This window comes from Amphiura filiformis, chromosome 16, assembly GCF_039555335.1.
Source record: "Amphiura filiformis chromosome 16, Afil_fr2py, whole genome shotgun sequence".
NCBI lineage: Eukaryota > Metazoa > Echinodermata > Ophiuroidea > Amphilepidida > Amphiuridae > Amphiura > Amphiura filiformis.
In genome coordinates, this window is record NC_092643.1 from 27,170,057 (window position 1) to 27,458,414 (window position 288,358).

General features: G+C 36.4%; 4 protein-coding genes across 4 annotated transcripts; 3 read left to right on the plus strand and 1 right to left on the minus strand.

The window, feature by feature from the left end:
* Positions 1-2,941: 2,941 nt before the first annotated feature.
* Positions 2,942-175,542, minus strand: LOC140172537 (uncharacterized). The gene is made up of 5 exons (XM_072195683.1): positions 175,366-175,542; positions 109,288-109,403; positions 4,826-5,035; positions 3,852-3,884; positions 2,942-3,027 (listed from the first exon to the last, which is right to left on the minus strand). The coding sequence occupies exons 2-5, from the start codon at positions 109,379-109,381 to the stop codon at positions 2,942-2,944; spliced, it is 423 nt and encodes a 140-aa protein (XP_072051784.1). The 5' UTR covers positions 109,382-109,403; positions 175,366-175,542.
* A 4,116-nt stretch (positions 175,543-179,658) lies between these two features.
* LOC140172538 (uncharacterized) lies at positions 179,659-182,158 on the plus strand. The gene is made up of 2 exons (XM_072195684.1): positions 179,659-179,807; positions 180,985-182,158. Exons 1-2 carry the CDS (start codon positions 179,659-179,661, stop codon positions 182,156-182,158), a joined length of 1,323 nt encoding a protein of 440 aa, XP_072051785.1.
* Positions 182,159-182,226: 68 nt separating this feature from the next.
* Positions 182,227-214,832, plus strand: LOC140172539 (uncharacterized). The gene is made up of 2 exons (XM_072195685.1): positions 182,227-182,961; positions 214,731-214,832. Exons 1-2 carry the CDS (start codon positions 182,227-182,229, stop codon positions 214,830-214,832), a joined length of 837 nt encoding a protein of 278 aa, XP_072051786.1.
* Positions 214,833-266,092: 51,260 nt separating this feature from the next.
* Positions 266,093-268,916, plus strand: LOC140136542 (uncharacterized). The gene is made up of 2 exons (XM_072158245.1): positions 266,093-266,187; positions 266,846-268,916. The coding sequence occupies exon 2, from the start codon at positions 266,857-266,859 to the stop codon at positions 268,405-268,407; it is 1,551 nt and encodes a 516-aa protein (XP_072014346.1). The 5' UTR covers positions 266,093-266,187; positions 266,846-266,856; the 3' UTR covers positions 268,408-268,916.
* The last annotated feature ends 19,442 nt before the right edge of the window (positions 268,917-288,358 follow it).

The following is a 288,358-nucleotide window of genomic DNA, read 5'->3' on the forward strand; positions in this document are numbered from 1 at the left end:
GTCTGTGCTGAAATAAAATTTTCAGTGCAGTAGTTGTAGTCCTTGCCCCTATAATACACATATCTTACTTGTCACCAATGCGCTATAATTTTTGAGAAAAATGCAAAAATATGCACAAAGGAGTGTAGTACCACCTTAAAGCAATTTATACACAATTTAAATTTTTTTACACTTGCGCTGGGATCACTGAATGGGTCTTTGATCTTCCACGCAGGGAAAGTCAATTTCAAATGTGGTTATCTGAATGGATGACTCCATTTGAAATTTAGTTTTCAGATCACGAAATTATACACTATTGATCCAATCATTTTTCACCATACATTCAATATTCATGATGAATGTCTCCATTTTGCTCATATTGATGCAGGTGCTCAAATTGTCAGAAATAAAATTCTTTAATAGAAGTCTAATAGAAATACATTTCTGTTGTCTATAGCACTATACCTACATTGTCTAAATACCTATTCATTACTTTATAACGTTTATATGATACATACAATCAAAAAGTTTCCAAACAATAGTCACTGACGTAGTCTCTACCGTTGGCATATTATGAAGAGACATAAATCCCTGGGTTTTATAATAATTCATGCGACATTTAGTCAATAAAACAGTTGTATACTTATGTACATATTTTCCCTGTGACACACTAGGCTCGACGCGACGTATTGGCAGAATGCTGAAGTATTTATATTCAAAATCATACAACAATGACTCTGGTTCAATCAACTTGGAAAGGAGCATAGACATATAACTTCGGCCGAATCGACCCGCATCGAAAACCCATCGGTATTCGCTGTAGACGTAGTTCCGTAACCGACCATAGCAATGGGTGCACTTTATCATTGATTGTATCGCCCTACACTATAAGCAGGTTACACGCATGACCTGTGTATGTCTGCAATCATAGATTGAATACAATACCTCTCTTTTCAAAGACACTTATCTTACAGGTGCGAGTGATCAGCATGATATGAATATTCTATAGAATTACGATCCAGGTCTTTATCCCTGTTCTTTTATAATAATTGCAGTGGAACGGCGTAAAGTCTAGTGGTCGATACATTCAAAGATAATGCCCACTCATTGCTATGGTAATTAATACGGTTACGTAACTACTTCTACGGCGAATAGCGTAGTTGTACAGAATAACAATTTTTACAATGTGAATATCTTCATCACGCACAAGCGGTATTTATGAGAAACTGATTCTGGGCAAATTTGGATGATACATGTAGCCATGAAGTTAAGCAGATAAGCTTCCGTTTAAATTGTTCAAGCATCCGACTTAATTAAACAATTGAAAGCCTTTTTGGAAGTCGTGCTGGATGACGTCATGGGTCTCAGCCAATCAAAAATTACTCGTTCGTTATCATTTGCCGACTGTTTGTGTGGAGGAAGCGGAACCAAGCTGGCTGCTAAGAAGAAGAATATCACCTAGACTTCTGGGTGCCAATCCCTTACCGCAGCGGTAGGTGACGCCACGTATCCATGGTGATGACCGGAGTTACCATGCGCGGAGAAATAGAAGCGCGTCGTTGCTGCACCAATATGCGGTGCAGTGCAAACAGTGCATGGGGAAATCAGCGTAGACACGCTTCTTTGCGTCCTTGCCCAGATGGTTGCTATATGCAGTGTCGACTTCACTACTAAAGTCACCAAAGTCAGTTGTCTATGTTCTTGTTTGTCTAAGGAAAGACGGGTAGCAAGCGCCCTCTTGTGGGTTTTGCTTCTTCATATCACTCTCACACGCGACATATTTTAATATGCACGTATACGAAATAGCATATACATCCTATCTGACTGATACAAGTATTACCCTTAAAATGCACTTGGCAAGCACAATCACTGGTTTCTTTACTTCAAAAGTCTATGGCTCCCTCTGTTCAATTTCAATAGTATTCGTTTCAACGAGCTCGTTTCAACACTTACAAACGCTTCTTTTGAGGTTAATTCTTACGGCCGGCTTAATATCGTTTAAAGAAAGAGAAAGAGACATTCCTGTTTTATATTCACCAAGAAGAAAGTCATAATGCTTGAGGTGTCCGACTATACCACTCTATATGCTTGTAGACGTGGTTTTACGGTATTCTGTGTACGATAAAACTCGACGTTTTGTGTTGTGAGAAGTCGAGAAACGCAAAGGCAAGTTTGCGGCAGCGTTTTCTGGTGTGGAGATTGGAAAACGGAGAACGCGTTTCATCATTATGAGATACACAGCTTTTTCGTTGTAAGAAGAGAGCGCACAAGACAAGAACGTAGTCATATTCTCGCATAATCCTATTTCTCAAGTTACCATTTGCCAAATGATGTTAATATAGGTATGTAACGGCAATGTATGCCGGACTAAATACTGACCCAAATGCTACCATTATAATTATTGTTGAATACTTCCTGTACTGGTATTGTCTACACTCGGTTTCAGAGAAGAATGGCTGTCCCTTGCTCAGATTTACGCGAGCGCCCTGTTAATGAGCGACTTACGCGAGCTTTGTATGCGCCGACAAACGTTTTGACGCGTAATCGGCCAATCAGATTACCGTATCTGTTGTTAAGATTGTCAGACGATTGACTTCCGTGTTTACGCTGTGCACGCTCTCAAAATGTAAACAGGTGCCGTTCTTCTTTAGATACTTTAGTTGCTGCATTATTAGACCCAGTAAGAAGTATTGCATTACATTCCTCGATGAACGTCGCTTTCGACCTTTTGTTCTCTAACAGGCCGTTCTGCTGGTCATGCTGGTGGCAAACGCATATGCTCACTACCCAGCCAAGTTTGGACAATCATCTGAAACCTCTTTACCCTACTTTGCCAATTGGCATTCGCGAGCGTTTTTGTCAGCTTCAATAAAAATTGAAAGCCAAAATAAGATACAAAATCTCCATTAATCACATGTTATCAAAACATTGTCACCAAAAGTGTTTGAAGTAAAAAGGTGTACTATACTCGTATGCAATGAATATAATTTAGCGTTGTCAATAATGGTAACAAGATGACGATAGCGCTGACACAATGACGAGATGAACCTGAAATATATGAAGAAAAAAATGAAGAAGCAAAATGTTAATCTGCAGTTGCGGTGTCATCACTATGGACCATAATGGCCTCATCCCAATGGCATAGTTCAATAACCTCGATTAAATACTTGTAGTGAAAATTTGACCTTAAGTTGCAGAGTATGATACCCACATTTTCAAAGGTCATTCAATGAATGTGTAACTGTATTGGGGTTAAAGAACTTTGCCCTGATAGATGAACATGTTGGGATCCTAGTGCATGGAAGAGTGGGTGGGAGATTTCCACAGCCTTAAGCTTGCCCTTCTCACCCTCAGTAAAAACCAAATTCATGAGAATATTCCACTAGTAACTAGTAACCGATATAATGAAAGACAGAGATAAAAGGACTAAATAGCGTCAGGAGTGTGTCTGTTCAAAGGGACAATGTCGGGAACGCTATTGTTCGACCCAGGCTACATCATTTTTAACGCATGCGTGTTCATCAATACAGTTTTAGTCTCCTCCACCTTCGCAACACGGTACGTACGTTGAGTGACTGGAATCACACTGACGGCGGAGGAGAATACTACTGTCTGTTCAGTTAGCTTAGATTCTTGTTTTTTTAAAGATATTTGAAAAAATAAAAAATTGTGGTCAAAGTCATCAAAGAAAAGTGTTAGCACAGCCTTAGACCCAACGTGATTTATACTTTTCAAATTCCAAAGTTCAATTTGAAACCCCATTATATGGCAGTATAAAACATCACAAATGCATTATTATTATGTGGACTCTTAAAGGGGGTCCTTTGATCGTTAGTTCTGGATAATTTTATGAGATTTTATAAACATCTTACCATTACCGCCTTTATTGGTTGTGTTATTTGTATCTGTAAAGAAGACAAAAATATGAACTTTAAGCTTAAAAAAATCAGAAATAAATAGACGTTAGTCAATAAACATGCTACATTCCTTTAAAGGTAGGTCACCCACCTTTGCACAGTATTTTTGTGGGACCTGGGAGCACATCGGACACACCAAATTGCATTTTGAATACGAGGAATGTCCTTCTGATAATTGGATCCTTTGGATAATTTGAATTTAGCGATACATTATAAATTATATGGCAAATTATTTTTTTTTAAATTGAATTTTTTGGCATTTAACATTTTACTTCAAGAACAGGTAAATGGTATAGATCTAATGATATGTACTTAAAGTGTATGTAGCTGGGATGAAAAGCCGACCATCAATTGAAATTTTGACCTTTCGTATTGAAGATATACATTTTCCCAAAACAACTTAATATGTTTGGGTGTTCGGGGGATACTAGAGGTCAACATTTTCATACAATTTACTTCAAGAACTGTTAAATTTCAAAAATATAAAGTTTTAATAATTTGCCATAATATTTGTATTATATCACAAATTTCAAGAAATTTAAATTATTTGATATTAGAAGGACATTCCTCGTATTCAAAATACAATTTGATGTGCTCTCAGCCACAAAAAATACGTGAAAACGTCGCTATCCGAGTCTTTAAATTACGACTTTTATTACTTTCCTATTATTTATTCCTTTCCTTATTCCTTTATTCCTTATGTATACAGATGAGTTTACTTCTTACGTCATTGCCCGGCAGTATGCGCACGCATTATCACAATTTCCATTGTTTTTTGCATGGCAGTATGCACATCATATTTTGTTCAGGGCCCGTGATTTAAAACTCCCGCCATATCACAATAAAGTAGTGGTTGCATGCAGTTCGCTCAAGCATATCGATATACCAGTTCCTTGCCTTTGTTGATAAACATTGAGATCAATACTTACTATCCGTTATTGTCTCGGCTACATCTTCAAACAACGGAGGTAGGTCAGGAGGGCTTGGCGGTCCATTGCCACCTGCTGGTGGTCCATCCCCACTTCTTTTTATAAACTTCTGCATTCCATTATAGGCTGGATGGCCAAAAACGTCTGCAAACTTCGCTCTGTGTTTATAGTCTAACGTCCTCACGGGGCGTGTTTTGTGCATTCTGCTTTCTATAGATGAAATAAGAGAAAAAGGACATATAGTAAGATGCAGTAAGAAATGTTACACCTTGTAGTATTTTGAAAATTATGAAGCTATGTTGGTAGATTTCGCCAAATTTTACAGCAACATATGGCTCTCCTATGGCGACTGTAATAGGTATCAAACAATTGGCCTACCATGTCGAAGACTACCAGGAAAGTGAAAAAAAATAGTTTCACTATGTTAGGTAGCTTGATTGTCCAAGCTTCGGAGGCATAGGTTGCTATATAAAGCACAGTACTGTGTACAATTCCAATTTTGTTAGGGTTGATGTTTGCTTGGATTTCCAGTTGGGGTTGAGTTTTTGTGCAGTCACGTTAGCTCAATTGATAAGGCGTTCGACTATGGTGCGAGAGGTTGCGGGTTCGAACCCTGCCGGTGTCTAGTAGTAGTACGCTCTCGTAAAAAATTGAGTTAGCTTGCAATTCCCCTGGACAATGAACTCACTGCTAATTTGTCTCGTTGTTACCCGTACGAAACTCGGGGAGCTGATCCTGGTTGCGAAGGTTATTTGTGGATTGCCTAGGGTGTACGCTCTTGAACCAGCAAAGTCCCTGAATTGTTACAGCGATAACCTGTAAAGTGTGCCTAGGCTTGTGGATCAACGTCCAGGCGTTATGCCTGTGCGTAGCGCACTATAAATCACTGCGCTTTTTATTTGTTGGATCATCCCGCTAAATTGATGACGATTCGACCTGCTCGGTTATGGTTGTAATTTCCCATTATGATGGCTTTTGTTGTTTCTTTTACACATCACCTGGACTTTTTACAATATTTATTCTTGCATTTATTGTGAACTTTGTTAACCAATATTTGGAGATTAATTTCGGTGTAAGCCAGTGAAAAACAATATCATCGGCAAATCACGGGTTGTTGATCATGTTGATGAGCTGCCCTTGATATGTAATTCAATATTGTCTTCAATAGCTAGGCGCACTGGCCTGATGCGGCGGACCAGTTCTAGCAAGATGTTAAACAGCTGAGGGGAAATAATACATCCCTGTCTAACTTCTGTCAGGGTGGTGAATAAAGCCCTTCATTCACTCTCACAGCACTTTTAGAGGTGTTGTATAAGGCTTGAAGAAGTTTAACCATCTTCATAGAGTAGCATAAGTAGCAAATAGCTTTCCAGAGACCTTCTTGCCAGACAGTATCAAACGCTTTTTGATAGTCAATGTAACAGCAGTAGAGTTGTTTCCCTTTCTCTGTGTATTTGGCAGCCGGTTGTTGTAAGGAAAACAATTATTGGTCCATTGTATTTCTACGTTCTTGAGTGTTTAAGAGTTTAAGCTTAAACACTGACAATGTTTGAAAATTTAAGATTAAAATGCGTACATTGAATAATTTTAAGAAACCTTTAATAGGTTGATGCCTTTCGTGAAGTCCCCATCGTGGGTGTATGTCGATAGATTTAAACACCCAGTTTCGTATACTAGAGCAACATCCTTTCCGTTAACGGGGGACCAGTAAATTGATATGTATTTCATCAATTCTATATGTATAAGAACAAGATACTATATTATGACTATCCTGTAAGCATTAACCCCCTGAGCACTTCCTGCCGATCTAACAATGTTGCTGATTGGTCCAATTGATAATGGAAACTTCTTTTTGGCCAATTGGCGGGTAGTTTTCATGGGGTTAAAAATGTTAGCAATTATATGAATAAGTTGCAATATACAACTATTGTATTGAGACAGATTCGATCATGGGAATAATTATGCTGCACTTGTTGACAACCAGACCCTTAGTTTAGCACCTGCTTGATAACACATTGGCTCCAGGGTCAGCTAGAAATATATGGGTGGGTGGGTAGAAATGGAATACATTTCGAAGGAAATTGGAAAGCTCAATCGAAACGTCTATGATCGAAAGTACAACTGACGTAGGTTAATTTACCCAATGAGAACTACCTGTTATCCATTATCAATTGGACCAATCAGCAACATTGTTAGAATAATTTCACCACACAAAAAAATCGGAGTGAATTATTTGCAAAGCTCCATTCTGATTGGTGATTAAAGTGAAGATATCATGTAATTGACCAATCAGAGGCTACTACTACACTGGTACTGCACAGTACCAGTCAAGTACATTGGCGATAGTGGACCTGTGCAGGCGACTCCAATAGGAATCTTGTAGTGTATAACATATCTCTACCTTAAACCTACTCCTATATGGTTTAAGATATTTAGTCATAAACACACTCTTACGTCCCAGATGTTGAGAAACCTATAATATGTCGTATGCATTAGCAAAACAGATCGGCCAAAATATATGATAGACATTTATTAATAGGTACGTAATAAGTGTCTCTACACCACAGGCCGGATCCGAATTAAAACGCAAACCTGGGATGCATTTCAATGTGATCTCCTCTTGTGCGCGCGCAGACAGCATCACGTCATGATCGCCCCACACGCATACGGCATCGCGTCGTGAGCGCCCTACACGCATGCGGCATCGCGTCATGAGCGCCATCCACGCTTACGGCATCGCGTCATGACCGCTCTACACGCATACGGCATCGCGGAATGATCGCCCTGCACGAACAAACACTGTTTAATACGCACTTACAAGAAACACGCTCACTACGTGATCATTTCCCGGATGCGGATTCGAGTGTCCTGTAGACGTACACTTGTGGACAAGCATCCCGGGAGATCGCATTGAACCGTTTTAATTCGGATCCAGCTTTCGTGTGGAGTCAACCACTCTCTTTATTACCATTTGTTATAACTCATTGCAAGTGCATTATATGAGATGAAAACAAATACATTTGATTTGATTAGGGTTGATTTAATATTTAATCATTATGATGCCCGCTAATACCAATAGCATCATTTTTATTTTATTAGCAATCAAAAAAGTTATTCTTATGCATATTTAAAAGCTTATAACCTTGTTTTAGAATTCACTACCCAAACATTTCAGATTTACCTTTCCGTGTCTATGATTCAAATGCATAGCAAATAGCCTTAACATATACGAGTGTAACAAAAATACACTTTAAATGCAATAATGGATTTTAATTTCAATTTGTTTTCCGTCATTCATCTACAGATTGCCTGCTGCATACTTGGTTTCAAATCATCGAGTAAAATGCAAGAAACATTGAAGGTTAAATTATTCAAATTTCTGCACACCGTAGAATGCAACAGACATCAAGCCTAGGGGCTCGAAATCGTAAATTTGTCGTGCATTATTCATCATGGATGATTCCCGAGATGTAGTATACTAAGCAGCGTTAAAATAAAATAATTTCAAATAGTTTATGTTTCTAAAATGTACCAGGTTGACGCTTTTATGAATGCCATTTGCAACACAGTTAATGCAATAATTTATTCACGTCAATTATTGGTGGGTTTTTTTTTGAGACTTTTTCTTAAATGCTGGTTACAAACAGGGTTACCTCTGGCAAAAAGACATTAATTTTTCGATGTGCACTTCACGACATTTCGATTATCACCTTAAAAGTCGTAATAAAGAAATAGCGCCAAGAGTTATTTTGCATTCATTTGTTTAAATGGTTTCGCGCCAATAAACATCGGCCTTACGTACCGCCTCTTTTCTTTGCTCAGAGGAAATTTCGTTCGATAACGTCAAATACGTGCCTAGAGAAAAGTGCGAATAAATTTAAGGCAAAATAGTTTCATGGTTTATGATGGTGCTTCTACATTATAGTAGACATAGAATTATTGAATTCAATTTATGCTTATCTCGTCTTACATTGTTTAGAAGTACACGTACTCCCAAAACACAAACGATACCAGTTGATTTTTCTTTACTATCGGCATTATGTATGTTCTGTTATTTGAATTTCTAAATTAAGTTATTTTTCAGTCCGACTTGGTAGAACATTAACAACAATAACAAATCCGTGCCTTTATTGTATCCACAAAACACATCCCCTCCTCGGGTCGGTACCCTACAATTGTATCCACAAAACACATTACCTAAAATATATACTATCATCTCTTCTTTCTTTGCCTTTATGCAATTTCTCTTTTTTCCTGAACAAATACATAAAATGATCATTTCATCCCATTATAGCAGCTTATAGCATTGGAAGTTCATCGTCCAGGTCGATTGTGTTTTACGTATAGCAGTTTTTCTTTGCTTATAAATAACTATTTCAGAAACGATATTTTACTGATACATCCTGACAAATACAAAATATTGTACTTTTATCTTTTTCTATTATAATTTTCTAGAACGTGTACGTGTCTTCCTCCCCAGCTCCCTCCGCCTAGCTGAAATTTATAATTTGGTGCTGCGAAAAGAGTGAATTTAAGGGAAGAAATATCGAAGCGCATTATGTGTATTATACAGAGATTGCGATTTCAAACGCGAAAGCAAACTTTAATCAACTGATATAAACTGGTGGGTTTGCAGTTAGGCAAGTTTGCAACACTTTTAATTGCGCTTAAATTTATTACCTAAGCATCTTTACACCCAAGTGCAAGATCTGTTGTAATTATTATTCAACATCATGATGCTCTTTTCCCATGGAAATGTTTTACCATGCTGACACCGAAACTGCCATGTTTGCCCCCTGTGCCTACTACGGAGTTCTTGACAGAACCCTTCAATAACCGCGAGCCCGTTTTATTCAATTTGCAACGAATGGTCAGAAATGGGCGAACAACGTAATTTGATGTTCATAACTGTCATGCACTTAATAACGTACATCATGTGTAGGAATGTTATATAGTGTCCCTATCATATGTTTAATTTTATTTATAAAAATGATATTTTTATGTTCTTACTTTATTGAAGAAATTATCACATAGAAAACATAATCCATTTAACAACATAACTAAATGTCATAGAGCTGATAAACCTAAATCCAACAAAATCAATACCTTGTTGGCATGCCAAATATCATTAAGTAAGTCCAAAATATCGGGTGGCTATCCTAGAAAATAAATATTCAAACTTATCACACCTACCATGACAATGTAAAACAGAGACAAGCAGCACGCACGCACAAATAATGCAGAAGAAAGATAAATCTTTATTAAATTTAAGTTGGACTTAATTTGAACAGAAATGAAAGTTTCTGTTAGAAACATGCGTGCCCAGTTATCCAGGTCAGCGCTTAAACAACCCTAGACATCTGCAGTCACATCATACAGTAAACGCTAGAGGTAACATCGGAATGCAAATATAATTGTGAGGAGGCATAGTCTCAATTATACATCTGATTTATCTCGAATTCAATAAAGAACTTATTGAACCTGTCCACGCCACCACCTGTATGATGTGATCAGTAACGGTACTACCAGGAGGGTGAGAGTTCATAAGGGCAATGCCGGGACCCCAGGTCACGCCATTGTCCGACTTAAGATACATATTTCGCCATTTTGTAATTATTAACGAAAGGTCCTTGTTTGTTAAGGTTTCCATATGATAGTCTGTGGCTAGTCTAAGAGCACTATTGACCACGCGTAAAGAATAATTGACGTACATATTCTAGCTAAATCAGGGAGATATTTAAATGCAATTTGGTGTGTCTTATGTGCTCCTGGTGCCACAAAAATACTATGCAAACGTTGCTATCCAATTCCTTAAAAGTCTGGATTTCGAACAATTTCGGAAATCCGAATTTTTCTGCAGGGGGATGTGAATCTATTTTCTGGAACAGGTCTTACATCTAAGACCAGATATCGATTAAGTGACGTCACGAGGAAAAGGTCTGTACAAAGGTTTGCGTTAATTTGTTAACATCGCTTACACAAGTTACAGCACGTTTTGGCACAACGCGTTGATACGCATCGCGAATGATCCAGAGGTATATAAGGTTGCCTCCATGAGAGACACGCAACCATGGCAAGTCGGTACTCTTTGATTATATATACATCCTTGCTCATGTTAAATGTCTCGGCAATCATGGGAATAGATTTTATATTCTCTCGAATCTATTTAAAAGGGCATTTCGTGATCTACAGCATCATCCCCCACTTTTCTCAAAACAGTAGAGATTTGTTTACCACTGGAAACCTCTGGCTACATTATATTTATGTACAAAAATTTCTTGCAGATTAATTCGTTTAAGAAACATTTCTTGAAATTTGAATTACGTTCTGGTATACCAGAACGAAATTACAACGCATTGTCTTCATGGTCTTTGGAGCTTTTCGTGGATATCTGCAGGAAAATGTCATAAAAGAGGATGCTAGGATCACGAAATACTCCTTTAAGTGTTTTTGCTATATTTACCTACTAGTACTAGTAATTTGCATTTCAAGTGTGTATGTAGGGGTGGTGAGTTTAGATTCAAAGTAAACCAAACGTATTTTCTCTTTTGGTCTCCTGTGAGTACAGGCTACTTATCTTAACAAATAAAGGTACTTGGCGTTGAGCTAGGGGAGTAGGGGACATAATTTATTCTGGTTAACTCGGAACATTTCAAACGTCTATACTTCTAATATGTAAAAATATTAATGATATGACCAGAGAAGAAACACATTTTCATTTCCTACGAGTTCTGAATACCACTTCTTTTGATATGACAAAATATTGATGATATACAATGTCAATTCTCGGAAATTGAAATAGCGATGGTAAAAATAATTCTGACTACTCAAAACTTGGAATGGTAATTGTGATACTAATGTTGATTTTCAACACATTGAATGTCAATAAAAATATTTTAATGTCAACTTAACTTTCTCAAATGTAGAATACCAATTGCTAATTTGATTTTGACTTTCCAAGACTCGGAGATATCAATGTCGACTTAAATAAATTCCAATAAATTTGTAAAACATGGAATACTAGTGATGATTTAATTTTAAATGATCAGGCGAGTGTGATGGTAGGAGCCATGGTTTTCAAGTTGAAGTCATTTTTTCATATGTCTTACGGTCCTTAAGACAAGGTCAATAGCTCAAGGTGAGGCAAGCGAGGCAAAACGGGCGCTTTCCCCTCCCGAGAAAAAGAAACACGAATTAATGTAAGAAAAGTTAAACCGAGTCTCTCTCTCTCCCTAGGTGCCATATCCTAAGACGTTGGCGATCATGTCGTGCCACAATTCTCTGTTATAAGCCATCTCCAGAAGCTCTGTCGCTTTATGTTCAGCTCCCCTTTCTTTTATAGCCAGTCTTTCAGATTTGATAACCACATCACTCTCTTCCTGCCTCTGCTCCTTGTTCCTTCTATTCTTCCTGTCAATACTAGGTTCTCGAAACCATCCTTTCTGAGGATATGACCAAGGAATTTGAGCTGCTTAACTCTGATTTCAAGTAACAGCTTCCTGTTCACATTTGCTCTACTTAGGACATCGTCATTAGACACTTTATCAGTCCACGGGATCTTCATCATTCTTCTAAGGAACCACATCTCGCAGCTCTCCCATCTTCTTTTAATGTCTGTTGTTATTGACCATGCTTCACTTCCATACATTAATACAGGGACGACATAGCAGTTGAGTACCCGAATTCTGGTCTCTATACTGAGGGCACTGTTTTTAGGATCTTGTCTAATTTTGAGAACGCAGACTTAGCCAGTGCAATCCTTCTCTTAATCTCCTTAATACATCTGGCATCTTCTGTGATTAGACTGCCAAGGTAGTTGAAGGAGGAAACTTGCCTAATTCTTTGATCTTTCACCTTCAATATGCATGTTGGGCTTTCAGTCTTTGATACCACCATACATTCTGTCTTCTTGCAATTTAACGATAAACCTTTCCTCTCACTTTCCTGAACCACCACATCAAGAAGCCTTTGCAGATCCTCCTCAGACTCAGCTAATAGGACAGTGTCATCTGCATATCTTATGTTCGTGATATTATGGCCACCTATACTGAGACCATTTTCCTTTTCTAGCTCCCTTAGAATCAGCTCACTGTAATAATTAAAGAGATCTGGTGACATCACACATCCCTGTCTGACTCCTCTCTTAATGCTTGTACAGCGTGTCCCAAAAGTAACTTAACATTGTGAATCTGCCATATCTCAAATATTTCCTACTTCATACCAAAATGGATAACATATTCACAAAGATTGACCTTTTAGAATTATTCTGATACCAAAAACAGCATTATTGATGACCCCTTGACCTTACTGTGCGACTGTACATATGTGTGTATCAAACCCACAAAAGCAAGCTCATATGTTCTTTGTTCAAGCACATGAATGATGTGCTTCCCTGAACGAAAGAGTTGGTTCACTCACTGCACACGCTACATTTAGGTATGAACATTCATGGATTACATTGCCTAGCGTAAGCATGACTGCTGTTTTATATTATAAATAGGATATATATTGACAATATTAAATTTTACTTTAAAACAGTTGAAGTGAAGATGAAGTTTCCTGTAGATCAACGGATTCAGATCGTATGGTTCTTTGCCGAGACAAAGTCGGACAAACTCACTCAAGCAAAGTTTAAGGAACATTTTAATGTAAATTATGCACCCGGCTGAAATACAATCCAGCAACTAGTGCAGAAATTCCTATCAACGGGATCTGTTCATGATCTACCTCGGGAAGAACAGGAAGATCGGCTACAAACATCGATGTCATACGAAGAGCGGTGGCGAAAAGCCCAAGACTATCAGTACATCGACTTTCAATGGAGAACAACGTACCGCGTACAACTGTTCATCGAATCCTCAGAAAAGATCTTAAGCAGTTTCCATATAAAATCCAGATAAAGCACAAAATGAAGATTACGCATTGAAAACAAACAAACAAACAAACAATCAAACACACATAGCAAAATTAAACAAAACAGATTTTAAAACGATAACACGTTATATCGTGTATCACGTCTCAAATGACGAGACTTATTTTGCGTTTATAAAAGTGGGTTTTACGGTACGGTAGATATCCGTTAATTTTATAACAAAGGGTCATGACCACATAGGCATGTTTGGTCTCATAACATTTCTAAAAGAATTATCTACATACTGTACAATTTTTTAACAACACTATTAACCCAACGCAAGTTATGGCCAGTTTACAATGTTAAGTTACTTTTGGGACACCCTGTATATTCACTACAATCTCCATCCACCCTTATGCACGCTGTTTGGTTCCAATAAAGGTTCTGCAACAGTCGTAGATCCTTTCCATGCAGGTCTAGCCTGCCAAGATCTTCAAAAAGCTGATCATGTCTCACCTTGTCAAAGGCTTTTGAGTAGTCAATAAACCGAGTGCTATAGAAAATTAAGCAAAGGATGTTTTGTAAAACATTTATGTATAAGAGTAAGATGTTGCTCAACGGAGCTCTGTATTTGTCAGTGTTTGTAGTTTAGCGTCCTCACATGTCGTATTATGTTTAAAGCCATGTAACATTTTCTCATGAGCCTGCCCTAAATTTTTCTAGAAATCTAGATGTTTATACTAATATAATGTAATGTACTTTGACGAACTAATATACTGGTATTAAATAGCGATATTTTGCTTTGCCTAATCTGTTGGGGTCAAAATGAAAAATGGACATATATGACGGTGATAACTAACATTTTGTGGAAAAGAAATACAAATCTATTTTTATGGAAATGTTGCAATATAGCTTTAATTATTTCTGCTTTCTATGGATAGATTAAAAAAATTCTGAAAAGATAAGCAGTAGGAAAATTTATAAGTGTGAAGAAAGTTATGAAAATCATGATTGTATGTCGAATACATATCATCAAATCTACAAGGGCAACATGAGTCTCGTAGATCCTGCAGGGTAGTGAAAATGTTAACGATCGTATGAATAAGAAGAAGCTAGGTGATACAATACACCTTCAATTAATGGATTTTAATTTCAAGTTGTTTTCCGTTATTTGTCTATAACTTGCCTGCTAGCACTCAGTTTCAAATCATCGACTAAATGCAAGAAACATTGAAGGCTAAATTATTCAAATTTTCTACGCGGCGTAGAATGCAACCGACATCATGCCTATAAGGGTACAAAATCATAAATTTGTCGTGCATTATTCCTGGGGCATTATTCATAATGGATGAATCCCGAGATGTAATGTTCTAAGCAGAAATTAAATAAAATCCTTTAAAATAGATTATTTTTAAAATATACCAGGTTGAAACTACGACACAGTGAATACAAAAGAGCAATAACATGTTCATGTAACCTTGGCAACATGATTGGTGTAATTCAAATCAGTTCTTTACTATTAAAATGTGTTTTTAAAAGTAATAAAGAAATAGCGACAAGAGTCATTTTGCATGGTTTCGCGCCAAAAAATCGGCCTCACGTACCTCCTTATTTCATTGCTCAGTGGAAATTTTTGTTCGATAACATCAAAGACGTGCATAGCGAAAATTACAAATTACTTTAAAGTAAAATAGATATTATGTTAAGAATCCAAGTTGATAAAATTTCGATCTCGGGAGAATCCTACACCTGTTGACAACCAGTCCCTTTGTTAAGCCTCTGCATTACTGATTGGCTCCAGGGTCAACTAGTAATATGTGGGTGGATAGCAATGGAATACATTTCAAAGAAAGGAAATGGAATGCCTCAATCGAATGTGCGTCTACCGCTAAGAGAGTATGTCACGCACATGATGTAATAACAAGTAACCTGGCACTGTTTGTTTTAATATTTAGCCTTCTTCTTTTTCGTATCGTGTCCGCACATACTCGATACCGTGTTTCAGCCGGAGATAGATAGCAATATCATTGTTTTCTGCAATGTCCTCAGCTTTGCATTCTTGCTCCAATAGCTTCCAATAGAGAACATCGCGACATCATTATTTTTGGCGTAAAACAACTCGGCTTCGCCTCGTTGTTTTACTTAAAATAATGATGTCGCCCGTGTTATATGAGACGATAGATGCACTCCAGCGGCTAAAAATAATACCTTTATTCTCTAATTAAGAAACCTTTGAAGACGACACTCCTATGTCGAATACATTTCATCAAATCTATGAACAAGATATTTATCTCCTGGGCTGTGTTTACTATTTAGCGTCATCACTGGACATCTTTTTGCTAAAATTCTCTATGGATCAATAAATAAGAAAAAGCCAAAGGAATGCAGTAAACAAATTAAGTTAAGAAAATAATTATGAAAAGGGTGTTTGTATGTCGAATATAATACTAACTAGACTTAGAAAAAAACTTCAAAATGCCCCTTCTGCCACGAGTAACATAGCAAAGTGGTGCCACGTGCACCCATGCATTGATATTAGCCAATGTCTATGGGCGTTTTCATATATTTTGAGGTCAAAGGTCAAGGGGTCACAACACGGCTGTGTTCGTGGGTTAGACCACAGCTAAGTCTAGTGTTTAATTATTTCTGATTTCTGTGGATATATTTTTAAAAGTCGAAAAAGACAAGCAGTAGGAAAAGTGATACATGGACGTGTGAAGAAAAGTATAAAAAGCATGTTTTAATGTCGATTACATTTAATTAATTCTACAACGGCAATATATGAGTCTCTTAGGTCCTGTAACTTGAAGCAGATAAAATAAGATTACATAAAATGAGACATTTTGGCTATACAACTATTATGTTAAGAATCCAAGTTGATAAAATTTCAATCTCGGGAGAATCCTACACCTGTTGACAACCAGTCCCTTTGTTAAGCCTCTGCATTACTGATTGGCTCCAGGGTCAACTAGTAATATGTGGGTGGATAGAAATGGAATACATTTCAAAGATAGGAAATGGAATGCCTCAATCGAATGTGCGTCTACCGCTAAGTGAGTATGTCACGCACATGATGTAATAACAAGTAACCTGGCACTGTTTGTTTTAATATTTAGCCTTCTTCTTTTTCGTATCGTGTCCGCACACACTCGATACCGTGTTTCAGCCGGAGATAGATAGCAATATCATTGTTTTCTGCAATGTCCTCAGCTTTGCATTCTTGCTCCAATAGCTTCCAATAGAGAACATCGCAGTAGGTGATGGTTTGTGGTTCAGTTCCAAATACGCAGGTCACATCTTAATAGGTATCCACACTATTTGAGGGTCACTTTACATCGGCCAGTATACAAATATTAACTGTCTATGAGTGTGATGGTCGAAATATAATCACGAGGTGAAAGATGTATTGTTCCATTCCACGAGCCGGAACGGCGAGTGGAATGGAACAATACATCTTTCACCGAGTGATTATATTTCGACCATTACACGAATTTAAGACAGTTAATATTTGTTTTATATCACTCATGCATAAATTCTATTACTAAATTACTATTTAAGGTAGGAAATACATTTTTTCATCAACACAACACCATGTTTTGCCGTGATATACTTCACATTATGGGGTCCACCCCATAACTAAATCGGCGAGTCCAAGAGTCAGCGCACGGCTTGGCGCAGGCGCACTACGGCAGAGCACATGATGGTAAAGACTATCACACGGAGAGGGTGATAGTAAAAATGATCAATGGTAATCAACCAATGAACTGCCTAGAATTTATGTATGAGTGATATAATACCAGCTATCAGTCTGTTGAGGCATTTCCATTCAGCCCAGTTTGAGCCGGCACCTGGGAGAAGTTCTTCTTTGGCACTTATGGACATGGATGTTGTGGCAGATTAGCTGAAGTATTGATACCTACATGTAGTCTCCTATGTAACAAATGTTAAAAAACTCCTAATCACACTGTTTGGTATCTCATTATATTACTAGCATTACTCCCGCCATGTTTAAAACCAAAAGCGCATTTATTGGAAATCAAAAGGTTATTCCTCAGTAACGGAAAACGTATAAACCCTACCATTCTGGATTTGCCTTCCCGTCTGTTGTTTCAATTACGCAGCAAATAACCTTAAAATAACAACAATTCACATTCAATTAATGGATTTGAATTTCAAGTTGTTTTCCGTCATTTGTCTATAACTTGCCTGCTAGCATATTCAGTTACAAATCAAAGAAACATTGAACATGTTGAAGGTTAAATTATTCAAATGTTCTTCCTGACGTAGAATGCAACCGACATTAAGCCCAGGGGTTCGAAATCGTACATTTGCCGTGAATTATTCATAATGGCTGAATCCTGAGATGTAATATGCTAAGCAGAGATCGAATAAAATACTTTCAAATAGTTTATTTTTATGTACTGTTCAAGTTGACACTTTTCTGAATGTCATTTGTTACGACACAGATAATGCAATAATAGTAATGACAGTATAATTAAAGTAAAGTAGGTAATGGGGATACGCATCCTGAACAAGAACAAATAAACACAATGGAGAACGATTGCTCGCTACGAGAGGAAACTGAATATATTAAATAAGAAAGAATGGACAATTTACCAACCCAAAGTGTTACAATTAAACATGACAATAAATAAATACAAATCCCCACCGGCACACAAACCAACTTGAAAAAAAAGCGCAAGGGAATGTGCCGGCATGGGAATCAAACCCACGACCTTCCTATCTCTAGACGGACGCCTTATCCATTACTAATGGGCTACCAGCTCCCACTGATAAACGATGGTTAAAATTGGGTGTAATGTAATGTAAGCAGTCGAGGTATACAATACACACAAACAAATACATGTATTACGCAAGTACGCACTTGCTTTTTTAAAAGTTTGGTTGTGTGCCGGTCAGGCATTGTATTTATTTGTTGTCATGTTTAATTGTAACACTTTGGGTTGGTAAACTGTTCATTCTTTCTTAAGTTTGGCAACATGATACTGACTTATTCACGTCAGCTATCGTTTTCTATAACAATGCTGAGATTTGTCCTTAAATACTGGTTGCAAACAGGGTTACATCGCTGCCAAAAAGACATTAAAATTTCGATCTGCACTTCATGGAATTTCATCACCCGTTCTAAAAAAGAAATAATGAAATATGGCCAAAAGTCATTTTACATTAATTTCTTTAAATGGTTTCGCGCCAAAAAACATCTTAAAAACCTTACGTACCGCCTTTTTTCTTTGCTCAAAGGCAATTTCGTTCGATAACGTCAAAGAAGGGTTGAAATTATAAATTACTTTGAAGTAAAATAGTTTCATGGTTTGCGATGGTTTAACCGTAACCTGATATAATTAATTCACTACACTACCATTTTGAATTTGCCTTCCCGTCTGTTATTTCAATTACGCAGCAAATAACCTTAAAATAACAACAATACACTTTAAATACAATAATGGATTTTAATTTTAATTTGTTTTCCGTCATGTGTCTATACCTTGCCTGCTAGCTCAGTTACAAATCATCGACTAAATGCAAGAAACATTGAAGGTTAAATTATTCAAATTTTCTACCAGGCGTAAGATGCAACCGGCATCATGCCTAGGAGTACAAAATGATACATTTGCTGAGCATTATATTTGTTGAGCACTCCCAAGATGTAACGTTCTAAGCAGAGATAAAATTAAATCCTTTCAAATAGTTAATGATTCTAAAGTGAACAAGGTTGAAAATTGTTGCGACCGAGATAATGCAATAACAATAATGACAACATAATATATGTTTTTGTATCAGCTTGGCAACATGATATTTGTTTTATTCACGTCAGTTATTTTTTTTTTCAAGACTGAGGCTTTTCTCTTTAATGCTGGTTGCAAACAGGGTTACCTCTGACAACAAGACATTAATTTTTCGATGTGCACTTCACTGCGTTTCAATTATCACCTGTTTTAAAACAAGTAATAAAGAAATAGCGCCAAGAGTCTTTTTGCATTCATTTCTTTAAATGGTTTCATGCCAAAAACATCGGCCTTACGCACCGCCTTTTTTCTGCTCAGAGGAAATTTCGTTCGATAACATCAAAGACTTGCCAAGAGAAATTGAGAATTAATTTGAAGCAAAATGGTTTCATGGTTTGCGATTCTGCTTCTAGTAGACATAGAATTGTTTAATTCAATTCATGCTTATCCCGCCTTGTATTATTGTATAGCGGTACATGTACGAATGCAAAAACAAAACAAACAAAAATACCCGAAATCCTTTCTTGTCCTCCCAAAATGCGAATCGTTCCAGTTGCTTTCTCTTTACTAGCAGCATTATATTTTGCTATATTATTTTCTAGATCAAGTTGGTTTTCCGGTCCGAAAAACAACAACTAACAAAATCCATGCTTGGATCCAGAAAACACGCGCCTCCGTTAATTTACGATCATTTTTACAGTGTACTTGGTGTGAAGAAAATGATCAAAAGCATGTTTTTGTCGAATACATTTCAATAAAGGACAATATAATGAGTCTCGTAGATCCTGCAGCTTGAAGCAGTTAAAATAAGAAGTTTAGGCGTTACAACTATAATGTTAATCCAAGTTGAGAAAATTTCGATCTCGGGAGAATCCTACACCTGTTGACAACCAGTCCCTTATTTCAGCCTCTGCATTATTGATTGGCTCCAGGGTCAACTCGAAATATATGTGGGTGGGTCAAAATGGAATACATTTCAAAGAAAGGAAATGGAATGCCTCAATCGAAAGTGCGTCTACCGCTAAGAGAGTATCCTGCCATTTTTGTTTTTAATATTTAGCCTTCTTTTCTTATTGTGTCCACACACGCTGGATACTGTGTTTAAGCCAGAGCTGGACGCAACTTGTCTGTCTGTTTGTTTAATTGTTTTATTTCTTCTTTATCCTGGGACATTCAATCAGTTGAAAATACAATTAATCATCTGTTCTTCCTTGAGGCCCAGGGAAATGGAACAACTCTAAGCAATATCCTGGGGCAATATCATTGTTCTCTGCAAATTCATCAGCTTTGCATTCTTGCTCCAATGAGAGGACATCGCAATAGGTGTTACATGGTTTGTGGTTCAGTTCCAAATACGCAGGTCACATCTTCAGTGTTTATAACCCCACTTTTGAGAGTCACTTTACATCGGCCAGTACCAGCTCTCAGTCTGTTGAGGCATTTCCATTCAGCCGAGTTTGAGCCGGCACCTGGAGAAAGTTCTTCTTTGGCACTTATGAACATGGATGTTGTTTGTGGAAGATTAGCCAAATTATCGATACCTGCATGTAGTCTCCTATGTCACAAATGTTGAGAAACTCCTAACCAAAATGTTTGGTATCTCATTCAATTACTAACATTACTCCCGCCATGTTTAAAACCAAAAGCGCATTTATTGGAAATGAAAAGGTTATTCCTCAGTAACGGAAAACTTATAACCTGGTTACAATAAATGTGCAACAGTATGGGTGTTGAAGAACTGTGCCCTGATAGATGAACATGTTGTGGATCCTAGTGATATGTTTTTGTAAGCTTGGCAACATGATACTGCCTTATTCACGTCAGCTATCGTTTTCTTTGACAAAACTGAGATTTTTTTTCTTAAATACTGGTTGCAAGCAGGGTAACTTCTGGCAAAGAGATATTAAGATTTCGATGTGCACTTCATGGCATTTCATCACCCGTTCTAAAAAAGAAATAAAGAAATATGGCCAAAAGTCATTTTATATTAATTTCTTTAAAATGGTTTCGCGCCAAAAAACATCGACCTTACGTACCGCCTTTTTTTCTTTGCTCAAAGGCAATTTCGTTCGATAATGTCAAAGAAGGGTTGAAATTATAAATTACTTTGAAGTAAAATTATAGTTTCATGGTTTGCGATGGTGTAACCGTAACCTGATATAATTAATTCACTACACTACCATTTTGAATTTGCCTTCCCGTCTGTTATTTCAATTACGCAGCAAATAACCTTAAAATAACAACAATACACTTTAAATACAATAATGGATTTTAATTTCAATTTGTTTTCCGTCATTTGTTTATACCTTGCCTGCTAGCTCAGTTGCAAATCATCGACTAAATGCAAGAAACATTGAAGGTTAAATTATTCAAATTTTCTACCAGGCGTAAGATGCAACCAACATCAAGCCTAGGGCTGCAAAATTATACATTTGTTGTGCATTGTTCATAATGGATGTTCATAAGATGAAACGTTCTGAGCAGAGATAAAGTTAAATCCCTTCAAATAGTTTATGTTTCTAAAGTGAACCAGGTTGAAAATTGTATGAATAATGCAATAATAATAATGACAACACATATGTTTTTGTATTAGCTTGGCAACATGATACTTGTTTTATTTATGTCAGTTGTTGTTTTTTATTTCAAGACTGAGGCTTTTCTCTTTAATGCTGGTTGCAAACAGGGTTACCTCTGGCAACAAGACATTAATTTTTCGATGTGAACTTCACGGCGTTTCAATTATCACCTGTTTTAAAACAAGTAATAAAGAAATAGCGCCAAGAGTCATTTTGCATTCATTTCTTTAAATGGTTTCGCGCCAAAAACATCGGCCTTACGCACCGCCTTTTTTCTTTGCTCAGAGGAAATTTCGTTCGACAATATCAAGGACTTGCCTAGAGAAATTGAGAATTATTTGAAAGCAAAATGGTTTCACGGTTTGCGATTCTGTTTCTAGTAGACATAGAATTGTTTAATTCAATTCATGCTTATCCCGCCTTGTACTATTGTTTAGCGGTACACGTACGATTTAACGAATTCCTTTCTTGTGCTCCCAAAACACGAATCGTACCAGTTGCTTTCTCTTTACTATCAGTATTATTTTTTGCTCTAGTATTTTCTAGATCAACAGCAACTAACAAAATCCATGCTTGGATCCAGAAAACACATTCCCCGGGGTTGGTACACTATCATCTTTTATGTCTTTGCTTTTTTGCAATATTTGTCTTAAAAAGTCATAAAATGATCATTTCATCCTATTAATTTCTTCATTTTATTCTTCCAATCGCAACCAGTTAAATGTTCCCAACATCTTTTAATTGCACTTTTTAACCTAATCTTGACTTTTTTTAATATTTACCCGACAATTGGGATCAAATGCATAATAACAGGACCAAGTGTTGGTTCAAAACCTACACATGTAATTTTAAATATTTTGAGAAATGTGTAAAACGTTTGTTGTTAAACTCATTACCTGCGCATATCCATACCCGAGTTTTCTAAACATTTAAAGATCTGCTGGCATTAATATTCTTCTGACAACATCATGCTGTTTTTCCCATGGAAGCGTTTTACCATGTCGACCCGGAAACTACCATGTTTGCCCTCTTGTGTATATAAAGTGTTCTTGACAGAACCCTTCAGTAACAGTGCGCTCGTTTTATTCAATTATCAACGAATGGTCAAAATGGGGCAAGCAACGTGATGTGATGTTCAAAATTGACATATACATTAGGAAACGAATTTGGAGAAAACCTTCTGTTAATAAAATACTATGCTGAGCCACCAGCCTGGGTGGCTCACGCTCCAGTAATTTCAGATGATTGAGCTCAGTAATACATCAAAGAATGTCTTCCAATTCATGAAAATAAATAGATAATCAGCTTATCGGATTAAAAGCTTAGAGGGAAGGTCTTGCTGCTCAGCGAATGTTTGTAATTATCATGTTTTCTCCAAATTCATTCTCTAATGATTACGTACAGTATCGTTTGCAGGAATGTTTCATAGTGTCCCTATTATGTATGTTTTAGGTTGTTTCCAAGAAAAAGTAATCAACTTAATGTAGAGTTAGCAAACGCAATTCTGACAAAATAATCACAATATCTTGTTGTAGCTATACGCAACATATCATAAAATAACTGAAAATCAAAACAATAAAAAATATCAGGTGGCTATCTTCATAGAAAAGCAATATTCAAACATGGAATAAAAATTAATTTTTTCTTATTTCTTAACCAATAAGAGCAAAATTGCTCACTTGATGTATTGGGAGTGGCCTTTGTTTCCTAGCTCTTTTTCTTCGATTCTGTTTTTTCCTACACAGACCAACGTGTTGTAAGTGTTCATCCGCCCAAACCGACCCGATATGTAACGCACAGATACCAAGGAAATATTATATATATAAGGCAGTGATAAAAAAACTAGCATGCACAAGTAAATATAAAAGAAAGAAAATATATCTTTGAAATCCTTATTAAATTTAAGTCTGATTCAATTGGAAATGAAAGTTTCTGTTAGAAACATGCGTGCCCAGTTATCCAGGTCAGCGCTTAAACAACCCTAGACATCTGCAGTCACATCAGTAAACGCTAGAGGCAACATCGGAATGCAAATATAATTGTGAGGAGGGCATGGTCTCAATTATACATCTGATTTATCTTGAATTGAATAACGAAAATGAAGCTGTCCTCGTCGCCACCTGTATGATGCGCTCAGTCACGATATAACACCTGCCAATCGCAAGAATCCGTGAGGTTTTTACTGAGGCTTTACTGCGCATAGACTAGCTCCTATTACAGTAACATTGGATTTTCACAACGAAGTTTAGATTATTTGTTTTATAAGCGACCAAGTTGATTGATTCAAATACGTTAATAATGACAATTAATATATTGACCTCAACGTACATGCTAGGGATTTGGATCTGATACAATAAGCGTTTAGATTGGCATGTCAACTTCTCTTGAGAATAAGGTGATTAAGTAGTAGTATTATGTGATTAGATTCATGTACCAAAGAGTAACATCAAATTATTGCTTAATGGAAAGGTTGCATGTCCCGTTCTCTTGAAATGCAAAATCCCTAACTTTATATTTTTAAGTTATTCGTGGGGCTTGGCCTTTTTTTTTTATTTGAAAGCAAACTTATTTAATTTTCTTGTCTCATGCGTGACGACCCACTGGGACTCGGCGTTGTCTAGGGGACACAGTTGACCCTCTTAACCCGAAACATTTCAATTTCCTAAAAATACTACGGGAATGCCCAGAGAAACAAAAAATTTATATCGTTCCATTTTATATACTTTAAGTGAATACCAAGAAATGTATCTAGGCACCACTAAACCAGTATATAACTTCTATTAAGATTGATATCACATACATATATAATACCGGTATATAATATCCCTGCTGAATGATTATCTTCTAACTGTCACACATAACAAGAGTTACAATTGAAATGAAAAAGCAACGGTTATAATATTTCTGACTATCCAAAACATAGAATACCGGTGGTGATGATAATATTGACTTTCTAACACTGTGCCAGTAGTTATACTAATATTGACCTTCCCACACTTCGAATACCAGTAGTGATACTATTTGACTTTCCCAAACTTAGAATACAAGTAGTGATACTGATGGTGACTTTCCCAAACTTGAAATACCAGTAGTGATCAGGGACGTAGTAAGCGGGTGGACAGGGTGGACGAAGTCCATGTGCCCCGATGGTTCAGGGCCCCATGCAAAAGCGAAAATGAAATAGGACTGATAAATGAGATGTTAAAAAGGCCCCCACACTGCTCCTTGTCCATGGGTCCCGAGGGTCTTGCTACGCCCCTGGTAGTGATACTAATGTTGACTTCCCAGAACTCGAAATACCAATGGGATACTAATGTCGACTTTTCGAAACTTGGAATACCAGTAATAATACCAATGTCGACTTTCCCGAACTTGGAATACCAGAAGTAATACTAATGTCCACTTTCCCAAACTTGGAATACCAGTAGTAATACTAATGTCGACTTGCGAATGACTTATGACAGCCTAGAATTCATCAACTGATGGTGTCGACTTTCAGAAGCTATGGAATATTGGTCACTATGAGGCCAACCCTCCAAACCTGTATAACTATTACCGACATGATTTTGTAAGGCTTGATGGATGAAAGTATTGTATTCCAAGTGTTCAAATAAACACTTGCACGTATTATTTGAAACGCTCTAAACGATTTCTATGTACCCAATCAATGACATACGTTTATTTTGTATTTTGCGTAAATTGGAATTGGCACAATTATGAGTTGTGAACAGATCGAGCAAAAAAGACATTGTCACCAAATTTGGGGTTGTGTAATGTGCTAATTTATATTTAAAATCGTTATGTTCTTATAGTTTTCAACTATAACTTTGCTTTCCTATGTCATATTTTGATGGTATTTAAATAAAATTAAATCAGATTAAGGGCAGTAGAATGTACCCATCCGCCGGTAGATTCCAGAGGGAGGGTTGTCTTTAAACGGAATAGCCACAGAAGAGTATGAGCTTGGAACGGTCCATGGTTTTCCATGGATTAGCATGTGTTCCTCACGGACCAACCTGGGTAAACAAACAAACAAACAAACAGTATGAACTAAAAGTGAGCGCAAAATAGGCTAATAAATAATCACACATCTTGATTTACAATATAATTCTTCCTTTTCGTAATTGAAAAAAGATGAAGTATTCATTATTTTCAATAAGCCGCTGGTGGGAATCGAACCCGGGACTCCTGCATCAACATGCAAGCGATCAAACCACTACACTATACACCGGCACGCTGAATTGATAGCGATTTAATTATACAATAATCTTAGCAAAAGTGATCAATACTGTTGGATCTAAATTCCAGCAATTTACGATGCCAAATCAAATAGAAGTACCGTATTATATCAGTAAATAATATATTAACTATCTATAAAGTGCATATAGTGTTTCAAAGTATAAAATAAATAAATAAATCCAAGTTTTCCGACGTGACCCCGTGAACTCACTTTGCACTGTACGCTCTATTTTTGTTAACTCGTAATTACACCGTGCAGTCTATGCGGACCTTCGCACCAATGCGCACCTTCGCAATTTCACTCCCATTCAATTACACACTCCTGTGCACTTTTCACCCCTTTTTATATTGCGGGTAGCGGCATGATCGATTGCTTGAAGCCCGGCCCAGGTGTGCATAGGGCCTGCACTTTGGCTCGACATTTGAAAGGGGCGTGAATTCATTTTTGGATACGCCCCTATTATAATTAGGTAATACTCGACTCACACACATTATATGTATACATGTACCACATGTAGTAAATCTGTCTGCTTTATCTGTATTGTGCCGTTCTTAAGCAAATAGTTAAACACGATGTCATCAAACATTATAACAATAGCTCTTTTACAGTGTGCAATCATCCCGGGCAATAATTGGGCAATAATAGAGGATGTGCGTGAAATTATTGATTGGCTCCATACAAAGGATTTGAACCGGTGTCCTTCACCGTAATCATGGCGCAATGCGGTGCATTCAATCAAACGTTGTCGTCAACCTATTTGATCGTATAGTGCATTTGTTATGTGTGTGAGACGAGCTGTCGCGGTAGATTGCAATAGCTTGTAATCATGCTTTTGTTGAATGAATTTGAGTACTCCGCCATATTTACGGTATGCTACGTCATAATCTAGGTGATTATTTGCATTGGATGTCTTGAATACGCTGGCGAAGTTGTGTAATAATCGGATTAATGCTATAACAGTAGGTGAATACAAGTTTTGAATATATCGCGTTGCAAAGCCCCATTCAGTGATCCCAGCGAAAATGAAAAAAATTGGCAAAAAACCCAAGAAAACGGCAGTATCGACGAAGTTGAAGCCCCATTCAAATAGGCCTACATGTAGCTAATTTATATATAAATTACAGATTCACATAAATGCATTATTTTTGTCTTAAATAGGCCTACGCGGCTTTCGGCTGAACCACTAGCAGAAGACACCAAATTGATGTTTTATGACCTTTGACATTCTTTTGTGACATGGTCAGTTCAATTCACGCCGAGTGTCCTTGACAGTTTGACTCTGCTTCAGTGGTCATGAAAGAATTCAAAAGATAACCTCTGCCCCAACAATCCCAAGCAATTGTCTGAAACTGCTCTTCGGATGATGTATCATAAGAACTCAGTCGTCAAATGATGATAGTCATATAATGACCAAAAGATTATTACTGACTATATCATTGAAGACTGAGTTCCGCAGTCTAGTACAAAATCTGAATTTTGATGATTTTTACGATCGTCCGGATGAAAAAATGACTGATCTGAATGGGCCGTTAGTTCCCACCTCTCCTTACCCTGGCAATATGAATCAAAGAAAAATAAAGAAAAAATAAATAAAACAAGAAAAAAAAACAAAGAAAAGAAACAATAAAAGAAAAACAAATATGAAAAGTTCGAACAATATTTGGTTTATAAAATTAATTTGACCGTGATGAGGCTCGAACTCACCACCTTGCGATTTAAAGTTCGAAGCGCTCGTGTACCAAATTCTGATGCCTTACCAAGTGAGCTGTGCTCCTGAGATACGAAATAAAAATAAAATAATACATTGTATACCTGCTTGTGTCGGTAATTGATTTGCTCAAATTCCATAATGGTACAGTGCAACAGAGCAAAAATGCCGAAAATTTAAAAGCTATATAATTTATGAACAATATACACTACACATAAAAATACTAATACAAGGGAATTTCAACATAAGAATCCAAACAATTAAGTACCAACATGCACAGCTTTGTCCTTATATCACATTTGGGTTTTTAACAAAATGTTATCAAACCTCTACTGTGATTGGCAGCTGCACAAGGCATCTCTTTGATAGCTGATAATGGCCATCCATTCAGCAAGTGGCTACTAACTGACCTTGACAGGCTTGAATGAGCACTGTCATCTGCTACAAAACCATCACACTCACATAATGCTACAGGGAGCACAGTACTTTGACAATGGAGTGAAAGACTATTATTATTGATTAGGCGCGGATTCTAAAAGTACAGCTCCTATGCGTGTATAGCAAAAAATTGGAATTGAATGTTTGGAATCATGTAACTAAAATACTAAATGCATTCTGCAAAATGTGCTCTGACCAATTTATAAAGCATTTCATTAGCTTTAATTTGACATATTGTTTGACATGTTTGGAATTATGGTAAATCATTAAATAATACATTTATTAATTAATCAATTATGTCAATTTATTAAAAATTTAATGCAAATATGCATATTTTCTCTGAACAGAATTGTAGGATTTGACAAGAGCCATCTTTCTTGTAAGTTTGATTCTTATAACATACCGGTATCGTATTGCGTCCCGTTATAGTTGCAGAAAAAAATACGCGTGCAGGACACACACACGCACCCCCCCCCCCCACACACACACCCAGAGGATCGTACCGCTTTACAATCGTATAACATTCATTGGCGCTAGTAGTAGTAAATTCCAAGTTTCTGTGCTTTACCTCACTTGTTCTGCTCAAAATTAAAAGGGGACATATCTGACAGTAAAAGCTTAATTTTATGGAAATTATGTTTAAATTTGTTTAAACAGCACAAAACAGATAAAGCAGACTAATTTACTATACATAGGCCTATACATGTATGGTATGCCAGGGACTGTTTAAGAATATATCATTAGATTTATGATATTTACTTCGAGGACTGTTATATATCAAAAATGTGAAAAACATCAAATTTTAATAATTGGTCATAAAATGTGTATTATATCGTGAATTTCAAACAATGAAATGTATTTGATATCAGAAAGACATTCTTCGTATTCAGAATGCAATTCGATATGTCTGATGTGCTCTCATGTCCCACAAAAATACTATCGAAACGCTCAAAACGCTCATTCCAGATCCCTTAATTTGGTTAATTTTCTTTGTCTTTTTTTTTCTTTTCTTGTTTTATTTATTTTTTTCTTTATTTTTCTTTGACTTATATTGCCAGGGAAAGGAGATGGGGGAACTAAAGGCCCATTCAGTGATTTTTTGATTTTTTTTCATCCCGACGATCGTAAAAATCATCAAAATTCAGATTTTGGATACTAGACTGCGGAACTCAATCTTCAATGATAGTCAGTAATTTTTATATTTTGGACATTATTATGACTATCATTTGAGGACTGAGTTCTTATGATCCGAGGAGCAGTTTCAGACAATTGCTTGGGATTATTGGGGCTGAGGTTATCTTTAGAATTCTTTCATGACTACTGAAGCATAGTCAAACCTGTCAAGGACACTCGGCGTGAATTGAAAGACCATGTCACTCGCCACAAAAGAATGTCAAAGGTCATAAAAGGCCTATGGCTGATTTTGTACCTTTCGTCATTGTCATAGATGTGCTAACATAGCTTACTAGTATCATGCGCGTATTTTGGGGGGGGCTTTGGGGACGAAAGCCAAAAGAGGTCAAGGTAGGGGACGGCAAAAACGAAGGGGCGGCGGAAGAAGAAGAAACAAAAAAAACAGGGGCGGCAAAAATATAGGGCGGCAAAACGAATTAGCAAATAAAAAGGGCGCAAAAAATTTAAAAGCATAAACATTTTTGAAAAAGGTAGCTTTTAGGGCGCTAGCGCCTAAAACCGTTTTTTTTTGTTTTGTTTTTTTTTTTTTGCTCTTCACTTTTCAAACGACCGTGAAAAAATTGGGTCAACCTTTTCGGGCTGTTAAGGAAGGGGCGGCAAAATTGTTTCTTCTTCAGCCCCCCGGGGTTGGGGCGGCCACGGTACGCCACTGAGTATAGTGGTTCAGCCGAAAGCCGTGTGTCTAAGGCTGCGATCACATAGAAGTATACTATTTGGGTATACGGTGCACGTTTTGCAGGTGCACGCGTATAGCTTGAATCGAGCAAGGTAATTTCATAGTACCGGGTCACATAGGAGGGCACTAATTCGCTATACGAAATACGCTCATTCAATCAGGCTGAGTTTACTATAGTATACTCTTATGTGAACTCAGCCTGATCGAATGAGCGTATCGTATAGCGAATAGCGAATACCGTATACCGTATACTTCTATGTGATCGCAGCCTAAGACAAAAAATAATGCATTTACGTGAGTCTGTAATTTATATACCGGTACTGACAGTATATAAATTAGCTAGGCCTACATATATTTGAATGGGACTTCAACTTCGTCAATACTGTCGTTTTCCTGTTTTGTTTTTTTGCCATTTGTTTTTCATTAAAAAAATTTATAAACGTAACAATTTGATTTTTTTTTCACTTTCGCTGGGATCACTGAATGGGACGTTGTAGCGCGGATTACTCAAAACTTGTTTTTACCTACTGCTATATAGTATTAATCCGATTATTACATAACTTTGCCAGCGTTTTCAAGACATAGGTTATGTAAGGGATAAACTGTACATGGGTATAGACGTATAGAGGCCCTGCATGCTTTTATCGATTGGCTCCAAACAAAGGATGTGAACCGGTGTCCTTCACCGTAATCACGGCGCAGTAGCCTACAATCCATTCAATCAAATGTTGTCAGTGTGCGAGACGAACGATGTATAAATCTCAGGCTGGAGGTCACATCATCACTTTAATCATGCTTATTGTACAAAGTTTGTCCAATGCATATACTGTGTGTATTGTTCCCGGGTATTGTCAATGCAGTCAAGCAAACAGGTATTATATTTTGAAAAGGCCGCTATAGTATATTCACAGGGGTGTCTTGAATGGCCAATCATATGGGACATAATCAAATTGCAGTGACTGCTTCCTTTGTTACCACATGTCAGTCATCTTGTGATTATTGGACCATGTAAACCTGCAAAAAACGAGCCAAAGTGCAGGCCCTATGGTACTAAGTGGCAGACCTATTATAATGCTGATGGTGCTCTCCGGTTTGATTATATGTCCGGTAGGCCTACATGTATAATGTGCTCCGGGACGATGTGCTTCGAATGAAGAAAATTGATATTCATAAACATAGTAGGCCTAATGCACGATGTGCGCGGACTAACTGCGGTATGTGGATATAATGATACGATGCACATAACAGTTTATTTAATACACACTCGTTGCACAGACCATTGATCACATTGCATTTTCATGAAAAATAATTCATGTCTGAAATTAAAGCATTAGTGATATAATTTCTAATTCTAAATAATAATGTGGAAATTAAATCTGTTTCAGTTCCATAGCATTATAATTATATTTATTTATGTTAAAATCTTTCTGCACTTAAGGGCTGGGGTATGAACGTTTGGACAGTATTTATTTTGGGACATTAGAGCGCATCAGACATATCGAATTGCATTCTGAATACGAAGAATGTCCTTCTGATATCAAATAATTTGGATTTTTTGAAATTCGCAATTTAATACACATTTTATGGCAAATCATTATAAATTGATATTTTTGATATTTAACAGTACTTGAAGTAAACTTTATAAATCTGATGATTTATACTTAAAGTGTATGTAGGTGGGATGAAAAGCCGACGATCAATTGAAAATTTTGACCTTTGGTATTGAAGATATGGATTTTTTTCCCCAAAACACCTAAAAAATTAGGTCTTTTTGGGAAAAAAATCCATATCTTCAATATGAAAGGTCAAAAATTTCAATTGACCGTCGGCTTTTCCTCCCTGCTACATACACTTTAAGATTATATCATTAGATTTATATAATTTACTTCGAGGACTGTTATATATCAAAATTTGAAAAATATCAAATTTTATAATTTGTCATAAAATTTGTATTATATTGTGATTTTCAAAAAATGAAAATTATTTGATATCAGAAAGACATGCTTCGTATTCACAATGCAATTCGATAGGTCTGAGGTGCTCTCATGTCCCACAAAAAATACTGTCGAAACGCAATAAACGCTCATTTTAGATCCCTTAATTTCAAATTGCAGGTATGTTTTCATGAATGAAGATTTTAAATTATAAATTAGGGCTGTTTCCCCGGAAATATATTTTAAATTAGTTCAATATAGGTTCCTACTAATTCTACAGTCCCATAGCCTAATATCCATATAGCTCCATATAGCGAGATGTGCACTTGAGCGAGGGTTCACTACCTAGGTATAGAGTGAAAGTGCAAAATATGCCTACATTACTTTCAACACAATTTTTGTATGGGGCCTATAGTGTTGTACGGACGACCATCACTGAGCCAACTATGATAATTGTTATTTCTTTTTTGCACGGCTTGGTGCCTTTCATCTGTGGGGCCTGGGTCGATTATGAGTTCTGAATCTGATTTCTTATTTACAATGTTATTGATAGTCCTATAAACATAATTACGAGTATTATATCAGAGAAGATACTCTGTCACAGAAATATTGTCACAAATTTAAATCAATTGTTATCAGGTAGGCATAGGCCTATTTATAGTTCCGACAAAATTCTTTTAACATCCCATCTTTTACCAATATTTTTGTAGGCCTAAAGAAAAAACAATAATTAGCCAATTTCTTAAAGGCAAATGTGCACACCAGCAAAACAAACGTGAGATATTTTTGGCCCCGTGCTGTGCATTCCACTCCCAGCGGTGTTTGCTGTCGTAATGAGTTATGACTAATACGCGAAAGCGCCGGGTGTGACAGGATGTGTAAATGGTTGGGTGTGAAAGTGACGGGGTGCAAACTTCTCAGCATTCAGCTGTTATATTTACAAATCATATTCTCGCTGTATTCGGCCCCGAGTGTCATGTCAAAAATGCACATTTTCACCAAAACTAGGTAAGTCTTCATAAATCTAACGCTATATAGACGTAATTGCGACGGTTATATGAAAATTTTGACCTTCCGTATTGAAGATATAAATAAAGTTTCCCAAAAGGCATAAAATTGTAAGCTCCTCGGAAAAAATATTCATATTTACTGCCGGCAGTAGTGATTTTTAGCAAAAACGGTTGGAAATCTTTCCTCATCATGTGTGTTACCTCTCTGCAAAAGGAGTTTAATTTTCGGACTTCGAGGACTGTGAAATGTTAAAAATATCAATTTTTAATAATTTGCCATAAAATTTGTATTATAGCGCCAATTTCAAAAAATCAAAATTATTTGACATCAGAAGGACATTCTTCATATTAAGAATGCAATTTGATGTGCTCTCAGGTCCCAAAATAAATACTGTGTCAACGTTGCTACCCCAGCCCTTAAAGGTTCCTTATTATGAATCCAGAATCTGCAGATTTAGGCAAAATCTGACTTTCCACGACAGATATACTGTACTCTACCCAGAAAACACAAAAATGTTCTTAAAACGTTTATTCAAACGTTTTGTTTAGAATGTTTTGCAGCAAGTTTTCACAAATGTTGTTTTGAATGTTATTAAAACGTTTTTATAATTACCCGACATTTAAACGTGTTGTGTTTGCTGGGTATAGTTTGAGCTTCAATAATAGTTTCTTACTAACTTGTATTCCTATCGTCGCTGTTGTTATCATGACGGGTGTATTTAAGAGTAAGTGTTTAATTTCTCAATAGGGTCAGGGGAAATATTTTAGTCATTCAATGCGAGCTGCGATATAAATAGGGCAGAAAGCATCGTACGTAAACCTCTTGAGAACCATGGTTGAGAACCCACGTTACACCGAGGGCAACACTTAAGAATAAGATTTTGTTTTATCTAGACTTTACTAACACAAGTCAAAATTCTGAATTATGCAGTGTAATATTTTAAATGGGCTTTTTTTGTAATATGAATATTTTTAATGGCACGTCGTCACAGTGTTTGATGTGATCATTTATTAATTTTTCTAACCAATGTTGAATTCTAGACCTGAATAATACCAACAGCTATCACACTTATAAACTTTATATACACATATATTTTGTAGCAATTTTTAACATAAATTTTCGTTTTTAAGTCAAATTATTCATCTTTTTCTGGGGTTTTTTGTGGTAATTTTAATTATATAAACTGTACAATTGTGTGCAAATTGAGGGCGCTATTTACATATATTTTAAATTCAAATTAGCCAAATAATATGAACTATACCTTACATTTCATGATAAAATTTTTTTGAAAATTCCCTTGATGTTCTAATACCATTTTACACGTGTCTACCCATTGTAAAGATGGAAATAAGATTTGAGATAAATAGCGCCATCATTGTTCAACTTTTCTTTAAAATAAATCAGTTTTACATGCCACCAAACAACCGTGAGAACATTTCAGCCACATCTTATAATTGCACTATTGTCAGTCGATTGTACAATCTACACTACATCGTTTGTTGGTCGAAATAACCTTCTAAGAGAAAATTAAAGAACACACTGCCAACCAATAAACGGTTTATTTATAGTGATTAATTGTATATATAAAAGATGTTAATGTCTAACTTTGATTCCAAATGTTATCCTAAATCCCAACGTTATAAATCAGCATTAATTTACACAACAGTAAGACGTAACTTCACGTAAAGCTTTCACAATGCTCTAAATGAAGGATTTTCTGCATTTAAAATCGATTTTCGATCAAAGCAAAGTAGCGAATTCGAACTGAGACTGAACTACACTGTGGATCGTCGCATTACATCAAAGAAAATATCTCGGTGACCTTGAATCAAGAAAGCAGCATTTAAAATAGCGCGGGAAAACACACACAAGTGAATGCAATTTATTTGGATTAAAAATGCCATAATCAGGAATCACCTTCAAGTTATTTTAATTAGAGAATAAAGGTATTGTTTTTAGCCACTGGAGTGCATCTATCGTCTCATATAACACGGGCGACATCATTATTTTAAGTAAAACAAAGAGGTGAAGCCGAGTTGTTTTACGCCACAAATAATGATGTCGCCCGTGTTATATGAGACGATAGATGCACTCCAGCGGCTAAAAACAATACATGTATTCTCATTCTTAAACACTTCAATTCAAATAAAAATATCATAAGTATATCAAATTTTAATCAAATTAAATCCTACATTTTACATAGAATTACATAGGGCTTAAAATCGATCAGTCCCGTTGTTGCTATGCACCTCCGATTGGTTTAAATAACGCGTTTGAGTATCGCGTCGACACCCACGCGCTTAAGTGTGTGATATCGTGTCATATCACACGGGTAAGAACCATTAAGATTGCAAGAACATTAGGAGGTGTTTATATAAATATCTATCACAATAGGGTACCATTATTTTGGCCATGTGCGCAGTTTCTTCAAATTCCGATGAAGTGATCATAATGACGCCACTGCCGCTATGCATCCCAAATATTAAATGCAAACATAATTATTGTTCTTGTTTTCTAGGCTATAATTTTAGATGTACCAATAGTGACATCGATGGATCATGAGGGGGTGCACAGTAGCTCATTCTGGCCCACTAACTACACAACTTCAACCACTGAGTAATGTTATGTGACTTCATAGTTGTCCGCCAATGATTTCATATCGTCGCTGAGCAGACAAAAACCGTCAATTTACATTTGACCTTCAAAATTCAAACCTGACATGTGCAAACGGCCCACTCCTATTTGAAAAGTTGCATTTAGTATTGTAATTAGAGAATAAACGTATTGTTTTTAGCCGCTGGAGTGCATCTCATATAACACGGGTGACATCATTATTTTAAGTAAAATAACGATATCGGGTGTTATATGAGACGATAGATGCACTCCAGCTAAATACAATACCTGTATTCTCATTCTTAAACACTTCAAATAAATATATTAAGCATAAGTATATCAAATTAAATCCTACATTTTACAAGAAATAATTACCTAGGGCTTAGATCGATAAGTCCCGTTATTGCTATGTACCTCCGATTGGTTCAAATAGCGCGTACGAGTATCGCGTCGACACGCATTGTGTGATATCGTGTCATATCACACAGGTAAGAACCAATAAGATTGCAAGAACATTCTCAATTGTTTAAGAATGCATGTTAAATATTCTGATGTGATTTACGGCTTCAGTAACTGTAGTCTCTGCTATAAAATCCAACCCTTGATTGAACACATAGGATATAGGGTCGTTGGGCTGTAACTTGGACATATAAATAACTGGTTTTGAAACTGAGTCCGCTTTTGCATCTGAGGTTTCCATTTCAAAGGTCAACTCCACATAGACGTTTTTCTGCAACGATATGTAGACGGAATACTGTTGCTGGTTTGTTATCTACAAAGTTCAAATAAATCACACAGGGCCAAATTGTGCTATGTGAAGTACCTGAAAAATTGATTACTCAGTGTTTAAGTTTGATGCATTTGATTCATTGTTACTATAATTATCTACAATCGTGTATATTATTATACAACAGTCATACATGTCATACTATTAATTACAAATCAATGGGTACAAGGGAAAGCATTTGGATCATATAGTTATCGTATGTTCCTAGCCTGGTTCCTAGTTCACGCATTTTCTCTTCCTAAGCGGGGCCTCTTCGCTCCCACGTAGGTTTCATATCGGTTTCATTATACGTAGCCACAAAGCAAGAAATGAGGTCCCTGCGGCGAGATCGCTTCTTAGTCAATACTTTGCAATAAAGAAGCTTAAAATCCTCAGCCAGGCCGACTGGTTTTTATCTTATGTACAAGTTTTGAAATAATAGTAGCAAAGTAACTGTATTGAAGGAAAGTATCTTCATAACATGTGTCTGCAATCATTTTCATCATAAATTCTTCATCTGCATTATGTCTTTATAAATAAGTAAGACATTCTTTACTTTTAAGTACGTGTATCAGCAAAAGCACTGATAACATCATCTCTACCACTGTAGTCCCGATTGTGATTATCATGAGTATCTTGACATAATCAGTGTCATCATCATCATCATCATCATCATCATCATCATCATCATCATCATCATCATCTTCATCTTCATCTTCATCATCATCATCATCATCATCATCATCATCATCATCATCACCATCATCATCGTCGTCGTCGTTGTCGTCGTCAACATCGTCGTCTTCGTCGACGTCGTCATCACCAACATCATTATCGTCATATTCCATCATCATCATCATCATCATCATCATCATCATCATCATTATCATCATCATCACCACCATCATCATCATCTTCATCATCATCATCATCACCATCATCATCACCATCATCATCATCATCATCATCATCACCATCATCATCATCACCATCATCATCATTATAATCATCATCATCGTTGTCATCGTCACTCATTATAATAATTTTACCAGTTATTACATCGATACTAATGAAATAAAAAATGAAGATTTATAAACCCATATGTGATGCGATCAAGCAAAATCAGTCGGAACTCGGAAATATTGATTTTGAGATATAGCCAAACAAAGGCAATATTTCCTTTTGTTTTCTATTGTTTTGGAAACTCTTCAATTGCTCATATCTTTGGAACTGGTTGTTCATTTTCAATGGAGTTTTCTACAAAATGCAGCTTTGCAAATGTTATTTACTATCCTATAAGAAACTGAAAATGTAATATTTCCGAGTTCCGACTGATTTTGCTTGATCGCATCACATATGTCTCTTTCAATAATGTACATTTTGTTATGTGATACTAAAGATCTGCTTCCTTTGAATATTTGCACAGTCCGTGCTTATTCGAAAGGGCAAATATTTTAAGTCATCTTCTATGAGGTAATCAAACGACAGATAATATACGTTGAGTACGGTTTATTGGTCGATATGGTAATGTATTTTAAAACAGTAACCAAGCTTTTTATATCACCCTTCATTTCATATTCCATAGGTTTAATCAGTTGGTAAATTAGTTTATCTATGTAAATGAATTGTCAAAAATGGATCAAAAGATTCTTAACCTATAGTTGCAAGCAATGCATTAAGGTCTTAAAGCATTCTTACGTCATATCTCAATTAAAGTGGAACTGTATCATGACTGGATTCAGGCTGTTTAGTCACGCCCCCTCAGATGGATCTTCTCATCTGAAATTAAACTTAATTCGATGGCGATAATGTAGGGATTCAATCATGTTTCACCGTTGTTCATCACCGATTAACAACGATGTGTCTGCGTCGTCTGCGTGGTTTACTTCGCTCGGGCAACTTGTTTACTTCGCTTTAGCTTTAGCTGCCCAAGCGAAGTATACCACGCATACGCGCTGGACGAGAGTTGTTAATCGGTGATGAACACCGGTGAAACATAATTGAATCCCTTACAACAACGACAACAAGCTAATGTCTAATTCACATGATTCTTTCATTCGGAATGTCCGTTTGTCATTGCCACTCAACCTTACACATGTTACAAGAGAATAATCGGTGATTTCTCTGTTGATATCAGCAATAAAACTAAAGAATAAAGGGCATACTGCAGTTACTGTCCATTTTCCTATACATAATACACAGTACTCTCACCATTGACGCGTGACCTCTCCAAAAAGTGTATATGGGCATTGCCTAGTTAACGTCACAGTGTGAAAAATAACCGGCCAATATTTAAAGTACTCTCTGAAATTCTAGACAATATAGTTTTGTAACATGTCCTAAAATTGTAGCTAATTTAGGTGTTTGGAAATATTCGCACTTTGGTGTTTTAGTGTATGTTATAGGTAATAGGGCATTGCTTAAAGTTAACGTCACTGTGTGAAAAATAACCGGCCAATATTTATAGTTCTCTCTGAAATTCTAGAAAATATAGTTTTGTAACATGTCCTAAATTTTTAGCTAATTTAGATGTTTGGAAATATTCGCACTTTGGTGTTTTAGGAAGGATATGTAAACGACAGATAACACCAAAAAATATGAAGAAATTATTTCCAAACCGTGTTAAGTCTGCAACCATTATGTTTCTCATTTTCAAGAATTCTGGTTAACAATATGCAGACTATTGTCTCATTTCGTAAACAAAAGCTCACACAGTATTGTTACCTTGAGTTTGCTTTATAATCGTTCACCCAACTGAAACTATAATACCAGCTCATTGCTCATTGCACAGGTAAAACAGAAACATGTGTAGTGTGAATTTAACCAGAGAAGATCTGATTTAACATATTTGAGCTGTTTTCAATGAGTGTTATCTTGGTTTAATAGCTTTTAATGGGGTTTAAGTCCTTCAAAGGTCGTGGTGAATTCTACTGTAGACATGACTGCATCATGGGTAATGTTTAGCTGCTATACCTCCAACATAAGAGAGTGCATAAATAAGCATAAGTTTCAGGCATGACGACATTTACGCTATCATGCGTAACGCATGACTAATTGTATGCGCTCATTCGTAACGCATACGCGTAACCTCGCGTTCGCGTATACGCTACTGGACTGTGGAATCATCACCGATTGACAACGCTTGGTATGGCTCCTGTGGTATTGTACAGGAAGAGTTGTTGAATGATTCATATCTCATGATCTGACCAAGTAGCGATATTGTATCCGTAAGATAGGCTAGGTTGGAGGGGAGCATGCCCTACGGTGTTTGCACTCACATATTGAGACAAATAAAGCTGACACACAAAAGGAATGATATTGGTTCCCATGGCTTGATAAGGTGTATCATTTCGCCCCATGTGCATGATGTTTCCGGGGGGGGCGCACACAACTTTCGTTCTGATATATTATTAGCCTTAACTGAAGAACCGCAACACCAGTATGGAATTGTGATAAATACTTTATTGGCCTCCTTGCCTCATTTCCTATAAAATAAATGTATTTATATGAAGAAATGCACCGCCGGGAAACAGGACAAATATGGCTCCTGCCATGTCACTCAGTCTAAGGTTGATAGCGTATAAATGTATCGGGTCAGGGTGAAAAGATACTTAATGTACATAAGTAGCTGTGAGTACAATTGGGTTGGCCTAATTGCACCGGGTCCCATTAACAGAAAATGGGCTGCTGTGAATAGGAATTGAACATGTTGAGAAAAGGAAAACAATACATGTGTGACATAAAGATGAACAGATGAAAATCTACATTCCATCGTTCACGTTCATTATCCAGCATCCTGCAAAAGACTTGATAAAAATAATTTCACGCTCTGCTCGTCAGAAATGATTTTAATCTAATGAAAGAATGTTTCAAAAGACCTTCTTGTGGGATGTGCTATAGAAATTATACATTATCTTACATTTGTCATTGATAAACATCTATCGCTTTAAGCTAAAACTAAAAAGATCTTGTCAAATCTTAAAAGACTTACGAAGCTTTAAAGCTAAGAATGTCGATAAAACGACAAATGTCAATGAAAACGGGGGGGGGGGGGATTTTTTTCAGTAAAAGGATATTTCAACAATGTTTTTGATCCCTCTGGAAAAGTGATGCTAAGAAAATATTTGTTTGGAGCTAACGTATATTGAAGATATACATGAAGTATCCCAAAAACTCTCTTTTGGGAAGCTTCGTGTAATAAGGTCAAAATTTTCATAAGATGGTCGGCCTTTCCTCCCAGATACATACACTTTAAGTACGTAGAAAGTAGAAAGTATTTAGAAAGTTTACTTCGAGGACTGTTAAATGTCAAAAATTTCAATTTTTGATAATTTGCACACAATTTGTATTCTATCGCGAATTTGAAAACAAAAATCATCAAAATTATTTGATATCAGAAGGACACTCCTCGTATTCAGAATACAATTTTGTGTGTGTCTGATGTGCTCTCGCGTCCCACAAAAATATTGTGGGTGATCGAGACCTAATCCACATCAGCATGAGCAGACCGGGGTTCTGATATGATGTATGTACCGCAAAGTTTTGTACCTGAAAGAACGAACCATTGGACGCGATCGAATACCGTAGAATTCCGTCTAGAAGCATATATGCCTCTAAACGAGGGTTTTTTTTTAAACGAAATATATGAAAGGCCAATACCCTTCTCAAAAACATTGCAATAGATTGGTCTTACAAATATACATGTTTGTACAGCCGCCTTTATCAGTAATATAGTTGTTCAAACTCCAAATAACGTTTTTGTTGAGAGTGTCTGCCTCTTGTCTCTTGTGTCAAAAAAACCTCGTTTAGAGGCATATATATGCTTGTAGACGAAATTTTACGGTATATGCTAAAAAAGTATACATTATGGATCTCTTTACTGTGGATGTTATAATAGCGAGGTAAGCTTATAGCCCGGCTTATAGTGTTAACAAGAGATTAGATTCAATCTAGTCAACCAGATTTTCCAACATACCTTGGAGCAACCAACGTTGCAGCCAGTACCACTGACCTTCAGCTGGGTTGTGATGCCAAGGTGTTTATTGAACAGGTGGAAAATCTAGATGACTAGATTGAATCTAATCTCTCGTTTTAATACGATTCCCAGTTGATTGAGAGTATTCACAATTATAGTGTAAACCATTTTTAAAGGAAGGTGACCTGATATATTTGGAAAATCAAATTTTTTAAAAACTTATGTATAACATAAACTGCTGTCCCTTTCAAGCATTCATGCAAAAAGATCATGTAAATGTTCATTGTAATTGCGACTAATTCTTCATGGAATTACTGACATTTAATATAGCATAAAACTGGTAGTTTACAGTGTTTTAATTAGTAATAATCATCATGATCATGTAATAAATAGATATCAAATGAAAGATCATATTTTTGTCCATAACATACTGAAATTAGGGGTTCCAAGTCGGTGTATTTCCGAAGATATTATCAAAAAACTGCTGAATTAGTCAAAAATATGGTATACCACATTTGAGACTAATTCGGCAGTTTTTTGACGATTTCTTCGGAAATATACCGATTTGGAACATCTAATTTCAATATGTGTATGAGAAAAATATGCGCTTTCACCTGATACCAATATCCGTATTTTGATAGGGTAAAGTTGGGATGAGGCTGTCAATCAGGTCACCCACCTTTAAGCACAATATTTCAGGAACGGGAACCAAAAAAATTGAATTTATAAACAATAATTCGATTTCAAAGACTCTATTCAAAATTTGTGTTCAATATTGCTCCTACGTAAATATAACTATAGTCAATAGAATCTGGGTACACATCGAATAGCTATCTGCCAACCATATTTTGACCTTTTGACCCCAAAGTAAACATTGACCTTTGGGGTCTTAAATATTTTTAACATGTTTAGAATGTCGTAAGAATCGTTCCTGTTGAATTTGAGCTCGATTGGGCCAATTTTAAACATTTTTTGCAAATTTGACGTTTTGACCTCCTTAATGACCTTTGACCCCAATATAAAAAAACCCACATATACACCGAGAAAATGCATTGTTACAGTTTAAATAAAAAAAAATTACTATGGCTTAGTTATGGAGATAAAAATTCTTGTTATTTAGCTTAAAACCGGAAATGACGTCTAAATGACCTTTGACCAAAAAAATAAAAATTCTGTGTATACATCGGGTAACACTAATGCATATATGAAGTTTATGTCACTCTACGTTTTGAGATAAAAAAAATAAAAATATTTGATGATTTTTGGTTTTTGACCGGAAGCGACCCTTAATGACCTTTGACCCCGAAACTATAGACATCCCAAAGACCATGGTCGGTAGCAATGCATGTGTGCTAATGACAACACTCTGTTATGTAATTTGTAAAAACAGTGATTTTTTGAATATTTTTAGCTTTCAGACCGGAAATGACCCCCTTAATGACCTTTGACCCCTTATCTGTGAACACCCTATAGACACCGACCAAAGTCAAGTCACATCACCTAAGCATGTCACCATCACATGTTATTTGTGGAAGAAGAGGCATTTTAGCCATTGTGAGCAGGTCAAAGGTCAAATGGAGTTCAATGTCATGTAACATGTGGGGACATGGTCAGTGGTATTTGTGACCAAGTATGGTCAAAATCGGTCAAAGCATAGCAGAGCTAGGGTGAAACGTGGAAAATCACGCAAAATGTCACGTTTTGCTAAGAAAAAATTTTGACCATTGTAGCTAGGTCAAAGGTCACAGCCAGGTCAATGTCAAATGGAAGTTTTGCGCAAGCCCAGTGGTAATTTGGGTCAAGTATGGTTAAAATCTGCCAATGCCTTGCGTAGCTAGAGGCACGAACGTGGTTGACAGAAAGAAGAAGATCCCAAGCAAGACAGGACAAGATGGCGCAGCCTGCGCCATCTTGTAAAGAATTGGCAAAAGACAGAACACAGCGAATTTGCAAATTCGCTGTGTAAAAACAAAAAGAGCTACTCTGTCAAATGACGAGTGATGGAGTAGCTCTTTTTGTTTTTATATTTACGCATGAATCCTAGTTTTAAATAGAGTCTTTGAAATCGCCTCAAACTAAATGACTCCGTTTCTTCACACCCTTTTTGAGATGGCTCTTCAATGTGTGCACTGAGACAGGAACATTATACGACCTAGTGCTACCAGACATGTAATGCTGCTACCGCGTATTTTTTACTTTGGGATGACATTAACGATTTTAGCCAGACAAAAAGGGCAAGGAATATTATGTTTAAATTTCCAACTCAGTATGAATAAGACATTAATCATCTAACATTAAATATTTAAGATTACAGCAACAAATTTGATTGAAAGAAAACATTTATAATTCCGCACTGCATATTACCATTCTCCTATATCGTTAACGTTTGATACAAAGTGTCAGCTTTTCAAACTCTTTGACACTATTGATGATAAATTATTGATAATGCTAGAAGTTGCGTACACTAGTGATCAACAATTCATGAAAGTACACTATATAAGTAATAATAAGAAGAAATTTTCACTTTTTAATTCTTTAAAAAGACATTTTCTCAATACATGTGATATTATTTTTAGGATCTTTATCCATTATTAATTGACCACACATCCATAACAATAGCAATACACAATAAGAATCCGAATCATAAATACAATTATCTTAAAATATTATCACACTCCAATTTATAGAGGTTAGCGCATTTGTGTTCTAATTTCTTCATCGATATCCATCTCGAGATGCCAACTCTGTCTCGAGTGATTGAGTAGTTCTTTTTGTTTTCATATTTTAGCATGAATCCTAGTTTTAAATAGAGTCTTGAAATCGCCTCAAACTAACTGACTCCGTTTCTTCACACCTTTTTAAGACATGCTCTTTCATGGTTTTCAAGGTACGCGCGCACCGAGACAGAAAAATTATACGAGACATGTAATGCTGCTACTGGGTATATTTTTTTTTTACTTGGGGAAGATATTAACGAGTTTAGCAAGAGAAAAAGGGCAAGGAATATTATACCTAAATTTCCAACTCAATATGAATGAGACATTAATCATCTAATGTTAACAATTTAAGATTGCAGCAACATATTCGATTGAAAGAAAACATTTTCTATTGCGCATCGTATATTACCATTCTCCTATATTGTTAACGCTTGATACTAGGTGTCTGTCAGCTTTTCAAATTCTGTGAAAAATTGATGATAAATTATTGATAGTGCTAGAAATTGCGTAGTAAATTTATGATAGTACACTATATAAAATTATTAACAATAGTAATAATAAGAAGAAAGTTTCACTTATACTTTGTGAAAAAGACATTTTCTCAATATATTTGATGGTATTTTTAGGATCTTCATCCATTATTAATTGACCACACATCCATAATAATAGCAATACACAATAAGAATCCCGAATCATAAATGCAATTTAATATCTTTATATTAACACACTCCAGTTTATAGAAATTGGCGCATTTACATTTTAAACTCATCATCGATATCCATCTCGAGATGCCAACTCTGTCTCAAATGTCGAGTGATTAAGTAGCTCTTTTTGTTTTTATATTTACGCATGGATCCTAGTTTTAAGGTTACTGCCTCTTTTTAGGTTTTGAGCAAAAAAATGGGATGATTTTGCCACATTAAGTATCAAATTTGGCCCAGAAATAATCATCGGAAAATAAAAGTTATACCTCATCTTAAAGGTAAAGGTTTATATATTATTATTTTTCCATTGCTATTTTAATTTTCAGACTCTGATTGGGACTGGGAGTGAATGAACTGGGTCATTGATTATAGCACTCGCTATTTTTTTTGACCAGTCATTTCATCAATGTTCCTCATTCCGATTTCTAAACCAAATTGTAGTCATCTATAAAACATCCCATAGTAACATTCTTGCTATTCAGTTTTGATATCTCTACTTCAGAAATAAAATTACAAGTTGTAGAAAACCTAAAATTTACGACTGAAATTTGTATTTTTCAAAAATTTCTTAATGAGTCTAGCTTTCATAGTTTGTTTAATTATTTTCAAAAAAATTAACGTTGCAAGATATGGTGCCTATCTTCGCTACATGTGCATACTCGAATTTGGGGATTACGATCAGCCAATTTTAGAACAAGAATGGATATCGTCAGCCTACTACGATAATTGACTTACTTTTTTTTTGTAATTTTGAGAACAAAAGTACAAAATAGGCCTATATGGTTTAACGATGCATTTGTAAATCATATGATTCACCAATCTTTGCTCAAGAACAAAATAATGATTAGGCCTGGCGGGGGGGCGCTATCATTTTCTTCGGAAGGTGGTCCCAAATATACAGAAGGGTTCAAGAATTTTAAGGATCAAAAATATGGGGGGGTCATAACATTTTCGATGACCAAAATGTAGGGAATCACAAGATGACAGATAGTGTGGTTATTTCATTCAAAAAGACTGATTTGAATGATTTCAATACAATTTTAGCCTGTTTATGGGGTACGGTAGGCCTAAGGGGCTGTGCAATTTACCCCGGGGGTAAAACTTCCAAATGACTCGCCAAATATCGCTTCCCCCCCTCTCTCGGCCCGCCAAAATCGCCCCCCGTCGGCCCGCCAAAATTCTTTGCCCCCTCAGCGCTCCGAGCAAGAAAATTTAAGCGTTTCCGTACTGTTTTCCCAAGCCATTTTAGAGTGTTTTATTAAAAAGGCGCCCCATGAATGCGTGCCAAAAATCGCTTGGGGGAATTGCTTGCCCCCCCGCCAATTTTCTTGCCCCCCCGCCAATTTTACCCTCCCCAGGGGTCATAATTATTGCACAGCCCCTAAGGTGTAGGCCAATCAGCGGAGGGGGTCATAATTTTTGTTGCCGAAAAAGGGGTCATAATTTCAAGTGCCGCCGACTTTTTTAAATTTCGGACCACCCTCCTTCCAAAAGCAGTAAAAACCTTTGTGTTGGATCTAATACAAAATTTGTATTTTATGAACCGACATATTGTCATGGGAAGTTATTTTGTGTTTTTGTTATTTTGTATTTTAATCAGAAGGCCTATTGGACTATTTTCGAAGTTTAGATTTTCGGATCCCTTTTGTAGGCGTAGATCCTGGTGGGATGGAGGATAAATCCCACTAATATTTTGCCAGGGTAGATGTTCCATACAATCACCCTCCCAATGTTGACGCCTGTATGTGGGTTTCTGCCAGGGTTTCTGACCAAATTAACCTCATTGGCCATTTTAGCTAGCCCCCAAAGTGCAAATTTTGCACGCTCAAATGGTCGTTAGGCGTATAATTATGGTTTAGGCGAAGTGACTTGAAACCCGTAGGCCTACCCATTGCCATTTGACCGTGGACAGGTAGGGAGGGGCCTACCCATTTCTAAGGATTTTCTCAAAAATATAGACCCATGTCTAAAGTTTTCTTTCCTATAGGCCTAGACCCATTTTCCCCGAAAAGATCGAGATTCACGGTACGGGGGTTTAACGGACCCATAAGGATTTTCAGCAAAAATAGGGACCCATGTCTGTAAGGATTGTTTGCAAAAGCGCAATCCCCGTAGGCCCCTATGCATTTGGCAGTATGGGATTACCCTCCCCCCCTTGCCGGAGGCAATAGGCATGTCCATTGTCATTGAATAATGATCAATAGACCTTCAACAATATTTGGTTGATCATTTATAATAATCATTTGTGAGCCCCGGGTTTCAGTAAATCTAATATAGGCCCATATCTTCCATATAAATATGTTTTCAAAGCACTTCTTGCATGCCCGGGCTGTAGTGCAAAACAAAACACTACTGCAAGTTACCGGGCGCGGGCCCTGCTGGGCGCACGGTTTCAAGCACAGCGATATCCCGATTCCCGTTCGTACATCCCGTTTTGATATTATATGCCCAATTTGACGAGTTTGCCGGACTGACGTTCTAATCGGAAACGCTTCAACTTGAGAGTTAGTCTCCTTCACAATCGGTTTATGCTGTGGTTTACGTCGTTCTAAACAAACGTCGTTCGTCCTTACAATATGCAGTCTGGACTCGAAACTAAGAGAGTAATTGGTGCATACCATGGAGCTTTTAATAAATGGACCGCACGCAATACAATCGGAGTTTGTTTTCATTAGCAACGGGAGACAAAATAGGGGGAAATTACACATTGGCACTTTTTTTCAGGATTCATGTTATTTTATATGAAGGGTATGTATGTCTTCTTGTCAAAAATAAAATAAAAAAATTTCCCTATGTCAAGGTCATGACCCAAGAGCATGTACCCTTAAACTGAGTCTTTGAAATCGCCTCAAACTAAATGACTCCGTTTCTTCACACCTTTTTGAGATGACTCTGTCACGGCTTTCAAGGTGTGCACCGAGACAGGAACATTATACGACCTAGTGCTACCAGACATGTAATGCTGCTACCGGGTATTATTTTACTTCGGGATGATATTAATGATTTTAGCAAGAGAAAAAGGCATGGAATATAAACGCATCCCAAAAAGAAAGTATCCAGTTTGATTTTTATCCATAAATCAAAGAAGGGTGTCTTAAATCAAGACCTACCAAAAGTATGTTACAAATTAATTTATTCCACACAGTTTGATACCTCATTTGTCCAAATCAATGCAGAATTAATGACACAGTGATCTTTTCAATGCAGTCACTTCAATTGTTAAAGTTGCAGTAATTCCTATTGATGTTGTTAAGATTCTTCATAAAGGTACACAATAACAGAAACAGAGGCTGTTTGACTCCACTTCGTGTGTTTTATACCCTTTCTCACTGTTTTCCCGTTCACTCTTCACAGTCTATATCTGGATGTCCTCCTGCTGTATCAATGATTGCTAGACATCTGCGGCGCATGCTCTCAGCGAGACTTCTGATGCGCCCTGGCCTTGATCTATCGCTGCCCATATTGAGTAGCACTACCAAATCAATAGGAATTTACTGCAACTTTTGAAATTGAGGTGATTGCATTCAAAAAGTCATTGTGTCATCAATTCTGCATCGATTTGGACAAATGAGGTAACAAACTCCGCGGAATCAATTTATCTGTAACATACTTTTGGTAGATCTGGATTTAAGACCACATCTTTGAATTATGGACCAAAATCAAACTGGATACTTTCTTTTTGGGATGCGTTTAGTAGTATATGCATGGATATGTTTAAATTTGATGTATAAGACATCAATCAGACTGTGACGATTCTGTCGTAGTTGAAATAAAATTAAAAACAATTGTGTTTTGAATAGGATGAAGCGGAAAATATGTAGGAACATTTCAAACATAAACGATGCAACACTTAAATTTAATTTAGAGCCGTGCTTTAAATTTGGCTATACATTATTTTTCTTATTTGCTGGGTTAATATTATACAGTGGTGTTCAGTTATATTGGTGTGTTTGTTTTATTTATTTATTTCTGCGATAAATAGTATTGTTTTAGAGATTCTTAAATAAAGCCATTACATGTGTAACATGAAAATGTTTCTTGTTGTGGACAAGCATCTAAAACATAAGGGTTGGATATTATGACTGCTAACTGTTTACCGAGTCCATTGACAGAAAAGGAAAAAGCAAATATCACAATTAAGTCATTGTATGACATTTTACTACTTGCCAACGCATTTTACAGATTTGTAATACAATCACCGGTTTTTGAATAATGGTCAATATTTAAGGGGGGTTACTTACTTATTTTGAGATGTTTAGTTCTAATTTGACAGATTGCAAACGAATTAAGGAATTTTCGTAAAGCGGTTGCTGACAAATCAATGAAAAAAAAAATGACTAAAGAAATCATCTCCGTTCAACTCCGTATAAAGGTTGGTGGTCAGATTATTGTCGTGTTGTGTTTTGTACCTCACATTGAGGCCTGTACCTCAATGATGGATGAAAAACCCTTTCGACGCTCTGTTCCAATACTGCATTTGAATTCTGAGGCAAAGGCAGTAGATGACCATGATGACATATACTCCGCTGCCAGTTACGATCAGGATAACACATTGATTGTTCGTAACCCTATCATTGACATCGTGGGAGAATAATATCTATACACAGAATCAGATGAAATGAGGAAAAATTATTATGTCACAGAATTATGTTTGATTTTCTTTGGTAACTGCATGAAGCAAAATATATTTCGTTCGTGAACCAGTTTATTTTAGCAGCTACTGTCGATGAGATATTAGTTTTAGTCGATGGAATTGATCGTAATATTGGACCAAAAGCTTGTGAATCATGTCATTGGCAAGTAGTTATAGACAGGGTTCAACGATTTTCGCGGCGCGAAAACCCACGTCGTGAAATTTTCTTTTCTCCGCCTAATTTTATTTACTCCGTGAAATTCAAGTGTTTTTAGGCAATGCACTATATGTGATGCGATCAAGCAAAATCAGTCGGAACTCGGAAATATTAAATTTTCAGTTTCTTATAGGAGAGTAAAAAGCATTTACAAATCTAGATTTGTCAGGAAACCCCATTGAAATTAAACAACCAGTTCCAAAGATATGAGCAATTTAAGAGTTTCAAAAACAAGAGGAAACAAAAGGAAATACTTCCTTTGTTTGGCTATATCTCAAAATCAATATTCCCGAGTTCCGACTGATTTTGCTTGATCGCATCACATATGTGAACGAAATGCTGTTGTTTGTACATTGAATAGTTGGGGGATGTATAAAGTAGGGGCGAAAATTGTGATTCCGTGACCAAATCACGGGCAATATGATTTGAAAGTGTTTTTTGAACTTTGAAGAATGCAAAACATATGCAACTTGTCAAATGGTGTTAAACTCCAGATAGAGGGCGCTTTTCAAAATGACCGCCCAAACGCCTAAATTATTCAAAAATTGCCATAAATTATACAAAATATATCCTACATGACACGGTGTATAATTTCATATTTTGACATGTTTTTTCCGCGCAATCTCCGCGCAATTTGCTATTTTTTACGCTCAATTTGTTATTTATTTCCGCGCAAATCATTTGTTCCTGGATAAAGCATATTGTTTAATATAAGAGTGGGTTTGAAATAAACCACAGTTTGAACTTAATCACCTACCATTATGAATTATTAAAACTGAACCCTTTGATACTTTGAGCCAATTTACTTGATGCTAGAAATAGATCGCTCAAACTTGTATGTTAAGGTGTTTATTAAACAGGTGGAAAATGATGACTATAGTAGAAATTCCAATTGAATGAACACAGCTTTCAATAGCGTGACGTTTTGGCGTTCACTGCGCGATGTACGCCAGCGTGTGCGACTGTGTGTGAGTAAAGCGGAAGTGAATCCAACCATGCCAACGCACTCGTGATGTTAGCATTATATCCAAGGTCATGCGTTCGCGTTGTAGTTTGAAATACGCGATATACGATCGCGGTTGGATGGAATACAGCTATTGAAAGCTGCGTTCATTCAATTGGAATTCCTACTGTGGATTGAATCTAATCTCTCGTTTACGATTCCCAGTTGATTGAGAGTATTCACAATTATAGTGTAAACCACTTTTAAGCACAATATTTCAGGAACGAGAACAAAAAAATTGAATTTAACAATAATTCGATTTCTAAGACTCTATTCAAAATTGGTGTTCAATATTGCTCCTACGTAAATATAAAAACAAAAAGAGCTACTCTGTCAAATGACGAGTGATGGAGTAGCTCTTTTTGTTTTTATATTTACGCATGAATCCTAGTTTTAAATAGAGTCTTTGAAATCGCCTCAAACTAAATGACTCCGTTTCTTCACACCCTTTTTAAGATGGCTTTCACGGCTTTTCACGGCTTTCAAGGTGTGCACCGTGACAGGAAAATTATACGACCTAGTGCTACCAGACATGTAATGCTGCTACCGGGTATTTTTTACTTTGAGATAACATTAACGATTTTAGCCAGACAAAAAGGGCAAGGAATATTATGTTTAAATTTCCAACTCAATATGAATGAGACATTAATCATCTAACATTAAATATTTAAGATTACAGCAACAAATTTGATTGAAAGAAAACATTTACTATTCCGCATTGCATATTACCATTCTCCTATATTGTTAACGTTTGATACAAGGTGTCAGCTTTTCAAACTCTGTGACACTATTGATGATAAATTATTGATAATGCTAGAAGTTGCGTACACTAGTGATCAACAATTCATGAAAATACACTATATAAGTAAGAAGAAGAAGAAATTTTCACTTTTTAATTCGTTAAAAAGACATTTTCTCAATATTTTGTGATGGTATTTTTAGGATCTTTATCCATTATTAATTGAACACACATCCATAACAATAGCAATATAAAATACGAATCCGAATCATAAATACAATTATCTTTAAAATATTATCATACTCCAATTTATAGAGGTTAGCGCATGTGTGTTCTAATTTCTTCATCGATATCCATCTCGAGATGCCAACTCTGTCTCGAGTGATTGAGTAGCTCTTTTTGTTTTCATATTTTAGCATGAATCCTAGTTTTAAATAGAGTCTTGAAATCGCCTCAAACTAACTGACTCCGTTTCTTCACACCTTTTTAAGACATGCTCTTTCATGGTTTTCAAGGTACGCGCACCGAGACAGGAAAATTATACGAGACATGTAATGCTGCTACCGGGTATGTTTTTTTTACTTGGGGAAGATATTAACGAGTTTAGCAAGAGAAAAAGGGCAAGGAATATTATACCTAAATTTCCAACTCAATATGAATGAGACATTAATCATCTAATGTTAATAATTTAAGATTGCAGCAACATATTCGATTGAAAGAAAACATTTTCTATTGCGCATTGTATATTACCATTCTCCTATATTGTTAACGCTTGATACTGGTGTCTGTCAGCTTTTCAAATTCTGTGAAAAATCGATGATAAATTATTGATAGTGCTGGAAATTGCGTAGTAAATTTATGATAGTACACTATATAAAATTATTAACAATAGTAATAATATGAAGAAAGTTTCACTTATACTTTGTGAAAAAGACATTTTCTCAATATATTTGATGGTATTTTTAGGATCTTCATCCATTATTAATTGACCACACATCCATAATAATAGCAATACACAATAAGAATCCTGAATCATAAATGCAATTTAATATCTTTATATTATCACACTCCAGTTTATAGAAATTGGCGCATTTACATTTTAAATTCATCATCGATATCCATCTCGAGATGCCAACTCTGTCTCAAATGTCGAGTGATTAAGGGCTGGGGTATGAACGTTTGGACAGTATTTATTTTGGGATATTAGAGCACATCAGACATATCGAATTGCATTCTGAATACGAAGAATGTCATTCTGATATCAAATAATTTTGAATTTTGAAATTCGCAATTTAATACACATTTTATGGCAAATCATTAAAAATTGATATTTTTGATATTTAACAGTACTTGAAGTAAACTTTATAAATTTGATGATTTATATTTAAAGTGTATGTAGGTGGTTGAAAAGCCGACGATCAATTGAAAATTTTGACCTTTCGTATTGAAGATCTGGATTTTTTTCCCAAAACACCAAAAAAAAAAAAAAACTAGGTCTTTTTGGGAAAAAAATCCATATCTTCAATATGAAAGGTTAAAATTTTCAATATACCGTCGGCTTTTCCTCCCTGCTACATACACGTTAAGAATATATCATTAGATTTATATAATTTACTTCGAGGACTGTTATATATCAAAAATTCGAAAAATATGAAATTTGTATAATTTGTCATAAAATTGGTATTTTATTGTGATTTTCAAAAAATGAAAATTATTTGATATCAGAAAGACATGCTTCGTATTCAGAATACAATTCGATAGGTCTGAGGTGCTCTCATGTGCCACAAAAAATACTATCGAAACGCAATAAACGCTCATTTTAGATCCCTTAAGTAGCTCTTTTTGTTTTTATATTTACGCATGGATCCTAGTTTTAAACTAGTCTTTGAAATCGCCTCAAACTAAATGACTCCGTTTCTTCACACCTTTTTGAGATGACTCTGTCACGGCTTTCAAGGTGTGCACCGAGACAGGAACATTATACGACCTAGTGCTACCAGACATGTAATGCTGCTACCGGGTATTATTTTACTTCGGGATGATATTAATGATTTTAGCAAGAGAAAAAGGCATGGAATATAGTAGTATATGCATGGATATGTTTAAATTTGATGTATAAGACATCAATCAGACTGTGACGATTCTGTCGTAGTTGAAATAAAATTAAAAACAATTGTGTTTTGAATAGGATGAAGCGGAAACTATGTAGGAACATTTCAAACATAAACGATGCAACACTTTAACTTAATTTAGAACTAGTAGTGCTTTAAATTTGGCTATATACATTATTTTTCTTATTTGCTCAGTTATCAATTATTCCGTGGTGTTCAGTTATATTGGTGTGTTTGTTTTATTTATTTATTTCTGCGATAAATAGTATTGTTTTAGAGATTCTTAAATAAAGCCATTACATGTGTAACATGAAAATGTTTCTTGTTGTGGACAAGCATATAAAACATAAGGGTTGGATATTATGACTGCTAACTGTTTACCGAGTCCATTGGAAGAAAAGGAAAAAGCAAATATCACAATAAAGTCATTGTATGATATTTTCATTTTACTACTTGCCTCTTTATTGCAATCTTAGTCTTTATTAACAAGTCGTCAGTAATTCGATAAATTGGGATCGGATTCGTGGCCAATTTGATCTAAAGAGATCATTTCAATTCTTACTTGATAATAAGCTCAAACATTGCAACAATTTAATACGACGACGATTATATATAATGTTGGCTTAACCTAGCTTTGTCATTACATTTTTTATCAGTGCATGCAATAACCAACAACTTACAATATCCCATCATTCAAAGCCTGGGGCTCCTGTGCTCACACACACCATTTTATTTATTTTATTTTATTTATAACATTCGGCCGAAGCCAGGCTAAGCCTAGTGTTCAGAGGCTATTAAATTCAAGGGATGCCATCCGGATATCTTGGGACAGGGATATGGGAAGAGGTCCGATTTTAGATGCAGGAGGAAAACCGAAGCACCCGGAGAAAAACCTGCGAGGACGAGCATGGATGGGCAACCAAACTCACATGTGGCACCGCGGGGAATTGAACCCCGGCTACAGCGGTGAGAAGCGAGTTTTGTACACGTGTTTGCGTATGTCGTACATAATGGCATAAAAGCAAGCAAGGAGAGCAAACTGCGTAATTTATGGCCCATTTCAATGAATTGTGGGCCCATTCAGTGATATGCTCATCCGAACAATCGTAAAAATCATCAAAATTCAGATTTTGATACCTTTGTTATTGTTATAGATGTGCTAACATAGCCTGCTAGTGGTTCAGCTGAAAGACAAAATAAGGCATTTAGATGAAATCTGTAATTTATATACTGACAGTACATAAATTAGCTACATGTATTTGAATGGGGCCTCAATTTTGACAATTGATTTTTTGCACTCTCGCTGGGATCGCTGAAAGGGCCTTTAAGCCGCGTGTTAATCCATGAAAACTAGCGATCGTGTGACTACCATTAGAACACGTGTTAACGAAACAAAACCTGTTCTAAATCTTCCGGCTGTCCTGATTCTGTGGGTATTTAAAAGGGTGTTACAGTTCCATTTTTTGCTTCTGGTATTTAAATGCTCTGGGTAGAATATGCGTTGATTCTTATACAATGTCATGCTACTGTATTGGAAACAGCCTGAATGTATGATAAAAAAAATATTCGAAACTTTATATTTAATTTCAGTAATGATATTGAAGGTTGCCAACAATTACTTTAATGTGTTAGATTAATTGTCAAACTCGATAGAGAGGATCCAACGGGTTGTTTTTAATCGAAACCTATAATACTAATTACCAAATTTCCACGTACTTTTATTGGCTTGTATCAAAAATCAAAAAACTTTTCAAGTGGGTCTAAATTGTCGATCCTCTTGGCTATTATAAGCATATTATACATTTATAGCTGTAAGCAAAAATAAAATCTTTACTTATTCGGATGTAACATTGCTAAAATTATTAGGAAGATTTAATCATAGTAATCATCCATCGCTTTCTAGAACTTTCTATTATTCTTCTGGCACTCCTGAGAACCTCCTTGTGGTAAAGCAACGAGCCCTGAACATTGATTCTGAAGTTGTGGTGTTATTTGTTTTTATTGATCCACGTCGAGTCCATTACCACATGACGACCTGAATTATTTCAGGACATAGCCTGCCTAAACATTACTGTTGGGCGAGTACAAAGTCAATAATTCCAATATTGTAAATGTATATATACCCACGCCGCGAAATTTTCTTTTCTCCGCGTAATTTTATTTACTCCGTGAAATCCAAATGTATATTAGTTTTCTCTCTGCTTACTCGTCGGTGAAAGAATTAATTATTTTAGCACAAAAGACATACAAAGACAGATTTTAAACCAATTTATTTGATTTCAGTCGAAAAAACTTAACTTATTAAGTTTTTGAATAATCAATGTTTGTGCACGGCTTTATTATGCTGACAAGTCTCTGTCCTGTCACGAAAGATGTTCCTATATAAACATCTCAAAAAAGTAACTACCCCCTTAAACAATGGCCATTATTCAAAAGGGCTATTGTATTACAAATCTGTAAAATACGTTGGAAGCAGAATTTATTTCTGCGCATTTTGACACCTCATTTGATACGATAGCCTAGAAAACAATAAAACACCGGTCAATTTAATGTAGTGAGGTCCAGATTTTAAAGTTGCACTTACATACAAATTGTTTCAATACAAAAACACTCAGATATCATTACACAGATTTTCGTCCATTACACTGAATACAAAATCAATACAATTTACTGCAACTTTCAAATCTTGGGTTACATTGATTTAAATGTACGCTGTGACGTCAATATTTAGTCGTCAATTGCTGCAAATGAGGTGTCAAAATGTGCAGAAATAAATTCTGCTTCAAACGCATTTTACAGATTTGTAATACAATCACCCGTTTTTGAATAATGGTCATTATTTAACGGGGGTTACTTACTTATTTTGAGATGTTTAGTTCTAATTTCACAGATTGCAAACGAATTAAGGAATTTTCGTAAAGCGGTTGCTGACAAATCAATGAAAAAAAAATGACTAAAGAAATCATCTCCGTTCAACTCCGTATAAAGGTTGGTGGTCAGATTATTGTCGTGTTGTGTTTTGTACCTCACATTGAGGCCTGTACCTCAATGATGGATGAAAAACCCTTTCGACGCTCTGTTCCAATACTGCATTTGAATTCTGAGGCAAATGCAGTAGATGACCATGATGACATATGTGATGCGATCAAGCCAAATCAGTCGGAACTCGGAAATATTGATTTTGAGATATAGCCAAACAAAGGACATTTTTCCTTTTGTTTCCTATTGTTTTGATAACTCTTTAATTGCTCATATCTTTGGAACTCGTTGTTCAATTTCAATGGGATTTTCTGCAAATCCAGCTTTATAAATACTTTTTACATTCCTATAGGAAACTGAAAATTTATTATTGCCGAGTTCCGACTGATTTTGCTTGATCGCATCACATATACTCCGCTGCCAGTTACGATCAGGATAACACATTGATTGTTCGTAACCCTATCATTGACATTGTGGGAGAATAATATCTATACACAGAATCAGATGAAATGAGGAAAAAATTATTATGTCACAGAATTATGTTTGATTTTCTTTGGTAACTGCATGAAGCAAAATATATTTCGTTCGTGAACCAGTTTATTTTAGCAGCTACTGTCGATGAGATATTAGTTTTAGTCGATGGAATTGATCGTAATATTGGACCAAAAGCTTGTGAATCATGTCATTGGCAAGTAGTTATAGACAGGGTTCAACGATTTTCGCGGCGCGAAAACCCACGCCGCGAAATTTTCTTTTCTCCGCGTAATTTTATTTACTCCGTGAAATTCAAGTGTTTTTAGGCAATGCACTATATGTGATGCGATCAAGCAAAATCAGTCGGTACTCGGAAATATTGATTTTGAGATAAAGCCAAACAAACAAAATATTTCCTTTTGTTTCATCTTGTTTTGGAAGCTCTTTAATTGCTCATATCTTTGGAACTGTTTGCTCAATTTCAATGTGGGTTTCTGCAAAATCCAGCTTTGTAAATACTTTTTACTATCCTGTAAGAAACTGAAAATTTATTATTGCCGAGTTCCGACTGATATTGCTTGATCGCATCACATATGTGAACGAAATGCTGTTGTTTGTACATTGAATAGTTGGGGATGTATAAAGTAGGGGCGAACATTGTGATTCCGTGACCAAATCACGGGCAATATGATTTGAAAGTGTTTTTTGTACTTTGAAGAATGCAAAACATATGCAACTTGTCAAATGGTGTTAAACTCCAGATAGAGGGCGCTTTTCAAAATGACCGCCAAAACGCCTAAATTAATCAAAAATTGCCATAAATTATACAAAATATATCCTACATGACACGGTGTATAATTTCATATTTTGACATGTTTTTTCCGCGCAATCTCCGCGCAATTTGCTATTTTTTACGCTCAATTTGTTATTTATTTCCGCGCAAATCATTTGTTCCTGGATAAAGCATATTGTTTAATAAAACCACAGTTTGAACTTAATCACCTACCATTATGAATTATTAAAACTGAACCCTTTGATACTTTGAGCCAATTTACTTGATGCTAGAAATAGATCGTATATTTTATGTATGAGGTATACCATTACAACCATGAATTATTATACCTGGTCGCGTTAAAGAAGCTTTTAAAGTAGCTTTCCCCATGAGCACTACCTGCCGATTAGCCAAAAAGAATTTTTCATTATCAATTGGACCAATCAGCAACATCGTTAGAATAATTTCACCACGCAAAAAAAAATGGGGTGAATTATTTGAAAATCTCTATTCTGATTGGTGATTAAAATGAAGATATCATGTAATTGACCAATCAGAGGCAATGTTAGATCGGCAGGTAGTGCTCAGGGGGTTAACATCATTGATGTCATATAAGTTAAACTATGATTAGCTTCACCAGAATTAAACTCATTTAAAGCTGTACGTGTTTAGCCCTTTTTAGAGTTTCTTAACATATCATAGCATTGAATTTGAAAATATGACAAATTCGTAGATGTTTTCATTCGCTAAACACAAAATAAAAATTAAATATTTCACCGAAATTAAATATTTCACCGAAATTAAATATTTCACCGAAATTAAATATTTCACCGAAATTAAATATTTCACCGAAATTAAATATTTCACCGAAATTAAATATTTCACCGAAATTAAATATTTCACCGAAATTAAATATTTAAATATTTCACCGAAATTAAATATTTCACCGAAATTAAATAATTCACCGAAAGGTGTATAAACTCTTTAAAGGTCATATTTTTTCGTAATTGTGTTTTGTACCTCACATTGAGGCCTGTACCTCAATGATGGATGGAAAACCTTTCGACGCTATGTTCCAATACTGGATTTGAATTCTGAGGCAAATGCAGTAGATGACCATGATGACTCCGCTGCCATTACGATCAGGATAACACATTGGTTGTTCGTAATAATAGATAATTTTCTAGGCAATGCACTATCATGATATTTGAACGAAATGCTTGTTTGTACATTGAATAGTTGGGGATGCTCTCTTTTTTTAACGATTGATGAGGAATCAATCTAAATAGATTGAAATGTTTTGTTTTCACTCTAACTCTCTTTGTAGACTGATTTCACTATCTAATCAAATATTACTCCTAATGTACTGCCAAATGATATGTGTTGAATATGTTTGGAATGAGATTCTAGATAAATATTAATTAAATATGTGGTGATTTACCCTTAAATTCACCGAGAGGTATATGCACAGACATTTCTTACACTGACACTAAGATACAATCATTTCACTTCAATATCCATCAATACTCTATTTAAATTAGAATATACGTTAGGAAAGTGCTTCTATTTCTTCACAGCCGTTTGCAGTAACATTCACGGGATTTTCGTTGACTTGTAATAGTGATCGATATTCCTAATTCCCATCAAATAATTATACAAGCTCAACCAACAAGTTACCAACGCCGAGGATTGCACCCTGGACCTCCTGCCCAGAGGTGTGTACCGTAACATCAGATATCTGCGCTCTCACTTTGAACGAAGCAATCATTTTAATTCGTACTATGGTACTGTTTGAGACATAAGAGAAAGCCAGCACAGAGGACAACCTTAAGGAGGGCATTGACACTATGGACAATAAACCGCATAATTTGACACTACTCTGAATGTTATATATAATTTATATACACCTTTTTGGATTAAATAAATATTTCCACAAAATATTCTAAAAATACTCAAATTTAAACAAAATAGTGCAATTTGGCGCCAAATTAACTAACATTATATTGGATTTTGATAAACATTGATACAATTATACTTCTAATATAGGTAAGGCTTGTTCTTTCTGACTATAAGATGACCTAATCACGGGAAAATATAGCATGTAAAACTACGTCATTTTTAAGTTAAGGTGAACACTGATGGGGCTATTTATCCTAAATCGTGTTTTCATCTTTACAAGTGGTAGAGACTGGTATAATGGCATTAAAACATCAGAAATAGAGTAACAAATAACAACTTAATTTTCACAACACTGTTTTTCATGCAATGTTAGGATAAACTTGTATTATTTGGCTAAATTGAATTTATATAAAATAATATGTTAATAGCGCCCTCAATTTTCACACAAATATACAGTTTATAGAATAAAAATACCACAACAAAGCAGAAAGATATGAATAAGTTGGAAAAGAGCTGGAAATATATATACATATTAGTGTCATAAGTGTTGGTATTGTCCAGGTCTAGAATTGAACATTGTATAATGTTTTGTTTAATAAATGATCACATCAAACAACCGTGATCACAAAGTAAACAATTATATTAGATTTTGATAAACATTCATCCAATATACTCCAAATTTAGGTAGGTGTCGTGTGTAGAGAACGGTAAACACATTTTGGACAGAATTGTCAACTCTTAAGTATAATAGTTTGATTACATTGACACAATTTCAGAATACTTGCGCCAGGTTTTAAAAGCATCATATATCACTATTTTGTTATCGCGTAGCTATTAAATTTATCATTAATAGCATTACTGGATGTTGAAAGTTGACATTACTATCTCTCTTGTCACGTAGGTATCATACTGAAGTAGAAAATATTGCCTGTTCATGACCCCCATTATACATAGTCTACTTTATCTCCTCTATACAAAACAGTTGTTGCTGTAAGGGCACTCATGACGTCAATCTCGTAAGAAATCTTATATTAGTAATTGCCCATCTTTAAATAACATAGCTCGAAAATTGTCATTAATGACATCGCTGGATTTGGAAAATTGACACTACTGTCGTATCTTGTCAGACATGTCAGTTATAATACAACATTGCGGATAATAAAAATACGATGTAGTATATATCTCTGACAGTCATTGCTTTATTAGATTCTTTACTATAAACGCGATTCCACCTGTTGCGTTTAGGATTCACCTGTTAGCCTCCGCTGATGTTATTTTTCATAGAAATAGAGTCAAAATAATAGTTATTGCTTGATGACTCCAGTCAAAGCAATATCGTTTGCGCTATAACACAATATAGATGATATTTATTTAACTTCATAACCATATCAAAATATAACAAAGTCATGTAAGTATATGAATTCTTGATAGGTTTCTATAGTGCCAAATCTGGTTTTTTTTCTAAATATTTCAAAACCCTAAAATCTTTTGAGATGAGAGTGTACTTTTGAATTCCTTAGAATTGTAACTATACGATCCTTGATCATACTGCTGCCATTGTAATGAATGCTATGAAAACATGAATGTTGTGCACCATGTCATTTAGTTTTTAGTTACTTTTTAGAACAGCGAAAATACCCCTTTCAAGGAGCCATATCACGGACCCTTCCTTTTGGGCTCGAAATTAATCTAATGAGTGACCTTTTATTTTAAAGTCAACATCTAGCCTCATATTTCGTTTAGAATAAAGTTCGGTGACGGCTTGTTTTAAATGTACGTTGTGACGTCAATATTTAGTCGTCAATTGCTGCAAATGAGGTGTCAAAATGTGCAGAAATTAATTCTGCTTCCAACGCATTTTACAGATTTGTAATACAATCACCCGTTTTTGAATAATGGTCATTATTTAAGGGGGGTTACTTACTTATTTTGAGATGTTTAGTTCTAATTTGACAGATTGCAAACGAATTAAGGAATTTTCGTAAAGCGGTTGCTGACAAATCAATGAAAAAAAAATGACTAAAGAAATCATCTCCGAAATCATCTCCGTTCAACTCCGTATAAAGGTTGGTGGTCAGATTATTGTCGTGTTGTGTTTTGTACCTCACATTGAGGCCTGTACCTCAATGATGGATGAAAAACCCTTCCGACTCTCTGTTCCAATACTGCATTTGAATTCTGAGGCAAATGCAGTAGATTACCATGATGACATATGTGATGCGATCAAGCCAAATCAGTCGGAACTCGGAAATATTGATTTTGAGATATAGCCAAACAAAGGACATTTTTTCTTTTGTTTCCTATTGTTTTGATAACTCTTTAATTGCTCATATCTTTGGAACTCGTTGTTCAATTTTATTTTGTTTATAAATACTTTTTACATTCCTATAGGAAACTGAAAATTTATTATTGCCGAGTTCCGACTGATTTTGCTTGATCGCATCACATATACTCCGCTGCCAGTTACGATCAGGATGACACATTGATTGTTCGTAACCCTATCATTGACATCGTGGGAGAATAATATCTATACACAGAATCAGATGAAATGAGGAAAAAATTATTATGTCACAGAATTATGTTTGATTTTCTTTGGTAACTGCATGAAGCAAAATATATTTCGTTCGTGAACCAGTTTATTTTAGCAGCTACTGTCGATGAGATATTAGTTTTAGTCGATGGAATTGATCGTAATATTGGACCAAAAGCTTGTGAATCATGTCATTGGCAAGTAGTTATAGACAGGGTTCAACGATTTTCGCGGCGCGAAAACCCACGCCGCGAAATTTTCTTTTCTCCGCGTAATTTTATTTACTCCGTGAATTTCAAGTGTTTTTAGGCAATGCACTATATGTGATGCGATCAAGCAAAATCAGTCGGTACTCGGAAATATTGATTTTGAGATAAAGCCAAACAAACAAAATATTTCCTTTTGTTTCATCTTGTTTTGGAAGCTCTTTAATTGCTCATATCTTTGGAACTGTTTGCTCAATTTCAATGTGGGTTTCTGCAAAATCCAGCTTTGTAAATACTTTTTACTATCCTGTAAGAAACTGAAAATTTATTATTGCCGAGTTCCGACTGATATTGCTTGATCGCATCACATATGTGAACGAAATGCTGTTGTTTGTACATTGAATAGTTGGGGATGTATAAAGTAGGGCGAACATTGTGATTCCGTGACCAAATCACGGGCAATATGATTTGAAAGTGTTTTTTGTACTTTGAAGACTGCAAAACATATGCAACTTGTCAAATGGTGTTAAACTCCAGATAGAGGGCGCTTTTCAAAATGACCGCCAAAACGCCTAAATTAATCAAAAATTGCCATAAATTATACAAAATATATCCTACATGACACGGTGTATAATTTCATATTTTGACATGTTTTTTCCGCGCAATCTCCGCGCAATTTGCTATTTTTTACGCTCAATTTGTTATTTATTTCCGCGCAAATCATTTGTTCCTGGATAAAGCATATTGTTTAATATAAGAGTTTGAAATAAACCACAGTTTGAACTTAATCACCTACCATTATGAATTATTAAAACTGAACCCTTTGATACTTTGAGCCAATTTACTTGATGCTAGAAATAGATCGTATATTTTATGTATGAGGTATACCATTACAACCATGAATTATTATACCCGGCTGCGTAAAAGAAGCTTTGTTATAAAGTAGCTTTAACATCATTGATGTCATAATAAGTTAAACTATGATTAGCTTCACCAGAAATTAAATATTTCACCGAAATTAGATAATTCACCGAAAGGTGTATAAACTCTTTAAAGGGGTACTACACCCCTCGATAAATTTGTGTCTATTTTTGCATTTTTCTCAAAAACTAAAAACACACTGGTAACAAAAGTTATGTATATTATAGGGGCAAGGAATCCAATTACTACACTGGAATTTCAGTGTCCCACGACAAGTGGTTTGTTATTTATGATAAGAAATAAGGTACCTCTAGGATGTACCTCATTTCCTGTCATATATACTGAACCACTTGTTAGTAGACTTGTTAAGGGGTGAAAATGGGGCGAACGCTGCATTTTTTAGTACAAAGGTCCCACTTGGCATGAATGTTCCTTGGGGCAAAAGGAAAAGATTCATCCAAAGAGACACTCTGTATCTATGCATAAAACCCCCTAATTTGCATAAATTATGCTAATTAGCACCCAAAATATGGTATTTTCTAACTTTTAGCACATTTCACTTAAAAACATGTGTAAACAGTTGAATTTGGATTAATTTAGGATAAGGAATTAATTTTAGGGATAATTTTAGGAATATGTGGCCATTCTGACCCCCAAATCCAAGATGGCCGCTGGCCGCCATCTTTAAAATATGCGTTTTTTTACAACTTTTGAACCAATCGAGCTACAGACTTGTGTGACATATCAATTAATACTAACAGGGCTGGGGAAACTCATTTCTGGCACTGTTTATAAGATAGGAAGTCATTTGAAAAGGGCACAGTGGTTTTTAAATGTAAATTCCAATGTACCAGTCTTTGACATTATGTTTTCAGGGTTATTAGGAGTTAAGAAAGCCTAATAATGATAATATTGGGTGGCTTATTTCGCATGATACCATAACATATCGGATTCGTCATACAAATATCGAACTCGCCGTTGGCTCGTCCGATATTTTTATGACTCATCCGATATGTTATGGTATCATGCTCAGCCATCCAATATTATATCAATATTGTAGATGGATGAACATGTTTGAATATATAGTTTGGTTCAGTGCGTCACCAAAATTTTGGTCGTTGGCAATTGTGGGGATTTTCTATATTTTGCTTTTTTTTGAAGTCTAGGATTCACTTGTAATGAAAACCAATGTTTACCATTTTTTAAATACCAATATGGCGACTATTTTGACAATCCAAAATGGCCGGTTAATCTGCACACACGCAGTCATGTTCAGTTCCTAAAAGTGGACCTTTGAACCTGAAATAGTTACTTTTTATTGGACTATGCAGTCATACTTCTTCTTAGCGTGTCCAAGCGCAGGGTCAAATGCGCCCGAGCCAAGAGCTGACGCAGTGACGAGCAGAATCGTTGAATTCAGCTAGGTCCTCATGTGTGCCCCATCTATGGACAGACCAACAGGTGTTCCATAGTCTGTGGAACCGTTCCACAATCACAGGTAGTGTTTTGTCCTTCTGGTAGGTATCCCCATTTCTGCAAAGCGACCTTGCACCTTCCGACCCCTGATCTTAGTCTGTTGAGACACCGCCACTCAGGCCATGTGGAATCAGCTCCAGGTGGTAGCTGCTCACTGGGTTGTAGTCCCATAGCTGGTGAATTGGGAGATCTCTCTTTCCACAGGGTGAGTCTTTCCGCTTCCTTGGAGACTGTCCCAAGAGGATGAACTTTGCTTAGGAAGCTTCCTCTGGATCTAAGGCGTTTGGGTGCAGCAGTCTGGTTGAACATGGGGTGTTCATATCAACATGATCAATGGTCTGACGCTCATGCTCTTGCATGCTGGTCACTTGTCGGCGTACATCTGGAGGGGCTATAGCAGCTAAGGTGTAGAGACTCTCCGTTGGTGTTGATCGGAGGCATCCAGTGATAAGTCGACAGCATGAGTTGAGTGCTGGGTCCACCTTCTTGGCATGAGTTGATCTTCCCCACACTGGGCAGGCATATTCAGCACTAGAGTAGCATAAAGCCAAGGCTGCTGATCTGAGAGTGTCTGGTCGGGCTCCCCATCTGGATCCAGTGAGCTTGTTCAAAATGTTGTTTCGTGAACAAACTTTGCTCCTTGTCTTGTCAACGTGGCTCTTGTATGAGAGTGTACGGTCGAGAGTGACTCCCAGATATACGGGTGTTTCACAGTGCTCTAGTGTGGTTCCAGATCAGGTCACCTTCAGTTGACGTTTAGCTTCACGGTTGCGGAGGTGGAAAGCACACACCTGTGTCTTGGATGGGTTGGCACAGAGGTAGTTTTCCTCATAGTATGGCATGAGCTCATCCAGGGCTTTGGAGAGTCTCTGTTCCACAACAGTGAAGTCGGTGTGTTGTGCACTGATGCCAAGATCGTCTGCATATATGAAGCGTTGGGTGTCTTCACTTCTCGGTTGATCATTGGTGTATATATAGAACAGGAGAGGTGCGAGAACACTGCCTTGGGGTAGTCCGTTCCTGGGTCTTCGCCACCGGCTCTTCTTGTCTCCAAGCTGAACAAAGAACATCCTGTTGTCAAGCATGCATTCGATGAGCTCCGTCAGGTGGATATCTTTGGTTAACTCCAGGATTTTGCTGAGGAGACATCTATGATTGACGGTATCGTAAGCTGCTGAGAGGTCGACGAAAACAACTCCGGTTACCAATCCATCCTCAAATCCATCCTCAATGTGCTGGGTAAGGTTGAGAACTTAGCTTGTTGTTGATTTGCCAGGACGGAAAACTGTTTGTTCTGGGATGAGTTGCTCGTCTACCACAGGTGCCAGTCTGTTGAGCAGGAGGCGTTCGAATAGCTTGTAGGTATGGCTGAGAAGCGATATTGGTCGATAACTCTTTGGGATGGATGGATCTTTCCCTGGCTTCAGCAGACCGATGATGTGAGACTTCTTCCAGATCTTAGGGAGTCTGTGGCTGCGACGACAGGTGTTGTAGAGCTGTAAGAGCCATTTCTTTGCCTCTGGACCAAAGTTCTTCAGCTGCTCAGTTGCGATGTTGTCAAGGCCAATTGCTTTCCCTGGTTGGAGTTTGGCGATTCCTGCTTCCAGCTCCTGCATAGTAAAGGGCTTGGTGAAGCCGGGGTCTCCGCTGTATTTCTTGCGGTCTAATTTGGTCTTATGTTTCTTGCCACTTCTTCCATTCAGGAGCAGTTGGTGGGCAACCTGGTTGGGTGTGACTTTGGACTGCAGTGGGGCTGTTGTAGGGTCAACCTGTAAGTTTGCGGATGGTGGACCATGCCTCCTTGCTGTTGTGGGTCATGTCTGCTGACTCTAGGAGGGTATGCCAGGTCTTATTACGCTCTTTGGAGATGGATTCCATAACTGTCGCACCCTTTGCTGTTGTTTCCTCGGCGAAAGGGTCAGCTTCAAACATGGTTACATACTCTTGGTATTCTTCTGCACATTCCTTGGAAAGGCCTGGTATGTATTCCACCCTGCAGCCTCTATATGTCTACGAGTAGTCTTGGAAACTAGTTGGGCAAAGGTGTCATAGTTGTCTGGAGTTGGAGTAATTATCTTCACCTTCTGGTCTAGCTCTTTTGTGAATCCGTTCCAATCTGCTTTCTTGTAATTGAAGCGTCGCTGAAAAGGCACTATGTTTGGTGAGATTACGGTGTTAACGTGGATACCAATTGGCCGGTGTTGTGTTTGGGGAACTGGATCCAATACAATCTTCTTACACATGTCAGAGATGTTGTTAGTGACAATAGCTATAGATCAGGGTTGTATCCTCTCTTCCAACGGGTACTATGGAACGAAGGAGGAAGTTTGGAATCATGAATAAGGTTCAGCTGGTGTTTGTCTATCCATTCCTCAACTGCAGCTCCATCGTTGTTGGTTTCTTTGTAACCCCATTGAGTGATGTGGCTGTTGAAATCGCCGATGAAGATACATGGCTTGGTGTCAGTGTTAGAAGTGAATTGAGTGAGGCTTGAAGTCTTCTGCTGGTGGCTTGTAGACTGATGTTATTGTTACATTACTGAGCTCAACAGTGAGGACTTCAATGTTGTTGTCATCAGACATCATAGTGGCTTCAATCACAATAACTTCATTCACAAATATCGCACTCCCGTATTGACGATGTGGTCTCTCAACGGCAAGGACCATACCGTACCTGGTATGGTTGGGCGGTGGTTAGTCGCTCCTCTATGGGTTTCCTGTAGGCACAAGACATCACAGTGGAGATTGTTGCACAATCCGCTGATGATATTTTGCTTGGCGGTAGAGAATCCTTCGACATTCAGTGATGTAACTGTCAAAGCAGGCCTTAGAAAAGGTCTGCTTGGACTTCCTTTGGCGATTCTGGGCATGATGGAAAGCTTCTAGATGATAAGTTGCGTTTGGTGGTGGCAGGATTGGTTGGTTATCCAGGGCCGCGTGAACTATTGGTTCGGACGCTCCTACCATGACCCCAAAGTCATACTGATATGGTACTAGTTCAATCTGTTTAATGTAATACCATAAACCAGTGTGTCATTTACCACGCATGTTTTGAAGGTACAAAATCAGGAATGATTGAGAGCAGGTTTTTTTTCTGACTCACCCTGTATAGCAAATAAATACACCTTTAATTTAACTCCTTTAATCAAATTAATGCCGGAAATGAGCTCTACAGCCCCTAATTAGTATAAATTGATATATCACACAAGTTGGTAGCCAGTATGATTCAAAAGTTGTAAAAACGTGTATTTTAAAGATGGCGGCCAGCGGCCATCTTGGATTTGGGGGTCAGAATGGACACATATTCCCAAAACAACCCCCAAAATTAATTCCTTATCCTAAATTAATCCAAATTCAACTGTTTTCACCTGCTTTTAAGTGAAATGGGCTAAAAATTAGAAAATACCATATTTTGGGTGCTAATTAGCATAATTTATGCTAATTAGGGGTTTTATGCATAGAGACAGAGTGTCTCTTTGGATGAATCTTTTTCTCTTGCCTCAAGGAACATCCATGCCAAGTGGGACCTTTGTACTAAAAAATGCAGCGTTCAACCTCTTAACAAGTCTACTATGTCTTGAGTCACTGAAATTTCAGTGTAGTAATTGGATTCCTTGCCCCAATAATATACATAACTTTTGTTACCAGTATGTTATTATTTTTTGAGAAAAATGCAAAAATAGTCACAAATTTACCACAGGGGTGTAGTACCCCCTTAAAGGTAGGTGGTCATATTTTTTCGTAATTGTGTTTTGTACCTCACATTGAGGTCTGTACCTCAATGATGGATGAAAAACCTTTCGACGCTCTGTTCCAATACTGCATTTGAACTCTGAGGCAAATGCAGTAGATGACCATGATGACACATACTCCGCTGCCAGTTACGATCAGGATAAAACATTGGTTGTTCGTAATAATAGATAATTTTCTAGGCAATGCACTATGATATTTGAACGAAATGCTTATTTTCTTTGTACATTGAATAGTTGGGGATGCTCTCTAATGTTTTTTAACGATTGATGATTGAGGAATCAATCTAAATAGATTGAAATGTTTTTTTGGTTTCACTCTAACTCTCTTTGTAGACTGATTTCACTATCTAATCAAGATGACATGTGTTTAATATGTTTGGAATGAGATTCTAGATAAAAATTAAATATGTGGTGATTTACCCTCAAATTCACCTAGAGGTGTATGCACAGCCATTTCTTACACTGACACTAAGATACAATCATTTCACTTCAATATCCATCAATACTCTAAACAACTATTTAAATTAGAATATACTTTAGGAAAGTGCTTAGAACTATTTCTTCACAGCCGTACCCGTTTGCAGTAACATTCACGGGTTTTTTGTTGACTTGTAATAGTGATCGATATTCCTAATTCCCATCAAATAATTATACAAGCTCCATAAACAAGATACCAATGCCGCGTATTGCACCCTGGACCTCATGTCCAGAGGTGAGTACCGTAACACAAGTGAACTGCGCTCTCACTTTGAACGAAGCAATCATTTTAATTCGTACTATGGTCCCTTATGAGACATAAGAGAAAGACAGCACAAAGCTACAATCACAAGGAGGGTATTGACACTATGGACAATAAACTGCATAATTTGACACTACTCTGAATGTTAAATATAATTTATATCCACCTTTTTTGATTAAATAAAACAAATCTAACAGACACATTATCGGAGGTTTTTATTTCAATTCTATTTAAACACAAACAAATAACATATACAAAAAAAAGAGCAAATATTTATTTATTTATTTATTTATTAAGTCATATTTTACCAGGGTAGCCCAGTCAGTGCATAGCACATGATATACATAGGGGCCCTGGAGAACATATACACAATATAAAATTTGATTGTTAAAATTACACAATTAAAATTATACAAAGCTCAATTTAAATACATAAAAACTACATAACAATTTAAAACACAACAATAATATTATTATATACAATTATTGTTATATGAGTATTGATAAAAACTAAAATGGCAAAAGAATAATAAAATATTATCATAGCACACACGAAGGAGATACATAAAACATAAAATACATTAATAATAAAAGACATATAATCTGAAATTGCCATTATTAACTGAGATGTTCAAATATTGTTGATTTAAATGAATATAACTTATTTATTGCACGAATATGATGTGGTAATTTGTTCCATTCTATTGCACCTTGGTATTGAAACGAGCGCACGTGACTTTCATTGACGGCAAGAAGTTTATCAGCACTTGACCTAGTATTTACATGATGCGTGTTATTTACAAACTTGAATTTACAGCTTAGATAAGAAGGAACAAGATCATTTAAACATTTAAACACAATAATGCACTTGTGAATTAACCATCGATTTTAATGTTAATCCATCCGAGTTTATGACGAAGCTCTGTAGCACTATGCCAGGGGGGATAACCTGTTATTGCCCTGGCAGCCCTATTCTGAAGCTTTTCTAGTCGATCAAGATTTAGGCCACTGCAGCTACTAAAAACAACATCACAATAATCAAAAACTGGTAAAATCATGGATTTGTACAAAATATTCAAAGTATTGATGTTGAGGCAAGACCGGAGTCTACGGACAATTCCAATTCTTTTACTAATCTTATTACATAACTTATCAGTGTTACAGTTCCAATTCATATGTTCATCAATAATTACACCCAGATATTTGCAATGGGAAACTCTGCATAATTCTTCATTATTAACAATTGCACGAACATGTTTGAAATTTACCAGTCTCTGGGTGTGCCAATAAGCATAAGATTTGTCTTTTTACATTTAATGTTAGTTTGTTTTGACACAACCATTTACCAACATTGTCTAGCTGAACATTTAAAACAGACTGCAGATTATCAGAATCATTAGAGGCATAAAACAGAGCTGTATCATCGGCATATAAAACAACTTTACATTTATCATCAATTACACTTGTCATATTGTCACAGACCAGGGGTTTGGGAAAATTGGAATAAAAGTCGGACTTGCGACGAAGTCCGACAATTCCCTGGCCGTGGGTAGCGTGGCCTAAAAATTGAAAAATATGAAGGGGAATCAAGTGCCTAATTTATACTCTTGACCTTGAGACGAAATAAATTCACCCTGAATCTAGGTTTTACAGTTCAGTAAATTTATTAATTATTTTTGAAAAAAAAAAATATAAATATCAATATAAATTTAAATAGCAAATTCAATTTCTCTGGTATAATGGAACCAGGGACACAATATTTGAGATTTGTTTCTCACATAAAATAACGATTCAACATGAATCGAGACAAAAATAAATTCCCGATTAATCAATCGGCTTATTACTTTTCAAGTAATTTGTCAATATTATAACTGACCAATTTGTGAAACCCTAAATACCCCAAGTGCTGATCGATAAAATGCACCGACCAACACCCTTTCAAAATTTTGGATGAAAGTTGATTAATAAAATTATCGATCAATCAATTTCTAATAATCAATCTGATCAAGTGTGAAACCCTAAATACCCCAGTGCTGATCGATAAAATGCACCGACCAACACCCTTTCAAAAATTTGGATGAAAGTTGATTAATAAAAATTATTGATCAATCAATTTCTAATAATCAATCCGATCAAGTGATCAGTAAATACCTTTCCAATAAAATCAATCAACCTGACCGATCAATTGAATCGATCATTTCCCTTTCAAAAATTTGGATGAAAGTCATGAAAGTTGATTAATGAAAATTATTCATCAATCAATTTTCAATTTAAACAAAGTTTAAGCTTATAAAACCATTTTGTTGTCTCCCAAATTTTGTGACGGCCACAAACTCATGTGCTAAAATTTTCAGCACCCGAGGTTAATTTGTTTCTCGAGAAAACCAGACACCAACATTCATGAAGACGATCATGACATTGTTGATTATTCAAATTGAATTGCGCAACTTAATTTTGCAACAAAATTGTCACTTCACATCGAAATGACCACAAAATAATTTGTATGTGCTTCCGCGGATGGTACAAATACAAAAAGTGCAAATCTTAATCTTACCAAAAATATATCACCAATCAATTCTGAACATCCAAATAATACACAAATTAATTTTCGGAATTCCGAATAAAGAAGCCACAGCATTCAAAACGCCGTGGACTTTTTAAATTTTGAGGCAAATACAAAAAGTGCAATTCTTAAGCTTAACAAAAATATGACATCAATCAATTCAAATAATCAAAATATGCGCAAATCAATTTTCGGTATCACCGAATGAAGAAGCCACAGCATATCACAACGCCGTGGACTTTTTAAAATTTGAGGCAACGGTGTCTGAGTTTCTCGCAAAACAACAACAATTTTTCCCCATTTTCTATTTGTGTCCCGTAATAGAACGCCAATATAATTCCTCACACATCTCAGATAATATTTTCAAACATGGATAAATGGAGGGGCAGTCAGTCAGTGGAACAGATTTTAAGGTTTACGACACTTACCAAACCATCACTTCTGTATGGCGAAAGGCTTTTGACATGTTGGACGCCATTTTGTTTTCTCAAAATTTCACACGTGTTTATATTTTAAAACACATTTCTTTTTGCTTTCTCGACGTTGGTCGAGCTAAAATCTTTGACCAAACTTGTGTAGGGAATTCACTCTCAAGGTGGAGTTATTCCCACACTAAATTTTTGATGAAAAACCTATAAAACAAATTGAAACATTTTAAAGCAAAACCAGACGCATGTCTCTAGCCCACGAACGACCCGACAGAACTGATCTGATCTGGTTCAGACCGGATGTCACGGCGATTTCGCCGCTCTTACATCCACTTTACTCCCTCCCTATTTGTGAAAGGGCAAGTTCCACTGACTCAATATTTAGAGGAAAGGACATTCGTCAATATACTTGCTCCCGTACATGAATAAAAAAAAATGAACACGAACAACCTGGCCAGGGAGTTTGGACACAAAACGGAACAGCCCCAATCGATTGGTACAGGATTTCGGTGACCAATCAGGGTTTGCTCTGAACAAAAGATTGATCAATCCAGAGGATTTTGGCTACCAATCAGAATTTGTCCTGAACAAAAGAGGTTTCCCGCCAAAAATCGGGACTATCCCTATTTAACATAAAACTTTTAAAACCGGGAAAACAACTTCTTGACAATATCATTAATATATAAAATGAATAAAAGTGGCCCCAGTATTGAGCCCTGTGGCACGCCGGTATCAATTTTCAAAGAATCAGATAAAACACTATTAATAACAACGGACTGATACCGGGAAGTTAAGTAATTTGTGAACCATTTATGCTCAGTACCTTTAATTCCTAAATTGCACAATTTGGATAAAAGAATTTCATGATTGACAGTGTCGAACGCTTTTTTTAAGTCTAAAATATTGCACCAGTTACAAGACCATTTTTCATGTTATTCAAAATGAAGTCATTTACATCAAGCAATGTACTAGATGTTGAATGTTTGGCACGAAAGCCTGACTGCTGCTCAACAAGAATATTATTTTCTGCTAAGAAATCTCGTAGCTGACTATTTACGGCACACTCAAAAATTTTCATGACTACTGGCAAAACAGAAATAGGGCGATAGTTATTTGTATCATCTCTATTGCCCTCTTTGAATAACGGAGAAACCTTAGCATGCTTCCACTCAGTGGGTACAGAACCTGATTTTAACGACATATTAAATACAAAAGCAAGTGAATGAGCAATTTCAGTAGCTCCTAACTTGAGAAGCTTTGCATTTATCCCATCTAATCCTGTAGCTTTCTTAGGATCTAGCGATGACAACTGTTTCAAAACAAAATCAACATCAATATCATGAAAGGAAAACTGTACATTGGAATCTGAATGAATATTATTATCATGATTAACATGGTCATAATTCTTGGCAAGTTGTTTACCAATACCAACAAAAAATCTATTAAAGCTGTCAGCTATGTCTTTTGGTTCAGTACAATGCTCACCATGTTCATCTTGAACTGAATTGATGGAACAAGCCGATTTATTATTTGGCAAAAGCTCCTTCAAAGTTTTCCACAGTTTTGCGGAATCACCTTTACAGTTATTGATCTTACCACAGTAATGCTTCCTCTTCAGTGATTTAGCTAGATTATTCACTTTATTTCTGGTTTCTTTATACAACAACCATGCTTCATCAGTTTTTTCTTTCTCAGCTTTACCTCTGTAATAGTCTCTTTTCTTAGACATTTGTAAATACTCATCATTGATCCAAGGAGTTGTATAACCTTTACATCGGATGTTTACAAAAGGTGCATGATTATCACACACCTCAACAAAAAGTTTTTTCCACATATACCAAGCATCATCAACACATTCATTTAACTCAATTTTATACCAAGGCACATTTCTTAGATCATTACAGAAATCCACTTGATTAAAGTTTCTAAAAGATCTAGTTTTAATTACTCTGGGTTTGTACTTTGGTTTAGTACATTTTTTGATAACATAAACCAATGAGTGGTCACTTAAGCCAAGTGGAATTACACCAGATGAATGAAGCCTATTACATGCTGCATTAGTGTATACATGGTCAATACATGATTTTGTTGTTTTAGTGACTCTGGTGGGTTTAGTAATAAGTTGCCTTGGCTGAAAAAGTTGGCAAAGATGTTTCAAAGGTTTTGCGAGACCTGTTAATGAATCAAGATTTAAATCACCAAGAAGAAAAATATCCTTTGAAGTAGTACTTAAAACATTCAATTGATTTTCCAATCTTTCAAAGAAATGATTCTTATTCACCTTTTTTTCTGATCTATAAGCAGTACCAACATAAAAATAGTTACTGTGGGGAAGTTCTATTTTCACCCACAAAGATTCAATATCATCACACATATTCATACTTATTAATTGACTTGAGTATTTTTCGCTGACGTACATTGCTACACCACCGCCATGTCTATTTCTATCTTTTCGGTATAATACATAACCTGGTATATGAAGCTCATTATTGTCAATATTACTGTCAAGACTGGTTTCATTTAGCGCTAAAATTTCAATTTCTGTAGTTCCAAGAAAGAGTTTGACATGCTCCACAAAATATTCTAAAAATACTCAAATTTAAACAAAATAATGCCATTTAGCGCAAAATTAACTAACATTATATTGGATTTTGATAAACATTGATGCAATTATACTTCTAATATAGGTAAGGCTTGTTCTTTCTGACTATAAGATGACCTAATCACGGGAAAATATAGCATGTAAAACTACGTCATTTTTAAGAAAAGGTGAACACTGATGGCGCTATTTATCCTAAATCGTGTAGAGGGGTAAAGTTGTAAAATCGTAGTAAGGAGTAACAAATAACAACTTAATTTTTACAACACTTTTTATCATGAAATGTTAGGAAAAACTTATATTATTTGGCTAAATTGAATTTATATAAAATAATATGTTAATAGCGCCCTCAATTTGCACACAAATATACAGTTTATAGAATAAAAATACCACAAAAAAGCAGAAAGATACGAATAAGTTGGAAAGGAGTTGGAAATATGTGACCGTACAGCACGAATGAGCCGTAAATGTCCTCAATTGTATTCTGAGTTACAGTGTAAAATGGGCATGAAGGTCATATTCATAGGTATTTCAATTTGGTGCTACGTGTATCTCATTAAATGAGGTACACGTAGCACCAAATTGAGGTACCTATGAATACGACCTTCATGCCCATTTTACACTGTAACTCAGAATACAATTGAGGACATTTACGGCTCATTCGTGCTGTACGGTCACATATATGTACATATTAGTGTCATAGGTGTTGGTATTGTCCAGGTCTAGAATTGAACATTGTATAATGTTTTGTTAGAAAATTTAATAAATGATCACATCAAACAACCGTGATCACAAAGTAAACAATTATATTAGATTTTGATAAACATTGATCCAATGTACTCCCAATTTAGGTAGGTCTTGTGTGTAGAGAACGGTAAACACATTTTTGGACAGAATTGTCAACTCTTAAGTATAATAGTCTGATTACATCGGCACAATTTCAGAATACTTGCGCCGGGTTTTAAAAGCATCATTTATCACTATTTTGTTATCGCGTAGCCTTAAATTTATCATTAATAGCATTACTGGATGTTGAAAGTTGGCATAACTATCTCTCTTGTCACGTAGGTGTCATACTGAAGTAGAAAATATTGCCTGTTCATGACCCCCATTATACATAGTCTACTTTATCTCTTCCATACAAAACAGCTGTTGCTGTAAGGGCACTCGTGACGTCAATCTCGTAAGCAATCTTATATTAGTAATCGCCCATCTTTGAATAACATAGCTCGAAAATTGTCATTAATGACATAGCTGGATTTGGAAAATTGACACTACTATCGTATCTTGTCAGACTTGTCAGTTATAATACAACATTGCGGATAATAAAAATACGATGTAGTATATATCTCTGACAGTCATTGCTTTATTAGATTCTTTAACGATTATAAACACGATTCCACCTGTTGTGTTTAGGATTCACCTGTTAGCCTCCGCTGAGTTAAAGTTGTTTTTATAAAAAAATATAGTCAAAATATTAGTTATTGGTTGATGACTCCAGTCAAATCAATATCGTTTGCGCTATAACACAATATAGATGATATTTATAACTTCATAACCATATCAAAATATAGCAAAGTCATGTAAGTATATGAATTCTTGATAGGTTTCTAGTGCCAAAGCTACTTTTTTCTTTTTCTAAATATTTCAAAACCCTAAAATCTTTTGAGATGAGAGTGTACTTTTGAATTCCTTAGAATTGTAACTATACGATCCTTGATCATACTGCTACCATTCTAATGAATGCTATGAAAACATGAATGTTGGGCACCTTGTCATTTAGTTTTCAGTTACTTTTAAGAACAGCGAAAATACCCCTTTCAAGGACCCCTTATCATCACTATAGAAATATAATTTGTTATAAGTTTAAGGGGGTACTACACCCATGTGGTAAATTTGTGACTATTTTTGCATTTTTCTCAAAAAATAGTTACACACTGGTAACAAAAGTTATGTATATTATTGGGGCAAGGTATCCAATTACTACGCTGAAATTTCAGTGACTCAAGACAAGCGATTCAGTATATATGATAGGAAACGAGGTACATCCTAGCGGTACCTTATTTCTGATCATAAATAACAAACCGCTTGTCTTGGGTCACTGAAATTCCAGTGTAACATAACTTTTGTTACCACTGTGTTCTTAGTTTTTGAGAAAAATGCAAAAATAGACACAAATTTATCGAGGGGTGTAGTACCCCCTTAACAGGTATTACATCGCCATACTTGATGAAATGTACATTTGTTATGTGAAGTTAAAGATCTGCTTGCTTTGAATTTATTTACACAGTGCGTGCTTAAGGTAAAGGTAATCAAACGACAGATAATAATTATACGTAGAGTACTGTTTAGTGTTCAATATGGTAATGTGTGTTAAATCAATAACCAAGCTCTTCACCCTGTCATATCATATTCCAGAGGTTTAAGGGGGGTACTACACCACTGTGGTAAATTTGTGACTATTTTTGAATTTTTCTCAAAAAATAATAACACACTGGTAACAAAAGATATGTATATTATTGGGGCAAGGAATTCAATTACTACACTGAAATTTCAGTGACTCAAGACAAGCGGTTCAGTATATATGATAGGAAACGAGGTACATCCTAGCGGTAGCTTATTTCTTATCATAAATAACAAACCGCTTGTCTTGGGTCACTGAAATTCCAGTGTAGTAATTGGATTCCTTGCCCTATAATATACATAACTTTTGTTACCACTGTGTTATTAGTTTTCGAGAAAATGCAAAAATAGACACAAATTTATCGAGGGTGTAGTAATTTAATCAATTGGTAATTTGGTACGGCATAATTAGTTTATCTAGGTAAAGGAACTGTCAAAACGTATCCTAGATTCTTAACATAATGTTGCAAGCAATGCATACGGTCTTAAAGCACTCCTACGTCATATCTCAATAATTAAAGTTGAACTGTGTCGTGGTTGGCTCCGGGCTATTTAGTTACGCCCCCTCAAATGAAGCTGTAATTGAACTTGGGGATAATTGATTGATATCTTACCGAATATAGGTATAGCATTCGTAAGCTTGGTAAGGAATGGTATAATTCATTGGTTAATATCAGTCTACCGTTGATAGCGATAAGACTATCGGGTCAGGATGAAAAGGGTACTTAATGTACATTAGTAGCTGTAACTACAGTTTGGTTAGGCTAATTGCATCGGATTCTTAATAGGCAATGAGCAATTTAAGAGAAAGAGAAAAAGACATAAAGATCAAAACTTATTATCCTAGTTATCCTGCTTTTCTGGAAAAGACAACTGATAAGAATAAGTTTACGTTAAGTTTAAGTGTCTGCCCGTCAAAGATGATTTAAATCTTATTCAATACCTGGGCCTCAAAGAATATTCAACATCGTCTGCATTTTATATTGCTATCGCGTTAAGAAAAAATTAAAAAGATCGTGTTAATAAACCTTACAAGAGTTACGAAGCTTCAGTAATGATATATCGGAAAATACGTAATACTTTCAAATGAAAATATTATATTATAGCATGAATTATCTTTTGATCTCTCCTGGGGTTATATAATAAGATTTAATCTGTACAATGGCAAAAATGATGCCATGAGAAAATAATCGCGATCTTACTTATCATTACGATACAAGTTTTCAGCAATTCGTCTTGGCAGATATTAGTCTACAACGAAATATTTGTTATATTTTAGTTTACCAATATATAAATGACCCCGATGGTGAATCAGTTACATCACATGGCCTTGTTCAGTCCAGCTTTCCAGAATGTGACTGTTATAATTCTCCTCACAGCCAAGAACGTTGGTAAAATGTGACCAATTTGTTATGCAATCTGTAGCGTAATGTAGCTTTCATGTAGCAATTTTGAACGTTTGCTGTCAAACGTGATTCGAAAATTAAGATCATTGTCTATTAAAGGAAATAGTAAAGTATTCAATGTGTTAGCAAATTGTTAAGCATTTCTTGTGACTCGTAACAGGCCTGTACTGAAACTGAAGTTTATTAATACTATATAATATTAATACGAGATCAAAGTTTTCCGTTAATTATGCGGCAGCGCTCTTGATTAAAAGAAAACATTTGCTATTCCGCGTTGCTTATTACCATACATATTGTTGACGTTTGATACCATATAGTATCAGATTTCCAAACTCTGTGACACTATTGATGATAAATTATTAATAAATATAATGCTAGAAGTTGCTTACACTGGCGATGTAAAATGAGTAGTAGGACACTATGATAATATACTACTACTACTACTACTACTACTACTACTACTACTACTACTACTACTACTACTACTACTACTACTACTACTACTACTACTACTACTACTACTACTATTACTACTACTACTAATAATAATAATAGCTTTTAAAATGTAATTTCTTAAGACTTTTACTTCGTTAAAAAACGCTTTTTATGTGATGATCCAAACTATTATTCATCAATTATTAATGGACCACTCATCGCGCATTTAGATCAAATTTCAGTAGATTAAGACTCAGTGCTCACTCTTTGATGATTGAAAAGGGGCGTCATTTAATACCTAAACTAGATCCTCATAAGAGAATTTGTCATCTATGTACTTTAAATATGATTGAGGATGAATTTCATGTTATTATTAAATGCCCATTTTATGATACTTTGCGTAGAGATATGTTGAAAATTTTAACTGATATGTATGATAACTTTGATAATCTGACTGACGATGTTAAATTTATAAAAATAATGAGTGTCACAGATTTTGATAGTATAAAACCTGTTCTTACTTTTGTAAACTCTGCTTTTGAAGCACGTAGTAACCTAGATGTTTAATAGTTTAGTTTTATAATTTACTTATTCTCTTTATTATTTTCTATATGTGTATCTTTTGTATAACTTGACTGTACCTATTTGTTTGGTGATGTCAATAAAATAACTTGAACTTGAACATACAAAATATTAGCAATACACAATAAGAATCCTGATGTCATAAATACAATTAGCTCAACACTATTCTCACACTATAGTTATAGAAGTTGCCACATGTGTTTTAATTTCTTCATCAATATCCATCTCGAGATGCCAACTCTGTCTCAAATGTCGAGTGATTAAGTAGCTCTTTTTGTTTTTATAATATGCATGAATCCTAGTTTTAAATAGAGTCTTTGAAATCGCCTCAAACTAAATGACTCCGTTCTTAACACCTTTTTGAGATAGTTCTTTCGCGGCTTTGCGCCGAGACAGGAATATTATACGACCTAGTGGTACTAGATATGTTATGCTGCTACCGGCTTACTTGGGATTGATATTAACGATTTTAGCATGAAAAAAAGGGCAAGGAATATTGTAGTATGAGAATTTCCCACTCAGTATGTATAAGACATTGATCAATCTGTCGCGGCAAGACGATTCTGTCGTAGTTGAAATAACACTATGCAAAACGATGTGGCGTTTTCCCATAGAATGAAGTGGGAAATGTGTAAGAACACGATGATGCAAAACTTGAATTTAGAGCTAGCAGTGTATGCTTAAAATGTAGCTTGTTACATTGGTTTTCTCATTTTCTGGGTTATCTAATATTCGATGGCGTTCAGTGTTATGTTTGCTGGGATGCTACTATAAACTGTCAAAGTCGAAAAGAGAATCCAACGGGCTGCATGTTTTTAATCGAAACATACTAATTGCAAATATTAGCCTGTATAAAAAAAATAAAGAAACTTTTAAATTATTCAAATGGGTCTGATTTATCAATCCTCTTGGCTATAGACCTATGAATTTAAAGCGGTAATCAAATATTTATTTAGAATTTTTTTGTCATGATAATCGTCCATCATCTTCCTTTCTTCCGGCGCGACTCTCAACTATAAAAAAATCCTACAGACTTAGAACCTTCTTGTGGTAAAGTTACAAGCACTGAACATTGATTTTGAAGTTGTGGTGTTATATTTTTGTTTATTGCTCCACGTCGAGTCCATCACTACACGATGACCTGAATAAAGGTGGAGTTCTAATTTAAGAGATTCCTTACGAATTGATGAATTTCTGTATTGAAAGGTTTGACCTAACGAAACACTGTTATTCCTTTTAAATGCACATTGGCACATAAAATTATTATACGACGATCAGGAAAAACGTTTGACGAAAAGAATAGATGCACGGCCGTTTGATATCTACGTTTGAAAATCGCAAGCTCTCTACTATCTCTCTTGTCACGTATGTATCATACTGAAGTGGAAAATATTGTCTGTTCATGACCCCCATTATACATAGTCTACTTTATCTCCTCGATACAAAACAGCTGTTGCTGTAAGGGCACTCATGACGTCAATCTTGTAAGAAATCTTATATTAGTAATTGCCCATGTTTAGATAACATAGCTCGAAAATTGTCATTAATGACATCGCTGGATTTGGAACATTGACACTACTATCGTATCTTGTAAGACATGTCAGTTATAATACAACATTGCGGATAATAAATATACGATGTAGTATATATCTCTGACAGTCATTGCTTTATTAGATTCCTTAACGACTATAAACACGATTCCACCTGTTGCGTTTAGGACTCACCTGTTAGCCTCCGCTGAGTTAAATATGTTTTTATAGAAATATAGTCAAAATAATAGTTATTGGTTGATGACTCCAGTCAAATCAATATCGTTTGCGCTATAACACCATATAGATGATATTTATAACTTCATAACCATATCAAAATATAGCAAAGTCATGTAAGTATATGAATTCTTGATAGGTTTCTATAGTGCCAAAGCTGCTTTTTTTCTTTTTTCTAAATATTTCAAGACCCTAAAATCTTTTGAGATGAGAGTGTACTTTTGAATTCCTTAGAATTATAACTATACGATCCTTGATCATACTGTAATGAATGCTATGAAAACATGAATGTTGGGCACCATGTCATTTAGTTTTTAGTTACTTTTTGAACAGCGAAAATACCCCTTTCAAGGAGCCATATCCCTCTTTTGGGCTCGGAATCAATCTAATGAGTGACCTTTTATTTTAAAGTCAACAATCTAGTCTCATATTTTGTTTAGAATAAAGTTCGGTGACAGCATGTTTTACAGTTTTCTTCAGGGAAGCGAATAATCCCCTTTAAGGTTAGTAACTATTTTCAACTGTTGCGATTTGGTCGTTCACAGCATCCAAAATTGCATTGATCATTTCATAGCGAGCGTGTGGAAGGATTCAAATATCACAGATGTACTTTTGTATGTCCTGTGGTTCTTGAGTTATGTTATAAAGAGGGCTGAGACCACATCACCTTTGTAAAACGTACATCAAACAAGTTTTCAAAGTATAAATATGATTTGTAGACTGAACTTCTGCAAAACATCAAGGTGTTATTTTTCAATAATATATTGATTTAGACAATGAAAATCGATCTTTTAGCTGCCTCAACCAACAATACTTAGTCAATCCTTAAGTATTTATTTCTTCATCTGCAGTATGTATCTTAGAGCGAGCAATATTTATATGTAAGTACCATTATCATCACTATAAAAATATAATTTGTTATAAGTTTAACATTTATTACATCGCCATACTTACTGAAATGTGCATTTGTTATGTGAAGTTAAAGATCTACTTGCTTTGAATTTATTTACACAGTGCGTGCTTAAGGTAAAGGTAATCAAACGACAGATAATATGTGACCCGGCAGCACAAATGAGCCGTAAATTCCCTAAATTGTATTCTGAGTTACGGTGTAAAATGTGTATGAAGGTCATATTCATCGGAAACTTAAGCTGGCCCGACATCCGTCTCATTTCGATAGTCAAAAACTAATCAATAATCCTATTGTTGAAGTGGATAATAAGCTTCTACCTTAGATGGCTATAGAACTTTTAATATCTCTGGTCTTTGTTTGCTTATATTGCTAAATCCTATTCAAGTGGTGGGTTACCAGGCATTGTATTTTGTACAGGTATGCATAACCAACAATTAACAATGAGAGAACTTTCTTAAACCTCGTTGACTTGGGGATGATTTGAAATGACCGCCAATTATGACTGTTTGATATTTATTGCCAACAATGTGGAAAAAGAGACACATGTAAAACGTAAAAAGCTATAATTTTGTTGAAGGAGCAAAGTTTAACAAACCATAACCCCGCTTCTGGATATCGTTTGAAGTCAAATGATATACCATTTTTAAGTTTATGATGTTTATTTTTAAACACGAAATAAAACAAAATTGACCGGGGAGGAATTTACGGCTCATTCGCCGTGGACGGTCACATATACGAAGAGCACTGTTTAGTGTTTAATATGGTAATGTGTGTTAAATCAATAACCAAGCTCTTCACCCTGTCATATCATATTCCATAGGTTTAATCAATTGGTAATTTGGTACTGCATAATTAGTTTTTTCTAGGTAAAGGAACTATCAAAACGTATCCCAGATTCTTAACATAATGGTGCAAGCAATGCATACGTCATATCTCAATAATTAAAGTTGAACTGTGTCGTGGTTGGCACCTAGGTTTCATTATCATTGAGGTATAGGACTTTTTTCGGCGAAGAGCAGGTAGGGTAACTACTTGATTATATTTCTGCATGTTCATACTACATACTCTGAAAATTTTAGAAAATTCGCACGAGGCAGTTTTTTTTAAATCACATTTTTGTTCATAAAATGGGGGTTATAGCGCCCTCAACGGGCACTCTCTCCATAGGGCTACATGTAAAGACCAGTTATAGACAAATGACCCTAAAATAAACGGCCCCGTTCATTTTTCCTCAAATTTTGCATATGATGTAGATTTAACATCTGGAATGTAATGCAAGTGGTGTCGTTGCTGCTCTTCTAAATTCATTATTAAAATGTCCGCCCCAGACCAAGGTGTTGGCTCCGGGCTATTTAGTTACGCCCCCTCAAATGGAGCTGAAATTGAACTTGGGGATAATTGATTGATATCTGACCGAATATAGGTATAGTATTCGTAAGCTTGGGAAGGAATGATATAGTTCATTGGTTAATATCAGTCTACCGTTGATAGCGATAAGACTATTGGGTCAAGATGAAAAGGGTACTTAATGTACATTAGTAGCTGTAACTACAGCTTGGTTAGGCTAATTGCATCGGATTCTTAACCCTAACACCCAAAAATCTTACAAAATCTTACGATGAAATATTTTGCGCATGTATGAATCCCAGGGTCTGCGATGACGCAATCACCCTAAAGGTTCGTTCATGAAAATATATTACAACATGAATTATCTTTTTATCTGGGCTGGGGTTATATAAATCTGATTTAATCTGTACAATGACAGATTTTAGTCTGTGAAGGAGGATTTTTTTGTTATGTTCTAGTTTACCAATGTATGACCCAGATGGGGAATCAGTTACATTACATGACCTTGTACAGTCCAACTTTCCGGAAATTGACCATTACTCTCTTCACAGCCAAGAACGTTATTAAAATAGGACTAAGAGAACTAATAAGGTAGTCTGTAGCGTAATATAGCTTTCATATAGCAATTTTGAATGTTTGCTGCTGTCAAACCCCGATGTGAAACGTGATTCGAAAACTAAGATCATTGTCCAAAGAAATAGTAAAGCATTCAATGTGTTAGCAAATTGGTCAGCATTCTTGTGACTTGTGAAAGGACCAGTAGCCTGCACTGAAACTGAAGTTTGTTAATGCTGTATAATGTTAATACGAGATCAAAGCATTCCATTAATTATTCGGCAGCGCTCTTGATTAAAAGAAAACATTTGCTATTCCGCGTTGCTTATTACCATACATATTGTTGACGTTTGATACCATTATAGTGTCAGCTTTCCAAACTCTGTGACACTATTGATGATAAATTATTAAAAATTATAATGCTAGAAGTTGCTTACACTAGCGATGTAAAATGAGTTGTAGGATACTATGGTAATATTTATTTCCTTAAATTTCCTATTTATTTCCTTTTTCTTAATGGGTGATGATCCAAACTATTATTCATCCATTATTAATTGGCCACCCATACAAAAAATTAGCAATACACAATAAGAATCCCGATGTCATAAATACAATTATCTTAACACTAATCTCACACTATAGTTATAGAAGTTGCCACATGTGTTTTAATTTCTTCATCGATATCCATCTCGAGATGCCAACTCTGTCTCAAATGTCGAGTGATTAAGTAGCTCTTTTTGTTTTTATAATATGCATGAATCCTAGTTTTAAATAGAGTTTTTGAAATCGCCTCAAACTAAATGACTCCGCTCTTCACACCTTTTTGAGATAGTTCTTTCGCGGCTTTGCGCCGAGACAGGAATATTATACGACCAAGTGGTACAAGATATGTTATGCTGCTACCGGCTTACTTGAGGATAATATTAACGATTTTAGCAGGGGAAAAAGGGCAAGGAATATTGTAGTATGAGAATTTCCCACTCAGTATGTATAAGATATTTATTTTAATCAATCTGTCGTGGCGAGACGAGTCTATCGTAGTTGAAATAACATATGCAAAACGATGTGGCGTATTCAGATAAAATGAAGTGGGAAATGTGTAAGAACATTTACAACATAAATGATGCAAAACTTCAGTTTGGACTAGCAGTGTATCTTGTTTAAATGTGACTTGTTACATTGGTTTTCTCATTTTCTGGGTTATCTAATATTCGATGGTGTTCAGTTTTATGTTTGATGGGATATTACTATAAACTGTCAAAGTCGAAAAGAGAATCCAGCGGGCTGCATGTTTTTAATCGAAACATATACTAATTGCAAATTTCCAAGACTTGAACCTTTTAACAAGTGACTGATATTGACTTGCATAAAAATCAAGAAACTTTTAAATTATTCAATGGATCTGAATTATCAATTTTCTAGGCTATAGACCTATGAATTTAAAGCGGTAAGCAAATATTTATTAAAACAATTTTTGTCATAATAATCGTCCATCATCTTCCTTTCTTCCGGCACGACTCTCAACTATAAAAAAAAAAAACATACAGAACTTTCTTGTGGTAAAGTTACAAGCCCTGAACATTGATTTTGAAGTTGTGATGTTATATTTTTGTTTATTGATCCACGTCGAGTCCATCACCACACGATGACCTGAATAAAGGCGGAGTTCTAATTTAACAGATTCCCAACGAATTGATGAATTTCTGTATTCAAAGGTTTGACCTAACATAACACTGTTATTCTTTTTAAATGCACTTTGGCACATTATAATTATTATACGACGATCAACTAGCAAGAAAAACGTTTGACGAAAAGAATAGATGCACGGGCGTTTGATACCTACGTTTGAAAATTGCAAGCTCTCTACTATCTCTCTTGTCACGTAGGTATCATACTAAAGTAGAAAATATTATCTGTTCATGACCCCCATTTTACATAGTCCACTTTTTCTCCTCGATACAAAACAGCTGTTGCTGTAAGGGCACTCATGACGTCAATCTCGTAAGCAACCTTATATTAGTAATTGCCCATCCTTATATAACATTGCTCGAAAAGTGTCATTAATGACATCGCTGGATTTGGAAAATTGACACTACTATCGTAACTTGTCAGACATGTCAGTTATAATACAACATTGCGGATGATATACGATGTAGTATATATGCCTATCTCTGACAGTCATCGCTTTATTAGATTCTTTAACGATTATAAACACGATTCCACCTGTTGCGTTTAGGATTCACCTGTTAGCCTCCGCTGAGTCAATGTTATTTTTCATAGAAATAGAGTCAAAATAATAGTTATTGCTTGATGTCTCCAGTCAAAGCAATATCGTTTGCGCTATAACACAATATAGATGATATTTATAACTCTATAACCATATCAAAATATAACAAAGCCATGTAAGTATATGAATTCTTGATAGGTTTCTATAGTGCCAAAGCTGTTTTTTTACTAAATATTTCAAAACCCTAAAATCTTTTGAGATGAGAGTGTACTTTTGAATTTCTTAGAATTGTAACTATAAGATCCTTGATCACATTGTATTTAATGCTATGAAAACATGAATGTTGGGCACCTTGTCATTTAGTTTTTAGTTACTTTTTAGAACAGCGAAAATACCCCTTTCAAGGAGCCATATCATGGACCCCTCCTTTGGGTTCGAAATTAATCTAATGAGTGACCTTTTACAGTTAACAATGTAGCCTTATATTTTGTTTAGAATAAAGTACGGTGACAGCCTGTTTTACAGTTTTCGTCAGGGAAGCAAATACTCCCTTTAAGTTTAGTAACTATTTTCAACTGTTGCGATTTGGTCGTTCAAAGCATCAAAAATTGCATTGATCATTAATCATAGCGAGCGTGTAGAAGGATTCAAATATCACAGATATACTTTTGTATGTCCTGTGGTTCTTGAGTTATGTTGTAAAGAGGGCTGAAACCACATCACCTTTGTAAAACGTACATAACTCATAAAAACAATAAATCAAACAAGTTATGATTTGTAGACTGAACTTCTGCAAAACATCAAGGTGTTTGTTATTTTTCAATAATAAATTGATTTAGACAATGACAATCGATCTTTTGGCTGCCTCGACCAACAATACTTAGTCAATCCTTAAGTATTTATTTCTTCATCTGCAGTATGTATCTTAGAGCGAGCAATATTTATATGTAAGTACCATTATCATCATTATAAAAATATAATTTGTTATAAGTTTAACATTTATTACATCGCCATACTTAATGAAATGTGCATTTGTTATGTGAAGTTAAAGATCTACTTGCTTTGAATTTATTTACACAGTGCGTGCTTAAGGTAAAGGTAATCAAATGACAGATAATAATTATACGTAGAGCACTGTTTAGTGTTCAATATGGTAATGTGTGTTAAATCAATAACCAAGCTCTTCACCCTGTCATATCATATTCCATAGGTTTATTCAATTGGTAATTTGGTACGGCATAATTAGTGAAACCTAGGTACGGGAACTGTCAAAACCTATCCCAGATTCTTAACATAATGTTACAAGCAATGCATACGGTCTTAAAGCATTCCTACGTCATATCTTAATAATTAAAGTGAAATTGAACTGTGTCGTGATTGGCTCCGGGCTATTTAGTTACGCCCCCTCAAATGGAGCTAAAATTGAACTTGGGGATAATTGATTGATATCTGATCGAATATAGGTATAGCATTCGTAAGCTTGGTAAGGAAAGGTATAGTTCATTGGTTAATATCAGTCTACCGTTGATAGCGATAAGACTATCGGGTCAGGATGAAAAGGGTACTTAATGTACATTAGTAGCTGTAACTACAGTTTGGTTAGGCTAATTGCATCGGATTCTTAATAGGCAATGAGCATTTTAAGAGAAAGAGAAAGAGACATAAAGATCAAAACTTATTATCCTCATTATCCTGCTTTCCTGGAAAAGACAACTGAAGTTTACGTTAAGTCTAAGTGTCTGCCCGTCAAAGATGATTCAATGTTATGCAATACCTGGGCCTCAAAGAATATTCAACACCGTCTGCGTTTTATATTGCTATCGTGTTTTAAAAGGAAAAATTAAAAAGATCGTGTTTAATAATAAACCTTACAAGAGTTACGAAGCTTGAGTATTGATATAACGGAAAATACGGGAACATGGGGAATTCTTTCAAATGAAAATATATTACAACATGAATTATCTTTTTATCTGGGCTGGGGTTATATAAATCTGATTTAATCTGTACAATGACAGATTTTAGTCTGTGAAGGAGGATTTTTTTGTTATGTTCTAGTTTACCAATGTATGACCCAGATGGGGAATCAGTTACATTACATGACCTTGTACAGTCCAACTTTCCGGAAATTGACCATTACTCTCTTCACAGCCAAGAACGTTATTAAAATAGGACTAATAGAACTAATAAGGTAGTCTGTAGCGTAATATAGCTTTCATATAGCAATTTTGAATGTTTGCTGCTGTCAAACCCCGCGTGTCAAACGTGATTCGAAAATTAAGATCATTGTCCAAAGAAATAGTAAAGCATTCAATGTGTTAGCAAATTGGTCAGCATTCTTGTGACTCGTGAAAGGACCAGTAGCCTGCACTGAAACTGAAGTTTGTTAATGCTGTATAATGTTAATACGAGATCAAAGCATTCCATTAATTATTCGGCAGCGCTCTTGATTAAAAGAAAAATTTGCTATTCCGCGTTGATTATTACCATACATATTGTTGACGTTTGATACCATATAGTATCAGCTTTCACAACAGTGACACTATTGATGATAAATTATAAATAATTATAATGCTAAAAGTTGCTTACACTAGCGATGTAAAATGAGTTGTAGGATACTATGGTAATATTTATTTCCTTAAATTTCCTATTTATTTCCTTTTTCTTAATGTGTGATGATCCAAACTATTATTCATCCATTATTAACGGACCACTCATACAAAATATTAGAAATATCGAGAATAAGAATCCCGATGTCATAAATACAATTAGCTCAACACTATTCTCACACTATAGTTATAGAAGTTGCCACATGAGTTTTAATTGCTTCTATTCATCGATATCCATCTCGAGATGCCAACTCTGTCTCAAATGTCGAGTGATTAAGTAGCTCTTTTTGTTTTTATAATATGCATGAATCCTAGTTTTAAATAGAGTCTTTGAAATCGCCTCAAACTAAATGAATCCGTTCTTAACACCTTTTTGAGATAGTTCTGTCGCGGCTTTACGCCGAGACAGGAATATTATACGACCTAGTGGTACAAGATATGTTATGCTGCTACCGGCTTACTTGAGGATAATATTACCGATTTTAGCAGGGAAAAAGGGCAAGGAATATTGTAGTATGAGAATTTCCCCACTCAGTATGTATAAGACATTAATCAATCTGTCGCGGCAAGACGAGTCTGTCGTAGTTGAAATAACATACAAAACGATGTGGCATATTCCGATATAATGGAGTGGGAAATGTGTAAGAACGTTTGCAACATAAATGATGCAAACATTCATTTGGAGCTAGCAGTGTATCTGCTTAAAATGTAGCTTGTTACATTGGTTTTCTCATTTTCTGGGTTATCTATTATTCGATGGCGTTCAGTTTTATTGATATGCTTTTATTTATTTTCTCTTTTTTGCCCAAAATCGTATTGTTTTAGAGATCTAAAAGAAAGCCCATTTTCATTGTTAGGAGTCGGAAAGACTTAAGGCCAATTTAAACCAACTTTCATCCTTTCGGGATGACTCCACAATATCTCATTCGTTCAGAGGCCTAAAATATATAGCACCTTCAACTTTGTGAACACATTGATACACTATAAATTCATAGATCACAGCTCACTTCGTATTTATGAAAAACTGCTCCAAAAATATATTCATTTTTCTTTTATATTAAACTAGTAAATCTAATGAAATGCTAGCTATTAAAAATCTCATTCTGTCACATTCACTTTATTATAGCCACAATGATTTTCCCGGGGATTTTCCATACATTATGCAATAAAATGAACATTCTGGAAAAATCTGGGAATTTCTAAACATGAATATTCTGGAAAAATCTGGGGATTTCCAAACTCTATAAATAGGCATGATTGAATTTTATATTATGATCAAGGGGGATTCCCCAGACATGTCATCACACACAAACTCTTGTATGATTACTTTTACAAGAGGGATTTCCATCTCTCATAACAAAATGCGTTTTATTGGATTTATTGTTGCATCAAGAGTGAATAAATTATCATCAGGTCATGTATGGAATTTAATTCTCAAAGTCATCGATTATTCATTAAACTTTGATCGTGGCAAATTACATCTCAGTTCATACCAATCCTTACTCGATAATAAGTTCAAACATTGCAACAATTTAGCAGTCAGAATATGTTGGCTTAATCGTAATTTTGGATTGACATCACGATATTTCATCATATCAGTTATACAATTACCAATAATTTCCAATATCCCATCCGCCTGTGCTCAAAATGTATGTATTGCATATGTCGTACATAAGGGCATAACGCAATGAAGGAGAACAATTTGGGTAATTTGAGTCCCGGTGCAATGCATTATGGAACATAAAATTATTATTTATTTATTTCGTCGTTACCGTTAAGCTTCGTGTTAATCCATGAAAACTAGCGATCGTGTGACTGCCATTAGAACACGTGTTAACGAAACAAGACCTGTTCTACATTGTAAATCCTCTGTGTGTTCTGATTCTGTGATCTAGTTCAAAGATTATATAAAAGGGTGTTTCAGTTCCATTTTTGCTTCGGGTATTTCAGTGCTCTGGGTGGAATATGCTTTGAATCTTATTATGCAATGTCAGGTTATAGTATGGGAAGAGCCTGGATGCATGATGAGAAATATTTGAAACTGTTTATATTTAGAAGTGAAAATTGATGGTTGCCAGCAATTACTTCAATATCCCAATAAACATAAAAATGTTCTTAAAACCTGTATTCAAAACGGTTTAATAACATTTAAATGTCGGGTTATATAAAGGTCATGAAAACATTTTTAAAACGTTATTTTAAAATATTTTGGGCAAACATTTTGCAAAATATTTTGTCAACACTTAAATAATATATAAAATGTTTTACTTCAAGTTAAAACAAAATGGTTTTTGAATGTTATTGAAACGTTTTTATACCCTTTAGGTAACCGTACATGTAAATGTTTCCTGGTAAACTTTTTGTGTTTGCTGGGATGTTTTCAAGGTCCATCAGCAAGTTGCCTAAGCTGAGTATTAAACACCTCATGCCCCAGAGGTGAGTACTATAACAACTGAGCCGAACTCTCACTTTGTGCGAAGCAATCATTTGAATACACGCAATGGTCCCTTATGAGACATTAGAGAAAGATAACACACAGGTTAATGACAAGAAGGGCGTTGACCTTACTGCACAATAAAGTATTATAAGATTTTGATTCAAACTCTATAGATGAGTTGACCTATGATGTCACATGTTTACATTCAGACCGCCCTCTGTTGTTTCAAGCCAGGCAAAATAACACAGGAGTGTCAATGGCTGACCACATAAATCTCTTCAAAATTCGACTTTTATTTTGTGTGATATTATGTGTATAGCTTGATGCATTTGTAAACAAGTTTGATAACATTTTTAGTATTATTTGCTTTGAAACCAAAGTTAATGAATAAAAATCAACTTCTTCCATGTAAACTATAGTGTTTTTTGCCTGGCAGTTTTGATCTCAGACCAACAGAGGGCGTATCAAATGTAAACACATGTCAACTCATCTATAAAAACTCAAATAAATATACAACAAAAGTAATGGAAAGAATTCTCAATCAGATATAAAAGAGTGGAATTTGATGCAAAATTAACTAATATTAAAAAGGAGCTTGACAAACATTGATACAGTATGCTTTCAATTTAGATTAAGTGTCGTGAACATTCTTTCTGACTGGCCTGATAACGTGAAAAAAACACAATATTTTTGGGACAGAATTGTCAACATAATTAAATACGAGTATATAGTCTGAGTACGCTGACACAATTCGAAATACTTGCGACAGGTTCAAAAGCATCATATTTTGATATCGCCTAACCCTAACGCCCCAAGGCCTTTTTGGCAACGGGAAGGGAATGAAGGAAGGAATAAAGAGAGAAAACAAAGAAAGAAGTTGTTTGCTCTGGGTGGGATTCGAATCCGAGACCCCGCGCATGCCAAGCACTAGGTCGGCGACGCTTTGCCACGGGTCTTGGGCTTCGCTGGCCAGCGAAACCGTGCCTATATATCACCTAGGGCGATTGCGTCATCACATCACGTGGGATGCACGCACGAACAGCGCAAGAGTAGTATTTTCTGGTACTTGGGCGTGTTAGGGTTAACCTTAAATTTATCATTAATGGCATTGCTGGATGTTGAAAGTTGACATTACTATCTCTCTTGTCACGTATGTATCATACTGCAGTAGAAAATATTGCCTGTTCATGACCCCCATTATCCATAGTTTACTTTATCTCCTCGAAACAAAACAAGATGTTGCTGTAAGGGCACTCATGACGTCAATCTTGTAAGAAATCCTATATCAGTAATTACCCATCTTTAAATAACATTGCTTGAAAATGTTTGAAAATTGACACTACTATTATATGGTAACTATGTCAGACATGTCAGTTATAATACAACATTGCGGATGATATACGATTTAATATATTATATTTCTAACAGTCATCGCTTAATTAGATTTTTTTACACACTTGCACCTGTTGCGCCCTCAATTTGCACACAAATATACAGTTTATAGAATAAAAATACCACAACAAAGCAGAAAGATATGAATAAGTTGGAAAAGAGCTGGAAATATATATATACATATTAGTGTCATAAGTGTTGGTATTGTCCAGGTCTAGAATTGAACATTGTATAATGTTTTGTTTAATAAATGATCACATCAAACAACCGTGATCACAAAGTAAACAATTATATTAGATTTTGATAAACATTCATCCAATATACTCCCAATTTAGGTAGGTGTCGTGTGTAGAGAACGGTAAACACATTTTGGACAAAATTGTAAACTCTTAAGTATAATAGTTTGATTACATTGACACAATTTCAGAATACTTGCGCCGGGTTTTAAAAGCATCATATATCACTATTTTGTTATCGCGTAGCTATTAAATTTATCATTAATAGCATTACTGGATGTTGAAAGTTGACATTACTATCTCTCTTGTCACGTAGGTATCATACTGAAGTAGAAAATATTGTCTGTTCATGACCCCCATTATACATAGTCTACTTTATTTCCTCGATACAAAACAGTTGTTGCTGTAAGGGCACTCATGACGTCAATCTGGTAAGAAATCTTATATTAGTAATTGCCCATCTTTAAATAACATAGCTCGAAAATTGTCATTAATGACATCGCTGGATTTGGAAAATTGACACTACTGTCGTATCTTGTCAGACATGTCAGTTATAATACAACATTGCGGATAATAAAAATTCGATGTAGTATATATCTCTGACAGTCATTGCTTTATTAGATTCTTTAGCGACTATAAACACGATTCCACCTGTTGCGTTTAGGATTCACCTGTTAGCCTCCGCTGATGTTATTTTTCATAGAAATAGAGTCAAAATAATAGTTATTGCTTGATGACTCCAGTGAAAGCAATATCGTTTGTGCTATAACACAATATAGATGATATTTATAACTTCATAACCATATCAAAATATAACAAAGTCATGTAAGTATATGAATTCTTGATAGGTTTCTATAGTGCCAAATCTGTTTTTTTTTTTTCTAAATATTTCAAAACCCTAAAATCTTTTGAGATGAGAGTGTACTTTTGAATTCCTTAGAATTGTAACTATACGATCCTTGATCATACTGCTGCCATTGTAATGAATGCTATGAAAACATGAATGTTGTGCACCATGTCATTTAGTTTTTAGTTACTTTTTAGAACAGCGAAAATACCCCTTTCAAGGAGCCATATCACGGACCCTTCCTTTTGGGCTCGAAATTAATCTAATGAGTGACCTTTTATTTTAAAGTCAACAATCTAGCCTCATATTTCGTTTAGAATAAAGTTCGGTGACGGCTTGTTTTACAGTTTTCTTCAGGGAAGCAAATAGTCCCAATATTTATATGTAAGTACCATTATCATCACTATAAAAATATAATTTGTTATAAGTTTAACAGGTATTACATCGCCATACTTAATGAAATGTACATTTTTTATGTGAAGTTAAAGATCTGCTTGCTTTGAATTTATTTACACAGTGCGTGCTTAAGGGATCTAGAATGAGCGTTTATTGCGTTTCGACAGTATTTTTTGAGGGACATGGGAGCACCTCAGACCTATCGAATTGCATTCTGAATACGAAGCATGTCTTTCTGATATCAAATAATTTTCATTTTTGAAAATCACAATATAATACAAATTTTATGACAAATTATAAAATTTAATATTTTTCAAATTTTGATATATAACAGTCCTCGAAGTAAATTATATAAATCTAATGATATATTCTTAAGGTGGCTGTGTACTCTCAGACATGCATGTAGTAAAAGTGCAATAACTTTGTAATTATTCGCGCAAAACATATAAAAGTATACATTTTTATGAAGGCAAGACATCAATAAATCTTAATATAAATACAGATTTGGGGTAAAAAAAAGTGAGTTTTTGGCAATATTTGTTAGGTACATCAAAAAAAAAAAACACTCTTTCCAAAATATTTTATTTTGTTTTAGCTCAATCTTGAGGCTCCATTCCAAAAACGTTTTTTTTATTTTTTTGATATTGGCCTTATTTTTTGAGATATTGACCATATAAGTCTTCAAAATGACCTTTTAAAATTCAAAAACGCCTATTTGCACAAAATGATGCTCAAAATCGGAAATAGACCAAAATATCAAAAAATGAGAAAACTGTTTCTTGAGTCGATCATGCTTTTTACGATGATCATATTTGCTTACCTATAGATGCTGTATTTATTGAGTTATCGTGTACCTAAATCGTCATTTTACCGAGAAAATGAACATTGATATAATGGCCGTTGAAGTTTAAAGTGGTCACATTTTGCACTTTCATCGAATCTCACAGGAGAATGCGACAGTTTTCGTTTTTGAAACTTATATTACGTGAACATCGGGTAAATCCACAGCCCCTTGAGAAGTTTGAGCGAAATCCATTAATAACTTGATATTTAAATCGGGGAAAGAACTTGAAAAAACCCACATTTTATCAGCTAAAACGGAGCCATTTGACCACTAGGTTTTTGTGAAATCAGTGCTTCCGTGGTGTTTCCATAAGATGCGCCGCGCATGCAGATAAGCGTCGCGTATGCGTCGCGTATTTGTGCGTTAACAAATTGCGCGATACGCAACGCGATGAGTTGTTGCGCGCGTGTACCTTGCTGGTACAACAAAGATTTTCTTTCCTTTTCAATTTGAAACACGAGTGGAATAGTGAAATAAAATCCTTAAAATATTGCAGTTGGAGTTTACAAATCTGGATTTTCATTCCTTGTATTTATAAAAAACATAACAAGGTACAAACATATCATAAAAACTCAATTTTGAGAAAGAAACAATGGCTAGAGTACACAGTTGCGTTAAAGTGTATGTAGCTGGGAGGAAAAGTTGACGGTCAATTAAAATTTTGACCTTTCATATTGAAGATATGGATTTTTTTCCCCAAAAGACCTATTTTTTTTGTGTTTTGGGAAAAAAATCCATATCTCCAATACGAAAGGTCAAAATTTTCAATTGATCGTCGGCTTTTCATCCCACCTACATACACTTTAAGTATAAATCATCAGATTTGTAAAGTTTACTTCGAGTACTGTTAAATATCAAAATATAAATTTTAATGATTTGCCATAAAATGTGTATCAAAAATCCAAATTATTTGATATCAGAAGGACATTCTTCGTATTCAGAATGCAATTCGATATGTCTGATGTGGATGTGCTCTAATGTCCCAAAATAAATACTGTCCAAACGTTCATACCCCAGCCCTTAAGGTAAAGGTAATCAAATGACAGATAATAATTATACGTAGAGTACTGTTTAGTGTTCAATATGGTAATGTGTGTTAAATCAATAACCAAGCTCTTCACCCTGTCATATCATATTCCATAGGTTTAATCAATTGGTAATTTGGTACTGCATAATTAGTTTATCTAGGTACGGGAACTGTCAAAACGTATCCTAGATTCTTAACATAATGTTGCAAGTAATGCATACGGTCTTAAAGCATTCCTACGTCATATCTCAATAATTAAGGTTGAATTGTGTCGTGATTGGCTCCGGGCTATTTAGTTACGCCCCATCAAATGGAGCTGAAATTGAACTTGGGGATAATTGATTGATATCTGATCGAATATAGGTATAGCATTCGTAAGCTTGGTAAGGAATGGTATAGTTCATTGGTTAATATCAGTCTACCGTTGATAGCGATAAGACTATCGGGTCAGGATGAAAAGGGTACTTAATGTACATTAGTAGCTGTAACTACAGCTTGGTTACGCTAATTGCATCGGATTCTTAATAATAGGCAATGGGCATTTTAAGAGAAAAAGACATAAAGATCAAAACTTGTTATCCTCATTATCCTGCTTTCCTGGAAAAGACAACTGAAGTTTACGTTAAGTTTAAGTGTCTGCCCGTCAAAGATGATTCAAATGTTTATTTATTTATTTATTTATTTATTTCTTATTTAACCTGGGGTGACCAATCAATGCACTGGCACTGTTCTCCCTTGGTTCCCAGGTGGCACAAGGCCATACATATAATACACAATAAAAACGGCATATAAAACATTATATCATACGATTGCACATATTACAACAAATTACATCAAGAGCAATACAATAAAAACATCATTTAAGGCATAGGTCATATGATTGCACATTACATCAAAAGCATCACGGAAATATACAAACAGTAGAGAAAAAGGTTTTTTTTTTTTTTTTTTTTTTTTTTATAGACAAAACACAATGGATTAAGGTATCTGGGGCCAAAGCTGGAGCAACGTCAGATCTGACCCAGCATATCCAAGAACACGAAACAGAAGCGCAGGGACATAACTGAATGGAAAAGAACATCCCTGCGCCCAAGACATGCTACCAGCAGGCAAACACCGGGGTCAGCCCGAAAAACACTCCAACAGCACCCCAGCTTCCTATACCAGTGTAAAGACCTGGATGTAGCCCTGACCACCACCACCGCCCACTCCATCCACTGGAGCACCCCGTGGGTCCCGAACCACTACCCATGAGCCAGCAGCCCCAGCATGCGTCCCAGGAGCCAACATCCCAAGGCAAAAACGAGCACACAGGCGACTCCCAGGTCCACATGCCGCCACTACCAACCCACAGGCAGTCGGGATTAGGCCCACGGCCATGCCCCAGAGGGCAGAGCTAGAAGTGCAAAAGTCAGGGGTCTACCCAGTCCGAAAAATTGCACACAAACATTGAAATAAATCAAAAGAAAATAACGATATAAAAATGCACCAATTAATATGAAACTAGATATAGAGAGGAAATAATATGTTATTCATAACCTGCATTGGATGAAGCCCCGACCCCCACCACCGCCCACTCCACCCATCGGAGCACCCACATGGGCCCCAAAACACTACCCACGCGCAGGCAGCACAACATACGTCCCAGGAGTCAACATCCCATAGCAAAAGCAAGCACACAGTCAGGCTCCCAGACCCACATGCCGCCACTACCAACACACAGGCAGCCAGGTAATAGTCCCATGGCCATGCCCCAGGGTGCAGAGCTAGTGGTGCAAAAGTCAGGGGTTCACCCAGTCAGGAAAATTGCACACAAACATTTGAACATTTCAAGATAAAAAAGATATAAAAAATGCACCAATTGAGATGAAACAAGATCTAAAGAGAAAATTACATTTTTTTCATAACCTGCTTGAAGTTTTTAGTACTAGGTGGAAGGGGATTTTTACAAACAACTGGGAGTCTATTCCTGGAAATTGCTCCTCTGTATCTAAAAGTTCTTTTACCAGTGGAAATCCTTATTTTGGGTGGAACTAAGTTACCATGCTCACTACCTCTTGTTTGGTAGGGGGAGTTGTCACTGACTTTATGAAAAATATTGCACAAATACCTAGGGACATTTTCAGTGATAGATTTAAAACCATAGTATTGAGATGAAGTAACCTTCTAGTGTCAAGATCCTTCCACCCAAGACACTCAAGCATGGATTTGGTGGGGAAACGCCTGTTTACTTTAAGAATGGTTTTGCCAGCTCTATTTTGTAACCTGGTCAACTTGCACATATATTTATTGGCAGCGTTTCCCCACACAACATCACAGTAATCGAGTGATGGGAGGACTAAAGACTGATACATGGTATTTAATGTGTCATCTTGTAGAAAAGTCCTAGTTCTATTAAGAACTCCAATTTTTCTACTTACTGAGTTCTTAACATGATTTATGTGAGCCCCCCAAGAAAGTGATTGGTCTAAATAAACACCCAGGTATTTGAAAGAGTGTGCCTCATCTAAGACTTCATTTTGTATCTTCACAGTAAAAGCTTCAGAATTTCTTGCCATTTTGGCATTTGTTCCAAACAGCATAACTTTAGTTTTTTTGACATTCAATGTAAGTTTATTTTTATACAACCATTTAGCCACTTTATCCATTTCATGAGTTAGGATTTCAGCAATCTGAGATGGACCCTGTCCCCTGGCAAAGATGGCTGTATCATCTGCATAGAGACATACTTTAGCTTGTTTCTTGTCAACAAGACAAGGTAGATCATTAACATATAAGCTAAAAAGCAAAGGCCCCAAGATGGAACCGTGGGGCACGCCAAAAAGGACAGGGAGCATATCAGATTGGGCATCATTAATTTTGCAAACTTGGAGACGGTCACTTAGGTACGATCTAAACCAGTCAAGCTCCAAACCATTTATTCCACTCTTGCTCAGCTTGCTAAGAAGCGTTTCATGATGGACTGTATCGAACGCTTTCTTTAGGTCGAGAAAGAGAGCACCAGTGAGCAAACCATCATCCATATTTTGGAGAAGGTAGTCTGTGACATCTAGCAGGCAAGTTTGAGTGGAATGTTTTGGTCTGAAGCCTGACTGGTCACATGACATAATATCGTTATCCTGTAAATAACTATACAGCTGATCATGAATTAATCTTTCAAACACCTTCATAATTGCTGAAATTATTGAAATGGGCCTGTAGTTGTTTGTTTCAAGCTTGTCTCCATCTTTGAAAATAGGTGTAACTCTACTTTGCTTCCACATGGATGGCACAACCCCACTGCGAATACTCAAGTTCATAATGTAAGCTATAGGCTCCGCTATTGCACAAGCTCCTGCTTTCAGCAATCTGGGACTGATGTCGTCAAGTCCCGTAGCCGTACCGGCGGGCATTTTGGAGAGTTGTTTGTAAACATCTTCGGTTGTGATTTCGCGGAACTTGAGTATTCTTTGGGCAGTGTCATCCAGGTGGCTATCAGTCCCAGATGTATCATCAACAAAAACTTCTGCCAATCTTTGACCTACATTACAAAAATATGAATTGAAACAATCTGCAATATCTTTATTGTTTGTTACATACACACCATTACTATTTATACCTGTGATAGTCTTATTATTAGTCTTATTTGGTAAAATAGTTTTTAAGATTGACCAGAGTGATCTTGAATCATTCCCAGCTTCACTAATTTTATTTGTATAATGATCACGTTTGAGTTTACCAGACAAAATATTCAGAGAGTTTCTCAAATTCCTAAATGAGTCCCAATCAGATTGGGTCTTGGATCTTTGGGCTTTTTCCTTAGCCTTATTTGCCTGTAATCTAAGGTCAATGTACTTACTATTTATCCTGGGAGGGGGATTGACAGGAACTTTAATGTTTTTGAAAGGAGCATGATGGTTACAAATGGGAACAAAAAATGGAAATAAAATTGTCCCAGGCAATATTAAGGTCATCAGTTTCAAAAACGTTCCAATTAGCTTTGTACAGTTCTTGTTGGAAAGAATCTTTTGACATTTCCTAACAGCATAAGCAAGTGAGTGATCACTTAAGGCATATGATAAAACTCCATGGTCACTAAACATTTCAGGTCTATCAGTCCAGATGTGGTCTATTAATGAAATTGAATTTTGTGTTATTCTGGTAGGTTTACAAATTAACTGTTCAAGGTGAAAATTTGACATAGTGTCTTTCAGATGTTTCCATTCCCATGAGTTCTTTGACAGGGCGTCACAATTGAAATCACCAATACAAACGGTTTCCCCTGGAGTTCCGCCGGCTGAAGAGTTAAGATCTTGAATGTCTTCAAGCAGGGTATTGAGGCTTTCAAAGAAATCCAGGCGGATCTCCGGTCCATAGATAAAAGCTATATAAATTGGACGTGAGTGGGGCTGAACTATTTTTAACAGTGATGGATTCCAAAAAAGGGCTTGTGCTAGTAATATTTATAATACTAGAGTTCAGTTTTTCATGAATGTAGATAGCGACACCACCATGCCGTGTCCCACCGTGGACGCGATTGTTGATTGTCCTATCAGCGCGGAACACGACATAATTAGGAATGTTTATCTCACTGTCCTCAATGCCGTCGTGTAACCAAGTTTCTGTTATAACTGCAACTTCAGGTTTAGTGTCGAAAATCAGATGCCGAATGTCATCCATCTTAGGAACTATCGATCTGACATTAAGGTTGAAGAAAGTAATGCCTTTTTGGTTAGCTAAATTGACATACGTTGTCTGTTGAGATGTTTGAGATTCATTTTGTAGATCATCAGGGCCTGGATTAAGTTCAACATCGTTGCATAGGATCAACCTTTCATGATAATATGTGGAGGTTGAGTTATTGTAATATGCTGAAGCATGTCCATGAAATCTGCCACGGTTTATACGGGTAATGAGATGACGATATTGAAAATTATACTGGCAAGGTAAGTTTTCCAAAGTTGTGCAGAATATGGCTGATGCTGTATTGACAACTAGACAGTACTGGTAACCAACAAGTAGGAGCACTAAAAGTCTAGAAATTGACATTATGAATATTATTTAGCACAAGGCTGACATACGGCCAGACGAAATTCGTAGCTCTTGTGCGACAAAGTCAGTAATGTCAGCCCTAGGTACTATAATGTCATTACATGCAAGAAGAGGTAAGCTTAAAATTCCCGCACAGTCATTATGTTCACACTTCAGGAGGATGATTCAAGTGGCAAATCCCAACAGAATTTGCAGCGAAGTAGTATTGGTGACTTTTTAAAGTAAATGAAGACTTACGGTGATAAAAACTGCCGATGAAATGGAGAAATTTAGATTTAAAAATGATAAATGTAAGACGATGATGTAAACACATGTTATGCAATACCTGGGCCTCAAAGAATATTCAACACCGTCTGCATTTTATATTGCTATCGCGTTAAGTTAAAAAATTAAAAAGAACGTGTTAATAAACCTTTCAAGAGTTACGAAGCTTGAGTAAAGATATAACGGAAAATACGGAAACATGGGGAATTCTTTCAAATGAAAATATTAGCATGAATTATCTTCTGATCTCGCCTGGGGTTATATAAATCTGATTTAATCTGTACAATGGCAAAAATGATGCCATGAGAAAATAATCGCGATCTTACTAATCATTACGCTACAAGTTTGTAGCAATTCGTCTTGACAGATATTAGTCTACAACGAAATTTTGTAATATTCTAGTTTACAAATATATGACCCCGATGGGGAATCAGTTACATCACATGGCCTTGTACAGTCCAGCTTTCCATAATGTGACTGTTATAATTCTCCTCACAGTCAAGGACGTTGGTAAAATGTGACCAATTTGTTATGCAATCTGTAGCGTAATGTAGCTTTCATGTAGCAATTTTGAATATTTGCTGTCAAACGTGATTCGAAAATTAAGCTCAATGTCTAAGGAAATTCTAAAGCATTCAATGAGTTAGCAAATTGTTAAGCATTTCCTGTGACTCGTAGCAGGCCTGCAGCCTACAATGAAATGAAGTTTGTTAATGCTGTATAATATCAAAGTATTCCGTTAATTATGCGGCAGCGCTCTTGATTAAAAGAAAAATTTGCTATTCCGCGTTGATTATTACCATACATATTGTTGACGTTTGATACCATATAGTATCAGCTTTCACAACAGTGACACTATTGATGATAAATTATTAATAATTATAATGCTAAAAGTTGCTTACACTAGCGATGTAAAATGAGTTGTAGGATACTATGGTAATATTTATTTCCTTAAATTTCCTATTTATTTCCTTTTTCTTAATGTGTGATGATCCAAACTATTATTCATCCATTGATTATTAACGGACCACTCATACAAAATATTAGAAATATCGAGAATAAGAATCCCGATGTCATAAATACAATTAGCTCAACACTATTCTCACACTATAGTTATAGAAGTTGCCACATGAGTTTTAATTTCTTCATCGATATCCATCTCGAGATGCCAACTCTGTCTCAAATGTCGAGTGATTAAGTAGCTCTTTTTGTTTTTATAATATGCATGACTCCTAGTTTTAAATAGAGTCTTTGAAATCGCCTCAAACTAAATGAATCCGTTCTTAACACCTTTTTGAGATAGTTCTTTCGCGGCTTTACGCCGAGACAGGAATATTATACGACCTAGTGGTACAAGATATGTTATGCTGCTACCGGCTTACTTGAGGATAATATTACCGATTTTAGCAGGGGAAAAAGGGCAAGGAATATTGTAGTATGAGAATTTCCCCACTCAGTATGTATAAGACATTAATCAATCTGTCGCGGCAAGACGAGTCTGTCGTAGTTGAAATAACATACAAAACGATGTGGCGTATTTCGATATAATGGAGTGGGAAATGTGTAAGAACGTTTGCAACATAAATGATGCAAACATTCATTTGGAGCTAGCAGTGTATCTGCTTAAAATGTAGCTTGTTACATTGGTTTTCTCATTTTCTGGGTTATCTATTATTCGATGGCGTTCAGTTTTATTGATATGCTTTTATTTATTTTCTCTTTTTTGCCCAAAATCGTATTGTATTAGAGATCTAAAAGAAAGCCCATTTTCATTGTTAGGAGTCGGAAAGACTTAAGGCCAATTTAAACCAACTTTCATCCTTTCGGGATGACTCCACAATATCTCATTCGTTCAGAGGCCTAAAATATATAGCACCTTCAACTTTGTGAAGACATTGATACACTATATATTCATAGATCACAGCTCACTTCGTATTTATGAAAAACTGCTCCAAAAATATATTCATTTTTTCTCGTTTACTAAACTTGTAAATCTGGGAAATTCTAGTTATTAAAAATCTCATTCTGTCACATTCACTTTATTATAGCCACAATGATTTTCCCGGGGATTTTCCATACATTATGCAATAAAATGAACATTCTGGAAAAATCTGGGGATTTCTAAACCTGAATATTCTGGAAAAATCTGGGGATTTCCAAACTCTATAAATAGGCATGATTGAATTTTATATTCTGATCTCTTGCATGATTACTTTTAAGAGAGGGGTTCCAATCTCTCATAAAATAATGCGTTTTATTGGATTTATTGTTGCATCAAGTCTTAATAAATTATCATCAGGTCATGTATGGAATTTAATTCTCAAAGTCATCGATTATTCATTAAACTTTGATCGTGGCAAATTACATCTCAGTTCATACCAATCTTTGCTCGATAATAAGTTCAAACATTGCAACAATTTAGCAGTCAGAATATGTTGGCTTAATCGTAATTTTGGATTGACATCACGATATTTCATCATATCAGTTATACAATTACCAATAATTTCCAATATCCCATCCGCCTGTGCTCAAAATGTATTTATTGCATATGTCGTACATAAAGGGCATAACGCAATGAAGGAGAACAATTTGCGTAATTTGAGTCCCGGTGCAATGCATTATGGAACATAAAATTATTATTTATTTATTTCGTCGTTACCGTTAAGCTTCGTGTTAATCCATGAAAACTAGCGATCGTGTGACTGCCATTAGAACACGTGTTAACGAAACAAGACCTGTTCTAAATCCTCTGGGTGTTCTGATTCTGTGATCTAGTTCAAAGATTATTTAAAAGGGTGTTTCAGTTCCATTTTTGCTTCGGGTATTTCAGTGCTCTGGGTGGAATATGCTTTGAATCTTATTATGCAATGTCAGGTTATAGTATGGGAAGAGCCTGGATGCATGATGAGAAATATTTGAAACTGTTTATATTTAGAAGTGAAAATTGATGGTTGCCAGCAATTACTTCAATATCCCAATAAACATAAAAATGTTCTTAACACCTGTATTCAAAACGGTTTAATAACATTTAAATGTCGGGTTATATAAAGGTCATGAAAACATTTTAAAAATATTTTGGGCAAACATTTTGCAAAATATTTTGTCAACACTTATATATAAAATGTTTTACTTCAAGTTAAAACAAAATGGTTTTTGAATGTTATTGAAACGTTTTTATACCCTTTATGTAACCGTACATTTAAATGTTTCCTGATAAACTTTTTGTGTTTGCTGGGATGTTTTCAAGGTCCATCAGCAAGTTGCCTACGCTGAGTATTGAACACTTCATGCCCCAGAGGTGAGTACAATAACAACTGAGCCGAACTCTCACTTTGTGCGAAGCAATCATTTGAATACACGCAATGGTCCCTTATGAGACATTAGAGAAAGATAACACACAGGTTAATGACAAGAAGGGCGTTGACATGGCCAAACCTTACTGCACAATAAAGCACTAAATAAGAGGTTTTGATTCAAACTATATAAAAACTCAAATAAATAATATACAACAAAAGTAATGGAAAGAATTCTCAATCAGATATAAAAGAGTGGAATTTGATGCAAAATTAACTAATATTAAAAAGGAGTTTGACAAACATTGATACAGTATACTTTCAATTTAGATTAAGTGTCGTGAACATTCTTTCTGACTATTGGATGGCCTGATAACGTGAAAAAACCCATATTTTTGGGACAGAATTGTCAACATAATTAAATACGAGTATATAGTCTGAGTACGCTGACAGGTTCAAAAGCATCATATTTTGATATCGCCTAACCCTAACGCCCCAGGGCCTTTTTGGCAACGGGAAGGGAATGAAGGGAGGAATAAAGAGAGAAAACAAAGAAAGAAGTTGTTTGCTCTGGGTGGGATTCGAATCCGAGACCCCCCGCATGCCAATCACTAGGTCGGCGACGCTTTGCCACGGGTCTTGGGCTTCGCTGGCCAGCGAAACCGTGCCTATATATCACCTAGAGCGATTGCGTCATCACATCACGTGGGATGCACGCACGAACAGCGCAAGAGTAGTATTTTCTGGTACTTGGGCGTGTTAGGGTTAACCTTAAATTTATCATTAATGGCATTGCTGGATGTTGAAAGTTGACATTACTATCTCTCTTGTCACGTATGTATCATACTGCAGTAGAAAATATTGCCTGTTCATGACCCCCATTATCCATAGTCTACTTTATCTCCTCGAAACAAAATAAGATGTTGCTGTAAGGGCACTCATGACGTCAATCTTGTAAGAAATCCTATATCAGTAATTGCCCATCCTTAAATAACATTGCTTGAAAATTGTCATTAATGACATCGCTGGATTTGGAAAATTGACACTACTGTCGTATCTTGTCAGACATGTCAGTTATAATACAACATTGCGGATGATATACGATTTAATATATATTTCTAACAGTCATCGCTTAATTAGATTTTTTTAAATATACACACTTGCACCTGTTGCGTATAGGATTCACCTGTTAATCTCCTCCGAGTTATAAAAATGTGGCTTCTGTGCATGAGATATTTGGCATTTGACCTTATTAACTCTATAATTCTTTAATTTAGTACACTAGTACAATATATTTTGCGCGATGATGATAAAAATATATTTATAGCTTTATAACCATATCAATATATAACAACGTTATGCAAGTATTATGAAATTCTGAATTCTTTAGAGGTTTCTATATTTTTTTTCCTTTTCTAAATATTCATGAACTGAAATGATCTACACTCTAAACTCTTCCATTGAACCGCACCACGGTGAACTATTTTGATATGAAAGCAATCTTAAAGAAAATTCTGTGATAGTAAAAGTTGACTATTTTGAGAGTCAAATTAGATCTACTCGTGTGCAAACCTAAGGAGTAGTCCCAATTTCGCAATGTTCTTTCAACAAAACAAAAAGAAAAGAAAGAAAGCTATCCTCTTAGATCTAACCGAACAGACAACACGAAAGGTCCAAAAAGTCTTGAATACAGACGTGTCTTATATGTTGAAACAATCAAGTTGAAAGACTTTTACGAAGACTAATTTCAGCAATCACACTCCAATTTGGGAAATACGCTGCTTCTAAAGAATAATGAAAGAAGCTTGTTTCACATATCTTGAAGGCAGCGAGTAATTTGGGTGAATGCTTTAGGTACGCTGAATGTATTCCAAAAACTCTCGACCAAAAGTGCATTTAGGGATTTGCCTGACGTAGCTACAGCCTGCAAAATAAAATGAGGCTCCTTGCGCTCGTTGAACATTATTATTATTATGATATTTTAGATTAGAAATGGAACGATTTTATAACGCGATATATAATGTAAATATTGGTCCTTCAAACGCAAACAAATTTGCTAGCGTAAATTGTAGTTGTACCACAGATCGGAATTCTATGAAATGTCACATGTTCTCTGCAGGGACTATATGACGCAATGAAATTTAAGAACAGATAAATATGCATATGAAAAGAAAGTAAATGAAGGACTGTTATTAATTGATACATGGGAAGTATCCTTTTAAATGTAGCTGGCTTTTTGAAACCCTTGTTGGTGATATTTGTGTTGAATGGGAGAATAGTGTAAATGTAATTGGGCTATTACAGAGTTGACATTTAATATGGAATATTATTCGCAAAATTCCAAGACTGGTCTGGACGGAGTCTGCATAGACCGTACGGGCGAAATATTAATTGGGGTGTTTCGGGGGATGGTGTAATATAATTGTTTGATAGAAATTGTGCTTTCCATATGTTTACATTATATGGTGCTCATAATGTAGCGAATTTGCCTAAAATGGCGGATTTAGGAGGCTGAATTTGAGCTTTGTGGAGGACACAATTTCAGACTTTATGCAACATGGTTCTGTTATTATCAAATTTTTAGGGGTTTGAGGTGATATTTCTTAAACTACGTCAGCAACTGGCATTCATCAAAGCTGAGATACACTTACAATGTACCAACTTTTTGAACAGGGGAGGAGCTTAAAATGGTGCTCTTAAAGTTGTATGTACTCATGAAGTTTGAATGGCCCTCTGTCAAATGTTATAAACTTAGGGTACCAAAACAACAGTGTGTGGATTCCTGGTTGTCCAATGAACTCACACGGTTACTTTGTGTACAATAAGTTTATAACATTTGGCCTCAGGGGACAATTCAAACTTCCTGAGTGCGTACCACTTTAAGAGCCATATTTTTTAAAGCTCCTCCCACTTTCAAAACTGGTAGATCACATGTGCATTTCAGTTCTGACGAACACCTATTTGTATTTAGGCTCAGTAAAATCGCTCCAAACCTCAATGAATTTGATAATTTCAGAATAATGTTGCTCAAATTCAGAAATTTTACCCCCACAAAAATCAAATTTAGTCTCCTTAAATCCGCCATTTTAGGCTAATTCACTACATTATGAGCGCCATAATGTTAACTAATGGAAAGCACATTTTCTACCAAACAATTATTTTACATCATCTCCCGACATACCCCAACTAATATTTAGCCCGTGTCGTTTATGCAGACCTCTACAATACCAGTCTTGTAATTTTGCGAAAAAGTATTCCATATTAAATGTCAAGTCTGTATATTTAAAATATATACATCTCCAATATTAATCTCCAATACAGGGAATGTAAAATTCAAATGCATCCACCCATTCATGTATTCAGATTTAAAATTCACACTCCCGGTGTGGAAGGTTAAGCTGATGTTTACCACAGGGGTGAATGGATTGAGACTGGTATATCTCATTGCTAATGTTGTGACGAGGGCACTTGTTTTAATGGATATAAAAATTGCTGCGCTTTATAGGTCAAAATACTTGCGGGAAATTATCTACTTATATGCATTAGATATAACATCTGGGGGAAAACAGATACAAGACTTTACCTTGATAACAAAGATTAATACAAAATGTGTCCAATACACTAACGCAATACTATTTGTCGATTAAATACAATATGTAATGAGCTTTGTGCTTAACAAGCAATTCCATTATTATAGATCAACTTTGATATTCTTAATTTGCTTTTATGTGGAAGCAGCAAATAAGCAACAAAGAACTTTACAGAAACCATTCAAGACTCTCAGAGAAAATCAGAGAAATGAAGACACACATAGCTTCGCTGGACACTGCTTGAGGAGTAAGAGCGAAAGAGTCGCCAAACTAATAAATTGGATACCCAAACATGGAACCCAGGTATACCAATCCTTACATTGTGTATATTTACTCAAGCAGAACGCTTGGAACGGCGGATATGGAAAGCAAGTAAGCAAGCAAGTAAGCAAGCACCTTATTTTCGGTATTTAAAAATCTTCTTTGTTTGTTTAAATTGTGTTAAGATTATCAAAATGATCAAGTAGTCAAGTCAAGAACTGAAACTAAGTGTCTATTGGCGAGAGATTCTAATACATGTATTGAATCACTAGTTTCTAGTCCATTATCTAACCATGGAAATCAAGTTTTGTTTCACATGTGATATTGCAATGGGTAAATTGAAGTTAAAGTAAAATCTACATGTTAAGGATGTGGTAGGGGGGGGGGGTATAATCCTTTAAAAATATCAACTTACCAGCGAATGTTATGAGACTTTGCAGAGTTAAGACTGGCAGCAAGGCGACTATTATATGACCAGCTGGACTTAAAGAATTGAATGTTAACTTCATGGCGATGGTATGCTTTGTGCTCCTGAAATATAATAACAATAATAATAAATGAATATAAATATATGAGCCATGTCACCAAAAATAGTTATACCCATGAACAGTCTAATGTCTGTATTTTGCTAATCCCTTGACAACTGCAAGCAAAATCAACCTCTAAAATAACAGTTTCCATCGTCGCTTGGTGGCAAAATGCTTTAAGGGGGTACTATACATCCCTGCCCAATTTTGTGTCTATTTTTGCATTTTTCTCAAAAATTATAGCGCATTGGTGACAAGTAAGATGTGTATATTATAGGGGCAAGGACTACAACTACTGCACTGGAAATTTTGTTTCAGCACAGACAACAGTTGTGGAGTTACAGTCAAAAATGAGGGAAAACCAATTTTTGATCAATAAATCAATAACTACTTGCCTTGAGTTGCTGAATTTTCAGTGCAGTAGTTGTAGTCTTTGCCCCTATAATATACATATCTTACCTGTCACCAATGCGCTATAATTTTGAGAAAAATGCAAAAATAGGCACAAATTGGCCAGGGGTGTAGTACCCTTAACTGTACCAACGATAAAGTCATCTGCAATTGCTTTTGACATTTTCTGAATAGGCTAATTTAATTTTGCAACATTGCAACATATAGGCCTAACCATTCTAACCATACATTGTTTGACTCAATGTATGCGTGCAGTTGGCAGACTACGCTAATTGATATGCGAAAGTAGTTACCTAACGGTGAAAGACATGTCTACCAGCGATCGTAATTGGTTGAGTGTGAATGTCTTTGCATTTAATGGAGCATTCGTCTGGGAGTGTGACCCGGAGTAGGATCTTTGCTTTTTATAATTACAAACAGTTAGCAGCCTGGACAACCGATTCTTTAGAAATGCTTAGTCGCGCTGAAAGTCGATCGATACATGTTAAAATCAGCACAATTCAGAGATACACCTTTTTGCTATGAAATTAATTTTCTCGGTCAAATATAAAGCAATATTTTTTTTTCTTCAGTAATGTCAGTTAAAAACTTGGTGCTTGGATATACATTTTTTTACAAATCCTGGTGTTAAAATTAAGCATCAAATTGTGTCTTTTAGTGTGATATTTTTGATTTTTATAGGCCTTCAGTTCGCACGAGCTTTTTACGTAATTCATTTTTAGCGTCTCAAACTAATATAGTTTGCTAAAGAAAGATATTTCCACCTCTGTAAAGCACATCGTGTGGGTCTATATATTATAGTTTTGTTAGAATTTCCGTTTTTATTTTACCCTTTTTCCCTCCATACTCCGAAAATGTCTAACTCAGTACTTTTATCTCGAGAGCAACCAACAGAAATATTCGATATTTCCTTTGTTGTTTATCCAGGTCAATTTTCCATTGAAAGCAAATTGCCCGACCAGCGATTTGGTAGCCCAAATCCCCAATTGAGTGTTCTGGTTAAACATGATCAGTAGGAGCGCTATAGGCCTGGGAATTTCTTTGCTATATTGAAGTTCTAGCAACACTGTAGCCATGCCGGTATTCTTATTAAACCCAGGGATATCGATCCACAATGCTAGTATTAGCCTTAGATTTCACTCGTTGATTTTGAAAAATGGTCAGCCGGCAGTTAAAATAGTGAAATGAAAACGCAAATTCTGACAAAACTATGATATATCGCTCACGGTGATGTGCGTTAGAAAGTTGGGAAAAATCCTTCATTAGCGAACTATCTTACTTTGAAAAGCTAAAAGGTTGATCCAAAAAAGGCTCGCGGACAGAGTTTAAGCCTATCAAAATCGAAAATCTTACACTAAATGACTAAATTTCACGCCTAAGTTTAACACTAGAATTTGAAAAAAATACAGTATCAAGCACTACAATTTTTCCTGACATTTACTGAAAAAATGAAAATGATTGCTTTTAATTTGGCCGAGAAAATTAATTTTACATCGAAAAGGTGTAACTAAAAATTTAGCTCATTTCAACACCAAATTCGATCGTTTGTATTGCCTCATTAAATGACTGAGTGAGCCTTGCCAAACAAAAGAATCGGTTGTGCAGGCTGCAAACTGCAAAGGAATAGCTTCAACATAAATTGGCCAATAAAATGCGATGAAATGTCTATTTTGTATGAGAATCATCAAAGAAGATGATCAGTGCTGAAATGCGCAAGTCACCATCTAGAAAGTTAACTTCATTTCACCCACCCCCCTCAACGGCCACCCGCTCGTACACACGACGTGAAAAGTGTTTTGAGCTGGACAGAATACATGAATGCTGTTGATGCCCAGTTATACCATGTCGTAATAATAATAATAATAATAATAATAATAATAATAATAATAATATAATAATAATAATAATAATAATAATAATAATAATAATAATAATAATAATAATAGTAATAATAATAATAGTAATATTTATTATTATAATAATAATAATAATAATAATAATAATAATAATAATAATAATAATGATAATAATAATAATAATAATAATAATAATAATAATAAGGTGGCTGTCTAAAACCGCTTTTAAAAACTTTCCAACGATTAGAAAGGTTAAACGCGTGGGAAATGCAGGCATTCAAAACTCACAAAATTAGTATACTTCTGCATACATGTTTTAACTGACATCTCTGAGGTTCTGCGTATGCAAACATAATGTTTTATCAGATATTCCTGACAAAAGAATGAACGAGTGTAACATCTAATCATGCTAATTAAATAGATCATTAAGAGTTGTTAAACAATATCGAGTGATGCGGTACATGTGGGTGTTTAATCTTCGAGTACAGACACCACTGATAAAACACAGTAGAGCTGCCACATTAATAAAACGCGAGCTAAATGCGATGTGTTCTCAATACGTGCAAAATGTACTCGTAGAATTTGCAATGGAGATGCAATATGTTTGACACTTCAAATTTGCAGACCTGGGAAACCTGCCAAAAATGTACACCCTGGGTGACAGAATTGCTTATGTAATCATACTGCCACATAAAAGGTATGAAAATAGATCATCTAGTGCTAGTCAACAGTAATTAGCCGATAGCAAATATCTCTGCATAAAGGAGCTACATCTTGGCTTTTTAGCGTGATTAAAACATATACACGCATAAACGCCAAATAATATTGTCAATATTTATAAACTCTACAACTAATTAGTATTTCCATTACAGCGAAAACGTGCCGTTATAAATTCAAAATAAAAGGGTAAATGTCTCCTTTCTTCACCTGTTTATGAAAGTTGAATAAAAATGCTTTATATTAAGTAGATTATTAGTACATTATCGGGCACAAAAACAGAAAGAAAAAACAAACAACATCATTACCATGATTAATACTTGACTCACTTAGTTTGCTTTAGAGAGTAAATTGAAAAGAATGTCTTTCACAGAAGGATCCAGAATTTCAAAATAAAGTCGATGAGGTGTAATGAACATTAAGTAATAACCAAAATTGGCTGTGTTTCTCTCTTTATTTTTGTTTTGAGTCGCAGGTTTCATGGGACTAGCGTACTCTGACTCTATTCTTGTCTCAAGTTGAGAGTAACGCCATCTTGGATTTTACAATGGTGGATTATAATCAGTGCGTTTTCGCATTTGCATTGCCAGCGTATGGACAAATTTCACTTCTGCGCGAGTGTATGCGGGATTAGGCTCGCGCGCGAGATGCGAATCTGCGACTGTGAAATTGAACATGGCGTTACTCACAAATTATTTATCTTTTTCTCTTTTTTGTGGTAATTTTAATTCTATAAAATTTACATTTGTGAACAAATTGAGGGCGCTATTTACATATATTTTAAATTTAAATTAGACAAACAATATAATTTATGTTATACCTTACCTTTCATGATAAAAGTTTTTTGAAAATTTCCTTGTTTTTATTTTGTTAATCTGTTTGCTGATGTAAATATCATTTTACAAATGTCTACACCTTGTAAAGATGCAAACAAGATTTTAGATGAATAGCGCCATCATTGTTCAACTTTTCTTTAAATTGACACAGTTTTACATGCCATCAAACAACCGTGTGGGTGTGCGTGTCGCAGTCGTTGGTGGGGTGCGCGCGCGTATCTGTGCGTTTGCATTGCATTACTTGCAAAAACTCCAACATAACAGCACACCGACACACCGAGGACCTCGTACTTAAGGAGGACCGTAACATACGTCCTCGATACGGAAACCTCGTTAAACGGCAAAAAAATGAGGTCTTATACCATACTACCCTCTTTATAGCTTATGTCCTCGCAGCATTAACCGTTTTAACACTTATTTGGTATTATCGACTTTTTGAGCACCTGACATGACAACACACCGAGGATATGTTCAGGTCCTCAGAAATATTAATAGTGAAAGGGTGTATAAAGATGATGTGTAATGGCAAGTAAAGGCGTCTTTTGTCGTAATGTTATGAATAACATAACATCCCATAATGTCGTTTTGTCTGCTTCAGACAATCCTTTGTATTGGCAATTTACTGTGAATTCTTATGTTAATTAAGATTTATGGCAGAAAACTCTTTCACTCTGGAATTATTTGTGCACACCTCTGACATTTAGATAAGTAAGATTTCACATATTAACCCTGCGAAGTAAAAAAAAACCGCTAAATGTAACAGAAACCATTTGCTTGATGCATTTTGACCGATGTACTTGAGACACTATCAATAAAACTATCTGTCATTTTACACCAGAAGATACACACAAGTGGTATTGACCATTGAGTTTCTGTTTAATACTGAAGCAGATTGACGTATTTTGTTGCCAATCAGTTCTTGGTTTGCCACGCCAAATTTCTCAAGAGACCTTTAAATCAAGATATAACAGGATAGTCCAAAAAATCAAGCACATAACAAATTTGGAGTTTATTTTAGAACCTTTTTGTACAATCGAACTCTCGATGTCTTCGGTTACTGGACAATTGTGATTTACCATCAATAAATCTCCAGCATTTCATATTGGGGTTATAAAATCGTTAGAGTGTTCTGAATTCAAATGAAAATAGAGTAACTTGCGAAGGACATATAATCAGCTAAGGAAAGTGGCGAATGTGGTGTTATGTGTTGAGAGCGCACTATATTTGCTTTTCATATTCGGAGTATTAAAGCATAGATGTTGATAAAACCTTCGTACATATTCCATATTGAGGGTAAACGGGTATTTGTTGTTTTCATTTACGAAAATAAAACGTCTCTTCAGTTATAAGATCTAATAATCATTATTCAGAAGCTATTTTGTCAAGTTTGCATTCGAGAAAATTCATTACAAGCAAGTGTTTCATAATATTTATTGTTCTTTTTGCTGCCGATGTTTTATTTTTAAATGACATCAGTATGATTACTCGATTGGTGCTGCTTTAACTTTTACGACTCGTACACAACATAATAAACTTGTTTTTACATGATGTGATGCAAGAAACGAGTCGATCTATTCTGACATTGTCAGAATATCAAGAGCATGCTTTTCAATTAAGCTTTTGACATTCCTTAGAATTATGTAGGGCAATAGATAATGTATACAACAAAACCTTCGTTTTGCAGTCACAGTGGCGGACTGCTTAAGTGCTAGCGTCTAAGACTTTTCAATTAAGTAAGAAACAATGCACGAGTAACCTACATTTCATGTTTATTATTCGCTATGATTGAGCAGATATGATATCAGTTCCAGTGACATAATTCAACAACCCCATTCCACAATCATAACTCATAAGTTGACTTCAAATTGTGGAGTATGCGTTTTAGTACCCAACCGAAAGGTTATTCTATGAATATGCAGGCATTTTCGGTTAAAGAACTTTGTCCCGAGACATAAAAGATACAATATTTTTTTACAAAGTTGCACTCAGCTAATAAGTCAAAGCAAAGTAACTTTGTCCCGAGACATAAAAGATACAATATTTCTTTACAAAGTTGCACTCAGCTAATAAGTCATAGCAAAGTAAAATTCTTCAAAGAACATTCTTCTTTTAGTTAATACATTTTTTTGCGTGGCATAATTTCCAATGTACAATTATATCGAGTCTGTTATCTGGGTTATATCAGAAAAACGTTTTAAAGCCTCGTGTGCAAAATGGGATATATAAAAACTGTCTGTAACAAAATGTATGGTGGACATTCTGATTTATGGCTTAGCAGAGTCTCATCTATAACATCCATGAATTGGTCTAAATGTAATGAGTTTTGTCACAGGACCGTAATTTCACATAGGCCTAGGTAGAAACTGGGCTTTCACATAAGCTCACATAAGACGTTTTGTTCTCGGTGGTCATTTGAACATAGAGGTTTTTTCCTGCCCAGCGGCGCGACGTAATATTAAATATATTGAACCTGTTTTCGTGGCGCAGATATAGCGTGGAGAATGCATTTCTTAAGTTAGAGGCTTACACTGAAATTATACCACAAACCCGGGCATCAACCAATTGTGACAACGCGAGTAAAAGAGACGGAAATGTCAGCAGATGCAAATGTACGATAGAGGCCAAAATATGCATGCGCTGATCAATGTCCAAAATTTTGATTGGATAATTAGTAAGATTAACGTGTATCTGGATCTTTTGATTTCATATTTGATGTGAACATATTTTCAAATTTTGAACCATCTATTGAACGCGAAAACCTTGAAAAAGAATGTTTTAGGGATATGCCTGCCTTGAAATCATTAACGGAATTTGCGCGGCAACTTGCATTTTAATGGAATACTGAACTGTTAATGGACGTACCATTTGATTTCCAGGGGCTCTGGAAGTTGAGGTCGGGGATATTTTTTCCGCCACCTCCCGCGGCGAATTATTTCTTTTGGCACCAGTTATTGGCCAGGATTTATCTTTTTAAACAAATCATGCATTTTTGTACATAGTTAGGTGTGGAAACTTTTTTAGTGGGGAAAGTTTTAATTTTAGTAATAGTGGGAAGGTTTTTGTTTCCTGGAAGTCAAATTGTGAATTGTGTATCCCTAATGTACCTTAATCTCTTATGCAACACATCAATTACATTGGAGCTAATTCGGTAGCCTAATTTAATTTAATAGTGCAAGAGTTTTAACCTGCCACTATATAATAGCATTTAACAAAATGATTATAATCAAACAAATCGATATATGATACTGTCCGTGTAATAACAATGTGTCCGTCTTTTAGAATTGAATATGAATATTATTGAAAATTCTCACCTGAAACCTAAGACGCCTTTATGATAACGTTGCACAAAATGTATCAGGTGCATGCTGGGAAGAAAGTTAATCAACTAAGAATGGAGGCACATGGTAAGATAACCCAGACACGATCCAATTTACTTGGCCACGTATCATAAACTGTAAAATCTTTTGACAGATTATCCTCTGTTGATTTGATTTGGGCTCCAGGGGCCTCTAATTTGATATCAAGCACTTTTTCGTTAGTAGATTCTCGTGAATGTAACCAAATGCCATAACATTTTCTTTCAATTAAGGGACCGTGGTTTATGACGGGCTGCCTCTACTAGACAAAGTGATTCATTTGCAGAAGCTACAGAGACTGGATAAAAGAGATCGCCTTCAAAAAAAGAGCCATCCTTTTCCGCACCTTAGCTTAAAGGCGTCTACTTATTTTTGGGAGCTGAGAGTATTGCAGCCTCAATTCAATAATGGTGCCCCTTTTAAAACCTTTTTAAACAAATGTGCTATTTTATATACCATGAAATATGTGTGAACTTGTTTTACCGGAAAGCAAAGTAGCTGTCATTTTCAGTATGATTAAGATATTTGCAGTAGCTACATGAAAAGCTCTATACAAGCATTGTTTCAAGTTTTGTACGTTTTTGGCGTAGGTGGGAAATCTAGACCTGCTTACTAAACACTTTAATGGTCTAGATTGGTAGGAATGGGGTCATTTCTTTCCCTTCATCTGTTTTTTTGACACAAATGTATAATGTCTTACCGCACAAGATACAGGTGACGTGGAATATAACACGATATGATGTTTCGCTTGAAATGTTTTGGTGCATACTATACATGCTTTGGTACAATATTATCATGACTTTAGAAATTAGAAACATTATTATGTTTTGATGGATCCAAGTTGTGATAATATTGGATCCAAAACATAATAATGATAAAATTGGATGTTTTACGCCCAATATTTATTGGTCTCGCTATGAGTTGTAAAATATTGGACTCGACTACGTCTCGTCCAATATTTTAAAACTCATAGCTCGACCAATAAATATGGGCTCAACCGATCCAATTTTATATCACACGTTTGTGAACAAAATCACAAGCCATTGAACTTCAGGATAAGAAACAAGAAAGGGCTAGACAAAGCGATTTCTGATGTTATTTAACGGATGATCTGCTTAGCGTCACATTATTTGTTTAAAACAAAATCTAGGCTAATTCCCTGAGTAATAGTGCACGCGAAAGAAGAGCAGAAAACAATTCCTATTTAAAACATGTCACTGAATCTATTACCAGAATTCCTCAATCGTTTAAATTCGATTTATAGCCAATTCAGAAGCGCTTCAGACGATGAAATTAGCTTTCAAACACCTACCATGCCTACGGTCTGAAAAAGGTAACTGAATAATGGTGCCAGACGAGAACAAACGAGAGTACGGAGAAACGATCATTCAGTGTCTACTGTTGAAACCCAGTTCTCGTTATTCAAGTGAACCGTGAACATGAAAAGACTCCAACAAAATGAACAATTGGCGATTCAGCTATAACCTACATACAACATGTATAATTGGCTTTAATCTGACCACTGTTAACATCCCGGTTAACACGTTGCAATTTTGTTATTATTGATAAAAGTATTGAATCAGCTTGATTCAACAACACAACATATTTGAAACTCATTAATAAACATTCAAAGTTTATAAATATTTTTTTCTTCAAACTATTGCTAAGCAAAAGCAAATGTACTGTGAAATATTCACCCTTAGTTCTGTATAAGCGTAAATACCTTAGTCATATCAGCTTGATTCAACAACATCTGGAACTCATTAATAAACATTCAAAATTTATAAATATTTTTTTCTTCAAAGTAATGCTAAGCAAAAGCAAAAGTACTGTGATATAAATTCACTCTTATTTCTATATAAGCGTAAATACCTTAGTATATAGGTTTAGTTTTCCACTATCAAATAAGTGCAATCTATTAAAACGATAAGAAGAAATATCTGTTTCGACTTCAGTTAAATTAAAATAATCAGCTTGTTTAAACAACATATCTGGAACTCATTAATAAACATTTTTTTCTTCAAAGTATTGCTAAGCAAAAATAAAAGTACTGTAAAATATTCACTCTTTGTTCTATATAAGCTATACTTTAGTCATGTAGGTTTTACTATCAAATAAGTATAATCCAATAAAACGAGACGAAAGATCCTGTTTCGACTTCAGCAAAACTGATATCGGAAATTATTCTGAGCCAAAATAAGTAACTGACACTATTAGCGTATCTTTAAATTCTTATATAATATTTCTTTCGCATTTAAGAATCAATTAAATTTCAAACACCTCCGCCCTAAATACTGATGCAGGCAAAAGCAAAAGAGGATATTATAATATGGTCATCGTATATCCTATGGGGCAGACATCTTTATCGTGTTGCGAGCTCAAAGTAGGACTTTGTTTTTCTTTTAAGTGTCTGCCTTTACCGTACTTGCAAATGTCAACTGTATTTTCAACAACTTGACGGTAACGAGTACCATCACTAGAGACAAGTAGTGTAGTAGTGTAGTGAAAGGGTGCAGGGGAAGAAGTAGTCCAAGAACACCATGAACCGACGATGTCAAGAAATGAACCATTGGAAGTATAACGGGAAGTGCAACATACATGTACATTGTTACGAGTCGTATCTGACTCAAGGCCAAAATCACCTTTTACCCAAATTCACACGAATGCACAACACAAATACACTGTTTGATTATGGTAACAAAATCTAAGTCTTTAATTGAAAGCACGTTATTATTGGTACAATTTATGACAACAAATGCACATACACAATAATCAAATATAATCACTCTTTAACTATTTAGTACTTAGCCAGCATTCTTCTTCTTGGTGATCTTAAAGAGTTCTTATAATGTTCTGGACGGCTGATGTATATCCTTATTCTCTAGCCCTGCGAAAAGCAGCGAAGTCCTTTGTACACTTGCATTGATAAATATTCTTGCACTTAAAATCCTCACACAAATATGGCATTGCTTTCTCCTTGCTCTATCTCCTTGCGCTGCCCTCTAAACTTAAACTTGGTGCTATTTCCACCTTTCACACAATATCTTCAGGAAGCAGGACTGCGATGCAGTTGTCCCCACTTATATTGACAGTTGCGTTGCTCCTTTAACCAGACTTCAGCAAATCGGCAGAAGAATATATTTTCCTTTCTTGGAAGAAGTACGTTCTTTGACGTATTCTAGATCTTCTCCGACAACACCGGCAAATAGTAGTACTTTGACTGTAAGCATAGCCCAGATCAACACTATTAACTGTGACAATAATTGTGTCTACATTTTCTTATATATCAAGCATGGGAAAAACCCCATTCTATTATGGGCCATTTACTACCTTCAAACTATGCTCAATCTGGGAAAATCCCAAGTCTTACTTATAACATTAACCTTTCTCATTACATCACTTCCTTAGGGGAATTCCATTACATCACTTTCATTTTACAACCTCAGGGGGTTTCCAAATATTCCAAATTAAATATGATTCAACTTGTTTTGCTCAATTTGAGAGGGGAATTCCCCCAAAATGTCATCACTCATGAAACTTTGTAAACAAAGATAAATCATCAAATTAAATTACTGAGGGCACATCACAACATATACATAGTAAAAGATTGGAAAAGGATAGGAAAATCGCACGAGGACCGTAGTAATTATCGAAATATAGATAAATATTTTTCTTAAATAAGTTGGCAATTACATCACCTTGACATTTCAGCACCTAAAGTACCTGATTGTTTCTATGGAATCACGTGACCTTAGAAAGGCAATAAGTGACTCATGAATTTAAGCAACACCTGATAAATTATAACATTCTATTATGGCTCCTCTATTACACCCACTTTGATCACTTCATCATAGTGTTTCACATAATGGGTTTTGTTTTATACATACACGTTTTTAGATAATGCATTATTTTGTGCGTATAGGGAATCTTGTCTGGCCAGTTTAATACCCCGCACGTTCACCTAAACGGATTCTAATACCTATTTAGAAAAGCATTCTACTCACGAAAGCTAACCGATTTTAACCCTGCTGGGCGAATACAGGGAAAAGAAGATAGTATATTAGTGCGATTAAGTTGCTCTGCATATGAAAGTTTCATCGAAACCTAAGGTTATTTACTGACATAACAGTTTCGAACACCTTGGGAGATGCGTGGCCATCCTTTATATACATAGTGAATGTTTGTCGAGCCAACTTCTATCTACCAGCAAAGGGTGCACTAGCGCCCAGAGTAGGATCGTATTACTCTCAAATTACTCTTGAAGCTTACAATAACACAATGTGCAGTTGAAATTTCAAGTATCTATGGATTTAAGTTTTCAGCAAGTCTTGTTAATTCTGAATGGACTTCTTTTCCAAGTCCCCTGAAATGAGCAGTTTACCTTTTTGACATACACCCAAGGGCACTAATATAAGATCCAGATAGGGAATCTGTTACAACAGCTGACTTTGTTTAGTCCAGCTTTCCAGAAAGTGACCTTGGTCAGATTGATTTTCAAATGTTGACAGTTGGTAACATGTAGCATGCAGGAAATAGTTTTTGTCACACGATTATCCCGTTTTTCATTTAAAACTGTTTTAAATGGGACTTATTTGTTAAGCTTAATTTTGGTTAGGTTGTAAGCTCTGTTATACAATTATTATTGTCGTGTGAAACTCTCCAATCGAATTGACTTTTCTCTTTTGACATACTTATCAGGGGAGAATACAGAAGTGTTAAAAACTGTTTCATATTCCTGTTGTAGCCTCTTATTCCATGGTACACTTTCCTGGCGACACTGCATTAATACAAGCGTAAGTATGTCAAGAACAGATTGAACCCCCACTTGTTGAACAGGAAAAACGGGGGAAGTTATTCTTCTATTAAAATAGCCTTGTTATCTCCTTAAAATCTATTTCAAATCAGGTTGGGGCACACATGGGAAGAATGGCAAATTTTAAATGCAATTTTTGACGAATAGATTTGTAATATCGTTCTCTTTCGAAAAAACATCTCTGTAATTACATCATATGGTAGTTCAAATGTTTTGGGTCTTTATTGTTGTTGTTACTGTTGCTATTACAACTGGTGTATAGGACTTTGTGTAAGTTGCTGCTGCTAAATTCTAGTTCTCTTCCTACAATTTTTGAAATTGTTAATGATATTGTTGCGCGTAATGTTTATAAATATAGTTGTTGCTACACCCTTTGTTGTTCTGTTATCAATAATAATTTTTTTTCTGTTATGCTGTCGGATCCTTTGTTAATCTTGTGTCAAATACATAGATATAAAGTCTGCACAAAAAGTAACTCAGCTGTTGTAAATACGCCTATAGCTTCAGAACTAATCATTTTTTCCACAATATTTCAACATAGAAAGAAGGACGCGCATTTTGATACCCCATTTGTCCAATTTCGCATAATATAAACAACACAGCAGTGTTTTTAAAGAAAATTACCCGAATTTAAAAGTTGCAGCTATATGTATTAATTGATTTGAAGTCAGCGCGAAGATAAATGGAGGGTGTTACGTGCCACAATGCTTGCGTAAAAACCATTGATCGCTGTAAACTGCAAAAGCACTACTGTGTTGTTAATATTAAGCGACATTTGACAAATGGGGTATCAAAATGCGCGTAAATAAATCGTCCTTCTTTCTATGTAGAATATAGTGGAAACAATTATTAGTTCTGAAGCTATAGGCGTATTTATAACAGCTGAGTTACTATTTGTGCAGACTTTAGATATTATTATAATTAAAATTCTCCATTTAACCAAATATGTATCTAAAAAAGAGTAAAATTCTAATATCTCTTGATGATGCTAACAAATAATGCCGTTTATTATGTCTTTGTAAACAGTTGTCCTAATGCTCTTCAAGACAATAGCAGGATAACAATTTACAGTTCGCCTAAAGCAGTATACAGACTTTTAATTGTACGTACAATATTGTATGTACAATATGTACGTTATTTAATCTATTGCCATTCTTTTTCCAGTAATGTTTAAGTTCTAACGAATGTTTGATGACGTAAAATCGATAATATATTTCTGCTAGATATTGTATGTAACATATTATCGATTTTTCGTCATCAAACATTCGTTAGAACCTAAACATTACTGGAAATAGAATGGCAATAGATTAAATAACGTACATATTGTACATACAATATTGTACGTCTAATACTCGGAGTCTGTATACGACTTTACAATTTCAAATATCAACCCATTTCATCAGTCAAATACGTTCATAGTTGTGACTCGCTCAATAAAAGGACATTTGAAATGAATGTAGACGTTCAATGTCTCCCCTTGAAGCATAAACACCTTCATCTGACCATCATTTCTATTCCAAGTGTAAATTGAGTAACCTGTTTATGACATACCTGCAAATTGTCCCGTAGGACATACGCATAAAACAACCGTAATGCTATTTCACTAAATGTTAGATCAACAACTTGTCATGTGGGGTTCTACTGTATAAATTTAATGTGGCATGTCTTGCAGGCTGGGCCAGGTAGAGGCATAAATCGTATTATTTTATATGATATATACCCCTGAAGCCGTAACACTACTCTCAGATTTTATAAAGGTATAAAGTAATGGTAAAGTACCAGTAACTTCTAAAAGGCCTTTATTGTGAATTGGGATGAATAACAAGTAACAAGCTATGTGTATCATTGCATTATTATAATAGCGCTACATCAAACATCACAGCTGGGCGATAATGGACTTGTTTTTCACACAATTTGTTGAGAATATCCAGGGACTCCAAAATATGTTCTTCCCTACTTTATCAGGTAAAAACAAATGCCATGCCAATGGGTTTACATACACGATTCGCTTTCATGCTTCATACCCTGATTTAAGGGTTGACTAAGCTATTGTTGGTCGAGGCAGCCAAAAAGATCGCTTTTCATGGTCTAAATCAATAACACATTGATGTTTTGCAGAAGTTCAGCCTACAGATCATTTACTTTAAAATCTTGCCTGATTTATTGTTGTTCATGAGTTATGTATGTTTTGCAAAGCGATGTGGTTTCAGCCCTATTTACAACATAACCAAAAATCACAAAACCTACAAAAGTATGTGATTTTGCCAAACCTCACTACCATTCGCAGGATGCTGTGAACGAACAAATCGCAACAGTTGAAAATAGTTGCTAACTTAAAGCAAGGACACTAAAATATACCGGTTATACCGTTTTGTGTCGCGGTTCCAAAGGCAGGAACAACGACCTTGCAAGTGAATGCAAAGCTAATGTGATGGGCAATACAATGTTAGGATCATGGCTAGAACATGATGAAACCTTGCGTGGACATTAAGCAACGGTCGACAGTGTGGTAGGTGTGTTGGTCGTTGGGTGAGTGTGTTCACTATGTTGTGGGCCCGGGTTTGTGGTTTATGTATGTGAACTTATTTTCTTTAGTGCTATTGTGTTATTTTGCGGGGAATTACGCAAGCGCGTTTCTTTTTACTGGTAATTAACAGAAATACATTGTTCATTAAACAATTGCGTGCGAGTAGTTTCTTTCTTTATTTATTGGCGATACTTTGCGTGTGTGGAGTGTGTGAGAGATTATGGTGTGTAATATAATGCCCGAATCATCAAATCACAATGTATAATGATTATGTTACCCCTTTAAGTGGGTACTACACCCTGTGGTAAATTTGTGACTATTTTTTTTTTTTTTTAGTAACACACTGGTAACGAAAGTAATCCAATTACTACACTGAAATTTCAGTGATTCAAGACAAGCAGTTCAGTATATATGATAGGAAATGAGGTACATTCTAGCGGTACCTCTTTTTCTTATCATAAATAACGAACCGCTTGTCTTGTGTCACTGAAATTCCAGTGTAGTAATTGAATTCCTTGCCCCTATAATATACATAACTTTTGTTATCACTGTGTTATTAGTTTTTGAGAAAAATGAAAAAATAGACACAGATTTATCGAGGGGTGTAGTACCCCCTTAAGCGATGACCTTCAGATTACTTTGGGGTATAAACCTATATTACATTACAGAGTCTTTTAGGATTTTATTATAAGTTCACAAGCGTGCTTTTCACATTATTTTTATAGCCTGTGTTCTAATTTATCTGTAAGTACAGTTATATTAATTATTAGAATTTGCATTTGTTTGAAATGCATTTTTGTTTTACATTTTAGACTCTCAGCTATGCACTTGCATAACAGATGCACGTAGTACTATATATTATTATGCACACGTCATCAACCCCTTCCCTGGCCCCGGGTAGGCTTTTCAGATTGTTAATATATCTATAAGCGATAATATCTCAGTCCCGATCCAGAGTTTCTAAATATTACACGAGCATAATAGCATTACATTATAGCTTAATATGACCAAATGACTATTTTAAGTTTGACATTTTGAAAATATGTCCGACAGCAAAATGTTGAAACATGAAAAATAACCGTTAACTGCGATGTAAATAAAATTGAGTCAGTGACCTGTTCAGCCTGTTTTCATTTCCAATGTATGTCAATATTAATTTTCGAGCTCTTTACACAGAGAGGGAAAACGGCTTAAATTTTTTACGTATGGTGATGCAAAATTGAGAATTCCCATGTCTTCTTTAGGGTGGTGAGAATAATGGGCGCATTATAGCGTGACAGATCCGTGATAATAATAAGCGTGTTTAGAGAGCAAAGTCTGTAAATTTTGTCATTTTTGAAATGCTCTCTTTTTTAATTTAAATTGGTATAACTTGGAATAATAAAGTCGCGTCGTTGCCAAGTGAGGTATCAAAATACGCAGTACAAAATTCTCAATCTATTGATTACTTCATTTGGAAGGTTTAGTGTCTTAAACTATTTCTTTTGTTACAAGTGTTTGGATACTTTTTGTGCACAGTATAGATAAAATACATAGGTTTGAGAATTCTTGCAATTATCTACTAAGAATTATCTCATAAATAATTGAACCAATATTTACATCGCTTGTGCAATATCTTATACATATTATATTTACAAGGGACTTGTGAACGTCAACATCTTGATTTAGGGTAGGGTATATTAAGCAGTGGCGGCGCCAGGAAATTTTTTCGGGGGGCATTAGGGGGCAAAGTGAATTTCAGGGGAAAATCAACAAAGTTTGCGCAAAATTACCGTAAAAAGTGGAATTTTTCGTAATTTTGGGTTTTTTCTGGGGGGCAACAGGGGGCAAGCGTTCTGACGGGGGGGCATTTTCCCCATGCCCCCCTGGCGCCGCCACTTATATTAAGTTGTACATATGTGATCATTTATGTACATCCCTTCAAGTAGAATTCAGATGCAAATACTTTTCCTGTTACACTAGTCTCGCTGTTAATATATGGCATTCAGTATTTTTATATTATACATAATGCAGATCTGTCGATCTACTTATATCCATTTTTATTTGGAAATTAAAGCATAAGTAATACTCAAGCCAAAAAAGGTACGGCAGGCAAAGACTCAAAAGACGCCAAATCAACATCCGCTCTATTTATAGTCTTTAATATTATATAAGTCAAACTTATTCTGTTTCACGTACCTGTGTACATGGGATATTCCACTTAAAATAGACATCCCCTGAGGAGGATTTTGTAATTCCAACCAAATTCAACCATTTTCAAAAACGAAAGAGAATAATGTTGATTGTGGAAGATTCAAAGAAAATAGGGGTAAATTCAATTGGATTTCAACATTTTCACGTTGATTTAAACAACCAAGTCCATCTGAAATGCACACCTAGTTCAACTGAAAACAGGTGTGTGGATATAAAATGGAACAGACCACTACAACTTATATCGCTATCCAAATGTCACTGCTCTATCTTGTTACAGAAAAACAGTATAAAAATAGAGAAAGAAAAACACTTCAAAATCCCAAGAAGATTTTGTAGAAGCATGGTTAATCGCTCCTGTGAAGACATAGATCGAAATGTGTCTGTGGTATTTTAGCTCTAGTTAATTCACGAGTGGAGACCAATTCCGCCGAGACATTTCATCATGTGAATGCAAGAAAGACGTATTTGCAATAACTTTTAAACTTTCGTCTTTTAAACTTAGAGCACTATTTCGGTATCAAGTCTGAGGGCTGCACCACTTGAGATGCTTCCAGGAGCAACTTTAATCACATGAGGAGCAATCTCAACACCTAATGCCCCAATGATCAATAATTATTTGTCAGGTGGTTGGATTCCTCTATGAATGCAATTTAAAATTGTAATATGAGACAGCCATTCCAAAAATTACTTTGTTGCACTTACATGGCGATTTATCGTCCTCATTTTGACAACAAAAATAGCAAAACAATGTAATAAATAGTATAATATTAATTTCAGGATATTTTACAGTACATTCAAACAAATGTCGGTTTTTTAAACAACATATATTGCCTGGTCTCCCAACTAAACTGCCGTATGTATTCAGTTTACAAATGATCTTAAACTGATCATATTACGGCAGTTTAAAATATATAAAGAGTCATAGCGCCCTCTGTTATTATTAATTAACTTTAGTGCGTATATGAAAGGTTTGGAAGAAATTGCAGAAATTTTTGAATAGAATATAAAAACAAGTAATTTGTTAAGTAAAATTCCTCTGATGTATGGCGCTCAAAAATAATTGCCCCGCATGGCCAAAAATTAGCGCTCAAAAACAATAGCGATCAAGCTTTAACTACGAATGAGCTCCAACAGAGGGCAGGGTCGGAAGAATGAGGGAAATTAAGGAGTAAAAATAAAATGGGTGACGGACTGTCCCTAATGATTACGCACTCATCTTGCTTTCTTGCGCTACGGGCCCATTATATATTGGAATTCCATTAGATGCAAGTCCTCACTATGGGAGTTTCCGGCCTCAGCCCTACCGGGCTTGCGGCCTTGATGTTTTTCTTGATACTGTGTCCTCTCCTGTCAAGGCTTAAAACATCAAGGCCACGAGCCCAGTAGGGCTGATTATATAAACTCCTATAGTGAGGACTTGCAACCAATGGAGTTCCAATATACAATGACCCCGCACGGCGTGAAAGCAAAAATAACCTTAATGTCAACATAGTCATCCTAAACTGTTTGATATAGTCAGTATAGACCCACATATAAACTGACAATATAACAACTGCATCTAATTAATAATATTGTAAGAGATGATTAAGACAACACTGAATTATTTAATCACAATTTAAACGTATAATTACTATTTGAAAAACACAATTTGTATATTTTAGGATATTACGCGCCATTGTCTGGATTATCTGGAATCAATATTATCTTAGGGAATTAGTCCCACTCAGTATCGTCTGCGTGTTCTCTACTCTTCTTAATACAAGATTTTTGTTTTTAAATTACATATTAGGTTTCACTGCCTGAACAGAATTGATCATGTCTCATCTCCTTTTCAACCAAATCGACGGTAATAACTTTTGTAGTGAGCTACCAACATTTAACCACAAATTGACAGAAAATATCACTTCCTGGGAACTAAATACCACATAAGGTAATTTTATGTAACCCACTGACCCATCTATGTCATACACCACCTCTAGCTATAATGACCGCCTAGTCACTGGTGATCTGGTCACCTCAAAGACTGATACTAACCTGAGGAGGGAGTTCAAGTTGTGATCAATTCTGTTCAGGCAGTAAAACCTAATGAGTACGATAAAAATAGGAACGTTTTGGTCAATTAAATGTAAATGATTGTTGTCTATTTTGAAAGCTTATCAAGATTTAAAATGCTCCCAAATGGGAACAGTGATATCGAATTATTAGTATCGTATCTTGTAAAAACTGCCACTTGTTGCAAATGTCCGAATAGAACGAAATGGTAACTACTGGCATTTTGCCTTCCACACTAAGGCATGTATTTATATTTTCAAACCTTTTATATCCTATGCTAGGGGCTTTTTTTTACTTTAATGTTTTATATCTTTAAGAGCAAGTCTCAGTGCTGTAGTAGATGAAACCATAAAAAAACTGAAGATAAAATCATCTGCAATGAATTGTGACACTTTAGGGCCGACTAATTTAATTTCTTTTGAGCAGCGTTACATATAAACATGTACTAGTATTATTTGACTCACTGTGTGCAGTTGGAAGAAGGCTCTAATTTATATGCGAAAGTAGTTACCTGAAGTGAAAGACATGTCTACCATTGATCGTAGCTGGGCGAATGTGAATGACTGGTCGATTTAAAGGGGAATTCAGTGAGATATGCATTTTATAAATACAAAGATAGCTTAAACAGATTCTGGTCAGATAACATGCTATGTGCTATGATATGATCGTTTTGTGTGATAAACATAAAAGGAGATAATCGAGACCGCAATTCGCAAGTCGCGACACCGCGACGGTTTACTTCGTTTTGGCAACCCTCCTAGCCACCCACTTTTATCGTCTACACGCATTGAAAAGTGTTTGCAGCTGGAAAGAGGTTTTATTGATACCTGAGTATACTGCTTGGCCAAATAATGCTTTAAACTGAAACCTTTGCAGAGATCAATGTGTGAACAATAAAATTATGCTCAAAATGACGTGAAACATTCAGGCATGTAAATTTGGTGCCTCTGCAATCATGTGTTGTCTGACATATCTGCGTCTTCTAATATATCTATGAAGAAAAGATTGGAAAAGTATATTATTTAATCATGTTAATTAAATAGATAATTGAGACTTGTTAAACAATTATAGCGCGTGACGTATTACATTTCCGTGTTTAATCTTCGAGCATGAAGCAGAAGTAGACATGGCGGTAAACAACAGCAGAAGTAGACATAATGAATGCCAGCCAAATACGATGTGTTGTCGGTACGTGCAACATGTACTCGTATAATTCGCAATGAAATACGATGGGTGTGAAACTTCAAATTTACATACCTGTAAAAACTGCCTAAGATTGCACACCTTAGATGACTGATTGTTATATGTAGGCATCATGCCACATAACATCTAAATGAAAATAGATCCTCTAGTTAACCGTAGTTCGCCAATAGTAAACATCTCTGTGAGTTACATTTCGCATTTTACCGTGATTAAACCATAGACATTATAACAGAGATCACGTTTCTGAGAACGCAAACCGAAATTGTCAAACAATAAGTAGTGTTCCCAATTCCCATTGCGATAAAAGAGTGCCGTAATAAACTGAAAGTTAAAAAGAGTAGTTCATTTCGAAACCTGTTTACGAAAATAGATAATTTACAGACTTAGGGCACAAAATAGGAGGATGAAGCATAAACTAAGCCAATAGAACTTTCAAAAAGGATTAGAAACATGCTCTTTTGTAGTCAACGGGTTACCATCATTACCTGGCTCCAGTTGCTTGTTTTTTTGGCGGTTTAGATTGAAAAGAATTCTTTATGTCACAGTGCAGGCTAACACAGCATTGCATAATGTCGTTTTGCCTGCTTCAGCTATATCGTTGATTAAACTCGTTGGCAATTTATTGTGCATTCTTATGTTAAGATTTATGATACATTACCCTTTCACTCCGAAATTATTTTTTGTCTACCTGGGACATTTTCATTAGTAAGGCATCACACATTAGCCCTGGAAGGAAATTTGAATGAACACTAAATGGGAGAGAAACCATTTGCTTGATGCATTCTGACCGATGTACTTAAGACATTATCAATAAAACGATCTGTCACTTTACACCAGAAGATACACACAAGTAGTATTGACCATTGAGTTTCTGTTTAATACTGAAGCAGATTGACGTATTTTGTTGCCAATCAGTTCTTGGTTTGCCACGCCAAATTTCTCAAGAGACCTTTAAATCAAGATAAAACGGGATAGTCCAAAAAACCAAGCACATAACAAATTTGGATGTTTATTCTGGGACCTTTTTGTACAATCGAACTAGATGTCTCGGGTTACTAAACAATCGTGATCTACCATCTATAAATCTCCTTCGAGTATTCCATATTGGGGTTAATTCTTCAGTGTCTTCTTGAATTTGATGAAAGAGCTGAATCACTTGTGATTGAAAAATACAAGAACATGCCGTTTACAAGTAAGCTAAGGAAAATGGCAAATGTCGTGTTGGGTAGAATTGCTTTTCCTCGAGTTCGAGTATTAAATCTGGGGTAATTTGTATGACCGTATTGAGGTAAGCGGATATTTGTTTTACCACAGTTTTGGTATGTTCCATTAAGAACATTGATTGAGTTAAAATCATATTTAAATAGCATTACTCAGAAGCTACTTTGTCAAGTTGGCAATCGCAAAAATACATAACAAACGTATATGTTTCAAAATACATTTTGTTGTTTTATTTAGAAATGACATAATATGATTACTCGCCATGCTTGCAATACTTCAACTTGTACTTTTCGTCCACAACACCCTTACATGCTAATAAAATTGTCTTTGCATGTGGTGACGTAAAAACTTGTCGATCTACCCTGACATTTTCAGAATATCAAGAACAAGTCTTTCAATTAAGCTTTTCACATTCCTTAGAATTATGTAGGGCAATAGCTAATGTATACAGCAAAACATTAGTTTTGTAGTCACAGTGGCGGACGCTTAAGTGCTAGCGGACAGTGGCGGTGTATATGTGTCTAAAACGACTTCAAGGCAAACTTCAGTAGACTTTTCAAAGAAGAATCAAACAATGAGCGCATAACATTCATTTCATGTTCAGTAGTCATTATACATGCCCCAATATGATATAATTGCCAGTGGCATCCTTCAACAACCCTATTCAACAATAGTAACTCAAAAGTTGACCTCTATTTGTGGAGTATGGGTTGTCTGTGGAAAAGAAATAACCTAATAATGTGCATTTGTTGGAGGTTTTTAAACTAGGCAAACATTCGCATAGGAGGTTTTGTTCTCGGAGATCGACGCGACATAATGTTAAAAATATTGAACCTGTTGTCTTGATGGTATAGACAGGGCGTGGAGGTGGCATTTCCTAGAGCTAACAATGTCTATTCTGGATTAGTTATAAGTTTCCCATAATACATTGCAATATTTAACAAGATATTTTTATAAGTAAGTCAATCCAATTTTTGTCACTATAAACAAAAGAGACAGCAACCAAGTGTGTTGCAACACAAGTAAATCGAGACGGATATGGCAGTAGATCCAAACTTGCATTTTAATAGAAGCGCCTTACAACTCGTAGCATTTGTATGGAGATAAGGTATAATAACAATGTTTTCATGTCATACATATGCCATTTAAAATTCCCATCTGAAAACGGCAATATCGCCTCCATCTTGTATTTGATGCATGCTGGGAACACAGTTAATCAACTAAGAATCGAGGCACATGGTAAGATAACCCAGACACGATCCAATTTACTTGGCTGCGTATCATAAACTGTAAAGTCTTTTGACAGATTATCCTCTGTTGATTTGATTTGGGCTCCAGGGGCCTCTAATTTGATACCATATATTTTGCGTTGGTTGCTTCTCGTGAAAATAACCAAAATGCCATGACATTTTCTTTCAATTAAGGGATCGTGGCTGATGGTGCTCTATATAAAATATAGTGGTTCATTTGCAGGAGAGATTGGGAAATAGGGATCGTCTTCAACAAAAAGGGAACTCGTCTTTTCCTCACTTAACATTAGAGACGTCAACTTATTTTTGAAAGTTACATTTATCGCAGCCTCAGTTTAATAGTTATGCTATTTTCGAATCATTGTGATCTTCGCAGCATCTATATTGACAAGTTTTGCTTTAACTAATTTTGAAAGTGTTTTGGCATAATCATGCAGGCTTTCTGAGGGGCAACATCAGAACCTTTTGCTAGAACTGTGTATAAGAACTGTACTACCAAGAAGCATAAGAGACGGGACCTGACTTGTACGTTGGGAATCATGTCCTCAACTTGACCGCTATTAGATCCAAACAATTCTTGCAGCAAAAGACACAGGCGCCGAGGAACATATCAATTGCTAAAGATATGAATATTCATGTAACATCATTTTATTCCAAATGTTTCTACTTTGGTGCATGAATTTAACTTATACTTGAATGCAATGTTATTATAATTTTCTGAATTGAACCATACATTAGTGAACAAAATGGCAAACTATTCTGATGAACTTTAAGTGACTAAATCAGAAAGGAAATAAAAAGTGAGTTTCTGGATGTGGTTGAACACCTATTCAGCGGTAACATTATTTGTAAGACAAAATCCCTACGTATATACCAAAAAAAAACCATTCTTGGTCAAACCATGTCACTGAATCCATTAACAAACTCCCCCGATCGTTTAGGTTTGATTGATAGTCAATTGAGAAGCTTTTTTCTAAGAAGGAATTAGCTTTCAAACACCTACCATGCCATTAGAGAATGAATTTGGAAAACCTTCTGATAATTACACTCACTCACTGAGCAGCAAGACCTTCCCTCTAAGCTTTTAATCCGATAAGCTGATTATCTATTTGTTTTCATGAATTGGAAGACATTCTTTGATGTATTACTGAGCTCAATCATCTGAAATTACTGGAGCGTGAGCCACCCAGGCTGGTGGCTCAGCATAGTATTTTATTAACAGAAGGTTTTCTCCAATTTCGTTTCCTAATGCGTACAGTAGGAAAAGGTTAACCGAATAATGGTGCCAGACGGGAAACAACGAGATCTCGTTATTTAAGTGAATCTGTATCGTGAAATGGACTTAAACCAAATGAACCTTTGATGGATCAACGTGTATATTTATATTTTAATGTTGCTAATACCGTTAACATGCTGGAATTTTGTCATTATTGCTAAAAGTTAACTGATATAAATTCGATTTAACAGCGTACTCGGAACTCAATGAAGAAGCTAATTGTATACCTACAATCGACATTTTTGCGTGTACGTGTTTGAAAAGTATTATTATGTAAATTATAAATATTGGGAAATGTTCATATTAAGTTTGATCAGTTCACCGAAGTGTTATAGGTTTTAGTTTTCCACTTCCAAATAAGCTTTAATCATAAGTGTTATCTATCAAACACGAGAAGAAAACTCTGGTTCGAATTCAGCAAAACGTATGTCTGAAATTATTCCGAGCAAAAGAGGTACCTGACACTATTACCACATCTTTAAATTTGATATTTATTTAGCACTTAACTTGCAAACATCTCTGCCCTAAATACAGATGCAAGCGGAGAGGACATGAGAAAAAGGTTATCGTACGTCCTACGGGACAGACCTATTTATTGTGCTACGAGCTTAAAGTAGGACTTTGTTTTTCTTCCACGACAAGTGTCTGCCTTTGCCGAACTTTCAAATGTCAACTGTATTTCTAACAAAATGTTTACTCTGTTTTTAGATCTGACGTTAAGAAGTAATTTCAGAGACAAGAAGTTGAGCTATTTCGGTCACACAATGAAAAAATTGATATTTAAATCGATTTTTATTGAGAACCTGATTGAGAGTCTCTTGGTTGCAGCAATGTAAACATTTGTTTTAGACAGATTTACCACCATCTAGCAAGGTTGTCCCTGGTGTTAAGAGAGTCGCCAAGGGCGTTAACCAAACATTTGATAACTCTAGAAGGAATATTGAAAACAATACTACGCCAGAGAGTGCAGGAAGACTCCTTGGAGTTGGATAGGAGATCATAAAAACGTCAGCAAAAGAGAACGCCAGGAGAACTCCTTGGAAAGGAGATCATAAAAATGTCAGCAAAAGAGAACGAACATGATTATGCCAAAATTCGGAAATTGAATCGGACAACGTTTTCATGGCAGAAGTTTTCTTGAGGATATCTTTGTTTAACAATGCTCAATTATCTATTTAGTTAACAGTGAAGAAATATTTCTTCACTGTTAACTAAATAGATAATTGAGCATTGTTAAATAATTATAGCGAATGATGAGTTAGCTTTCCGTGTTAATTCTTAGAGCACGGCAGTAAACAGCAAAATAATTATAATGAATGTCAGCCGAATGTGATGTGTTGTCGGTATACGTGCAAAATGTGCTCGTACAATTTGCAATGGAATTGAGATGTGTCTGACACTTCAAATTTGCAGACCTGGAAAAACTACAAAAATTGCACACCTCAGATGATTGATTGCTTACGTATAAAATTATCATGTCACATAAAATCAAAATTGATCCTCTGGTCAACAATAGTTCGCGCCAATAGCAAATATCTCTGTATGAAGGACTTCCATCTTGCATTTTAGCGTGATTAAAACATATACGTTAACGGAGATCAATGATTTGAGAACACAAACCAAAATTACCAAACATTATATAAAGTAGTGTTCCCAATTCCCATTACTCTGTTACTGCATCTTTTCTTATATGATATTTTGGGTACAAAATTGGAGGATGAAGCATGAACTAAACCAAGAGAACTCTGAAAAAGGATAACAAAAATGTTCTTTTGTAGTCAACGGATTACCATCATTACCTGATCCCAGATGTTTGTTTTGTCTAGGGATTTAGATTGAAAGGAATTCTCCCACTGATGGATCCAGAATTTCAAAATAAAATTGTTTAGCCTGTTTGTAGCGGCTAACGTACTCATACTAATCACTAATGAGCTTATTTTCTTGATCAGTTACAGTAATGTATTGCTTTTTAAAGGCTTGCTGCTGGTGTGGGTGTGTGAAGTGTGTGGGTGTGTGTGTGTGGGGGGGGGGGGTGTCGGGGTGCTTTTAATGACACGTAATGGTGTCGTAAAGCAGCATTTGTGAATAACATGACATCGCATAATGTCGTTTTGGCCGTGCTTCAGCAGTAACTTCAATTTAAATCTTTGGCAGAAGTTTTCTTGAGGATATCTTTGTTTAACAATGCTCAATTATCTATTTAGTTAACAGTGAAGAAATATTTCTTCACTGTTAACTAAATTGATAATTGAGCATTGTTAAATAATTACAGCGAATGATGAGTTAGCTTTCCGTGTTAATTCTTAGAGCACGGCAGTAAACAGCAAAAGAATTATAATGAATGTCAGCCGAATGTGATGTGTTGTCGGTACGTGCAAAATGTGCTCGTACAATTTGCAATGGAATTGAGATGTGTCTGACACTTCAAATTTGAAGACCTGAAAAAAGTGCCAAAATTGTACACCTAAGTTGACGGATTGCTTACGTATTAAATTATCATGCCACATAAATCTAAATCCAAATAGATCCTCTGGTCAACAGTAGTTCGCCAATAGCAAATATATTTGTTTGAAGGAGTTCCATCTTGCATTTTAGCGTGATTAAAACATATACGTTAACGGAGTGTGCTTTTAATGGCACGTAATGGTGTCGTAAAGCAGCATTTGTGAATAACATGACATCACATAATGTCGTTCTGCCCGTGCTTCAGCAGTAACTTCAATTTAAATCTTTGGCAATTTACATTTCATTTTTCTTTTACCTACGATTTATGGCACAATACCCTTCACTCAAATTATTATCAAATCGGGTGCTTTTAATGGCACGTAATGGTGTCGTAAAGCAGCATTTGTGAATAACATGACATCACATAATGTCGTTCTGCCCGTGCTTCAGCAGTAACTTCAATTTAAATCTTTGGCAATTTACATTTCATTTTTCTTTTACCTACGATTTATGGCACAATACCCTTCACTCAAATTATTTTTTCGCACAACTCGAACATTTAAATCACTAATGTTTCACATCTTAACCTACGAAGCAAATTTGTATGAAGACTACATCGGAGAAAGGCTTGATGTATTCTGACCGATGTACTTGAGACACTATCAATAAAACGGTGTCATTCTACCCCAGAACAGTATGCTTCGACTATATTTATAAATACGTATTTATTGACGTATTTATCCACATAACCCATGGGCACGACATATCAAGACCAGCAAACGTGACCAAATCATCATGGCATTGAAAAGGATATGAACTCTTTAGATAAATATCGTCAAATTTAAGTATTAATTGAATAGCAAAGTTATTATACATGGGGGATTCCTAATTTGTAATAATTATGTTTTCAAAAATAACATTGTGAAAGTATTTGCCGATGGAAAAGAATTAGAATATTTATAATCACAAAGATGAACAAAATACACAACTTTGCTGCACAGTAGTCTCATTTTGTTTAGTTTTGTTTATCGCCTTTGTCATGCTTGTACTCAAATGTACAGGAAGGCCACCCGATGTATACAAGTCACTTCGAGACTTACTGTCTACAAGCTTTTATGGCAGCGCGGAGGTAGTCACGTGCGTATTTATAAATACGTATTTATGAATATAGTCGAAGCATACTGCAGAATTTACTCACAAGTAGTATTGTCCTATGTGTTTCTGTTTAATACTGAAGCAGGTTGACGTATTGTTCTGCCAATCGGTTCACATCGTGGGTTTCATTTTATACACGTTTTTAGTTCACGCGTTAATTTGCACTAAAAGGGAATATCATGGAAATCAAGTCTAATCGCTTGCCCGCACGTTCATCTCAATTAAGGGGTTCTATACAGTATGCATTAAGAAAATCATTCAACTCACGAAAATAAATTTAACCATGTTGCGTGAATGCAAAGTATGAGTGCGATTAAGTTAAGTTCCTCTACATATGTATAGATGAGAGGTTTACATGTAATGGCACGAATTTACCTGCTAATCTATCGGTCAGTTTAGTCAGTAGAAATAGGTCATTGCTCTCAAATTACTCTCGAAACGTACAATAACAATGTGTAGTTAAAATTTCAAGTATCTTTTTATTGCTTCTTATAATATGTGCCAGAGTGAATACAACTATAAACCAGTGTCTTTCAGGGGGAACAACGTTGGTAAAATAGCACTGATAGCGTAATGCCAAACTATTTTGGTTAGGTCATACAATTGTAATTATCGTGAGAAACTATCCATTCCAATTGATTTTCTTTTTTTACATACTTATCAGGGGAGAATCCATAAGTATAACAAAACTGATTCATATTCCTTCTGTCGCCTCTAATTCCATGGCACACTTTCCTGGCTACTCAGTTTAATGTATTAGTGTAAGTATGTCAAGAAAAGATCTTAAAATCCACTTGCCTTCCTACAAATACGCCGAACAGGTAAAACAGATCAACATGGTAATGTTATTCTTCTACTAAAATAACCTTGTTATCTCCTTAAAATCTATTTCAAGTGAGTTTGGGACACACATGCGAACAATTGCAAATTTTCAACTCAATTTTTGACTATTTGTCATATCTATCTGTTTGCGAGAAGACACCTGTGTGATTATTTCTTGTAGTATTATAGTAAATATTTTGCTACATCCGTCATAAAAAAACCGCACGTGTTTATGCCCAAACGACCTAAGCTAATCGTAGATCCATCCTTTGCGCCCATTTTAGTGACAAAATTTTTACCCCAGCAATATACCCAGGGGTAGGTCCGGCCATCAAAGATGACCATATAGGGGGTTTAGCGAGGCCCACCATTGGTTTCAGTAAAATCAATGATTTTATTCCAAGAGTTGCCGACTTTTTACTTGTTAGTTAGGTAAAAATAGCCATTTCCTTATATTTTTAGGAGAAAATTTGATGAAAATCTCATTTTTGTACAATGTTTAGCCGAAAATAACCAGAACTTCCCAAGTTAGCATGGGCGCCCTCATATTATGACGTCATAGCGATATTATGATTTTATTCCAAGAGTTGCCGACTTTTTACTTGTTAGTTAGGTAAAAATAGCCATTTCCTTATATTTTTAGGAGAAAATTCGGTGAAAATCTCATTTTTGTAGAATGTTTAGCCGAAAATAACCAGAACTTCCCAAGTTAGCATGGGCGCCCTCATATTATGACGTCATAGCGATATTATATGGGGAACGTTTGTACCTTTTTTGGTATCACTGGAGACAGGAGACCCATAGCTATAAAAGACATTTCGCTAAAAATTCTAAGTGTAAAGTGAATATAACCTGTCATGTGTTTTTGACACACCTGCAAATTGTTCCGTAGGATACAGGGTGTATCAAAATGATTGGTACCCATCAATTTTGATGTTTATTGAAAAGCCTACCTCTTCCAAATACACTTTTGGATACATTTGAAATATCCAGAATGTATAGTTTATGACTTGTTTTTGCAATTAATTTACAAATTATTTGGATCTTATGTTGAATTTTGATCTGTCAGGCTCATCCATTATCGATGAAAACTGATGGGTATCAATCATTTTGATACAGCTTGTATAACTTATATACAAATATTATAAGCGCGCATAAAACAACCGTAATGCTATTTTACTAAATGTTAGATCAACAACTTGACATGTGGGGTTCTACTGTATAAATTAAATGTGGCATACCTTGCAGGCTGGGCCAGGTAAAGGCATAAATCGTATTATTTTATATGATATATACCCCAGAAGCTGTAACCTGTAACACTACTCTATGATTATGAAAATTAAAGGTAAAGTACCGTTAAAAAGTAACTTCTAAAATCAATTACTTGATACAGGCCTATATTGTGCATTAAGGATGAACAACAAGTAACAAGTAATTGTCACTGTGTGTCTCCAAAAACACATCTCATGTAATAAAACAATATCAAACTCCACAGCAATCTGGGCGATAATACTTATTTTCACCCAAATTTGGTGAGTATTTACAGGGACTCCATTATGTTCTTTCCTACTTTACCAGGTAAGAACAAATGCAAATGGATTTACACAATTCTTTTTCCTGCTTTTTATCATTTTGTGAATAAGAACAACGCTGTGGTATAACAGTTATAAAGTTTTGGGTTGTTAATAAGATAAGCCGGTCGATTCACAATGCGATGCACCTCCAGCGATAGTCTGGGAGGATCAAAATACGCAGTGCGTCATAGGAAAATGTCCACATCTAAAGCCCGGGTAATACGAATACAACACAAGAACATGTCATTCTGTGTTTAATTAACGTCAATATAATTATATTACATGCAGTTAACAAATTCTAATCTATTGATCGCACGGAATCCGCATGGAGCTGTTTCAGCAATAAATCCAATGGTGGCTAGGAAAGCGATATCGACCCTGAATGTCAAAAATTGGACTAGCAATTAAGAGCTACCGTTGGCGGCGCATTGTATTGTGAATCGCGAGAATTGTCCGCGAGCATTTTGTTTATTTATTATTGATGAGAAAATGTGCTTTTGTGCGTGTGTCTGTGTTTTGTAAATGCTGATGTATCTTATGAATTATCCAGTCGTAGAATCAGAAGGTAAATTAAGAATACAATACTGGACTGACCTTTTAAATTTTGCAAATTTTTGACTGACACGTGACCAGTGTCCGAACCAGGTGCCAGTATAAGTAAACATGGTAAAATGAGATTGGATGAAAATATTTGCAACATTTAAAAGGTCAGTCTAGTATTATATTTGTAATTTACCTTCTGTGTTTTGTAAACTGTATGATATTCTCAGCCGTTTCAGCGATGACATTAATTATACAAAATGGCAGCAATAAACCTATTACAATTACAAAATCTTTTACAAGTAATGTAAGTTCACCTACGTATTTTCACTTTAAAAACGGCTGGCATTTGGGACTTTCCGAGTTTCTAAATATTACAGAAGCATAAAATAGCAATTTCTCATTATAAGTAATATGACCTACTAAATGTGTGTATGACATTTTAAAAATATGCCCGCCAGCAATGTTGAAACATGAAAAATAACCTTTAACTGCGATGTTAAGTCAACAACCTCTTCAGCTTGTTTTCGTTTCCAATGTATGTCATTATTTCAAGTTCTATTCACAGAGAAGGGAGGCGGCTTCATTTCTTTACACATGACGCAATAGCTTGTGGTCGTTTGTTGCGCATACATATTAGCTTACCCCTTCATAGGTATGGTAGAAATATTTCGTGAAATTATGCCAGGCTAGCTACTGAGAGCGATCTCATGAATCATCATTGAAGCATTAATAACCTTATTGTGAAATATTGTATTCATATAGGGACCTTTAAACTAATTTCTTTGGGGGTAAAACATATTGGCTCTTACACACTTGTTGCATGCACTTGAAAAGCGTTCTGTTTGTAAACATGTTAAGGGTTTCACTGTGATGACGTCATTTAAATGTATGGCAAAGTGCAAACCGTCATTCGTATTCAAGAGGAAGTCTGATGCAAATATTGTGTAAATGTTACACTTGGTGTTGATATAACACTTGCGTTTTTACAGGTGTTTCAACTTTAATTAATTTTTATTTTCAAATTACAACATAATTAAAGGACGTCTCCGGCAATCACAACATTATGCCTTATACCGTAGAATTCCGTCTAGAAGCATATATGCCTCTAAACGAGGGGTTTTTTTTTAACGAAAGATATATATGAAACAATTTGTATTCTATCGTGAATTTGAAAACAAAAATCATCAAAATTATTTGATATTCAGAATACAATTTTGTGTGTGTCTGATGTGCTCTCGCGTCCCACAAAAATATTGTGGGTGACCGAGACCTAATCCACATCAGCATGAGCAGACCGGGGTTCTGATATGATGTATGTACCGCAAAGTTTTGTACCTGAAAGAACGAACCATTGGACGCGATCGAATACCGTAGAATTCCGTCTAGAAGCATATATGCCTCTAAACGAGGGTTTTTTTTAACGAAAGATATGAAAGGCCAATACCCTTCTCAAAAACATTGCAATAGATTGGTCTTACAAAATATATACATGTTTGTACAGCCGCCTTTATCAGTAATATAGTTGTTCAAACTCCAAATAACGTTTGTGTTGAGAGTGTCTGCCTCTTGTCTCTTGTGTCAAAAAAACCTCGTTTAGAGGCATATATATATGCTTGTAGTCGGAATTTTACGGTATGTTAGAAAACAATTATCAAGCATGAATCACGTGGTCCCGCATGTAGATTTATTTGAAACAAACTCATATAACAGCGGTCTCTCAACACGCGATATTCAAATTTCCCGGGCACCGAAATTGCCTGTGGCAATGACGTCCCAGCAGCACAATGAAGACTGTGGACAATTAAGCACAAATAACCATGACGTCATTGCCCTAGACAATTTTGGCGCGCGAATTTTGAATATCGCGTGTTGAGAGCCGGCAGTGTTTATTCATTTTTATGGTTAGTATGATTTTGTTTTAAATAAAACCATGTGATTCGTGCTTGATAATTGTTTTTCTAACATATAAGGCATAATGTTGTGATTGCCGGATTGTTCCTTTAATGGTAAAGGCAAACTAAGGCGGTTAAAACGCGGGTAAAGACCGGACTCTAAACTAACATCCGCTATAATACTTGCGCTGTGAAGAAATCGAGAAGGAATGTATAATCTTATGTGATATTATAATTCACACTTGTCCTGATTCAGCTAGCTATTTCCTGTGTATGTTCGTCTATTCCATTTGCAATCTACGCCCCCGTCAAAAAATTATCATCTGGAATTAAAAACAAATACAGGCTCATCTTCCACAGGGAGTGTGAATATTAAATGGAATAGTCCGTTGCAACTCTGAATACATAATTATCAAAATGTCACTAATGTATCATGTTAAAGGAAAAGAGTATATAAAGATAGAAAAAAACATACATGATTAATCGCTGCTGAGAAGACATACGGTAGATTGAAACATGTCTGTAGTATTTTAACGCTAGTTAATTCGTGAATGGATGAAAATCCACCGAGACATTTATCATCCTCATTTTGACAACAAGAATTAGAAAAACACCTGTAACAAATCAGGATTTAGGACGGTACATTCAAACAGATATGACTGTTTTTTAAACATCATTAAATTTATTATGAGAATGATGCATTATCAATTGCTTGTCTTTATCATAATTGCAACAAATCATAAAGTATGGTGCCTGGATACTATCAGGAATATGGTTGTCACATAACTATTTATAATTAGTTTATTACGTGAGACATTATTTTAGAAAACACTTGCAACGAGATTTCTGCAGGGATTTCTACATATCGAGGTAATTACTTTGTATGTAAAATACTTACGAGACATCATAGTACTAATGCCTAAGGCACCAGAAACACATTTGTTCGATCTTTGGATAGACCGTCGATGCTGCTTCGATGCTTAATTATTAATGAAATAACGACTAATTAATCAGAATTAATGTTAAATTTATATTTTTCAATATCAAAACAAGCTAAGATTCACATGTTATCACAATAATATTAATAATGGTCAATTAATTGATTTCATAAATTAATAATAAGGATCGACCAAGCATCGACGGTCGATCGAATCGAACTAATTTGTTTCTATTGCCTATAAACAGCCATGATAAATGTCTTATTAGCGGGCATAATTGTAAGTATTCATTCAATTGATCACATAATGTCTATAAAAATAAACCAATACAAGGGATGCTCTAAATTATTTTATAATATAAATCTCTGCTATAAACCCCAAAGTATTGAACATTTTCAACTAAGATAGCTTTTTATTTCAGGCTGGCTGCATAGAAATATCAATACAGAAACTCGACAATGGTTAAACCAGTGGGTTATTTTTTTAAACTTTTTAACGGGGATTCAATTTTTCAATTTGATCAAAGTTAGTTTAAGAACTGCATCTTTCTTCTTTTTTTTTCTTTTTTTTTGTCGCTGTCGTTGTTGTTGTTGTTTGCTTTTTGGGTTTTCATCATTACTACAGCCTGTCTCAAAAAAAATTGTGCAAATGAAAAGCGCCCTCTTTGGCAATTAGAAAATACTGTTGTGACATTATGCTTACATCAACTTCAAGGGCGCAGTCTTAGCTCTCAAATGTTGTTTGTTCTGTTCAATTTGCTTGTTGCAATCTCGAGATATGTTTATTTAACAACGAAAGGGCAAAATCACAATTGTGCCACTTTTACTAGGGAAGAGAGCTTTACATGTAAAATCGATGATATAGCTGATGTCGATGCGTCTAATGCACTCTCCCTTCGGGGCTCGTGCATTAGACGCATTATTCGCATCAACATCAGCGCGCGTGCATTATTTTGTCTAATTTCTCTCCCAACAAGTAATATAAACTTATAAGGTCCGTATGCACAAAAGAGTTAGACCGGGTCTAAAGTTAGGCCTGATCTAAGTGGAATTTAGTACCATGAGAAAGGACATTTTCCTTTACATTTGCTTAAGTTATTTTGTATTACTTTTGAACGTTGCATTAAAATCTTTAGAATTTGCTAGCTACTCTAGGAAGAAAATAAGAGTAAAGGACCATTCCTGGTGGAACTTAATTCCAGGTCTAACTTTAGACCCTCTCTAACTCTTTTGTGCATACGGACCTTAGTGTGCAACATTTGTTTGTCTTTTAACATGTCTTGAGTGACTAAGAGAACAGTATTTACCATGATAAAATCATTGACGTGCACATGTATTTAATTTTACAGCAGAATGTGAAATATTTATTTATCTTTTCTGTGGAAAAAGAGAATCATTATTCCTGGTAGTAAAAACAGTAAAAAAAATTTGTATTGTGTAATTGATGCATTCTTTTGATTTCACGAAGGAACTCTTGATAAACTTGATGCTATCGCTGATTTACATGCAAAGTTCTAGTAAAAGTGGCACAATTGTGATTTTACCCTTTCGTCGTTTACTAAGCATATCTCGAGATTAAAACAAGCAAATTGAACAGAACAAACGGTTTTTGAGAGGTAAGACTACTCCTTTGACGTTGATGTAAGCATAATGTCACAACGGTATTTTCTAATTGCCAAAGAGGGCGCTTTTCACTTGCACAACTTTTTATTGAGACAGGCTGTATAAGTATTGATCACACTGTGTTATACACTATACCATTGACTTGAAACTAAACATCTCAAACACGGATGATTGTATTACAAATCTGTAAAATGTTTTGAAAGCAGAATTTATTTCTTCACATTTTGACACCTCATTTGTAGCAATTGACGTCACAGCGTACATTTAAATCAATGTAGCCCAAGATTTGAAAGTTGCAGTAAATTCTATTGATTTTGCATTCAGTGTAATGGACGGAAATCTGTGTAATGATATCTGAGTGTTTTTGTATTGTAAAGATTTGTATGTAAGTGCAACTTTCAAATCTGGACCTCACTACATTAAATTGACCGGTGTTTTATTGTTTTCTGGGCTTTTGTATCAAATGAGGTGTCAAATTGCGCAGAAATAAATTCTGCTTCCAACGCATTTTACAGATTTGCAATACAATAACCCCGTTTTGAATAATGGCCATTATTATTTAAGGGGGGTTAGTTCCTTTTTTTAGATATTTATTATAGATTTTATGGCGTTCAAATTATTATAACTACGTGAACTTTGAGGCTGTTTCATTATGCTTGTTTTCAAAAGTTGGTTCATCAACAATAGTCAAAATCAGCTATACATATGTCTCTATGAAAGGTAATAAGGAAATAAGAACATTTTCAAAGGTTGTCACAAAACATTGTAAAATAATATTATTAAGTATTGACAAAAGTTGTTTTAATGTTTGCCTATAAAAACAATCAATTTTAACACCATATTATAAAAACATTTTCCGACACAGAATGTTTTTAAACGTATTATTAAACTTTTAATTTCAGCAATCCGGGTGCAATGTTTTATAAAATAAAATGTTGTATAACTTTTGATTGCATTTAAAAACAATATTTCGAGCTTGGTGGGATATTACAAGCCATTACTGGGGTTGCCTCTCGTCAAATGTTATTTTAGGGAATTACTTTTCTCCCACACAGTATCGTCTGAGATTTCAATACTCTTCTGTCATGAGCGATCAATATAATGTACTTGTATAGACAGGTGAACTGAATGAGATTATTCTCAACCTAATGTAGTGTCTCGCTGACAAAACTTCAACCACTCAAACGGAAATCATGAAAAAATGAGAAAACCACAAAATCATTTCGGGTTTCATTTTGCTTACAATAAAACGAAGCTGTTACCAGTTGCCTATATTATTATACGGTAAAGGTTAATAAATGCGTATCACTTGTTGCAAGTTGTTGGGAGTGTAATTGTACAAATAATAATACTGAGATGTTGATGCGTGTAATGCATCTCGAGCAACAAGTGATTCGCATTTATTAACCTATTTCATACACAAGAAAAAATATCCAAGATTTTTGCTATGTATATAACAAAATTACTACTAACAATGTTGGAAAATGCAAGCAATATGAACGCGGAGTGCAATTATACACACTTAATGCATGGTTCGCATTTATCTGTTTGCTCTCATTGGTTCTTGCTATCTCAGAGTGTAAGAATATGTGACATTCATTGACTCTTAGATACTGATAACCAATCAGAGCAAGCGTTAAAAAAATGGAAACCATGCATTGATTGTAGCATACTTTAGCATACGATAATGGCCAACGAAAGAGGTGTCATAATGTGCAGAAATAAATTCTGTTTCGACTACATATCCCAAATTTGGCATACGATAATGGCTATTATTTAAAGCGGGTAATTACTTTTTGGTAAAAGTTTATAATGTTCTAAAGTTAGAGGAATACAAAACGACCCATCAGTTGCACCATTACGTTACCTCTGCCATAAACTGCGTTTTCATTTTCACTTCATAACTTGAGTTTCCCCTAAGGGTTTCTATCTGTTACATTAACAAGTTGTCGTATAGCCAGATGTTTTTGAACATTACCCAACACAAATGGGTCAATGAGTAAGATAACATTACGCAATCATGTGATTCCTAGGGATAGCGCGACCTTTGCTTGAAGCATATACTATACCAGGTACTATTTGACTAAATAATTTGTTACCATCGATATGGCCGAAACAGACGGTGAAATGGGCTATTCCAGTTGAAATCCATACACCCCCTAAGAAAGACATTGCCATAACCTTCCACACAGGTAGTGTGCATTTAAACGGGGTTACCTGAATGGATGAGTCCCTGTGTGGGAGAGTAAGGTCATTAGATAGGGGGTATATGAATGTCAACTGGAATAGCCCAATGTTTATATATAGGCACTGCTAACCTATTCTTACCACAGTGCGCACGTGGCAATGTTGCCAATTTCCCTTACCACAATTTATAGAGCGCAATAAAAGAAAAAGTATAATGCAAATGGCTATTGTCTATTTGGGAGACGCTTTCAAAATTCAAAATGGCCTCAATGGTACAAGTAACATGAACTTATATAAGTATTTTGCGAATGAGGCCTCTTGTTGCAAATGTCTGACTTAAACAAAAAAGTATTACTTGCATTTTTTAATGTGTTTCTTACTGTAATATTCTGTCTCCTCTTTAAATACAAGATGTCTAGAGTATGCCTAAAGGTAAAACGTGATCGCGTGTTCTGTTAATAGAACAACCCGTCCCTTTGGCCCAGGCCTTTCGGACAATGTTCGGTTCAATTACCAACCATGGCATGTCATCGACGACTGATGATCGACATGCCTGTTTACAATATCAAAAAAGTTCTTATTCCCTTCATTGAAAGCTATAGCAATACGCTGCATCAAATAATAATAACGTGATACATATTTAAAAGATCAAACAGTGGAAAATATCATCGTAATTTTTGGCGGCAGTCATTTTTAAACAAGTTCGTTCAGAGGAGTTTGTTCAATGTTGTTACGAGCCGTAAAGTCAAAAAATCACATTTTTCCCAAGTTCACACGAATGCACAACAATAATACACTGTTTGATTAAGTTAACAATATCTGATCTTTAATTAAAAGTAAAATATGATTGGTACATGAACAATAAATACACATACGATCTAATCACACAATCACAATTTTCATATTAATTAGTACTTAACCAGCAGTTTTTTTCTTGATGATTATAGTGTTCTGGTACAATGTTCTGGCTGGCTGATGTATATATCCTTGTTCGCTTATCCTGCGAAAATCATTGTTCAGCGAAGTCCTTTGTACACTTGCATTTATATATCCTTTGCGTAAAATCTTCGCACAGAAATGATGCTGCTTTCTCCAAAACGCTCAAATCATTGGACAGTTTACACTTTTTCCACCCAAGAATAGATGCTTCTTTCAGTAACGGGTCAAATATAAGTTAAGTATAATGTAAACTGTTGGGCATGTTGGGAGACGCTTTCAAAATTTAAATGGCCTCAATGGTACAAGTAACATGAACTTGTATAAGTATTTTGCGAATGAGGCCTCTTGTTGCAAATGTCTGATTTGAACAAAAGATTGCATTTTTTAATGTGTTTCTTATCGTAATGTTCTGCCTCCTCTTTAAATACAATATATTTAGATTATGCCTGAAGGTAAAACGTGATCGTGTGTCCTGTTAATAAAACAACCCTTCCTTTTTGCCCAGGTCCAATGTTCGTTTCAATTATCAACCATGGCATGTCATCTAACGACTGATGATCGACACTCCTGTTCACAAATAACAAGAAAGTTCTTATTCCCTTTATCACTGATTTTATACTGCAATGAGTAGTGAGTCTAGTGACAAGGGTGGGGGAACACTTACGTATGTGATACGTAGAGAACATTTGTGAGTTATCCAAGTGTCAATCTCGTTGTTCTGACGCTCTAGGTACAAACATTGTTTTGATTCGATAGAGATGTCTGAGTGTAAGAACTAGGAAGGTTAACAAATTTCTCTTGAGGATGTAGGACTTTATCATTCCAATCCTGCCACGAACTGACATATGAATTATTTTTTGATCGAAATTTAGCTGAAGAGTACATGATCCAGCACATTATATAATTATAGGGATTTAACCTCAACGTTATTAAAAGTTACAGAACTTTTCAGCAGCTGATCAAAAGTCAGTTCAAAAAGATATTGTATGCCAATACAGTTTCAGTCAGTCAATCTCTGGCGATTTGAAGGCGTTTTCGAACACGCAGGCGACACCGCGATCAATACGCTGCATCAAATAATAACAACGTGATTTTGGTGTAAACTGAACAATCATAAATTTTACCACACCATGCGCTCATCGATCTTTCTGTCGTCAGTGTATGATTGGTTGTGGTGTTTATGTTTAATGTGATCGCGTTCATACGTGTTTATCGTAAAAAGTCCTCATGAAAAGGTTGAATAAAAAAACATAAAACAGGGGAAAATATCATCGTAATTTATGGCGGTAGTCAATATTGAAACAGTTTGTTCAGAGAAGTTTGTTCAATGTGATCCGTATTCGTGCATATTATTGGAACAAGCCAGAAAGTGAAATATTCCGTTCATACCTATAACTTGTAGTAAATTATACATATACACCAAATACCAATGGTTAGGTATATACGGTAAATAAATTCACGTTAATGTCGTAATTTGACTAAGATGAACTTGTCATCGAAATAAGTCCAATCGCCATTCTAACTTCCAGTTTTTGAGAGCAGTTTTGGGACACTTTGTCCTCTGACATATCCCGGAAATTGACATAATTATTATTAACTTACTTTTTATTGCCATAATGTTATCATTAAAAATACTTAAATAATTAATTTATAAAATAATAATATTTTTTATATTTGTTTCAATTATTGTAAAACATTTTAGATTATATTTTGTACGTACAAAAAAACCAAATATTTCTGAATTTTCCCAATAGGTCAAAGGACAAAGTGTCCCAAAACTGCAAAAACTGTCCCACAATGCATTGCAAACTTCCAATGCCGATTTGGCGTATTGAACGACTGTTCTATCAGAAATGAGCATTGAATTTATAGTGTGTTCTTTCATCTTTTTAGGACAATTTACGTTAGCTGGCTTGTTCCGTCAAAGCTTTAAATATTGATTTGACTGGCTGTGTCCGTTTGGAGAGCTGCTTGGCAATGTAAGGGAATCAATTTCTCCCGACATGACAGGAACGTGCTCGGAATTATGCTCTGACAGTCCATACCAGCTAATACGTAAAATAGCAAGTACTTGATGGGTACATAGAAGGTTGTTTCTAATATATCTCAACATTTTTGCTGGCCCGGGCCATGCATGTAGAGGGTTGATGAAAATTGAGGTTCGAAAAAATACCAAAGCTTTGTGCACGAAGTTCACTTGTTTTTAAATTAGCTATTGAACTCTTGACCTTCGTCATGTTCGTGTCATATCAGCCTCATCAGGACTGAATCAGGACTCTGCGGATGTTTTCCAACGCCCGTCTTGTCGCTGGGGCTGCCGAAAATTACGAGGTAAATTGGGTAAGATTACTGTTGCTCGAAAATGGTGCTTTTAATAACTGAACTCTTTCCAAATTTGACCAAGTAACGGAAAAATTGAACGATATTAAAAAAAATATCCTGGAACTTGATGGTAATGTTTTATATTACTTGAGACGGATATGTTAATGATCTCACAAAATCGTATTACGTGAAAAGCTTTTCAGGCCTCATTGAAAGAAAACAAGCAGTGCTCACGTCATTATCAACGATATACGAGCCAACGAAATTATACAAGGATATATCCACATTGTCTATAGCCCAGATAATTCCTACAATATCAGCGTATCTTAAAGGAATTCCATTAAAACTATACTATTTTCCAAACAAAATAGTTATTGACTTTGAGCCACCAACTGGCGAAGTCCATCATTGTCTGTTATTGAGGGTTAATCGTTCCATAAAGTGCGACAAACGAACCCGCTACGCCCACTATGCGCCCTTTATGGCGGTTTTTCTTCTTCTTTTTATCATCTCGTTCTTGCAAAGGCTTGCAGTGCGCCTTTGGCAAGTTGTTAGAAACGGGCGACGGCGAGCGATCGGCCCACATATTATGAAAATGTGAGATTGCCATAATACAAAGAACAGGGACTTTGCTATATGTACCTCTGTACCATGTTTAATCTATGCGTTGAATGACCTTTGCATCGACACAGCCCGTCGACCTATTCAGAGAAAAAGTTGATGCAAGAAAACAAGGACTGTTATTCCACATTTTATCAATTTCCACCAATCAGTAATAAAATATGTCTCTCATGCTGCGGGAAAAACTGTAGCTATCAAATTTCACGAGGGACCTGAGAGATGCCAACAACCTGCCGTACAAAGTTATAATATTAAGTGCATGTCCTTCTCCGATTGTTAAATACTTTCAATTTAAAATAATTTGCAATAGTATTGTTATCGGTTTATGAATTTAATCCCGCACTAACATTAAAACATTTGAAATAGAATTCTGCAATACCGGTATACTCATGGTTATGTTTAAAATAATAACAACAAATTACTTCCTGTAGAATCTTGAACAAACAGACGCTGTGATTTTAGGTTCTTGGCTACGATTTTGGTTTCTTAGATATTTTGGTTTCTTAGATACGATCTTTAACCCTAACACCACTATTTTAAATAAAGTACCACTCATTTAATAGCAATTTGTTAGTGTTAAATGTGTAAAACGAGGTTCAATGACGATCTTGTTGATAAAAGATTTTTATATCATGTAACAAAAGTGATTTCCAAGCACCAAGTATATGTATTTTTAGTGAAATTCAGCCATGGAGAGTATATGTAGAAACTAAGTGACACTTTTAGGCAACAAATTAACCGATTTTGCATATTTTAACCCATGCATTGTAGGCACAAAGGAATTTTTTTTAACTATTATAAGTTATAATAGTTTGCTTTGTTGAATTAGGTCACTGACACTCCTTTCAATACCCATTATCCATTATCTACTGTTTTTCAAACAAGCAATTTCCGCTGAACATGAGATTAAAACGCTTGTGAATTAGTTAGTTTGTCATAAGTGTCCGACTCAAACCATTGACATCGCTAGCCTGTAGATCAAATGGGCTATTCCATTCAAAACCTACCCCTGTGGAAGCCTTAAGAAATATCTTACACAGGGGGGAGAGTATGGCTTTACCTACATCTTCCACACCTGGAGTGAGTATTTCAAATAGAAGTTGCCCAACTGTCTATTCTATTTGAAACCTACACTCCCTCTGTGGAAGCTATTTCCAAAATCTTCCACAGGGGGAGTGTGGATTTCAACTGGAATAGCCCAATTTGATCATTAAGCGAATGACAAGCAGAAACCGTTGATTTACTTAGATCAATTCACACCAATGTGATGAAGTTTATCTCTAGTGCTTTGGAAAAGATCTTCGACATACCGTATTATTATATTGGCAACGCACCTGGGATATATGTCAATATGTTAATATTGTGTTAGAAACTGGGTCAGTCATACTTTGGTTATTCCTCATGAAACTAGCAACTTTTAAAATTGATCAAAATTTAAGAAAAATGAAAGAAAACAAAACAGAATTGAATGTATTGAATGTAATCAAAAACACCGAATCTTTAAAAAGAATACTCGTCTGTTATAGTCTTATCAAGACCAACGTTAACGAAATTTGTACCTAACTTGAATTTAACTTTTAAGTTCAATTTAAAGTTAATATATAATAGGTCTGTCACACTACGACGGACTGGATTAACGTACATCACCGAATACAAAAATATTTTATTCGGTGGAAAAATCACCAGTCCGGCAGAAGATTCGGTGGGATTTTGGGTCCGATTCCCGTTCGTCTCTCTATGCGTTGTGGCCGCTAATAACCCTGCAGGCGTCTTATATCCGATCGTTCAACGTCCGACAAATGACCGGATTTGGGGGTCCGATTCCCGTTCGTTTTTCTATGCGTTGTGGCCGCTAATAATCCTGCAGGCGTCTTATATTCGATCGTTCAACGTCCGACAAATGACCGGATTTGGGGGTCAACGTCCGACAAATGTACGGATTTTGGGATCCGATTCCCGTTCGTCTCTCTATGCGTTGTGGCCGCTAATAATCCTGCAGGCGTTTTATATTCAATCGTTCAACGTCCGACAAATAACCGGCGAATCCGTGGCATGTGGCACCAATAGGGACGTCCACACTATCAGAAAAGTGGGGGAGGAGAGGGTGTTTGAGAGGTTTTTTGACCCCTTAGAGGCAGTGACGTAGCAAGCACTTTTTCAGAGGGTGAACAAAGTGGGGAAAGACAACTTTTAAGGGGGGAAACTTTGACGAAAATGGTCAAATATTGGCTAATAAGTACAAAAGGGCTACAAATCTGATATATCAGGGCAACCAGAGTCCGGGGCAATAGAGGTGAGAAACCTTTGGACAATGAAGGCCCAATTGAAGCCATTTGTCATTTTTAGATCAATTTTAGCACTATTATTGGGTACTATTTTAGTTTGAAACAGCCGCAAATTGGTGAAACGAAAGCCTAATTAAAGCCATTGAAAAGTTTTCACAATTATTGTATAATATAAACAATTGTTTTAAAAATAACACGTGGATGTCCATAGCAGAAGCAAAAAGGAAGACTTGTCCATTTTTCAAAATGAAGGTCCAATTGAAGCCATTTGCATGGGGACTGTAGGGCCTATTAGGCCTGGGCCTATTGTGTAAAAATTTAGTTTTAAAAATGGAAAATTTGGACACTTGTTTTTGGTGCATCATTTTTATACTATTATTGCCTTAAACAAAAAACAAAGAAGGCCCGAACTGAATTTGCAAAATTTAAAATGTTACACTGATCCACTGACACTTTAAGATATAAGACTTCAGACTCGTAATTTCAGGTAAAGCATGCATGGATTGATATGTTAAAGTCAGTAATAGACCTAAGTCCGTCTTAAATACTGATTTTGGTGACAAAATGGGAGTACAAAATGTCACGGGCCCTACATATCGACGGGCCGGCAGTAATTTTCACAGGCTTTTGGGCCAAGGAACGACATTTAAAGCACTGCCTATAATAATCACAGGCCTATACTTAGGCTTACTATATACTATCCTGGGCCTACTCAATAACATACAATTTAACCTTTTCCATGTTTTCTTCTTTTTCTTTCTTGTCAATCACTAAAACTGGTAGGAATTTGATATTGCGTCCTCTACCCTTCAGAAAGTGCCCCTCCCTCAACATGCTCAATACTACTTACATGCATAGGCCTACTAAATTACGTGCAATTTAAGTTCTCTCTTCAATTTTTTTCACTTTCTTTTCTTTTTCTCTCCTTTCCCCTTTTTTCTACTTGTCAGTCACTAAAGTACTGGGGGAAATATGATATTGCGTCACACACCCTTCAGAACCCCCCCCCCCCCCCATGATTGATGCACATGTTCGCCATAGGCCTACATCCGGCACAAGCGCCTGCGAAACCTTGCAAACACCTGCGGTATATAAACGAAAGAATAACGAACAAACCCAGGGTATATATACAGAACTGTACGAACACACATCGGACAACTTCCGAACATGTGTATTCGGCACACTCCGTTTCAAGTTTTGTGCATGCACAAAACTTGAAACGTATTGTCGACGGACTAAACAATCATCACCTAACACGAAACGCATTTTGTGGATAATAGCAGGACATATGAAGAACATGAAACGAACATTGACGAACACTAACGGATTTGCTAAAATACCATCCGTTTCTTATACGGAAGACCGATCCGGTGTAGTGTGACACTAACACGGTCTGGGTCAACGTACATCACCGAATGCATAAATATGCTATCCGGTGGTGAAGGCCTCACAGGAACGTATTTGCAACGAACACGGGCCGAGTGCAACGAACAAAGAACAAACATGAACGAAAGGAGAGCGAACAAACTCCGGCAATATTCAGCACCATACGAACACACACATCGGATAAATGCCCAGCATGTGTATTCGGTACACTCCGTTCAAGTTTTGTGCATGCCGATGGACTTAACGAACATCACCTAACACGAAACGCATTTGGCGGATGATAGCAGGACATAATAAGAACATAAAACGATCATTGACGAACAACAACGGATTTACTAAAATACCATCCGTTTCTTGTACGGAAGACCTATTCGGTGTAGTGTGACAGAAGCATAACTTTTAGGTTAAGAATGGAATTAGGTTTCAAAAGTCCGTTCTCTCCTTCATTTCGTGCAGCGTGCAGCCGACTTTTGTTGACAATGTACAAGCCATCTTTGAACCACTTTTGGTGTTCCTTTTCAGATGACTAGTCTAGTCAAAGGCTGTAAGTTGGACTGACTGTGTCGGTCGCATTGAACACATTGTAGTCCTGCTTGAACTGTTATATGCCTATGTATTGCCGATCCAATGCTGTTGCTGACATTACAGTGTTTTATACCAGGGGCACTGATGATTCTGGGATGTGGAATAAGTTATAGCAGATTTTTGGTCTACCATGATGCAGTCATGTCTACAGTAGAATTCATCTCGACCTTTGCAGGACTTAACCCCATTAAAAGCTATTAAACCAAGATAACACTCATTGAAACAGCTCAACTGATTAAATCGGATCTTCTCTGGTTGTGCACAAGTGACTGTTTTCATGTGCGATATCGCAATAAAGCTGGTATTCATAGCTTCAGTTGGGTAACCGATTATAAAGGAAACGAAAGGAAACAATGTTATGTGTGGCTTTGTTCACGAAATCAGACAATGTCGTGCTTTTTGTAAACCAGCATTCTTGAAAATGAGCAACATAATGATTTTTGACTTAACACGGTTTAGAAATAATTTCTTCATATTTTTGGTGTTATCTGTCGTTTACATGTCCTTCCTAAAACACAAAAGTACGACCCTCTCCAAACACCTAAATTAGCTAAAAATTTAGGACATGTTACAAAACTTTATTTTCTAGAACCTTTTTAGAATAATTTAAATGTAGCTTTTACCGGTTTTTTTTGTGGCATCCTTCAGAAGTGAGCGGTCCGATACCAATATTTTCGGTTAAATCTCCATTCAAATAACACGGGGAGCTGGCTAGCTATGCCTTGCCCTCACTCATATTTTACAAAAGTACGACCATTTCTGAACATCTTACCTAGCTGTAATTTTAGGTCATGTTAGAGAAATATATTTGCTAGAAGTTTTGGAGAATAAATAAAATATTGGCTGGTTATTTTTCACACAGTGATGTTAACTAGGCAAGTGTCCATTCTCCCAACATACATCATTTGTAGGGGTCACGCGTCAATGGTGAGAGCACTGTGTATTGTGTATAGGAAAACGGACAGTAACTGCAGTATGCAAAACTGTAAGAATGGCTTAATTATTATCATAGCGTGTCCGTAACGTGATCGTAATTGAGAATATTAACTGTAATATATCTACAATCCAACGAACCTGTCTCAAAAATGTGTTCAAATAACATTTAAAAGTACTACTTTGTCATTAATCATATGAAATAGTAAATAAAATATGTATATATGGTCAATTCCAGCGAAAGCGGGACAAAATTCTCTCTATGTTAACTTTCCACTTTAAAATGTCATTAATAAAGGAAATCACGTTATTGATGGAGCATATCATGTCACGTCCAATGTGCTCTCTTTGTGCATATAGGCCTTTACTAGCAAGTCATACCAGGGGACAAGTTATGATAGCTTAAATGAATTGGCGTTACCCACGAATTCAAAGATAAAGCACCATATATGTCATTGAATGTCCTTCAATCAAAATGAAATTATTACCGTTAGAAAGACGTTTGCATGATCTCTCATCATATGTAAAACGATTGAATTCCACCAAAGTTTGTGGACTCTAGAGGCCATTAAGTCAATTTGGCTAATAATTTTGTTACCCGCGTATCAAAAATAAAATGATCGTTCTGAAAATGTTAAGTGAATATGCCATAAATGACTATATCATGAAACGAAGTTTCGTTCTACAATTCTGAGGTCCAAGTGATTATTTTATGCAAATACGTTTTACCCATAAAATTCCATAAAATCAAATTTGACGTTACCCACGTATCAACTGTTACCCACGAGTCCAGCAAATATAATTGCCATAACTTAAATTAACATTTAATGACTTTGGACACTGAATTTAGTTTGACAAGCGCTTAAAATTGTAAATCGTAAAAATACGTTCACCGCTTTAAAAAAGAATCTACGACGGTTTAAACTTTTGTTACCCACGAATCCCGAATAGATGCTAACCTTGAAAAATAAGGAGATTGTTTATTTTAAGTTTAAATCAGCACATATTCAAGCCATGGGTATGCTATAATTTTGACAGTACTTACAGTTTATACACCTAAGAAACGCAAACCCCAAACGGTACTATAGTACTTATAGCTTTACCCACGAATTCGGCGTTACCCACGAATCCAAGGATTTACTCGTAAATTATATGTTTCTTATGCATCTTAACATTTTGAAAACATGCGAAATAGGTTCCAAAACAGTCCTGTTTAATAGCGTCCTCTTGAAGGTATACTGAAGCTGCATCATGAAGTTTTGATTGATTATCCTAAATTACCATTTTTTGGGTAAATGCAATTGGTTAGAGAAACGAGAATCATTGAAACACAATGGAGGAATAACCGCATGCTGGTTTCCAACCTTCTGTAATATTTTCTATTTTGCCGCTTACCAATACATACCTTCAAATATGTGTTACCCACGAACATTTTGGTTACCCACGAATCCCTACTTAAATTATAGTTAACAACGTATTGATAGTGTTTTAGTTCATAGGAACTGTCAAACACGAGTTAATAGAATATTGCTGCATGAAAATATGGAATGATTTTACTAAAATAATAATATAAAACTGTTTGCTCTGTCTATTTGAATTTGGCAACTTCATTATTCTCAAAATTTTTATACCCAAAATGCCATAATGATCCATTCTAAATATTCCATGTAGTCTGTATTTTGATTAAAATTCATTTTAGTGCCATTGCAACCTGAATTATTGACATAGGGAAAAGTATTTTTTATTTTTATTAAAAAAAATTAATAGGAATTGCTATTTTCCAGACGCTGTTACCCACGAATCCATCCGAGATCCTCATCCTGCGACGAGATACAAAATCTAACTTTATATTTATATGAAGCATTTATTCTAATCTTTCGAAATAATACAGTAATGTTAAATGACAGCCACTTTGGAAGAGTTCGAAGAATTGACACAATCTTAACTGTACACCTGGTTCTTTCTTAAAATTTGTAATAACCAAAATATTTCTTTGTAGATATATGTAATAAAATTCTATTTTACGTTCAAAGTCTTCACCGATTTCTAGTGTATATGAGTCACACATAAAATATTGAAAGATATTAAAGAAAGTGAAATTTTATGACGTACAACAGGTGAAAAATGCTTGAATTCGTGGGTAACATGCATATGCGCATTTAACACTTTATTTGGTCTAGCAAGAAAAGTTATTTTTCAATCCGATGGCACTTCCACCTGATGATTCACTAGACATGATCGTCTCATTTGATAAGTCTAGAATTGAAAAGGAAAACATTTTCAAAATGGCCCCAGAGAGAATTTTGGCCCGCTTTGGCTGGAATTGACCATATACGTCACGACCATTTTGCGTCATATAAGTACTAGAACATTCCATACGTTATTCTATAATTGTCTATAATTTTTACGAAAATGCAAACAGCAAGCAAATTATGTTGTACCATTATTTGAAGTTTGATTTGATATTATACTTCCAGTATTAAGGGGTTTTTTCAAACTGCTCTATCTTAATTTCTAGATGTATCTGAGTTTTAAAAGAAATGCATGCCTTGTTGTTGGATTTTGGAATGTCCTTCAAAAATATGTTCAGAATTATCAGATTTCATGGTTAAGAAAGCGGAAAATCGACAGTGTGAAATAGCTCGAGTAACGTTTACCGTGTTTGGACCTTTGGCAATACACACGACACCACTATACCTTTACTAGTTGGTGCCTGGGAAACTTTTTTCCTTACATTTTAAATCCAGGTATCTTAAATAATTTCTACTTTACAATGCGACAGACAGGTTGATGTTGTATTCTATTAATTTCAACTGATTGTTACCACTTTTATCCATTAGCTTGAACAGCATGCATTGAAACATTGTTGAACCATCTTTGCAAATGGGTTTGCTAAATACTTGTAGTGTTAAGTTTTTCAGACTGCTCTATTAATAAAAGGTGGTGTTAATGTTACACTATCAAATGCAAATATAATTACACCACGCAAAAAAAGTTTCTGCATGGTTAGGAAATGTACCCACTATTAAAATCTAGCGACTAATTTTGTACATTTGCTAAATAATTGCATGCGGGTGATTGTCCTGCGCTTTTTGACACCTCAATCACTACCCTACGACACTCCTGAGAAAAGATATGAATGTTTAAGTAACACGAGGTCGAAAAATGAAAATTGCAAAAAGGCCTATTCAAGTTTTCAGCATAAAAGAACACAAAAAACAACAAACATGCAGATTTTTGTTTACTTGCTGAGCATAGTTCAGGCATCATACTGCCGCTTCCAACTTCACTTGAGATTAATCTCTTTTTCTTTCAGTACTTTGTGTGTCCACCGTTGGCTTTCCTTACAGCAGCCACGCGGCGTCTCATGCTCCTAATGAGACGTCGAATGTTACCTTGCTCAATCCCATTCCACTCGTTGATAACGATGCGACGCAATCCCACCAGAGTTGTATCTGCCGTTATCTCAGTTCTTGTTGACTCGTCTCTTGAGCTGATCCCAAAGGTTCTCCAAGGGGTTAAGATCAGGGCTTCTGGAGGGCCACTCAAGTGTCTCAATTCCTTCTGTTGTGGTAACATATTGAACATAGATTACAGTATCTTCCAAACTGTTGTAATCATGACCTGTTTTGAACCCCTTTTCCAAACCCATCTCTCAAAACGTAAATGTCTTAGTACCCACTCACCTTTGTATTTGATCATTCATCTGCACAGTAAGCAAAGTATTATCCAACATGCATCAATGAAGATGCTTCAAATTTAAATTGAATAATGAAACCGTCTTGGATCAGTGAATCAGCTCTAAAACCCTTGAATATATAGGATTATTTGCAATTTTTATTTGTCGACCTCTTGGTACTTAAACATTCATATCTTTTCTCAGGAGTGTCGTAGGGTAGTGATTGATGTTTCAAAATGCGCAGGACAATCCCCCGCATACGATTATTTAGCAAAGGTACAAAATTAGTTGCTAGATTTTAATTATGAGTAAATTTCCTAACCATAAAGAAACTTTTTTTGCGTAGTTTAGTTCATAACATGAAACAATTGAGCGTCACTCTCTATCCTAAATCACTTTCGACATTTTCCATAATTCGTTACCTTATTGCCACTGTACTATTGGTTGTCAGCTTGGAGCTCAGACAATACCAGATTATCTTAGCAGTTCCTTTTTGCAAGCCTATTATACTTGTAAAAGGGGAAATGTTAATTGTCTGACCTTATCGACACAACTAGCAGATCGGAATTTATTTATTTATTTATTTATTTATTTATTTATTTATTTATTTATTTGGAAAACGCTTTTATAACAGCGGCACCCACCGTCTTGGTGGTGCATCCATATAAACAAAAGTTAACAAGAATTAAAAGATGATACTGAAAGTATTTACAAAAGTTAACAATACAAACAGAAATACTAAAAAAGAATACTTAACATACTAAAGTTAAAGATCAGATAACAGGGAGCGACTGTTACTTTGCTTTTGATAAATTCTTATTTTTACACTGCTAAATATGAATATCTCTAGTTCTTGCCATGAAACAATATTCAGCAACAACTTCTCCTAAATCACTTTCGACATTTTCCATAATCTGCTACCGCCTTGTCACTATTGATTGTCAGCTGAGAGCTTAGACAAAATGTTACCAGATTACCTTATGATGACAGCTCCTTATTACAACCCTGTTAATTGTCTGACTTAATTGGCCCCATCAGCAAATCGAAGTATAAGTTCACGTATACGTAACAGACAGTGACTGATACTTTGCTTTTGGTCAATGTTTCCACTAATCTGTGTCTCTGAAGATTTAATAAGCTTTACTAAATGAGAATCAAGAAGAACCTGGGAGATGTGTCAACAACCTGGTGTACAATTATTTAATGTGGTGTTGTCGTAGTTCGTGATTTTTGTCCTGTACACCGGTGTGTATGTCCTGGACACGTATCGATTACTACTCTGCATTTTTATAAGGGCATACTTTTACTCCATACTCGACGTCGAATATTCGATGTAAAAAGTGTTGGTTATTTAATCTGTTTCAAGTCAATTTTAACGAATGTTTGTTGACTCGAAAAAATATTCGACAAGAAATAATTTGACGACGATAGTCAAATATTATTTGACGTCGAATATTCCATGGCAAAAAGTTTTTTTCGCCAACAAACGTTCATTAGAAGATGTAAAAAAAAATGAAACAGATTGAATCATAAATACTTGGTGAAAGTATTGTTTCAGGCCGTAAATTAAAACGACTATTACCTGACGTGACAACACACAGAAAAAATGTTTTTAATTTTATTTGATTGCGTTTTATTTTTCGTGCCAAATTGTTTAAATATAATAACAATGTATAAAGGATATCTCAACATCTCCGCCATACATTTTGGTCAATACAGATAAAGAATCAGATGACCAAACCCATTGAAAATCCATTAAACCACTTATCAAATGTTTGTACATTATCGGTTTTACGATTCTTTATTATAAAAATATTTTCTAAGCCAACTGAAATGTTTCACTTTGTATTCAAACATGGAGCCCATCGTCTAGTACTTGTACAGCATATTGCACGTTCAATAGATACATTTACCCCTTTGAGGCGCCACAGGGGATTTCTTGTCAAATTGAATTCGTTTTCAACCGCTCCAATGGAATAACTCGTTCATGCTCACCACCTGCTTTAGAAAAATTGATTATGTTGCATTTGTGGGATGCCACGAAAAAATTACCTGAAAGTTTCTTTTACGCCTTAATGTTTTTGTTATTTTTGCTAGATATATCTCAGTTTAAAATGAAATACAGGCATGCATGCCTTGTTGTTGGTCTTTTGCAATGTCCTTTAAAAATAAGTTCAAAATTATCAGATTTCATTTTTAAGAATGCGGACGTTTTCTTCAAAAAAATCGACAAGGTGAAACAGCTCGAGTAACGTTTATCGTGTTTGCACCTTGGGCGAAACACTTGACACCACGATACCTTTACTAGTTGGTGCCTGGGACCCTTTTTTTCTTCTATTTTAAATCCAGGTATCTTAAATAATTTCTACTTTACAATGCGGCAGACAGGTTGATGTTGTATTCTATTCATTTCAACTGATTGTTACCAATTTTATCCATTAGTTTGAACAGCATGCATTGAAACATTGTTGAACCATTATCTTTGCAAATGGATTTGCGAAATACTTAAACATTGTTAAGTGTTAAGTTTTTCAGACAACTCAATCATAATGTTCTGTAAAATGTGGTGTTACTTTTACACTACCAAATGCGAATATACTTAGTTCTTAAAATGAAACAAACATACCGTGTCTCAGCATCCTCATCCTAATGTGTAGTCAATAACGATAAAGAATCAGATGACCAAACCCATTGAATATGCACAAAACCACTTATCAAATGTTTGTACATTATCGGTTTTCTTTATAACAAAATCGAAAAGCAAACTGAAATGTTTCACTTTGTGTCCAAACATGGAGCAACTCGTCGCGTCTGGTACTTGACAGCATATTGCACGTTCAATAGATACATTTACCCTTATGAGGCGCCACAAGGGATTTCTTGTCAAATTAAATTCGTTTTCAACCGCTCCAATGGAATAACTCGTTCATGCTCACCACCTGCTCAGAAAAATTGATTTCCTTACATTTGTGGGAAAGTTTCTTTTTTGCCTTAATATATATTTTTTTATTTTGGCTAGATGTATCTCTTTTTTCCTTCCATTTTAAATCCTGGTATCTTAAATAATTTCTACTTTACAATGCGACAGACAGGTTGATGTTGTATTCTATTCATTTCAACTGATTGTTACCACTTTTATCCATTAGTTTGAACAGCATGCATTGAAACATTGTTGAACCATTATCTTTGCAAATGGATTTGCTAAATACTTGTAGTGTTAAGTATTTCAGACAGCTCTATATTAGTTTTCTATAAAGGTGGTGTTACTTTTACACTATCAAATGCAAAAATAATAGTTCATAACCATGATAACATGAAACAAACTGCGTCACGTCACGTCACTCTCTCCTAAATAACTTTCCACACTATTGTCAGCTCCAGAGCTCAGACAAAATTTTACCAGATTACTTTTATCCTGACAGTTCCTTATTGCAAGCCTGTTTTACATGTAAAGATAGAAAGCTGTTTTTGTCTGACCTTATCGACACAACCAGCAGATCTAAGTATAAGTTCATGTAACAGGCAGCGACTGTTACTTTGCTTTTGATCAATGTTTTCACTAATTTGCTAATCTGTGTCTCCAAAGATTTAATAATCTTTACTAAAAAGAATCAAGAAGAACCTGGAAGATGTGTCAACAACCTGTTGTACTTATTCAGTGGTGTTGACGTAGTAATGATTTTTGGTGTTACTTTTACACTATATAATGTGAATTATACTTAGTTCATAACATGAAACAAACATACCGTATCTCAGCATCCTCATCCTCATGGTCAATAACGATAAAGAACCAAATGACCAAACCCATTGAAAATGCACAAAACCACTTATCAAATGTTTGTACATTATCGGTTTTCTTTATAACAAAATCGAAAAGCAAACTAAAATGTTTCACTTTGTATCCAAACATGGAGTCCATCGTCTGGTACTTGTACAGCATATTGCACGTTCAACAGATACATTTACTCGTATGAGGCGCCACAGGGGATTTCCTGTCAAATTGAATTCGTTTTCAACCGCTCCAATGGAATAACTCGTTCATATTCACCACCTGCTCAGAAAAATTGATTACCTTGCATATGTGGGATGCCACGAAAAAATAACTTGAATGTTTCTTTTCCGCCTTAATATTTTTGTTATTTTTGCTAGATGTATATCAGTTTAAAATGAAATACAGGCATGCATGCCTTGTCGTTGGTCTTTTGAATGTCCTTTGAAAATAAGTTCAAAATTATCAGATTTCATTTTTAAGAATGCGGACGTTTTCTTCAAAAAAAAACCCAGGGTGAAACAGCTCGAGTAACGTTTACCGTGTTTACACCTTGGGCGAAACACGTGACACCACGATACCTTTAGTTGGTACCTGGGACACTTTTTTCCTTCCATTTTAAATCCAGGTATCTTAAATAATTTCTACTTTACAATGCGACAGACAGGTTGATGTTGTATTCTCTTCTTTGAAACTGATTGTTACCACCCATTATTGTGAACAGCATGCATTGAAACATTTTTGAATCATTATCTTTGCAAAAGTATAAAGTTTTTCAGACTGCTCTATCTTAATTTTCAATAAAAAATGGTGTTACTTTTACACTATCTAATGCAAATATACTTAGTTCATAACGTGAAACAAACATACCGTATATCAGCATCCTCATTCAAATGTTTGGTCAATAACGATAAAGAACCAGATGACCAAACCCATTGAAAATGCACATAACCACTTATCAAATGTTTGTACATTATCGGTTTTCTTTATAACAAAATCGAAAATCAAACTGAAATGTTTCAAACATGGAGCAACTCGTCGCGTCTGGTACTTGTACAGCATATTGCACGCTCAATAGATACATTTACCCCTATGAGTTGCCACAGGGGATTCCCTGTCAAATTAAATTCGTTTTCAACCGCTCCAATAGAATAACTTGTTCATGTTCACCACCTGCTCAGAAAAATTGATTTCCTTACATTTGTGGGATGCCACGAAAAAATAACCTGAATGTTTCTTTTTCGCCTTCATGTTTTCGCGCTACATGTATATCGTTTTTAAGTGAAATGCATGCCTTGTGGTTGGTTTTATGAATGTCCTTCAAAAATAAGTTCAAAATTATCAGATTTCATGGTTAGGAATGCGGACGTTTTCTTCAATAAAATCGACAGGGTGAAACAGCTCGAGTAACGTTTACCATGTTTGCACCTCGGGCAAAACACGCGACACCAAAATACCTTTACTGGTTGGTGCCTGGGACACTTTTTTCCCTTCCCATTCAAATACATGTTTGTTAAATAGTTTCTTTCTGCTTTGCAATGTAACGGACAGGTTGAATTTGTCTTCTACCAATTTTAGCTGTTTATTACGACTTTGTTACATTAGTTTGGATAGCATTGGCACATTGGTTTAACCCCTGAACACTAGCTGCCGATCTAACATTGCCTGTGATTGGTCAATTACATAATATCGTCACTTTAATCACCAATCAGAATGGAGCTTTGCAAATAATTCACCCCAATTTTTTTGTGTGGTGAAATTATTCTAACAATGTTGCTGATTGGTCCAATTGATAATGAAAATTTCTTTTTTAACCAATCGGCAAGTAGTTCTCATGGTTAGCGGAGTCACAAAGTTGACTGATCTTATTTTTCTTTTTATAGAAGATAAAACAAATATAAGAGTATATTGTCATGATCTCAAGAGTCTCTATAACCCAATTATAAAATTTGCCAAAATGCTGGATGCTTTAACACTATTTAACATTATTATTTAACATTATTGTTACTATCAATTAATTTTGGTATTTAAAGAATAATAGGTTGAAATAGACAGAGTTCGGTCAAGAAAGTGTCGCTGGACATCCATGCAGCGAGATACTCAAGGTCATTCCTCGCATAACCATGAAAACAAATGAACATTTAAATATCTTGTTGCGTTAAAATAAAAGGTAACGCATTATTTACAATGTTTTCGATGTTGAATACCGTATTATAAAACATGAAACTGAGGCATCCATGTGTTGTATAGTGACATTTCGTTCAAAAATAGAACGCGTTATATGTTGAGCGATGCATATCTCTTTAACGTGTTTTAAGGAGTGCAAAAAGTTTAACCTTCTCTAAAAGTAGAAATGTTCGCAGTGCGTGAATTATCTCGCTCTTTTTAATCAATATGAAAACAAATCTTCACGGGAACGTGTATTGCGTGTGTAGGATTATTAAGATAATCTGACAAATAAGTAATTTGAAAACAAACGAATCTTTTTTTTAAATAGATACGGTGTGAAAAGTAATCAAACTTATATTATTCGATTTCGCAGTGCTATCTTCACCATCACTTAATAGCACGGTATAAGAGCATAATACGCAGGAGCATGACTTTTGTGAATCTCTCGGGTTTGGAAACTAGATGCTTCTTCGCAGATATGCAAAATTCTTACGAAAGTTACACTTAAGGGCAAAGCATACAACTTATATAACTTATACTTAGGCATAATACCTCAGTTTGAGTGGTGAATAGTTGAGAGTCGATGTATAGACTATGCAACGCTTTTATGACAGTTGGACATGGATTAAAATCTTCTTTGTAAAATTGTTCACTTCTTTTGTCAGGAGTAGTGTTTTGATTTGTCTGTATTTCAGTTCCTTGCCTTTCCTCTCTACACGCCTGTGTATGCCTATGTGTATCATCCTTGAAGCCTGATTTCTGAAGAACAATATTTTGTAGACTTTCCCATCATGACAAGTGTGGGACAAGCATTTCCGCACGGAAGGCCCGATTAAACAAACAAACAAAAACACTAATATCTGGAATATAAATAATAATTTCCAAAATTTGGAATTCAAATGTCTTAATATTAGAAATGTTGACTTTACAAAACTTGGACAACCATTGATGACAATAACGTCGACTCTCCAAAACTTGAAATACCAATGATGACAATAACGTCGACTCTCCAAAACTTGAAATACCAATGATGACAATAACGTCGACTCTCCAAAACTTGAAATACCAATGATGACAATAACGTCGACTCTCCAAAACTTGAAATACCAATGATGACAATAACGTCGACTCTCCAAAACTTGAAATACCAATGATGACAATAACGTCGACTCTCCAAAACTTGAAATACCAATGATGACAATAACGTCGACTCTCCAAAACTTGAAATACCAATGATGACAATAACGTCGACTCTCCAAAACTTGAAATACCAATGATGACAATAACGTCGACTCTCCAAAACTTGAAATACCAATGATGACAATAACGTCGACTCTCCAAAACTTGAAATACCAATGATGACAATAACGTCGACTCTCCAAAACTTGAAATACCAATGATGACAATAACGTCGACTCTCCAAAACTTGAAATACCAATGATGATAATAATGTTAATTTGTTTAAACTTGGAATACCAATGATGATAATAATGTTAATTTGTTTAAACTTGGAATACCAATGATGATAATAATGTTAATTTGTTTAAACTTGGAATACCAATGATGATAATAATGTTAATTTGTTTAAACTTGGAATACCAATGATGATAATAATGTTGACTTTCCAAAACTTGGAATACCAATGATTAAATAATGTCGACTTTCCACCACTTGGAATACAAATGATGATAATAATGTCGATATTGCAACACTTGGAATACCAATGATGACAATAAGGTTGACTTTCCAAAACTTGGAATACCAATGATGATAATAATGTTGACTTTCCAACACTTGGAATACCAATGATGATAATAATGTCGACTTTCTAGCACTTGGAATACCAATGATGATAATAATGTTAATTTATTTAAACTTGGAATACCAATGATGATAATAATGTCGACTTTCCAACACTTGGAATACCAATGATGATAATAATGTCGACTTTCCAACACTTGGAATACCAATGATGATAATAATGTCGACTTTACAACACTTGGAATACCAATGATAATAATAATGTTGGCTTTCCAACACTTGGAATACCAAAGGTTATAATAATGTCGACTTTGCAACACTTGGAATACCAATGATGATAATAATAATGTTGGCTTTCCAACACTTGGAATACCAATGATGATAATAATGTCGACTTTACAACACTTGGAATACCAATGATAATAATAATGTTGGCTTTCCAACACTTGGAATACCAAAGATTATAATAATGTCGACTTTGCAACACTTGGAATACCAATGATGATAATAATAATGTTGGCTTTCCAACACTTGGAATACCAAAGGTTATAATAATGTCGACTTTGCAACACTTGGAATACCAATGATGATAATAATAATGTTGGCTTTACAACACTTGGAATACCAAAGGTTATAATAATGTCGACTTTCCAACACTTGGAATACCAAAGGTTATAATAATGTCGACTTTCCAACACTTGGAATACAAATGATGATAATAATGTTGACTTTCCAACACTTGGAATACAAATGATGATAATAATGTCGACTTTCCAACACTTGGAATACCAATGATGATAATAATGTCGACTTTCCAACACTTGGAATACCAAAGGTGATAATAATGTCGACTTTCCGAAACTTGGAATACCAATGATGATAATAATGTTGACTTTCCAACACTTGGAATACCAAAGGTGATAATAATGTCGACTTTCCGAAACTTGGAATACCAATGATGATAATAATGTCTACTTTCCAACACTTGGAATACCAATGATGATAATAATGTCGACTTTCCAAAACTTGGAAAATCAATGATGATAATAATGTCGACTTTCCAACACTTGGAATACCAAAGGTGATAATAATGTCGACTTTCCAACACTTGGAATACCAAAGGTGATAATAATGTCGACTTTCCGAAACTTGGAATACCAATGATGATAATAATGTCGACTTTCCAACACTTGAAATACCAATGATGATAATAATGTTAATTTGTTTAAACTTGGAATACCAATGATGATAATAATGTCGACTTTCTAACACTTGGAATACCAACTATGATAATAATGTCGAATTTCAACACTTGGAATACCAATGATGATAATAATGTCGACTTTCCGAAACTTGGAATACCAATCGTGATAATAATGTTGACTTTTCAACACTTGGAATACAAATGATGATAATAATGTCGACTTTATAACACTTGGAATACCAATGGTGATAATAATGTCGACTTTCCAACACTTGGAATACCAATGGTGATAATAATATTGACTTTCCAAAACTTTGATTACCAATGTGTGATGATAATGTTTACTTTCCAAAACTTAAATTTCCAATGTGTGATAATAAAGCTCACATTCCAAAACTTGGAATATGCTACGAATGGTGATTAACTAATTTATTTAAATCCCTGTGTAGCATTACGTTGAATACATTATACGTTACATCTAGCTGCTGTTATTTTAAGACATAGTCAATAACAATATTGGCATCCTCTACGGATTGGCGAATGACATAACTGTTTTGCAAACATATGCAAAAAACCGGCTGACTTTACATGATTCCCAGACACGCGTGACGCATCAATATAACCTTCAGGGCCCAGGGCTAACCTTAAATTTAGGGTAACATTGCTGCTGCAAAGCAGTGCTGGTCGCTCGTGACGGGTGTGGTGGGGAGGGGAAAACAAGAAAACCACACTATGAATATGTTGGGTCGTCCAATGGGTGAGTGATGGTCTAGAAATAATAAAGCAGATACAGATACAGTTCAAAATAACATACCCTGTATTACGTGACAGGTGCATCTAAATATAATCTATACTTTCTGTAAGATTTGGTTTTACCTGTTGGATTTGCAGGATATACACTGATAAATAACTGTTACATTTTATATTACAGCCTTAATACATTCTGATGCGTAATCGATCAGCTAGAGCATTCAATTTATTTAAATGAAGCGCCTAAAGTCAGGTGGGTGATAAAGATGATTACATCGGCAGCTAAAGCCTCCTTTATAGACTTCAGACCCACACAAGCACACATTTGGGATACGTGAGAACAATGGTACCACTCTACACATGACTGCCCTTACACATGATTGTATTGTGGTCACTTATTGATACTCGCCTGTTGTGTAGAGCGTTAATATGATGCCGGATCAGTGACCAATTTAATGGACGAACCCCTTTGTTCGAAACAATGGTACCACTTTTGTGAATAGCCTGTCGCAAAATCTAATCGGCATCAAACGAACAAAGCATTACGTAATCTATTGCCACTCTATGTTTATTAAAAGTTATTTGGTTATCAAAGTAATTATAAACAGGTCATGTATCGATATGATTGAGAGAATAGCTTTTGACACTTAAAGAAAAAAGAAGAAGACGACGAAACGGAACAATAATGGTGATCTCGAATCGTGAGTGGGTTGAAAATCTACCCCATTTTCGACAGCTATAAATATTAAAAGATTTCACCCACATACTATTTCTTTTAGGATATTTTTTCGTTACAGCTCTGTTCACTTAGTAATTAAGAATCAAATTGGATTTTAAGCTTAATTCATAGTTCCAACAGCTAGCGATAATCAGGGCGATAAATTACGTTTTAGGATTGGTTAAGATTATTGGCCAATGAAATCGGAACTGTATAGTACAATGAGGAAGAACCAGCGATCCATTTTTTATTAAGTATTTGATTCAGTGATAACATCTAAAACAGCTCTCTTATTCCCTTGACGCGGGTCTTAATTATTCTTTTGTTTTAATCTTTAATGTGATGGTTGAACTTTGAATTGGACGGTGAATATATAATATGAATAGCTACTTCAATAGCAGGCGATGTCGTTCTCATGTTCATTACTTATTTGCTTTAGACGATGCGTCCCACTGTCCCTTGCGAGTCATCAAGGTAGTCCAATCCATTCTCTATTGTACAGTACATATTAATGGTGCATTTTGAACACAAAAATATCTGATTAAACATGGCAACCAAGAACGGTAAACTGATGGAGTAGCAATCAGAAAGGAGGTGAAGTGATGTTATTCCAACATACTTGAGAGTGACATGGTTATAGTAAACAACAGACATAAACATCTGGAAGAAACATAAGGAGCTCCTTCATGTAAAGATGAGTTGACATAGGCTAGACGTAGAACAAATAACCGCCGCAAAAGCTTTAAATATGTACAATAGTTAGCATTGAGGCAATACATTGGTTGAATAATCTCTTGATGGTGAAAAGAAAGTTAAATGCTCTATTCCTATAAATCCTATGCAACCCCGGCCTCATAATGTGTAATTGATAACTTAAAGGATATTCAGCGATTTGCTCATCCGTAAAATTATCTTGCACCATTGTTAGTAGCATAATAATTATATTATTATAATTATTATAATATAATTATTATATTTTGTGCTAACATTCACAGCATGCTAGTGGAAAAGCCCAAAGACGTGTATCAAATGCAAAATAGGACACTTTAAACAAAACTGTAAATATCTGTACTTAAGTAAGGAAATTAGCTACATGTATTTGAATGGGTGCTTCAACTTTGTCAATCCGGCTATTTTCCTCGTTGCACAAGCAATTTATAAACTTTTTTTTTAAATTTTTGACTACAATCACTGAATGGGTCTTTAATTACTTTCATTTTAATTCGGTCTATGATATTTCATATGTTTATATTCATATTTTATATTTCAATATGTTCATATTTCACATTTATGACATTACCGCAGATACTTTGTGAATATGTAATGAATGTATATTATGATGGAAAGTGATGGATAAACCTCCTATGTGTCATTGAACATGTTTAAAACTAATCTGCTAAGAGGTTACATAAGAAGTTTAACAACCCTAACCTTGACATGAAATCTAGGCTCCGTAGATATGGCAAACTACATTTTGTGTTTCCCTTTGTTAAGACGGCTAATTTGGGACCATTTTCATTGCAAGTGCAGCATTTTTACAATTTTACTCATGTACAATTTTGTTTTTACCCTTTGACCTTTTTTGACCTATATCTCATTGATTAGGCATTCTAATTGTGGCTCCTGTCGGATTCTGAATCTACTCACCCCTGCTTGTTACTTAAAGCAAAAAAATAATCTTAGCCAAACGGCCATTTTCCTCGACTATGGAACAGTCGGCATTTTTCAATCAACTTTGAAAACAGAGAAGTGCCAATCAATGTGATGCAGTGAGTTCGTATATCTTATATGTACATAGAAATTTAATTATAATTATACAGGGACTGACAACAAGTTAGGGTATCAAGATCTTTTCATGAGATGCAAAACGTTCGTGACACAAGACGTATACATGTCTATACACTTCTCATAATCAGGTAATGCAAAATTCAACACCGAGATATTAAATCAGCCAATAGTATAACTAAACCATAAACCATTGGTTTTGAGTTCATACAAAACACAAAATACAACGACTGCATTGCATTGCAGTCTCAATAAAACACGAGATACATTCACATATTTATATGAAATGTTCTTATAAGGCTATGGAAATAATCAGTCAGGAAAAGATAGTTGTCAATATTAACTGAATCAAAATTATGTTCAGCATAATCGTGTACGTTACAAACAGCACGCATGAAAGTAACTCATAGAAGGAGAAGCTGTGTCAATTATGCGCGTGCCTGGAGGATGCATTTCATAGTCTAAATTTGGATTGAAGTAAAATGCGAGTTTTGAATATCATCAGATGGATGAATAGTAATTTCTGATTGGTTAATAATATTCCGTCTGATGGCGCATATTGCAAAAACCCTTTAGGGATGTATTACAGTAGAAGCCTTGCGATTGAAACAACCTGCAACAAACGGCAATGTTTACATAATACGTCTGCATTAATAACACCAAAGGATTGACTTGAAGTTCAATCGCTGGCGATGGGCGACTGATCAATCAAATAGAGCTTGCCAATCAAATAGAGCGTTATATATTGCCACGTAAAGTATGATCAAAGCCATTGGCCAACAAGCAATTAGTTGGCCAAAGCGATAACGGTAGCGATTGAGCTATACGTTCAGTTTTACCATCATAAATGTAAATAAGTAATAAATAATGTGATAAAATATAATTTCTATTCACACGATAGGTCCTTAGGTCAAAAACAATTGTTATCATATTCATATGATTGTGGTTGAGGACTTAACCGATATAGCTACGCCATGGTTTTCAATCACTTCTACTTAAACAAAGTTTGCTTTTTGACTTATGAGATCTCCTGTGGTGACCGCATAATTATACAGGTTGGCACCCACTACCACGAAATGAGCGTAAAGTCGCAAGTTGCTAGTTTAGGGACATCCTGGCTGACTCTAATTTGATGTTCTTTTTCTGCAGCGCCACCTGTACAAGCCAGTAGTAATGTACTTCGTGAATGGCCCATTCTGCCCCCATTCTCAAAGACCATACAGACATACTGACTTGAACAGGTGTGTGGGTGAAACAAAGAACACCAACGCAGTAGCCAGGCGTCTCGAAACTACCAACCTGCGACTTTATGCTCATTAAGGAAGCAGGTCACGTGTAGCCAGCCACAGGCAGTACATGACCCAGACGGATAATAAGTAAAACAAGATAAGCTTGTGCTGTGGTGTAGTTCCTAGGAAGCGACCTTCGCTTGCGACATTTGATTGTCAAATGTTATTATCACCAATTGAGGCTCTTAAAAAGGCGATGCAAATTTTCAGGCACTTGTAACGTATTGTAGTACGTCTAAGTCCTGCTATAATTAATTGCATTATTTTGAATATGGAATGTGATTTGAGCTTTTATATCAATAATAATTCGCATGCTTCTATCGCGCAAAGTAAATCTAAAGAAACTGGGAAGAATAAGTACATGAAACAAATGATTATCATAGTTTTTGGAAATAATACAATGAGTTGTCGTTGATCCCTTTTTGATTGTTTGTGTGTGAAACATGGAGATGTGACAATCATGCTGTATCATAAGATGTATGAAAATAACGATAATTATTTTTAGTTTTCAACATAAGTGATCTTCTGTGTATTACCAATTGTTATGCTACATGTTTATACGGAACCCCTACGGAACCCCTAAGATCCAGGGTGTTTAGCCGATTATTCAATACATCAACCCTTATCTCATTCTTTCCCGTTTACAGATATAAAATAATCATTACTTAGACGCGTGATCGCTGTCATAATACGATACATATTTCATGGACATTATGGAGGTCGTTCTGCAGACGAAGATCACGCGATTATTTTCTAATTTAAAAAAGTCATTATACGCAACCAATTTGTACCAACTAAATTCTGTATCCGTATGTAAATTCTATATTTATCGAGCAGTGCATTCGAACAAGTCACATAATGAATCACCATTTTATGTGATTATTTATCGGGCATTGCCTTCTACCAAGTCACACAATGAACCCTCATTTTATATGCTTAAAAAAAGTGGATGTATCCAATCCGAAGGTAATATTGTCATAATTTGTCTGGCACTTTCTTCAAACTGTCCAGTTGTCCTTGATATCACTCATCTAATATATTGCTGATAGCTATCGATAGGCAAGTGAAGCATGCTTGGAACGATAAGGGCTCAAATCCGTCATGGTGACGAATTTGATAGCTTTTGAGGGCATCCATTCCCAGCATGCATCACTATCGATCGCTACCAACAATATACAATAATGAAACAGCGTTTCCCCGGAGCGTTTCCCCGTGAGTCTTTGAACTTGTTCGCCTTGTACATGCGTGTCGATAAAGTTAAATGCAGAAATCAAGTTCATATTATTACACGTACGCAGACAGAACATAATGTGGCATTTATTAATGAAATTCAGGAGGGGGGATTGGTGGGTTGTTGTTTTTGCTTTGTTTTTTAAGAAGAACAGGAAGATTATAATTCTGGATGTGCCTTTTTATTTAATTTTATTTTTGTATCAAATTAATTGCAGAATTATCGTACCTTAATGTTGATAATAATGTCGACTTTCCAAAACTTTAAATACCAATGGTGATAATTGTATCACTCCTGGAATATCGATGGTGATAATACTGTGGACTTTCCAAAACGGTCAATATCAAAATTGATAATAATGTTGACTTTCTAACACTTAGACTACCAATGGTGATACTAATTTCCAAATATGAAGACCAATAATGCTCACTTTCCAATATACTAACGCTAATAATAACACTTTCAAAAACAAATAGGGATAATAATGTCGACTTTCCAAAACCTGAATTACCAATAGTGATAATACTGTTGACTTTCCAAAACTTGGATTACCAATAGTAATAATAATTTCGGCTTTCTAAAACTTGGAATACTGGTATCAACTCTAATATGGATATACTTAATTTCAATGATTAAGATACAGATGAATACTATAGCCATGCACTTACTGTTCTGCACCTAATTTAGGCTTTGCAGACATAGATCACACCTAAGTGTACACCTCGGCCCTTGAAGTACGAAAGTGTTATTCAACATAATATATAAAATCGTCAACTTGGTCGCGTTGATTAATATCATAACTATCAAATTGCATCAACTCTATAAGCTGCTGATAATTCTAACACCCCCGGTCCTCAAATTAAATGTTTTTTTATCTCAGCAGGTGTATATTTTGCACCTAGTTTAGGCTTTGAGTTATGATCAGTGCAGACATAGCTCACACCTAAGTGTACACCTCGGTACTGACCCTTTTGAAGTAAGAAAGTGTTATTCAACATTTAAAAAATCGCCAACTTGGTCGCGTTGATTAATATCATAACTATCGAATTGCATCAACTCTATAAGCTGATAATTCTACCACCTCCGGTCCTCAAGCTACAATTAACTCCAGCAGGTGTATATTTACTCCGTATATTATGATTCTCAGAGTTCTCTTTTACTTAATAACATGCGATAACGTCACAACATAACCTATCCGAAAGGATTTTTACTGTTACATAGCCGACATCCATTTCAAAATCTTTTAGATTTCATAAATTTAAACAAAATTGCTTAAGCATTTAAGTGTAATCATCGATGTAATCATCTACGATGAAACTACGACGTATTAATCATTTAAACCCGTATAATACGGATTCGGTTCGCGAACGCGGTTTGGTCCCAACATGGACCATAGATATCGTCTTATTACAATGCTATGCATTGTTATATTTTTCATTTGATTATTATTATTTTAGCTCAATTGGAACAATTTCTTGGAAAAATATTTAAATTTAATTCAAAACTTTTATTATTTTGTAACCACAAGTGAGAATTTGGTTCATGGTAAAAAAAAAATATTTGAAACACAAAAAGCGTCCCAATAAGAAATGAAGTGACATAACATTCTAGCACTTAACCCAAATATTACAAATATATATTTCAAACTTACCTAAAGGAAGTTCCACGGTAGTAATAACGCTGTTAATAAATTCCTGATGTTACACTGTAAATGTTCAAAACGGGTTTGACGGATTAAGATATAGGTACCTTCCTCATCGAGTCTGACGCCGATATGCGGTTGCTATGAGAAGCAGGCTCATACTAACTATTCCAGACAACTACTGCATTGCACCACGTACGCTCAAACACCGACCTGTGTGTGTGTCGTTGACTTGCTTCCACCACTCAGGCTTTATTCTATTTTACATTTTTTCATCTAATTGCTTTCGTACAATGACGTAGATTATGTCCTGCAACGGCATTTAAGGTTTTCCTTGCGGATACTTAAGTCTCGCGTGGATTCGATCTCGTCGGTGTGAAGAGATGGTGTACCTTGGAGACCATTTGTTTGCTGATTGTCAAGCGTTAGCCGCTTTAAAACACGATGAAAGCTGCAGCAATTGAGCTTATGGTTAAGACATGAATGTTTGCTACATACCATGTGTACAATAATCCCTTTTTCTACCTGTATTGTAAGAAAACGTATTATACACTCTGTCCTCCATGAGCAGATATACACGGTACAATTTCGAGTTGGCACTCTTTTGATAAACTCTTTGTTTCCAGCAGACAAATAAAATATCACGCGTTGAATCTGGGCTTCATCCAGGTCGGTCATAATTCTCAGTCTGGATTCTCAATAGGCTTTACAATAAGTACAATCTGTAAAAGCACGACTAATTAGTGAAGGACCTCTTGATATTTTTACTTAGATTATCGTATCAATCTCAACTTAAAGGGGCATTTCGTGATCCACAGCCTCATCCCAAAACAAGTTGAGATTTTTACACCACTGGATACCTCTGGCTACATAATGTTTATGTACCAAATATTTCTTGCAGATTAATTCGTTTAGCAAAAATATCGCCAAATTTGAATTTCGTTCTGGTGCACCAGAACGAAATTACAACACATTGTCTATGGAGCAGTGTAATACACATAATCATGCATAACGCGCAAACGCAAAATCGGAATCAACTGAAATTTTGGAAATAAGCTTTTTTCGTGGATATCTACTGAAAAATGTCATAAAAAGAGGATGCTAGGATCACGAAATCCTCCTTTAAAGCAGCAATTTATGATTTTTATACATGTCAGGGATGTAATAATCGGGAATTACTTTACTTTCCGTATTTTATCATAAAACTTTTCTCTGAATTGCATTTAGTCCAATTTAAAAAGATCATGCTCATTTCCACGATTAGTGTTTGCACGACTAGCTCTCTTTGAGTCTGCTTTCACAAACCTAGTTTTGAAAAGAGTTATATTAAGTATGCTATATTTGACTATTTTTACTTATTTTGCTTATAGTTATTCGCTACAAAAGAGTTTCCATGCTGAAGCCCGATATGTTATTGACCAGGTAGCAGACATCAATATGCAAACAAATAAATTTCTATTGGGCATAGTTTGTGAGAAATTAGGTTTCAGGAAATGAGGAGTTTGGTTACAAACGCTAACTCCAAAGGCTGCTTTATGTAAAATTTGAAGATATTCAAACAACTGGGATAAAGCAAAGAAGATTTGAATTTACTACCAGCGCCGATGTGGCCAATGCCAACAAGAACGTCACACATGGCGCCATAATTCTGTTCTCCACTTTATCCTTGACACTCTCTGTGAAGTTAGCGATTCCTCCTGAACCTTCTAAATTGTGATCTTGCCGGTACATCTGAAGTTGTGGGGACCAAAATCCCATCTGACATCCTGGGTACCCAGCAAAGACCTGATCTGGTCCTCGTCAACTGCGCTTCCCAAAAAATCATTATCATTGAGCTTACCATCCCTTTTGAACAAAACATCCATAATGCTCAATGTCTACAAGACGAACAAATATGCTGCTTTGGTCATGGACGGGAACAGAATTATGACGCCAAACTTCTATGTATTGAAATTTGTAGTCGACGTCGAGGCCTTATCTCCGAGAAAAACAAGTGCAATATTGATTCCCTCATATATTATTTTCCCTCTTATAACACGACACCAAGGGGCGAGCAACAAAAAAGCATTTGCAAAAAACTTCCAAAAGAAACAAGTAAACGTGCAATTCTGGGTTTCTGTACAATACGACTGGTCTGTTAATATAAATGCTCTGGTTTACACTTTTTGAATTACTTTTTCCTTTAAAATGTTTGTAAAATGTATTTTACTGAAGGTATATTTTCTTGTACATATTGGATGTTTTGTATGTAATAGTATTTATGCTACTGCGGAGATGTTGGGATGCCATATTGTTTACACGGGTGCTTGATGACATGTAGGACTGTATTCATTTTAAAGAAAAGTTGAACACTGATGGCGCTATTTATCTTAAATCTTGTTTGCATCTTTACAAGGGGTAGACACTTGTATAATGGCATTAAAACGTCGTACAAATAAGTAATATATAGCAAAGAAATTTTCAAAAATACTTTTTATCATGAAATGAAATGAAGAACTCATATTATTGAGCTAAATTAAATTAAAAATATAAATAGCGCCCTCAATTTTCACACAAATATACAGTTAATAGAATAAAAATTGCCACAAAACGGCAGAAAAGATGACAAATTTGATAAAGAAATGAAACTCCGGAAACTCTAAGTTATAGGATTAAAGAAAGGTTGAACACTGATGGCGCTATTTATCTTAAATCTTGTTTGCATCTTTACAAGGGGTAGACACTTGTATAATGGCATTGGAACGTCATAAAAATCAGTAACATATAGCAAAGACATTTTCAAACTACTTTTAGCATGAAATGAAATGGAAATGAATAACTCATATATTATTGAGCTAAATTAAATTGAAAAATATCAATAGCGCCCTCAATTTTCACACAAATATACAGTTAATAGAATAACAAGTACCACAAAAAGGCAGACAAGATGAAAATTTGATAAAGAAACGAAAATCTATATATGAGTATATTAGCGTGGTAGCTGTTGCTATTGTAAAGGTCTAGAATTGAAAATTATGTAATGTTTTGTAGAAATGATCACATCAAACAAATGTCTACTCCATTCTCCAGTCTGGATTAAGTGTTTTCTTTTCAATGGTGTTCTTAATGTTTGTCTGTTTTTTCAATGATGCGATAAAGATTAAAATGATCAAATAAATAAAGCACATGGGGAAACTCCCCTCCTCAACCCCCCCCCCCCCCCACACACACACACACACAACCGCCCTCGCACCCCTAAACCCCCACTCACCCCTCTCTTCACGGCACACACGGATAGACACCAAAAAACTGTACTGTACGCGGGGAGAGCGTGGCGCAATGGTTAGGGTACTTGCCTTTAGTGCATGAGGTCCCGGGTTCAATTCCCGGCGGTGGCGAATTGCTGGGATATTGACTTAAAAAAAAGTCTGAAATTAATTGGCAACTTCTGTAGATTAAATTCAGACTTCCGCTCTCCCCATGGTTCATTTAGAATTGAGTAAATGAATCGTGAAAGTACTCCGTCCTTCAGAGGGGACGTTAAGCAGTCGGTTCCGTGTGCAGAGAGCCATACTTGTACATGTATCTCGCAGCCAGTTTCGAAAAGAGTAGGGTGTTAACCCCTGACTGTTCCCAACCCGTCCCGGTGTTCAAATGGACCCCAATGGAAATAAGTTTCAATAGAGGCTTTCTTGGGTTATCCAGGGTTGTCAAAACCCGAACAAATCAAATCAAATCCCACTATGGGCACTAGTCGAGGAGGATGAGCAAACTGAATCACAAATATCGCATTACCATTCTATTCTCTGCTTTCTATCCAATTCTAATCTATTTTGTTTGCGCTATTATTATGGGTCTAATCTCAAGAATGAAATGTCATGTTTAACGATAATCATTGTTTGAGTTTTAACCTTCAATAATCGAAATTCTCACTACCAATCTTGTTAAAATGTATGTATAAGAGTAATGTCAAGATCGATTGCTATAACTACAAACTTCAGCTTTACGTCACTTTACAAATGTCAGATTCTGACAAAGGTCTCATGGCATGCATGGGGTACAATGCTGCTGCAATTACTTTTAGTATAAAATATAAAATACTATCATAATTATGCGGCCTCTTGCCAGAATGCTGGTAAGTAGGTTCATGGTAAGGGTGTAGGAGTGGACGTTCGAGGAGGATGGACGTTAAAATATGTGTCTGATTAAATCCCTTATCACGACAATCAGCCCTAATTTATGTCATACATTCAACCATAACCGTAACGGAGATGAACACTAACATTTGTGAACGGATTTAAATAAATTACGTCGGGATTTAGCATGGTTTCACAGAATATAGCACCAAAGTATCTGCATTCCGGTTGTATCCTATGCAATAGACAGCCACGTTGTGGGGGCATGAGACCCACACCACAGGACTACATCCAGACATATATAGAACCTAGTCTAAGGGATTCGAACAGGATTCTGTATAAAAACGTGTGCTTGAGAAACAATAACCAGATATGCATCCGGCTTCTTTGAAAGCGCGTGCTCCTAACTCCTAACTACAAGTTCTACTTAAATATAGAATTGACTTCATCAGACTCGATATATTATAGTTTCTATATATTTGTTTACATGCAATACACAGAGACATGACTTTGTTCATTTGAACAAAGACCCAACTGTGTTCATTTCTTAATAGAGACACTTACCGAGATTTATGTTAATATTTACTCCCGTAGTGCACTTGAACACTAGGTAAAGATTGTCAATAGAGCAGGACCGATTGTCAATCCAATTATTCGGTATAGCGAGACTTTAATCATTCAAGTGCAAAGAGTAATATGATAATGAATATGTTGCTGCTGTTGTTATTGGTGTTACTGCTGTCAATGATGACGACGACAGCAAATTGCAATTATGATGATGAAGATGATAATGATGATGATGATGATGATGATGATGATGATGATGATGATGATGATGATGATGATGCTTCCTGTTTCTTTCCTTCTAATTTCACATATCTCTGTTCTTCACTCTATATTCCTTTCCTTTTGTTAATCTTTCATATCATATTCTTTCATTTGAGATCAAAAAAAGACCACAGCCTTATGACTAACTATAGAGGGATCAACCTGATGTCCGTTGCTGCAATATACATCCAAATATTGTTGATAAGAAATAGAGACCAATAACAGTGAAGCCTTCAACACTGTGTATACTTTCAGTCATCTGGGATTTGATCAATTAGTAGATAATTAAATCTGGTCAACCAGAAAAACTCACTTTTGGTCAGATGGAATCACCGACGTTTCGGCCAAAACCTTTGGCCTTCAGCTGGGTGGATGATTTAGGGTCATCCGAGGTCAATCGATGAGGAAGTTGCTTGATGACCCGATCCCAACCATGTGACAGATTCACTCTTAGAGTGATTCCATCTGACCAAAAGTGAGTTTTTCTGGTTGACCAGATTTAATTATCTACTAATTGATCAAATCCCAGATGACTGAAAGTATACACAGTGTTATTCGAAAGGAATACGGCAAGGATTGCCTCAAACTAACGAAGGATTTCGAGAAAACATCGAGGAAAGTTGCTAACTATCGTAACCATTTGCGTTTTTCTACGGTGCCTACACGCTGATGTAATACCCCGTAGCGCCAGATTACAATCTACGATCAAAGGATCGCGAGTAGAGAAGATTCTCCATAATACTGAACGCAAATTATTAAATGAGAGAATAAGACAGATTAACTACACGATCAACAAGTTAAATACCAAAAAGGAAGAAATTTCCGGCGAGTTGGAAACTCAGTTGCCATTGGAAACATACAAACGGGTTCAGGAGTTCACCGCACATGCGCAGTTATCACAACACGAGAAAACAAAAACAAGGCAGGTAGCGAAATTCGGAAGACTTGTTTCGTCCGGCAGGGCCGATAAAGACACCAATTGGCGCTGTAAAGAGGATAAATCTGCTCACAATATCAGAGATAGTAGATGGGTTAAGAACCTCTCGGACCGTCCGCTATCGTCTAACGAACAGAGTTTATTGGAAAAGGGCTTGAATTTCGCCGTTACTTCCAAGCGTGTACAAGTGACTGATATCATTACTGCCACTGAATCGGCGATTCGCAATGCTCGTTTGGGACCAGCTAATGCTGAAGAACTGAGATCGCGGGTAAGTGCTAGTGTCATCAGCGCTAAACCCCCCCAACATAACTTGTCTAAAGCCGAATTTACTGCGTTGGAAAGTCTTAAAAAGAACAAAGACATTGCCATCCTTCCAGCTGACAAGGGGCGGTGCACAGTGGTGTTGAATTCGACAGACTACGACAAGAAAGCCAAAGAGTTGTTAGGGGATACAAAGACTTATACCACCCTCAATAAAGACCCCACGAGTGGTATTAAACGTAAGATCGCGGCTAAGTTGAATCAATTCTTGGAGAAAGACAAGGTTATTGACATCAAATTGAAACATCAATTATACCCCACGTCTGAAACTATACCTACCTTCTATGGACTTCCGAAGGTTCATAAGGCCAGTGTACCTTTACGTGCTATTGTCAGCAGCATAGGATCGGTCACCTATAACATTGCCAAGTACCTCGCTAAGATCGTAGGCCCTTTGGTTGGCAAATCGAAACATCATATTTGGAATTCAAAGGACTTCGCGGAGAAAATTCAGGGTATTGTGTTGGACGCGGACGAAACGATTACATCCTTCGACGTCACTGCCTTGTTCACGAGCATCCCTCCAGCAGACGCGGTACTCGCGGTTCGGGACGTTTTGAAGGAGGATAAGACTTTGTCCTATGTTTTGTCCTATTGAGCCTATGTTTGGACAATACTTACTTCAGCTATGGCAATAACTTTTACCAACAATGTCATGGTTGTTCGATGGGCTCCCCTGTGTCGCCGATTATTTCCAACCTGTACATGGAGCGATTTGAACAGTGTACCTTGTCGTCTTACCCCGGATCTCCACCTTCCAAATGGTATCGTTATGTTGACGATACTTGGGTTATAGTCAGATTTTCGGAGCTCGACAAGTTCTTTGCGCATATTAACCAAGTGGATAACAACATCAAATTCACCCAAGAAGGTCTGACGGACAATAAACTTCCATTTTTGGATTGCTTGGTTACTGTCAACCAAGATCGCACTCTCTCAGTATCAGTATTTCGCAAACCAACACATACTGATCAATATTTGCAGTTCAGCTCTAATCATCCATTGGTCCAGAAACTCGGTGTAGTGAATACTCTTTATCACAGGGCCGATACCATCATCACAAAGGACTCTGATAAGATCAATGAGCACCAACACTTGCGCCACGCCTTGAAAACGTGTGGTTACAAAGACTGGGCAATTGACAAGGCCCTAAATCGTGGTGAGAAAGACGCTAAACCAGCCAGCGAACCCACCGCGTCTTCTGGTACCAAGACTTTTGTCACCATCCCCTACCATGGGGATGTTTCAGAGAAATTAAAGAGGATCTACCGCGATCACGGCATCACTACACACTTCAAGCCAACCAATACCCTGCGGCAGTCGCTAGTACACCCAAAGGACAAACAGCCCAAGGGCCGTTTAAGTGGTGTTGTGTATGGTGTCCAGTGCGCTGAAGATCAGGTGTGCCAAGAACATTACATTTGTGAAACCGGCCAACCACTGCAGAGTCGCATGTCCCAACATAGACGCGCCAGTTCAAGTGGCAACGATTCAGCTGTCTACAAACACCTTAAGGCAGTGGTCACAGTTTTGACATTGACGACGTTGTCATTTTGGACCGTGAACCCCGTTGGTTTGAACAGGAGCGGGGGCGTTAGAGTGAATCTGTCACATGGTTGGGATCGGGTCATCAAGCAACTTCCTCATCGATTGACCTCGGATGACCCTAAATCATCCACCCAGCTGAAGGCCAAAGGTTTTGGCCGAAACGTCGGTGATTCCATCTGACCAAAAGTGAGTTTTTCTGGTTGACCAGATTTAATTATCTACTAAGTGAAGCCTTCAGCCCACAGCCACAGACACCACATCAAGTGTAAGGAGGGCATATGAAGCAATTATCCAACTTCAAATATCTGGGATTAATGATGGCCTCTAACCAGGCGGAAAGCACTTGCTCGGTCTGCTTTTTGGGATAAAACATGGCAAAAAGAGATAAGAGCACAAAGGACAAGCAATCTGATTTATATATAAACGCTGTTGGGGATACCAACAGCAATTTACAATCAGATGCTATTTCCTCACTTGGTATGAATCGTGGTGCTTAGTCGCTTGCTTGTATGAATGGATGAATGATCATGTCGCCCTATTAAAACTTTAACATTTCATTATTTTATCAGTAGCAAAATACGGGATAATCTATATCATTATTCAAAATAATAAATCAATCTTTGCATAGAAACCGGCACTGTTTAACAGGATTCTCTAAAGACCAAGAAAGGGAAAAAAACACCACCTTCGAAGTAAAATAGAATAAGCAAGACAAAACCAGACTCAGGACTCAAGGCCAAAATCACCTTTTACCCGAACTCACAATACACTGTTTGATTAAGCTAACAAAATCTAAGTCTTATTATTGAAAACAAAGTATGATTGGTACATATAACAACAATTGCATATAATAAAATCACACAATCACAGTTTTATTCCATCAGTACTTAACCAGCGGTTTTCTTGTTGGTGATCTTAGAGTTCTTGCAATGTTCTGGACGACTGATGTAATATATCCTTATTCACTTGTCCTGAGAAAATCAGCGAAGTCTAGTGTACACTTGCGTTTATAAATATAAATATCCGTGCGTATGAAATCCTCACACGAAAATGATGCTGCTTTCTCCAATCACTTATCTTCTTGCGCTGCTTTCTCCAAAATATATCTCCTTGCGCTGCTTTCTCCAAATATTTATCTCCTTGCGCTGCTTTCTCCAAAAATGGTGTTTCTTTCACCTATCACTCTTTTTCCAGGGAACAGGTTTCTTTAACACAGCTCCGCTGTATTTGACAGATGTGTGGTTTTCATAAACCCAGCAAACTCCAGCAATTCGACAGAAGAACTTTAATCCTTTGATGAGGAAGAGCACATTGGTGTGCTCGCAATCTCCTTTGTTGCTGTTTTAACATTAGCTCAATTATTGGCTATGGTAACTGGTTAAAATGTACTTCTTTTTTGAAGCACGAAGACCATCAGACACATGTATAGTTTCACAATCTCCCATGACATTCTGTAAAGTCCAAACTCAAGCCTCCAGCTTTTTATACCAGTACTCATGCAAAACCCATCATCTATTAATAAACCATCACTTCATTCACATCTTCACAGATGATGCAAGCTTGGGATTTCCCAAGATTAATTATACACATTAACCTTTCTCATTACATCACTTCCTGGTTTTTTTTTTCTCTATGGTGCAATACACTGAACTGGGGATTTCCAAGTTCCAAACATAGATCTGACTTTGTTTACAATAATTTGGGGGGGGGATTCCAAAATGACTTTCCGCACCATTATCTTGCAAGTACAAGGGGGTTTCCCATCTCATGAAATACTTTCAGCTTGTAAACAAAGTTAAATAATTTAATTAAATTACTCAGGGCACATCACAATTCCAAAAAAGACACGGCATTTCATATCGTTGAGAGATCCAGTTTTCAATTCCAAGTAATCCACTATTCTATTTTGCATTTCCTCTTAACATATACAACTATTATCTATCAAAATAACAGATTTGATCTCAATGAAGACAAAATCCAAATTTATATTTCAAGTGATCTGTTTTATCTACAATATAAACTGGCATAGAGCAAGAAGTTTCACTCCCGTAAGGTTGACAAAAATCGTTTAATAACTAACACAGTTCCTAGAATTACGCTCAAGCATTTTGCACATTGAAGACGACTAAAAGCTTTGTAAAATATTATATCTGCATCAAATATTTCAATTTTGTTACCTATTTCTTAACTCTGCACATTGGAGTCACATAAATACCAACTATAATCATAATAAGTACGGCTTTATTCAGATCTAGTGTCAAGATAGAACTAGTCATATTGGAATCCCATTTGAATTTGCATATATGATAACACCCACCTATTTATACATGTCGTTATTGGTCTCATTTAGTCCCCGTCAAAATCCCATTTTAATCTCCTTCTTTACTTCTCTGACGGTTATATCATACTACGCAGTCGCTACTGGCGTAGCGATTTTTCATGACGTTTTACTGCGTCTACATAACGTAAATGACTAACCAAGATAATCGATAAGCAATCGGGGACATACCAGCCAGCTTCAGCACTGCCAGCAGCTAGTTGAAATAAAGGCAGCTGGTATCGTCTGTCTCTCAGCATGTTCATTCGCCGCGACTTTTAGCATGGCAAGTATAAACCCATGCCATACTGGTGCTTATTCTGATTTGATTCACATAATATAATCATAGTCACAAATCTTTTTAACTTTTTCTTGTTAAATTATTTTCACCATCAAATAAACGTTGAAAAAAACAATATCATCAAAGGTAACAAAATATGTAACAAATATAAAATGTTACAATTCGTAAGTGTGACCTTGATTTTAAACCTAACATTCAAAAACAGTATTGATCGCACTGTACATTTTTTTTTCACAAAGGTCGAACCCACAGTGGGCCGAACCGAAACATTCGCTATTTTATGCGAATGTAAGTTCATTATAAGTTCACACGTGCTGGTAACAAAATAACTAGAACTTGTTTTTAGCTCAAATATAAAAATGAAACTTAAACCTCAAGTTTTGGATAAGGATGAAGTAGTAGTAAGGTCACCAAAATGACAAATCTGGACCAAGCATGGTCACAATATCATAAGACATATTTTAAAGAAGACGTTGTGTCACACATCGAATATTCAACGTTATTTGAATTTTCAATTTGTGTGCTGAAAGTTAGTTTGAACTGTTCTAGGTAGTTACCTTATGTCCTTATATTAATTCGCACGACGAGAGCGAGTAAAGGGTTAATGCAACCTGTTAGCGTTCTATCGTTACCATTTTTATCCAGGTAGCACTAATATAATGGCGCAATTCTATGCACGCTTCTGGTTGGTGGCATTGGTCGCTTCGATTAGCATGTGACAAAGCCGGGAGGAAAGGCTAGTAAACATATCAGACCCTTAGCTTTAAGGTTCGTTAAGATTTCATTGATTAAACCCTGGATGAGGTGATTGAATAACGCTAGGTGCTTCTCACCTGATCTGAATATACCAGGGGTGGTAAATACCTTCTTTTTTTTCACATCCAGGCACCTATATTAACATCTGATATATGCGATAGAAATGTTTTGCTGCTTATTTGATAAGAAAATTTATAACATTATACAAGCAACTTGTTTGCTAGCTGTTTTTGCCTTCCTCAAAGTTTTTCTTAAAAAGCAGCTCTTTCAGTTTGATTAAATAGAGTTGAACTACGAATTAAGCCTATTTTGTTTTACTTAAAAAACGATCTCTAAGAGCAGCCTACGACATATTGAATCGTATATAATTATTTTTCTTGCCCATAAGACCAGTAAGACAAAACTGAAAGGTATTGCACAAATTCGGCATAATTCGTGTGTTATTTCATCGCAAAATTTGTAAACACTCATCCGGATCTTTAAAATATATTTGAAGAGGTTTCGTGTTTATATTTCAATATATTACATGTATCGGATACAAGAAAATACAAGATTCTCAAGTTCGTATGTTAACCGTCACTATTTTCAATTTCACTTGTGACATTTAGAATAAAGTATTATTATGATCAATATGTAACAAAATAACATGATGATGACATTGATCAATATAAATGACGTCTGATTTTTTCTTCAAGGACATGGTTTCACAGGACAACTTGTGTTTAGTTTCTTGCTCAATACCAGTGGCGTAGGGGCAGGGGGGCAATTTCCCCCTGGCAAAAATTGCCTATTTGGGCTCCCGCCCCCTAGTGCAAGGAAAAAAGAGGAAAAAGGACCATACGATTATTATCAATAAGCCTGGCAAAATTGTCTATTTGGGCCCCCGCCCCCCCCCCCCAAGTGCAGGGAAATTTGGTGAATTTGGGCCCCCGCCCCATACAGGCTTGCCCCCCCTGGATAAATCCCAGCTACGCTGCTGCTCAATACGTTACTTAATTTTAATCGGAACATGTCGAGAAATGTCATTTTAAGGCGCGTGTTTGCTGGGTGCGCATGCGAGTGTGCAAGCACTCGCCTATGTGGGGTGGTTGTGAGTATGTCAATTTGCTATTGTTTGCATGAACACTTTCTGGGAAAAGTTTGTGAAATAGACTTTTTCTCCAATGTTTAAAAATGCTGAAATCTAACTACACTACAAACACATTGAATTTTACTGAAACTCACTTTAGGTAAACGAAATATTTTCGTCATGCAACGGAAGTAGCACTTTTGCATCTTCTGCGAAACTGACAATTTTCAATATCGATCGGTTTTCAATAAAGATCATGTTGCATAGCTTGTCTTGTATGAACACGCGAGTCGTAAAGATGAGCACCAACTGTACACGCTAGAAAAAAGGATTCAGAATGTCGCATTTAATAACAAAACTTGAAACATGTAGGTACTGCATGTCTTCTTAGGCAGCGAATATAATTTTGTTTACCATACCGCATTTTAGTGGGATGAAAGTGATATTTAGAAAAGATTAGATAATTGGCGTTTAAATGTCAAGTTATATAACTATTGAGATTATAATTATTACACAATACTGTTTTTTAAACTTCTCGGGCTCAGAATTTGAGCAGCGAAGCATTGTAGGATATCATGTCAACAAAGTTGGATACCGGGCGGACGATTTGTCCCTATGTGTACTTCATGCCATTGAAAAACAAACCTGATAGAAACAATCGGAGAAAACAATTTCGATCTTACATTTTGTTCATCCCATTTCTCAAATGACATGCCATTTGTCATGTCTTTTGCGTGGCATGTGCATGCAATCTGTTATTATAATATATGTGAAATAATCCTCAAAATGTTTGAATACAAAGTAATTTACTTGGCAGACGACAATCAAACCCCGTGCATACGCAAGTAAAGCATTATCCCTTAATTCAGCGTTTCAGATGGGTTGTATTGTGCAGATAACGTATCTCGATTGACATTCATGCAAGACCATTAGTCAAGGCACGCCAAATAGCTTTCACTGAAGAGGGTACTCTTCTCTTCCTGGAGTTTCAAAGAAGTAATCGCAGCGAATAGTGTCTTCTTGAATAAAGACGCGGCCATCATGGCCATAGGGTTTTATTGAACGCTGTCGCTCTTGTATTTTGATACTATCCAACTACAGCACCCAGAGATCTCCGAAAAGTGTGCTTTTACAACCAATTTTATTTACGGCAACTAAAGGATTGGTTCCATAGTTTCCAATTGCTCCATCGTATTGGTGTCATCAGATCATGATGCAGTCATGTCTACAGTAGAATTCATCTCGACCTTTGCAGGACTTAAACCCCATTAAAAGCTATTAAACCAAGATAACACTCATTGAAGCAGCTCAACTGATTAAATCAGATCTTCTCTGGTTGTGCACAAGTGTCTGTTTTACATGTGCGACATCGCAATAAAGCTGGTATTATAGCTTCAGTTGGGTAACCGATTATAAAGGAAACGAAAGGAAACAATGGTATGTGTACCTTTGTTCACGAAATGAGACAATGGCCTGCTTTTTGTAAACCAGCATTCTTCAAAATGAGCAACATAATGATTGTTGACTTAACACGGTTTGGAAATAATTTCTTCATATTTTTGGTGTTATCTGTTGTTTACATATCCTTCCTAAAACACAAAAGTGCGACCCTCTCCAAACATCTAAATTAGCTAAAAATTTAGGACATGTTACAAAACTATATTTTCTAGAACCTATTTAGAATAGTTTAAATGTAGCTTGTACCTTTTTTTTTTGTGGCATCCTTCAGAACGGAGCGGTCCGTTACCAATATAGCTCAATATTTTCGGTCAAATCTCCATTCAATTAACACGGGGAGTTGGCTAGCTATGAGCTAGCTATGCTTTGCCCTCACTCATATTCTACGAAAGTGTGACCCCTTCTGAACATCTAACCTAGCTGTAATTTTAGGTCATGTTAGAGAAATATATTTGCTAGAAGTTTGGAGAATAGTTAAAATATTGGCCGGTTATTTTTCACACAGTGATGTTAACTAGGCAATGCCCATATACCTATAACATACACTGTTTGTAGAGGCCACGCGTCAATGGTGAGAGCACTGTGTATTGTGTATAGGAAAACGGACAGTAACTGCAGTATGTACTAACAAATTATAAGATCAAGATCTTAATCTATTCGTGGCTCTATCAACGAGGGAGGAGGGAGGCCGAAATTACAACGATACAACAGTGTGAAATTTTACCTAGAAATAAAGTAGCGCTATAACAGAATTATTAAAATTGTAATGGATTAACTTTGGTTAATTATCATTCAACTCGTACATATATTCGTCTCAGCCCTTTTATATTTTACTTCAAAAAACGATCTCTAATAGCAACCTACGACATATTGAATTATATAATTATTTTTTCCCCTACAGTAAGACGAAACTGAAAGGTATTGCACAAATTTGGCATAATCGTGCGTTAATTTCATCAAAAAACATTAAACACTCATATTCAGGATCTTTAAAATATATTTGAAGAGGATTTGTGTTTTCATATAATGTATCGGATACAAGAAAACTACAAGGTTCTCAAGTTCGTATGTTCACCGTCACTATTTTCAATTTTACTTGTGACATTTAGAATAAAGTATTACTATGATCAATATGTAACAAAATAACATCATGATGACATTGATCAATATAAATGACGTCTGATTTTTTTTCTTCAAGGACATGGTTTCACAGGACAACTTGTGTTTAGTTTTTTGCTCAATACCAGTGGCGTAGCTGGCAAAAATGGCCTATTTGGGCCCCGCCTATAGTGCAAGGAAAAAAGAGGAAAAAGGAGGGAGAAAGAGGAAAAGACAGAGGGGGGAGAGAGGGAGAGAAGGGGCAGAGAGATGGGGAATCCATACGATATGCAATACCATACGATTATTATCAATAAGCCTGGCAAAAATTGTAAATTTGGGCCCCGCCCCATACAGGCTTGCCCCCCAGCTACGCCGCTGCTCAATACGTTACTTAATTTTAATCGGAACATGTCGAGAAATGTCATTTTAAGGCGCGTGTTTGCTGGGTGCGCATGCGCGTGTGCAAGCACTCGCCTAGGTGGGGTGGTTGTGAGTATGTCAATTTACTATTGTTGCATTAACACTTTCTGGGAGAAGTTCGTGAAAATAGACTTTTTCTCCAACGTTTAAAAATGCTGAAATCTAACTACACTTCAAACACATTGAATTTTACTGAAACACACATTAGGTAAACGAAATATTTTCGTCATGCAACGGAAGTAGCACGTTTGCATCTTCTGCGAAACTGACAATTTTCAATATCAATCGGTTTTCAATAAAGATCATGTTGCATAGCTTGTCTTGTATGAACACGCGAGTCGTAAAGATGAGTACCAACTGTACACGCTAGAAAAAAGGATTCACAATGTCGCATTTAATTACAAAACTTGAAACATGTAGGCCCTAAGAATTGCATGTCTTCTTTCTTGAAAACAAAATAAATAGGCAGCGAATATAATTTTGTTTACCATACCGCGTTTTAGTGGGATGAAAGTGATATTTAGAAAAGATTAGATAATTGGCGTTTAAATGTCAAGTTATATAACATATAACTATTGAGATTATAATTATTACACATTACTGTTTTTTAAACTTCTCGGGCTCAGAATTTGAGCAGCGAAGTATTGTAGGATATCATGTCAACAAAGTTGGATACCAGGCGGACTTCATGTCATTGAAAAACAAACCTGATGAAAACATACGAGTGGATATTCACTGATGGAAACAATTTCGATATTACATTTTGTTCATCCCATTTCTCAAATGACATGTCATTTTTCATGTCTTTTCGTGGCTTGTGCATTCAATCTGTTATTTTTATATGTAAACTGAGCTCAAAAAGAAACTTATAATTTTTCACAAGGTCATATCTTGAAATCATGTCCATCAAATTGAACCAAAATTACACACATATTTACTTCAACACTCTATTCTTAACACATGTCAGTAACCAAGCAGTTATCCAACTGACACAACAGCAAAATGCACTGACATGGGACAGCTTCCTGGACCACATTCACAGCCCAGCCCTGTTTCATGAAAAAAGTGTATGAAAAGCAGAAAGCAGCACCGTTTTATCATCTGTGCTAGGATCTTGTGTGCATTCTCACAGAGTTTTTGTCCTGGGTGCCAAATGTTGGGCTGTGAAAGTGAAGGAAGTCCAGGAAGCTGTCCCATGACAGTGCATTTTGCTGTTGTGTCAGTTGGACAACTGCTTGGTTACTGACATGGGTTTTGAGTAGAGTATTAAGATAATCCTGTGAGTAATTTTGGTTCATTTTGATTGACAGTATTTTAAGATATGACCTTGTGATTAACAAGTTCACAAAATTAAACGTTTCTTTTTGAGCTCAGTTTATGTGAAATAATCCTCAAAATGTTTGAATACAAAGTAATTTACTTGGCAGACAACAATCAAACCCCGTGCATACGCAAGTAAAGCATTATCCCATAAGTCAGCGTTTCAGATGGGTTGTATTGTGCACATAGCGTATCTGGATTGACATTCATGCAAGACCATTAGTCAAGGCACGCCAAATAGGTTTCACTGAAGAGGGTACTTTTGTCTTTCTTATGACCTCTTCCTGGAGTTTCAAAGAAGTAATCGCAGCAAATAGTGTCTTCTTGAATAAGGACGCGGCCATCGTGGCCACAGGGTTTAATTGAACGCTGTTGCTCTTGTATTTTGATACCATCCAACTACACCACCCAGAGATCTCCGAAAAGTGTACCTTTACAACCAATTTTATTTACGGCAAATTTTGGATTGGCTCAATAGTTTCCAATTGCTCCATCATATTGGTTTCAGATACTATTAAATGTGACTGGACGCGGCGAATCAGCCGTAAAGTCGGCCCCGGTCAATTTTGTTTTATTTTGTGTTTAGAAAATATATATCATAAGCTTTAAAATAGTATATCATTTGACTTCAAACGATATCCAAAAGCGGGGTTATGATTTGTTGAACTCTGTTCCTTCGACAAAATTGTATTTTTTATCGGTTCTACATGTTCTGGTAATAAATATCCAACAGTCATAATTGGCGGTCATTTCAAATCATCCCCAAGTCAACGAGGTTCAGAAATATCCTCTCATTGTTCATTGTTGATTATACATACCTAGACAAAATACAATGCTTTGTTATCTACCACTTGAACAGGATTTAGCCAAAGCAAACAAAGACAAGAACTATTCTATAGAAATAGGTAGAAGCTTATTATCCTCTTCAGCAGTAGTATTATTGATTGATTTAAACAGCGTTTGATGAGATACTTGTCGCAATGAATTGATACACCTATGAATACGACCTTCACATACATTTTACACTTTAACTCAGAATACAATTTACCGAGTTTACGGCTGATTCGCCGCGTCCACTCACAAATTATTTGATCAAGATATTAATCTACTCGTGGCTCTATCAACGAGGGAGGGGGGAGGCCGAAATTACAACGATACACCAGTGTGAAATTTTACTTAGAAATAAAGTAGCGGGGAACTTATAAGTTGTGGAACCTATAGTTAACACATCTTCCCAAGAAAAAAGACTAATAACGTTGCTTTACCGACTTAAGGATGACACGTGACTTTTCTTCGTCTTAAAATATATAACGTATTTGTGTGGAAGGGCTGAGACGAATATGCAGGGGTGTGAATGATAATTAACCAAAGTTAATACATTGCAATTTTAAAAATTCTGTAATGTAATGAAATGCCCTGCTTAGCGAAAATCATTGTTTGAATTTCAACCTGAAATAATCGAAATTCTCACTTCCAATCTGGTTAAAATGTATGTATAGGGGAAATGTCAAGTTTGGTTGTTATAACCACAAACTTCAACATATCGACTCTATACAAATGTCAAATTCTGACAATGGTCTCAAGGGGTATAAAGCTGCGGGATTTATGTAATACCAGCTTTTTTGTCAACAGAAAGACATACATAATGCAGACTTTGGTATCAGAATTTTGGTAGAGGTAGTATTAGGCAAGGATTACACTTTATTGGTTTCAGGTAGCTCCAGGATAGAAGTGTGATTAACAAAACCACCCAATATCACAACATTCAGGCTTAAATTTATTCAATATATCCTATATGGTAACTGCAACTTTCCTCTCTTCAAATTCAGCCTTTGGCTCACCGTAGAACAGTAGGTGCCTCCACTATGTTCCATCGAATTTTCTACGGGAATTCCCCTGAATTACTTTGCCAACTACTTCCGGACCAGCTCCAGACTGACCCTCGCCTTTTTAGATCTCACAACCTTGCAGTTCATATTCCAAGATCTAACCTTGTTAGTCATGAGCGGTCTTTCATTCCATCTACATGGAATGACTCCCGCCTCACATTCCTGGAATTGTGAAACGGACCAGCTTCAAAAACGGAGGTTAATAGCTATCTAGGCGCCAACCCGTCAGCTTTATCGTAATGATAACAGCTGTTAATGCCTTGATATGTCTTTACATATAAAAAAAAACCCGGATTGTATTACAATGGATTTTATTTTAAGACGTAGGGGTTTAGTGTGATTTCAGAGAATAAAGCACCAAAGTAATGTGCTATTTCCTATACTATAGTCTCTATTCAATTATAATATACAACCACGTTGTGGGAAGAACAGCAGGACTATATATATCAACCTGGGAATACAATTCAGACATATAATAGGACCTAGTCTAAAGATTCGAACTGGATTCTGTACAATAACAAGTAAAACGTGGTCTACTTGCGAGTGCTACTTTTCAAATATCGATTTGACTTCATCAGGCTAGATGATGTGGGAGCATGTGTGGCCGAGTGGATAAGGCGCCCGACTCATATTACATAGGTTGTGAGTTCGAGCCCCGCTCGTGCCAACGTGTTGTGTCCTTGGGCAAGGCACTTTATCCTCATTGCCTACTTGGGGATGGGGTTGGGTTGCATTGGATGTTTGTATAGTTGTTTGTTTCAATGTTGCAATATTGGCGCTGATTAAGCTGCTGCCTACAAATTGCATTGTGTCTGTTTAGTTGTGTTTAATGTACAATTCTAGCAATTTGACCTGCGGCACACCGTCATCATCCCTATATCTTCGTGTTAAAAATTGCCGTGGTAGTACGATAAATCCTCACGTTTTTCAACAACTACGCATGGTGACTTTGTTCGAGATAGGCCGTGCGACTCAGGCTATGCATACAATTTGAGATTTTGAGAGCCGGCCACACTGTTTCTATTCTATGTTTTACGATTTTCGCATGATCAGTATATGGCTGGCCGTAACCGCCACAACGTGGAGCTGCTACGCGTAGCTTACTTTTCGCTTCGCGGAGCTAAATTGACCAATCATGTTAGATCTTTTCATTACGCGGAGCCAGTTGATGCATCATCGTTCCAGAGAGAGAAAACTCTTGCCAAAATTAATGTTTACTACGTGGATTTTAAATGAAAACCCCCATTTTTTATGCTTTTCCAGTCAGAAAAGGACAAAATTTGTCCATTCGTGAGTGTAGCGAGCGAAAAAATTAGGTTCTTTATGCTTTCTTGGTCAAAATTTTAGGAAAAGGTCCAAAACAGGTCCACCTTTTCAAAATCAGCCCCCAATAAATCCTGGCTACGCCCCTGGCCGGCCGTAATGAAGCCAATTGCTTATCTATATCGGTGCATAATTTTTACACTATTTCTGAGAGAGACGTTCTAGGCTAGTGTAGGTTTTGGATATACAATGTGATGAAACCCCTTATTTATAATGATTAATGCTGCATGACACAGATTTGCCAAAGTGACGTAGCCAGGATTTTTTCAAAGTAGGCCTAGTTAATGGAGAAAGGGCAAGAGAGGCCATGTGGCTTTTATGGGGGAAATTTGCCGAAAATGGGCCCAAAATATAAAAATCAACAACTTTAAAACCGCGTAGGTCAGCATTCCACAAGGGGCAAGATGTCCGAAGGCTGCGGGAGTTTCCTCCTTCTAACCATGGCCAAGGAGGGGAATGGCTCCTTTTCTAGCTTTTTCTTCTTCTCCCTCCTCTCTTTCTCTCCCCTCCCTTTTCTCTCTCCTTCTTCTCTTTTTCTTTTCCTTCCTTTTACCTCTTTTTTGAAAATCATAGGGGGGTCAATTGCCCCCTTGCCCCCCCTGTGGCGCCTCCCTGTAATAAACCACAAACAGTTGTACAGGATCAATACCATTGTTTGATTAGTGTATAGTCAATGTTACCTTGCATGCATGTGCCATGTGTGTGGCGTGTTTGTTTGTTTGTCTACTGTGTCAGGCCAGGATCACTGACACCCACGGTACTGATACTGTCATACTATCACGGTGATCATATTGTTGAATGTTGTTGACTTTAAAATAATCATGATGCAGTCATGTCTACAGTAGAATTCACCACGACCTTTGAAGGACTTAAACCCCATTAAAAGCTATTAAACCAAGATAACACTCAATGAAAACAGCTCAACTATGTTACATCAGATCTTCTCTGGTTAAATACACACTGCACTTGTGTCTGTTTTACCTGTGCAATGAACAATGAGCTGGTATTATAGTTTCAGTTGGGTGAATGATTATAAAGCGAACGCAAGGTAACAATACTGTCTGGGCTTTTGTTTACGAAATGAGACAATAGTCTGCTTATTGTTAACCAGCGTTCTTGAAAATGAGAAGCATAATGGTTTGCAGACTTAACACGGTTTAGAAATAATTTGTTCATATTTTTTGGTGTTATCTGTCGTTTACATATCCTTCCTAAAACACAAAAGTACCAATATTTCCAAACACCTAAATTAGCTAAAATTTAGGAAATGTTACAAAACTATATTTTCTAGAATTTCAGAGAATACTTTAAATATTGACTGGTTATTTTTTACACAGTGACGTCATATAGGCAATGGCATAATACTTCTAACATACACTAGGTCACGCGTCAATGGTGAGCGCACTGAGTATTGTGTATAGGAAAACGGGCAGTACCGTAACTACAGTATGTATGGCCTACTACTAGTATATAAAGTAAATCCGAACTGGTTTGCTGAAGGTCGAATTCCGCAGGCCACGCCGCGCAAGATGTACAAATCAGCTCCCGGCGATACACTGCAGATCGCAGAATTGTGTGCATGGTTTACCACCACTCTGCCTAGCTATATAGTTGTGTACAATACTGTATGAGTTTCTTGTGAGTGCATGTCCATCTTAATAATAAGTCGGTTCGTACTTTTCATAAATTACTTTTTGAATCATAACTATCGTGACCGAGGATACCCTTACGAAAATGGCACGCAGTTTTTGAACGCATGCAGCATGCAAGCAGCACGCGTGCCGCACCGCATGCAGCACGCGTGCAGTTGGTAGCGTGCGGATGCGTATATTTGGAACGAGGCACGCATGCAGGAAAGCGTGCAGATGCTTGCTGCATGCGTGCAGGTCATGAGCGTGTGCAGTTTGCATGCAGCATGCAAATCCATTAGCGTGCACTGCATGCGTGCAGCACGTACTGGCCATATATATGTGAGACAAAATCATGAAAAAAAAAATCAAAAATAATGGTTAACAGTGTATACTGTCCTTACAATTAGTCTTACATAACCTGGCTATCCATTTCACAATGAACCAAAATTGCCTAGCTTAATTTTATACAAGTCACTTATCTAACTTAACCTACCTGATTTTGAACCTGGGACCTTCTGCATGGGAGTCTGATGCTTTACCATTTGAGCTATTGGGGTATACACATTTGATGAAGTGTTTTAAGTTAATATAAGCAATATTTTGATGACTAAACCGGCCAAAGTGCATCATTTTATGAATATCAAATTTACTGTGAATATTGATAACATTCACTATAAAAATGTTGAATTTTGTTTTGATTTTTTGCAGTGCCAATTAACTGTTGATTCATGAATGGCATACCAACATCGGACCAATGTTGCAATGCCAACTATCGAAAAAGAAATGGCATTCCAACATTGGGCCAATGATGCAATGCCTACTATTGACTTTCGAAACAGGAATGACATTCCAACATCGGCCTAATGTTGCAATGCCAACTATCGAAACAGGAATGGCATTCCAACATTGGGCCAGTGTTTCAATGCCAACTATCAAAACAGGAATGGCATTCCAACATTGGCCCAAAGTTGAAATGCCAACTATCGAAACAAGAATTTGCTTGCCCTCCCCTCTAGACCTGCCAAAAAATGCTTGCCCCCTCCCCTGTTGGCCTGCCAAAAATTGCTTGCCCCCCCCCCCCCCCCCCTCTTGGTCTGCCAAAAAATCTTGGTCTGAAGGTTAAATACTTAGAAAATTTTGGTCCGAAGGCTAACTTATTTATTCATTGTAAACATTTAAATATTTTCACTTCTAGATCATTGCCAAATTGTGACTTGATGTCAGTTGTGTAAAGGTGAATTATAGTCATTGACAATCCTGCATGCATGCAGCATTTTACCTTTCTGCTTCTGGAAACCCTGTATGCGTGCAGCATTCTAACTTTGTGATCTGGAAATCCTGCATGCATGCAGCAATATGCGTGCTGCATGCAAGATGCGTGCAATTTGCATGCAGTCCTACAGTCCGCACACTAGACTGGCCCCCAGTCTCGGTTCGGTTCCATTTTTGGATAATGTAACAATAAATAATTACATAATGCCCTATGATAAAAAAATGTCCTCTACCCCCCCCTTATTTTCTTCAATGCCAAAACCCATTCCTCTTCATCCAGAAATCGACGCCACTAATTACACCCACCACAGTCAACCATGCAGCAATATAGAAATATACTCGTATTATAAGTGAACGCGAAAGTCCATTGAGCGCTGATTCCTCGACTGGTCCAATCTGTTAGAGATCTCACTTCCAAATATTCGTTCAACGAAGCACGGTGATTCCGATGTCAATTACGAAAGCCCCGCCCCAGTTTCAATTCAAATATGGTAGCACAAAGCTATGCCGCGGGATGTGACGCAAGATCGGATGGGACACTTGTCAACAACTGAGAGGTAGTGAGCTCAAGTGGCACGCGTCTGATAGACCCATGGTACGCGCAATAATAAAAAGCAACCACTCGACTCGGACTTAGGCCTATTGTCCATATTGCGTATATTATCGCGTGCGGTTTGCAAATGTTTGCACATTATTTAGCTAGGGAAGCCTTTTCAAATATCCCCGCGCTGCCAAGCTGCGTTGATTGGTCGGATACAATATCGTTGTTTAGTCGCTTACACAAACGTTAATGTAGTGAAAACATGGACGTGGTATATAGAAAGATTGCGTGACTCCAAATCCGTAAAAGTGAACTCCCAGCATTTTGTGGGAACTGGAAGTCAAATTGCTTACAGACTGGGAGGGTCCATGTATTGGGTTGATTTTTAATGCTATGTAATCTACATTACCAGTCGTTCTCCATGGACCCGAGGGAGGGTCTATCCGCACACAAGTGTAGTCTGCTCGTAATTTGCGTACAGATTGGTAGTCTGCACGCAGGTTCTGCAAGCAAATTGTGTGCGCGGTGGATATTTGTGTGCGGTGCCTGCATGCACTCAGCTGGTTCGCACACATGAACACGCTACCAGCAGGCCTTGCTTGCATGCTGCACACATCTGCACGTGTGCTGCACACTGCCGCACGCGTGCTGCATGCTTCCGCACACATTTTTCATTGCTTGCATTTTCGTAAGGGTATCTTGCAACTACGTGAAGCTCGTCTGGCAAATTCTTAATGACTAAATTCGCTTCACGTAATGAGTAAGTCGTACTTGATTGGTCAGTTTTACCTCCGAGTAATGAAAAACTCTAACATGATTGGTCAATTTGGCTCCACGGAACAAAAAGTCAGCTACGCGTAGCAGCTCCACGTTGTGGCGGTTGTGGCCTACCATATCAGTATCCCATATGATATTTTTATTGTAAGAAAATTTTATTTGTTGTCACGTAAATCACAGGTTTCGTTTAAATGTACTAACTGGAAATTAAATGTACTAATTAGTGAGGACCGGTATTTTGCTGTGGATATGTTTAACTGCAATTTTGATGTAAAACATTTGAAATCCGCTGTAAAAATTTTGATAATATTCAACTCTTTGAGAAAATTATTTTATAAAGGAATGCTGGTAAAACCAGGTGCAATACAATGTACATTTATTGACACACTATCATGCTCTTTATCTTCGTCAATAATAGAATAATCGATTTCAATCGAATTGAATGCATGAGTTTGTAGTTGACTACTGAGCGACCTAAGCGATCGATTGCTAGCCAATCAGATAGAACTCCTTTTCTTGCGTTTTTATACCACTCGCCTGTCGCTCACTACCACTCGCCCGTCGCTCACCAACGGAGTATTAAATTTATATTTATCGTATAGGACGTCGACACTGTGTGCGGGTCACCATTAGAGTTTGAAATAAAACCTTCCTTTAACCTTCCTTTATTTATACATGTAGTTCTGTTTTCTATTTGTTTACATACTACATGTCTTTGTTCATTTCTCTCGCGAGAAATGAACAAAGACCCGACTGGGTTAATTTCTTAATAGAGACACTTACCGAGATTTATGTTAATATTTACTCCCGTAGTGCACTTGAACAATAGATTGTCAATACAGCAGGACCGATCGCCCTTTGTCACTCCAAGTCTTCGGTATAGAGACTTTAACCATTTAAATGCAAAGAGTAATATGATGATGATGACGTTGCTGTTGTTGGTGCTGCTGCTGCCAACGATGACGACGACAAAGATGAGGAGGAGGATGACAATGATGATGATGATGATGATGATGATGATGATGATGATGATATGATGATGTCAACTTTTCGTTTAATATTAATATCCAATTGCCGTAATTGTCTAGCATTCTACTTCCTGTTTCCTGTCTTCCATTCTATAGACGAATCCAACGAGCCAAGTCATGGTCAGGATTTGGTCGGCCATCTTTGGGTAGCCGCTAGCACCAACCTGGTGTTTTGAGCGCCCTATTGTGCAAATAAAAGCCGCCTAACACTATAGAGGGAGCACTCTGATGTCCATTCCTCGAAAAAAATATACATCAAAATCTTGTTGATGAGAATTAGAGACCATAATTATAGATCCAATAATATCAATGAAGCCTTGCAGGGCTAGACGTTGTATCACACGTACGTCGAACATTCGACGTTTTTTGATTTTTCAATTTGTGTGCTGAAAGCTAGTTTCTAGTGAGGTATTCTATGTCCTTAACACGATTCGCACAACGAAAGCGAGTAAAGGGTTAATGTAACCTGTTAGCATTCTAGCGTTACCATATTCATCCAGGTAGCAAAAGCAACCAATACCTAAATTGTATGCACGCTTCTGGTTGGTGGCATTGGTCGCTTTGTTTAGCAAGTGACAAAGCCGGGAGGAAGGGCTAGTAAACATATCAGACCCTTAGCTTTAAGGCTCGAAAAGATTTCATTGATTAAACCCTGGATGAGGTAATTGAATAAAGCTAGGTGCTTCTCACCTGATCTGAATATACCAGGGGTGGTAAATACCGTCTTTTTGCTTCACATCCAGGCACCTATATTAGCATCTGATATATGCGATAGAAATGGTTTTGCTGCTTATTTGATAAGACAATTTATGACATATACAAGCAACTTGTTTGCAAGCTGTTTTTGCCATCCCTCAAAGTTTTTCTTAAACAGCTCTTTCAGTTTGATTAAATAGAGTTGAACTACGAAATAAGCCTATTTATGTTTTACTTAAAAAAACGATCTCTAAGCATGCTAAGAGCAGCCTACGACATATTGAATCGTATATAATTATTTTTTTTCTTGAAATATAAGTTTTTACCCATACAGTAAGACGAAACTGAAAGGTATTGCACAAATTTGGCATAATCGTGTGTTAGCTTCATCGAAAAATGTTAAACACTCATATTCCGGATCTTAAAAATATATTTGAAGAGGATTTGTGTTTTCATATAATGTATCGGATGCAAAAACTACAAGATTCTCAAGTTCGTATGTTAACCACCCTCACTATATTCAATTTTACTTGTGACATTTAGAATAAAGTATTATTATGATCAATATGTAACAAAATAACATCATGATGACATTGATCAATATAAATGACGTCTGATATTTTTCTTCAAGGACATGGTTTCACAGGCTAACTTGTTTCTAGTTTCTTATTTCTAGTTTCTTGCTCAATACGTTACTTAATTTTAATCGGAACATGTCGAGAAATGTCATTTTAAAGCGCGTGTTTGCTGGGTGCGCATGCGCGTGTGCAAGCACTCGCCTATGTGGGGTGGTTGTGAGTATGTCAATTTGCTATTGTTTGCATTAACACTTTCTGGGAGAAGTTCGTGAAATAGACTTTTTCTCCACGGTTAAAAATGTTGAAATCTAACTACACTACAAACACATTGAATTTTAATTCGTGAAAATAGATATTTTCTCCAACGTTTAAAAATTCTGAAATCTAACTACACTTCAAACACATTGAATTTTACTGAAACAGACATTAGGTAAACGAAATATTTTCGTCATGCAACGGAAGTAGCACGTTTGCATCTTCTGTGAAACTGACAATTTTCAATATCGATCGGTTTTCAATAAAGATCATGTTGCATAGCTTGTCTTGTATGAACACGCGAGTCGTAAAGGTGAGTACCAACTGTACACGCTAGAAAAAAGGATTCAGAATGTCGTATTTAATAACAAACTTGAAACATGTAAGTATTGCATGTCTTCTTTCTTGAAAACAAAATAAATAGGCAGCGAATATAATTTTGTTTACCATACCGCATTTTAGTGGGATGAAAGTGATATTTAGAAAAGATTAGATAATTGGCGTTTAAATTTCAAGTTATTATTATTAGACAGCATTTATGAAGTGCCTTATCAGAGAGATCAAGGCGTTGTACAAACATACTATAAAAATTACATCATAAATTACATTACAATTACATCCTAAATCTTTAACTTACATTACACATGGTAAAAATTGCACGCACTGTAACATATAAAGCTACAAATTAAATATACACATGATAAAATACATAAATAAACAGATGACAGCTCACTGACAATAGGCGAGTAGGAAAATTAACATATTGGAAAAAGGTGGGTTTCGAGAGATTTCTTAAATATATGGATGGAAGGGAGTTGGCGGATGTGAATGGGCAGAGAGTTCCAAAGGCGCGGTACAGCTGCCGTGAAGGCTTTGTCACCATGGTATGGCAAGACGTAACTTGTCGTCACCAGATCTCAAATTCTCCCTTGATGGAATATAAGGAATGATATACTCGGTGAGATAAGACGGGAGTAGTCCATGGAAACCTTTATAAGCGAGCAACATGAGTTTGAAAACTATCCGGGATTCAAGAGGCAGCCAATGGAGTTCTCTGAGCAATGGAGCTGATGAATGTCTCCTATCTAATCTAAACACAATCCGCGCCGCCCTATTTTGCAGAGATTGAAGTTTCTTCAGATCTTTGTGATTTCATACATCATAGCATTTGAATAGTCAAGTCTGGATAAAATCTCAATAGTTATATAACTATTGAGATTATAACTATTACACAATACTGTTTTTTAAAAGCAGCGAAGTATTGTAGGATATCATGTCAACAAAGTTGGATACCGGGAGGACGATTTGTCCCTATGTGTACTTCATGCCATTGAAAAACCAAACTGATGGAAACAATCGGGGAAAACAATTTCGATCTTACATTTTGTTCATCCCATTTCTCAAATGACATGCCATTTTTCTTGTCTTTTGCGTGGCATGTGCATGCAATCTGTTATTCTAATATGTATGTGAAATAATCCTCAAAATGTTTAAATACAAAGTAATTTACTTGGCAGACGACAATCAAACCCCGTGCATACGCAAGTAAAGCTAATTTAACCTTTAATAAGTCAGCGTTTCAGATGGGTTGTATTGTGCAGATAACGTATCTCGATTGACATTCATGCAAGACCATTAGTCAAGGCACGCCAAATAGGTTTCACTGAAGAGGGTACTCTTGTCTTTCTTATGACCTCTTCCTGGAGTTTGAAATAAGTAATCGCAACGAATGTTATCTTCTTTGTATAAGGACGCGGACATTTGTTTCTAATGAACGTGCCTGTCGCTCTTGTATTTTGATACCATCCAACCACACCACCCAGAGATCTCTGAAAAGTGTACCTTTACAACCAATTTTATTTACGGCAAATTTTGGATTGGCTCAATAGTTTCCAATTGCTCCATCATATTGGTTTCAGATACTATTAAATTATTTGATCAAGATATTAATCTATTCGTGGCTCTATCAACGAGGGAGGGGGAGGCCGAAATTACAACGATACACCAGTGTGAAATTTTACTTAGAAATAAAGTAGCGAGGAACTTATAAGTTGTGGAACCTATAGTTAACACATCTTCCCAAGAAAAAAGACTAATAACGTTGCTTTACCGACTTAAGGATGACACCTGACTTGTCTTCGTCTTAAAATATATAACGTATTTGTGTGGAAGGGCTGAGACGAATATATGCGGGGTGCGTGTAGGAGTTAAATGATAATTAACCAAAGTTAATACATTGCAATTTAAAAAATTCTGTAATGTAATGAAATGCCCTGCTTAGCGAAAATCATAGTTTGAATTTCAACCTGAAATAATCGAAATTCTCACTTCCAATCTGGTTAAAATGTATGTATAGGGGAAATGTCAAGATTGGTTGTTATAACCACAAACTTCAACATATCGACTCTATACAAATGTCAAATTCTGACAATGGTCTCAAGGATTATAAAACTGCGGGATTTATGTAATACCAGCTTTTTTGTCAACAGAAAGACAGACATAAATGCAGAATTTGGTATCAGAATTTTGGTAGTGATAGGATTAGGCAAGGATTGCACTTTGTTGGTTTCAGGTAGTTCCAGGAAGTGTGATAACGAAACCACCCTATCTTGGTAAGCCATAATCAGATATGCATCAAGCCCCTTTGAAGAAGCGTACTGACTTCTACCTGCGAGTGCTACTTAAATATCGATTTGACTTCATCAGGCTCGATTTATAGTTCTGTTTTCTATTTATTTACATGCAATACACAGAAATATGTCTTTGTTCATTTCTCACGAGAGAAACGAACAAAGACCCGACTGGGTTAATTTCTCAATAGAGACACTTACAAAGATTTATGTTAATATTTACTCCCGTAGTGCACTTGAACAATAGCGTAAGATTGTCAATACAGCAGGACCGATCGCCCTTTGTCACTCCAAGTCTTCGGTACAGAAACTTTAACCATTTAAATGCAAAGAGTAATATGATGATGCTGACGTTGCTGTTGTTGTCATTGGTGCTGCTGCTGCTGCCAACGATGACGACGACAAAGACGGCGATTGCGATAATGATGATGAGGGGGATGACAATGATGATGCTGCTGCTGCTGCTGCTGATGATGATGATGATGATGATGATGATGATGATGATGATGATGATGATGATGATGATGATGATGATGATGATGATGATGCTGCTGCTGCTGCTGATGATGATGATGATGATGATGATGATTATATTGTCAACTTTTCGTTTAATATTAATATCCAATTGCCTTAATTTTCTGGCATTCTACTTCTTGTTTCCTGTCTTCCATTCTATATACATAGTCTTGTTTTTATTTCCTTTTGATATTCTTTCATATCATATTCTTTCATTTCAGGTAGAAACTATAGAGTGATCACTCTGATGTCCATTCCTGGAAAAAAATATACATCAAAATCTTGTTGATGAGAATTAGAGACCATAATATAGATCCAATAATAACAATGAAGCCTTGCAGGGCTAGACGTTGTATCACACTTCGAACATTCGACGTTTTCTGAATTTTCAATTTGTGTATTGAAAGCTAGTTTCTAGGGAGGTATTCTATGTCCTTAGCACGATTCGCACAACGAAAGCGAGTAAAGGGTTAATGTAACCTGTTAGCATTCTAGCGTTACTATATTCATCCAGGTAGCAAAAGCAACCAATACCTAAATTGTATGCACGCTTCTGGTTGATGGCATTGGTCGCTTCGCTTAGCAAGTGACAAAGCCGGGAGGAAGGGCTAGTAAACATATCAGACCCTTAGCTTTAAGGCTCGAAAAGATTTCATTGATTAAACCCTGGATGACATGATTGACTAACGCTAGGTGCTTCTCACCTGATCTGAATATACCAGGGGTGGTAAATACCGTCTTTTTGCTTCACATCCAGGCACCTACATTAGCATCTGATATATGCGATAGAAATGGTTTTGCTGCTTATTTGATAAGACAATTTATGACATATACAAGCAACTTGTTTGCAAGCTGTTTTTGTCATCCCTCAAAGTTTTTCTTAAACAGCTCTTTCAGTTTGATTAAATAGAGTTGAACTACGAAATAAGCCTATTTATGTTTTACTTAAAAAAACGATCTCTAAGCATGCTAAGAGCAGCCTACGACATATTGAATCGTATATAATTATTTTTTTTCTTGAAATATAAGTTTTTACCCATACAGTAAGACGAAACTGAAAGGTATTGCACAAATTTGGCATAATCGTGTGTTAGCTTCATCAAAAAATGTTAAACACTCATATTCCGGATCTTAAAAATATATTTGAAGAGGATTTGTGTTTTCATATAATGTATCGGATGCAAAAAACTACAAGATTCTCAAGTTCGTATGTTAACCACCCTCACTATATTCAATTTTACTTGTGACATTTAGAATAAAGTATTATTATGATCAATATGTAACAAAATAACATCATGATGACATTGATCAATATAAATGACGTCTGATATTTTTCTTCAAGGACATGGTTTCACAGGCTAACTTGTTTCTAGTTTCTTATTTCTAGTTTCTTGCTCAATACGTTACTTAATTTTAATCGGAACATGTCGAGAAATGTCATTTTAAAGCGCGTGTTTGCTGGTGCGCATGCGCGTGTGCAAGCACTCGCCTATGTGGGGTGGTTGTGAGTATGTCAATTTGCTATTGTTTGCATTAACACTTTCTGGGAGAAGTTCGTGAAATAGACTTTTTCTCCACGGTTAAAAATGTTGAAATCTAACTACACTACAAACACATTGAATTTTAATTCGTGAAAATAGATATTTTCTCCAACGTTTAAAAATTCTGAAATCTAACTACACTTCAAACACATTGAATTTTACTGAAACAGACATTAGGTAAACGAAATATTTTCGTCATGCAACGGAAGTAGCACGTTTGCATCTTCTGTGAAACTGACAATTTTCAATATCGATCGGTTTTCAATCAAGATCATGTTGCATAGCTTGTCTTGTATGAACACGCGAGTCGTAAAGGTGAGTACCAACTGTACACGCTAGAAAAAAGGATTCAGAATGTCGTATTTAATAACAAAACTTGAAACATGTAAGTATTGCATGTCTTCTTTCTTGAAAACAAAATAAATAGGCAGCGAATATAATTTTGTTTACCATACCGCATTTTAGTGGGATGAAAGTGATATTTAGAAAAGATTAGATAATTGGCGTTTAAATTTCAAGTTATTATTATTATACAGCTTTTATGAAGCGCCTTATCAGAGAGATCAAGGCGCTGTACAAACATACCGTACTATAAAAATTACATCATAAATTACATTACAATTACATCCTAAATCTTTAACTTACATTACACATGGTAAAAATTGCACGCACTGTAACATATAAAGCTACAAATTAAATATACACATGATAAAATACATAAATAAACAGATGACAGCTCACTGACAATAGGCGAGTAGGAAAATTAACATATTGGAAAAAGGTGGGTTTCGAGAGATTTCTTAAATATATGGATGGAAGGGAGTTGGCGGATGTGAATGGGCAGAGAGTTCCAAAGGCGCGGTACAGCTGCCGTGAAGGCTTTGTCACCATGGTATGGCAAGACGTAACTTGTCGTCACCAGATCTCAAATTCTCCCTTGATGGAATATAAGGAATGATATACTCGGTGAGATAAGACGGGAGTAGTCCATGGAAACCTTTATAAGCCAGCAGCATGAGTTTGAAAACTATCCGGGATTCAAGAGGCAGCCAATGGAGTTCTCTGAGCAATGGAGCTGATGAATGTCTCCTATCTAATCTAAACACAATCCGCGCCGCCCTATTTTGCAGAGATTGAAGTTTCTTCAGATCTTTGGATGTGATTTCATACATCATAGCATTTGAATAGTCAAGTCTGGATAAAATCTCAATAGTTATATAACTATTGAGATTATAACTATTACACAATACTGTTTTTTAAAAGCAGCGAAGTATTGTAGGATATCATGTCAACAAAGTTGGATACCGGGAGGACGATTTGTCCCTATGTGTACTTCATGCCATTGAAAAACCAAACTGATGGAAACAATCGGGGAAAACAATTTCGATCTTACATTTTGTTCATCCCATTTCTCAAATGACATGCCATTTTTCTTGTCTTTTGCGTGGCATGTGCATGCAATCTGTTATTCTAATATGTATGTGAAATAATCCTCAAAATGTTTAAATACAAAGTAATTTACTTGGCAGACGACAATCAAACCCCGTGCATACGCAAGTAAAGCATTAACCTTTAATAAGTCAGCGTTTCAGATGGGTTGTATTGTGCAGATAACGTATCTCGATTGACATTCATGCAAGACCATTAGTCAAGGCACGCCAAATAGGTTTCAATGAAGAGGGTACTCTTGTCTTTCTTATGACCTCTTCCTGGAGTTTGAAATAAGTAATCGCAACGAATGTTATCTTCTTTGTATAAGGACGCGGACATTTGTTTCTAATGAACGTGCCTGTCGCTCTTGTATTTTGATACCATCCAACCACACCACCCAGAGATCTCCGAAAAGTGTACCTTTACAACCAATTTTATTTACGGCAAATTTTGGATTGGCTCAATAGTTTCCAATTGCTCCATCATATTGGTTTCAGATACTATTAAATTATTTGATCAAGATATTAATCTATTCGTGGCTCTATCAACGAGGAAGGGGGGAGGCCGAAATTACAACGATACACCAGTGTGAAATTTTACTTAGAAATAAAGTAGCGGGGAACTTATAAGTTGTGGAACCTATAGTTAACACATCTTCCCAAGAAAAAAGACTAATAACGTTGCTTTACCGACTTAAGGATGACACCTGACTTTTCTTCGTCTTAAAATATATAACGTATTTGTGTGGAAGGGCTGAGACGAATATATGCGGGGTGCGTGTAGGAGTTGAATGATAATTAACCAAAGTTAATACATTGCAATTTTAAAAATTCTGTAATGTAATGAAATGCCCTGCTTAGCGAAAATCATAGTTTGAATTTCAACCTGAAATAATCGAAATTCTCACTTCCAATCTGGTTAAAATGTATGTATAGGTGAAATCTCAAGATTGGTTGTTATAACCACAAACTTCAACATATCGACTCTATACAAATGTCAAATTCTGACAATGGTCTCAAGGGGTATAAAACTGCGGGATTTATGTAATACCAGCTTTTTTGTCAACAGAAAAACAGACATAAATGCAGACTTTGGTATCAGAATTTTGGTAGAGGTAGTATTAGGCAAGGATTACACTTTATTGGTTTCAGGTAGCTCCAGGATAGAAGTGTGATTAACAAAACCACCCAATATCACAACATTCAGACTTAAATTTATTCAATATATCCTATATGGTAACTGCAACTTTCCTCTCTTAAAATTCAGCATTTGGCTCACCGTAGAACAGTAGGTGCCTCCACTATGTTCCATCGAATTTTCTACGGGAATTCCCCTGAATTACTTTGCCAACTACTTCCGGACCAGCTCCAGACTGACCCTCGCCTTTTTAGATCTCACAACCTTGCAGTTCAAATTCCAAGATCTAACCTTGTTAGTCATGAGCGGTCTTTCATTCCATCTACATGGAATGACTCCCGCCTCACATTCCTGGAATTGTGAAACGGACCAGCTTCAAAAACGGAGGTTAATAGCTATCTAGGCGCCAACCCGTCAGCTGTTAATGCCTTGATATGTCTTGACATAAAAAAAAAACCGGATTGTATTACAATGGATTTTATTTTAAGACGTAGGGGTTTAGTGTGAATTCAGAGAATATAGCACCAAAGTAATGTGCTATTTCCTATACTATAGACTCTATTCAATTATAATATACAACCACGTTGTGGGAAGAACAGCAGGACTATATCAACCTGGGAATACAATTCAGACATATAATAGGACCTAGTCTAAAGATTCGAACTGGATTCTGTTCAATAACAAGTAAAACGTGGTCTACTTGCGAGTGCTACTTTTCAAATATCGATTTGACTTCATCAGGCTAGATTTATACATGTAGTTCTGTTTTCTATTTGTTTACATGCTACATGTCTTTGTTCATTTCTCTCGCGAGAAATGAACAAAGACCCGACTGGGTTAATTTCTTAATAGAGACAATTACCGAGATTTATGTTAATATTTACTCCCGTAGTGCACTTGAAAAATGGGTAAAGATTGTCAATACAGCAGGACCGATCGCCCTTTGTCACTCCAAGTCTTTGGTATAGAGACTTTAACCATTTAAATGCAAAGAGTAATATGATGATGATGACGTTGCTGTTGTTGTCATTGGTGCTGCTGCTGCCAACGATGACGACGACAAAGATAGCAATTGCGATAATGATGATGAGGAGGATGACAATGATGATTATAATGATGATGATGATGATGATGATGATGATGATGATGATGATGATGATGGTGATGATGATGATGATGATGATGATGATATGATTATATTGTCAACTTTTCGTTTAATATTAATATCCAATTGCCGTAATTGTCTAGCATTCTACTTCCTTTTTCCTGCCTTCCATTCTATAGACGAATCCAACGAGCCAAGTCATGGTCAGGATTTGGTCGGCCATCTTTGGGTAGCCGCTAGCACCAACCTGGTGTTTTGAGCGCCCTATTGTGCAAATAAAAGCCGCCTAACACCTAGAGAAGATGCTACACCACATTTCGCCATACTGCATTTTAGAAACGCTTGCTGTTAGAATAAGAAAAATTTTAATTCTAATTATTGCACAGGTCACGGTGACCCTGTGACCTTTCCGGGAAAAGCCGAGTGGCAGGTTTTTCAAATAAATATTTTCTGTGTAAAAACTGTACCATCAGATAGGTAATGGAATATATGAATATTAACTGTACATCTATCACAACAATTTTTGATAACAACTTGCGTCACAATTGATCTAGTATAGAAGGTAGAGAATTTATTTCAATCTTATATACGCCATTTTTTTTGGAATTAAGTGAAAATTAATTCTGTAAAAACTGTATTTTTTTAATGTAATTTTCACATTAGACCCGACAAAAGATTACCGTTTTGTTGTTATGATAATCTAAACTTTTGATTTCGTAAATAAAATTAGGGGTCTAATGTGGATTTAGGATGCAAACTGGAACAATCCAATGCCTTGTCAAAAGCATTTGCTTCAAAATGGAGTTCGGATGCACTTCGTAATACAACTTCCGCCACTGCGGGAAACCACATGCACAGCAGAGCATGTGGCCGATATCAAAATCGATTTTATGTATTGTGTATGTATATGCGCTTGAGAATTCAACAATATAAAAAAACTTCGTTTTTACTTAGGAATTGTTCAAAATGAACAAAATTTACAGTTGAAATCTACATTCCTAATGAACTTGTTCAAAGATAAATAATGGTAGCTTTCTTATAATACACATTAATGTTTTAAGCAGATAACATTCCAAAATATGATGTAGTAATGAAGTTGCGATTTATTAATATTAGGCCTATATGTTTAAATTTTCACGATGACACTATGAAGTCCTTCGTGGTCGAGCGGTCTAAGGCGCTGGTCATATGGTAGGCCTATACGTGATAGCGGCGCAGTGCAGCGTGGGTTCGAGCCCCGCCTCTGCCTAATTAAATTTCCTTCTTTTTTTAAATTTCATATTATGTTAGGGAAATGTGGCTGGGAGAATGTATGTATGGCGAAGAGTGGTGTGAGAAGATGCAAGGACGAGGAGGGTTAATATATAGAATAATACAATAGAGATAATTCCGCAGGTAATCCCGTCGCATCTATTCATACATAGTCCTTTTATTCGCAAGTACATCCATTTGTAGCGTTTGATATGGTGTAGTTAATCCGATTATTATGTCACTTCAACAGCGAATAGACCATGTAGAAGCTGTGTGTTTTGCCGAAGGGAACTGTAGGGCCTATTGTGTTGTAAACTTTAATCATTCTTTTGTCTACCTGTGTTTTCGCGGAAGATGTAAAACGGGTGATGGAATGCAGTTTAAAATTTCCGCCAAGGCCGAATCATTTCACATTTTGGGTGCATTGTAGCCGACGGCTACCCAACTAAAGGCTGCTAGTCAGGTGTAGGAATGCGTGGATTTGGATTCGTCTATATACATACCGTATTCCTGTTTTTCTCTCTTTATTCCTTTCCTTTTGTTATTCTTTCATATCATATTCTTTCATTAATTCAGGTAGAAAGAAGACCACAGCCTCATGACTAACTATAGAGGGAGCACTCTGATGTCCATTCCTGGAAAAAAATATACATAAAAATCTTGTTGATGAGAATTAGAGACCATAATTATAGATCCAATAATATCAATGAAGCCTTGCAGGGCTAGACGTTGTATCACACGTACGTCGAACATTCGACGTTTTTTGATTTTTCAATTTGTGTGCTGAAAGCTAGTTTCTAGTGAGGTATTCTATGTCCTTAACACGATTCGCACAACGAAAGCGAGTAAAGGGTTAATGTAACCTGTTAGCATTCTAGCGTTACCATATTCATTAGGGTGATTCACAAAAAATGAAATTGGTATTTTTCAACGGGACACCCCCTCATTTTGTTCATTTTGGTAATAAAATTATACCTGCAAAATATGAAAAAAATTCAAAAAGTTTAGGGGGTGCTACCGGTCAATGAACTTTTGTACACAAAGTCAATGGGATTTTTTTCAAAAATTTCAAACGCTTATTTCAGGGCCTAAAAAGTCTACCAGGCTTGCAAAACTGAAGTAAATGTTCAATGATATACCTAACTTTGTGAAAACATGGGTTTTTACCAAATTAAAGTTCATAGTTGACTGTAATTATAAAAAATGTTTCAAAAGTGACAGAGGGAGTGTAGCTCAAGAAAAGAATACCCTGGGATATCCCCTGGAATCCCACCAGGCACCCCAAATTTATACCTTATTGAACTGAACTGTTGATAAAAAAAAGATTAAAATTCTTCACATATTAGTTTACCCCAATGGTGATACCAGCTTTTGAAATCTTATGTAATAGTAACTATCAAAATCCATACATCTGTATCAGGGGTGGTCATTATGGCCATACCTGATGAAGATTTGTATTGTTTGAATTGAATGACCACAGGAAGGATTAGATTCACCATGGTTGAAAAGAAATGTATATAAATTGGGGTCACAACATTGGATAGTGGCCAGTTCAAAACTACACCTTGTGCAAGGTACTTGTGACAAGAGCTAGAGTGGCTAAGACACATTTACTACTGGATTACACATTAAACATTACACTACACTTACATAAAATTACAAACTTACACACATTCAACACTTGAATAACATAATTTACAGTTACAAACCTACATACATTTTAAAAAAAAAGAAAGAACTAGAGCCCCATAAACACAACTTTATATTAGCCAAGTACCATAATATTTTGGCTGTTCCAGCAACTGCCTTGCCCCAAATGTAACAGTTTTCACAAAAATGCAATTTTCTGGAAAGCGGGTTAACATTTTTACAATTTTCTTTAGCATTTATTTTTAGGACATTACTCACACTATGATCAAATATTTTTGGCACAATCAGGGAAAATTAACATGGCTTTTTTGTGTTGTAAAGAAAATGGCTCATAAATCCCATTGACTTTGTGTACAAAAGTTCATTGACCGGTAGCACCCCTAAACTTTTTTGAATTTTTTCATATTTTGCAGGTATGATTTTATTACCAAAATGAACAAAATGAGGGGGTGTCCCGTTGAAAAATACCAATTTCATTTTTTGTGAATCACCCTAATATTCATCCAGGTAGCAAAAGCAACCAATACCTAAATTGTATGCACGCTTCTGGTTGGTGGCATTGGTCGCTTCGCTTAGCAAGTGACAAAGCCGGGAGGAAGGGCTAGTAAACATATCAGACCCTTAGCTTTAAGGCTCGAAAAGATTTCATTGATTAAACCCTGGATGAGGTAATTGAATAAAGCTAGGTGCTTCTCACCTGATCTGAATATACCAGGGGTGGTAAATACCGTCCTTTTACTTCACATCCAGGTACCTATATTTACACCTGTTTGATATGAAAATGTTGGAAAGCGGCTGTTTTTGCCTTGCCTCAAGGTTCTTCTTAAAAGACAGCTCTTTCAATTTGATAACATAAAGTTGGTGGTGACAACTTTGATAAGGACAAAATCTGTAAAGTTAGAGAGTGCACAACTAGCTGACACAGGCTGGTTTTAACCCGTCATGAAGTTATTCAAATTAGGTTACAAAATCTGGATTGGGTATTTTTTGTATCTCCTCTACGAACAAATGTTTAAACAGTCCTGTATTCACTATTTATAAATAGCAATATAAATTCTTGATAGAGGGAAATGGAGGTTGCCATTATGGCTGGGCGCCAGTATGTCTGGAGAGTTGACCTCTGGCACAGTGGGTGGTCTTCCTGTACTTTTCAATGGTAAGGCAGTTGACTTCAGCAACTAGTCGCTCAAAATTTGGTGTGTTTTACCGAATAAAAAACATTATAAAATGAATGGCGCTCGGTAAATTTTAAAACGCTTTCGGTAACGTTTCTCTAAAATCAGTTTCTCATAACATATGTAAGTTACAGGATCCCCCAATCTTCTGAATTTTGGCACATATCATTTTTGTGTAAATTCATGAATACCGACATCTTGTTTTCCTATTCATTTGTATGGAGTGAATGCTTATCGAGATACTCTTTGGTGATACGATGTTGTGTAATGGCTGCGCCCATGTACCCCATGGTGATATATAAATAGCTATTTATAAATAGTGAATACAGGACTGTTAAAGGTTAATGACAGAATATGATTTTGATGAACTACAAAAGACAAAATCAATGCACGCGCCCTTTAACGGTTGCGGGTATTCATTTGCTTTCTCTATGATCTTGTTAACTACATGTAGGTGATCCGTGATAGAGATTCCGTTTCTAAATCCGGCTTGTTCTCGGGGCTGGTAAAGGTCCACGATAGCAGTGAGCCTACAAGTGATGACTTAAGTTGGTGAAAAGCTTATAAACATTGGATAGAAGACTTATTTGACGATAGTTTCCTAGATCTGTGATGTTGCCTTTCGTATGAATAAGGAGGATAATGGCATTACTGCAATTATCTGGTATTCTCAGAAGTCCGTTATTACTTCCCCCTCCTTATTTTGCAGGGCAACCATCTGTGTTCTCCAAAGTGTTAATGCCTGTTTTGCCTTTTTGTATCTTTATGACTTTGTGTTCTCTTAGTTCTACATTCATTTGTTTCCTGATGGTTTTACATACTTTCGAGTACTCTATTTTCTGAATGTTGGTTTGTAGTTTCATTTCCCTCTTCTTAAGAAGCTTTAGAGTGGCTTCTGAGAGTTTATCTTCCTTCTGTTTCACTTCCTTTCCAGATACTTCCCTGGCACAGCTATTGATTGTTTCTTCTATGGCTTTGGATTGTTCAGTATAAAGATCCTTCATTGTATCTTCCAGTGCATCAAACTTGTTCGTATGGGCTAATTGGAACTCTAGTGAATATGATAATAGCTTATCCAGATTCAAATTAGCTAGCTTCTTGCACATTTAGCTCTTTCCAGTCTCATGTTAACATGGTAAATGCAGATCTTAGCTCTTACTAATCTGTGGTCACTACCTGTGTTGCACTTCGCTGGTATCGTTCGACTCGCCGCTGAGTGGCCGCTGAGCGGTGTGACGCATGCACATTGCATATAAACGGATAAAAACAAGGCTTGTTATTGGCTGGTACAGCATGACGCAGCAGCAAGCAGCGATAAGACTCTGAACTAGAAACATTGAACGTTACGCAACGGTTGAGGCATTGGCTATTATTGGTTTTCGCGCGTATTTACGCGATCGCGTCATTAGTAAATCTTTGCACTATGCATAGTTAAATTGAGTAAAGAAAATTATATGGAAGAAAAAAAGAAAAGGAGAGAAAATGGAGATATATAAACAGACGGACATAACCATAATGTACTCTGTTCACGTCGTGTCAGAAATATTCATGACTTCCAAAGAAATTAACAGCAAAACCAGATCGCCGCTTCCGAGATTCTGTAGAGCTTGTTACACCTGAGAACACACACTCGACTCCTCAAGCACCCTTCCTCCCCCAAACACTCCACCCCGATGCAGAAATCAAAAGGGCTTGTTTTGCACTTTGCCATTACCGAAAGAAGACATATTGTATATAAATTATAAAAAGTGAATTTTAAACACCAGGTATTCGAAAATAATTTATTGTTATTAAAGTATCAACAATAATGTAATATATGAAAGTAAAATGCAACCTTGATAGAGTTTTGTCAGATAACATAAACGTTCTCGACAGTTTTCGGATGTGCGGAGCGATGACCCTTTTGGCATCGAGTTAAAACAAAGTTAATGCACTCTCCTGGGGGAGACAGGACATACGTTATTGAATCCTCTCCTGTGATGCTTGAATAAACTTTCACTATGCTCCACTGGACGTCAAGAACTACGCAAATAACTCAAAATCAACAAATCGGTAACCAACACACGTAGTAATCTCAATGAACATTTTCCATATAACCCGATATCCTTCTCATAGTTAGCAACAACTCCGTGATGGCACAATGATAATCATGTTATTACTTTTGTCATAGTTGAGATTGTTGGTTCAAGCCGCTGCAAAATAAAGATGCGTCCTAATTTCCACGGTTTTCATGCGCTGTTTATGGATGGTCACGTACGTAAAGCAACTTGTTGAAGCGTATGGCTATACCTGTTGAACTGAATTTGTTTATTGAATCGTGTATATAAAATAACGTGTAAGTTTTTACCCATATAGTAAGACGAAACTGAAAGGGATTGCACAATTTCGGCATATCTCGGGTGTTACTTTCATCAATTTTAAACACACATATTCAAGATCTTTAAATATATATTTGAAGAGGTCTTGTATTGTCATTTCAATGATCAACTATCACACAAGAACATAAACAGGCTCAAGAATTACTTTTTGATTTGTATGTATAAAAAATATTAAGAATGTATAAAATACAAGAAACTTCAAGATGCTGAAGATTGTATATTAACAGTCACTCTTTTCAATTTCATACTTGTGACATTTAGAATAAAGCGTTATTATGATCAATATGTAACAAAGTAACATCATGATTATTGATCAATATGATAAGTCATGATCATGATTTAATAATGATGTCCAATTTCTTTCATCCCAAGGACATATTTCACAGACTGACTTGACTTTAAAGTTTCTTGTCCTAAACTCACAGGCTTCGTTAATGTAGTTTGTAGCATTTTGTTACTTAATTTTAATCACAGCATGTTGTGAAATGTCAATTCAGTCTGCCCCCGTGTGGGTGTAAGTGTGATAATTTGTTAGTATTTGCATTAAACTTATAAATTGCGCGGTTTTACCAGGTTACATTTCGCCACAGACTTGTACCTTTCTGGAAAAAGGTGAATTAATGACTTTTCTCCGACGGTTAAAAATGTTTAAATCTAACTACAATACAAATACATTGAATTTTACTTAAAAACACTTGAAGTAAACGAAATACTTTCTTCATACAACGAAAGGAGCACGTTCGTATCTCGCGCAAAACCGACAAGGTTGCCGATATCGATCGGTTGTCAATAAAGATCATGTTACACATCTTGTCTTCTATGAACAAGCGTGCAAATTAAAAAGAACTAGAGATGAACTAACTTCGCACGAACTGCTTGTTTTGCTAGAAAAACGACTAAAAAATATTGAATTAAAACAAACATTGGAAAATATAGTGTCTTCTTTCTCGAAAACAAAATAAATTTAGAAGTTAATATGATTTTTAGGTTAAGCACCGCATATTAACTCTGTAGTTAAAGTGATTTTTAAAAAGGATTAGGTGATTGTCATCTAAATGTCAAGTTATCCTTTCGCACGCTCTAAAGACGCGTTGCTACAGCACAATCGAGCAAAACATTCTGTAAAGTTTTTTTTTTTGTAAGATAAAGTAATAGATGAATTTAATTAAAATTCACAGTAATGATTTATTGAATTTTAGTGACTTTTACGATCGTCCGGATGAGCAAATCACTGAATGGGCCTTTAAGTTACCGTCATGATAACCCCCATTTCTGAAATGAACAAAACCTCTTTACCATTTTCGTTGCGCGTACTGCGATCTCATTCGGATTTTTAAATGTCTCTTTAACCAACTTACAATTCTCATCACATTTATCTAAATTTGTGATAGTACAGTTAACTTCAATAACCTGTTGACAACAGACCCACTCTATCCGATTCTTCTTATCAATCTCATTTCAATCTGATCTAAAGCTTCTTAAGACAGGCTTCATATCGACCACGGTAACAGACAAGCATTTCATCGTACTCCAATTTCACCACTTTGGTATAGTCTATCTCTCTACCACAGCCTATTAACCACGATGGCCCTTGAATCTAGATGATGGTTACAGGCCACATAATTACTTTGAATGCGTTCCCAACATGCATTTTAATCTATAACCTTCCCTGGCTCATGGCAGGACGAAATTGACCAATTGTTATGCGTGTCAAGAAGTACGCGTTAACGCGTCTTCACTTTAAGTTTGACTGCGTAAACCTGTTGTCAAGTTTGGCCCACCTCGCGTGCATTTCTCCCAATATTGTCAATTAATTATAACTTTATGGTGAATGAATTTATTAAGATTTGTTTGACCTTTTCTTGGTTGTCAGTCCTTATATCGCCCAATTAATTTGTTTTTCAGTTTCACCCAAAATATTGTCGACATAAAACCATGAGTGGTTGAGATTTAAATACGCCGTGATCGCACGCCTGTCTAACTATTCGAAACCAAACGTGCGATTTCAGTATTTCACATTCTATTTAGGGCACGGACCGCGAGGATAAACAAGTTCGTAGTGAACTTGCTTTCATAGAGTAAAGACTTTTGTTCTGAGTTTGTTGTATTGTTTGCTACTGAGTTACATGTACATGTTTGAGCTTGCCTTTAGTTTTTTACTTGAGTTTGTTTTCAAATTTTTGCTGTTTGATTTTATATTTTAAGTTTATCTGCTCGAAACGTCGGTTGTTGTTGTTTTGTCTGTTTGGTGTTGTTTGTCTGCTATGTGCACAGTGATTTTCGTCACTTACAGTGTACTTTTGTATTGTTTTCCTGATACTTCTGTGGGCTCTGGAATTGGCTATTTTTGGCCATCGAACTTTGCCTGTTTTTGTGCCTACATTGATTGTTTGGTTTATCGTGTCTTTAGCACTTCTGTGGGCCTTGGAACTGGTAATATTTGGCTTCGAACTTTACCTACTTCTAATGGCTACATTTGCTGTTTTGTCCCAGCTCTTGTATACCGTTAGTCTGTATTTTACTAGTTTCCCCACGTCAAAGTTGGTGTACCTTGCTCTTTTTCATTCATGGTTTATATTTAAAATCGAAAAAGGCTTTACCCAAATTGAACATGGCCCTCCTATTGTGTCCGACGTTCTTGGAAAAAGCTTATTGAAATCAAATTAATAAATTACCTCTTTAAACTTTTCGTAGAAAGCACCGAGGTATTGTAGGATATCATTACTATAAAGTTGGATACCGGGCGAAAGATGGATTCTGTGTGCTGGTTTATCACTATGTGTACGTCATGCCAATGAAAATCAATCTGACGAAAAACATTTTAGAGACTTGTTTTTTCGATTTTATACTTTTCATGTCCTTTCTAAAAAGGACGTTTTACATGTATATAATCATATAACTGTTACTTTTGGATTTGTTTGAAATAATCCTCAAAATGTTTGAATACAAATAAATTATTTGGCAGACGACAACTAAATCCCGTGCAGGCCCAAGTAAAGCATTATCCCTTCAGTCAGCGTTTCAGATGACAAGTTGCCTTGTCTGGATAGCGTGTCTCGATTGACATTCATGCAAGACAAATATGCAAGGCACACCAAACAGGTTTCACTGAAGAGGGTACTCTTGGCTTCCTATGAAATTTTCCTGGCGTTTCAAAGAAATAAACGGAGCGAATGTTGTCTTCTTGTATTTCTCTCAAGGACTCGGCCATTTTGTTAGCTTTTGTTTCAATTTTATGGCATCTGTATCATCGGTTCAAACTTGCATCAGGTTCTGTTGACTTTAAAGCCATAATGGAAAATGAAATTGGCCTAGAGTGAAACCTGTATCCACCAGAGCCCCACAGTTATATATCATGTACAGGTGTGTTACTGTGGCGCGTGTCAGACGACAATTGTGATTTTCTAGCTAAATAACAAGGTTGTTGTTGTTTAACGTTGTAGTGCAGGGCGATATATTCAATACGTTCCCTGTGCGTCGACCTCGAGAGAGCACTTTCTTGGTATTACCTATTTTGTTATACCTTGGCATGACAACGCAACGACTTTTTGACTTTAAACATTTTAGGTCCTCGGAAATTTTTTTTTGATAGATTGGTAAGTGTAGGGGAGGGGTGTGATGGGTTGGGTGTGCGGTATTATATGTCCAACGCCTTGTATACCAAAAACACGAGATTGATAGTTATTGTTCACCTTCGTTACATTGAAAATTTATTATTTAATATACAAGATCAAAAAATCAAAAGCATCAACTGAAATGTCAAAACATTAAAATTGAAAAGTGCAAACGTACATCGGTGGAAAGACATTTAAGATTTATGACGAATTGGAAATTATTATTGATGAGACACCCATCAACAATACATTGGAGACTAGTAACTAATGAAACCAAATATCCCTGGCTAACTACTAAGTGCACTTCAAAACCAAATGACTTTGTGTATTAGTTGCCAGAGCATAATTTGGACATCATTACAATTAGATCCGCCGAAGACCTAAAAATCTTTAATTATTTCTGAAGTCGTTTAAAAGTGGTTGATAAATCGGGGAAAATATCCTTAAACCATATTTCCCCAAAATATTGACAAACTATGAGGAAAAAACTGAAAGGTTCACTCCGTCTTTGAGATCGCGTCCGCAATTGGATTTGCGTGGATTCTTTATGCCTGGGCATGGTAAATTAAGATTTGTCTCTCTTAAGTCGTGTCCCCACTGTCGGACATTACCGGTAATAAGTCACTTATTACCGGTAATAAGTCACTGATGTCCGACCGTTTGAACACGACTAAAATGCATGAAAATGCAGTATAAACAAACTAATGACTCGTGTAGGAATAGTGTAGTTTGGGATTGATAGATCCCTGAATATCCCTACGTTTTTCTTATAAAAACGTATTATAAGAAAACAACGCTTACAACTACATCTTTAAAATGTTATCAAATATGGTAAAAGTTTTTTCAAAATATTTGAAAATTCTTAATAACATTATGTTAGAATGTTTTGTATCAAGTTTTCAAAATTGTTTACTGAGTGTTTATTAATACGTTTTTATACCCTTTATATAACCCGACATTTCAATGTTTTCTGTAAAAGGTTTTAAATTAAATATTAAATTGTCAGTTTCCAAAACACTTTTGCAAAGTGTGTTTCAATAGAATGCTCACCAGCTCACCTTTAAAAGAAAAAACTCCGAAATTGCCTGCGATGGTGATCTACCCATATTTTGATTTTCATATAACAAAATTTAACCCCTTAAAAATCATTTGTGAGTATATACTAAGTATATACTGATGTATTTAAAAAAACAAATCCCGCCTTGTTCTATGTTGTCTTATATTTTACTATACCTCATTGGTAAAATTATAATCGTACGTCGCTTTAAGTTTACCGAGAAAACAGAAATTCAGTTAGAGACCTGTGGGATTCCAGACTGGCATCTAGTTTCACGTATTGATTTTATTCCACGTGACCTATTTAGAAGTCACGTCATGACTTGGAAAGATTGCTCTGTGCATCATGCCTAAGTCGCTTTAAAATCCAGAGCATTGTACCTGTGCAAATTTATTTTTATCAAAAACATGGAAAGTTTAATACTATAATTGATACTTGGTTATTGTTATAATTTGTCCATATTAATAGACGAAATAGCTGCTTGTAGATAACTAATTTCATAGTTCCTGGCCTGCCTTTATATAAAAATATGGCAGGTCGAGCACAATATCAAGATCACCACAGACATAAATACGTCTCCCTTTCTCTTTCATTATCATGGTCAATACGGAATGATCACAACCAGCTTTTGATTAAAGATCTTAGTATACAAAGCCAGGATTGGAATGGCCAAAGGCAGAATGATCGGTACCTTGCACCAGAACTGAAAATGAACCTGATCAAGATACTGATATGGAATGTACTCCTTTTTGGCTTGGAGGGCTAGACCAAGACTAAAGCAGATGAGAACCGGGTGCTTGCTGCTGAAATGTGGTTCTGGAGAAGAATGCTAAACATCAGGGAGAAAAGAACAAACAGCAGTATCCTTGAGGAAGTTGGTGTGAAGAGACAGCTGCTTGGAGAGTTGGTGACAAGAAATTTACCATACCTTGGTCACATCCTCAGAGGAAGTGGCAGTGCATCAACACTCCAGATAATAGAAGGAAAAGTTAAAGGGAAAAGGAAGAGAGGACTACAGAATAAACAATCATACGGTTTGACAACAAAGAATGGGCAGGAATGAACTATAGTGCATGCCAAGCATCTAGCTCAGAACAGAATAGCTTGGATACAAGGAGATAGGAGATGCAGCCAGAGGGTACCCAATCATCAGTAGTGGCGGCGGCCGAAGAAGGAGAGGAAGAAGAAGTATACTATGTCCACTATTAACAAGTGTGCGTCCAGGTGTGCGTCAGGGCAGAATTCTTGGTCCATTATTGTTCATTACTTCCATTGAGAGTATGTCCAATATGACATTCTGATGGTAGAAAATCAATGTGTGCCGTTAACTGCATAATAGTAACGTTGTTTGGGAGATTGTCAAAATCGAAACTAATCTTGATGGCGTCGTAAAATTGGTGGAAAGTACATCATACTATGAAACACTGACACAACTAGTATTTTATTGTAGATGTGATACTTTAGGTTATTTTGACACATTTGGAATTCACAATTTTTACACAATATTCTGTAACTTCTATTAGAAACGTCCGATTTTTATAATCTAAAATTCCTACAAAAACCGTACATATAATTATATAACTTAGAATTTAAAACAATACGACCAACAGAAATGCTATTCATACCTAACAAAATTCAACTTTCCCGGATCAATCATTCTTGGACACCTCGTAATAGTAAAGTACTGTGCAGTCCAAGACGATGTCCAATAACATCAATTTGATGTTGTATCGCCTGTAAGATGAAAACAGGTTCAAAGTTACGGACAACAGCTAAAAATAGACACTGATAGATAAGACATAACACATAGCTATCAAAAGAAGTGTATTCGTAAATAGACCCGGACATGTTATTCCAATTCTAAGACATTGATGACGCACAATACCAACGGATAAAATATCAGTCAGAATAGTAAACAGCGATGTTGGCACAACTTATGCCTGCTAGGTTAAGTTGTATCTTTTAAACGACAACATTAAGAGTGGTTATCAAAACATATGAGACGAAGACACCCGTAAAATGAAAGTGCGTGGTGAGGCGAAGGATGTATTTGAAAAGAACATTCTAAGCATAAATTTTACAAAAAACATAAAAGATGACTGGGTGGTTTGTTGGTTTATAGGTGGTTGGCCGGCCTGTTGATTGGGTGATTGGCTAGCTGATTGGGTGGTTGGTTGGTGGGTGCGGGTGGTTGGCTGAATACGCGCATTTAGGATTTCTCTACCGGAAGTCAATTTGTGTCGAAATTCCTACCCACAGTGCAATATGCGTATTGCATAACAAAGGATATTGATTAACCTCCGAACTGTAGCTATTGTTATGCAAAACGCTTATTGCATTGTGGGAAGGACTTTCGGCACAAATTGACTTCCGGTAGAGAAACACTAAATCTACGTATTGCATTACAGGCTTGGCTGGCTGCACTGATTAATTGCATTTATGGTTGCTTGAGTACTTACTTGGGGGTTAATCTTTCAGTTATTGTCTACTTCCATTCCAATTGTTTCTTTATTCATTTGATTACTGTTACGTGTTTACGTTTTTTAGGTTGAATCTTTACGTCCAACACTTAACAGTCATGTGTGATGTTCAATTCTATCAATGTTTTTCTTAGTCCTTGTAAAAATAACCTTGTGTCTTTTATGAATATTACATGTTGTCGATGCTTAATCCTACATTGATGAGATACACATGAGTGAAACCGATTCTGTAAAAGGTTCATCTAGGGAGATTTAAATTAAGTTCTATTGATTGACGACTTGGTAACTGCAACGCAAACACAACTTGACATTTATAAATAACTAATGACAATTTTCAGAAACAGTCTTTAATAATACAGGGTGTCCCAATAAAAACAGAACCCTCATTGCGCCCCCTTTTTCTCCTATTTCTGAAAGGTTGATCAAATGTATTTTGGTATGTAAAGACATCTTAAATCGTTAGCTTTAATAAACCAAAACAATGATTTCAATCGGCTCACAGTTTTTTAAGATATGCCCTCTTTAAGAAATGTACCCGTTTTCACTCTGTTTACGGATGAGGTTTGGCTACATCAGAGATTAAAACGAAACACACGGTTAATGACATGGATAGATGATAGCATTAACCTGTGGAACGCATTCACTATGACCGAGGATCACCAGCTAGCCTCCAACATCTTCGCAACCGTATTATTGCTGCATTCGCAAGTATACGGCGCAAGGAGGGTACGCAATGCAATGAGGACCAGGGTTTAAACCTGTATTTGTCACGCATGCAACCAGGTAGAATGTTTTTCTTAGTCCTTGTGTCTTTTATGAATATTACATGTTGTCGATGCTTAATCCTACATTGATGAGATACACATGAGTGAGACCGATTCTGTAAAAGGTTCATCTAGGGAGATTTAAATTAAGTTCTATTGATTGACAGCTTGGTAACTGCAACGCAAACACAACTTGACATTTATAAATAACTAATGACAATTTTCAGAAACAGTCTTTAATATTATTCCCAATAAAAACAGAACCCTCATTGCGCCCCCTTTTTCTCCTATTTCTGAAAGGTTGATCAAATGTATTTTGGTATGTAAAGACATCTTAAATCGTTAGCTTTAATAAACCAAAACAATGATTTCAATCGGCTCACAGTTTTTTAAGATATGCCCTCTTTAAGAAATGTACCCGTTTTCACTCTGTTTACGGATGAGGTTTGGCTACATCAGAGATTAAAACGAAAGACACGGTTAATGACATGGATAGATGATAGCATTAAGCTGTGGAACGCATTCACTATGACCGAGGATCACCAGCTAGCCTCCAACATCTTCGCAACCGTATTATTGCTGCATTCGCAAGTATACGGCGCAAGGAGGGTACGCAATGCAATGAGGACCAGGGTTTAAACCTGTATTTGTCACGCATGCAACCAGGTAGAATGTTTTTCTTAGTCCTTGTGTCTTTTATGAATATTACATGTTGTCGATGCTTAATCCTACATTGATGAGATACACATGAGTGAAACCGATTCTGTAAAAGGTTCATCTAGGGAGATTTAAATTAAGTTCTATTGATTGACGACTTGGTAACTGCAACGCAAACACAACTTGACATTTATAAATAACTAATGACAATTTTCAGAAACAGTCTTTAATATTATTCCCAATAAAAACAGAACCCTCATTGCGCCCCCTTTTTCTCCTATTTCTGAAAGGTTGATCAAATGTATTTTGGTATGTAAAGACATCTTAAATCGTTAGCTTTAATAAACCAAAACAATGATTTCAATCGGCTCACAGTTTTTTAAGATATGCCCTCTTTAAGAAATGTACCCGTTTTCACTCTGTTTACGGATGAGGTTTGGCTACATCAGAGATTAAAACGAAAGACACGGTTAATGACATGGATAGATGATAGCATTAAGCTGTGGAACGCATTCACTATGACCGAGGATCACCAGCTAGCCTCCAACATCTTCGCAACCGTATTATTGCTGCATTCGCAAGTATACGGCGCAAGGAGGGTACGCAATGCAATGAGGACCAGGGTTTAAACCTGTATTTGTCACGCATGCAACCAGGTAGAATGTTTTTCTTAGTCCTTGTGTCTTTTATGAATATTACATGTTGTCGATGCTTAATCCTACATTGATGAGATACACATGAGTGAAACCGATTCTGTAAAAGGTTCATCTAGGGAGATTTAAATTAAGTTCTATTGATTGACGACTTGGTAACTGCAACGCAAACACAACTTGACATTTATAAATAACTAATGACAATTTTCAGAAACAGTCTTTAATATTATTCCCAATAAAAACAGAACCCTCATTGCGCCCCCTTTTCTCCTATTTCTGAAAGGTTGATCAAATGTATTTTGGTATGTAAAGACATCTTAAATCGTTAGCTTTAATAAACCAAAACAATGATTTCAATCGGCTCACAGTTTTTTAAGATATGCCCTCTTTAAGAAATGTACCCGTTTTCACTCTGTTTACGGATGAGGTTTGGCTACATCAGAGATTAAAACGAAAGACACGGTTAATGACATGGATAGATGATAGCATTAAGCTGTGGAACGCATTCACTATGACCGAGGATCACCAGCTAGCCTCCAACATCTTCGCAACCGTATTATTGCTGCATTCGCAAGTATACGGCGCAAGGAGGGTACGCAATGCAATGAGGACCAGGGTTTAAACGTGTATTTGTCACGCATGCAACCAGGTAGAATGTTTTTCTTAGTCCTTGTGTCTTTTATGAATATTACATGTTGTCGATGCTTAATCCTACATTGATGAGATACACATGAGTGAGACCGATTCTGTAAAAGGTTCATCTAGGGAGATTTAATTAAGTTCTATTGATTGACAACTTGGTACTGCAACGCAAACATAACTTGATATTTATAAATAACTAATGGCAATTTTCAGAAACAGTCTTTAATAATACAGGGTGTCCCAATAAAAACAGAACCCTCAATTTTCTCCTATTTCTGAAAAGTTGATCAAATGTATTTTGGTATATAAAGAAATCTTAAATCGTTAGCGTTAATAAACCAAAACAATTATTTCAATAGGCTCACAGTTTTTTAAGATATGCATTCTTTAAGAAATGTACCCGTTTTTCACTCTGTTTACGAATGCGGTTTGGCTACATCAAAGATTAAAACGAAACACACGGTTAATGACATGGATAGATGATAGCATTAGGCTGTGGAACGCATTCACTATGACCGAGGATCACCAGCTAGCCTCCAACATCTTCGCAACCGTATTATTGCTGCATTCGCAAGTATACGGCACACAAGGAGGGTACGCAATGCAATGAGGACCAGGGCTTAAACATGTACTTGTCGCGGAGGCAACCAGGTAGAGGGCAATATTGTTCAAGGTTGCGCCGCAGGCTTACAAAGAAACAATAGCAATCAAAGAAACAAAGAAACAATAGCAATCAAGCTTAAACTTTAAATTAGCACCCGATAGAGGGCAGGGCCTGAAGAATGAGGGAAATTATGGGGGAAATATTTAACGGAATAAACTGCATAATCATATTATTTAGATTTATTCCGTTAAAAATCTTATTTTAACTTATCAAATTACTAGTTTTTATATTCTATGGTGTCAAATATTTATTTACAACGTTGTAAATACGCATTAAATACGATTAATAACAACAGAGGGCGCTTGTGATCCTGTCTTCTGGAGTACAAGAGTATACTCTCACCTGATACTTGTGATCCTAATACAGTATCTCATATTAGTTTTCATGTTCTCCTACCCACTATGGGTGGCAAAGTAGAGTTAACTCACTTCAGAAGAACCAAGGACATACCAAACAGCCCTGTTCAGGCTACCTTACCGGGGGGGGGCACTCACATGTTAAGGTGGTACGGGTATGTGCGGCGGTCAAGGGTCCCTTTTTCAGGCTCTCCGGCAGTTCCATAAGCCCCACATTTTAATCTAATCCAGTTCTTTGAGCCTCAAACTCTGACAATTGTAGCTCTTTAAGCTCAAATTTGGAAAAAAATTAGAAATTTTTAGCTCAACAGCCTATAATTTGGCCCAAATTTCAGTTCTTCAAGCCCCTATTTTGCCCGAAAATCAGTTCTCAGTTCCCAAAGTTCGGCGCTCCGCACACCCCTACCAAAATTTAAGTTGAGTGCCCCAGGGCTACCTTTTATCCCCAAAGAGGAAATGACATGTTGTAAATAAAAAGAAAGCAAGAAACAAAGTAAGAAAGTAAGAAACATAATAAAACAAAAAGGCATAAATAACCAAAAAGTTTAATTGCAATTATAGAAAGAGAAGTCCCCCCCCCCCCCCCCCAATCCAATGACACTTAACACAATGCACAGCCCAAAATGCAAAATATTTCAACTGAAACTTTTACATTTTAAATGGGGAATATTGGAATGTCATATCTTTCCCTGGGTAAGATCTGACAGCAGACCAGACCCTGATCAGAGGGTAACATGAGTAGGCTTGTTTCACCTTGAAGGCAAAGATAGTCTTGCAAATATGGGCTAACTTTCCCCTGGGCCATCCAATATGTCATGAATTACAACCGGTATCTACTGATCAGTTTATACCACTGTTATATCATCTGTTATTTATATGTTCGCCTTTTTAAGGGTTGATGGGTTTTTTTTTCGAGTTAATGTTAAAATTGCCACTGCTTCGATTGCTTTCGCAAAAAAATCTGCACTTCACAGTATCGTACATATACACAATTTGTGGTACAGAACTAGAAAAACAATTCAATGGCCTTTCAATAGATATAGAACAGTTGCGCCATCATGTTCATGTCACTTGTCATGTGTCAAAAACGATAAACACTTCAAATAATGTGAGTGTAGTACTCAACTATATTTACCTGTATTCAGTGACTGAAAATGGTCAAATCACAAGATCCAATCAATGTCATCCCATGGCGTTTTCTGCCGAAATATTGGTGATTTAACGTGTGCTTTACACAAAGTACCAGCACACCACCACAGAAGGTCGCGGCGTTGGCTCCTAAAAATGATGATCATTCATTCAGTGAGACTTGGGACAATTACGGATCCATACAAGTGCTGAAAATACAAAATGTGAAATATTTGAGTCTAAATTTAGCAAATGCTTACAATAACATGGGAAAATTACACAATTTTGGCATTTTAAACAATAAAGTCGGTGAAAGTTTATCTAAATCCGTTTGGGAAGACGTCAAAACAGATGGAGCAACAAAATGGGGGTCAAAGTGGCCGCACATCTCCGTCATCCTTTTTCCTGCCGGGCGATGGACAGTCTGATTCTGCGCAAACAAATATCTAGCTCGTGATATCGGCATTTAAAAGTTCAACTAACATCCTTGCATGCATGGTAGCCATAATCAAATGTCCATTTTTTTTAATCTGTAGTGTACGTGAAGAGAGGGTTTCGCCTTAAGAAATAGGTCAAGCAACCAATCTGCTTTTATATAATCATTAACAACGACAGTGAAAAAGAAATAGTTTGAGGTTCAAATTAATATAGTTTGAGGAGCAAATTGGCATTTTGTTGACAAATGGAGATTACTAAGTCATTAGAGACTTGATGAGATTAGTTTTCCGCACGTGGACGCAAAAGGTGAACACGTGGCGTTGTTGTCATGGTGATTTAAAGGATGATTTCGTGATCCTAGCATCCTCTTTTTATGACATTTTTCAGTAGATATCCACGAAGAAAGCTTATTATCCACGAAAAAGGCGTTTGGGAGTTATGCATGATTATGTGTATTACACTGCTCCATATGCCACTGTTGTAATTTTGTTCTGGTATACCAGAACGAAATTCAAATTTGGCGATATTTTTGCTAAACGAATTAATCTGCAAGAAATATTTGGCACATTAAGATTATGTAGCCAGAGGTAGCCAGTGGTATAAAATCTCAACTTTTTTTGAGAAAAGTGGGAGGATGAGGCTGTGGATCACGAAATGCCCTTTTAATATGATGTTATCAAATATAGTGAACTTTGCCTACATTAAGTATACGGTATCTGACAGGCAATCCATACGAAAATAATGCTCATCGCTCTGGGATTTTTAGAGTCAGTCAGCTCCTTTCTCAGCAACAGCAATGATCAACCACCATCTGAACTACCACCACCGGCTGCCAGGACCTGTCAAACCAGGTCTGCCCACCAACACGTGAAGGGACGCTGGAAGCCCCCGGGCAGAAGCCATGCACAGTGTTTTGACTATGTAAGTACAACTGAAGCACTGATGGTGATGCAATGGTAGACATAGGCGAGGCATTAGCGTCAATCCGGCTTGAAATGTGGGGCGACACCAGGCCAAAAGGGTTGAAAAGTGGCTGGAAAAAACAAAAAATGGGTCATTTTGCCGAAAGGTGGGGGAACACGTCACCCCTGCCCCCCCCGGATTGACGCCCATGGGACGAGGGTTTTTGCACTGACGTATACAGCACTCTTACATCACCCAGCCAATGGACCACTGCACTAGTAGTGTCATCTACTATACAGCACCCTCACACTACCCAGCCAACGGACTACTGCACTACCGTCAACTACTTGTATCTAGCGTTCCTCTAGCTACCTATGAAGGGACACCTTAACCCCGTGACCAATTACCGGGGAATATCTCTCCTGTCAATTTACAGCTACGCTTTACAACAAAATATTGTTAATGAAGAAAGGAGACGACATACGGTATATCCTTCACACTGGCAAGGCCTAAGACAATGCGAGACACGATTAAAACATAATACGATGGTTGGAAATAAATGATGCAAGCCCAAGAAATTACGATTTAAATGACTTTATGAAGCTTGTGTAAACTGCTATATAATAAATTGGATTGAGCAGAAAAAATAGGACTCAGCGGGGTTTGACTTATTACCGGTCGAGAGTTATACCATTGGGCTACCTGAGTTCACAGTTGGTACACCTAGTCATACTTGCATATCCTCTCACTGTGTCTTGGTGGCCAACTATACGTGTATTAAATAATGTAGAAAGGAAAATCCTGTCAAACAGAATCTGAGATCATGCCTACCCCATATTAAGGAACAGCCAAGCTGAATTTCACCAAGGAAGAAGCTTAGAATGATCATGGATGGTTTTCGAGATTACCAGCGTCATCTAAGAGTCACATGTTTATTGATTTTGAGAAGGCCTTTGACTCTACAAAGGTAATGTTCACAGCGCTACGACATTACGAGATACAGAAGCTTTGGTTGACGACATAAGTGCACAACAGCTCAAAAATTGCGGTAATATATACGGCAACATTTCCGATCCTTTTGATGTCACTACTGTATACATGTAGTCCCACACGATGATGTTCTAACATCATTCTTGTTGTTGGTAGATTGTCCACTGACGAATGCTTGATTCGGGAGATGAAACACATCCCCGCCACTCCAGACGATATCCTACCAAAGTGTTGGACCATATCTCAAATACCATGATTTAAATATAACACGACCAACACTCAGTGGCGTAGCTAGGGGTTGTGGCGCCCTGAGCTAAGGATACATAATGCCCCCCCCCCCCTTCTTTAAAAAATGCAGGCGCTAGACAAATTGGGCCTAGCACTTAGTAATTTTGGTTATAATGAAGTTGAATATCGGTCTCAAATTGATCTTTCAAGTGACTATTTGAAGAAATGCGAACTTGTTTACTTTCATCGCTTGGAGGGGCGAAGAATCGATGCTGAATTGGTCAGCCCACGGCACGTGCCCCCTTGACACCCCCCCCCCCTCGCTACCCCACTGCCAAGACTGAGTCTCTTATCAACAGTGCAAGAAATCGCCAGGTGAGTTCCCATGGCAGATTCTTCGTCTACCAGAGAGAAGAGTCTGCAAAAAAAAATGCTCTTTACATACCACCTTCGGGTGAAGCAGAATCGAATGTGCAAAATCGATCTTGAGACACACCTCAGAATCCATAATGATAGAAGTTAAAAGTATACCATGGTCATTTCAGGGGTCAGAATTCATTTCAAGTGAAGCAGGTTTGTATGTGGGGGTTGGCGTCGTAAGTATCAGTTTGGTTAAGTTTGGTTAAAGGCACATTGATTTGCTCATCTAGACGATCGTAAAAATCATCAAAATTCAGAGTTGTACCTTTGTCATTGTCATAAGTATGTGCTAACATAGCCTGCTAGTGGTTCAGCCGCAAGCCGTGTATTTAAGACAAAATAAAGGCATTTACATCAATCTGTAATTTATATACTGACAGTATGTAAATTAGCTACATGTATTTGAATGGGGCTTCAACTTCATCAATATTGCTATTTTCTTCGTTTTTTGCCAAATTTATTCATTTCAAAAATACCAAATGACATTTTGAATGACTTATCTTTCACTTTTAAGCAATTTATAAACAATTTAATTTTTTACACTTGCGCTGGGATCACTAAATGGGTCTTTAAAGTACAGTGCTGATGTGGGACACAACTTTTCTGGTTTTAAACAGCGGAGATGGAATGACAAGCAGAAAGATACCTGACAAAATGCAAGCACAGACGAAACTGTAGAAAAATAAAGTATGTAGAACAACTTGGGATAAATAAGAGCATTACAAAACTATGTGCATGTTTGTATTGTGATGTGCCCTGAGTAATTTAATTTAATTATTTAACTTTGTTTACAAGCTGAAAGTATTTCATGAGATGGGAAACTGCCTTGTACGTGCAAGATAATGGTGTGGAAAGTCATTTTGGAATTCCCCCCAAATTATTGTAAACAAGGTCAGATCTATGTTTGGAACTTGGAAATCCCCAGTTCAGCATTATTGCACCATAGAGAAAAACACCCAGGAAGTGATGTAATGAGAGAGGTTAATGTGTATAATTAATCTTGGGAAATCCCAAGCTTGCATCATCTGTGAAGATGTGAATGAGGTGATGGTTTATTAATAGATCTTGGATTTTCTGGAGTATAAAAATGTGAGAGCTTGAGTTTGCTAATTACAGAATGTCATGGGAGATTGTAAACTCCACATGTGTGTGATGGTCTTCGTGCTTCAAAAAAGAAGTACATTTTAACCAGTTTACATAGCCAAAAATTGAGCTAATTTTAATACAGCAACGAAGGAGATTGCGAGCATACAAAAGTGCTCTTCCTCATCAAAGGATTAAAGTTCTTCTGTCGAATTGCTGGAGTTTGCTGGGTTTGTGAAGGCCACGCATCTGTCAAAAAACAGCGGAGCTGAGTTAAAGAAACCTGTTCCCTGGGAAAAGAGTGATTGGTGAAAGAAACACCATTTTTGGAGAAAGCAGCGCAAGGAGATATATTGTGGAGAAAGCAGCGCAAGAAGATAAGTAATAGGAGCAAGCAGCATCATTTTCGTGTGAGGATTTCATACGCAAGGATATTTATAAACGCAAGTGTACACTGGACTTCGCTGATTTTCGCAGGACAAGTGAATAAGGATATATTACATCAGTCGTCCAGAACATTGTAAGAACTCTAGAATGACCAACAAGAAGACCGCTGGTTAAGTACCGATAGAATAAAACTGATTGTGTGATTTTATTGTAATTGTTGTTATTTGTACCAAGCATACTTTGTTTTCAATTGAAGACTTAGATTTTGTTAGCTTAAAATCAAACAGTGTATGTGTGTTGTGCATTCGTGTGAGTTCGGGTAACAGTTGATTTTGGCCTTGAGTCAGTGCGACTCGCAACAGTATGTACACGATCAAAGAACCTGGTCCAATGTCCATTTCGTTAACTAGTTTTTGGTAACATAAATCAGATTACTTCGTTAATATTATATGAATTACACGGATAGCCACGTCGCTTATCAATATGTGAAGTAGTTAAGTAGAGCCAAAGTTCGAAACACCCACCACCTGTATGAGATATGAACAGCATTTCAAAGAAATGTATATTATGCTTTGAACGTCATTTGATCGCGACCACTGCAAAAGAACACCACTAGCACTATTGCAATCAGCGGAGAGGTAGGCCTAATTTTAATTCAATTAGTGTTAATTTTTAATGTTTAACACTGAATTTTTGAGGGTTTGTGTGTCGATGTATTTTTCTATTAACAAAAAAGGAAATATGACATTATTCTTGTGTTTGAATGAGGCGTGCGAAGTTATTATGTGATTATTTCGTTTGTTTTGTTAATATTTCTTGCTTTCTGACATCGACAGCGAGGGAGTTGGACCGAGTTGATTTGGAGCCAACTGACTAGGAAGCCAATAGAAACAAAAAAAAAGCATTTCCAGAATATTATAAAATTTTAAACCATCAACCGTTTCCCTATATTTAGTATTTCTACATATTTCTCATTGCAGTTTCGTGAAGGTAGGCCTACAGTCGTAAAACTGTCGCTGAGAAAATGTCAAACTATATTTTTGTTTTTATTTTATCACCAGAACTTTACTTTAATGCTTATAGAATGGATGGATGCGATGTCAGACAAATCCACAGCCACCTTGCTTTCAGCGCCATTGTAGTACTCACAAGTCTGGGTGTGGCAAATGAGCTGATCCCTATTATTAAGGAAACCGACGATATGGCGCAATTGAAAACCATCACTGCCTACAAGAATGTGTTCTTCAATGCAATATCATTAGTTCTTTCGTTGATCTGGTTGCTATATTGGTATAAGAGAGAAGTAGAACTGATATTCAAATGTTGTGTACAATTGATAATAAATTTAAAACGAAAACCAGGAGATTATGTAGATATGATATTACTTGGTGCATTTGCATTCGTTGGTGCATTAGGCGAATTTGTCACGATATTTTCGGACGAGATATCAGTTATTGAACGTGTTGCAAATGGTTTAACTATTTTTAATATGCTTGGACAATTTTTACTCATGTTAATGTGGTGTGATGACAAGATAGGATTCAAGCGTAAATATTGGAAACATTGGATGTATTACTTTGGAGCTGTCTTAGTGACTCTAGATTTTTTGCTGCTCTGTCAGGTAATTTTTACCCCATTGAGAGCTAATAATGTGCAAGAATTTCACAAGAAATCGTGGGCGAATATCGTGCTTATGATAGCCTCACCGTTCTACTCGGAATTCCTATCAACAGTTATTGTGTACTTTTTGATTAAATGGCCAACATATGAAACTAACGACGGAAGTACAGAAAACGAAAATTCGGAGAACACATTAGATTGGGGAACTCTGTTCACATCGATAGGAAAGTGGGGAAAGTGTACAACATTCGTTTGGTGTGCAATGGTTACAGTTCCATTTTACACTTACCTCCCATTTGCGACATCGGCATTTATAATAGAAACGCAGACGGACAATGATCTGCAAACATTGTTCCTTTTGAATCGCATGATAAACATGATTTTAAACTTCACGCTAGTTGGGTGCATGCTGAACGAAATTATGAAACTCAAAATGACGTCATCGAGTAAATGGAACATGGACGATTACCTGCTTTGCATATTCTTTTGGTTCACACTAACTTTTAACTTTTTGTTTAGTTTTGCCGAATTTTTCTGTACTTTTCTAAAACCTTTAGATGATGAAATCGAACGGGAATATGCAGTTACTGTATTTATGTTGCGAATAACTATAACCGTAGAAATGGTTACTCAAGCCGGTTTATTATTAATTTATGTCTCCTCCAAGGAAAACTTGCACAAAGTAAGCAATAAAGTATTGCTATTTGTTATGTGCTCAAACGTATGCTTTTGGATGGCAGGTAGTGTATACGCCGGGAGTGCACCTGTTGAGTTTTCCTCTGTGATTGTACATTTTTACGGTAAAAAAACTACTGAAGTAATATCAGTAATCTATTTTACTTTCAGAAGTCTTTTTCGGTTACAATCAGGGAAAATGATCCTTAGTTTGATTGTAAAAGATATATCGCACCCAGAAAACGCGTCATCATCGTCTTCTTCTTCTTCTTCTTCTTCTTCTTCTTCTTCTTTATTAGAAGGTTGGGTATTGTATTACCCAACATTTGAACCAACTTTGAGGCAACTATAAAAAGGTAGCTTTGTCTTATGCATTAGTAAATCTGTATGCTTCGACTATATTTATAAATACGTATTTATAAATACGCATGTGACCATAGATATTTAAGCGTACCTCGTTCGGAGGCGAAGGAGCATTGCGAGTTCAATGCATGTGACCACCTCCGCGCTGCCCGCGCTGCCATAATAGCTTGTAGGCCTAGATAGAAAGTCTGCAAGTGACCTCCGACACAGCGGGTAGCTTTCCCGTACATTTGAATGCAAAGGAGGTAAACAACACCAGACTGTGCAGCAAAATTGCCTATTTTGTTTAACTTTGTGATATTATTGTAAATGGTTCCATCCATAAATATTTTTTCCTTAGGCAAATACTTTCAAAATGGTGTTTTTGATAACATTTTATAAATTCGGAATCCCCCATGTGTAACGATTTCGCAATTCAATTAATACTTAAATTTGATGATATTTATCTAAAATATTCCTATCCATGTCAATGGCATGAGCATTTGGTCACGCTTGCTGGTCTTGCAAATATGGTCGAAGCATACTGTATATCGTAATTCGGCAAGTGTAAGTACAGTTAAGTAGTAGATAAACGGTTCAAAACAGACCATTACCGTAGATAATCGGTGTCTTGTTGAGGTATGGTGAGCATGTTAGTCGCTCGGAAGGCGAGACCCGAAGGGGTCGAGCCTTCCGAGCGACTAACATGCGAACCATACCTCAACAAGACACCGATTATCTATGGTAATGGTCTGTTTTGAACCGTTTATCTTACATATACGACGAGCCAAAATAAACGAATTTGTTGTAATGGTCTATTCATTTTCCAAAAGACAAAATGGAAAAAACTGATGCATAGTTTTGTAAAGGTGTGGGTTTTTCCCAAAATAAAAAACACCCCGAGTTAGTGTAATATTCTTCCCATGTGAGATTCTACGAGTCTATTTAATGACAAATGCAAGTGATTTAATCAAATCAATACAGAATTGATCTCAATTGATATCTCATGTATTTGAAGTGGTTTGGTAGCTCATTCACTTGCATAGTTAATCCGCTGGAGTGTATTAAACATGTGACCATTGTTATTCAAATGATTAATGAATAATGCAAATTGTATAGAGCTTTCAACGTTTAGACTCAACACCATGAAATTTATATCTTAGAAAAATGTGAGTATAAGCAGATATTTGAAAAACCTAGTAACGTTGTGTCCAATGGTGCTCCCCATTACGGGTAGGTCACAGTATGGCTTTGCACCCCCAGCCTCTTGACTTGTAATGAGTACCGCCGGTTAGTTTGCGAAGCTCCCCTGATCGGGTAGTATCCCTGGGGTTCTTGCCTAGTAGCTAATTCGCATGGACCGTTGAGCGTTTTTGGGTTGGGCAAGGTAAAAGACAGATTCCTTTCTAAAAACCAATGGCAAGTTTATTTACATGTACTGAGTATACATTCAACAAAACGGTTACTTTTTATTTATGAATATTTACTTCGTTATGCTAATTAAAATTTAATTTGCATAAATTTAACTGAGCATCAGTGGTGTTATATGAATTACTGTTGTACGGACTGCAGGAGCCCTCTATAATTTTCTCTTGTCATGTAACATTTGCATTTAAATCGAGCTGTAAATGTATTTGTTTCGTAATTCTATCCGAGACAAGTAACCAACTCAGATTCTACATGTATGTTGTGATCCTTTCCATAGTGTTTCTAGAATGTCCATGGTGTTCCTTTTGTTTAGCTCGCTGCCCGAGACCGTTATCTTGAGCTATTGTGTTGATAATGGTCTCTGGGCAGCTAGCTACCTCCATTACTCTCTAGGTAATGGTCGAGGCAACGAAACTTAAACAAAAGGAATACAATGGATAATCTGTGAATAGAAAAGGGCTAGACGTATATATGAAAATAAAACACCAGGCCACAACCACGTTCTAAATAAAAAAAAGTTTATATTTCATCTTGATTTTTATTTAAGCCATGACGACAAATCAGTCAGTAGAAGTGGACTGATTTGTGGGTTAGGTAAAGACGTGATGGAAAGTACTCGTATAAAAGAGCAATCAGTTGGTCGAATTTCAAGATAGTACCCGAGACGTCTGATTGTAGTTGGAAGTGTTTGTATTGACTGTCTATGTAGAGAGGGTGGGATAAAGGGTAGATTACTTCCTTAAATGAAATATGATATCTGTACTTTAAAGCTTTAATGTACGATCTTTTTTCAGAATATACCTTTATTTTTTTCAAGACCTATTTTTTGGCATATTTGTAACACTTACACATGTTCCAACTTTAATCTATGAGCTAACTGTCAAATTCGCCCTATTTGTAGTAAAACGGGATGATTTTATGTTGGTCCGACATATTATCATAATTTTTCATATTATGATAATATGTCGGAATGATCGCAAATCGTAGTCTCCTACGAAGCCAGTTTGGTTACACTCCCTCCGCACGTGGAGGAGTGTAACCAAACTGGCTTCGTAGGAGGCCGCACTCTCCGTCCGAATCTAAAAAGTGCAAGATATTTCGAGTGATGTTTATGATGTTGTTTCTTTGCAAATTTCCAATGTTTTTCGCGTCCAAATGTATTGGGAACTTTCATAATGATTGCATATTAACTATTTCATCATTTTGGAAGAAAAAAAGAAAAATCTAAAAATTTAAAAAGATCGTACATTAAGGCTTTAATTGGGTTAGATCTTATACTTCCCTTATTCATGTTATTGTTTTTGACAATGTGGTAGCCATCACAAACCGGTTTAAGCCACCAGTCTGGTCCGAAGTCAAGAGACCTCAGAGACTGGGCTCAGAGACAAGTATTGGTGTATAATGGAAATGGCAAAAAGGAAATGGCTGGCCGCGATGTCGGACAAATCCACAGTTATCTTGCTTTCAGTAGTTCATCAACATTGTAATATTTACTAGTCTGGGTGTGGCACATGAACTGTATACTGATGAAAGTTGGTGGCTTTCCTTGTCTCTAAATATATTTAGGGCATTACATTAACTTTGCGCTTGTCCCTTTGCGCTTAAGGTGAGTGGCTTCCTTAACACCCCTGTGGAACCCATTCTCCTTCCTGTCCAAGATTTGGACCCCATCCCAATCAATAGAGTGGGTGGAGCATATGGCATGTTTCTCGTCCTAAGTGGGCGGGAACTCTCACCTTCTTTCGTATGCTGCTAACGAGGGAGATTCGGATCTCAAGTTTGCTGTTGAGCAGCCAGTCTCGTGTGAAGGTGACAAGCTTTAATGATATGGTCTGCCGTCTGCTCTTCCTTTCCGCACTCACAAACTGGGCTTTGGGTGAGGCCCCATCTATGCATACTGGCCCTGAAGCGACCTACTTCTGTTCGCAGGCGATTGAGTTTCACCCATGCATGGTGTGGCAAATCCGAGCCAGGGCTGGATTTCGACGTATCTGGGATATAGCTATTCAGGGGCGAAGATGACAACTGCCATCTCTGCTGCCATTCATTGCCAGTCCAGTGAGCCGATGTCTCCTTGGTCTGTGCCTGGTGGATTAAAGCATATAAATGGGTGCCGCGATTTCAGACGAGGTTGCTGAACGTCTCTGTTGACCACTTCATGGAGAAGATGGCCTGGGTTCAAAGCACGCCGAGTCAGGGCCATGGTCTGCGACTTCCTCCTCAGATCGGCCGGCGGCCTGCTAGTACGGGCATCTGTTCTGCTGGAGTTGGGCGAAGGCAACCACTTATGGTGCGGAGAGAGTTGTTCAAACTTGTGTCCACTAGGTGTGCGTGGGCACTCCTACGCCATACAGGTGTGCAGTATTCGGCAGGGGCGTATTAAACCAAAGCCAGGGTTGCAGTGCGTAGAGTGGAAACGCTGGCTCCCCAACCTGTTCCTGCGAGGCGTCGAATTAGAACTCCCTGTGCTGTGACTTTGTCGCGGAGGCCTGCCAGGTGTTTATTTATTTATTTATTTATTTTTTTTTTTTTTTTTTTCTTATTTAACCTGGGGTGACCAATCAATGCACTGGCACTGTTATCCCTTGGTTCCCAGGTGGCACAAGGCCATACATATAATACACAATAAAAACGGCATTTAAAACATTATATCATACGATTGCACATATTACAACAGATTACATCAAGAGCAATACAATAAAAACATCATTTAAGGCATAGGTCATATGATTGCACATTACATCAAAAGCATCAAAGAAATATACATAACAGTAGAGAAAAAGATTTTTTTTTATGACAAAACACAATGGATTAAGGTATCTGGGGCCAAAGCTGGAACAACGTCAGATCTGACCCAGCATATCCAAGAACAAGAAACGGAAGCGCAGGGACATAACTGAATGGAAAAGAACATCCCTGCGCCCAAGACATGCTACCAGCAGGCAAACACCGGGGTCAGCCCGAAAAACACTCCAACAGCACCCCAGCTACCCAAACCAGTGTAAAGACCTGGATGAAGCCCTGACCACCACCACCGCCCACTCCATCCACCGGAGCACCCCTATGGGTCCCAAACCACCACCCGCGAGCCAGCAGCCCCAGCATGCTTCCCAGGAGCCAACATCCCAAGGCAAAAACGAGCACACAGTCGACTCCCAGGTCCACATGCCGCCACTACCAACCCACAGGCAGCCGGGATTAGGCCCATGGCCATGCCCCAGAGGGCAGAGCTAGAAGTGCAAAAGTCAGGGGTTTACCCAGTCCGAAAAATTGCACACAAACATTTAAATAGTTCAAAAGAAATTAAAGATATAAAAATGCACCAATTAAGATGAAACAAGATATAGAGAGGAAATAATATGTTATTCATAACCTGCATTGGATGAAGCCCCAACCCCACCACCGCCCACTCCACCCACCGGAGCACCCCCATGGGCCCCAAAACATTACCCACGAGCCGGCAGCACAACATACGTCCCAGGAGCCAACATCCCATAGCAAAAGCGAGCACACAGTCAGGCTCCCAGACCCACATGCCGCCACTACCAACACACAGGCAGCCAGGTAATAGGCCCATGGCCATGCCCCAGGGGGCAGAGCTAGTGGTGCAAAGGTCAGGGGTTCACCCAGTCAGAAAAATTGCACACAAACATTTGAACATTTCAAGATAAAAAAAGATATAAAAAATGCACCAATTGAGATGAAACAAGATATAAAGAGAAAATTACATTTTTTCATAACCTGCTTGAAGTTTTTAGTACTAGGTGGAAGGGATTTTTACAAACAACTGGGAGTCTATTCCAGGAAATTGCTCCTCTGTATCTAAAAGTTCTTTTACCAGTGGAAATCCTTATTTTGGGTGGAACTAAGTTACCATGCTCACTACCTCTTGTTTGGTAGGGGGAATTGTCACTGACTTTATGAAAAATATTGCACAAATACCTTGGGACATTTTCAGTGATAGATTTAAAAACCATAGTATTGAGATGAAGTAACCTTCTAGTGTCAAGATCCTTCCACCGGTAGGTAAGCGATCTGTCAAGTTTCACTCCAAGGTAGGTAGGGGTAGCTTGGAAAGCAAGTCGACTCTTATTGACCATGATGTTTAGCTCGCTCCCGCTCCTGCCATGATGTTTAACCTTCACCAATGTAAGATGATATACAGTCACCACATGGTATGTGGTACACCACACCATATTAGTTTTGGGCATAAAAGATTTTTCACATTTTAAGATTAATTAGAAGATATAAATTCAAAGATAATTAAGTTTGAAAAATGACGCGAGTTAAATTTTTGGTCAACTGCATCTGAAATGTTGAATGCAACACTGCTGTAATTAAGTGCCACTTACGTTGGTGTTGTATTCTGCGGCAGAGGTGCTGCAGATTTGCATGGCTGCACATACCTCAGTCTATTTTTTTTAATTTCATAGTCATTTAAGGGATCTAAAATGAGCGTTTATTGCGTTTCGACGGTATTTTTTGTGGGACATGAGAGCACCTCAGACCTATCGAATTGCATTCTGAATACGAAGCATGTCTTTCTGATATCAAATAATTTACATTTTTGGAAAATCACAATATAATACAAATTTTATGACAAATTATAAAAATTTGATATTTTTCAAATTTTTGATATATAACAGTCCTCGAAGTAAATTATATAAATCTAATGATATATTCTTAACGTATATGTAGCAGGGAGGAAAAGCCGACGGTCAATTGAAAATTTTGACCTTTCATATTGAAGATATGGATTTTTTCCCAAATTTTTTTGGTGTTTTGGGAAAAAATCCATATCTTCAATACGAAAGGTCAAAATTTTCAATTGATCGTCGGCTTTTCATCCCACCTACATACACTTTAAGTATAAATCATCAGATTTATAAAGTTTACTTCAAGTACTGTTAAATATCAAAAATATCAATTTTAATGATTTGCCATAAAATGTGTATTAAATTGCGAATTTCAAAAAATCAAAATTATTTGATATCAGAATGACATTCTTCGTATTCAGAATGCAATTCGATATGTGTGATGTGCTCTAATGTCCCAAAATAAATACTGTCCGAACGTTCATACCCCAGCCCTTAAGCAATTATTAAAGCCAAACAATGCATTATGTCTGCACTTACGTACGTCAGTGTTGCATTCTATACTTTGTTTCTTTAATATTACAGTGCAAGACTTACGTCAGTGTTGCATTCACCATAAATATCAATGCACTCACGACATGTTATTTTCTTTATATCTCATTTATTTTATTTTTTATCAACAATATTTCATTTCATACATAAAATTAACTACGTGAGTCACACTTTATGTCAAAAATTTATATATAAAAACGTTTATCAACTAGTGAAACACAAACATTCTTCTCGTGTAAAATGGAGAAAAATACACTTACGTTAGTGTTGCATTCTGCTGATGATTTGTCCAATTTATCAGTATTATCCTTTGGATTGAATAGAGCGGATCTAATGGAGTTTGTGGGTTTGATGTGGGTGATGACACCGTTGGGACCGTAATAACCGCTGAATTGACTCCGGGAGTCCCGGAATCTAAGGGATGGAAACACTCCGCTTTGGTTGATTAGTTGGTTTCTTGGAATGAGGTTTAGGTTCACGTTTCTTTCTGGCAGCAACCCAGATCCAATTAAAATATCCGTTAAAATATTAAAACTTTAAGATTAAGATTAAGCTATGTTTCATTTGGCAAAACAGGATAGTATTTTTTTTTATCAAAAATAAATTAATTTTGTATTTTTCTGGAATATGGAGTACACAATCACATTTGATTCGGACGACTTTCTAGCCCATGTCGTTTCTTCATATAAATCTTAGCAAAATAAGGTATCACATTTAAAAAGATAACTTTCGTAAAATATATATTTAGGATTTATGTTTTATTGAATGACATGCGAACAAGGGCATCATAAAACATAATTGTTTTAATAGTAGCCTAAATAGAGTAAAATCATGCAATTTCTTTAACAAGGGGAATTTCCGCGACCTGTCATTGTCCCAGGTCATTGCTTTTTGCCTTCATGATATATCCGGCATTGAATGGTGCACAATATCAAAATAAAAAGTAGAAGCAAAATATAATAATAAAAAGTCACTTCTCGAGACTACTGCAAAGAAGCAGCACTATTGCGATAGGAGGTAAGAATTATTGTTTTATAATTTTATCTTTATAATATCTGAAGCGGATAGAGGTTTGTTTCTTTCCAACGTTGCATAAGTTTCTTTTATACATGGACATATTTGTCGACTTAACAAGGAAATACGACATTTTGCTTGTATGTAACTTAAATATGACATGTTGTGTATATTATGCGCGATTGCAGGCATAGACGAGAGGCATTTAATTTACGTTTTCCAGTGACGTGGCCATACGGGATAGGGAACAATAGATTGGGTGGAGAACATGGAATTGGAGTATAGTTGCAATATTTTTGCATTTTATGAAAGTTGGATACGTCCTGACACAGAAAACAGCTGATGCCACTTTGCCATCATTGAATATTTTAAAATGTAACAAAAATAGGTGAAAATTATTGCTAATGCGAATCATGCCTTATTTTGGGGACTATCATTTTCTTCAAAAGGGGGTCCAAAATATACCTGCGGTTCATAACTTTTTTGAATAGTGTGTTTATTTTATTCAAAAAGACTGATTTCAATTGTGGCCTATTTAGGGGGTAAGGTGTATCGGTGGTGAGGGGTCATAAAATTGTTGTTGCCAAAATAGACGAGGAGGGATCGCAATTTTATTGACGCTGACTTTTTGTAAATTTGGGAAGAAAATGATAGCCCCCTTACGTGAAAAGGTCATGTACGGAACCCGGGGGCACTCAACACAAATGACCATACGGGTATGCTCCCCGGAAAGACCCCCCTTTTGGGTTTCGCAGCTCCGAAAGACCCCTATTTTTGACCAGAATAAAGCTCCGAAAGACCCTTGATTTTGATAATTTCAGCTCTAAAAGCCCCAAAATTGCTCATTCCTCATATTTCTTGTTTTTTCAGGCGATTTTCAACCAAAAAGCCAAGAAAGACCCTTGATTTTGACTTTTCGCAGCTCCAAAAGACCCCATTTTACTTGTTCACAGCCCGGTTCGCAGCTCCGAAAGACCCCTTTTACCGGTACGCCGTCAGCTCCCAAAGACCCACCACCTCAAAATTCCGGGGGAGCATACCCACCAAAAAGTTTTGATGTGCCCCCCCAGGGTACGGAATGGCATTTATAACTCAATGACTGCTATATGCTTCGGAAGAGAAGGACTTGCTCAAGATGTTCTTTCGATAATACCCTGCTTAGTCAGCCTAGGGCCCGAGGGAATGGTATAAACTTCCTAAAGAGATTAGGGCGTCTCCCTCAATTCCAGTTTTCAGAAGGAACCTAAATATCTATATGTATCTTACTCTTACTTTATGGTGATACTTCCCAGCACCTCAGGTAGTGTCAGACGAAAAGAAGAAATGTTGTGCGCTGAGGTGGATTGCTTAGATGCCAAAGTGGTCTTTGATGCTTTGCTTGAAAACTTTTGAGTCTTGTAGTTGTGTTAAAGGTCCTGGAAGCGAGTTCCAGTCCTTTATTGTTCTAGGGTAGAATGAAAATTTGTAAACGTCTTTGCTTACTTGAAGTTCTTGGAAGCTGTTTGGATGATTACGATGGTTTAGGCGGTGGGGTGGGTGAAGTACCTTTTGCACTGGGAGGGCCAGGTGACTCTTTCTGGCTTTGTGAAGTTTGGTTAAACGATCGATTTTCCTTTTGTCCTGCAAGCTGCTCATGTGTAAGTTCTTCATAAGTTCTGTCACATTGGTATTTCTGCTATAATCATTTTTGATGAAACGTACTGCTCGACGCTGGATCGCTTCAATTTGGTAAATGAGATCATGATTATGAGGATCCCAAACAACAGCGGATCAGTATTCATTTGTAGGTCTGAGCAGCGTGTTGAAAACTGTAAGTTTGGTTTCTTCATTACACGAACTGAGATTGCTCTTGATGAACCCTAGTCCCCTGTTGCCCTTAGCTGATATTGGTTTGTGTGGTTTTTCCATTTGAGAGTTTTTGTTATTTCAAATCCCAAGTATGCATGCGAACTTGTTTCTTGCAATGATGAATCTCCAAGTTAAAATTTGAGAGTGAAAATGTGTTTTGTAGCATGTGTTATTTTGAGAACTTGACATTTATCTGGATGAAATTTCATCTGCCAAGTTCTCTCCCACATAGAGTTTCCAAATCCTGTTGCAACACCTCGGCGTCAATATCATTAGTCTATCATTCATGATTTATTTGATCACGATGACGCAGTCGTCTGCAAATAGACGCACTTGAGACGATATGTTTTCAGGGAGGTCATTAATAAATAAAAGAAATAAAAGGAGCCTTTGGTCGTCCCTTGGGGAACACCTGATCGAACAGGGACCCAATTAATCTGAATGAAACACAGCAAATGTCGCCCTCATCGGATTCGGAGTGTATGACATCGCATCCGCGTAAACGTTGTTGATGTACGATGCCACTCGCTGCCTCCACCATTCCAAATATTTTAACCTGCTACGACACGTTTCAGAACAGATTTTGGGTTACGATATGTTTCAGATTTACAAAATTTGGATAGTGCTCTACTTTAGTAGGCCTACATGTACTGATGTAGTACTATGAACTAGAAGAGGTACATTGTACATAGGCCTATCGTATAATATACAAGTATAGCGAGCTAGGTATGTATGTGCATGTATCACCTTTATGCCCTATATGTATGTTTTATTATCATGATTTAGGTGTGTGTTTACGTGCCTCACTAAGTTAGTCCGGCTCAAATAATTGAAAGTCTTTAAAACATGTATGTGCCTCGTGGTCATACAGCTCCAAAACTTTTTTTCCATTTGTAGCTTAATATGACTTTAAAGAATAGGGCATGCACTTTATTTGTTACTGATTTAGAGGTAAGTATTAATTTTCTTAATTTTAGGTAATTTTTGAATAAAATAATATTTGAATAAAACACTGAAAGCCGGGAAACTTTTGCAGGTAGGCCTATGCCGAAATGAAAAAGTTTGAACTTCACTTGAACCACAGATATATTGGAACACAGTTCAGTTGAATAAAAAGATGATAACTTTTAACTAGCAAGCGTTACCATGGTTACCAAGCATTGGTTGCAAGGCATACCAGTGGCGTACCGTGGCCGCCCCAACCCCGGTCGTTTGAAAAAGTGAAGAGCAAAAAAAAAAAAAAAAAAACGGTTTCAGGCGCTAGCGCCCTAAAAGCAGCACATTTTCAAATTTTTTTTACGCTTTATCAAATTTTTCCGCCCTTTTTTATTTACTAATTCTTTTTGCTGCCCCTTCGTTTTTGCCGCCCCTGTTTATGCCGCCCCTTCTTCTTCCGCCGCCCCTTCATTTTTGCCGCCCCTTGCTTTTACCCCGGGGGCCTGGCGCCCCCAAAGCCCCCCCCCCCCCAAATACGCGCATGCATACAGTCCGGCAATGTACTGGGAGCTAGGAGAAGGTTCAGAGAGCACATCTTTTTCAACTACACCAAGTATACCAGTACCACTGTCCCCGCCACTGTCAGGACAATATTATTTGTATTTATGCTCGTCATGTTTTCTGCCCGGGGTTCTCTGTCATATCTTTAACTAAACTATCAGGACAATGATTTGTGTATTTGCTCATGTTCTCCGTCATCTTTTAAATGACACACTGACAACTTCGTGAGATATATAAAAAAGAAAAGAAAAGACCTTATCTTGTCAAGCATGATACGAGGAACATGAAAACAATATAATGGAGCATACCCCCACTACAAAATTAATTATTTAATCATTTAATTAAAAAATAAAATAAAGAAAAACACAAGGGGCGAAATTAATAAAAAGCAAGACCTTATCTTGTAAAGCATGATACGAGGAACATAAAAAAATATAAGGGAGCATTACCTCCCACTATAAAATTAATTACATATTCAATTAAGAATAAAATAAAGAAAAACATAAGGGGTGAAGTAAATAAAAAGAAAGACCTTATCTTGTCAAGCATGATACGTGGAACATGAGAAAAAAAGACTACAATGGAGCATACCCAACTACAAAATTAATTAATTATTAATCATTTAATTAAAAAATAAAATAAAGAAAAAACACAAGGGGCGAAATAAATAAAAAGCAAGACCATATCTTGTCAAGCATGATACGAGGAACTTAAAAAATATAAGGGAGTATTTCCCCCACTACAAAATTAATTACTTATTTAATTAAGAATAAAATAAAGAAAAACATAAGGGGCGAAATAAATTTTAAAAAACAAGACATTATCTTGTCAAGCATGATACGAGGAACATGAAAAATCAATATAAGGGAGCATACTCCAATAACTTTCTCCCCCCCCCCCCAGTTTCCCCCTCCACACTTTTGATGCAAAACCCCCAAAATTACGTAAATTACCAGTTTTTGCGGCAATTTTGCGCAAAATGTGTCGATTTTGCCCCCCCCCCCCCACCTTTGAAATTCACTTTTCTCCCCAATGCCCATTCCGAAAAAAGAATCCTGGCCACTGCATTAGTTACTAAACAAGTAAGGCTAATACTCCGTTAAAACTATTATTATTTTCTGGGCAACATTGTTGTCATGCATACACAGTGGTTGTCATATTTTGAGGAGCAAGTTGGCAAGTAGGCCTAAACAAAGCGATTAAAAGATAATGGAGAAAGTCGTTGATATTGCTGAGATTTTGGAAGTAAATAATAAGATAATTCACTAATAGAGCGTATTCTAATGTGGAACACCTCGTCACAGCCCTTTTATGTATACAGTTTAAGTTAATGGTTTTAACCCTGGAACTATAAAAATCTTTGATCATCCTGGTAAATAAATAAATTAAATAATTAAGTCATTAAATACATTAATTAATTAATTAATTAATTAATTAATAATTATCAATCAATTTTCATTCACTCTGAAGTGTCACATAGTGATAACTGAATGTATTATTTTGGATACCATTAGTATCATCAGTATAGCAGAAGTATAGTATAGTAGACCTACCATAATTAGATTCCACAATAGAGTCAAAGTTATTTAATTTCTTTTATGTCTTATGTGTGATGCGATCAAGCAAAATCAGTCAGAACTCGGAAATATTGATTTTGAGATATAGCCAAACAAAGGAAATATTTCCTTTTGTTCTTTAATCGTTCATATCTTTGAAACTGGTTGTTCAATTTAAATGGGGTTTTCTGCACAATCTAGCTTTGCAAATGCTTTTCACTATCCTGTAAGAAACTGAAAATGTATTATTGCCGAGTTCCGACTGATTTTGCTTGATCACATCACATATTTGTGACAATTGTTTTCTAGTACACTAAGTAATTAAATTTGAATCTACAAAGAATTTCATGTATGGGGACACATGTTTTTATAACTCAATAATCTTATATCTCTAACACACGCACTTTTTTTTTTTTAAATTTAAATCATCGTATTTCAGGATCTTCCTACGATTCAAGAATTAAGAATATGAAAGTTGTGTGCCAAATAAATATTCCCCGTACATGACTGGATACCAGACATAAATTAGTTATTCTTACCCGATAAAGGAGATCTATGCTGTCCTAATACGAGATGACCTGGATGGGGATTTTATTTTTGAAGTATATTCCCTGAATCCTGGGAAATTATATGCCCAACTTACATGCTGTTGACTGCATTGCCAACTCGCTTGGTTTTTGCAAGTTCAGGAAATTACATGTCACAAAACGCCACACACACCTATCGTACCCCTTTTGCACAGCAAACGGTTAATGCATCACAGAGGGCTGGACAGAAAAGTAATTGAACATGGTATATGCCCGCAAAACTATAATATTTTTGCCAAACATAAATTAATTTTACGACATTGTCACAAAATATCATTTCAAAAATAACTGCTCTCCATTTAGGTGAAATTTGTGGCAATTTGTAACATGATATGTTCTAAAAATACACATGTGTATTTAAAAACGGGTATAGCCGCCATTAATATACAAGCGGCCGCGAAAGAGACTTATATTCGCGACTCATTATGAGAAATGGTCATTTCATTACTGGTTGAATACGATAGGATTTCAGTCTTAGGCACGTTAACACGGCTACCCAATAGGGCCGGGTCTGAACTTAGTCTCCGGTCGAAGCAGGTAGTTGAATTCGACAGGCGATCATGCAAGGAGGCTTATAGACTTGAAACAGCCACTGTCATTGATTGGTTAGGGTTAGTTTAGGGTTAGGATTAGGGTTAGAGTTAGGGTTAGGATTAGGGTTATGAATAGGCTTAGGGTTAGCTTACACAAAATAATTACTTGGAGGTTGTACACCGCCCCCCCCCCCCCAAAAGTAACTTGTTGAATCAAAAGCTAGAGGGATGCAGACAGGTTCAAAGAACTATGAGAGCGCTATCAGAAAACTTTCTATCTACTATTAACCGAAATCTTATCGTGTTCGACCAGTAATGTGGAATTAAATTTAGTAGGCCTATATGTGGTCTTTACAGGGGGGGTTCCGTGGTTGAACCTCTTTAAATGAGTTGGGCTAACTCAACACCCAAGGAACCCCCCAAAAGTAACCTCCAAAAATGTAAACCACTGCACGACCGCAGAGTCTAAAATTAACAATTTGCCCGGTAAACACATAATGTTACCTTGCAAACACCAGATGACAAAAAAAAAATCGGTCAAAAAAGTCAAAATTTGATCATTTTCGCGCTTGACGAGGGAATAAATTATGTGTTTATGCTTTCTAGGAAAATAAAGTCCAAAAATTTTGTAAAAAGGTCTACTTTTTCAAAGTCAACCCAAGAGAAATGGCTACACCATTGAAAGCTATAAGATACATCTTTATCATTCAGACAAAATTATTATTTTAAGTACTACGCCTTAATAAAGCAGTTTATTATATCGTTTTTTCTTTCATTATTATGTAAACACAATTTTTATTACGAGGGTTGGTCAATAATATCCCGCAACCATTATTTATCTCCGCTCATGCATGACTTAGATGACTGTTACTTACGATCAATAAAGTTTGTACCTTTGTCTTTGAAAACGCACAACAATTAGTATCAGAGTACCTTTAATTATGTAATCTCATTTGCATAAAGTTATTGCTATAGACGAATCCAAATACACGCATTCCTACACCTGACTAGCAGCCTTTAGTTGGGTAGCCGTCGGCTACAATGCACTCAAAATGTGAAATGATTCGGCCTTGGCGGAAATTTCAAACTGCATTTCATCACCCGTTTTACACCTTCCGCGAAAACACAGGCAGACAAAAGAATAACACAATACAGTTCCCTTAGACAAAACACACAGCATGGTCTATTCGCTGTTGAAGTGACATAATAATCGGATTAACTACACGCGGTATCTATGCATTGTACTTGCGAACAAAAGGACTATATGTATGAATAGATGCGACGGGATTACCTGCGGAATTATCTCCATTATATATATTATTAGCTATTATTCTATTAACCCTCCTCGTCCTTGCATCTTCTCTAGGTGTTAGGCGGCTTTTATTTGCACAATTGGACGCTCAAAGCACCAGGTTGGTGCTAGCGGCTACCCAAAGATGTCCGACCAAATCCTGACCATGACTTGGCTACTTGGATTCGTCTATAGACGAATCCAACGAGCCAAGTCATGGTCAGGATTTGGTCGGCCATCTTTGGTTTCCCGCTAGCACCAACCTGGGGTTTTGAGCGCCCGATTGTGCAAATAAAAGCCACCTAACACCTGGAGAAGAAATGCAAGACTGAGGAGGGTTAATAAATAATATATACAATAGAGGTAATCCTGTCGCATCTATGCATACATAGTCCTTTTGTTCATCCATTAATTTTGTACATCTATGAATAGATGCGACGGGATTACCTGCGGAATTATCTCTATTGTATTATTCTATTAACCCTCCTCGACCTTCTCTAGGTGTAAGGCGGCTTTTATTTGCACAACTGTTGGAACTGTATTGTGTTGTAAACATTCTTTTGTCTACCTGTGTTTTCGCGGAAGGTGTAAAACGGGTGATGGAATGCAGTTTAAAATTTCCGCCAAGGCCGAATCATTACACATTTTGGATGCATTGTAGCCGGCGGGGACCCAACTAAAGGCTGCTAGTCAGGTGTAGGAAGGCGTGAATTTGGATTCCTCTATATGTACACTGACAATTGTCAACATTGGCGAGAAATTTGAATTGGCTTTGAGGAACGTGTAATAAAAAAGAAGCAGAAGTAGGGACCAAAGCAGTTTACAAGCCTTATTTTTGGTATGAGGTAATCTGAGTATATTCAATTGATAATTGTGAAAGAAGAAATGTATCCGTCAACAGATGAGGAAAGGGACCGTCTTTGAACTTCACCAAAAATTGGCCTATAACAACAAGCAAAAATGGTGTGAAAATCGCGAAAAAGAGCCCACACGGCAGAAGAAAGAATCCAAATTATCTCCAAAATGAAACAAAAACAAATATGACTATTGGTGTGGTATTAGAGATCATAGTCAGGACAATATAATTTGTTGCAACAAAAATAGAAATAGGCCTATGCGCATGTGTTGATGGTATGCATGATTGAAAGTACCAAAAATGTATGAAAAAAGTAAAAATTCATCAAAAACGCGCTAAAAATATGACTAATACAAGGTTTGCGGAACAGTAGCTGTGTGAGTGAATTGCTATACCGAGTCTTATGCTAGAATTAGACATACCTTTTGAAAATCAAATTTCTTATTCAATCCAGAGCCTCTCTATGGTGTGCTACTTTAACTACAAAAACAAGACCTTTTGAAATTAAGGGTTCATTAAGAAAGAAATGTTTATGGTTTCACCACTGGGACCTCCCTTTTTTTATAATCAGTAGATACCCAATCAAACCAGGTACCATTGGTTAAATTTTGTCATCGATTAATCTTTCTATCTCTTATTGGGCTATTCCAGAAAATAAATGACCACCCCTATAGAGGGCAAATCTGTGTTTAGAAAGAATAATCTGGAATTCCAGAGCACATTTTCAAAATGAATCTGGAATTCCAGCGGTTTCTGTTATGTCTTTTATTATAATTTTCAGATACCATGAGCAAAAAGTATGGAATTCCAGATAAAATAAGCTGCAGAAAAGTATGGAATTCCAATGCCCTCTATAGGGGGTGGTCGTTTACTTTCTGGAATAGCCCATTATGTAAAGAACAATGGGTGATAAAGCCTACTCAAAATTGGAGATATTCAACACGATTTCTTTTCTTTAATAAAAATGGTATATGTCTAAAAAGAGTCCAGCATCATGCCTATGTTATCGGTCTATAAAGCTGCAAAAACCGTGCCAGATTCTATACTTTTATTCTCGAGATATTTGGAATTATGTAACAATACCTCAATTTGGCGCGAGATTTTCTTGACTACTTTTCACCATAAATCAGGCAGTGCCCATACGCTATTGTGTTTATGCTAATGTCATTACATTAAGCATTCAGCATCGCTAATACATATTCGTTTTGAAAGACAAAAGTACAAACTTGAATTTAGCGTAAGTAACAGCCATCCAAGTCATGCATGAGCGGAGATACACCATAGTTGCGGGAACTTATTGACCAGCCCTCGTACATTTTGCGACATACTATAGGGGCACTTGCTAATTAGGTAAATACCAAAAAAGTTGGATATGTTACATTTGAAGAGTAAAGGTCTATCATTTTTGCGTATAAATGTATAAATACCTTCAAAATACTTCTTCTGCCACATATTATATAGTACAATGATGTCGTTTGCATATATGCATCGGCTATATCACGCGCCTGTAACTTGTGTACAGAATCGGGGTCAAAGGTCATTAAAGGGGTAAAATCTTAAAATTGCATTATCTGGACATCTGTTAGGGGTATGGGGCTCAAACTCGGTGCAACAAATCTCAGGACCACGGGAACATTTTGCAGGGGTCAGGTCAAAGGTCATGCAGAGATCAAATCTTAGAAATGTATTTTCTGGACATCTGTAAAGGGTATGGGGCTCAAACTCGGTGACAACAAACCTCATGACCAGGGGAACATTTTTGGGACATTTTGCAGAGGTTCAGATACCTCCACAACACCAACACGTCCCAGCTAGGTTTGTGGTCTATAACCACCATTTGCCACTAGTTATGTTTCTATTATAGTGCTGTACTGCTCCGGTTTGGTGCTTTGTTACATGTTTGAAAATACAGCATGGAATTTTTAATTCTTATGTTATCTATTATAGTGCTCCGTTTTGGTGCTTTGTTTAAAAATACAGCATGAAATTTCTAATTCTTATATTTCTTATTATAGTGCTTTGTTTTGCTGCTTTGTTTGGAAATATAGCATGGGATTTTTAAAATTCTTATGTTTCCTATTATAGTGCTCCGTTTTGGTGCTTTGTTTGAAAATACAGCTTGAAATTTCTAATTCTTATGTTTCCTATTATAGTGCTCTGTTTTGGTGCTTTGTTTGGAAATACATCATGAAATTTATAATTTTTATGTTATCTATTATGATTACTAGCGGGATACCCGCGCTTCGCGCGGGTCCCCGCTAGATGAGTAAATGGGAGCGATCACTAAAACAGGAGGAATTACTGAAAAGGTAGAATCATTGAAAGGTAAATTTTATTTTTCTAAACCTGTCCCTTCTTGCATTTCCATTTTCTTTTCAGTTTATTCTGCACGGGCCTAGTTTGTTTCCATTAAACCAAAATGCTATTTAGCTTGTGATTTTCCGTTTCCATGTTATTTATCTATCTAGGCCTAACCCCATTCCCATTATTTTCTAAATCTATCCTTTCTTATACGTTTCCCTTTATAGCTTCATTTTTATCAGCTGCTTAGCTTGTGATTTCCCGCTTCCTTCAGTTGTTATTTATTTTTCTTATTTTTCGTGATTAGTTTCTAATTTTAACTTCTTTTTTCCCTTAATTTTCCTGATTAGTTTCTTTCCCTCTTTAGTTTGCTCCCGTTTCATTTAGTTACTGTAATCATAACCTGTATAATAGGCCTACCGGTAGGCCTACCTTTTTGTCTTCTTCTTTTTTTCTATTCATTTAGCTCCTTTCTTTCTCTTCAGTTTCTTTTGCATAGGTCTATTTTGTTCCCATGCTGCTTAGCTCGTGATTTCCGTTTCCATGTTATTCATTTATTGAGCCCCGTTCCCATGCATTATTTTATAAATCTACCATTTCTTACATTTCTCCTTTTAGTTTTGGCTTTTTTTTTTTACATTTTGTTCCCATTTTCATATTTTCCTGCTTAGCTTGTGATTTCCCGTTTGAATTTTATCTATTTAATTCTGTTCTCATTATTTTAGGTTTTTTTACGTTATTTATTTATTTATTTATTTATTTATTTATTTATTTATTTATTTATTTATTTATTTATTTATTTATTTATTTATTTATTTATTTATTTATTTATTTATTTATTTATTTATTCATTCATTCTTTCGTTTTTAGCTTCCTTCTTTCCTCTCGTATCCTCACGATTTTTATCATCTTGGCGGGTAATCTCTTAACCGAATCCAGTACCATGCATATAATCCACAACCCGACCCATCCATAGGCCTACCTTTTCAGTTTTGTCTTCCTTTCTTTTCTTTTCTATTTCTCTGGCACGGAAAGTTGGTCTGTGCATATTATGCACCCCGTACGTGCGCGTCACATTGCTCAGTACGCCGACGTACTAACGCCAACCCCCTGCTGCCAGTTAGTTACGGTACGCGCTACCACTGAGTTTTGACAACAAAAATCCCAGTTTAACCATATTTTCACTGATTTTGAGGCCAATTCTTGGTCTTGACCGTTTTCAACCAAATAAAGTGCAATGCGTTCCCCGTATATTCCTCAATCTCCCGTATGAATGTGGCTGTAAAACTAAACGACGATTCATTATAGGCCTAGAATAAATAATAAAATTCACGCGACGTAGCCTTAATCTCTTGGCTGCCAACTTCGGTGCAGTGGCGGAAAATGGGGTGCGTAGCTCTGCGTAGGGGCGAAAAGCTCGTAAGATCATTCTTAAAGTACGCGATGTTGTGCATCTAGATAGCCTGAATCATTTCTTGGCCACCTCGCAGTTGGCAGAAAACAGGGCAATGTTGCTCTGCGTATGGTTTTTTAATGGAAATATTATTACGCGGTTCACACTGTCCTCATTACCCACAATGCCACTGCATGCGATTTTGCATAGCAACATGACAGTTTTTTATGTTATTCTCTTAGTTACCATCAATTTTTGCAAAAATGAACCTCAGATGGTTTAATGGCAATATGTACCCGATCAATGTACGAATAAATCAGAGCTGAAAGTGAAATCATCTCTGAGTCTATTCGCGCACAAGATTTAGCGACTTCCTTTTATTTATATAGATAGTGCTCCGTTTTGGTGCTTTGTTTTGGAAATACGGCATGCAATTTCTAATTCTTATGTTTCCTATTATACTGCTCCGTTTTGGTGCTTTGTTTGCAAATACGGCATGGGATTTTTTAAATTCTTATGTTATCTACTATAGTGCTCCGTTTTGGTGCTTTGTTTGAAAATACAGCATGAAATTTCTAATTCTTATGTTTCCTATTATAGTGCTCCGTTTTGGTGCTTTGTTTGCAAATACGGCATGGAATTATGTAATTCTTATGTTTCCTATTACAGTGCTCCGTTTTGGTGCTTTGTTTGAAAATACAGCTTGAAATTTCTAATTCTTATGTTATCTATTATAGTGCTCCGTTTTGTTACTTTGTTTGGAAATACAACATGAAATTTCTAATTCTTATGTTTTCTATTATAGTGCTTTGTTTTGCTGCTTTGTTTGGAAATATAGCATGGGATTTTTAAATTCTTATGTTATCTATTATAGTGCTCCGTTTTGGTGCTTTATTTGGAAATACAGTATGGAATTTCTAATTCTTATGTTTCCTATTATAGTGCTCCGTTTTGGTGCTTTGTTTGCAAATACGGCATGGGATTTTTTAAATTCTTATGTTATCACGGAGTGTCCGTCCGTCCGTCCGCGCGCTATCGCGTTCTCGCGGTGCTTTCGCGCTGTGCGATATCGCGGAGTATCAACTGGGTGTGCGCAGAGTACCGCATCGCGCATCGGGAAGCATTATAATACAGTGTGACTAACAGGTGCATATCATCGGACCAATAGGCCTATTTTCAAGACATGATTAACATAAAAACCATCAGTTATGGTAAGGCCTATATACCCGTTTGCGTTTACATTTCTCCCGATTGAATAACGGCCTACATCGAGACACTACTAGAATTTCGGGGTATTGTTGGGTCCTCCAATGTGGTAGCAGGACAGGGCTTGAAAGAGGCGAACGGTGGGTTTTCAGATTATGGGTACCGAAGTAAGCGTGAGCTACAAAACAGAGTTGATTAAGTTGTGTCTTAATCATTGAGAGACGTAGGCCTATAGCGTAGTAGATTGGAAGGTCAGGACAATTATTATGGGTAACGGGTGATGGGTAATTAGAGATAGGCCTATTACGAGAACCGCCCAACCCGAGAACCGCGAAATCTATTATCATATAAAAATGGGTACACCACTAAATCAATGCGCCATTTGTGTAACCCTAATGAGTTCCGGTAAATTACAGAAACTATTTGAGGTATTTTGGGCTGGTCTTTAGACTTATTAATCAGAAAGAGTGGCGAATTAATAAAAGTGGAAAGCCTATACATACATAAATTTGAGTCACCAAAAAAGTCGCATTTTTATAATTATTGAGAAAATAGGTCCGCGAATTAAAAAATGGCAGAATCGGGTTTGCAGTCTTGAGAGCATGTCAAAAACAGTGAGGGCGCTGTTCGCGGCCTAGTCCATAGACATACCACCTAGACCTGTAACTGCCCATCCCTAACCATGGCAGTAGGTGAAGCCACGTATCCAAGGTGATTTTGGTCGGGTGGTCGGACGCGGAGAAATAAGCGTTCATGTCTGGAACGAAAAACGCGATCGTTTGCGTGATTGCTGCGCCGTTATCGCCCGCGTCAAACGCAACATGTTCTGCAGACGCGAAGATGTCTGCTTGTTTGCGTCCGGGTTGCGTCCTTGTCAAAATCGTTGCTAAGCAGTGTTGACTTCACTACGCAAACCAAAAGTTATAGGTCTAGGTTCTTGTTTGTCTGGGGCCTATTCCCCAGACAAACGAGAACCTAGACCTAGGACTTTGACTCGCGTAGTGAAGCCGACACTGCTTAGCAACGAATTTGACAAGGACGCATACCTGGACGCAGACATGTTCGCGTCTACGGAACATGTTGCATTTGACGCGAGCGATAACAGCGCAGTAACCACGCAAACGAGCGAGTCAGAATGTACGCAATATATCTCCGCGCCTAGTAACCCCGCACTACGAACTTACACACTATACTGCTGTATCTAAATACTCGACAGCCTTGTAAGGTCAAACTTTTCACTGTGAGGTTACCACGCTTGCGCGGAAGCTGTTTTGTGTGACCTTTATGCTAATTCAGTGACCCGTGTTCACTCATGCTGCCCTGCACTTCCTGCCGTGAATCAAATCATCCTCCAGACACGCTCCATAAGCTATGCTAATGCATGGAGTACAAAGAATTACTTTGATCAATACCAGTTAAACAGGTGATTGGTATTGTACTCCATGCATTTGCATATTATCTGGAGCGTGTCTGTAGGATGATTTGACCGAGTAAAAATAAAAACATGTTTCTCGTCCGGGTTTAAAAAAAGGAAGAGGGGCTTGAGGCCCTTTTTTTATATTATTGTTCTGGTAGGTACGCCCCGCTAGTGATCACAGAACCATCCAGAATTGTTTCTTGCATATTAGCAAGGCTATAGAAAACATCTCAACTTCCAAGACATCTTTCTTCAAAAGTTTTGACTGAATTTAAAAAAACTGAAAATAAATTTGAAGCGGCCTCAAAAAAGGAAGCGGAAGGGGACGAGAAACATGTTTTATTTTTATTCGGCCTTATGATCTTCCGTGCAGTAGAAACGGGAAAATCCGAAATATTACTCAAATTTGGTCCAACTTTGGCCTAAATGTAACACAAAAATCGAAAATGTAACACGTTAAAACTAGCACAGTGTTATACTGTGTAGTTTTCCGATGATGCAAAATCAAAGTATTCATCGAAAAAATCCAAGAAATTGTGAATCTTGCGATGAAATTTATACATCAAAATGTTTCAGAATTGTCAACTTGCCTAAAAATTCCGTTGATCAAAAACACGTGCCCTGAAAAATGTCATTATTTTCCTTATCTCTTCACCGATTTTCAAGGTTTAAAAAACTTCGCTTAGATTGCCATTTTGTCTAAATGGGAGTAGAAAGTTGTCAGATTCAAAACATTATTCAACCCTCAAAGACCTTTCTAAAATCCCCGTGCCGAACACACGAAGATTGAAAGTTCGGCTGGTCATTCGGCAAACATCGGCAGAAACTCGCTGAGTCGACTGTGATTGGTCAAGCGGCTGGAGCATGCGCGAGTAATTTAACAAGCATTTGGATACAGTAATATTTGTAGTGCCCCGTCAATCCGTCAATATCACCTTGGATACGGGGCTTCACCTCCCGCTGTGGTAAAGGATGGGGAGTCATAGGTCTAGGTGGTATGTCTATGGCCTAGTCCCCAGACAAACAAGAACCTAGACCTATAACTGCCCATCCCTAACCATGGCAGTAGGTGAAGCCACGTATCCATGGTGATTTTGGTCGGGTGGTCGGACGCGGAGAAATAAGCGTTTATGCCTGGAACGAAAAACGCGATCGTTTGCGTGATTGCTGCGCCGTTATCGCCCGCGTCAAATGCAACATGTTCTGTAGACGCGAACATGTCTGCTTGTTTGCGTCCGGGTTGCGTCCTTGTCAAAATCGTTGCTAAGCAGTGTTGACTTCACTACGCAAACCAAAGTTATAGGTCTAGGTTCTTGTTTGTCTTCTTGTTTGTCTGGGGCCTAGTCTATTATAGTGCTCCTTTTTGGTGCTTTGTTTGGAAATACGGCATGGGATTTCTAATTCTTATGTTATCTATTATAGTGCTCCGTTTTGGTGCTTTGTTTGAAAATACAGCATGAAATTTCTAATTCTTATGTTTCCTATTATAGTGCTCCGTTTTGGTGCTTTGTTTGCAAATACGGCATGGAATTTCTAATTTTTATGTTATCTATTATAGTGCTCCGTTTTGGTGCTTTGTTTGGAAATACAGCATGAAATTTCTAATTCTTATGTTATCTATTATAGTGCTCCGTTTTGGTGCTTTGTTTGAAAATACAGCTTGAAATTTCTAATTCTAATGTTTCCTATTATAGTGCTCCGTTTTGGCGCTTTGTTTGGAAATACAGCATGAAATTTCTAATTCTTATGTTATCTATTATAGTGCTCCGTTTTGGTGCTTTGTTTGAAAATACAGCTTGAAATTTCTAATTCTAATGTTTCCTATTATAGTGCTCCGTTTTGGCGCTTTGTTTGGAAATACAGCATGAAATTTCTAATTCTTATGTTATCTATTATAGTGCTCCGTTTTGGTGCTTTGTTTGGAAATTTCTAATTCTTATGTTATCTATTATAGTGCTCCGTTTTGGTGCTTTGTTTGGAAATACAGCATGAAATTTCTAATTCTTATGTTTCCTATTATAGTGCTCCGTTTTGATGCTTTGTTTGGAAATACGGCATGGAATTTTTAATTCTTATGTTATCTATTATAGTGCTCCGTTTTGGTGCTTTGCTTGAAAATACAGCATGAAATTTCTAATTCTTATGTTATCTGTTATAGTGCTCCGTTTTGGAACTTTGTTTGGCAATACAACATACATTTTTTATTCTTATGTTTAATATATAGTGTTCCGTTTTGGTGCTTTGCTTCAAAACACAGCACTTTTTCCTCTCCCTAAATCGTGCGGTGTATCCAAAAGGCGATTATGAGGCACGACGTCAAACGCCTTTGAAAAATCCATGATTATGACATGACATCAATTTGTTTACGATGGTTAAGAGATTGAGCGAAGTCATGCATGGACTGTTTGATTTAATCTTGTGTTGGACCTGAAGCCATGTTGGCTATCTGTAAGAATGTTGTATTTTATCCAGGTGTGACATGATGTTAGAGTGCAGTATGTGTTCAAATACCTTACAACTCACAGATGTTAAGGAAACAGGTCTATAGTTTGATGCCTTGGTTCTTCCACCTTTTTGAAGGTGGGGGATATATTTGCCTGACGCCAGCTCTCTGGTAAATCACCAGAGGTAATTAGGGATTTCCTGAAAATGATGGTTTCGGCTGGGGCTAACCCAGATGCATATTCCTGAAGGATATGGGATGGCATACCATCAGGGCCAGAGGTCTTGTGAATGTTGAGATTACTGAAAAGCTTCTCAACTCCATTTACATGGATTTCAATATCAGGCATAGTTGGAAAACTAAATTAGTTGAACTAATGTGAGGTGAATGGTCCAAGTTCTCAAGTTTGGACTCGAATTGCGTACTCAGCAGCTCAGCTTTTCTTTGTTGTTTGTAACAAGTATGTTGTTTTCATCCTTCAAGCCTGGTATGCTAGCACTATCGTTTCTGAGACTTTTAATGAAAGACCAGAATTTTTTTATTCCCCTGTATGCAAACTTCTCTAATGTATTTTCTGTAAAATTATTTTCCGATTGTCCCCCCACACACACACACACACACATTTTCAAACTGGATTGGCGCTAATGGTGATTGGTGGATCCAAAATGACACGACGTTTAGTCTAATAAACAATTTTTTTGGTATTTTGACCAAATTTGAAATTTTTGGTCAATTTGTGCTTTTGGGCTTAAAAAGAGATTTGGCTAAGAATTGATATGGTTTCTCATTTTGTATCCATTCAGTGAGAATTATGTGTTACAAAACCTGACAATTGCATATTTCACACCTTTATATAATCATTTTACTAGTATCAATTTTGGGTCATCCTGTTTTAGCCTGATCGATCTTTGGAAAGGGAAGATGTAAAAATCATCTATTATTATAAACATGATAAACTTTTGAGCAAAATTGTGCATCATTTTGTAATGTGAAGAGATTAAAGTGACGGTTATGAATGAGGTTAATAACTTTGCATCGGTAATATGTCGGGAATTGTGAAAAATCCCTCCGCCCCGAGGGATATTCCGAGGTCCAAAGCAAAATGTTTAGATTTTTCACAATACCCTCCAAATAACCGATGCGCAGTTATTAACCTCTAAATAAATAAATTCCTTATATTTTGTCTTTCTACCTATTTCTCATTACAGTTACATAAAGGTAGGCCTACAAGTCGTAAAACATTCACAGAGGAAATGTCTAAGATATTTATGTCAAACTAATAATTTTGTTTTTATTTTATCACCAGAACTTAACTTAATGCTTGTGGAAATGGATGGATGCGATGTCGGACAAATCCACAGTTACCTTGCTTTCATCGCTATTATTACTCTTACAAGTCTGGGTGTGGCAAATGAGCTGATCCCAATAATCAAGGAAACCAATGATGTGGCGTTGAAAACCATCACTGCCTACAAGAATGTGTTCTTTAATGCAATACCATTAGTTCTTTCGTTTATCTGGTTGCTATATTGGTATAAAATGGAAGAAGAACTGATATTCAAACGTTGTGTACATTTGATAATAAATTTTAAACGAAAACCAGGCGATTATGTAGATATGATATCACTAGGTGTGTTTGCATTCGTTGGTGCATTAGGTGAATTTATCACGATATTTTTGGATATATCGCAGATATCAGTTGTTGAACGCGGTTTAACTATTTTCAATTTACTTGGACAATACTTACTCATGTTAATGTGGTGTGATGAAAAGATAGGATTCAAGCGTAAACATTGGAAACATTGGATGTATTACTTCGGAGCTGTCTTAGTGACTCTAGATGTTTTACTACTCTGCCACTCAATTTTAACCCCATTGAGAGCTAATAATCTGAACGAATTTCACAAGAAATCGTGGGAGAATCTCGTGCTTATGTCAACCTCGCCGTATTACTCGGAATTCCTATCAACAGTTATTATATATTTTGTAATTAAATGGCCAACCTATGATACTAAAGCCGGGAGTACTGAAAACGAAAATTCTGAAAACACATTAGATTGGGAAACTCTGTTCAATTCGATGGGAAAGTGTAAAGCATTCTTTTGGTGTGCGATGCCATTTTACCTTTACCTCCCACTAGCGACATGGGTATTTATAATAGACATGCAAACATGGCCAACAGCCAATCCGGCCAATGAGACGGCCATATTCAATGAGCAACTGCAATATTTGGTCCGTACATATCGTACGACAGACATCATTTTCAGCTTTGTGTTATTTGGGTGCATGCTGAATGAAATAATGAAATTCAAAATGACGTCATCGAGTAATTGCAACACGGATTATTACCTTCTTTACATATTCTTCTGGTTCGCACTCATTTTTAACTTTTTGTTTGGTTTTGCTGAATTTTCCTATACCTTTCTGGAACTTTCAGATGATGAATTCGAACGGGAGAACGCAATTACTGTAGTTATAATGAGAATAACTGTAACAGTTGAAATGGTTACTCAGATCTGTTTCTTATTTTATGTCTCTTCAAAAGAAAACTTACTCAAAGTAAGCAATAAAACATTGCTATTTGTTATGTGCTCAGACGTATGTTTTTGGATGTCAGCTAGTGTACATGCCGCGAGCACAACTTTCAAATTGGCTTCTGTGATTGCCCATATTTTTGGTGACAAACCTACGGAAGTAATTGCAGTAATCCATTATACTTTCAGAAGTCTGTTTCGGTTGCAATCAGGGAAAATGATCATGAGTTTAATTGTAAAAGATATTGAGTTAAAATACTCGCACTCAGAAAACGAATCATCATCATCGTCATCATCATCATCATCGTCGTCGTCGTCGTCGTCTTCACAATGGTCACTGTTAGAAGATTATGGTATTGAAATGTTGAATACGAACTTTGAGGCAACTATGTGTAGGTAGCTTTGTCGGGTATACTTTTTCCCAGTCGCTTGACATTCTCCTAATAGTTGAATTGCATTATAAATAAACAGTCATTACACAAAAGAGTTTGCGAAATGAAGTTTGAAAGTTTAAAGTTAAGGTTAAAGTAATTAAGTGAGTCACACTTTATGTCAAAAATGTATAGATAAAAAACGTTTACCAACTGCTGAAACACAAAAACGCTTCTCCTGTAAAATGGAGCAAAATGCATTTACGTTAGTGTTGCATTCTGCTGTCGATTTGTCCAATTTAAAAGCATTATCCTTTACATTGAATAGAACGGATCTGATGGAGTTTGTGGGTTTGATGTGGGTGATGACACAGTTGGGACCGTACCAACCGCTGAATGGACTCCGAGAGTCCCGGAATCGAATCTAAGGGATGGAAACACTCTGCTTAGGTTGATTAGTTGGTTTCTTGGACTGAGGTTTTGGTTCAAGTTTCTTTCTGGCAGTAACCCAGTTCCAATCCTCATTATTGCCACAAATTGGTTAGGGATTTGCGAACTTTATCAAGTCCTTGCATACGCTCTTCCTCCTTATTGGTGACAATGGAATTGACGCGATCACATAAGGTGCGAATTACTCCGAGTTTGTGAAGTGGGTTGTTGAACGAGAAACTCAATACGGGTCTGTATTTGTTGGTTTACGGTACACTTTGAAGCTCAAATTGCCCACATCATCTCTCGACACTGATACCTCAGATACAGCAAGCTTGGGTTAGCAGCGGAAGCAGCCCTCCGACTCTTTGTCTTAGATAAACTTAATGGCGGGATTGGTTATTGATGTGCTAAGTGACCTAGTCGATCAAGCTCTTCTTGCAATAATTATCTTCGTCTTGACTATCCCATCACTAGAGTATTAGCTGGTGATAGAACTTTTACAGTTTGTGCATCAAAAGAGTGGAATAAGTTACCTGTCTATATTTCCTTAACATGTGTTAAATTGGTATTGTATATTTATATTTTTAAGATGCACCTTCAAATGTAGTTGTAAGTGGTAATATTAAGGTTTTTATTTTGTATGTGCTCTGAGCCTTTTCGAAATGGCCCAAATGCTTTCGGTATTGTATTGTATTGTACTGTATTGTATCGTATTGTATTGTATGATTACCAAGGTATCATCCACGAACCTCAAAACTGTAGAGGCTGTGAAACGAATTGAGGGCCTTCAGCTCGAAATCCTCCTAAAAAGGTTGGCTACGATCGGGGATACTAGGGACACCATCGCCGCTCCTTCAATTTGTTGATAAAACACATTATCGTATTGGAAGTACGTGGTGGTAAGATAATCATTATTATCTTGGTTTGCCAAATGAAACAGCTAAATCCTAGATCCTTTCATTAGTACTACCTGACAATAAAGGTCATCTGTTAATGTTTTTTTTTTAATTTGTTTTTTTATTATTATTATTTTGCATTTGCATGATTTCCTACAATTGCAGTCACAACATTTAAAGATTTTAAATTGGAACTAGTCTAAGCACAAAAAATCTTGAGTATAGGCTAAGAGTTTGCTCATAATTTTGATATCTTATGTTAATTTTGATAATTAATTTTAAAAGAGATTCAAAAATGTATTTTTTTAAATTAGAATTCTTATCCTGAAATTAGTTTTTGTACCAATCTTTGGGATCGATTTTTACATTATACGTTAGTCGAAAAACGTCTCAAAACTGCATGTTTTTGGCCCTTTTTCCCAAATGTTGATCAAACATTAAATTTGACTTTCAGTGGTAACTTTATAATTAGTATTAGGATTTAGCTATGTTTCACTTGGCAAAATACATTTTTTAAGAATTACCCCTTTTTCCAGAAAAATACAGCACTAATTTCTTGGAATAAAAAAAATATTATCATGTTTTGCCAAATGAAAGGTAGCTAAATCATAATCCTTTATTTAATTCCATACTGGCAATGAAAGTCAAATTTTAATATTTGGTCAATTGTGAGAAATAAGGGCCTTAAACATGCATTTTCAGGGCGTTTTCCGTATGCTGTGACAATCAAGCCCAAAGGCTTGTACAACTTTGACTAATTTCAAGTTACGCATTCTAAATTTTGGAAAACACATTTTTTAATCTTTTTCATAACCAATTATCAAAAATGACATAAATTATTAAAATTATGGGCTAACTCTTAGCTTATACTCAAGATTTTAAATGTTTAGACTTGTGGCAAGTCTTTGAATTTTGTGACTACACTTGTAAGAAAGCATGCAATATTGCATGTTGTTGCCTCATTTTCCTTCAAATTGTAAAAATATTAAAATTTGACTTTTATTTGCAGCTAAAGGATTAGGATTTAGCTCCTTTATTTTTATAATTCCAAAAAATCAGTGCTGTAATTTTCTGGAATATGGAGTAGTGTTGTATTTTTCTGGATTCGGGAGTAGATTCTCTTTCTTGGTCGCGTGATACATTTATCCAGGGATATGCAGGAATATGAAACAAATCCAAAGAAAGTAAACATATCCAGAACTTCCGGAAGTGCTGGTACTACACAATCACATTTGATTCGGACGATTAACGGACTTTCTGGCCCGAGGACTCTTTTGTCATAATTTGTCCTCGTCACTGTCTTCCTGGTCACTGTATTTTGTGTTTTGCTTTGTTTCTTGAAAAGCTGACAAATAAAATAAAAAGACAAAAACAAAAAAACAAACACAAAACAAAAAAAACAAACAATGGTATCACAAAACATATTTTAATAGCAGTTATGTGTTAGGAGCTGCTAGTGTCGGTATTTCCCCAAATAGAGTAAAATTACGCAATTTCTTTAACATAGGGAATTTCCGCGACCTGTTATTGTCCCGGGCCATTATTTGTTTGTAGCCTTCGTGATATCCTGTATTGAATGGCACATGATATATCAAAATAATTAGAAGCAACATAATTATGTTAAGTCACTTCTCGAGACCGCTGCAAAGAAGCATTGTGATATTGTGATAGGTGAAAGGGAGGTAAGAATTATTGTTTTATGATTTATCTTTTTAATATCTAAAGCGGGTAGAGGTTTGTTTCCTTCCAACGTTGCATACGTTTCTTTTATACAGGGACATATTTGTCGACTTAACAAGTAAAATATGACATTTTGCTTGTATGTAGCTTACTTAAATATATGCGGGATTGCATGCATAGACGAGAGGCATGGCACACTATAAGCATTTTCTCCAGTTCAGTATAAAGTCTGAAATTTCAGCTGGACAGAAGGGGGTTGTCACTGACTTGTCACGTGACATGTTTGAAGATCGCTCGTCTGTGAAATCATGTTTTTGTCGGTACTTTCACAAGTTTGAGCCCCCCCCCCCTCAGAAAACCTGATTGCACCACTGACGCCGTTTTTCGATTTGTATTTTTATTTTTAGCTGTTTGTTTCAATTTTCTTGAATGCTGTTTGAGAATGAGGGGTTGGACCGCAATGTTTGGGTCGAATTGACTCGGGAACTTACCAATAGAAACAAATAAATAGCATTTTCAGAACAAACAAACATGAATCATTACCTTAAATTTTGCATTTCTACCTATTTCTCATTACTTTCACATAAAGGTAGACCTGCAAGTCGTAAAATAGTCGCTGACGAAATGTCAACTAATATTTTTGTTTTATTTTATCAACAGAACTTTCCTTAATGCTTGTGGAAATGGATGGAGGCGATGTGGGACAAATCCACAGTTACCTTGCTTTCATCGCTATTGTAGTACTTACAAGTCTGGGTGTGGCAAATGAACTGATCCCTATTATTAAGGAAATGGACGATGTGGCGCAGTTGAAATACATTACTGCCTACAAGAATGTGTTCTTTAATGCAATACCATTAGTTCTTTCGTTGATCTGGTTGCGATATTGGTATCAGAGAGAAGAAGACCTGATATTCAAATGTTGTGTACATTTGATAATAAATTTAAAACGAAAACCAGGAGATTATGTAGATATGATATTACTTGGTGTATTTGCATTCGTTGGTGCATTAGGCCAATTTGTTACGATATTTTCGGACGAGATGTCAGTTATTGAACGCGCTGCAAATGGTTTAACTATTTTCAATTTACTTGGACAATACTTACTCATGTTAATGTGGTGTGATGAAAAGATAGGATTCAAGCGTAAATATTGGAAACATTGGATGTATTACTTCGGTGCTGTCTTAGTGACTCTAGATTTTTTACTACTCTGCGACGCAATTTTAACCCCATTGAGAGCTAATAATCTGAACGAATTTCACAAGAAATCGTGGGAGAATCTCGTGCTTATGATAGCCTCACCGTTCTACTCGGAATTCCTATTCACAGTTATTATGTACTTAGTGATAAATTGGCCAACCTATGAAACTAAAGACGGAAGTACTGAAAACGAAAATTCGGAGAACACATTGGATTGGGAAACTCTGTTCACGTCGATAGGAAAGTGTAAAACATTCTTTTGGTTTGCGATAGTTACAGTTCCATTTTATACTTATCTCCCAATATCGACATCGGCATTTATAATAGACACGCAGAGGTGGCAACCAGTCAATCCGGCCAATGAGTACGATGAGCAAACCACATATGAGCATGATGATCAACTTCAACATTTGTTCCGTACATATCGTGCGACAGACATTATTTTCCGCTTTGTGCTATTTGGGTGCATGCTGAATGAAATGATGAAATTCAAAATGACGTCATCGAGTAATTGGAACATGGATGATTACCTTCTTTACATATTCTTCTGGTTTGCAATCACTTTTGACTTTTTGTTTGGTTTTGCCGAATTTTTCTATACCTTTCTGAAACTTTTAGATGATGAATTCGAACGCGAGAACGCAATAAGTGCATTTATAAAGAGAATAACTTTAACTGTTGAAATGGTTACTCAAGTCGGTTTCTTATTTTATGTCTCTTCAAAGGAAAACTTATACAGAGTGAGCAATAAAACATTGCTATTTGTTATGTGCTCAGATGTATGCTTTTGGATGTCAACCAGTGTACATGCCGCAAGCACACCTTTCAGAATGGCTTCTATGGTAGTCGATTTATTCGGTGAAAAAACTACGGAAGTATTAACAGTAATCCATTATACTTTCAGAAGTTTATTTCGGTTGCAATCAGGGAAAATGATCCTAAGTTTATTTGTAAAAAATATTGAATTAAAATACTCAAAATCAGAAGACGAATCGTTGTTATTATCATCATCTGTTTGAAGACATCAGCAACATAAAATTAGTCAATGTATCAAGTTTAGCACAAGTTGAATTTAACCAAAACAATTATTTTGGCTGCACATGGATTAAAAACTTGACGTAATGGTAATATAATGTTATTTTGGATTGGTGGGCAGTAAGAAGATACATTTTTACAGAATGGTACGTTGGGTTTTTTTTTAAAGCATTCATGAGATGTCACTTTGGCCAAATGATTTTAGAGGTGCAAGTCTTGATGGAGCCGTCGGTCATGGCGATAGTTTTGAGACAGAATATACACAAAAATTGTAATTTAGTTTTTACCTAATGGACCTTGAAGTTTATTTTGTCAGCCTATTTTGCAGTTTAAACTTTAATGCAGAGGTTCTTATGAGTTATTATTTATCCTGGTGAAGCCGAATTCAATCTATGTTCGTCCTTCTGTCCACAGGACTATCAAAGATACCATTCACGTGTTAATGTATTGGCTTGTATAAACATGGAGTGCCAGTTAAATTAACAACTGGGATCTTGATAACAAAAAGTATACAAATCATTGACAATAGGGTACAATATTGCCAACACGGCGATTAAATCGCCATATAGAGGCCCTGCATCATTTTATCGATTGGCTCCAAACAAAGGATTTGAACCGGTGTCCTTCACCGTAGTTATGGCGGAGTGCAGTCCATTCAATCAAATGTTGTCATCAACCTATTTGATCGTAGTGCAGGGTTATGTGTGTGAGACGAACTGTCACGGCAGATTGCAATCATGCTTTTGTTGAATGCATTTAAGTAGTCCGCCATATTTACGGGATGATACGTCACATGCAAGGCCTCTATTGTGCTTCTGCTAGTTAAGTTTATAACATAAGATCGTTTACCACGGCTTCATACAGGGTGAGTAAAAAATAGTGCAATAGGACAAAGAATCGATATGAGAACCCAGTTGAACCTTCCCATTGTTGAAAGTTTCTATAAATGCCACACTCAATAGTCATCTTTTGTGCAAAATTGAAGTGAATTGCAACTACCGTTTAATGTTTATGAGTCTTGTTAAGGGGTGGGGTGTGAACGTTTGGACAGTATTTATTGTGGGACATTAGAGCACATCAGACATATCGAATTGTATTCTGAATACGAGGAATGTCCTTCTGATATCAAATAATTTTGATTTTTGAAATTCGCAATGTAATACACATTTGATAGCAAATCATTAAAAATTGATATTTTTGATATTTAACAGTACTCGAAGTAAACTTTATAAATCTGATGAGTTATACTTAAAGTGTATGTAGGAGGAATGAAAAGCCGACGATCAATTGAAAATTTTGACCTATCGTATTGAAGATATGGATTTTTTTCTTTTTAGGTCTTTTTGGGAAAAAATCCATATCTTCAATATGAAAGGTCAAAATTTTCAATTGATCGTCGGCTTTTCCTCCCAGCTACATACACTTTAAGAATACATCATTAGATTTATATAATTTACTTCTAGGACTGTTGTATATCAAAAATCTGAAAAATATCAAATTTTAATAATTTGTCATAAAATTTGTTTTATATCGTGAATTTCAGAAAATGAACATTATTTGATATCAGAAAGACATTCTTCGTATTCAGAATGCAATTCGATATGTCTGATGTGCTCTCATGTCCCACAAAAAATACTGTCGAAACGCCATAAACGCTCATTCCAGATCCCTTAATGCGATACCCAGTTTAATTATTTTGTTGTCCACTAGGTACCATGTATTTTGAAGGAGAGCACACGATACGCACTCAAGACACCAGATCAAAAACTGCCTTAACTTAAATCTAGATTGATATTGGCGTTCTTTCAATTCCTTTTTTCAAACAAACTCTAACATTACTTTCATTATTAAATAAATAATTTCATACCTCACCCGACTTCAACTCCATTTTTTTTGCCAATAAGTCCTACTTGATATTTTTTATTTCACTCCACTTCAATTTATACGCATTTCCTTTCGACATTTGAAAAAACCGCCCACATTATTTTTCTTTTATGGAGAACGAACATCTTTAAAGCAAAGGTAAATATGAAAATGAAAATAACAACAAATAAAATGTCTTCTACTTAAGGTGGTACTACACCTCTTGATAAATTTGTCACTATTTTTGCATTTTTCTCAAAAAATAACTACACACTGGTAACAAAAGTTATGTATATTAATATAGGGGCAAGGAATCCAGTTACTACATTGCAATTTCAGTGACTCAAGACAAGACGTTATTTATGAAAGAAAAGAGGTACCGCTAGAATGTGCTTCATTTCATGCATGGGGTTAAGGTTAGCAACTATTTTAAACCGTTGCGATTTGGTAGTTCACAGCATCTTGCGAATGGTGGTGAGCTTTGGTAAAAATTGCATTGTTCATTTCATAGCGAGTGTGTAGAAGAAATAAAAAAGTACATAACTCATTAACAGCAATAAATCAAGCACGTTTTCAAATTATTATGATTTGTGGAATGAACTTTTGCAATACATCAAAGTGTTATTTTTCAATAATATATTGATTTAGATAATAAAAATCGATATTTTGGCTGCTTCGACCAACGATACCGCGTCTATCCTTAATAGCTTTTTTCGAGGTGATGTTACATCTGTAGGCATTGCATTGAGCTACCGTTTTCGCCAAAATCGTACATACATATTTTGGCGCATATACAACAATTATACAGAACCAGCACATGGTTTGAACTAGAACGGTGATGTCTTTCTATAGGTGTTGAACACTTGCCTCGTCATGTTCATGCCATTAATGTATCAAAACTAAGCACCAAACACTTCAAATATTGTAAGTGTATTACTCAACTAAATTTACTAGCATTGAGTGACTAGAAATGTCCCAACCACAAGATCCCATAGCAAAAAGAAAAGTTTCCCGGTGACCACCCGATGACCATTCGGTGGTCATCAGAAACCTTTCGGGTACCTTTTCCAGAGTTATCCGAAAGTGCCCGCTAGCGGATACCTTGCGGATACCTAATTGTTATCCAAAAGTTTTCGGTAGACATCCGGAAGTCTCCCAAAACTCAAATATTTCAAATGAGTTACCCAGAAGGTTTCCAGAAACATAGATTCTTTGCAGGAGTTACCCGGTGGTTATCCGCTTTTAATTTGACCTTGAAAATAGCATAAAGCATCTTAAGAATGCATTGTGGGTGGGTATATGGTCAAAGGTCACTGAATGAATTCAAAATGGAGCAGCTAGCTGTTGGCAGTTGGAATATATTTGTGCAGAATATTCAAGTTATTTGTGGTCCAAATGTATGGATTTACATGTAGGACATTACAAGATGTTTACTAATTAATCTGGAACATGCTGTAGGAATTATAAAGCATTGAATGCTTGATTTTATATGTTAATGCAGGTAGGAAAATTTGTATGAAATGATTTGTATATTGATGCAGTCTTTATACATGTACCTAATATGACACATTTGAATGTTTTAGTTTATATCTTTTCTAGTAAATCATACATGATTTTGACAGTAAATTAATGTCAATTAAATTAATACCATCAGCTAATGTGTCAATTAACTGATATAAGCTTTATGTTAAGCTATTTGTTGTAAATAAATTTTAATATTTGATATAAAAATTATAGTTGTGTCATCACATTTAGGTACTGTAATACATATGCTATATCATAACAATTTGGTATACATTAAGGTATGCACCTTATAAAGGTGTGAACCAAATTACATCAGAAGAATATTTTTGTACAATAACTACAATATTACATTGTACACTTTCAAGTTTGAACCAAATTACATCAGAAGAATATTTTTGTACAATAACTACAATATTACATTGTACACTTTCAAGTTTCTTATTGCAAGATAGCACTTTATAAGCTCAATTGCCATGCCTAGAGTTGTATTTCTCCAAAAACTACAATTCAAATAATAAGCTTACTAACTGTCTAATAAATTTGTGCATACTCATGAATTTGTATTTCTGCATTCCCAAAAAGGTCAATAGGAAGTCTCCAAAGAGGTCACCAGGTATATTGTCACCAAAAGTTATCCGCTAGGTCCCCGAAAAGTTATCGGGTAGTTATCCGCTAGTTCCACAAAAAAGTCACCGGGTAGTTACCCGCTAGTTTCCCAAAAAAGTCATCGGGTAGTCATCCGGTACCTATTACCTGAAAGGTATCCACTATGGTTTCCCAAACATTTATCGGGTAGTCACCCGCTACCTATCTAATTTGCATGTGAAATTTGCCGGTGTCTACCCGGTGACTATCGGGAAGTTATCCGGAAAGGTCTCATTTTTTGATATGGGATGTCATCCCAATACGTGTTCTGTCGAGAACCGAGCAGAACATAATTTTCATTCAGGTCTGTGAAGTATATTAGAACTAACCATGATTCATTTCGAGTGAGTTTAAAAGCTTTTAAAAATCGTAACAGGACAGGGAACGTTACAGAGACCTCATAAACACGCACGATTGACCCGGGGTTCACTTGACTTTGGAAGTGACGGGGATGTGAGACAGTCACAAAGTATGGGCCTTTTGGTGACAGTTTTGACGCCAAATGAGGGGGGTCATTGGGTGAGGAGACCCTACAGAATTGAGGATCATTCAGTGAGACCTGAACCATTTTTGGCCCAAACCAGTCCTGAAATACAAAAAAAATTAGTCTAAGTTTTTCAAAACTTTAAAAAAATGGGGATTATTTAAAAATCTCAAGTCCTTTCAAAATATTTCAGACTGGTGCGGCCAAACAAAAGGGGATCATTTGGTGAGATGGAGTTGAAATATGGGAGTCAATCACATCCCCGTTACCCATTTGGACAGTCTAATTCTGCGCAAACAAACCATCTGGCTCGTGATCGGCATTCAGGAGTTCAATCAACATTGTGGCAATGGCTTGCATGCATGGTAGCCATAATCAAATGTGCATAGCCTGTATTGATCTGTGTACGTGACGAGAGGGTTTCGCCTTAAGAAATAGTTCAAAAATAAAACTACTCCTCTTTTCGCCAAACGACAAGTGTTTCTGGAATGATGCTAAAATAAGAAAACTTTTAATGCTAATTTATTGCACATTCTAGGGAAGCGTGGTTACCTTTTTTAAATAGCCGAGTGAGAGGGTTTTCAATGAAATATTTTTTGTGTCAAAATTGAAGCATCCTATGTAAACTGAGCTCAAAAAGAAACTTATAAGGTCATATCTTGAAATCCTGTCCATCAAATTGAACCCAAATTACACACAGATTTACTTCAATACTCTACTCTTTAACACATGTCAGTAACCAAGCAGTTATCCAACTGACACAACAGTCAGAAACTTGCCATAACTGGAACTTGTGTGCGCTACATGTTGTTTTCATTATTTTGGAGGAAGCGGCTAAATACTGCTCTTTTATTCTGTAGTTCTTTTGCTGCTGTCAACAGGAAAGCATCGATTTTCTTGTGTATAGTGGCAATGACTAAACTGGTCATTCCTCACGAATTAATCGTGTGAATTAAGGATATTTAGCTTGTTTTCGCTGTTGAAAGGGATTCGACCATGTTTCGCCGTTGTTCATCATCGATTAACAACGATGCGTCTGCGCCGTCTGCGTGATTTACTTCGCGAGGGCAGCTAAAGCTAAAGCTGCCCTCGCGAAGTAAACCACGCAGACGACGCATACGCATCGTTGTTGATCAGTGATGAACAACGGTGAAGCATGATTGAATCCCTAATTACAGAAAACCTGACCGCTATGGGCTCAGGTGCAACTTTTAAAACGACCTCTTTTCTTACATAATTAACCATTGTGACTGAACGCAATGATGTGTGACGCTATAAATTGGACCACTGGGGTAAAACAAACAGGGCTATACATATCTTTTTACATTTTTTAAATTTTGTAAAATATTTTCCGACTTATTTTAAAAAGTATTAGGGGGAACTTAGAAGTAGTGTTACCTGTATATACGATGTACTAGCGCACGTGTCCGTCGAGTCAAAATCGATATAATGTATTGGCCATGTAGAGGCCCGTTTATTGTCAGATTTCTGTATGTAGAACACGCAGTTAACAACAATTGAGCGCTATTAATACACATTAATGTTTTTAGGCAAATAAAATTCCAAAATATGGTAGTTTTCTGCCTTTGCTTGTCACGTGATAGGCCTGTTTTGAAGTTGCGATTATATGTTCAAATAAGTTTCAAATGGATACCAACAAGACAAATGGCCGAGCGGTCTAAGGCGCTAGGCTCATAGAGTATCCAAAGCGGTGTGCCGTGATTTCGAACCCCGCCTCTGCCAAACTTAATTTTACTTTTTTTTTAATTTCATATTGGGGAAATGTGACTGGGAGAATGTATGTATGGCGTGGATTGGTGTGCAATACAACCTACTTTTATAAGGAACATCAACATCGACAGTGAAAAGAAATAGTTTGAGGTTCAAATTGATATAGTTTGAGGATCAAATTGGTTCATTAAAGTCATTCACGACAGGTGTTCAGGGATTAGTGCGTGGACGCGAAACGTAAACACATGGCGTTATTGCAACTTCAATTTTATATGACGTTATCAAAATGTAGTGAACTTTCCCAGCACGAAGTATACGGTACTTCAGTCTGACAGGTAATCCTTACGAAAATAACGCTTAACGCTGAATCAGGCTCTTGCAGATGCAAAACATTACTAGACTAAGCTGTGGTCTAACCCACGAACACAGCCGTGTTGTTACCCCTTATGACCTTTGACCCCAAAATATATGAAAACGGCCATAGATATTGGCTAATGTCAATGCATGGGTGCATGTGGCACCACTTTGCTATGTTACTTGTGGCAGAAGGGGCATTTTGAAGGTTTTTCGTCTCAGACCGGAAGTGACCCCTTAATGACATTTGACCCCAAATCAAAGATACGACATATGAATTGGGTACCCACAATTCATGCGTGAGTATACCGTTTAGGTCATATGTGTTTATTTCGCAAATAAAAAATTTTGACGGTTTTTCGTTTTATACCGGAAGTGACCCCTTAATGACCTTTGACCCCAAATCTGTGAGGACCCCATAGACACTGGGTAATAACAATGCATGTATGCAAGTGGTGTTACTGTCCTACGTAATTTGTGGGAGAAGAAGCATTTTAAAGGTATTTCGTTTTGTACCGGAAGTGGCCCTTAATGACCTTTGACCCTAATAAAAAAATACCACATATACACAGGGTAACTACAATTTATGTGTGAACATACCGTTACTGTCCTATGTTTTTCTTAGCAAATAAAAAATTTGACGATTTTTCGTTTTATACCGGAAGTGACCCCTTAATGACCTTTGACCCCAAATCTGTGAGGACCCCATAGACACTGGGTAATAGCAATGCATGTGTGCAAGTGGGGTCACCGTCATACGTAATCTGTGAGAGAAGAAGCATTTTGAGTTGAAATCACGTTTTTGACCCCTATGACCCCTGCGTGACCTTTGACCCCACAAGTTTCATATGACATGTAGGGGCATGATCAATGATGGTTGTGACCAAGTTAGGTCAAAATCGGTGTAAGCATGTAAGTGCTAGAGCAAATGTAGTGGTCGGCAGAAAGAAGAAAGAAGAAGAACTAGACTTAGCTGTGGTCTAAGACCACGAACACAGCCGTGTTGTAACCCCAATGACCTTTGACCCCAAAATATATGAAAACCCCACAGACATTGGCTAATGTCAATGCATGGGTGCATGTGGCATCACTTTGCTATGTTATTTGTGGCAGAAGGGGCATTTTGAAGGTTTTTCGTCTCGGGCCTGAAGTGACCCCTTAATGACCTTTGACCCGAAATAAAAAAATACCACATATGAATTGGGTAATCACAATTCATGTGTGAACATACCGTTACTGTCCTATGTTTTTCTTAGCAAATAAGAAATTTTGAAGGTTTTTCGTTTTATACCGGAAGTGACCCCTTAATGACCTTTGACCCCAAATCTGTGAGGACCCCATAGACACTGGGTAATAACAATGCATGTGTGCAAGTGGTGTCACTGTCCTACGTAATTTGTGGGAGAAGAAGCATTTTAAAGGTATTTCGTTTTATACCGGAAGTGGCCCTTAATGACCTTTGACCCTAAATTAAAAAAATACCACATATACACAGGGTAACAACAATTTATGTGTGAACATACCGTTACTGTCCTATGTTTTTCTTAGCAAATAAGAAATTTTGAAGGTTTTTCGTTTTATACCGGAAGTGACCCTTTAATGACCTTTGACCCCAAATCTGTGAGGACCCCATAGACACTGGGTAATAACAATGCATGTGTGCAAGTGGTGTCACTGTCCTACGTAATTTGTGGGAGAAGAAGCATTTTAAAGGTATTTCGTTTTATACCGGAAATGGCCCTTAATGACCTTTGACCCTAAATAAAAAATACCACATATACACAGGGTAACTACAATTTATGTGTGAACATACCGTTACTGTCCTATGTTTTCTTAGCAAATAAAAAAATTTTGATGGTTTTCGTTTTATACCGGAAGTGACCCCTTAATGACCTTTGACCCCAAATCTGTGAGGACCCCATAGACACTGGATAATAACAATGCATGTGTGCAAGTGGTGTCACTGTCCTACGTAATCTGTGAGAGAAGAAGCATTTTGAGTTGAAATCACGTTTTTGACCCCTATGACCCCTGCGTGACCTTTGACCCCACGAGTTTCATATGACATGTAGGGGCATGGTCAATGATGGTTGTGACCAAGTTAGGTCAAAATCGGTGTAAGCATGTAAGTGCTAGAGCAAATGTAGTGGTCGGCAGAAGAAGAAGAAAGAAAGAAGAAAGAACCTGTAAGAAAAAAGACACAGCCGTGACTAACGTCACGGCTGTGTAACTAGACTAAGCTGTGGTCTAACCCACGAACACAGCCGTGTTGTTACCCCTAATGACCTTTGACCACAAAATATATGAAAACGGCCAAAGACATTGGCTAATGTCAATGCATGGGTGCATGTGGCACCACTTTGCTATGTTACTTGTGGCAGAAGGGGCATTTTGAAGGTTTTTCGTCTCAGACCGGAAGTGACCCCTTAATGACATTTGACCCCAAATAAAAAAATACCACATATGAATTGGGTACCCATAATTTATGTGTGAACATACCGTTACTGTCCTATGTTTTTCTTAGCAAATAAAAAAATTGAAGGTTTTTCGTTTTATACCGGAAGTGATCCCTTAATGACCTTTGACCCCAAATCTGTGAGGACCCCATAGACACTGGGTAATAACAATGCATGTATGCAAGTGGTGTTACTGTCCTACGTAATTTGTGGGAGAAGAAGCATTTAAAAGGTATTTCGTTTTGTACCGGAAGTGGCCCCTTAATGACCTTTGACACTTAATAAAAAAATACCACATATACACAGGGTAACTACAATGTATGTGTGAACATACCGTTACTGTCCTATGTTTTTCTTAGCAAATAAAAAATTTTGAAGGTTTTTCGTTTTATACCGGAAGTGACCCCTAATGACCTTTGACCCCAACTCTGTGATGACCCCATAGACACTGCGTAATAACAATGCATGTGTGCAAGTGCTGTCACTGTCCTACGTAATTTGTCGGAGAAGAAGCATTTTAAAGGTATTTCGTTTTATACCGGAAGTGGCCCCTTAATGACCTTTGACCCTAAATAAAAAAATACCACATATACACAGGGTAACTACAATTTATGTGTGAACATACCGTTACTGTCCTATGTTTTTCTTAGCAAATAAAAATTTTTGAAGATTTTTCGTTTTATACCGGAAGTGACCCTTTAATGACCTTTGACCCCAAATCTGTGAGGACCCCATAGACACGGGATAATAACAATTCATGTGTGCAAGTGGTGTCACCGTCCTATGTAATCTGTGAGAGAAGAAGCATTTTGAGTTGAAATCACGTTTTTGACCCCTATGACCCCTGCGTGACCTTTGACCCCACGAGTTTCATATGACATGTAGGGGCATGGTCAATGATGGTTATGACCAAGTTAGGTCAAAATCGGTGTAAGCATGTAAGTGCTAGAGCAAATGAAGTGGTCGGCAGAAAGAAGAAAGAAAGAAGAAAGAAAGAAGAAAGAAAGAAGAAAGAACCTGTAAGAAAAAAGACACAGCCGTGACTAACGTCACGGCTGTGTAACTAGACTTAGCTGTGGTCTAAGACCACGAACACAGCCGTGTTTTGACCCCTAATGACCTTTAACCCCAAAATATATGAAAACGCCCATAGACATTGGCTAATGTCAATGCATGGGTGCACGTGGCACAACTTTGCTATGTTATCTGTGGCAGAAGGGGCATTTTGAAGGTCTTTCGTCTCAGACCGGAAGTGCCCCCTTAATGACCTTTGACCCCAAATAAAAAATACCACGTATGAATTGGGTAACCACAATTCATGTGTGAACATACCGTTACTGTCCTATGTTTTTCTTAGCAAATAAAAATTTTTCAAGGTTTTTCGTTTTATACCGGAAGTGACCCTTAATGACCTTTGACCCCAAATCTGTGAGGACCCCATAGACACTGGGTAATAACAATTCATGTGTGCAAGTGGTGTCACTGTCCTACGTAATTTGTGGGAGAAGAAGCATTTTAAAGGTATTTCGTTTTATACCGGAAGTGGCCCTTAATGACCTTTGACACTAAATAAAAAAATACCACATATACACAGGGTAACTACAATTTATGTGTGAACATACCTTTACTGTCCTATGTTTTTCTTAGCAAATAAAAAATTTTGAAATTTTTTCGTTTTATACCGGAAGTGACCCCTTAATGACCTTTGACCCCAAATCTGTGAGGACCCCATAGACACTGGATAATAACAATGCATGTGTACAAGTGGTGTCACTGTCCTACGTAATCTGTGAGAGAAGAAGCATTTTGAGTTGAAATCACGTTTTTGACCCCTATGACCCCTGCGTGACCTTTGACCCCACAAGTTTCATATGACATGTAGGGGCATGGTCAATGATGGTTGTGACCAAGTTAGGTCAAAATCGGTGTAAGCATGTAAGTGCTAGAGCAAATGTAGTGGTCGGCAGAAAGAAGAAGAAGAAAGAAACTAGACTAAGCTGTGGTCTAACCCACGAACACAGCCGTGTTGTTACCCTTAATGACCTTTGACCCCAAAATATATGAAAACGGCCATAGACATTGGCTAATGTCAATGCATGGGTGCATGTGGCACTACTTTGCTATGTTACTCGTGACAGAAGGGGCATTTTGAAGGTTTTTCGTCTCAGACCGGAAGTGACCCCTAAATGACATTTGACCCCAAATAAAAAAATACCACATATGAATTGGTTACCCACAATTCATGTGTGAACATACCGTTACTGTCCTATGTTTTTCTTAGCAAATAAAATTTTTTGACGGTTTTTCGTTTTATACCGGAAGTGACCCCTTAATGACCTTTGACCCCAAATCTATGAGGACCCCATAGACACTGGATAATAACAATGCATGTATGCAAGTGGTGTTACTGTCCGACGTAATTTTTGGGAGAAGAAGCATTTTAAAGGTATTTCGTTTTGTACCGGAAGTGGCCCCTTAATGACCTTTGACCCTAAATAAAAAAATACCACATATACACAAGGTAATTACAATTTATGTGTGAACATACCGTTACTGTCCTATGTTTTTCTTAACAAATAAAAATTTTTGAAGGTTTTTCGTTTTATACCGGAAGTGACCCCTTAATGACCTTTCACCCCAAATCTGTGAGGACCCCATAGACACTGAATAATAACAATGCATGTATGCAAGTGGTGTTACTGTCCGACGTAATTTGTGGGAGAAGAAGCATTTTAAAGGTATTTCGTTTTGTACCGGAAGTGGCCCCTTAATGACCTTTGACCCTAAATAAAAAAAAATACCACATATACACAGGGTAATTACAATTTATGTGTGAACATACCGTTACTGTCCTATGTTTTTCTTAGCAAATAAAAATTTTTGAAGGTTTTTCGTTTTATACCGGAAGTGACCCTTTAATGACCTTTGACCCCAAATCTGTGAGGACCCCATAGACACGGGATAATAACAATTCATGTGTGCAAGTGGTGTCACCGTCCTATGTAATCTGTGAGAGAAGAAGCATTTTGAGTTGAAATCACGTTTTTGACCCCTATGACCCCTGCGTGACATTTGACCCCACGAGTTTCATATGACATGTAGGGCCATGGTCAATGATGGTTATGACCAAGTTAGGTCAAAATCGGTGTAAGCATGTAAGTGCTAGAGCAAATGAAGTGGTCGGCAGAAAGAAGAAAGAAAGAAGAAAGAAGAACTAGACTAAGCTGTGGTCTAACCCACGAACACAGCCGTGTTGTTACCCCTAATGACCTTTGACCACAAAATATATGAAAACGGCCAAAGACATTGGCTAATGTCAATGCATGGGTGCATGTGGCACCACTTTGCTATGTTACTTGTGGCAGAAGGGGCATTTTGAAGGTTTTTCGTCTCAGACCGGAAGTGACCCCTTAATGACATTTGACCCCAAATAAAAAAATACCACATATGAATTGGGTACCCATAATTCATGTGTGAACATACCGTTACTGTCCTATGTTTTTCTTAGCAAATAAAAAAAATTGAAGGTTTTTCGTTTTATACCGGAAGTGACCCCTTAATGACCTTTGACCCCAAATCTGTGAGGACCCCATAGACACTGGGTAATAACAATGCATGTATGCAAGTGGTGTTACTGTCCTACGTAATTTGTGGGAGAAGAAGCATTTAAAAGGTATTTCGTTTTGTACCGGAAGTGGCCCTTAATGACCTTTGACACTTAATAAAAATACCACATATACACAGGGTAACTACAATGTATGTGTGAACATACCGTTACTGTCCTATGTTTTTCTTAGCAAATAAAAAATTTTGAAGGTTTTTCGTTTTATACCGGAAGTGACCCCTTAATGACCTTTGACCCCAAATCTGTGAGGACCCCATAGACACTGGGTAATAACAATGCATGTGTGCAAGTGCTGTCACTGTCCTACGTAAGGTATTTCGTTTTGTACCGGAAGTGGCCCCTTAATGACCTTTGACACTTAATTAAAAATACCACATATACACAGGGTAACTACAATGTATGTGTGAACATACCGTTACTGTCCTATGTTTTTCTTAGCAAATAAAAAATTTTGAAGGTTTTTCGTTTTATACCGGAAGTGACCCCTTAATGACCTTTGACCCCAAATCTGTGAGGACCCCATAGACACTGGGTAATAACAATGCATGTGTGCAAGTGCTGTCACTGTCCTACGTAATTTGTCGGAGAAGAAGCATTTTAAAGGTATTTCGTTTTATACCGGAAGTGGCCCTTAATGACCTTTGACCCTAAATAAAAAATACCACATATACACAGGGTAACTACAATTTATGTGTGAACATACCGTTACTGTCCTATGTTTTTCTTAGCAAATAAAAATTTTTGAAGATTTTTCGTTTTATACCGGAAGTGACCCTTTAATGACCTTTGACCCCAAATCTGTGAGGACCCCATAGACACGGGATAATAACAATTCATGTGTGCAAGTGGTGTCACCGTCCTATGTAATCTGTGAGAGAAGAAGCATTTTGAGTTGAAATCACGTTTTTGACCCCTATGACCCCTGCGTGACCTTTGACCCCACGAGTTTCATATGACATGTAGGAGCATGGTCAATGATGGTTATGACCAAGTTAGGTCAAAATCGGTGTAAGCATGTAAGTGCTAGAGCAAATGAAGTGGTCGGCAGAAAGAAGAAAGAAAGACTAGACTTAGCTGTGGTCTAAGACCACGAACACAGCCGTGTTGTAACCCCAATGACCTTTGACCCCAAAATATATGAAAACCCCATAGACATTGGCTAATGTCAATGCATGGGTGCACGTGGCATCACTTTGCTATGTTATTTGTGGCAGAAGGGGCATTTTGAAGGTTTTTCGTTTCAGACCGGAAGTAACCCTTAATGACCTTTGACCCGAAATAAAAAATACCACATATGAATTGGGTAACCACAAATCATGTGTGAACATACCGTTACTGTCCTATGTTTTTCTTAGCAAATAAAAAATTTTGAAGGTTTTTCGTTTTATACCGGAAGTGACCCCTTAATGACCTTTGACCCCAAATCTGTGAGGACCCCATAGACACTGGGTAATAACAATTCATGTGTGCAAGTGGTGTCACTGTCCTACGTAATTTGTGGGAGAAGAAGCATTTTAAAGGTATTTCGTTTTATACCGGAAGTGGCCCCTTAATGACCTTTGACCCTAAATTAAAAAATACCACATATACACAGGGTAACCACAATTCATTTGTGAACATACCGTTACTGTCCTATGTTTTTCTTAGCAAATAAAAAAAAATTGAAGTTTTTCGTTTTATACCGGAAGTGACCCCTTAATGACCTTTGACCCCAAATCTGTGAGGACCCCATAGACACAAGATAATAACAATGCATGTGTGCAAGTGGTGTCACTGTCCTACGTAATCTGTGAGAGAAGAAGCATTTTGAGTTGAAATCACGTTTTGACCCCTATGACCCCTGCGTGACCTTTGACCCCACGAGTTTCATATGACATGTAGGGGCATGGTCAATGATGGTTGTGACCAAGTTAGGTCAAAATCGGTGGAAGCATGTAAGTGCTAGAGCAAATGTAGTGGTCGGCAGAAAGAAGAAGAAGAAGAAGAAAGAAGAAGAAGAAGAAGAAAGAACCTGTAAGAAAAAAGACACAGCCGTGACTAACGTCACGGCTGTGTAAACGTCACGGCTGTGTAAAGAAAGAAGAAAGAACCTGTAAGAAAAAAGACACAGCCGTGACTAACGTCACGGCTGTGTAAAGAAAAAGAAAGAAGAAAGAACCTGTAAGAAAAAGACACAGCCGTGACTAACGTCACGGCTGTGTAACTAGACTAAGCTGTGGTCTAACCCACGAACACAGCCGTGTTGTTACCCCTAATGACCTTATGACCCCAAAATATATGAAAACGGCCATAGACATAGGCTAATGTCAATGCATGGGTGCATGTGGCACCACTTTGCTATGTTACTTGTGGCAGAAGGGGCATTTTGAAGGTTTTTCGTCTCAGACCGGAAGTGACCCCTTAATGACATTTGACCCCAAATAAAAAAATACCACATATGAATTGAGTACCCACAATTCATGTGTGAACATACCGTTACTGTCCTATGTTTTTCTTAGCAAATAAAAAATTTTGACGGTTTTTCGTTTTATACCGGAAGTGACCCCTTAATGACGTTTGACCCCAAATAAAAAAATACCACATATGAATTGGGTATCCACAATTCATGTGTGAACATACCGTTACTGTCCTATGTTTTTCTTATCTAATAAAATTTTTTGACGGTTTTTCGTTTTATACCGGAAGTGACCCCTTAATGACCTTTGACCCCAAATCTGTGAGGACCCCATAGACACTGGATAATAACAATGCATGTATGCAAGTGGTGTTACTGTCCTACGTAATTTGTGGGAGAAGAAGCATTTTAAAGGTATTTCGTTTTGTACCGAAAGTGGGCCCTTGACTTTTGCCCCTAAATAAAAAATACCACATATACACGGGGTAACCACAATTTATGTGTGAACATACCGTTACTGTCTTATGTTTTTCTTAGCAAATAAAATTTTTTGAAGGTTTTTCGTTTTTTACCGGAAGTGACCCCTTAATGACCTTTGACCCCAAATCTGTGAGGACCCCATAGACACTGGATAATAACAATGCATGTGTGCAAGTGGTGTCACTCTCCTACATTATCTGTGAGAGAAGAAGCATTTTGAGTTGAAATCACGTTTTTGACCCCTATGACCCTTGCTTGACCTTTGACCCCACAAATTTCATGTGACATGTAGGGGCATGTTCAATGATGGTTGTGACCAAGTTAGGTCAAAATCGGTGCAAGCATCTAAGTGCTAGAGCAAATGTAGTGGTCGGCAGAAAGAAGAAGAACTAGACTAAGCTGTGGTCTAACCCACGAACACAGCCGTGTTGTTACCCCTAATGACCTTTGACCCCAAAATATATGAAAACGGCCATAGACATTGGCTAATGTCAATGCATGGGTGCATGTGACACCACTTTGCTATGTTACTTGTGGCAGAAGGGGCATTTTGAAGGTTTTTCGTCTCAGACCGGAAGTGACCCCTTAATGACATTTGACCCTAAATAAAAAAATACCACATATGACATAGGGTAACTACAATTTATGTGTGAACATACCGTTACTGTCCTATGTTTTTCTTAGCAAATAAAAAAATTGACGGTTTTTCGTTTTATACCGGAAGTGACCCCTTAATGACATTTGACCCCAAATAAAAAATACCACATATGAATTGGGTACCCACAATTCATGTGTGAACATACTCGTTACTGTCCTATGTTTTTCTTAGCAAATAAAAAAAAATTGAAGGTTTTTCGTTTTATACCGGAAGTGACCCCTTAATGACCTTTGATCCCAAATCTGTGAGGACCCCATAGACACTGGGTAATAACAATGCATGTGTGCAAGTGGTGTCACTGTCCTACGTAATCGGTGGGAGAAGAAGCATTTTAAACGTATTTCGTATTATACCAGAAGTGGCCCCTTAATGACCTTTGACCCTAAATATAAAAATACCACATATACACAGGATAACTACAATTTATGTGTGAACATACCGTTACTGTCCTATGTTTGTCTTAGCAAATAAAAAAAATTGAAAGTTTTTCGTTTTATACCGGAAGTGACCCCTTAATGACCTTTGACCCAAAATCTGTGAGGACCCTATAGACACTGGATAATAACAATGCATGTGTGCAAGTGGTGTCACTGTCCTACGTAATCTGTGAGAGAAGAAGCATTTTTAGTTGAAATCACGTTTTGACCCCTATGACCTCTGCGTGACCTTTGACCCCACGAGTTTCATATGACATGTAGGGGCATGGTCAATGATGGTTGTGACCAAGTAAGGTCAAAATCGGTGTAAGCATGTAAGTGCTAGAGCAAATGAAGTGGTCGGCAGAAAGAAAGAAGAAAGAAGAAAGAACCTGGAAGAAAAAAGACACAGCCGTGACTAACGTCACGGCTGTGTAAAGAACTAGATAAGCTGTGGTCTAACCCACGAACACAGCCGTGTTGTTATCCCTAACGACCTTTGACCCCAAAATATATGAAAACGGCCATAGACATTGGCTAATGTCAATGCATGGGTGCATGTAGCACCACTTTGCTATGTTACTTGTGGCAGAAGGGGCATTTTGAAGGTTTTTCGTCTCAGACCGGAAGTGACCCCTTAATGACATTTGACCCCATATAAAAAAATACCACATATGAATTGGGTACCCACAATTCATGTGTGAACATACCGTTACTGTCCTATGTTTTTCTAAGCAAATAAAACATTTTGACGGTTTTTCGTTTTATACCGGAAGTGACCCCTTAATGACATTTGACCCCAAATAAAAAATACCACATATGAATTGGGTACCCACAATTCATGTGTGAACATACTCGTTACTGTCCTATGATTTTCTTAGCAAATAAAAAAAATTGAAGGTTTTTCGTTTTATACCGGAAGTGACCCCTTAATGACCTTTGACCCCAAATCTGTGAGGACCCCATAGACACTGGGTAATAACAATGCATGTATGCAAGTGGTGTTACTGTCCTACGTAATTTGTCGGAGAAGAAGCATTTTAAAGGTATTTCGTTTTATACCGGAAGTGGCCCCTTAATGACCTTTGACCCTAAATAAAAAAAAATACCACATATACACAGGGTAACTACAATTTATGTGTGAACATACCGTTACTGTCCTATGTTTTTCTTAGCAAATAAAAAATTTTGATGGTTTTTCGTTTTATACCGGAAGTGACCCCTTAATGACCTTTGACCCCAAATCTGTGAGGACCCCATAGACACTGGATAATAACAATGCATGTGTGCAAGTGGTGTCACTGTCCTACGTAATCTGTGAGAGAAGAAGCATTTTGAGTTGAAATCACGTTTTGACCCTATGACCCCTGCGTGACCTTTGACCCCACGAGTTTCATATGACATGTAGGGGCATGGTCAATGATGGTTGTGACCAAGTTAGGTCAAAATCGGTGTAAGCATGTAAGTGCTAGAGCAAATGTAGTGGTCGGCAGAAGAAAGAAGAAAGAAGAAAGAAGAAAGAACCTGTAAGAAAAAAGACACAGCCGTGACTAACGTCACGGCTGTGTAATAATGACGTTTAATGCACGTCTGTTCGTCTTTGAACTAAGCACTCACATGTACATGTTTTAAATGCTAAACCGAACGCGTAATACACACTAAAAGGATTGAACTACGTTTAATTAAAACGATTGGCTGACTCCAGAAGTTGATTCAGACTGTTTGTTTCCCCTATGTGTAAACTCAATGTTTGTCCTGTGAGAAAATAACCGATAGAAGAATACTTTAATACTTGTGAATCCCAGGGTTTGAAAAACTCAAACAAAAAATCAAACTTGATACATTGCCAAACCAGTGTATTTTATGGACTATTATACCAACACAGGAGCAGAATGTACACCCAATGATGATGATATGACAATAATTCGTCTTCTGAGTGCGAGTATTTGAATTCAATATTTTTTACAAAACAACTCAGGATCATTTTCCCTGATTGCAACCGAAATAAACTTCTGAAAGTATAATGAATTACTGTTAATACTGCCGTAGTTTTTTCACCGAATAAATCGACTACCATAGAAGCCATTTTGAAAGGTGTGCTCCCGGCATGTACACTGGTGGACATCCAAAAGCATACGTCTGAGCACACAAAAAATAGCAATGTTTTATTGCTTACTTTGTGCAAGTTTTCTTTTGAAGAGACATAAAATAAGAAGCCGACTTGAGTAATCATTTCAACAGTTAAAGTTATTCTCAGTATAAATGCAGTCATTGCGTTCTCGCGTGCGAATTCATCATCATAAAGTTCCAGAAAGGTATAGAAAAATTCGGGAAAACCAAACAGCAAGTTAAAAGTGAGTGCGAACCAGAAGAATATGTAAAGTAGGTAATCATCCATGTTCCAATTACTCGATGACGTCATTTTGAATTTCATCATTTCATTCAGCATGCACCCAAATAGTACAAAGCGGAAAATAATGTCTGTCGTACGATATGCACGGAACAAATGTTGCAGTAGGTCATTGGCCGGCTCATTAGCCGTCTCATTAGCCGTTTGTGTGTCTATTATAAATGCCGATATCGATATTGGGAGGTAAGTGTAAAATGGAACTGTAACTATCACAAACCAAAAGAATGTTTTACACTTTCCTATCGACGTGAACAGTGTTCCCCAATCTAATGTGTTCTCCGAATTTTCAGAACTCCCGTCTTTAGTTTCATAGGTTGGCCATCTAATTAAAAAGTACATTATAACTGTTGATAGGAATTCCGAGTAGAACGGCGACGCTATCACCCACGCCCACGATGTCTTGTGAAATTCGTTCAGATTACTAGCTCTCAATGGGCTTAAAAAATCTAGAGTCACTAAGACAGCACTGAAGTAATACATCCAATGCTTCCAATATTTACGCTTGAATCCTATCTTGTCATCACACCACATTAACATGAGTAAGTATTGTCCAAGTAAATTGAATATAGTTAAAGCATTTGCAGCACGTTCAATAACTGATATCTCGTCCGAAAACATCGTAACAAATTCACCTAATGCACCAACGAATGCAAATACACCAAGTAATATCATATCTTCATAATCTCCTGGTTTTCGTTTAAAATTTATTATCGTATGTGCACAATGTTTGAATATCAGTTTTTCTTCCTTTATAATTATATACCAATATAGCAACCAGATCAACGAAAGAACTAATGGTATTGCATTGAAAAACACATTCTTGTAGGCAGTAATGTATTTCAACTGTGCCACATCGTCCGATTCCTTAACAATAGGGATCAGTTCATTTGTCAC

What these genes read in the sequence shown, in the direction of transcription:
- LOC140172537 (XM_072195683.1), bottom strand. Translation starts at nt 109,381, where the DNA reads ATGAAGTTAACATTCAATTCTTTAAGTCCAGCTGGTCATATAATAGTC. An exon ending in AAGTCTCATAACATTCGCTG is followed by an intron (nt 5,036 to 109,287) that starts GTAAGTTGATAT and finishes TTTCATCTATAG; the next exon opens with AAAGCAGAATGCACAAAACA. An exon ending in AACCAATAAAGGCGGTAATG is followed by an intron (nt 3,028 to 3,851) that starts GTAAGATGTTTA and finishes CATATATTTCAG; the next exon opens with GTTCATCTCGTCATTGTGTC.
- LOC140172538 (XM_072195684.1), top strand. Translation starts at nt 179,659, where the DNA reads ATGGTTTCACAGAATATAGCACCAAAGTATCTGCATTCCGGTTGTATC. An exon ending in AGGGATTCGAACAGGATTCT is followed by an intron (nt 179,808 to 180,984) that starts GTATAAAAACGT and finishes AATACCCCGTAG; the next exon opens with CGCCAGATTACAATCTACGA.
- LOC140172539 (XM_072195685.1), top strand. Translation starts at nt 182,227, where the DNA reads ATGGGCTCCCCTGTGTCGCCGATTATTTCCAACCTGTACATGGAGCGA. An exon ending in TCCAGTGCGCTGAAGATCAG is followed by an intron (nt 182,962 to 214,730) that starts GTGTGCCAAGAA and finishes AACTACATGTAG; the next exon opens with GTGATCCGTGATAGAGATTC.
- LOC140136542 (XM_072158245.1), top strand. Translation starts at nt 266,857, where the DNA reads ATGCTTGTGGAAATGGATGGAGGCGATGTGGGACAAATCCACAGTTAC.